Here is a 288358-nt window from a genome sequence, read left to right on the forward strand (position 1 = left end):
ACTATTTACTCATTTCCTCCTCTGCCTCCTCCTCTTGCTCCATCAGGCACCGTGCTGTCTCTCATCTTCCTCTGCCTCTCCGTGCCTTTTTATTTATTTTTTTACTGGTTGTCTCTACAGTGCATCTTTGTATCCTGTTTGTTTCTGACCTTCAATGTAACATAAAGGTCTAGACGTGGCTTTGTACAGATGTAACCAGTGGAGTACTGATGAACAGATTTTGTACAAAACAAGGTGCAGTTTTTGAATCTGTGCACAGCGAATATCAAATATTAGACAGGAGTCTCCATGGACTGTGATATTTGCAGATGACATTGTGATCTGTAGTGAGAGTAGAGAGTAGGCTGAGTCTAGTCTGGAGAGGTGGAGATATGCTCTGAAGAGTAGGAGAATGAAAATCAGTAGGAGCAAGACTGAGTACATATGTGTGAATAAGAGGGAGCCCGGTGAAATAGTGCAGTTACAAACAATAAAAGTGGTGAAAGTAGATGATTTTAAATATTTGGTGTCAACTATCCAAAGTAATGGACAGTGTGGTAGAGAGATGTATGGCTTAGAGACTGTGGCATTAACAAAAAGACAGGGGGCAGAGCTGGAGGTGGCAAAGCTGAAGATGTTGAGATTCTCTTTGGGAGTGACGAGAATGGACAGGATTATGAATGAACATATCAGAGGGACAGCTCAGGTGGGACGGTTTGGATACAAAGTCAGAGAGGTGAGATTGAGATGGTTTGGACATGTGCAGAGGAGGGACCCAGGGTATATAGGGAGAAGGATGCTGATGATGGAGCCACCAGGCAGGAGGGGGAGAGGGAGGCCAAAGAGGAGAATTATTGATGTGCTGAGGGAGGACTTACCAGGTGGTTGGTGTGACATTGAATGATACAGAGGACAGGGTGAGATGGAAACAATTGATCTGCTGTGGTGACCCCTAAGGGGAACAAGACGAAGAAGAAGACGTACAGTCACCTACAGCAGAAGTGGTTTCTTGTCATGCCACTCACAGTAGACTCAGGAGAAACATCAGAAAGTGGCACCTTTAACCACATCCAAGTGTAATGTCAAGGCAAAATTTTACAGAAACTACATGTTTAAAAAATGCTTCCAAGAACAACAACTTGTACGGAAAGCCCTCACAGTATGTGGGTACCCACGATGGTCCCTGGACAAAGTGCAGAAGTCCCAGAAAACAAAGAGACCAGATAGACAGGAGACGGAGACAAGAAGAAGAGTGTCTCTCCCTTATTTAGCAGGAGTAGGGGAAAAACTACAGAGGATCTTCAGACAGCACAAAATCCCAGTTTACTTTAAACCGGTTAACACCTTGAGACAGAAATTAGTTCACCCTAAGGACAGGATCCCTAGTTACAAACAGAGCAATGTAGTGTATTATATCAGATGTCAGGAAAACTGTAATGAACACTACATAGGTGAGACTAAGCAACCTTTAAACAAGAAGCTATACCAGCACTGCAGAGAGGGCGCCAGTGGACCTCAGTCTGCAGTTCATCTCCACCTGAAAGACACTAACCACACGTTTGAGGACAAGGAAGTTAAAATCTTAGCCAGAGAGAAGAACTGGTTTGAGAGAGGTGTCAATGAAGCATTCTTTGTAAAACAGTTGAAACCCAGCCTTAACAGGGGCGGGTCTCAGACATGCTTTGTCCCCTGTTTACAATGGGGTACTCAGGTCAAAGCAAGTTTCAGTCTTTTGTTCATGGTAATGAATCATTCACGTCATCAGGAGAGTCGTCAAGGGAGCCATCAGGGGAGGCTTCCATCCCATCATTAGGAGAGTGCTAATTAGAGCTATTGTTTAGTCACTAGCCTATAGCAGTCGGCCTCTCGGTAGGAGGGGTCTGGTTAGCTTAAAAACTCCAGCTTTTGTTGGCTTCTGGTTTATTCTTCTCTACAAGAGTCAAGACAGAATTCAGACTACCAGAGCAAGAATTTTAGCTTAGGAAGCTTCTGTGATTTGAAGCGAAACGTCCTCACGTCAAGCAACCCAGTCCAGTCGAAGATTCAAGCTTCTCTACTATGGAAACCACCTGGACAACTGAGAGCCTTCACAGAAATGAGGCATTAGTTTCATATTTTCTGTTTGTTTAGACCTGTGCAGACGAGCAAATCTATAATCCAAAGCAGACATCAATGTTTAATTTATTATATGTGTTAGTGTTCATTCTTTTAAAAATCTTGACTTGCATGTATGTAATCATTATGTTGCATTTGTTTGTCTCATCCATTATTTTAGATATCTGTGTTAATAAAATATGATTACAAGCTTTGACCTGTGCATCACATGGGTGAAAGCTAGTAAGTTCCATAAAACACACAAAATATAAAAGTAAATGAAAACATAAGTAAAAAAAATCAGAACCTGGATATAGATTTGGTTGAATATCACGCTAATTGATCATGAACCACAATAGAAAAAACTGAATCCAGCAATACAAACTGAACTTAAATCTGAATGACAGAAAGAGAATGTAAAGCTAAATGAAATGTAAAATAACTGAAGATCAAATTAGCTGCATGCAAAGCTAACTGGACATAAACCTAAACAAGACGGTTGTAAAAGGATGTTTACAACAATAACATTTGTTTTAAATAAGGGTAACAACAACTATAAGGGGCATACATAAAGTGCAACACCCATGCCTGAGATGTATGACCCCAATTTATGCAAATTATTTATTTGTTATTATATATGGTTCTGTGTTCCCTTGACATTTAATCATTTTGGTCCAAATATAAATAAATTGCAAATAGATGACATTTTAAAAGCACTTTTCCATCTGATACAGGCACTCAAACCACACACCTTTTTTTTTTGTGTTTTTTTTTTTTTTTTAACTAGTTCTATTTATTATGTCCACTGTCTGGTGTCCACACGCCTTTATTTAAGTTAATGTATGTATGAATGCATTCTCTGCTGGCTGCACAACAAATTGCCCCATTGGGCATAATAAAGACACCTTGATACCTTGAGCTTTAAGGACCTTGCTAAAGGGCAGTTTATCGAGTTTCCTGTCTGATGAGGAAGTGAACCAATCATTCTCTGTTCACAGATATGCCTATCTATCCAGTCATCACTTCCCCTCAACTACTTTCCGCCTCGCTCACGCACAGCCCTTCTGCCGTGTTTAGTCTGTATTGGCTCCAAACTGCTTGATGTAAACACGTCTGACCTTGAGTGACCTTTCAAGGACATGGAAGGCCAAAGGTTATGTGATCAATAGAAAGGTGATATATGACTTCATATTAGTGTTTAATAGCATCTGAAGGTGTATCTTTAACCAATTCTTCAAAATACACATTCTAAATATCTTCTATATGCACTCAACAAAAATATAAATGCAACACTTTTGGTTTTGCTCCCATTTTGTATGAGATGAACTCAAAGATCTAAAACGTTTTCCACATACACAATATCACCATTTCCCTCAATATTGTTCACAAACCAGTCTAAATCTGTGATAGTGAGCACTTCTCCTTTGCTGAGATAATCCATCCCACCTCACAGGTGTGCCATATCAAGATGCTGATTAGACACCATGATTAGTACACAGGTGTGCCTTAGACTGCCACAATAAAAGGCCACTCTGAAAGGTGCAGTTTTTAAAACACAGCACAATGCCACAGATGTTGCAAGATTTGAGGGGAGCGTGCAGTTGGCATGCTGACAGCAGGAATGTCAACCAGAGCTGTTGCTCGTGTATTGAATGTTCATTTCTCTACCATAAGCCGTCTCCAAGGCGTTTCAGAGAATTTGGCAGTACGTCCAACCAGCCTCACAACCGCAGACCACGTGTAACCACACCAGCCCAGGACCTCCACATCCAGCATGTTCACCTCCAAGATCGTCTGAGACCAGCCACTCGGACAGCTGCTGAAACAATCGGTTTGCATAACCAAAGAATTTCTGCACAAACTGTCAGAAACCGTCTCAGGGAAGCTCATCTGCCAGGCTCGTCGTCCTCATCGGGGGTCTCGACCTGACTCCAGTTCGTCGTCGGAACTTCGCACAGCCATTGAAGAGGAGTGGACCAACATTCCACAGGCCACAATTGACAACCTGATCAAACTCTATGCGAAGGAGATGTGTTGCACTGCATGAGGCAAATGGTGGTCACACCAGATACTGACTGGTATCCCCCCCCCCCAATAAAACAAAACTGTACCTTTCAGAGTGGCCTTTTATTGTGGACAATCTAAGGCACACCTGTGCACTAATCATGGTGTCTAATCAGCATCTTGGTATGGCACACCTGTGAGGTGGGATGGATTATCTCAGCAAAGGAGAAGTGCTCACTATCACAGATTTAGACTGGTTTGTGAACAATATTTGAGGGAAATGGTGATATTGTGTATGTGGAAAAAGTTTTAGATCTTTGAGTTCATCTCATACAAAATGGGAGCAAAACCAAAAGTGTTGCGTTTATATTTTTGTTGAGTATATAAGCATTGGGACCAAATTTGACCTTGGCCTGTGACCTTGACCTTTAACCTTTTTTGTTAAATCAAAATCAAATAACTTTCTTCTTGATCCTCAATCATTCCACAGAGTTATGTTCTTTCTCTCACACACACACACACACACACACACACACACACACACACACACACACACACACACACACACACACACACACACACACACACACACACACACACACACACACACACACACACCCATGCACTACTGCATATGTGTGTGTAATGAATGTAAATCTAACAGAAAACCTACCTTGTAACTGGATGTAAAACTCACTGAATATGAAGCCAACTGAACATAAAATTAAAAATAAATGTAAATGAATGTAAAGTTAACTGAATAAAACGCTATCTGAATATGAAGCTACCTGGGGGAAAAAAATGGAATGTAATTGACTCGAGGACTAAGTGAAACTATAATAGTTGCAACCCTAAAATAAAATGGCATCTATGCATGAAGGCATTCAGCTCATTTGTGGTTGTTAAATCAAACTGACCCAAAGCGATGTCTGTCTGTCTGTTTGAAATGACTTATGTTCCAATTACTTTCCAAGCTGTTGCAGGGCAGTTTTGTACAGCACCTCTAACTAAAACAGAACGGACTGTTGTTTGTCAGCAAATCATTAATTTAAACTAGCAGACATAAGTGGAACACCGCTAACAAGAATATCACTCATTTACAATTACCTAACTTAGCTCAACATTCGGCTCTGCTCTCCTCAGGGAAGGACACTCAGATTCCTTCAGTGAAACTCAGACTTCATGGCGTTTTTTTTTTTGTTTTGTTTTGTTTTATCTATCTCCTCCATGCAGGGTACAGTGAGAGGCTCGGGGCACACTGTGCCGCGTGCCGCGCCACGAGGTGGGATAAGGAGCATACAAACATACAGGCAGCGCTTAGCAGCCGTGATCAGAGTGTCTGCCAGCGTCCTGATAAGCTGACAGGCAGGAGAGGACGCAGAGGGACACAGAGCAGAGGGAGAGGGCCGGCAGTGTCTGTGTGGAAGGCTGTCGAAGCTGGAATACTTTCCACCTTTGAACCGAAATGCCTGTGAATCTCAAGGTAGATTCCAAGGAGGTTTATTATATATACTAGTTATATTTTAAATGGCGACACTGTGACTTAACTTTACTATAAAGAACAACTCTCCCTATTGCATATAGTCATGTATAAACCATTGTAGGGGGCGCACTATTATTATTGTGTTATTTTGCCAAGATTTACAGTAAGCCGCACTTTTGTTTGGGCTGTAACACAGCACAGTCTTCATAAAGCCAGCATTAAAAATACATCCAATAAATCTAAACTAGGCTGGACAAATGAACTATTAAATAATAAATACACACCTTGTAATACAACAACATCCCGTTGACTTTACGTCTACTGAAGTGGGACACAGCAGGAACATAGAACATCATCCTGCGGTTCAACACTGCTTCAGGCCTTGTAAGTGTTGATATTTCGAACATAACCATCATTAAACGTGATTGCTATCGTCACATTTGTGTTTCTTGATTCTTCCATTTGTCCAACCACAGTCAATAAACAGAGCATAGGCATCACTAACAGCTAACAGTACTTCTAGAATTGGACAGTGGTGGGCACAGCTAACCAAAAAGTTAGCTTCGATAACCATTAATCTGACAACTGAAAAGTTATCTTTTATGACGCTAAACCAATAAACTTCCAAAAAAAAATTTCTTTATTAGAGATAACCAATAACTAGTAGTATTGATTTGGATGCGGCCACATCAGATTACATTTTCGGCTTCTGATAAACCAGTTTCACTTTAAGCGCCGCAGGGGCTGCTGGGTAAATTCATGGATCACAAACACACAAGAATGCACGAAAAATGAATGAATAAAAAAATAAAACCACAAACACTGTCATCATCTTTCAAAAGCAGTAAAACGCAGTATTAGAAGTCACAGTTTATCTCGGTATTATATACACCGTCATTTATGAACTAAAAGCTGCTGCTGCTTTTTTCACACGCTTTGAACCCTGTGGCTTAAACAACTGAAATACGTCCATTAATGCATTGATTGACAGAGTAAAAGACACGTAGTAAATATAAATTCTTACCTGTTAGTTTCAGTGGAGTTCATTACATTCTGAAGAAATAATCCACATAAATGTAACACAGCTGCGCGGTGGTAGCTCCTCTCTCCCACCAAGTCTTGGTGATTAAAATAAAGAATTAAAATAAAATAATGTTAAAATTAGTCTTTGTTTCTGTGTGGAGTGGACAGTAACAGTCACTGTACCGTCCCAAGTGAACCTGAACTACACTACCCACAATGCTCCCTGTGTCGACCGACCACGTTTTGTGCTTAATGATGACGTCATCAGCAAGCGACAGCCACAAACACACAACAGACAGACTAAAATGTTTGATTTTAGGGGTTTACAAAAGTTTTTGACTGTTAAACTTTGCTCACTTTACCAGCAAAAATTATCGGAAGATAATTGATCCACTGATGGTTTTAAAAGTTACCTGAAAAGCTAATCTGCTAGCAAAAACATTAGCTTCGATAATTATCGGTTATCGGATTAGCTGAACTGTGCCCACCACTGGAATCGGATGAGATTACGTGGCACATGTTGAAGTAATATATAATTGCCAGGTGCTGCAAAGTAAAACTCCTCATAATGTAAAAGTGACCGGAAGGTCGGCTGTCTAGGAATAAAAACACTCGACGTTGATGATGCAATGCATTTTGGGTTGATTTTGTTGATATAAGGTAGGGAGAATTGCAGTGGAGGTCATACTATGCTCAACATTAATATTGCAATTCAATCACATTATACTATAAACTCCTTTAAGTTGGCGCAGCAGTACATTACGAAAACATGATGATTTCAGTATGGAAACGTTTAATACATTTTTAGAGAAATAAAATGAATGCCATGTGTAGTAACTAACTGAAAATAACATTTTAATGATGCTATTGCTGCACTTTGAGTGGGAATGATATATTCGGGGGAATTTACAATTACCACATATTATAGCAGAAAACATGTACCTAGATTGACCAAAGACAAAAATACAAAGTTTTCCCTTCTGAATTGACAAAAATCACAAGCTTTGCAATCCGCTGCATGACTGCATGTGTGGAAATGAAGTGCCATATAAATAGAATGTAGTGACAACAGACAAAACCATTTAGAGAATTCAGTCTTGCCCCAAAATATTTCCCCATACATGTGTTGGTGAATATTGCAAACAGTAGCAGTGATAGAAAATGATTATTGAGTTAACCACAATGAATCACAATCAAAAGAAGTGAGTACAGTTCATAAATGTTCATTTACAGATGGAGGTGCACATACTATGATTATACAGACAAGGCTTATCTGTCACTAAAAACCAGAAATATACAAGCTGTGTATATCACACAAATACTCACACATGCATGTGTGAGTATGTATGTATGTATGTATGTATGTATACAGTGGGGGAAATAAGTACAAGTATAATAAGTAAGTTTTTCCACCTACAAAGAATGGAGAGGTCTGTTTTTTTTATCGTAGGTACACTTCAACTGCGAGAGACAGAATCTAAAAAAATACTTCAAATACTTATTTTATTGCATAAAATAAGTATTTGATCCCCTAGAAAAACAGACTTTAACAATTGGTACAGAAACATTTGTTTGCCATTACAGAGGTCAGACGTTTCCTGTAGTACTTGACCAAGTTTTCACACACTGCAACGGGGATTTTGGTCCACTCCTCCATACAGATCTTCTCCAGATCTTTCAGGTTTGGGGTTTCAGCTCCCTCCAAAGATTTTCTATTGAGTTCAGGTCTGGAGACTGGCCAGGCCACGCCAGGACCTTGAAATGCTTCTTACGGAGCCCCTCCTTAGTTGCCCTGGCTGTGTATTTGGGGTCATTGTCATGCTGGAAGACCCAGCCATGACCCATCTTCAAGTCTCTAACTGAGGGAAGGAGGTTTTATGCCAAAATCTCGCAATACATGACCCCATCCATCCTCCCTTCAATACGGTGCAATTGCCCTGTCGACTTTGCAGAAGAGCACCCCCAGAGTATGATGTTTCCTCCCCCATGCTTCTCTGTTGGGACAGTTTTCTTGGGGTTGTTCTCATCCTCTAAACATGGTGAGTGGAGTTTGATACCAAAAAGCTCTATTTTGGTCTTATCTGACCACATGACCTTCTCCCATGCCTCCTCTGGATCATCCAGATGGTCATTGGTGAACTTCAAATGGGCCTGGAAATGTGCTGGCTTGAGCAGGGGGACCTTGCTGCTCTGCAGGATTTTAAACCATGACAGCATCATGTGTTACTAATGTAATCTTTGACTGTGGTCTCAGCTTTCTTCAGGTCATTAACCAGGTCCTCCTGTGTAGTTCTGAGCTTTCTCAGAATCATCCTTACCCCACAAAGTGAGATCTTGCATGGAATCCCAGACCGAGGGAGAATGACAGTCATCTTGTGTTTCTTCCACTTACTAATAAATAATCAGAACAGTTGTGCCTTCTCACCAAGCTGCTCGCCTGTTGTCCTGTAGTCCATCCCAGCCTTGTGCAGGTCTACAGTTTTGTCCTTGATGTCCTTAGACGGCTCAGGTTGAAGTGTGATTGATTGAGTGTGTGAACAGGTGTCTTTTATACAGATAACAAGTTCAAACAGGTGCAATTAATACAGGTAAAGAGTGCAGAATAAGAGGGCTTCTTAAAGAAAAATTAACAGGTCTGTGTGAGCCAGAATTATAGGTGATCAAATACTTATTTCATGCAATAAAGTGCAAATTAATTATTTAAAAATCATACAATGTAATTTTCTGGATTTTTTTTAGATTTTGTCTCTCACAGTTGAAGTGTTCCTATGATAAAAATTACAGACCTCTCCATTCTTTGTAGGTGGGAAAACCTGCAAAACTGACAGGGGGTCAAATACTTATTGTGTGTGTGTGTGTGTGTGTGTGTGTGTGTGTGTGTGTGTGTGTGTGTGTGTGTGTGTGTGTGTGTGTGTGTGTGTGTGTATATATATATATATATATATATATATATTCAGTTTGATCATTCATGTGCTCTTGGAATCATTCTTTTAGCTCTTAATTTCCAAGTTATTATGAAAAAATTGACTTTCAGGCTATTAAATGAACCTGATTGAACTTCCACTTCAAATAATGTCCACCTTTTTGGTGTTGGCTTTATTGTAATACACTTGATGAGTTGCCTTGACTCAAGTTTTCAATTCTTTGCCCATTGTTACTTTGGACTAACGGCATTTACTGCCTTCTTGAGATTTATTTCCAGGTGGTGTTATTCCACCTTTAAAATGAATATCTCCAGATGACACAATGAGCACTCACTGATGCAAGTAAACACAAATTTAGGTTTTACAACATGAAGCATGCAGCAGAAGAATGAAGAGTGAATGATTTGATTTCTCTCAAACTGGGCTTTGAGGCAATGGCCGTTCATATCATCAGTGTGTGTGTTCCCAAAGATGGCTCTGAAAAGGAGAAAAGACAGGAGAGAGGAAACTGTAAGAGTACACAGAGGATGGGGAAAAGGAGAGATAAATGAGGAGAGGGGTGATGATGACAGATTTGGCCATGGCATTTGATTTGACTAAAGTTAACACATATTTCAAGAAGAAAGCTCACTGTCTTTTGACTTTCAGAAGTAGAGGAAGAATTAAAGTCAAAGTCAAAAGACTTTGTAATGTACTGATATTCTTATGTGAGAGATATCCGGAACCACAAGGTCATAAAAGAAGAAAGTGTGGAGGGACAAAATAAAGTAATGATGATGGAATAGGAGAATACGACAGGCAAGGAACAAAACTAGAGCAGGCAAAGCTCAGGATAAAGTGATGAGATTAAAGAAGAAGGTCTGAATAACATGTTCAAGGAGAAGGTTCTGAGTGATGTGCAGTTGTTTGAGAAAGTGGATGAATGGTGGCAGAAGAATAGTTAGTTTATTTTGAGAGTGAGCAAAGAAGTGCTGGGAAGGACAACAGGAAGAAGAACAAATAGGAATAAGGACAGCCAGTGGTGGAACAGTGAGGTACAGGAACTAATCATACTATGGCTGTGTCCCAATTCAGTGGCTGTACACTTCTAAGGATGCATTTGTCAGCCAACTATGTCATAAGTGGCACAACTAAACAGGCCCATTTCAAAGGCTGTTTGGAATGCAACTGCTGAATGCAGCCCTTCTTTCTCCAAAAATGAAATATCCAACATGTGTATCCTTCAAGGTCCAAAGAATCCCAAGAGTCATTGTGCATTTTTTTTTTTAATAAAGAGAAAACAGTAAATTAAAAATGGAAAAGGATGCATTTAGGCTCCATGTGTACCTCCATAAATAACTAAATATTACAAACTAGCGCGTTACCTGTGGGGATCCACGGGCTCTAGATTGGAGTGTGCTTATAAAATAGTTAGCTGACATTTTTCAAGGGTGATAATAAATTATGCAAAGTTTCTATAATGAGTTGGAATGGCGTGTGAGTCCAGAATGTTTTTAGAACCTTAGACATTTTTTTAATGTTTATTGAAGTAGTATTAAGGAGGATATTTTAAAAAAGAAGACCTAAAAAAATTCAGCTACAATTTTCCAGAAGGAACACCTGAGATGTAAGCCTAGATTTGATGTTTTGGTGCAAGAAAGTCCTCCTCTATATCTCTTCATAATGAAGCTGTATGACTGGGGATATAAAATGCAAACTGTTCAAAGTGCAATTTCTCCAATCACAGCCAGAGAAGCCTAGAACTTCTTCTGGGTTGTCTGGGTGTCTTGGTGGCTTACCTCACTCTTCTCCTTCTTGCACAGTTGTTCAGTTTTTGAGAACTGTCTACTCCACACAGATTTACCAGAGAATCCCATACTGTTTGTATTTCTTCATAACTAAAGTAAATAAAGTTCAAGACATATTCAGTGACTTGGAAATGTTCATGTATCCATCCCCTGACTTGTCTGAACGAAACTGGTAATAAAACTGATTTACAGTTATTATACCAAAGGGGCCCATTATTTATGCAACCTATCATCTTGGCTTTTATATTTTTAATGCATTTATATCAAGTTGTAGAGATTTACTTTGAGTTTGGGTTTAAGGAAGATAATTTTAGACATTTTTATATTGAGAAGTCTGATTTACTTTTTCTATATGAAATGGCATAAACAAATTAAAATGTGTGAAATACCAACGGGCCGAATACTTTTTTCAAGGCACTGTGTGTTTGGCAGGATAGGCTCCATCCCCCGTGACCCTTGATTGGAGTAAGTGGGTATAGAAAATGAATGAATGTTAAACCAGACAGGAAAATTACCTTTGGCTCACAAAAAAAAAATAAATAAATAAAAAAATAAAAAATAAAAAAGCAATCAAGTAACTAAAAACTAAATATTAAAAAAGACTGGACATATAAACAGATATTGCACATCAAGCACTAAAACAATGAAAATCAATTCATTTAAGAAGCTGTGGTAATTGGAATGAAGGAAATTTAAAATGTTTTTTGTTGCTAAAGGGACACTAGTTCTAAGGTGTATTGGGTGACACTAAAGGTAGTGAGTAAGATGGAGTTGCTGTGAGCATCTCCAGAATATAAAGTGTGTTTTCACAGAACCTCACATGGGAATCCAGAACTGTGCCAAGGTATTTAAAATTCTCTGCAGTATCACTGTGCTGGACATCAAGTGAAACTGGTTCAGTTTCCATATATGGTTTTACTGGCTAGGGCAGCACGGTGGCTTAGTGGTTAGCACTGTTGCCTCACAGCGAGACGGTCATGGGTTCAATTCCCACCTGTGGCCTTTCTGTGCAGAGTTTGTGTGTTCTCCCCATGTTTGCGTGGGTTCTTTCCGGATGTTCCGGCTTCCTCCCACATCCAACAACACGCAGGTTAGGTGGATTGGAATCTTTACAAAAATTGTCCGTCGGTGTGCATGCGGGTGTGAGTGTGTTTGTTTGTCTGTATGTGGCCTTGCGACAGACTGGCGTCCTGTCCAGGGTGTACCCCACCTTGCACTCTGACTGCTGGGATAGGCTCCAGTCCCTGCGACCCCTTAATTGAGTAAGCAGTTGCAGATGAGTGAGTTTTACTGGCTAACGCTGCACTGTGTTTGAATGGCTTCACAATGTGCTGAAGTAGCCCTCAAAGGATTTGTTTTGGCAAACATCAAGGTCCTTGCGGTTAGAGGTCAAAATTTAATTTTTTTTTTCTTTCAATCCGATATCCACCAAACTTAGCACACTTAGCACAGCAAGAAGGTCATGGGATCGCTTCCCACCATGCCCTTTCTGTGTAGAGTTTGCATGTTCTCCCCATGTTTCTGTGTGTTCCCTTCAGGTGCTTCCAGCTTCCTCCCACTTCCAAACACATGCAGGTGAGGTGACCTGGTGACTCAAAATGAACAGTATATGTGGTGTGTGTGCGAGTGTGGATGTGTTTGTCTGTCTGTATGTGGCCCTGCGAGGGACTGCTGTCCCTAAGAGGGTGTACCCTACCTCACACCCGATGACAGCTCAGATAGGCTCCAGCACAACTCCTGTACCCCTACTGACAGTATTGTTGGGGGTATGTGAGAGTACAAAATGACATTTAAAAAAGAATTATGAAAAACGAGCCGTGAAATCAGGTGTTACTTTTATCCGGAAGTGTGTCTCCTCTTGTCACTTTAAAGACAAAGAAAGGATGGTAAAGTTTGTGTATCTAGCAGATATTTTTTTTTACTAAACTCAGCGAGTATCAGTCTGCAAGGCAGAGATGTTGAAAAAGATTTAGCTGTTTTCCTCAGTGTTGACTGAGTTTAACAAAGTAAAAAGCATTGTCAGAAACTCATTTACATTTTCTCAAACAACTGTGGCGTACTTCCAGAAAGGAGCTAATGTGTTATGTGCAGACGCAGGTTGAGGAGCGGACCAACGTCTGGCCGAACCCAGTGCTAAATAACCAGAAACGGTTCCACAAACAAAACGATTTTATTTCCCCTCCAGTGCAATAATTAGTGTACAACATAAATATTTGGTTTGTCTGGCGGAGTGAAGGACGGCGCGCTCTCCAGCACCCAAAAGGATCGAAGCCTCGGCGCTTCTGGACTCAGATTCACCGCCAAACACCCCCCAGGTGGATTCGACAAACTGACTCTGTGAAGGATGGACAAAGGTGAGGTAAGTCAACAGAGCTACAACAAATATCTTTCAGAGGCACACACTATCAGCAACACATTCAGGTCTGAATTTAAGCTTTATGTAAATGAGCAGCTTCTCACAACAGGTGGAGGATCATCAATCTGTACGCCACGGCAGTGAGAAGCAAACTGCACAATTCTCATCAATGTTCAAATATACTGCATAACAGAATGCCAAATTACTATTAACGATCATTCAGACAATAATCACCTCTGATGTGTGCTGACAGCATGTGTCCCTCACCCGTCCTCCTTCACAGGCACGATGTGTCAAACCCTGGCACGGTCCTCAGCGTCTCACAAATGAATGTCACAAGGTCGAGTTCCCGGCAATTCTGCTCAAATCACTCATGGCTTAAATGCAGAACGCCATCTAATTATCTGCTTCAGCTGAAAGTCTTTAAGTTTGCACGTGAGCATCATCCACAGGTGCTGCGAGTCAGTAGGCCTGCACGTGAACATCCTCCACAGGTGCAGCTAATAATGCTGATGAGGGTGAAGGACTCGTCTGCCAGCACCTTCTCCCCAGACAAAAACCAGTTTGCATACCACCTGGAGAGCAAAGAAAAGAAAACAACACAAAAACATCCAGCCAAACCCCCCAACACACAACATAATGGATGCATTGACTAGTTTTGAAAACTGTTCCTTGACAGAGTTTTGGGTGTGAGACAAAAACACCCTGACCTCGGAAAAAAAGGCTCTGGGATGTCTGCTTCCATTTAGTTGTACCTCTGTGAATCTTCATGTGCAGCAATGAACCAGAACAAAACAAAACAAAGACTTTGCCTTAAAAATAGTCTGACAACAGCTACAGCAGCCCTGCCCTAAAGAATGTTAAAAATTGTTGCAGAACAACTGGTCAATGTCTCCCACTGAGAGGAAATGGAAACATGATGGAAATACTTTGAAATGCTGAACTGTTTATCCAGTACATCCAGAAAGTATTCACAGCGCTACCCTTAACATAACAATGTTACAGCCTTATTTCAAACTGGGATGAAATTCATTTTTTTTCCTCAGAATTCTACATAATGACAATGCAAAAAAGGCTTTTTTGTTTGTTTGTTTTTTAGATTTTACAAATTTATTTAAAAAAAAACACTAAGAAATCACTTGTACATAAAGTATTCACAGCCTTTGTCGTGAAGCTCATAATTGAGCTCAGTTGCATCCTGTTTCCACTGGTCATCCTTGAGATGTTTCTACAGCTCAGTTGGAGTCCACCTGGGGTAAATTCAGTTGATTGGACTTTATTTAGAAATACACACACCTGTCTACATATAAGGTCCCACAGCTGACAGAGCATGTTAGAGATCACGTCAAGCAAGTCAAAGGAATTGACTGTAGACCTCCGAGACAGGATTGCCTTGAGGCACAAATCTGGGGAAGGGTACAGAAACATTTCTGCTGCTTTGAAGGTCTCAATGAGGACAGTGGCCTCCATCATCCATAAGTGAAAGAAGTTTGGATCCACCAAGACTCTTCCTAGAGCTGGCTGCCGGTCTAAACTGTGCAATTGGGGGAGAAAAGCCTTAATTAGAGAGGTGACCAAGAACCTAATGATCACTCTGTTAGAGCACCAGCATTACTCTGTGGAAAGAGGAGAACCTTCCAGAATGACAACCATCTCTGTGCAATCCACCAATCAGGCCTGTATGGCAGAGTGGACAGACAGAAGCCACTCCTTAGTAAAAGGCACATGGCAGCCCACCTGGAATTTGCCAAAAGGCAAAGGACTCTCAGACCATGAGAAACAAAATTCTCTGGTCTGATCAAACAAAGATTGAACTCTTTGGTGTGAATGCCAGGCATCATGTTTGGAGGAAACCAGGCACCATCCTTACAGTGAAGCATGATGGTGGTAGCATGCATGTTTTTCATCAACAGGAACTGGGAGACTAGTCAGGATTGAGGGAAAGATGAATGCAGCAATGTAGAGAGACGTCCTGGATGAACCTGCTCCAGAGCACGCTTGACCTCACTCTGGGGCAACGGTTCATCTTTCAGCAGGACAATGACACTTGCTGCCAAAAGTGCATCAAAAAAGCATTGAGCAAAGGCTGTGAATACTGATGTTAATATGATTTCTTTGTTTTTTTTTAAATACATTTGAAAAAAAAAACTTTTTTCATGCCCACCCCTGCCACATTTGGCCATGTAATGTGGAGTTGCATCACGAATGGTATCTGGGATAAAACTTGGGCCAATTCAACATGTAAAAGTGAAGTGCTGTGAATACATTCTGGATGCAGTGTATTTCATTCAAGAAATTCAGCAGCTTTGCCATGAAACAGTTCAATGAAAATAAGAAACTGGCTATACATTGAAATATAGCCCAAAGTAAAGAACAGGACAGCACGATGTGTTCAATGCAGAAAGATGAGTTATGGTCATGTGATTTCTTAGTTTTAGTTTTTTATTTTTAATAAATTTGCAAATATTTCTATTTTTTCATGTTATCATTATGGGGTGTTGTTGGGGTGCTATTTGCTAGCATGTCACTATACCCTATTTGTCAGTGTACAGATGACAAAAGACTATTTAACATCTCTGAATGAGAGCAGGTTTGCTGACGATCAGTTTAAACACTGTGTAGATGTTAGAGTTTATATGACCTTTCTATGTAAATTTCCCCTTAAGAGGAATAAACAAAGAATAAAAAGTATTTTCTAACACTGTTTGACTTTGTTCTGTTTACAGATCAGTGAGCCATAATTGGCGCTGTCAGCTCACGCTCACTTCCAACCTCGCCATTTCAATACATAGACAGTAACAACATTATGCCGTTCAATAGCTCATATTCCTATGTGGACATGATATCGAGATAACCCCCCTCCTCACAGCGCGAATCAATGGGCTGAGATGGCCTTTGGCTTCATTTTTCATCTTTAATATTGACTGCCGTTCTACTTTGGAGTGCAGTGTCAGTCTAATTACGAAGAATTTAATTGATTTTTTTTCAGAAGCTGGGTTAGATTGGATTGGTTTATGCAAAGCAGATCAAGCAGAAGTGCTCCCTCGACTCCTTTCTATGTGTAAAATACAGCTTTAATGAGCAAGAGCACTTTGACACAACCTATAACCTCCCTGGAGCGCTCCCCCCCCCAAAACACACACACACACACACACACACACACACACACACAAAGTAGTTTAAGGTTACAGCAGTGGTTACTCTTGGACCTCTTTAACACAGTCAGACAAGACGCTGTGGTGAACGTATATACTCTTTATAAGTAACAACTTAATGATTATAGGGAATGTCATTAAAAATAATGATCTTCAATAAGCTGCAACCGCTAAGAATTGTTATGTTTAAGGGATCCTGGCTCCAAAGCAACCACTTCTGGATTTTTTTTTTTTTTTTTTTACCAGCACCGTGCAAACGTGGACAAAGCGTGTGTAATTCCCACAGTTATATGTTGAATAAAGCAGGCGTCTCTTCATTTGAAATTTCCACAGTGACCTTTACAGGAAGCTTCTTCTCATGAAATATACATGACTCCGAGCACAATATGTCAGACAGCGAGACAAGGCTAATTAGCTGCAGGTAAATTCTGCAGGTCTCATGCACATAATTTCTCCAATGCGTGCACAGACGCACGCACACACACAGTATTGTCAGAGAGTGTTTTTCTGTATCAGGTGACACTCTCTTAGAGGGTTTAGAGCACTAACTTCCTTTAATGTTGTGAGACAGATTTCATTATTCATTCATTCATTCACTTCCTATGTCCTTTTATTTTAATTAAGGGTCGTGGAGGAGCTGAAGCCAATCCCAGCAGTCGCTGGGCGAGAGGCGGAGTACACCCTGGACAGACTGCCATTCTGTCACGGGGCTGACACATATAGAAAGACAAACTCATTCACACTCTCACTCACACCTACGGTCAAGAGGGAACCCATGCAAACATGGGGAGAATACACAAACTCCACACCGAATGGACCAGGACTGAGGCGCAACAGAAACCATTAAGCCACTGTGCTGCTCATTATTATCACTATTACGTCTGCCAAGGACGTAAAAAAAGAAACCATCAGTGTTTATTTATTTGTCTGTCTGTCTGTCTGTCTGTCTTTTAGCAGGATTACGTCAAAACTACAACACAGATTTTGACAAAATTTTCACCACAGATACATATTAAGCCATGGATGAACCCACTACATTTTGGAGGTGATCCAGATCCGGATCCAGATTCTGTATCAAATTTCACTTTATGTAGGTTTTGAAGGATTACTGTTAGCAGGATTGCGTCAAAACTACTGCACAGATTTTGACAAAATTTTCACCACAGATACATAATAAGCCATGGATGAACCATTAAATTTTGGAGGTGATCTGGTTCCAGATCTGGATTCTGGATCAAGTTTCACTTTATGTAGGTTTTGAAGGATTACTGTTAGCAGGATTGCGTTAAAAAACTACTGCACGGATTTTGACAAAATTTTCACCACAGATACATATTAAGCCATGGATGAACCCATTACATTTTGGAGATGATCCGGATCCGGATCCAGATTCTGTATCAAATTTCACTTTATGTAGGTTTTGAAGGATTACTGTTAGCAGGATTGCGTCAAAATTACTGAATGGATTTTGACAAAATTTTCACCACAGATACATATTAAGCCATGGATGAACCCATTACATTTTGGAGGTGATCTGGATCCAGATCTGGATTCTGGATCAAGTTTCACTTTATATAGGCTTTGAAGGATTACGTCAAAACTACTTCACGGATGCTCACCAAATTTTCACCACTGATACATTTGAGGCCATGGAAGACGCCACTGAATTTTGGAGGTGATCTGGATCTGGGTTGACAGACGTCAGAAATCTCTGATGGCCCTTGTTATTTTTATTGTTGCTGTTGTTGCAATGTCTTGATGACTTTCCTCAAAATTAAATTTGTTCAGACCTCAGCACTGGCTGATGTGTGCACTTTGAGTACTCCTATAGTTCAATGTGTTTTTGAATTTCAGTGCCATTCTAGTAAAATGTAAACATTTTAACAAATGAACGAATCCACACAATAAGCAATAAGACTAAACCTCACTCAATTTATTCTGGAAATGTGTCACACAAGGAATGTGTGACTTTGAACTTTTATGACACAAATCCAAATTAAAAATGAAATGTGGAGTGGGATTTCTTACAAACCTGAAAATAATATCAGATCAAAGCTATCATAGAGAAATAAAAAAAACAGTCACAAAAGGAAACATTTGCACACTTTTGTCATTTTGCTTTTCATGACAACCTGCTGGATATCAGTGAGTTAATCTTTAATGTATGAGACTGGTGTGTTTGGTTACCACAGAGAGGTGGAAACGTGTTGTGTTATAGCAGTCTATCACTTGTCTCCTCACTTAAATCTCTTCTTTGACATTCCTGGAGGCTGGTATTAGACCAAACACCACTCCTCTTTGCACCTTTGCACTGCCTGTGTGCGCGCGTGTGTGTGTGCGCCCCCTCACTGAGCTGTCATCACTTCCTGGCATCGGGTACACAGCACAGCTGCAGGGGAACCACTCTGCAGGGAACCATCGTTTCCATCTGTCTCCAATTCACAGTAGCATCTATTTAGAGCGCTCAGCAGCTTTATATGCCACGAGCCATGACATCGGGGATAAGGTGGGTGTTCCACAGAGGTGGGCCTCAATAGATCATGGCTTCAAGTAGACTGTTAAAAAATGGGGTAACATCTTACTTTATCAAACAGTAAAGTGTGTAATATCTGTTTCTTTTGGGTGTCAAAGTCCAACCCGTCGTTCGCATTGTGACACCTGGGCAATGGGATCAAGTAGAAGATTGCCTGTTATGGTTTAATGCAAGGGGGGCACGTTGTGTGCCCCATGGCTACTGTGATAACCATGAAGGCCCAACTGGAACCCAGAACAGACACAATCAAGAAGTCCTCAATGGCAGATCAGGTGGAGGAGGTGATGGCTTGTCACCCAAGGAAACCTTCTACGCCAAGATGGATATCATTCTATGTGCTGTCCCATACGAGTTCATCCTCGTAAAGGGCCACCAGCTCTGGAACAGAACCATCGAGAGAAATGGAGTGGACAAGTGCAATGTAAAGGACACTGTGCTTGTCACAGAATGTGCAAAACATGATCTCATCAACACCAACACAGTCTTCAGCAAAAGTTCAATGTCTCCTGTCAAGACCCCGCTCAAAGAAGTGGCACCTGCTTGAGTACATCATTGTCCAAAAGCACAACCAGAAAGAACTCCTGTTCTCAAAGTCAATGACTGGTGCAGATGACTGCTGAATGGATCATCAACTGATCTGCTCCAGGATGTAGCTCAACATCCACCCCAAAAGGAGGCATGGACACTGAAAAACATTCAAAAGGTTTAAAATCACGAAGCACGAACACCCAGAAATAAAAGCAGAGTTTCAACAGCTCCTGATGAAAGACCTCCCCACAAGGAGGAGCTCAAGACAGCCATAACAACAGCCTGCGAAGAAACACTCAGACACCAGAAGAAGAAGCACCAGGACTGGTTTGATGAGAATGACCAGATTCTCCAACAACTCATTGGCCAATAGCAAAAAGTTTCCTCCACCTCCAGAAAATCTGACCTCATGAGAGAAAAGTTTTGACTCCCCAAAATAAAGCAACTCTACAAAATGAAACTCACAAACTGAAAAATGAGTGGTGGTTCAACAAGGCTACTGAAATCCAAGCCCTCACTGACAGAAATGACAGCAGAGGCTTTTTCAGTGCCACCCAAGCCCCTCCACCCAAGGACAAGCGCCTCTTCAAAGCAAGGGTGGCCTGAGCCTGTTTGAAGCTCAAAGGTGATATTAGTGTTCGATGGAAAGAACTCTTTGAAGAACTCTTGAATATTACTCAATCACTGAGGTGTAAAAACTGCTCAGCATTTACCAAGACGACGTTGAAGAACTCAGCTCACCCCAACTCTTGAAGAAACTCTCTTGCCCTTAAAAGCATGAAAAACAACAGAGCACCCCCAGTAGACAACATTCCTGTTGAGGTCTTTAAAAGGAAAGGTCCCATTCTCCAATGCCAACTGCACCAACATATCATCAAAATCTGGACTCAAGAAGAAATATCACCAGACCTGAAAAACTCTATGATGGTCACCATCTAGAAGCGGAAAGGAGACAAGTCTGACTGTGGGAACCACCATGGAGTCCTCTTATTGTCTACCAGAGAAATGGTTCTTGCACAAATAGCCAACAGCCACCTGAGACCGCTAGCAGAAACCATCCTTCCTGAAACCCAGAATTGCTTCTGACCATTAAGAGGAACATCAGACATGATCTTCACCATCCGCCAATTGCAAGAAAAGTGTTGAGAGCAACACCAACCATTTGACGGCATGTCATGCCACTTCTGTGGAAGATCATGAGCAAAACGGGCTGTGAGGAGAAATTCATCAGATGCTATGGCTGTTCCACAAAGTTCTGGTAATAGCACAAAAATAGAAGCCTCAGTGTTCAATCAGGAGTAAAGCAGGGTTGCATCACTGCCTCAGCACTCTTCCTCATCTTTGTGGAAACAATCCTCCACTTGATGAAAGACAAGGTGCCACCATTAATTTACAACATGTATAGATGGAAAACTCTTCAACCTGAGTAGACTGACAGCCAAGAAGAAATCACAACAATTTTTCTCCTGGACTTCCAGTGGTACACAGTGGTCCAGCCAGAGCCCAGACCTGAATCCGATTGAACATCTCTGGAAAGATCTGAAAATGGCTGTGCACTGACGCTCCCCATCCAACCTGATGGAGGTTGAGAGGTGCTGCAAAGAGGAATGGACAAAACTGCCCAAAGATAGGTGCACCAAGCTTGTGGAATCATATTTCATATCATGGAGAGGAAATGGCGTCTCACTAATTTAGAAGATCTTCACTTAGCCTGGAAAAAGAGTCTGTTGCTCTATAAAAAAGCCCTCCGTAAAGCTAGGACATCTTACTACTCATCACTAATTGAAGAAATAAGAACAACCCCAGGTTTCTTTTCAGCACTGTAGCCAGGCTGACAAAGAGTCAGAGCTCTATTGGGCCGAGTATTCCTTTAACTTTAACTAGTAATGACTTCATGACTTTCTTTGCTAATAAAATTTTAACTATTAGAGAAAAAATTACTCATAACCATCCCAAAGACATATCATTCTCTTTGGCTGCTTTCAGTGATGCCGGTATTTGGTTAGACTCTTTCTCTCCAATTGTTCTGTCAGAGTTATTTTCATTAGTTACTTCCTCCAAACCATCAACATGTCTATTAGACCCCATTCCTACCAGGCTGCTCAAGGAAGCCCTACCATTAATTAATGCTTCGATCTTAAATATGATCAATCTATCTTTATTAGTTGGCTATGTACCACAGGTTTTTAAGGTGGCAGTAATTAAACCATTACTTAAAAAGCCATCACTTGACCCAGCTATCTTAGCTAATTATAGGCCAATCTTCCTTTTCTCTCAAAAATTCTTGAAAGGGTAGTTGTAAAACAGCTAACTGATCATCTGCAGAGGAATGGGCTATTTGAAGAGTTTCAGTCAGGGTTTAGAATTCATCATAGTACAGAACAGCATTAGTGAAGGTTACAAATGATCTTCTTATGGCCTCAGACAGTGGACTCATCTCTGTGCTTGTTCTGTTAGACCTCAGTGCTGCTTTTGATACTGTTGACCATAAAATTTTATTACAGAGATTAGAGCATGCCGTAGGTATTAAAGGCATTGCGCTGCGGTGGTTTGAATCATATTTATCTAATAGATTACAATTTGTTCATGTAAATGGGGAGTCTTCTTCACAGACTAAGGTTAATTATGGAGTTCCACAAGGTTCTGTGCTAGGACCAATTTTATTCACTTTATACATGCTTCCCTTAGGCAGTATTATTAGACAGCATTGCTTAAATTTTCATTGTTACGCAGATGATACCCAGCTTTATCTATCCATGAAGCCAGAGGACACACACCAATTAGCTAAACTGCAGGATTGTCTTACAGACATAAAGACATGGATGACCTCTAATTTCCTGCTTTTAAACTCAGATAAAACTGAAGTTATTGTACTTGGCCCCACAAATCTTAGAAACATGGTGTCTAACCAGATCCTTACTCTGGATGGCATTACCCTGACCTCTAGTAATACTGTGAGAAATCTTGGAGTAATTTTTGATCAGGATATGTCATTCAATGCGCATATTAAACAAATATGTAGGACTGCTTTTTTGCATTTGCGCAATATCTCTAAAATTAGAAAGGTCTTGTCTCAGAGTGATGCTGAAAAACTAATTCTGATATGGATTGATCTCTGCTCCCCTCCACAGCATGTGTTTTTCCTGGTTCTCTCCCTCAGCCCCAACCAGTCCCAGCAGAAGACTGCCCCTCCCTGAGCCTGGTTCTGCTGGAGGTTTCTTCCTGTTAAAAGGGAGTTTTTCCTTCCCACTGTCGCCAAGTGCTTGCTCACAGGGGGTCGTTTTGACCGTTGGGGTTTTTCCGTAATTACTGTATGGCTTTGCCTTACAATATAAAGTGCCTTGGGGCAACTGTTTGTTGTGATTTGGCGCTATATAAATAAAATTGATTTGATTTGATTTGATATTTAAGAAGACCTGAGGCTGTAATTGCTGCCAAAGGTGCATCAACAAAGTACTGAGCAAAGGTTGTGAATACTTATGTACAAGTGATTTCTTTGTATTTTATTTTTAAGAAATTTGCAAAAAATTAGAATTGTTTTTCATGTTGTCATTATGAGATGTTGTGAGTAGAATTTTGAGGCAAAGAATTAATTTGCTCCATTTTGGAATAAGGCTGTAAGAGAACACAATGTGGAAAAAATGAAGCGCTGTGAATACTTTCTGAATGCACGGTAGGCACAGGCACCAACAGGCCAGTGGACATCTTTTTCTTCATTTTTATTGTAAAATAGGTTTTCTTTTTATCTTGCTGCTGTAACAAGTAAATTTCTCAAGCATGGGATCAATAGTTTTATCTTATCTGATCTTCACTTACAGTATATCAACATTCAATATTTTTACTAATGGCATCCTCTTTTTATGTCTTTCTTTAAGTTCTAAACTTGGGTTTGCTTTTTCTTTTCCCTGCTATTATTATTTTGGGGTTTTTTTTCCAGTGGCTGTTACTACTCTGCATATCACTCTTGTTATGAACTCATAAGATTCTGTTACATCACAGGTGTGACAGCAAAACCTATTCATTAATTTGACAAGTTTGTGTTTCTGGAACTGAGCAAGCATAAGTATATAAAATACAGTTTAAAGTATACTGGAACATCATTTAAAATGTTCAATATGCTGTTATGGTTTAAAAAAAATAATCATTCTGAAGATTTTTAAAGATCTTTATTTTCTTTGCAGTGATCATCATTAAATTAATTTTCTTACATGTAAAATATACTTATCAGATGCAGCCATCATGCAGACATTACCTTTCAATTTATAAAAAGAAAAAAAAATGTTCTCACCATATCAAAAATAGCCTTTTTTAAAAGTAGACAGGATAAACAATCTGAATCCAGCTTCTCAGTTGTTAGTATTTGAGGATTTTGTGTATTCTGTGTCTTTGTAAAATTACCATATTTGGTTTGTGGAACATTTTGAAGACATTGCCTTGATCTATGAGGGAAATAAAGCATATTCTCACATTTCATATAACGTGGAATGAACATGATTCACGGCAAAATAATCAACAGATTAATCGATAATGAAGATGATCGTTAGATATGGCCAACTGTGAGCACACCTGGGTCTGTGTGCATGTATGCTTGTGTGTGTGTGTGTGTGTGTGTGTGTGTGTGTGTGTGTGTGTGTGTGTGTGTGTGTGTGTGTGTGTGTGTGTGTGTGTGTGTGTGTGTGTGTGTGTGTGTGTGTCCCTGTTTATATGTGCACACACGTGTACACACTGCTTTCCTCAACTTGGTGTTTGCGTGCGCAAGCATGAGAACGGGCTTAATTTAGCAGGTGTGCTTTGACAGTTCTTGAATGAGTGCCAAGTCTGCTGTAGGAATGATAAGAAAGAGGAGGCACTCAGTGTGCATCTGTGTGGAGCTCGACTCTGACAGATGGGGACGGTTTAACTTATAGAGTTCTGTTAAGATCTGGAGGTTTTTCTGAAGCTGTCTGTGCCAAACAGGTGGGTCTCCTGAAAATAACAACAACAACAAAAAAACCACCTCTCTGAGAAAAGGTGAACTAGACTCTTCTGGATTATATGTGTGGTAGCAGTATTTCCATTGCGAGGTGGTTACGAGTGCCCACTGATAGTCCAGTTTTAGTGTGTGGATCCGCACTGGCACAGTTATTTCCTTAGAAAGGTGTAGAGGGTTTCTGTCAGTGTTTCCTGATACTGACTGGGATTCTTACAGCTATCTGCCAAAAACTGAGTCAACATCTGCTTGATACCTTACGGTCCTGGTACTGCCACTCATTCTGTATTTGTTTGTTAAACTCTGACGTATTGCATCACATGATAAATCTATTTCTGGGTCCAAACAAAACAATGTCAACAATTGTAGTGGAACCTCAACATATGAGTTTTTTTTAAATACGAGCCGTTGCTCGGTCCATATTTTTGTTTGCAATACGAGTGGAAATCTGAGTGATAGGTCGCGCTTTGGAGAGAAGAAGGGGGAGAAGGTTCTAGCACGGACGTTAAGGCAGCGGATTTTGCTGCACTTGTTGTGAAGGAAGGCTATGTATTGCAACAAGTGTTTAACTGTGAAAAAACTGGATTATTCTGGGAAAAAAAATGCCACGGAGGACGTATATAACAACAGAGTAGAAGAAGCTGTTTCATTGACTGGTCGTGGTTCAGCACTTTTAATGACACTTCTCCATCACATTTCCGCGACATTTTGAAAGGCAGGCAGAAGCAAACCTCCTTGTGTAGGTTTTTATCCAAAAGACCTGCAAGTTTACAATTAAAGTTATGTCTGTATGACTCTTTTAAGGATCTACATTCTACAGTTTAAGTTTAGTTTGTGTTTACATTGTGCGCAAACCTCCATCCATCCCTTCTCCGCCTCCATCTCCGTTAACCGCATTTGTCTGTTTCTAAGGTAAGAACACTTAATAAAACTTTTTTCTTTTACTTTATATATTTTATTATGCACAGGTAAAATATACATGTCTGTTTGTTAATAAAAAAATAATTTAGAGTGATTTGGGGATGTTTTACAAGGCTGGAATGGGGGAAATTTGTTTGAAATATGAGCAGATTGGCTTACGAGCTTGGTCACGGAACAAATTAAACTCGTAAATCAAGGTTCCACTGTACTACTAAAATGTCATTTTTTTTTATGCTTTCCATCATGTTAATAAGAGGACTGCATCCATGAGACCCTGAAAACTTGCTAAAACAAATATTCCAAATAATCCATGTCTGCTACGTTTAACCTGCGTGGAATTTAATAAATGCAAACTGAATTTCAGACATTTGATATGATATGATATTTGACATGATTTACCGTATCAAAGCATTTGATACGGTAAATCATGAAATTTTGCTTTCAAAGTTATACATGTGGATTTAAGGCAACTGTACACACATGGCTTATTAATTATTTATCTGAAAAAAACAGTATGTTTCTCTAAAACTGGACTCGGATATCAATTGTATAAAGTGTGGAGTACCCCAAGGTTCAATTTTGGGACCATTATTGTTCATAATATATATTAATGACTTTGCATCTGTTTGTTCGCTGATGATACTACTCTTTTTATTTCCAGCAAAGATATTGATAGTTTGGTTAGTACTTTAAATGATGATCTTTGTAATTATTCAACCTAGTTCCAAGCCAATAAATTATAGCTAAATATAAAAAGTCTAATTTTATGTTATTTGCTGGCAATAAAAAATGTAATCATGGTGTAATGAAAATTTGCATTGATAATGAAATAATATCAAGGGTCTCATCTATATGTTTTTTGGGTGTGTGGATAGATGAGAAATTGTCTTGGAGAGAACATATTGATCATGTTTGTAAAAAAATAACGAAGTCAATAGGAATTATAAGCAAAATAAGATTTAATACATGACAAATGTCTCTTAACATTATATTATAGTTTAGTTTATCCACATTTAAGTTATTGTAATATTGTATGGGGAAGTACTTTTGCAACCTATATAAACAAACTATTTCTTCTACAAAAAAAATTGTTTGAATAGCTACTCGTTCGAAACCTTGTGCTCCAAGTGCACCTCTGTTTTTTAAATTGCAGCTCTTAAATATTTTCCATATAAATATTTTCTTGACTTGTACGTTTGTTTTCAGAGCTCTATATGATATTAAGTGGCCTTCCTTCATTAAATTTTATTTAGTGCATAACCATCAAATTCATAATTATCTGACCAGGCAGACTGCACATTTGCATTTACCTTTGCATAGAGCGACTTGCTATCAGCATCACATCAGATATCATGGCGTTAAATCTTGGAATGATGATGTACATTTTGTGAATCCATCTATTACCTTATATACGTATAAAAGTAGTCTCAAAGCGAAGATCCTGCAGGAGTATTTACAATGATTTGTTTTAAGCTGGAAAAAATGGTGTAATTCTTTTGTATTCTGTTTGCTTTGTTTGGGAGTGGACTCTTTACAAGCCTTTTGGCTTCCACCACTCCCTTGCACTTTATTTATATTGTATTTTTTTCTCTCTCCCTCTCTCTTTGGTTGTTTTATGTATATACATTATTTTGTGTGTTTTATTTTGTGCTAAATAAACAAATCAATAAACAGTCAAATCAAAACAAAACTTGAATTTCAGACATCTTATATACGAGGTCTGTCAATAAAGTATAGGTCCTTTTATTTTTTTTCAAAAACTATATGGATTTCATTCATATGTTTTTACGTCAGACATGCTTGAACCCTCGTGCGCATGCGTGAGTTTTTCCACGCCTGTCGGTGACGTCATTCGCCTGTGAGCACTCCTTGTGGGAGGAGTCATCCAGCCCCTCGTCGGAATTCCTTTGTCTGAGAAGTTGCTGAGAGACTGGCGCTTTGTTTGATCAAAATTTTTTCTAAACCTGTGAGGCACATCGAAGTGGACACGGTTCGAAAAATTAAGCTGGTTTTACTGTCGCTTTAAGGACTTCCCACAGTGCGAGACGTCGCGCAGCGCTCCCAGGCGCTGTCGCCAGCCTGCTTCAAGCTGAAAACCTCCACATTTCAGGCTCTATTGATCCAGGACGTCGTGAGAGAAGAAGTTTCAGAAGAAGTCGGTTTCAGCATTTTATCCAGATATGCCACTGTTAAAGGAGATTTTTTTAATGAAAGACGTGCGGACGGATTGCAGCGTCGGGACGCAGCCGCTGCGACGCTCCGCCACAGGAAAAACACCTCTGTTGGAAGCCTTAAGAACAAGTTGGAACATGTCCAGCTGTTAAACAATTTCTCATATACTCACTCCACTGAAAGCCATCAAAAGCCGCCTGGATTTTACAAATGGTTATCAACACGGAGGTGTTTTTCCTGTGCCGCCGCACCGCGCCGGCTGCGTCCCAACGCGCGGACTCGTTGAAATCTAGTTATTATAAAGTATGTTTATTTTTATGGTGTGCCACAAAATTGTCAAAAATTTTATTGCTGGTAAAGTATTTATTTTGCAGGGATTCCAAGGCAAATATAGTGAGTTTGCTCCATTTGGTACTTTAACATTTCCCATAATCCTCCTGTGCTTCCCAGAATGCACCACGGCGCCAGCAGAGTTCCAGCATTTCAAAGCCATATAAACAATGGCTAGCAAGGATGTCGATGGCGCATTATTATGATTATGATGATGACACATTCTCCCAAGTTGAGAGGGTTATCTAGATGAGGTGTAGCACCTGTGATGAACTTCTGATGTTGTCTTGTTGTCCATACTTCACGAGGTGTGTTTACATTGTGCCCTAAACCAGAACTCTGCTGAACGTGAGAAGTTGGCCAGACAGTGCAGGATTCACAACTGCGAAACAGCGAATGGGATTTTTCAGATGACATCAAAGAGGAAATAAATGTGCAAGATTCAAAGTCATGCTGCATTCAGTGAAAAGGGAAACTCAGAATTTTCAGACTTACAGCTAAGAGAAATGCATCTAGTAAAGCTATGACAGTCTCCCAACTGACTCATTTTGGGAAACCATGTAATAATGCAATAGTAACGAACATTAGTGACAACTCACACAGCAGACGTGCGAGGGTGGTCTTTGGGCACATGTCCATACAGCAATTTTTGTTGTTGTTGTTGTTTTTTTGTTTTTTTTTTAGCACCAGCATTGGCTTTCAATTGGTCCATATGAGAATGGACTGTGCAGTGGTATGTGGCTACCGAGAGAAAAAGCTTTGCACCCAGTGTCTTTTTCCAGAGCATATTTTAAGTTGAAAATCTGAAAAGCAATCAGTCATATGGGGCAAAACCTGCCAGTAACACAGAAGATGGAGCTTGTTTTGGCCATGTCACACAAAATGTATCACAGCAGAGACAAAACTAAAGGGTCTCACTTATGTGGGAATGGATTGCACAGAAATGTTGAGGGTGAGTGCTTTTATCATCCAACACATTAGCCTGAGTTTGTTTGCTGTTTATTCATGTCACAGGAAAAAAAGCAACCCCCAGCTGTTTTTCCTTTCACTGAAAACACTGGCATGCACCCTGCCTGTGCTTTTCTACTGGGAAAAGCCACTATTTGAACACTGGTCCTTACTCGTCTAGTTGGTACTGAGCTAAATTTTCACATGAAATAAACATGAAACTTTGTCCATAATTCTTACAGTCAGCACCTCTGTACAAAGAATAAAAACAAGAACCTCAATCAACTGATATATCGATAGGAACAAAACCAGAAACTGTTCTTTACAGTTCAAGAACAGAAATGTTTCCTTGAAATAATGGTAATCAGTTAATAAGGTTTTGTTGTTGTTGTTGTTGTTGTTTCAGTACAAACTAAAATATATTCTTATTGCAGCAACTTGGTCGTGAGTTCACTTCCTGTTTTCTGGTGATTTTGCCCTGTTGAGGTCTCAAATCCCACAAAATCTCGCAAAACTTCGGAATGTTCGCGGCTCTGCGAGATGTCAGTAACTTTGAGGAATGCATTGAGATGCTCTGATCACGCTGCAATTTAACCGCTGCACACAGACAACAGCATTAACATCCAACATAAAATTTCTTTGTACGTATATTGTGTCTAAAATGCTTGTGAATATATTTTCTGGGTTTACAGATGTTATTGTGTTTGTTTTATGTAAACATGCGAGGAGCTCAGGTTATTTTCACTGGGAATTGCTGTGAGTCGCGATTGCTTCCTGTTCATGACGTTCTGGGGGAAAGTGAAGTTTGCTCTTTAACATCCTGCTTATTGTCCTTTACAGCATTGTTTTTCCTGTTTGTTCCAGAGTAATATATATAAAATGACTGAAATTTGGTTTGTGTTTATTAAATTCCACGCAGGTTAAAGGTAGCAGACACGGATTATTTGGAATATTTGTTTTAGCAGGTTTTCAGGGTTTCATGCAGCAGTCTCTTATTTACATGATGAAAAGTGTAAAACATTACATCTTGGTAGTATAATGTTCATTTGCAATTGTCGTCATGTGGATTCTCTATGTGATTTAGACTACAGTGACTCTCTGACACACAAGGGATTATGGGATATCTCAATAGGGCAAATGACGCACTCGTCATTGAATGACAGAGAGAAATTTACCAGCAATTTCAATTTCATCCATCCATCCATCCATCCATTTTCTTCCGCTTTATCCGGAGTCGGGTCGCGGGGGCAGCAGCTCAAGCAAAGCCGCCCAGACCTCCCAATCCACACACACCTCCCCCAGCTCCTCCGGGGGAACCCCCAGGCGTTCCCAAGCCAGCCGAGAGATGTAATCCTTCCAGCGTGTCCTGGGTCTTCCGGGGCCTCCTCCCAATGGGACGTACCCGGAACACCTCTCCAGCGAGGCATCCAGGGGGCATCCGGAAAAGATGCCCGAGCCACCTCAACTGACTCCTTTCGACATGGAGGAGCAGCGGCTCGACTCCGAGCTCCTCCCGAGTGACTGAGCTCCTCACCCTATCTCTAAGGGAGTGCCCAGCCACCCTGCGGAGGAAACTCATCTCGGCCACTTGTACCCGCGATCTCGTTCTTTCGGTCATGAGCCAAATCTCATGACCATAGGTGAGGATCGGAACGTAGATCGATCGGTAAATCGAGAGCTTTGCCTACTCAGCTCTCTCTTCACCACGACAGTCCGATACAGCGACCGCATCACTGCAGACGCTGCACCGATCCGACCAATTTGAATTTCAATTTATTTTCATTTATATAGCCCCAAATCATAACAAAGTTGCCTCAAACAAGCAGCAGCAGGCAATAAAAGCAAAATGTGGTCTCTCTGGACTCAGACATCAACCTCATCTGTGTTTGATGCACAGACTAACGTGAAGAGAAATATTGTTGGAAATAGTTAAGCTAAATAGTGTCCCCAGCATAGCCTAGTTTGTTAACTGCAGCAATAGTGATATAGACAACAGAAGTAAATTATAGCCTCTATCAGGAGACATTTTTTATAAAGAAAAAAAGATACACAGTTTTGTCACACAGCCTTACATGGAATGTTATTAACTGGTAAATCATTTTATTCTAATTGCATTTGGAACAATAGTTTACAGCTGAACCAAGAACTGGAAATACTAAAATGCCAACTGTGCTCAGAATGGAGAAGCTGAAGAACAATGTTTTCTTAAAGTGCTTATCACCAAAGTATCTGTGTAGGCTCTCAGTTGTCCAGGTGGTTTCCATAGTAGAGAAGCTTGAATCTTCGACTGGACTGGGTTGCTTGACGTGAGGACATTTCGCTTCAAATCAAAGAAGCTTCCTCAGCTAAAATTCTTGCTCTGGTAGTCTGACTTCCATCTTGACTCTTGTAGAGAAGAATAAAACAGAAGCCAACAAAAGCTGGAGTTTTTAACCTAACCAGACCCCTCCTACCGAGAGGCCGACTGCTACAGGCTAGTGACTAAACAATAGCTCTAATTAGCACCTATTGTGCTCTAGTTAGCACCCTCCTAATGACAGGGCAGCTGTCCCTCCTAATGGTGGGACGGAAGTCTCTCCTGACGGCTCCCTTGACGACTCTCCTGATGACGTGAATGACTCATTACATGAACAAAAGACTGAAACTGCTTTGACCTGAGTACCCCATTGTAAACAGGGGACAAAGTGTGTCTGAGACCCCCTCCCCGGTTAAGGCTGGGTTTCAACTGTTTTACAAAGAATGCTTCCTTGACACCTCTCTCAAACCATTTCTTCTCTCTGGCTAAGATTTTAACTTCCTTGTCCTCAAACGTGTGGTTAGTGTCTTTCAGGTGGAGATGAACTGCAGATTGAGGTCCACTGGCGCCCTCTCTGCGGTGCTGGTATTGCCTTTTGTGTAAAGGTTGCTTAGTCTCACCTATGTAGTGTTCATTACATTTTTCCTGACATCTGATAGAATACACTACATTGCTCTGTTTGTAACTAGGGATCCTAACTAACTTCTGTCTCAAGGTGTTAACCGGTTTAACGTAAACTGGGATTTTGTGCTGTCTGAAGATCCTCTGTAGTTTTTCTCCTACTCCTGCTAAATAAGGGAGAGACACTCCTCTTCTTCTTGTCTCCATCTCCTGTCTATCTGGTCTCTTTGTTTTCTGGGACTTCTGCACTTTGTCCAGGGACCATCGTGGGTACAGTATGTGGTACCCACAGTATGTGGGTGCCCACGATGGTCCCTGGACAAAGTGCAGAAGTCCCCCCTTTGTCTCCTGTTTACAATGGGGTACTCAGGTCAAAGCAGTTTCAGTCTTTTGTTCATGGTAATGCGTCATTCACGTCATCAGGAGAGTCGTCAAGGGAGCCATCAGGAGAGACTTACGTCCCACCATTAGGAGGGACAGCTGCCCTGTCATTAGGAGGGTGCTAACTAGAGCACAATAGGTGCTAATTAGAGCTATTGTTTAGTCACTAGCCTGTAGCAGTCGGCCTCTCGGTAGGAGGGGTCTGGTTAGGTTAAAAACTCCAGCTTTTGTTGGCTTCTGTTTTATTCTTCTCTACAAAAGTCAAGACGGAAGTCAGACTACCAGAGCAAGAATTTTAGCTGAGGAAGCTTCTGCGATTTGAAGCGAAACGTCCTCACGTCAAGCAACCCAGTCCAGTCGAAGATTCAAGCTTCTCTATTATCACCAAAGTAAAATGTAAAATTAGCTGAGTTTTGGTGTCATATGCCCAGAGAAATAAAGTCATAAACATGGGGATATTAGCATGATTTCACCTGCCTCTGATAAATGCCCTGAAACCTGAAGCTGTGAGGAATATGAATTTGGTGACATCATCTCAGGTCCCACCTCTGAAATGAATGGGGGAAAAAGTAATTTTTTACAGTGTGAAAACAGTGTTTTTCATTTACTTTGATGGTGAATACATCAAAATCATTAAAATGAGTGTTTTGCAAGGATGGAGTCACATGTTTAGTGTTGCTTATTAGGTGGACAGATTTTCCAAAGATAATATTTTGAGGAGCAAAGTGAGTAGAATTAGAAGTGAAGCCCAGCTGCACAGCATGAGAATGGCCTTCAAAAAAAAAAAAAATAAAAAAAATAAAACGGATCTAACCACAGAATTTATCCTTTCCTTTTGTGAACTTTAAAAAAGCGTGATGACTCTCTCGAAAGCGCGGAATCTGCCGTGTTTGTGGTTGTGTCGTGGCATCACGCTAAGCTAAACTAAGCTAAGCTAAGACGCTACATGTGGTGTCTTGCTGATGAACCCGCTTCTGTAATCATGAGTCAGTCAGTTGTATGACTGATGGTTGTTAACAGGAGAACCATGACGTGGATCAGCTTCCAGACATTTTGTGTTATTGGCTAAGCTGAGCTAAACCGACTGCTAAGTTAAGCTACCAGGAGATGTTCAAAGAACACAAAAAACACAACGCCGCATGGTAGAGTTCAACATGGCTTTGTGTGTGAACACAACAGGAGTGAAATCAGACACCACTTTCAAGTTATGTGATCATTATTATTCAGTCTTATTGAAACGTATGCAATGGTTTTGTTTGTTTGTTTGTTTGTTTTTCTGAATGCCAAAGAGGTGAAGACAGACAAATGTTAAACTGTAAAATTAAAGCCACATTTAATTTAACCAGACTAGTCTCATTGAGATCGAGACCTCTTTTGCAAGGGAGACCTGGACGATTAATGTTTCCAATTCACCTAACCTACATGTTTTAGGATGCAGGAGGAAACCAGAGCACCTGGAGGAAACCCACAGAAACAGGGGGAGAACATGCAAACTCCACACAGAAAGGCCACATGTGGGAATCGAGCCCATGACCTTCTTGCTGTGAGGTAACAGTACTAACCACTAAGACACTGTGCTGCCCGAATTAAAACCATATTACATTTGGAGACAAAAAACAATCCAGGTTGACTGTGTGTGCTGGTTTAAGTCATGAGGTGGACACAGGTGGAGTGACCTTCAGACAGCACCTGAGGTTACATCACTTTTATGGCTAAAAATAGCTCTGAATCTGTGTTAATTTTTCACACCCTGTATGGCTAATTTTATTTTTAACAGCTATATCAGGACTCACGCAAGTTAAAGAGGTATATAATCTGGTATATAATATTTTAAAAGGTAGTGTTGATTGCATAGTTGAAAAGCTGAGCAGATGTCTCATGGGCAGATGAATTATTTCGTCATATGGTCACTTCTCACCAACAGCAGTCCAATCCACTCACTCATTTACTTTTGGTGAATGTCATAAAAGATGCTTTCCATGAAAGCCAAGCAGTGTGCTAAAATGGCTCTATTTACATGCACCACATTAAAAATTGTACGTTTTTGTCAGGATCATGGCGCTAAGTCAACAATATGATCATCTAGATTTGACTTATTTCTGATATACAGACAGAGTTGCAGATTATTTTGTTGCTATATATACTGCCTGGAGTTTTAAGGAGGCAATGAAGTCTTGTGTCCTCCTGCTCGGTTTGTGTTTGGCGAGGGGCGCCTGTGTGTCGCTGATAGAGGGATCCTTCTGACACGGCTGCTCTGGCCTGCTGCATCAGGGGACCGGTAGCGGCAGGCGCTGGGGGGAGATAAGGCAATGCTAGTTTGCTCTCCCATAACGCACATTTTGCCCCCCTCTGCCCTGCGAGCTCTCTCTCTTCCCCCTGCTGCTCCCTCCGCATCATCCTCACCTCCCATCATGCCTCTGACCTTATCTCAAGGGAGAAGGCACCGCTGGGTCGCAACTGTGATAGCACCTGCCAGAACCAGAGCTGGCCCCCGGTGATTATGGGGGAAATCATTATCACGTTCCACCCCCCCCAAAAAAACAACTAATTTTATTGCCAACATTTCTGGGTTGGGGGGGGGAGCGAAGAAAAAACTGCAACAAATCATTCAGCTTTGTTTCATACTTGATTTGAATCTGATTCATAGCTCCTTCATTCACTCAGTTTATCCAGATCTGGGTCACAGTGGCAGCAGACTAACCAGTCCATCCCACACTTCCCTTTCCTCCACCAAGTCCTCCATCAAGTCCTCCATCACTTCCTGGGGGATCCTAAGGTGTCCCCAAGCCAGCAGGGAGATATATTTGCAGCTAAATATTTAAAATCTTGTGTGTTTGTCCTCAGCTTTCTACCACATGGTGCTGATGGAGACATCTGGTGCACATGCCACACTGCATCCACATGTTGCCTTTGATGGCACAGTGGCTTAGAAGGTAGCACTGTTGACTCACAGCAAGAAGGTTGTGGGATCACTTCCCACTTGGTCCTTTCTGTATGGCATTTGCACGTTCTCCCTGGATTCCAAACACATGCAGGTTAGATGAATTGGTGACTCTAAATTCAGTGCAGGTGTGAATGTGTTTGTTTGTCCATATGTGGCCCTGCTTCAGACTGGCGACCAGTCCAGGGTGCACTCTACCTCACGCCCAATGAGTGCTGGGATAGACTCCAGCCCCTCTGTGACTGCTGATTGGAATAAGCAGGTATAGAAGATGAAAGGATGAATATTCCTTTTTTAAGAGTATATTAGGTCAACCAATAATTTACATCACATTTGACCTAAATTGGAGCAACTTTACATTTTTGACCCCTGTACAAAGTGAAACTGACTTATTTCCACCACTTTTGCTGTTTTTATTTCATAACTCCATAACATTCAGTCACAGAAAGCCCCAACTGTACCTTATTTGGACCCTTTATGATCAGACAAATAACATGGCATACTTTACAATATAACTGGTGTATCTTTAAATGTTAACTGATGTGTAACCCTTCACTGACCCCTACCTGGTTATAGCTGCCACTCTGGGAATACATTCTTGTCTAGGCAATGACAGAAAACCTGCTTGGCCCATGGACAAAGAGCCTCACAGGGTATGATCTCATTGCACAAAGACTGCACGCCCAATGATGCATAAATGAATTGGAAACATCAAATAACATTGAAAAATAATTATTGAATGTAATCACTAACAGATAGAGGGCACCACAGTAAATTTCCAGGTATTAAGCTATTACGTCTGCCAAGGACGTAATAAAATCATCGCGTTTATTTATGTCTGTTTGTTTTTTGTCTGTCTGTCTGTTAGCAGGATTATGTCAAAACCACTGCACGCATTTTGACAAAATTTTCACCACAGATAGATATTAGGCCATGGAAGAACCCATTAAATTTTGGAGGTGATCAGGATCTGGATCTGGATCCGTATTTTGGATCAAGTTCCACTTGATATAGGCTTTGAAGGATTATGTCAAAACTGCTACACAGATTCTCACCAGATTTGCACCACAGATAGATATTAGGGCATGGAAGACTCCATTAAATTTTGGAGATGATCTGGATCCAAATACGGATTCTAGATCAAGATGTCACTTTAAATACGCTTTGAAGGACTGCGTCAAAACTACTTCACAGATTCTCACCAGATTTGCACCACAGATAAATATTAGGGCATGGAAGACCCCACTGAATTTTAGAGGTGATCCGGATCCGAATCTAGATCCGAATTCTGGATCAAGATTTCCCTTTATATAGGCTTTGAAGGATTTCTTCAAAACTACTACAAATATTTTGACGAAACTTTCACCACAGATAGATTTAAGGCCATGGAAGAACCCATTAAATTTTAGAGGTGATCTGGATCTGGATCTGGATCCGGATCATATTCTGGATCAAGTTTGAAGGATTATGTTAAAACTACTTCTCGGATTCAGACCAAAATTTCGTCACAGGTAGATATTAGTGCATGAAAGACCCCATTAAATTTTGGAGGTGATCTGGATCCGAATACGGATTCTAGATCAAGATTTCATTTTATATACGCTTTGAAGGACTGTGTCAAAACTGCTACACAGATTCTCACCAGATTTGCACCACAGATAGATATTAGGGCATGGAAGACCCCACTGAATCTTAGAGGTGATCCGGATCTGGATTCTGGATCAAGATTTCCCTTTATATAGGCTTTGAAGGATTTCTTCAAAACTACTTCACAGATTCTCACCACATTTGCACCACAGATAGATATTAGGGCATGGAAGACCCCACTGAATTTTGGAGGTGATCCAGATCCGGATTGGCAGATGTCAGGAATCTCCGATTGCTCTTTTTTTCAAAAGCGATGCAGGCAGTAGGTGTCGGTACATCCATTCATTCAGGAATTTGCATGTGAGGGCCATCATGAAGACCCGTTGCAACAGCTGCAGCTGTATGTATAGCCATGCATGATACTCAAAGGATGCAATATGTGTTAATCCATGAGCTTCTTTGGTGACTTGTTGGATGATCCTGTGACACATGACCTCACATGTATGTGTATGTATCAAGCAGCTGGCTTGATATCTTGCAATATAGTGCATTTTAATTTATTTTTTGCTGATGAATGTCAAGGGTTTTTTTTTGTGTTTGGTTTTTTTTGGACAACCAAATAAGAGCTTTTGCAAAGAATTGATACGTATTTACTCAACATCCTCAAGCTTATATCATAACTGAATTGTATTATATTGTGTGATACTTTAATTTTACAGCAATCAACATTTAAATTACAAGTCAATTCATGCAACTGTGCCACATGTCGCCGCATTCACAGCACCGCAGAATTACCCTGTATCCTCAACGTCAACCATCCAGGCCAACATGTAATTTATCACCACCTCTTGGAAGTAACAATCTACCGACCAGAGCCAGGTGAAACGTATCTCCAGCCACTAGAGTCTTCAAAACTAAGGCAACTGGATGTATACAGAGAAATGCACCACGTTCCCAAAATGCCACCGCTGCCTCACAGGCTAAGTGATACTCCTCATCAGAGTCTCTCTAACAAACTGTATGTTTGACACAAAGATAATCCAGTGGTACTACCGAAGAGATTGGGCACCAAAGACATCTAGGTGAAGATTAGCATTGCCTAACACTTCTGCTCAATGACCTCAACACTTCATAAACTTTATCCAGGGTCAATGGAAATTAAAAAAACAAATAAATACATGACTCCATGTCTTCAGCAGTGGGGTTCACAGAGAAATCAATTTGTTTTCTTTGCCACTCTACCCACCGCCCCCACCCAAAGGCCGAGAAAGCAACATAAGTTGGTCTCACTTCCTCTCTGTTGACCATCTGTGTGGTGGTTTCAGCTCAGCACATGGTGCATCTGTGTAGTCACATCCCCTCTCACTTCTCTCATCAACACAAACATACAACTGTACGTACGTGTGTGTGTGTGTGTGTGTGTGTGTGTGTGTGTGTGTGTGTGTGTGTGTGTGTGTGTGTGTGTGTGTGTGTGTGTGTGTGTGTGTGTGTGTGTGTGGCCATGAGGCAGCAGAATGAAACACCTTTTCACACAATATACTCACTGTTCCAACGTCAGCTTGTGATACCTTTTTGGTTCTAGACAAAAACCTTTTTTCTCACAGACACACAAAATGTCTGAAAAGCCCCAAGTCAGGTATGCAAATTCTAAGAAACACATGTTTGTTTGTTTTTAAGTCTTTTTGCTTGTGTTGAAGAAAAAGTAGGGACGTTTGTCCAAAATAAAGAGACAAAAGTATCTTTTTTTGAGAATATCCTTTCTGACTTTGACTTTCTTCTACTTCTTTTTCTTCTTGGAAACCTATACTTAGGAGGGATTTGTATAGATCAACTATGTTTTTTTTTTATAGTCAATGCTGTCAGGACAGCAGTCACATCATCCATCCACCCATCTATTTTCTATACACGCTTACTCCAATTTAGAGTCACGGGGGCAGTCGCATCAGAATTTATGATTTGAACAATAAAATACAATCAAAGGTCACAGCGACGATTTTGGATGAAATGCACAAAAAAAAGATTACCTCCGATTACAATGTTTTCATTGCTCTCTGTGTGTCAGCAAGACTCCACAAAACTGTCAGCATGAACCAAGAAAAGCCACCACACACACACCTACTTTTTTTTCTTTGACATTTTTATTCATTTCTCCAGAAATACTAGGTGGATCTTCATGGGAAAACCTTCAGGAATATTTACAGTATAGTGGTATTATCTAGGTATGTCTATGATTTACAGAGCAGGTGGCTCTGTGGGCTAAAAGCTGGACTACCACGGTCTATATATTATGCTGCATGTGTCCTTGGACAAGACACTTCATCTACATTGTCCCAATCCAGCCAGCTGTACATGACTACCGGCCTTGACTGGCGAAGTAACCTGTGATGGACTGATGTTCTGTCCAGGGGGAGTCGTAAACTTTCATCTGCTTCATGCTACAGAGCCTGGGAATATGCATCAGACTGACCAGCCACGGGGCCTCAATAGGACTTTCTTCTTCTTCATAGTTAGAGCAGCAAAGTTTAGATCTAGCAAAGTAAAATACATTTTTGAAGGTAGCGCAATCTTAATTTAATCACTGTTAAAAAGGCCTACAAATGTACGTCATAGAAAAAGAGGACTCGTCGCCTTGGAGGAGGTCTGGGATTTCTGAGTGCCCTTCTCATTTCTAAATTGAACGTTGTTTGCAGTGAGCTAAAGATGTTCAAATGGAATGTGGAGTTATACACAGTTTAAACCTATAGGCACAATAAATCTGGATGCATGTGAATGAATGAATGAATGAATGAATGAATGAATGCATGAATGAATGAATGAATGAATGAATGAATGGAAGGTGGCTTCTTTTAGGCTCCTCCCAGCTTGCTCACAGTTGCCACAGCAGATCTGGTATGGATCGTCATGTTGAAGTTTTATTCCAGATGCTCTTCCTGATGGCACTCTATACACCATCACTGCTCCAGAAATGGATGGAATTATTTGATAAATTGACATTTAAAAGGGGGTTGTCTTTGACCTTGTGTTGCTGTAGATCTTTGCTGTGCATGAATAGCATATTTTTTAAAACAGTCACCAAAAGCCAGTGATTGGTCTCTATTTTGAATTTGCACCACCACAACCTGTCAGTGTTGCCAGTTGTGTGACATTGATCTTCTTCACTTTCCCTAGTGACTATAAAGTCCTATCTAATGAGTAGCAACAAATCTGGTGGCTTTTTTCCACACAAACTGGTCAGTTTTTAACCAGGGGATTGTTTTAATTGTTGATGCTCGGGGGAACACTGGGTGATACAAGGGAGAAGCAGATGTTCTCTGCAGGTGACCATGCACTGAATACGAGGTCTATTGGAAAAGTGTCCTTATTATTTTTTTCAAAAACCATATGGATTTGAATCACGTGTGATTGCGTCAGACAAGCATGAACCTTCGTGCGCATGCGTGAGTTTTTCCATGCCTGTCGGTTGTGTCATTCGCCTGTGAGCAGGCTTTGAGTGAGGAGTGGAAACTGTTCAGAAACTGTTAGAGACTGGCACCTGGAAACCATTCGAAAAATTTATCTGGCTTTCGGTGAAAATTTTACGGGCTTCACAGAGAATAAGGACTGTTACTACAGCTTTAAGGACAGCTTTAAAGACAGCTTTAAGGACGCTCGGCGCGCCGCGCTCCATGCCGCCATCGAGAGCCACAAAGCACCGGATCATTTCTAAATGGATGGCTCTGTGGAGCCGGACCGTCGTGTGCACTTTCTCTGGTTATCACAAGAGTTGGACATCAACCATTTTCCGGCAGATTTCACTTTTAATAAGAGATTTTGTCATGGAAAGCCGAGCAGAGGCTTCGCGCGTCACGACCGATTTGCTGATGGAGCAAGACAAAGGAACACCTCCGTTTTGGTCTCAGAGGACGGCTTTGAGATGGCGTTCAGACAGCTGTCGTGGTTTTTCCATTGAGTGATTATCCGAGAAATTGTGGATCAAATCAAATCAAATCAATTTTATTTATATAGCGCCAAATCACAACAAACAGTTGCCCCAATATACAATATAAAGCGCCTTGGGGCATTGGATGTGCCTGGACATGCCAGAACATGTCCCGTGAGGCTTCATCACGACGTTGCTGTGCGCCATGCGGCACCGCCGTGACGCGCGAAGCCTCCGCTCCTCTTTCCATGACAAAAACTCCTGTAACAGTGGAATGTGCCGTTCATTTCCAAACTGGACGCCTTGTTTTATCCGGGACGTCGTCTGACTAGCACAGGAATTGTGAAAAGACATGGACATCAGCACTTTTTCGGCACATTGAGACAGACGTGCGGAGGAATTCCGCACGTCGCGGCGGTGCCGCATGGTGCAAAGCAACGCCGTGATGAAGCCTCACAGGACATGTTCTGGCATGTCCAGGCACATCCTGTGAGACCAAAACGGAGATGTTCCTTTGTCTCGCTCCATCAGCAAATCGGTCGTGACGCGAGAAGCCTCTGCTCGACTTTCCATGACAAAATCTCTTGTTAAAAGTGAAATCTGCCAGAAAATGGTTGATGTCCAGCTCTTGTGATAACCAGAGAAAGTGCACACGACGGTCCGGCTCCACAGAGCCATCCGTTTAGAAATGATCCCATGGTTTGTGGCTCTCGATGGCGGGACGGAGTGCAGCGTGCCGAGCGTCCTTAAAGCCGTCCTTAAAGCCGTCCTTAAAGCCGTCCTTAAAGCCATCCTTAAAGCTGTAGTAACAGTCCTTATTCTCTGTGAAGCCCGTAAAATTTTCACCGAAAGCCAGATAAATTTTTCGAATGGTTTCCAGCTGCCAGTCGCTAACACTTTCTGAAAAAATTCTGATGGAAAAAAAGCCCAAATCATTCCGCCATTTCCTGACAATGACAATCCGCTGAGGGGGCTGGACCACTCCTCACTCAAAGCCTGCTCACAGGCGAATGACGCAACCAACAGGCGTGGAAAAACTCACGCATACGCACGAGGGTTCAAGCTTGTCTGACGCAATCACACGTGATTCAAATCCATATGGTTTTTGAAAAAAATAATAAGGTCGGATACTTTTCTAATAGACCTTGTACGTTCTAAGGAATAAAGTAACCACTGTTGCAAGCTCTACACTCCTAGGTTTAAATTTACATTTTAATATTTTTCACCTTTACTGTGCAGTTTAAAACATAAGAAAAGTAATGTTACATAATATGAAGTCATTAAAATAGTTACCTCCACCAACGAAGTTAGAGGAGGTTATGTTTTTGCCCCTGTTTGTCTGTTTGTTTGTGAACAACAGTGTTGCAACAGTTACTTTGAAAAGTTACTTTATTAGTTACTTTTTATAGTTACATTTTAGTTACTTCATTAACAGGTGCGGACAGCTTGTTAGGAGGTGCTGAATGTAACTAATAAAGTAACTAGTAATCATGGGGGAACAATTATAAAACCACATTGAAATCATTATTCATTCTTCAAAAAAGAGCTTTAAGAACAATTCACAATGTAGGTTATCGAGATCACAGCAATTCATTGTTTATTAAATCTAAAATATTAAAAGTTCACGATATGATTACATTTAAAACTGTGCAATTAATGTATAAAATGGAAAAATAAGCAACTGCCCCTCAGAATTCAAGAATTTTTTTAAGGAGAGGGAGGGAAAATATAATTTAAGGGGCATGTATCATTTTAAAATTGCTGGCGCTCAGACGACCAGGAAAGGGTTTTGTGTTTCTACTTGTGGCCCTAAAATATGGAATAATCTGTGAAAGGTACTCAAGCGATGTCCAAATGTCAATCAGATTAAACACCAATATAAGGAAATGATGTTCTCTGAATATGTGAAAATTGTCTAAATACTCTGAAAATGCAATATATGGTTGAAGGACTATATTGCTGTTGGTTAAGTATGGACAATGAAGTTATTCATTTTTTATTATTATTATGCTATGTGTGCTGTTATTGGTGTGGATATGATGAGGAATTTGAGTTTATTGATTATTTTAATATGTCTGTGTTTGCTGTTCTGCTCACTTTGTTTTGTTTGGTTTGGTTTTGCTGTGATAAGTAAAAGTTACTGAGGTAAAAGGGGTAGGTGTATATACCTACCTACACCCTTTCGGTTGCATGGGTTGACTGTCTGAGAAATCAGTTTTGTTTTGTTTTATTTTGTTTTGTTTTATTTTATTGCAAAGTGCTGAATAAACTTCAACTTGAAACTTGAATTTTTAAGATTGAGTACTCAGAAAAGTAAAGCCCCCGTCACACATAGCAAGAATGTGGAGGAACCATTCCGACACAGCAAATACTGCCATAATCCTACGCAGTCGGGAAGAAAAGAAGTGTGGTCAACTGTGGTCCGAATGCATCCAGACTGCCTCATGCACACCTGCAGGATGCAGCCCAAACATATTTAAGACAACAGTCAGATAACACAGACTGCTGTTAGACCACACTGACATTGGAGCTCTCACTCACTCACTCACTCGCTCACTCACTCACTCACTCACTCACTCACTCACTCACTCACTCACTCACTCACTCACTCACTCACCCACGCAATCACATCTCCACTTGTCCTCACATTCCCAGCACTAAACTGACCTCTCATCAGTGTGTGTCTCACATGAGGGAGTACGTGCGTAGAACAGATGATCCGAGTGATGAGTGTGTGTCCACTCAGCTGCGCATGTGTTCACAATGGTTGAACGAGCCGCGTGTGTAGAACAGGTGATCAAAGCAGTGTACGAGTGTGTGTGGCCGAAATGTTCGCTCAGCTGCATGTATATGTGTTCATAAATGCTGGACCAGCCACTCGCACGCGAGCACAGGAGCTGTCCACCCACAGAGCGCACAAACAGGCTGACAGGTGACAGCGATCACCTGCTTGTGTACAGTCCGGTAAAAAATCCCTTTAGGTGTTTGATCAGTGTATACTTGCATTGCTAGATTTTATTTGTCCGGCTGGACTCCGTAACTGCTGCCAATTCAGAAGTCCGACGCCACTCTGTGTGATTGGGGGTATAACTATTAGTTACTTTGCTGATTACTAAATCTTAAAAGTAACCAAGTTAGATTACTAGTTACTTTATTAGTTACATTACTTATTAGTGATAAGATGTCAGCAGCTGCTAATCAAGTAACTGCATAAAGCTGCTAATGAAGTAACTATATAAAATAACAAATAAAGTAACTTTTCAAAGTAACTGTGGCAACACTGGTGAACAGTCTGGAGCCCACAATCTTTCATATATAGTTATGAAATTTGTACTGAAGATTCATATCCTGATAGGCAAGAACTGAGTTAATTTTCAAGGTTAAAGGGCAAAGTCAGAAAAAAATCTTGGAAAATTGGAAAAAATCCCTATCTGTAACATTGAACGTTCAAAAATTCATAACTTTGTCCAAAAAGATCAATCATTTCTTTCATATTTGAGAGTGTTGTGTAGGATGGTATCCTTAATCGACTGACAAAGTTTGATCCAGATCTGACCCAGATTTGTTCCCATTTAAATTTAACATTGAAAACTCCATTTAATGTATATTTTACATCATATCGTAATCAAACGTGCGCCAATCACTCTCATATTTGAAAGTGAGGTGTATACTGGCACTCAATATCGCCTGACAAAGTTTGATCCGCATCTGATCCGTATTGTGGATTTAGTGGATATTTGATTCTTTTTAACTTTGAAAAATCCTTTTGAGCTATATTTTGTATTATATTTTAGCTTATAAAAACCCCACTTGTAACAGGACTTTGGCTTGGAATTTTTTTCCAACGTAAAAATTTGTGGAATTGGAAACTAGTGATGGCGGAGGTTTGTGCTCTGCCAGTGCGGTGCTCTGGTTATATTTTTAACAAAGTAACTTGTAATCTGTACCCTATTACATTTCAAAAGTAACCTTCCCAAAATTGACTTTAGTAACATTTGGTTTTAGCAAAGAGAAGGAACACCACCTGTATGGGTTGAAGGATGTTTACAGATATGAGAAGAAGAACGTCATTACAGCGGAGAACAGAAGCAAAGGATCCTGGGAAGAAGGAAAGAAGTGGCTGCTGGCTGCAGACACATATGGTTCCTGACAAAGGAAGCCCTGATGGAGGTCCTGCTGCCTGCTGCTATCACCCCGACCAGCCCCGCTCTTTGGCCTCCTTGGAGGCCAAACCACTTCTACCCCGCCACACACAAACTGCAGCATACAAGCACACACTTCTCTTTTGGACTGCAGTGGCAGGCAGGGCAGGAGGAGGGTTCAGACGGGAGCACAGCCCTCAGCCAGAGCCACGAGACACACTGACCTGCCACTGACATACACGCCCTCAGCTGCCTGACGCACACTGTGCCGGATAAGACAGGGCGACACAAAAAGATCCAACACAAGAGGAAAAAGAAGCGGCGATACCAAGGAAGGTGTGCCACATACAACTCAGAGAGACCACAAAAGAGGCTCATGGCTGACTTCACACCACGTGGCTCACGGGTATTAAAATACCGACTTTTTCTTAACAGGAAGCCTAAAGTACAAGCGGAATCAGGAAAATTCCTACCAGGATCACAGTCTTCAATGAGAAGGTAGAAAGGAGAAAGAGGAAGCTACATCTTGCCGTTAACTTACAATAATCGACCAAAAGGCCAAAAGCATCAGGCGAAAACAAACCCGCACAAAACCTCCAAAGCTCCAGCAGCAAAGTCATTTGGATATTACGGCAACTTTTAGAGTTTACTGCCTTGAACCCGTTGACCTTCCTGCACTGTAGTGCAGTACACTTATCAGAGTGGCAGATAACCTCAACACTCCGAACTCATACCAGAAAGCACCAGCAGCCGGCAGGTCGCGAGATGTGCACCGAGGTCCGTCCTGAGCGGATGAAGAAGCTCAGCCTGACAGTGGGGACTCCCTCCTCTCAGGTGTTTGATCCGCGTGTCCCCACGGTCACACTGATCAGCCACCGAGCCCCGAGGAGTAAACACAGCGCCTGCAGACAACCCCAGCCTGGAGGCTTTGATCCAAAGCCTGCAACCAGCAGCCGCTACACATGTGGTGAAGGTAAGAGCTTGTTTTGCTAAAACCCTTTTGACAGCATGTTGCTGTGATGAGTGACTGAAGGTCCTGCAGTGGACGGGGCCGCTTCATTAATTTAGAGTGATTGACGGATAATCAGTTTGTGGTGGCTTTGCACCATGTGCTGTGAGGGTGAGGTTCTGTCATCTCGCCACAAAGGCTGGTGATTTAAGCTTCCAGTATTTCATCTTAGCGACTTTTCATCTGTAAATTCATTATAAATCAGTTCTAATCAACATCGTGCTGTTTTTATGAGCATTTGTGGGATAACATTTTAAAGTGATTATTTACATCACCTATATTGATAGTTGATTGATTATTGGAAGTTCTTTTTTCTTCTTCTTTTTTTTAATGAAAAATACTTATTTTTGGCCGGGTAGTTTTATAAACATGAGCTTTTTACACTATTCACCTGTTTTGATCATTCTACACTGATTATTGCTGAGTTTTCGACTCCTGAACAGACAACACAAGCATTTAATTTTAAAAATGTCACATTTGTCTATGAGAATTAACCAAAAACTTCACACATAAAAATTTAAATAATGAGACGTATTCTTTCATTAAAATGAGGTTTAAAAATATACTCTCAAAAACTGACTGAAGTGAATGACCCTTCGCACACTTTACTTAAAATACTTTTTTTTTTCAAATCATCCAAGTTCATTTAGTTAGATCAGTGGTGTCCAAAGTATTCCAGAAAGAGTCGAGAGGGTGCAGGTTTTCCTTGCAGCCACTGACTCCAACAGGTGATTCCACTGATGAACTTATCCTATCTGCTCAAAGTGATGATGGTTAATAATCACATTATTCCCTCTGATTGATAGTCAGACTCAGAGAGTCAGTCTCAGATGCACTGGTGTCGCACTCTGATTGGTCCCCCGTCTTTTATTATGAAATAATGCTGAATTTATTTGGAAATGATTGTTGTACAAAAGCTTCAGAGATCAGTCGCTGAGATAGATGATGACTGCAGTGAGGTTTTAAGCAGAAACGAGGTGATAATCAGCGAATCGCTGCTGACGCATCAAAATGATGCATCAAAATGATGCATGCACAGTCAAGGCAGGGGGGCCGATCAGGTGTGTGTGTGTGTGTGTGGGGGGGGGGGGGGGGCTGTTCTGACTGCGAGACCAGCACAGGTGTTTTAGAGTACATGACCATTCCTATCTGCTGAATCAGCATCTTCTGGGATTCCCATTTTTCTAATAAAGGACACAGAAAACCACTGACTTCTATCAGAAGTTGGGGAAAACACTTCTCTGTGTTGTTTGAGCTGCTTCCCTCATACTGCATGCTGAAAGCAATCAAGCTTTCAGCATGCAGTGACTTTGTTTTACTCTACACGCTTATTCTAATTCAGGGTCACTGTGGTGCTGGAGCCTATCCCAGCGGTCACTGGGCGAGAGGCAGGGTGCACCCTGTGCAGGCTGCCAGTCTATTGCAGAGCCACATATAGACAGACAAACACATTCGCACTTTCACTCACAACTACGGTCAATTTAGAATCACCAGTTCACCTAACCGGAATGTTGTTGGAAGTGGGAGGAAGCTGGAGCGCCCGGAAAACTCCCACACAAACATGGGAAGAACATGCAAACTCCACAAAGAAAGGATCAGGTCGGAAGCAAATCTGGGACTTCTCCCTGTGAGGCAACTGTGCTAACCATTAAGCCGGCATGCTGCCTCTAACCCTATGCATGAAAGTGTAGTTTCTAGCCGATATGTTATTGAATGTTGTAGCCATAATATACGGGCAACTAAAAAATGCTGGGAGGGGATATTCCTCTTATTCTTCGTTATTGTAAACCCTAATCAATGGTTCTGAATGCTGAACGGCAAACACTGTCCTGTTTGTCCTTATAGAAAATATATATAATATATAAAAATATATTTTTGGCAGCAATACTGTTACAGTGTGTGGCTGCTGCCACCATGGTTTGAGTCTTCCCCCTACACATTAAACACTACATGCACTGCACATCACCACGGTTGCACACTTGTATATAGTCTGCTGGGGGTTCGAAGTTATAGGGGGTACGGAGACTGCAACACTGCAGTTATGGTCAGTGGTTGTGAAATTTTCCTTCTTCTTCTCAAGCTTTGTTCGAAATTCTACCAGTTCCAAGTCAAGTGAGGTCAAGTGTGGAACCATGCACTGGTGCCATGCTTCAACACATTCACCATGGAAGCCACCTTGGTTCCAAGATGGCAACCACCCAGGCGAAAAACCGGTCCATCCCCACAGTGAGCGTGTTTCCTTTGTCTTCTCCACCCACCAGGCTCCTTAACACTGACTACGTTTACATGCAGCCAATAACCCTTTCATAACCGGAATATTAGCAATAACCCGGTTGCGCACGGCCATGTAAACACCCACAAAAAACCTGAATATGCTCATATTCTGGTTTTTAAAAACCTGAATATGACCCCTGGGTTACTCCTTTTCTAACCCGAATATCAGGTCATATAAACGCGCATCGGAATATCCCCATAGAAAGGAACATTATTTTGTGTTCTGCGCATGTCCTATCCACAAGGAATCTTGGTCTTTTGAGTATGGCAACTACTTGTATGTGGCACGCACAACCCACCGGACACCACAGAAGCAGAGGTAAATAAGCATGGGGAAATCCAGACGCGGCAGCACAGCACCACACTTTTGGAGTGAGGAGGAAACCGAGTACTTCATTAGTATCGTGAAATGTTGTGTGGGCCGCCAGAAGAGGAGGTACTGCTGGCCCACCACCAGAGGGCGCCCTGCCTGAAGTGCGGGCTTCAGGCACGAGAGCGCGCTGCCGCCACGGACACAGCCGGGGGTGACAGCTGTCACTCATTATCTCTTGACAGCTGTCACCCATCTACACTTCATCATCCCACTCCATAAAAACCGGACGTCATCTCCACCTCGTTGCCGAGATATCGTCTACCTTAGGAGGTAACCTTCTCAGCCTGCATATCCAGATAAGTGGTTACTCAGACACTGCACGAGTGTGTGTTAGAGGTGGAGGTGGAATTCCCACCGTTGTTGTTACTGGGTGTTCACACACCCACATCTGATTGTCTCTGCTCCTCGCCAGCAGTACCAGATCCGACACGCGGAGACAGTGGCCACCTGGGGTGTTCGGGATTTGGCGGCTCCAGTATTCTCCAGGTTCGGTGGCGGAGGAAATCGTGTGGTTCCGGTTCTTCTCAGGACAGACGTCCTCTATCCTCAAGCCTGCCCACACGTCACCTTTGCTAATTGACTATTGTACATATTCTGTAACAGTAAAGTGTTCATATTTGACTCTTTCATTGTCCGTTCATTTACGCCCCCTGTTGTGGGTCCGTGTCACTACACTTTCACAACAGTGAAAGACATGAATATAATGTCTTTTACTGACGGTAGAAAGTACCGAGATAACGACATTTACAAGAAGGTGGCCGAAAAGTTACGCAAAGCAGGATTTGCACAAACACCAGACCAAATCAAGCACCAGTGGAAGATGTGCGTCACTGTTTAGATGGGGATATTCCAAATTATACCAATGACCATGTATACAGGAGTAACTCTTCTGCTTAAGCATGTAAACGAGTTATTCCTAATGATTCAGAAACCGGAATATTGACCTTATCCCAAATATTAACGACATGTAAACGTAGCCACTCCTCATTTTAATCTCCATAAGTAACCACTAGTTTGATTTTTTTTTTTTTAAGCCATTCCAGGAGTACCCAAGGATCCTCCAAAGAGACCCAGTACCAAAGACATCCAGACCTCACTTTAGGTCACTAGTTAGCGTCAAAGTCTCACAACTTAATAAGATAGGCAGCACCCTAGAGACCTGGAGTTTCATTCCCCTGCAAAGATATATCAGCATTTTCAAACACCTCTGTCCAGTAACCTCATGACGCTAAATGTTCTTCCCAGGCGTCTCTTGATCTCAAAGGCTGAGGACTCAGAGACTGCCACTGTCACTGCTTAGAAAAATGAATGTCTCCACAAGTTCAACACTTTCACCAGATACATACACTTCTGATGGCTGAGTCCAAGAAGTCATGAAAAGCCTGGATCCTGGCTGTGATGTGCAGCAACTTCTCAGGATGTCTCAGAGAGCAGCTCCATCAACTGTACTGAACACTTCCTATTTGTGACAAGAAAAGTTCATGATGTGACCATCAAATGATTCACAGCGGCCCCATGCCCACCACACGTTACGTGGCTGCCCAACTACCGTCATTTCTGAATGATTTGTCACATAGGTGTTTACTTTATTTGCTAATTCAGTGGGTGAACTATTCCTTTAACAATGTGTCTTGTGACAGAGGAAGAGAAAGAGGATTGAGAATATTGATGGGGTGTGGTGGTGGTGGTGGTGGTTGGGGGTGATCTTCCTCTGGGCTTCCCCATACAGCTGCAGGGAACCAAACTCGATGCTGGGGATTCTACAGCATGTTCGGCTTGGCTGGCTGTGCCCCCACACATGCGGGTCATGAGAGTGCACGACAGTGAAAGACAGAGGAAAAATTCAGGGAGTATTTTATAAATCGTACTTAAAACGCGTCCAGGAATGAAGGCGAATAAGAAAACATATAATTGATTTTTAAAGCAACGGAAACACTAAAGAAGTGCCTTTAGGTAAAACTCCTCACTTAAATCAGCAAAGGGTGTGAGGAGACAGAGATGCATTGAGAATCAGACCTTAAAGGCCTAATTTTATAGCCTCTAAATGTGTAGAAACTGTAAGCCAGAGAGAGGACTAATATCCAATATAGTGAATTACCTACAGCGCCTGCCGTCTCTTAACGGTAATAAGCTTTGTGAACGTTGCGGTGATAAGGCCTCTATGATTAGGCTTAGTCATAAGCATCCCTGCTGTAATTCTGTGATAAAAACCCAGCAGAACTCAGCATTGGTGCTCATACGTCCACACATCCACACGCTGAGGAAATCAAAATGTGTCATTCTGAAATCTAAACACAGCTCTTTGTCTGAAGTAGTTTACCTGACGTTAACACGTGTGTGTGAGTGTGTGTGTCGGGGCTGGGGGGCAGGTATATGGTCACACTGCGTGGAGAAGTAATGGGTGCGTGCACGTGCATGTGTAAAACGCTGTGAGCTGCAGCATAGGCTTCCTGTGAGGGAGCAGATGTCGCAGAGCTCAGACACAGCTGCGACGGGCGATAACCACGGTGGTGAGAATATGTTGGCACGCTGGCACTTCTCCCTGGGTCTTATCAGCCACACACAGCACACATGTACACTTATATAGACACTGTACAATGAGGAACTGCCACCCAGCACTCGCACAACCTCACAGCAGGCCCAGATAGAGGAAGGAAGGCAAAGAGAGAGAGAGAGAGAGAGAGAGAGAGAGCTGAGGAAGAAAAGGAGAAAGGACTAAATCAAGAGGCTTTGAGAGAAAAGGTGCAGTGAATCCCCAAACAAAGCTTCGGCTCACGTCTGTTGTATCACAGACTTCATAATTTTGTGCCAATCTTAATCCTCTGCTGCCGCGAATGCCGTACTGTTACCGTATTCTTTCAAAAAGAGTCGTTTCCCAACTGTACTGTTTATGTAACCAATCTACAGCAGCAGTCATTTGCGTGTTGACCTCCACCAAAGGTCTAACATTCCAAAAGGTCTTAGTCTCTATCTGAATTTATGAATCAAAAAGTGCTCAGTGTTGCAATATTAAGAAAAGTTATAATTTCCAGATTTGCATCAGGAATTTTTAACAAGTTCTTTCTTTTTGAAGTCTTATCCCAGATTAGGATAGGAGCTAGACGACCAACATGAAGAGCTGAGTTTGAGTCTCAGTCACACTACATGTCTACGTCTTTGTACAAAATATTTTATCTGCATATTCCAGTTGTGAAAGGGTACTGGCCGTGGCTGCAGAAGTGACCGCTGATGGACTATGGTCTCGTCCAGTGGAGTCATAGACTCTCCTTCACTTGAGGGTACAGTATCTGGGGATAAGCACTAACTACACTGGGTCTCAGGGCCTGCGTAAGAATTACATTTTGTACTTTTTATTTCATAGCAAACTCTGGAGAAGTCGAACACCTCATCTGATTGTCTGTTTGACACAAAGTTGTTCCAGTGATAACATCTAATGACTCGGACCTTCACTCTTCTGCAAAGGGACTGGCATTACCAAAGTGACCTCATGATACCATGAGCTGTTCCCTGGTGTCTCATAAACGTGAAGGCCTCCTCAGGTTACAGAGAGATCAACATCAGTAACAAGATAACTAAACTTTTTATCAAGTTTGACACTTTCACCACAAACAGGTGGAACTTCTGATGGCTGAGCCCAGAAACTCATGGGCTTGGATCTTAGCCCCGATGCAGGACAATTTTAATCTGCTTTAGATATTTCTGGGAACTTACACTGGTGTCATGTGTCACTATGGAACCACCTTGGGCCCTGGATGGCAAACACCCAGGCAGACATCTGGTCGATCCCCACTTCTCGAAAGCAACCATCCATCTGCAACAGCCAGGTGAAATATCGACATTCCCTTGGTCTTCTCCAGCCGCTGGGGTCCTCAACACTGAGGCACCTGCATACAAGTGATACTCCTCATCTGAGTCTCTGTAAGTAACCATTTGTTTGACGCAAAGTCATTCCAGCGGTACACAAGGATCCCCCAAAGAGACCTAATACCAAAGCCATCCAGTCATACCCTCAGTTCCCTGATTATCAATCAATCAAACTTTATTTGTATAGCACTTTACAACAGTTACCACTGAATCAAAGTGCTTTACACGAATACATAAAATCAACAACAAAAAAGCAGCAACACAGACTCTACATGCTAAAAGCAATTCTGAACAAAAGTGTTTAGCTTAACTTTGAATAGAGACAAGGTACTGATCCAGCACAACTCAAGGGGCAAAGAATTCCAAAGTCTAGACCAAGCCACAACAAAAGAGCGGTCACCCCATTGCCTGCTTTTGGTCCTAGGGACCTCCAGCTGATGCTGACCAGCAGACCGCAAAGATCTGGTGGGTGTGTATGCAGTTAACAGTTCACAAAGCTAAGAAGGTGCAAGTCCATGTATAGCTTTAAAAACAAATATTAAGAGTTTAAAATCAATCCTAAAATGGACTGGAAGCCAGTGGAGAGTGGACAAAACCGGAGTAATATGACTATGTATCAAAGTCTCACAATAATACCGTCAGACATTAAGGACCAGGCCCCTAAAGACATGGACCTTTATTTTACAGGAAAGATATAAGAATTGCCAAACACCTCTGGCCAGGGATGATTAAATAAGCTTTTCCCAGACGTTTCTTGATCTCAAAGGTTGAAGATCCATTGACATGAATTTCACTACTGAGCTTAGTGAATGTCTCTACAAGTTCGACATTTTTATTGCATACAAATAGACTTCTGACGGCAAACTCCAGGAAGTCAGTGAAGGCCTGGATCTTAGTCTTGATCCAAGACAATCGCAAACCCAGACACTCCGATTCCTCACTCAGCTTATTAAGTGCAATCAAGTGAATCCACAGATTCCACAGAGGTCACACATCCTCCATGAAGTCAAGGTCAGTAAACTTTTCTCACCTACAAAGGCACCTAAACCGCTGGTTCCCACAACCCTGCACAACACTCAGTCCATGCACACATCGAACTGTACAAGAGCCGGAACACTTGCCTGATGAATGGCAGTTTGGACTGACAGAGATTCTGCCCCGCTGCCCACAGCACTCACAGTGTGTACAATCTTGGTCGGCTTCACTTCATTTGTTAATTAATATACATCCATTCCTGCATTTAAGATTCATTCATTCATTATCTGAACCGGTTTATTCCAATTAAGGGTCTGAGCCGGCTGTAAACGTGATACTTTAGATGTGTTGTATTGATGTGATCGTAGAAATTTCTTTTCAGTTTTGAGACAAAATAACAATCACACACACACACACAAAGAAGCCTGGGATTTTTTCTATCATAAAACAAAACAAACATGTAAAAGTGCACAATGCCATTAATAGCACTGTAAAAATAAGAGGTTGCAACCGACCGAACTGAATGTTGTTTCACGCCACCTGTTTTAACTGGTCTGATGATTCTTATAATTTCTTTGCTGTATCATTTATTACCTCTGACATAAATATAAGCAAATAAAAGTTACACTTATGGTGGTGATTATTATTGAAGTCATAATGATGAAAGAATGAGGGGGAGAAATGAATAAACAAGCAGGAGAAAAGTGAGAGTCCTGTGTGGGAAGAGAGGTGAGACAGCAATGAGAGGTTTTTTTTTTTTTTGGAGTGGGGGGGGGGAGTGGGGCGAGGGCGATAGAGAGACAGCAGTTATCCTCTCTATTTCCTCAGTACCAGCTTTGTGGTTTCTATGAGGAACAGATGTTCACAACTTGATACAGCGGCTCATCCTGCTCCGCTCACTATCTGCAGCACCAGCACTTGCTCTCTGCACACTCTGGGCTCGGGCTCCAATCTTGATGGCACACACAGAAACAAGGTGCTCAGAGGGCGCAAGTACATTTGGGGTGTATCCAAGCACACACTGCCACTTAGGTGGTGGGAAATATCAGCATGAGTCTGGGGGCTGGATGCAAAGGGGTTGGTTTGTTGTAGGCATATCATAAATTCAACCATCTGTCTTCTGTTCACTGACCAACGAGCAGATGTTTAAGCCTTCGAGATGGACCTCACATGTTAATTACTGAATTTGCGATGACTAAGTGCTTGTACAAGTTAACCTCCTGAGAACCAAGCATGAACAAGAATTAGGTTTTGAAAAAAAAAAAAAAGATGTCCCAGTATGTGGATGCAGAGTCTCAGGTTAAAGGGCACGTTGCACGTTTTTTTTAACATCCCAGTTGGCAACACATTAAAGTATTCATGAGTGTGAGTCTCTCCGTGCACATGCGCTCATAATTAGTGGTTTTTGATAAATGGACTGCACATCTGCATCAGACACTCAAAGCGCTTTACACATCAATGCCTCACATTCACCCTGATGTCAGGCTGCCACCATGCAAGGTGCCCACTACACACCGGGAGCAACTACGGGATTAAGGACCTTGCCCAAGGGCCCGTAGTGATTTTCCGATCAGGCTGGGATTTGAACCAAGGATCTTCCGGTCTCAAGCCCAACGCTTAACCACTAGAACATCACCTCCCCTCTGATGTTTTTTATTGCTCTCCATGAGGGAGTTAACAGGTACATTTCCAGAAAACGTCTCACTCTGTAATTCTCTGCATTTCTTGGTGTGTGATGTACATTTTGGAATGAGTAGAAACATCCTGATAACTGACAGAGTGAAATGAACCTGCTCCGTCTGAAAACGAAGCTTCTGAGCTGCGACACTGCTGTTTGTGTCACAGGATGCTGGTTTACTGCTGCTGCGAGCATCATGGATGTGGACTGTCTCCACCATGCTGTTTTCACAGACCACCTGAACACACAGATGTATGTCTCATATTGGAAAAACTCAGAAGACGCTATTTTCAGGAGATAATGGATTCTCTACCTAACGGGCCACAAGCATGACAGAATTTCAACTGAAGGAAGAGCTGCGATCGGATTTTATATACGCATGCGATCAGAACCTAAAGGTAAGCGGATCTAGACATTATTCTCTGGCTGGACAGAAGTATCTGAAGAGGACTAGTGGAACTTGGAAATTATCTCTGGCTGTCCAGTGAGGAGCAGTGAACCCTATCCTTGGCTGGCGATGGCAATGCGTGCATAGGGGCTTCTTTGATGTTGTGGACTTTTTATTTGGAACAGGGTGAGTGGCATGTTAATTTTTTTTCATCATTTGCTTTGTGTTCCTTTCAGTGGGATTTTCACGGGCATAGCGGCCTCGCGAGTGTCATTGCCAACAAACGCCTCCAATATGCAAGAGTTTTGTTTACTTCTGGTTGATCATTGTCATGAACGATTAAGCCTTTGTTTCATTAACTGGCTTTATTAACATTTAACTGACTTTATTAACATTTATGGACACATACAAACTGCAGAACAACGTGCTTAGCTCTTAGCCTAGCGGTTCTTCTTCTACACACTGCAGCACTTCTGTTAAGCCTTTTTGTACACACAACGCTCCTCTGTACCAGGCTAAAAACCTTCCTTTTAGAGGAATATGAGTGACGTAGGACGTGTGAAGAAAAACTTTATTGATCTCACAGAGGAGAAATTCACAAGTTACGTCAGCTCTTAAAAAACACACAAGATGGGTGCAAGTAGAGGAAAAACAGTGTGTGCAAGGATAAGCAATAATAATACTTGTAACAGTACAAGACATAAGAAAATGAGGTAGAAATAGAATATATATGTGTGTGTGTATATATATATATATATATATATATATATATATATATATATATATATACAAGGTCTGTCAATAACGTATAGGTCCTTTTTATTTTTTTCAAAAACTATATGGATTTCATTCATATGTTTTTACGTCAGACATGCTTGAACCCTCATGCGCATGCGTGAGTTTTTCCACGCCTGTCGGTGACGTCATTCGCCTGTGAGCACTCCTTGTGGGAGGAGTCGTCCAGCCCCTCATCGGAATTCCTTTGTCTGAGAAGTTGCTGAGAGACTGGCGCTTTGTTTGATCAAAATTTTTTCTAAACCTGTGAGACACATCGAAGTGGACACGGTTCGAAAAATTAAGCTGGTTTTCGGTGAAAATTTTAACGGCTGATGAGAGATTTTGAGGTGATACTGTCGCTTTAAGGACTTCCCACGGTGCGAGACGTCGCGCAGCGCTCTCAGGCGCCATCGTCAGCCTGTTTCAAGCTGAAAACCTCCACATTTCAGGCTCTATTGATCCAGGACGTCGTGAGAGAACAGAGAAGTTTCAGAAGAAGTCGGTTTCAGCATTTTATCCGGATATTCCACTGTTAAAGATTTTTTTAATGAAAGACGTGCGGACGGATTGCAGCATCGGCTTGCAGCCGCCGCGACGCTCCGCCACTGGAGAAACACCTCTGTTGGAAGCCTTAAGGACAAGTTGGAACATGTCCAGCTGTTAAACAATTTCTCATATACTCACTCCACTGAAAGCTATCAAAAGCCGCATGGATTTTACAAATGGTTATCAACACGGAGGTGTTTTTCCTGTGCCGCTGCACCGCGCCGGCTGAGTCCTGACGTGCGGACCCGTCCACACGTCTTTCATTAAAAAAATCTCCTTTAACAGTGGAATATCTGGATAAAATGCTGACACCGACTTCTTCTGAAACTTCTCTGTTCTCTCACGACGTCCTGGATCAATAGAACCTGAAATGTGGAGGTTTCCAGCTTGAAACAGGCTGACGACGGCGCCTGGGACCGCTGCGCGACATCTCGCACCGTGGGAAGTCCTTAAAGTGACAGTATCACCTCAAAATCTCTCATCAGCCGTTAAAATTTTCACTGAAAACCAGCTTAATTTTTCGAACCGTGTCCAATTCGATGTGTCTCACAGGTTTAGAAAAAAATTTTGATCAAACAAAACGCCAGTCTCTCAGCAACTTCTCAGACAAAGGAATTCCATCGAGGGGCTGGACGACTCCTCCCAGAAGGAGTGCTCACAGGCGAATGACGTCACCGACAGGCGTGGAAAAACTCACGCATGCGCACGAGGGTTCAAGCATGTCTGACATAAAAACATATGAATGAAATCCATATAGTTTTTGAAAAAAATAAAAAGGACCTATTCTTTATTGACAGCCCTCGTATATATATATATATATACATATGCACACACATACCTATACACCTACACATTAAATCAAATCAAAATCAAATCAAATTTATTTATATAGCGCCAAATCACAACAAACAGTTGCCCCAAGGCGCTTTATATTGTAAGGCAAAGCCATACAATAATTACGGAAAAACTCCAACGGTCAAAACGACCCCCTGTGAGCAAGCACTTGGCGACAGTGGGAAGGAAAAACTCCCTTTTAACAGGAAGAAACCTCCAGCAGAACCATGTTGTGAAAGTGTAGGAACACGGACCCACAACAAAATGAACGGACAATGGATAAGCCAAACAGTAACAATTTAATGTTGTGAAATGCACAACGGGATACAGACAAACACAGTTTTGGTACCACAGACAATTAAATGTAGAGTGACGTGAGGGCAGGCTTGAGGATAGGAGACGTCCATCTAGAACCGAGCCGGATCCCACACAGCCTTCACCGCCAACGGATCTGAAGAACACCGGAGCCGCCAAGTCCTGGAGCCCCAGGTGGCCACCGTCTCCAGCTGTCAGACCGGGTACTGCTGGCAGAGAACAGAAACAGTTTTGATGAGTGTGAGTTCGCACACTCAGTAATTCCACCGTCTGTGTTCTTTTGGGAGGGAGCACCTCCACCTCCAATCACACACTCGTGCATCTCCTGTCTAACCACTTATCTGGTTGGAGTGTGAAGCGAAGCCATCGCTGATCACACCAAACGCCAACTCCCAGATAAGGCAACACCACAGGAAAACGGCTGCAAAAAGAGCTCAGATTATTTGTCAGAGTTGACTACAGCTGAGAAGTTACCTCCAAGATAGCTGATTTCTCGGCGTGGAGGTGGAGTTGCAGTCCAGCCTTTATGGTGGCGGTGGTATGATGTGAATGAGTGACAGCTGGTGCTGATGACGGGTGACAGCTGTCACTCCCGGTTGCTATCAATCAATCAGTTTTTTTTATATAGCGCCAAATCACAACAAACAGTTGCCCCAAGGCGCTTTATATTGTAAGGCAAGGCCATACAATAATTATGTAAAACCCCAACGGTCAAAACGACCCCCTGTGAGCAAGCACTTGGCTACAGTGGGAAGGAAAAACTCCCTTTTAACAGGAAGAAACCTCCAGCAGAACCAGGCTCAGGGAGGGGCAGTCTTCTGCTGGGACTGGTTGGGGCTGAGGGAGAGAACCAGGAAAAAGACATGCTGTGGAGGGGAGCAGAGATCGATCACTAATGATTAAATGCAGAGTGGTGCATACAGAGCAAAAAGAGAAAGAAACAGTGCATCATGGGAACCCCCCAGCAGTCTACGTCTATAGCAGCATAACTAAGGGATGGTTCAGGGTCACCTGATCCAGCCCTAACTATAAGCTTTAGCAAAAAGGAAAGTTTTAAGCCTAATCTTAAAAGTAGAGAGGGTGTCTGTCTCCCTGATCTGAATTGGGAGCTGGTTCCACAGGAGAGGAGCCTGAAAGCTGAAGGCTCTGCCTCCCATTCTACTCTTACAAACCCTAGGAACTACAAGTAAGCCTGCAGTCTGAGAGCGAAGCGCTCTATTGGGGTGATATGGTACTACGAGGTCCCTAAGATAAGATGGGACCTGATTATTCAAAACCTTATAAGTAAGAAGAAGAATTTTAAATTCTATTCTAGAATTAACAGGAAGCCAATGAAGAGAGGCCAATATGGGTGAGATATGCTCTCTCCTTCTAGTCCCCGTCAGTACTCTAGCTGCAGCATTTTGAATTAACTGAAGGCTTTTTAGGGAACTTTTAGGACAACCTGATAATAATGAATTACAATAGTCCAGCCTAGAGGAAATAAATGCATGAATTAGTTTTTCAGCATCACTCTGAGACAAGACCTTTCTGATTTTAGAGATATTGCGTAAATGCAAAAAAGCAGTCCTACATATTTGTTTAATATGCGCTTTGAATGACATATCCTGATCAAAAATGACTCCAAGATTTCTCACAGTATTACTAGAGGTCAGGGTAATGCCATCCAGAGTAAGGATCTGGTTAGACTCCATGTTTCTAAGATTTGTGGGGCCAAGTACAATAACTTCAGTTTTATCTGAGTTTAAAAGCAGGAAATTAGAGGTCATCCATGTCTTTATGTCTGTAAGACAATCCTGCAGTTTAGCTAATTGGTGTGTGTCCTCTGGCTTCATGGATAGATAAAGCTGGGTATCATCTGCGTAACAATGAAAATTTAAGCAATACCGTCTAATAATACTGCCTACGGGAAGCATGTATAAAGTGAATAAAATTGGTCCTAGCACAGAACCTTGTGGAACTCCATAATTAACTTTAGTCTGTGAAGAAGATTCCCCATTTACATGAACAAATTGTAATCTATTAGACAAATATGATTCAAACCACCGCAGCGCAGTGCCTTTAATACCTATGGCATGCTCTAATCTCTGTAATAAAATTTTATGGTCAACAGTATCAAAAGCAGCACTGAGGTCTAACAGAACAAGCACAGAGATGAGTCCACTGTCCGAGGCCATAAGAAGATTCTCCATAGGGTTACATCAATGATCACGGATATTAACACATTTATCAGTCGCAATGCAAGCTTGGTGTAAACGCAAAAAGCAGATCACAACGGAGACCAGCCAAGACTTGTGAGAGTTGACAAAATGTCATGATCTTGTATAGGTCTCAGTCCGGTGTAAACGGGCGTAAAATTGATTTTGTGGCTGCTTGGGTTTCAATAGGGCCTAGATTGTCAGAAAGTGACAGGGTTAAAATTTTCAGACCGCTGCTTCTCTTTTGCAAGGGGGCAAATGTTAGTACAAGTGTAAAGTGAAAATCAAGTTAAATTACGTTAAAATATACATCAATATATCCGACTTGTTGAGAGGATTAAAATAAGGTATAGTTTGTCTAAGTACTGACCAATAGTTACACAGGTTTAGGGCTTTAAAGGTTCAAGGTAATCCTGGGGTAAATGCTCAGATGTTCTCTCCCCTCAACCCCAACCAGTCCCAGCAGAAGACTGCCCCTCCCTGAGCCTGGTTCTGCTGGAGGTTTTTTCCTGTTAAAAGGGAGTTTTTCCTTCCCACTGTCGCCAAGTGCTTGCTCATAGGGGGTCGTTTTGACCGTTGGGGTTTTTCTGTGATTATTGTATGGCTTTTGCCTTGCAATATAAAGCGCCTTGGGGCAACTGTTGTTGTGATATGGCGCTATATAAATAAAATTGATTTGATTTTATTTGATTTGAGATGTTATTGAAAGTGGTGCCAAATGATTCCTGTTGTCACACTGAAGCAAAAAATGCATTTTAACTGATTTGGTAACAGCACCATATGCAACATCCAGGGAACGTCTTGGTGACCACCATAGACCATGTCGACCGTTGATACATTTTGCCATTAAATTATCCAATCAAATGCCATGCACTGTAAAATCATACATTTTTGGAACCTATGAGACAATACGAACAACCTGTCACCAGTTTCAACAAAATCTGAGCATCGGGTCACTTTTACACCAGGATGACATTGAACTATTATGGGACTATACTATACACACATTCTAACCGCAGGACAGTGGGCTATGTGTTGCCTTGCAACAACGATGTAGTCACATCAATATTGAAATGAGACATTAGACACAAACAATACAAGTTTTGTGACTGAGAAAAAAAAAACACTCATTGTTTTAACAATTAAATACTGGCAGCAGTGGTTGCCAAAATAATTCTGTAAAAAAAAAAAAAACAGTAAAAATACATAAGTTTTCCTTTAACAAAACAACCTGTAAGGTTTACAATATACAGCTGTTGTAATTTACAAATAAATAAATAAATAAACCAGTAAAACCAACTAGAATTTTTGCTAAATTAACATGATCGTGTTGTTTTTAAACCAATTCTTTCCTATTCAGTGAGATTTTATAGTGCTGCACCCATTTTGCTGCAGGCCACCAGAGAGGTTTGGCATGTGATGGACATGTGGATGTTTTTTGTTTGTTGTAAGGTAAACAGGAATCTGGCAGGCTTGAATCTCAGATATTTTGCTTGGAGAGAAGCACACTTACTGTATGTGCCACTGTGCTGTTACATAATTGGAACTACACTGAAAATCTAATAAACTGCATATCATATTGCCATATTAACATATTTTTACTGTTTTTTGTACAAGTATGCTAATATGAGGATTTCTGAAAAGAATCATGTCTAGTTAGAATAGAGTAGGCTGTATATCAATCGGATAAAACAGATTCCTCAGTTTATTACATAATTCACACCATGTGACTGAATGGTGGCAAGCAGTTAATGTACCTACTTTCCAATCAGAATATCGTTGGATCTTGACTTTACACTGTTGTCCTTTTATTAACATTTTAAAATTACAACAGTTTTACAGTGTACAGTGTATAGTATTTTCTGTAAAGGTATTTATGTATTTTACTGTATATTTACTGAATTGTTCTAGCAACTACAGCTGCCTTTTCCCCCTCTTTCCCCTGTAAAAGAAACACAATATTTTCATTTTTCCCTAACGCCATCAAATATGGCCATCGGTACTGCAAAGGCTTTGTGTCCGTCCGTCCGTCCATCTGTCCATCTGTCTGTGCTCAGCATAAGTCCAGTCCTATTACTGCCAGGGTCTTCAAATTCACAGGGAACATTCTTGGGACACAGAGCTTGGACAAATTCAAAGATGGCTAACCTTGACCAATTTTAAGAGGTTAAAATGTCACATTCTGTTTCATATTTTTATGCTATGAATCATGCAAATCCTTTTTTTGTTGTTGTTTTTTTAGGGGAGGGGGGTTACAACCAATCAGAATAGAGCGGCACCGTGACATCACTGGCTGGTCTCTTTTTGGCGTTCCAAATCCCCTTTGTTTACGTGTAAATATAACATGTGTCTCATATACCTATTATGTAAAAGCTAGCGAGAAATAAACACTTCTAAAACTGAAAACGCTGTTTTTGTAACCTGATAACACCTCTGGAGTAATTTACAAGACATTTCATGGACGGTAGCATGGTGACGTCACTGGCTGGTCTAGCTAGCTGCTAACTCCATTTCATTTGTTTGTAACTATAACATCTTTTTCATATATTATGTAAAAGCTACTGACAAATAAACACTTGTAAAACTGAAAACACTGTTTTTGTAACCTAATAACACCTCTGGAGCGATTTACAAGACATCTCGCAGACGTTAGCGTGCACACTAACTTCCACTAACTCAAAGATAACTTCCGCTCTTCTCCAAAACCACACGGACGCCCTTCTGCAGACACCATTAAAAGGTAAATAAAATATTGTTTATGATTAACTGATTGATTGACTGACTGAGTTTATTCTGCAACATCAATATAAACATACAGAGGTGAATATATCAATGATACACGGATAACTCAATAAAGCATAAATTGTTGTGTGGGCCGCTGAAGAGGAGGTACTGCTGGCCCACCACCACCAGAGGGCGCCCTGCCTGGAGTGCGGGCTCCAGGCACCAGAGGGCGCTGCCGCCTTATGGGAGTAGCCTGGGTGACAGCTGTCACCCATCACCAGACACAGCTGTTCCACTCAGCACAGAGGTATATCAGGAGGACGGCGTCTCCACCTCAGTGCCGAGATATCGCCTAAGACTGAGGTAATATTCTCTGCATTTATATTCTGAACAACCAGCTAAACTTGTTAAACCTTTTCAGGACTGTTGACTACTGATAGCTTCATTGCTTGGATAAGTACTCACCTTCCTGCTGTACTTTGACAAGAGGTGGAGGCGGCTTCTCCCCTCTCCGTTACTGGGTGCTGTCGCATCCACACCTGTGTGTTGTTGCTCTCTCCCGCCAGCAGTACCGGATCCGACGAGCGGAGGCGGTGGCCACCTGGGAATTCGGGACTTGGCGGTTCCAGTATTTCCAGGGTTCGGTGGCAGAGGAGATCTGGGTGGTTCCGGTTCGACTGAGACGGACGTCTCCTACCTTCGAGCCTGCCCACACGACACCAGCGGATTCGACCCCAAATTGTTAATTGTTGTATTCGTTGTGCTCGTTTCACAACAGTAAAACTTGTTATTCACCTTTCTCCATTGTCCGTTCATTACGCCCCCTGTTGTGGGTCCGTGTACCTACACTTTCACAACAGGATATCTCGGCCAGCGTCATGGACCCCGAGGGGCGTCAACCGGCTGTTGAACGGCCAATGGAAGACCAAGGCGCGTCGGCGGCTTCGGGAGGGGTAATCGGTGAGTTGCAGCGGATCCTCACCGCTTTCACCTCTCGGATCGATTTAATGACCGAGCAGCACGTTCTCCTAAACCGCAGGGTGGAGGCTCTCGCCGCACAAGTGGAGGCGCGCCCTTCGGGCGCCGCTGCGGCTCTCCCTCCCGAGGACCCTGCGCGTGAAAGTGACGTTCCACTGGTCGTTCAACGGTCCCTTCCTCCGTCCCCAGAAGCATACATAAGCCCTCCAGAACCGTACGGAGGCTGTGTGGAGACGTGCGCGGATTTTCTGATGCAGTGTTCGCTCGTCTTCGCACAGCGTCCCGTGATGTACGCGACTGATGCTAGCAAAGTAGCTTATGTAATAAATCTGCTTCGCGGGGAGGCACGCGCTTGGGCTACAGCGCTCTGGGAGCAGAACTCACGGCTCCTTCATACATACGTTGGGTTTGTACGGGAGCTCAGAACGGTGTTCGACCATCCCAACAGAGGAGAGTCCGCTTCAACCGCGCTACTGTCAATGAGACAGGGGCGTCGGAGCGCAGCTGCCTATGCAGTCGCCTTCCGCATCGCGGCGGCGAGATCCGGCTGGAATAGCACTGCCCTCCGCGCCGCCTTTGTAAACGGACTGTCATTGGTCCTAAAAGAGCACCTGGTGGTGAAGGACGAACCGCGGGACTTAGACGGGCTCATCGATCTGGTCATACGACTCGACAACCGGTTAGAAGAACACCGTCGGGAACGAGGCGAAGGGCGTGGCCAGGCACGCGTCGTCCCTCTCCCTTCCGGTTCCGATCGAGCTCCGCCTTCCCCACGCTCCACAGCCCCTGCGCTCCGTGGGGTCACAGCTCCCCCTACTGACGAAGCTAGGGACACAAGTAGGGCAACATTTAGGGCACCAGATGCACAGAGGAGATGGACCCACGGAGCGTGTCTTGTTTGTGGTTCAATAGAGCACCATGTGAGAGACTGCCCCGAGCGGTCAAACGCCAAACGCCCGCCCCTAGAGACTGGGCCAGGGGTGGGCCAAAACATTCACGTGGGACACACCCACATTGCTACATGACTCCCAGTCACGATCCTGTTTGAGGATTCAACCCTGAAGGCCCCAGCACTGGTGGACACGGGCTCTGAGGGGAATCTGCTTGACAGTAGATGGGCCAGGGAGATAGGGCTCCCTCTGGTGGCTCTTACCTCGCCTGTGCAGGTTCGGGCACTAGATGGCTCCCTACTCCCACCAATCACGCATAAGACACCTCCAGTAACTCTGGTGGTGTCAGGTAACCACCGGGAGGTGATCGAGTTCTTTGTGACTCAGGCCACCTCCCGTGTGGTTTTGGGGTTTCCATGGATGCTAAAGCACAATCCCCGGATCGATTGGCCGTCCGGGGTAGTGGTTCAGTGGAGCGAAACCTGCCATCGGGAGTGTCTAGGTTCCTCGGTTCCTCCCGGCTCCCAAGCTAAGGAGGAGGTCCGAGTCCCGCCCAATCTGAAGGCGGTGCCGGCGGAGTACCATGACCTCGCTGACGTGTTCAGCAAGGATCTGGCTCTCACGCTTCCTCCCCACCGCCCGTATGATTGTGCCATTGATTTGGTTCCAGGCAGTGAGTTCCCGTCCAGTAGGCTGTACAACCTCTCACGGCCGGAGCGTGAATCAATGGAGACCTACATCCGGGACTCATTAGCTGCCGGGTTGATCCGGAATTCCACCTCTCCGATGGGTGCTGGTTTCTTTTTTGTGGGTAAAAAGGATGGCGGGCTTCGTCCATGCATTGATTATAGGGGGTTGAACGAAATCACGGTTCGCAATCGATACCCGTTGCCCCTGTTGGATTCAGTGTTCACCCCCTTGCATGGAGCCACTATCTTCACCAAACTTGATCTTAGGAATGCGTATCATTTGGTTCGGATCCGGAAGGGAGACGAATGGAAGACGGCATTTAACACCCCGTTGGGCCATTTTGAGTACCTGGTCATGCCGTTCGGTCTCACTAATGCTCCCGCGACCTTCCAAGCGTTGGTAAATGATGTCCTGCGGGACTTCCTGCACCGGTTCGTCTTCGTGTATCTGGACGATATACTCATCTTTTCCCCGGATCCTGAGACTCATGTCCGGCATGTCCGGCAGGTTCTGCAGCGGTTGTTGGAGAACCGCCTGTTTGTGAAGGGCGAGAAGTGTGAATTCCACCGCACTTCTTTGTCCTTCCTGGGGTTCATCATCTCCTCTAACTCCGTCGCCCCTGATCCGGCCAAGGTTGCGGCGGTGAGAGATTGGCCCCAACCTACAAGCCGTAGGAAGCTGCAACAGTTCCTCGGTTTTGCTCATTTCTACAGGAGGTTCATTAAGGGCTATAGTCAGGTAGTTAGCCCCCTGACAGCCCTGACCTCACCAAAAGTCCCCTTCACCTGGTCGGATCGGTGCGAAGCCGCGTTCAAGGAGTTGAAACGGCGCTTCTCGTCTGCACCAGTTCTGGTGCAGCCCGATCCTAGCCGCCAGTTAGTGGTTGAAGTGGATGCCTCGGACTCAGGGATAGGAGCGGTGCTCTCCCAGAGTGGGAAGACCGATAAGGTCCTTCACCCGTGTGCCTATTTTTCTCGCAGGTTGACCCCCGCTGAACGGAACTATGACGTCGGCAATCGGGAACTCCTTGCTGTGAAAGAGGCCCTTGAAGAGTGGAGACATCTGCTGGAGGGAACAGCCGTGCCATTCACGGTTTTCACTGACCATCGGAACCTGGAGTATATCAGGACCGCCAAGCGGCTGAACCCCAGGCAAGCCCGCTGGTCACTGTTCTTTGGCCGTTTTGACTTCCGGATTACCTACCGTCCCGGGACCAAGAATCAGAGGTCGGATGCATTGTCCCGGGTGCACGAAGATGAAGTCAAAACGGAACCGTCGGATCCCCCGGATCCCATCATCCCGGAGTCCCTCACCTGGGACGTGGAGAAGACCGTCCGGGAGGCCCTGACCCGTGTCCCGGACCCCGGAAACGGACCAAAGAACAGACTATACGTCCCACCAGAGGCTAGGGCTGCAGTCCTGGACTTCTGTCACGGTTCGAAGCTCTCCTGTCACCCAGGGGTGTGTAGGACCGTGACAGTCGTCCGGCAACGCTTCTGGTGGGCATCCCTGGAGGCCGACGTCCGGGACTACGTCCAGGCCTGTACCACCTGCGCCAGGGGCAAGGCCGACCACAGAAGGACCTCAGGGCAGCTACAGCCACTGCCCGTGCCTCATCGCCCCTGGTCCCACATCGGTCTGGACTTCGTCACGGGTCTCCCGCCGTCCCAGGGAAACACCGTCGTCTTCACGATAGTGGACCGTTTCTCCAAGGCGGCCCACTTCGTGGCCCTCCCGAAGCTCCCAACGGCCCAGGAGACAGCGGACCTCCTGGTCCACCACGTCGTCCGTCTGCATGGCATACCATCAGACATCGTCTCCGATCGCGGTCCCCAGTTCACCTCACATGTCTGGAGGAGCTTCTGCCGGGAACTGGGGGCCACGGTCAGCCTCTCGTCTGGGTACCACCCCCAGACCAACGGGCAGGCAGAGCGGGCGAATCAGGAACTGGAGCAGACACTTCGCTGTGTGACAGCCGCGCACCCGACGGCCTGGAGTACCCACCTGGCCTGGATCGAGTACGCCCACAACAGCCAAGTGTCATCAGCCACCGGCCTCTCCCCGTTTGAGGTGTGCTTGGGGTATCAGCCCCCCTTGTTTCCGGTGGTTGAGGGAGAGGTCGGTGTGCCCTCGGTCCAGGCCCACCTACGGAAGTGCCGTCGGGTGTGGCGTGCCGCCCGCTCTGCCTTGTTGCAGGCCCGGACGAGGGCGAAGAAACATGCAGACCGGCGGCGAGCCCCGGCCCCCAAGTATCGTCCTGGGCAGGAGGTCTGGTTGTCCACCAAGGACATTCCTCTACAGGTTGACTCACCGAAACTCCAAGAACGGTACATCGGACCTTATAAGATCCTCAAGGTCATCAACCCCGCCGCAGTGAGGCTCCAGCTTCCGGCCTCACTGCGGATCCATCCAGTTTTTCATGTTTCCCGGATCAAGCCCCTTCACACCTCACCCCTCTGCACCCCGGGTCCGGCGCCGCCTCCTGCCCGGATCATCGACGGAGCACCGGCTTGGACTGTCCGCCGGCTCCTTGATGTCCGTCGGATGGGCCGGGGTTTTCAGTATCTGGTGGACTGGGAGGGGTACGGACCCGAGGAGCGCTCCTGGGTGAAGAAGGGCTTCATCCTGGACCCGGCCCTCCTGGCCGACTTCTACCGTCGCCATCCGGACAAGCCCGGTCGTGCACCAGGAGGCGCCCGTTGAGGGGGGGGGTCCTGTTGTGTGGGCCGCTGAAGAGGAGGTACTGCTGGCCCACCACCACCAGAGGGCGCCCTGCCTGGAGTGCGGGCTCCAGGCACCAGAGGGCGCTGCCGCCTTATGGGAGTAGCCTGGGTGACAGCTGTCACCCATCACCAGACACAGCTGTTCCACTCAGCACAGAGGTATATCAGGAGGACGGCGTCTCCACCTCAGTGCCGAGATATCGCCTAAGACTGAGGTAATATTCTCTGCATTTATATTCTGAACAACCAGCTAAACTTGTTACACCTTTTCAGGACTGTTGACTACTGATAGCTTCATTGCTTGGATAAGTACTCACCTTCCTGCTGTACTTTGACAAGAGGTGGAGGCGGCTTCTCCCCTCTCCGTTACTGGGTGCTGTCGCATCCACACCTGTGTGTTGTTGCTCTCTCCCGCCAGCAGTACCGGATCCGACGAGCGGAGGCAGTGGCCACCTGGGAATTCGGGACTTGGCGGTTCCAGTATTTCCAGGGTTCGGTGGCAGAGGAGATCTGGGTGGTTCCGGTTCGACTGAGACGGACGTCTCCTACCTTCGAGCCTGCCCACACGACACCAGCGGATTCGACCCCAAATTGTTAATTGTTGTATTCGTTGTGCTCGTTTCACAACAGTAAAACTTGTTATTCACCTTTCTCCATTGTCCGTTCATTACGCCCCCTGTTGTGGGTCCGTGTACCTACACTTTCACAACAATAAATACTTAATTCCATTGTGGTCCTTGTGAAAATATCATCTGACAAGATAGAGGGTCTTGATTGAACATGTACAAACTGTACATAAGATAATAGGATCTTAATAATTAATGTAAATAACAATAAATTCATATTTTTTATTTTATTTATTTAACCTTTACTTAACCAGGAAATTTCCATTGAGATTAAAAACTTCTTTTGCAAGAGAGTCTTGGCCAAGAGGCAGCAAAAGTTACACAACAATTAGAATGAAATTCACACAATTAAAATAACATATGATTAAGAAAACAGTTACAATTTAAAGAAGTCATCTCAAGTGCTCTCATTCTGGACTTAAAAATGAAATAAGTTCAGTTCATATCCAGTCTTTTTGCAACATGTCAACGGAGCCAATTAAACAAATGCCCTTTTCCCAATTCTGTGCAGGCAAATGGAACAGAACGTGTATCAGCGACATAACATTTGTATATCATATATATATATATATATATATATATATATCATATATATATATATATATATATATATATATATATATATATATATATATATACTTTGCACTGGGATATCAATCAAATAACTGCAAATTATAAAGACAATGCTCATACAGTTGAGGGTATTTCAGCATTGTGCTATATTTTTACATTTTACAGTGTACATTGGTCCTCTAATGTTGTTTCTGCGTGACCTGAATACTGTAGATAATGTTTCCAGTGGCGGCACCAAGGGGAGCTTGGGGGAGGCTTAAGCTCCCCAATAATGAGCCAAGCTCCCCCTCAGCCCCCCCAGTAATTCTGCCAATAATGTGAATAGCAACTGACATATTTGTGGATCTCAACTGCAGTTTTGTGCTGAGAATGTCTCAATATTGTGTAACTGAGCAAAGTGATGAATGTGTGTGTTCAGTGATCCACCAATGCTGAATCACCCTTCACAAACAGAATTTTAAGTTGTGCAAATAAACATTTATTTGTAAAAACCCACACACAAGTTACAAATCAGAAAGTTGTGTTTGTGGATCACAAAGCACGTGTATAAATCAAAGGATATTTGTAAATCACCCTCTGTGCATTTGCAAGTATTAATGAGACAAATTTAACTCCATACTCCAAAAATTTAGGTTTCCTAAATATTTATTATGGCCACTCTTAAAACTTCACTTATCTTTATAATTTTATTACTGGTAAATTCTAAGTGATGTGTGTGTGCATTGATACCACATTTTAGAGGAGCATGGGTGACTAAAACATATACCTTGGTATTTATAAAGCAATTTACTATATACGAGGGCTGTCAATAAAGTTACGGTCCTTTTTATTTTTTTCAAAAACTATATGGATTTCATTCATATGTTTTTACGTCAGACATGCTTGAACCCTCGTGCGCGTGCGTGAGTTTTTCCACGCCTGTCGGTGACGTCATTCGCCTGTGAGCACTCCTTGTGGGAGGAGTCGTCCAGCCCCTCGTCGGAATTCCTTTGTCTGAGAAGTTGCTGAGAGACTGGCGCGTTGTTTGATCAGAATTTTTTCTAAACCTGTGAGACACATCGAAGTGGACACGGTTCGAAAAATTAAGCTGGTTTTCAGTGAAAATTTTAACGGCTGATGAGAGATTTTGAGGTGATTCTGTCGCTTTAAGGACTTTTCACGGTGCGAGACGTCGCGCTGCGCTCTCAGGTGGCGTCGTCAGCCTGTTTCAAGCTGAAAACATCCACATTTCAGGCTCTATTGATCCAGGACGTCGTGAGAGAACAGAGAAGTTTCAGAAGAAGTCGGTTTCAGCATTTTATCCGGATATTCCACTGTTAAAGGAGATTTTTTTAATGAAAGACGTGCGGACGGGTCCGCGCGTCGGGACGCAGCCGCCGCGACGCTCCGCCACAGGAAAAACACCTCTGTTGAAAGCCTTAAGGACAAGTTGGAACATGTCCTGCCTGTTAAACAATTTCTCATATACTCACTCCACTGAAAGCCATCAAAAGCCGCCTGGATTTTACAAATGGTTATCAACACGGAGGTGTTTTTCCTGTGCCGCCGCACCGCGTCGGCTGCGTCCCGACGCGCGGACCCGTCCGCACGTCTTTCATTAAAAAAATCTCCTTTAACAGTGGAATATCCGGATAAAATGCTGAAACCGACTTCTTCTGAAACTTCTCTGTTCTCTCACGACGTCCTGGATCAATAGAGCCTGAAATGTGGAGGTTTTCAGCTTGAACAGGCTGACGACGGCGGCTGAGAGCGCTGAGCGACGTCTCGCACCGTGGGAAGTCCTTAAAGCGACAGAATCACCTCAAAATCTCTCATCAGCTGTTAAAATTTTCACTGAAAACCAGCTTAATTTTTCGAACCGTGTCCACTTCGATGTGTCTCACAGGTTTAGAAAAAATTCTGATCAAACAACGCGCCAGTCTCTCAGCAACTTCTCAGACAAAGGAATTCCGACGAGGGGCTGGACGACTCCTCCCACAAGGAGTGCTCACAGGCGAATGACGTCACCGACAGGCGTGGAAAAACTCACGCATGCGCACGAGGGTTCAAGCATGTCTGACGTAAAAACATATGAATGAAATCCATATAGTTTTTGAAAAAAATAAAAAGGACCGTAACTTTATTGACAGCCCTCGTATTGTTCATTTCGACGACATGTTGACTTTTACCCCAGCCCCCATTATGCTGCTATAGACGTAGACTGCTGGGGGGTTCCCATGATGAACTGTTTCTTTCTCTTTTTGCTCTGTATGCACCACTCTGCATTTAATCATTAGTGATCGATCTCTGCTCCCCTCCACAGCATGTCTTTTTCCTGGTTCTCTCCCTCAGCCCCAACCAGTCCCAGCAGAAGACTGCCCCTCCCTGAGCCTGGTTCTGCTGGAGGTTTCTTCCTGTTAAAAGGGAGTTTTTCCTTCCCACTGTAGCCAAGTGCTTGCTCACAGGGGGTCGTTTTGACCGTTGGGGTTTTACATAATTATTGTATGGCCTTGCCTTACAATATAAAGCGCCTTGGGGCAACTGTTTGTTGTGATTTGGCGCTATATAAAAAAAATTGATTGATTGATTGATTGATATATAATATCTACGCTGATCTCTACAAAAACATAATTTCTTCTTCATGTTTTCTTGCCTCAAATAAAAAAGGTCTGAAGCATATAAAATATGTAAGACAAGTGAAATACTTCTTGGTCAAGGCAGTGTGTCATACTGTCATACTTGATATACAATTTGACAGCAAAAACAGGCCCAGAAATCAAGTCCTTCCATCCCTGCTCTGTTCCTTCCCAACAGCATAGAATTAATTTTGAGTTCCCGTCATGTTTGAATGATTCAAACAACCAACACACTGCTGCTCAATTGCAAACAAAATATCAGGGGGTCTATGAGTGCAGTTTGTAAAAGCAACTTAGGAGCATACGCGCCTGAGTGGGCAGGTCAATGGTCCGTCACAGTGCAACAGAAAGAACCTCTTTCTCTGGCTCTGCCTGTCTCATCCTCTTCTCTTCATAACATAAAGGAACAGCTTGAGGACACACATGCAAGAAAAAAAAAAAAAAGAACATCCCCTTCAACATTATGGGATAATGTCAAAAATGGCAAATCCAATATTCAGGAGTTTGCATAATATAATTCTCAACGCCATTGACTCGTACTGTTCTCTTCACTCAAATACAACGAACTGCTTTTCTGCTTTTGATCAAGTGAGCTGTCTTCCTTTGTCTTTCATGATTCTTTTCCAAACAGCAGGAACTACTCTGCTGTTTGGGAACTCTATAGGAGGGTCTATCGAATGTGCATGAGAAAAGAGAGGATGGGAGAAGCGAGATGAGCACAGGAACACAATGGGTCCACCGTTCCTTTCAGTCAGCTCAGGGCCTTATCTCCATTCAACACACAAGCCTGTGCCTGCCACAATAGGAAAGGATTTACAATGTGTGAGTGCAGGAAATGCCGCAAACGCCTCTCTCTTTAACCCTGCCCAGATGATAACACATTTGAATACTTTTATTTAAGTTCAAATTCACATGAGTAATATAGAACACAAATAATAAATGATGCATACAGCTAGCAGAAACATTTCCAAAAATGATGACCACCAATGACATACAGAGCAAAACTGACCTCATGCTTTGCTGTGAGATGACTGAGTAATGTGTAAATCCTGAGGCACTGGCCAAACTCAGTGTTGGAATGTGACAAAGTAGAAATACGAGGGCTGTCCATAAAGTATAGGTCCTTTTTATTTTTTTCAAAAACTATATGGATTTCATTCATATGTTTTTACGTCAGACATGCTTGAACCCTCGTGCGCATGCGTGAGTTTTTCCATGCCTGTCAGTGACGTCATTCGCCTGTGAGCACTCCTTGTGGGAGGAGTCGTCCAGCCCCTCGTTGGAATTCCTTTGTCTGAGAAGTTGCTGAGAGACTGGCGCTTTGTTTGATAAAAAATTTTTCTAAACCTGTGAGGCACATCGAAGTGGACACGGTTCGAAAGATTAAGCTGATTTTCAGTGAAAATTTTAACGGCTGATGTGAGATTTTGAGGTGATACTGTCGCTTTAAGGACTTCCCACGGTGCGAGACGTCGTGCAGCGCTCTCAGGCACCGTCGTCAGCCTGTTTCAAGCTGAAAACCTCCACATTTCAGGCTCTATTGATCCAGGACGTCGTGAGTGAACAGAGAAGTTTCAGAAGAAGTCGGTTTCAGTATTTTATCCGGATATTCCACTGTTAAAGGAGATTTTTTTAAGGAAAGACGTGCGGATGGGTCCATGCGTCGGGACGCAGCCGGCGCGGTGCAGCGGCACAGGAAAAACACCTCCGTGTTGATAACCATTTGTAAAATCCAGGCGGCTTTTGATGGCTTTCAGTGGAGTGAGTATATGAGAAATTGTTTAACAGCTGGACATGTTCCAACTTGTCCTTAAGGCTTCCAACAGAGGTGTTTTTCCTGTGGCGGCGAGTCGCGGCGGCTGCGAGCCGACGCTGCAATCCGTCCGCACGTCTTTCATTAAAAAAATCTCCTTTAACAGTGGAATATCCGGATAAAATGCTGAAACCGACTTCTTCTGAAACTTCTCTGTTCTCTCACGATGTCCTGGATCAATAGAGCCTGAAATGTGGAGGTTTTCAGCTTGAAACAGGCTGACGATGGCGCCTGAGAGTGCTGCGCGACGTCTCGCACCGTGGGAAGTCCTTAAAGCGACAGTATCACCTCAAAATCTCTCATCAGCCGTTAAAATTTTCACCGAAAACCAGCTTAATTTTTTGAACCGTGTCCACTTTGATGTGCCTCACAGGTTTAGAAAAAAGTTTGATCAAACAAAGCGCCAGTCTCTCAGCAACTTCTCACACAAAGGAATTCCGACGAGGGGCTGGACGACTCCTCCCACAAGGAGTGCTCACAGGTGAATGACGTCACCGACAGGCATGGAAAAACCCACGCATGCGCACGAGGGTTCAAGCATGTCTGACGTAAAAACATATGAATGAAATCCATATAGTTTTTGAAAAAAATAAAAAGGACCTATACTTTATTGACAGACCTCGTACTTAATTTCTGTACTTAAGTAGAATTTTGACCTATCTGTACTTTACTTCGTTATTTACATTTCTGGAGACTTTCACTTTTACTCTACTATGTTTCCTCAATATAATGTATACTTTTACTCCAATGCATTTCTCTTAAATATCTTGGTTACTCGTTACTACAATATAAAAGTAGAAGAAATTTGACTGGGCAATGCCTGTTGTGACAGTAAGCCGGAGCGCAGCAGATCAGTCCTCTACAGCCGGAGCGCAGCGCCTTCCACCCCTACTGACATAAAACAAGTTTAAAAGACAAAAAATATAAATGGTGACAGGATGAATCTGCACCCCCGCTGAGGAAGAGGAGACTGTGGAGGGTGAAAACCCTCTGCGCTTTGGACTCCAAATGCACACACGCTGATGCACGAGTGCATACACACATACACACAGATTGACTCCCACTACAGTCTAGTGTACGATCGGACTACCAACAAAACTGACCAGCATGGCTGTTTTGTTTCATTTATTTTATTTGAAATGTTCATGGACAAGCACTGTGTATCCATGTTTTGGATTCAAGAGCGAAAAGAGCGCTGCGTTTGGTTGCTTTGCAGTGGTTGGTGGTGGTGATGCTTGCACTGTTTTTTTTGTTTTTTTTTTTGGTTATTGTTTGTTTGTTTTTTACTTTTTCTTAAATTTGGCACAACTGTTCAGCTATAAATGACTGTTCTGTTTCACAAGAGTCTGACTGTTGTGTTTAAGAGAAAAGTCTGTGTGGCTCTTCCAGGAAAAAAAAATGGCAACTTTATTTACAGCTATTTATGAATGAATGACTAAATGAATTTATTTGGCACACAAACCAACAATAACAAAAACTCATCATTTACATCCACCTGTTGCTTATTCATCCCTTCACCAACACCAACTGCTCTACCAAAGGCAGATCCAGCCTTTTATAAGGGCTGAGGCCCCCTCCTGGTTTCTCCAGACACCATACTGGCTTTCTTTTCATGTCATCATTTCACTCTCCACTCGTTTTGCATTTTACTTTTGCTCAATACTTTTACTTAAAGTACATTTTATATGAGAAATTTACTTTTCATACTTAAGTACAGTAAATGTCAGATACTTTAAGACTTTTACTCAAGTAATATTTTTAAAGGAGAGTTTAACATTTACCAAAGTAGGTTTATGGTAACAGTACTTGTACTACACTCAAGTATCACTTTGATGTACTTTATAGAAGACTGGCTGACACTGTTGCATAGACCGTATAAATATTAGGCGTTTTTCTGGGTAGGTTTTACTGACGCCATGTCCAAAAATGATATTTGGTGTATTTCTACTCAACACTGAAATAATGTAATTTTAATATTGTATTTTTGTTACAGTAATGTTTACATTTTAAGGTCATTTGAATAATATTTACAGGAAGATGCTGCACTACATCATTCAACCTGTCTCTGACGGGTTCAAGTTGTGGACAACCTTTTGGACACAAATGTAAAAGTACACAGTCCTTCTGCTGTTGTAAGAAGGGTTTGAATACACCAAGTGAAGACAAGCTGACTGAGCTGACAGGGGAGACGAGAAGTACAAAATCCACGGATATGTGAGAAGTTGAGGCAAACTGAGCTCAGCATCAAAGATAAGGTCAGGTCTAGAAACATGTGTTATGCTGCATGTTGCCATATCCACCACATAAAGGAATTAAATTTAGTCCAGGATGAAAACCATCCAGGCAGACAACCAGTCCATATCCAACACCTGAAAGTAACTATTTTCCTTTTGCAGCCAGGTGAAATGTGGGCATGCCCTTGATCCCCTTAGCAATCCTAGCTACCTTGGTCCTCAACACTGAGACCTGTGTACTAGACCGTACTCAGAGAAATACACCGCATGACCAAGAGGTTATAACTGGCATTCCCTCACAATGCAGGTGATACTTTTTTGTCTGAGATCCTTAAGTAACCATTTGTTTGACAGAAAATCATTCCAACAGTAGAAAAGGATCATCCAAAGACATCTAGTAACAAAAACATCCAGATGTTGCCTTTGATCGCTGGTTAGTCTCACAACTCAACTCAGCTCAACCTTTATTTCTAAAGCATGTTTAAAACAATTAACTAAATGAATTAAAAATAACAGTAAAATTACAACAGGCAATAAAACAGATAAAAGACAAAATAAAATAAAATAGAGTAAAAAGTAGTAAGAAATAATTTAATTTGATTTACAGTAATTTATTTTAATTACATAGCTCCAAATCACAACAAAGCTGCCTCAGGTGCAAAGCATAAGTAAGGTCTAACCTTACCAACCCCTAGAGCAAGCAGACAGGCAACAGTGGTAAAGAAAAACTCCCTCTGAGGAAGAAACCTCAAGCAGACCGGGGTGACTGTCTGCTTGGGCCATGCTACCGCAAGACTACAAATAAGGTAAATTTGTCAGCATTAAACAACAGGAAAAACAGAAGAAATACTAAGGTGAAATAGAGATGCAATCGCTCATTTAGGAAACACCACAGAAAAGATCATCTAATATTAAAGGGGAGACTATTCCAGAGCCTGGGGGCAGCGGCCATTGCAAAGGCTCTGTCACCTCTCATCTTAAATCTGGTTTTAGGCACCTCCAGCAACAGTTGGTCATAAGACCTTAAGTTAGTTGGGGTGTAAGGAAAAAGAAGTGCTGAAAGATACATTGGGGCCAGACCATTAAGGGCTTTAAAAACATTTACAAAAAGTTTAAAATCAACCCGGTAATGGACCAGAAGCCAGTGAAGAGTAGTCAAGACCGGCGTAATGTGGTCGGACCTCATTACGACCACACAGAAAGTCAGGAAGCACCTGCTAAAGATTTGGACCTTCATCCTAAAGAAATCACCTAACACCTCTGTCCATTAAGCTGCTAAGAGTAACTTCAAGAGTAATTGTTTGCTGCTATATTAATGCTTAAAATGCTATTCATAATACCATGAAATAATCTAGGAAAAACGAATGACATTCTCTGATCACGTCAATGCCACTCTCTAATTATAATGTTCAATGAATACTACAGTGTTATCCTTCGAGCAGCACCCTGAAGCTGGTTGCAGACAGGCTAACATTGCTAAAAACCACATCAGCAGGTGGTTTCACTGAAAACCCCTCCCCTCTACTGAAAGTGGTGTTAATCACTGAAATCAGTTGATGGAGTCTGTGGTTGCAGTGAAAACGTGCACTCTCTTGGCCCATTCTGGAAACAGTTTGAGACCAATTGATGCTTTAATGGTACTGTAATGTTCAATAAACATTTTGCAAGTTTTATTGCTTAACCTTTCAAAATTAACACACTCCAGAGCCCTTGTTAGATTCTAACACTTCTGAATGGAATATCTGCAAGCTGGACGGACAAAAAAAGGACACAGTTTCTCTGAAGATACTGGAAACTGACTCAGAAACACAGCTCCTTCACTTCCCCCACCAAGAGCCTGTAGGTCTGAGGACTGAACCCTTCTCGTTAGAAGCCCACTTTTCAAACCTTTACATTTAAAGTAAGTCTTTATTTAATCTATCAGACAGCTGTTCACAAAAACATCAGTTTCAGACACAGCGCCGTATGCATCTTTAATGGCCACTTATGTTTGGATTGCGGATGCTGCGCAGTCATGTCGATAATCCTTGACATCCATCTCAAATTCCACTTGTGCTTGCTATTATCATACATGTTGGCATGTTTCTGGAACTAATATACACTCACTGGCTGCTTCATTAGGTACACCTCTTCATCTGCTCATTAAAGCAAATACCTAATCAGCCTATCACCAGCAGAAACACGGTCAGAAGGATTCACTGAAGTTCAAACCAAGCATCAGAAAATTGGATAATGGAAGATTGGATAAACCTTGTCTGATCTAAAGAGTCTCAAATTCTGCTGTGACAATCAGACTGTAATGTCAGTTTTTGACATAAAATGCATGAAAGCATGGATCTATTGACCGTGCATCAACAATTCAGGCGGGTAGTGGTGTAATGATGTGGAGATGCTATGCTATAATGTCAATATGGACCAAAATCTCACCACCTAAGGCTGTGCTGAAGGCAAAAAAAGAGTTCAGTGCAGTCCAACTAGCTGAGCATACCTAATGAAGTGACCTGTATGTGAGCATGAGTGCTTGAGTTCATGATGTGTTTTTGCACACTCCAAGTAAAACATTTCACAGTGTTGAGGAAGCATTATATGTATGTGAGATCCTGCCTGTTAGAGTTGTGGGATCATCACTGGGGTACAGAGCACTGGGAGGAGGACATCCACTAAACTGCAAGAGTACGATGATTCAAAGTAGCTGATTGGAGCCTTTGTAGAGTTTTGATTGAAGGAGTGTAGGAGTAATGGTGACCTGCGCTGGTGAACCTGATCACCATAGCCCGGTTTCATAAAGCAGTCTAATCTTTCAGTCTACTAAACTTACTCAGTCGACTACAGTTAGTCGTCCAACATTATCCATCTAATCATCGTTTCGCATTGGCGGTAAACTTGTAGACTGGCCGTCTTATGTTCGTCTGCGATTTTCACGGGCATAACAGCCTCGCACGTGCCGTTGTCAATCGATGGCTCCAATGCGCAATCATTTTGTTTACTTCTTGGCTGGTTGTTGTCATAAAGTATCCAGCCTTAGTTTCCTTAACTGGCTTTATTAACATATACGAGGTCTGTTAGAAAAGTATCCAACCTTTTTATTTTTTGCAAAAAAATCATCTTCTTCTACACTTCCATCAAGCCTTTTTGTGCACGCAACGCTACTCAGCATAACAGCAAAGCCTGGTGGATAATGTGCAAACTGTCACAAACACATCATAACAGTTGTCTGCTGCAGAGGAAGCTCTCCTTTTGAAGGAATACAAGTGACGCACGGGTGCTCTTGAGTGTTCCATCAAGTGGTGGTACATGATAGCCACCATTTTTTTAGGTAAGACACTGAAGTTTTGTTGACTAATATAACATTAGTCTCCTCTGTATCAAACTAAAAACTTCAGTCGGCTAACACAAAACTTTTGCAGACTAAGCGCTTTGTGCAACAACATCCAAAAATTAGTCAACTAAGTGAGTTTATTAGACTTAACAAGATTAGACCCTGGGCCAGTTTCATAAAGCAGTCTAATCTTTTAGTCTACTAAACTTACTTAGTCAACTACGGTTAGTTGCCCAACATTATCGGTCTAATCTCTGTTTCACATCGACAGCTAAACTTGTAGATTAGCCGTCTTACATTAGTCAATGATTTTTACAGTCATAGTGGCCTTGTGAGTGCTGCTGCCAACCAACGCCACCAATACATGACAGTTTTGTTTACTTCTGGGTTGGACCGCCTGCTACAAATATGGCAGAGTCCGCTTTAGCAGATGAGAAGCGCTTCAGGCCTTGGCATCCGTAAACATCTCCAATGGATTATTCCGGTCCCGGAACACCCGCTCCTACCATAAGTCTCTGCTTTCTTCCTTCTCCATCTAGCGGTACATGATAGCCACCTTTTTTGAGGTAAGATACTTACGTTTTGTCAACTAAAATAAGATTAGCCTCTTCTGTACCAGGCTAAAAACTTTAGTCGGGTTTACACAAAACTTTAGCCGATTAAGCACTTTGTGCAACAACTAATATCAAAAGATGATTCGACTAAGTGAGTTTAGTCCACTAAACAAAATTAGACCACTTTATGAAACCAGGCCCACGTCGACTATGGTGTGAGTTTGCAGGGTTGACTTGTCACCACACTCACTATGGATGCTCTGTTGGCACACAGAATAACTTTGCCCCTGAAAGAATTAGGGAATGTGAATACATTTGGGATGAACTTATGTTACATCCTGTCTGAATGTGGCTCTTCAGAATTGAGGCATGTGAGGTCTATATTGGAATGTTTGATATTCATAACTTGCTTGTGGGGTATGGGAGCATCTTGGGAAGGGGAGAAGTGGGGTTAAGATGCATCATGGTTGAGGTGACAACTAGGGAATGTCCTATTTCAATGGTTGGTCTAGCGTCAATACAATTATTGACTTACTAATGCAGTCCATTTTACTGACACGCTGTGTTTTTCATCTATCTGTCATTGTGAGCACTGGCCTGTATGTGGTTGCTTCACTACATTTCTGTCAATAACTGCTCTAAAAATTTTGCCAGTTCAGAACTGGAAAGCTATACTATGCTATTTATGCTATGCTAACAACAGCTGGGGCAGCACGGTGGCTTAGTGGTTAGCACTGTTGCCTCACAGCAAGAAGGTCCTGGGATCGCTTCCCACCTGCGCCTTTTTGTGTGGAGTTTGCATGTTCTACCTGTGTTCATGTGTGCTTCCTCCAGGTGCTTCCTCCTGCTTCCAAAGAAATGCAGATTTGATGAATTGGAATCTTTAAAGTGACTGTAGGTATGAATTACTGTGCACACATGATTGTCTGTCTGTATGTGGCTCTGCAATAAACTGGTGTCCTGTGCAGGGTGTACTCCACCTCTCTGACTGCTGGGATAGACTCCATCTCCTCCGTGACCCTTAACTTGAATAATCGGACAGAGGAAATTAATCAATAACAACAGCTCTTGGCTTCTTCTACCATACTTTCTACTACTGTACATGGTGCTGTCCATAGTGGTGAAGCAGAGGCAAACAGGCAGCACCAATGTGCTGCAGCACAGAACCAAAAACCTGAAGAAGGGCCCTGGTTTTTCATGAAATATGTATTTGAAGGTAACCAATGCCACTTTAGGTCAAATTTATCATGGTACATGAATGTCTACATTAAACAAAGAATTGTATTGTGTTGCACCGAATCAAATGGCATTGAATCGAATTGTTCCATAATAAAAGTTGTCATTCTTGAATCGTACCACAGCCCATCTATCTATCTATCTATCTATCTATCTATCTATCTATCTATCTATCTATCTATCTATCTATCTATCTATCTATCTATCTATCTATCTATCTATCTATCTATCTATCTATCTATCTATCTATCTATCTATCTATCTATCTATCTATCTATCTGTGTTGCTTTATTTTATTAGAGAGTGATGCACACCCCTGGAACCATGCTTGAATGTTTAAAGCTTAGTGTCATGTTTGTTGCTGCGTGGGGTAGCGTTTGTCTGTTTGTGTCATGCAAAAGTTGAGAAGTAAGCTAGAGTAATTCCATGCAGCAGGAAGGAATTGTAGTCTCGGTATAACTGCAAAAACACTTAATTCACAAACAGACACTGTCACTTCCACAGCAGCACAATCACTAAGCATATCTCAGAAAACGTCTATAAGATCGCACCAGTCTAACAGTGCACATCAGCATGGCGGTGATGGATAGAGACAGAGAGAGAATTTGTGACAGGAAGAGGAGACAAAGTTGTTTGCTTCACCCATGCCATCAAAGGGACTTGGCAGTTGCTGTATTAAGCCACAGACAGATCACTGAGGTGAGCGCGCACTTTGTGCGTTTCATTGTGCACTTTATCAGGCCGGCCACATGGGGTGTCAACGTGAACCCAGTGACCGCCCAACAAAAGGCCAAATTAAGAGAAGCGAGAGGCTGTCGTACAGCAAGGCTGACAAGTTGACTGACGCTGCTCCCGAGGAGAATAGCATCCTGTCAGTCTTGGAGCTGTCACCTTGACAGGAATCCTTTCTTTGGATGCAACCCCCATCGCCAACCTTTCTGTCACTCAAGGCCACACAAACGTGCACAGACCTGTAGCCTTTTCAGTATTCTCACCGCACAGGATATAAGTGCTGAATGTGCGCAGAGCCATAATTCTGGAAGAGAGAAATATAAAGAGTTCCACAAACATGCCATCCATCTCCTTGACAACTGCAGATCCACTGTTGCACAGTCTGACAGACCAGATCCCGCTGATGTGGACCACTAAGTGTGGGTTTGAGCTGTTTAGGGCAGAACATTACAAAGACAGATATAGGCACTCTACCTGATGTTATTCCTCGACAAAGGCCGGGGTTTTCCCTGCACACACGTGCACATTATTTCATCAGCACTGGTGCACTTTCTCCCTTCTGTAATGACAGTCGTGTTGGTGCCTGGTGAAGCTGGTGAGACTGGAGTCGGGGAAGAGCAGCTGTCGATGTGTACTTTACAAGCTGGTTCTGTTTGTTCTGTAGACACAGGAGGGTCACGAGAGCGTCAGCTTTGTCTTCTGTCCCCCTCTATGGCTATGTGTGTTCATGTGGGAGGAGCACAGAGACCAACAAACCAGTGTGGACAGGTGGAAGATTCTCACTACAGGAACCAGATGTACAGTCGTTCCCACTCCCTCGCTCTATGTATATACTGTGTATCTCTCTTTCTGTATACTTCATATCTATCTGGGCACATACACTGCCCTCCAAAAGGACTTAGTGGTGCAGCGTAGCTAAAATTTCCATTAAAAAGGTGCATTTTGTGATAAAAGCATGGAATTTGGCACACATATTCTAAATTAACTAATGTTTATTTTCAGATATTGAGACATCCTGGAGCTGACCTCTGAGCTACAGGGGTCAATAAAGAATTACACAGAGGTCAAAATGCAAAAATGCTTCAATCATGTTGAAAACTATGCTACATTATTTGACTGAACATGACAATTTCAACAAGGTATAGTTTGGACTATCTATGACTGAATGTTCTGGAGTTATGGGCTAAAAACAGCAAGACTGGTGACAAAGGTCAGTTTCAGTTTATACAGGGGTGAAAAGTTAAAGTTCCTCCAATTTTGGTAAAAAAAAATTAAAATGATGCAAATTATTGATTGAGTTAATAGTATTTTAAAAAGGAATAGTTTGCACCATCTGCCATGCTTAGTTATCATGTTGCGGGGTAACATATGTCATAAGCCAATGTACAGCTCCGGGATGTCTACATATCTGAAAATAAACATTAGTTCATTTAGAATATGTGTAATCTGATGCTTTTATCACAGAATGCACAATTGTTTTACGATGCCGCCCCACTAATTGGAACACTTGGTATTTCACACATTTTAATTTGTTTATGCCATTTTCAAATAAAAATACAAAACCACAAAAATTTTTAATTTCTTAAATTATCTTCTTTAAACTCAAACTGAATGCAAATCTGTTCAACATGATATAAATTGATTGAAAATATAAAGCCAAGATGATGGGTTGTATAAGTAATGGAATGCTTTGGCATAATACCAGTAAATGATCAGGCAATGGATAGATTAACATTTCCAAGTCATTGAATATGTCTTGGACTTTATTTTCATCAATTCTGAAGAAATACAAACAGTATGTCACTCTATGGTACATATGCATGCAGTAGATAGTTGTAAGATTTTATTCAAACAAAGACCTGAAAGTTTAGCTATAATTTGCCAGAAGGTACATCTGAGATGCAAGCCTAGATTTGGTGTTTTGGTAAAAGAAAATTGGACTCTATACCACTTCATCATGAAGCTGTATAACTGGACATACAAAATGCAAAATATGCACTAAGTACAATTTCTCCAATCACAGCCACAGAAGTCTATAACTTCTTCTGGGGTGTCTGGGTCTCTTGGTGACTTTTCTCACTCTTCTCCTTCTTGCACAGTCACTCAGTTTTTCAGCACTATCTAGTCCATACAGATTTACCATAGAGTGCCGTACTGTTTGTATTTCTTCAGAATTGTTGGAAATAAAGTTCAAAACATATTCAGTGACATGGAAATGTTCATGTATCCATCCCCTGACTTGTCTGAAGAAACGTGGCAATAAAACCAATTATTTATAGAAATTATACCAAAGCCTTCCATTGCTTATGCAACCCATCATCTTGGCTTTTATTTTTTCAATCAATTTATATGAAGTTGTAGAAATTTGCTTTCAATTTAAGTTTAAGGAAGATAATTTTAGAAAAAATTATTTTGTTATATTTGAAATGGCTTAAACAAATTAAAATGTGTGAAATAACGAAGTGTTCCAGTATCTTTGGAGGGCACTGTAACTGTCTATTTAGTCTGGTTGTTAGGCAGTGCTTTACAGTTTTATATATATATATATATATATATATATATATATATATATATATATATATATATATATATATATATATATATATATATATATATATATATATATATATATATATATATATATATATATATATATATATATATACATATACATACGAGGTCTGTTAGAAAAGTATCCGATCATATTATTTTTTTTAAAAACCATATGGATTTGAATCACGTGTGATTGCGTCAGACAAGCTTGAACCCTCCAGGTGGACACCGTTCGAAAAATTAATATGGCTTTCAGGGACCATTTTATGGGGATTAAACAGATTACGGAGTGTTACTGCCACTTTAAGGACGGCCCACAACTGCTGAGAGCGCGGAGCGCTCCCAACCCCATCGACAGGCTGACACCCAGCTGGAACAACCAGATCATTTCCAACGTGAAAGCTTGATTTGATTGATTGATTGATTGATCTGGGATCTCGTCTGACTTTCACAAAAAGGCATAAGATCAATCAATCAATCAATTTTTTTATATAGCGCCAAATCACAACAAACAGTTGCCCCAAGGCGCTTTATATTGTAAGGCAAGGCCATACAATAATTATGTAAAACCCCAACGGTCAAAACGACCCCCTGTGAGCAAGCACTTGGCTACAGTGGGAAGGAAAAACTCCCTTTTAACAGGAAGAAACCTCCAGCAGAACCAGGCTCAGGGAGGGGCAGTCTTCTGCTGGGACTGGTTGGGGCTGAGGGAGAGAACCAGGAAAAATCGATCACTAATGATTAAATGCAGAGTGGTGCATACAGAGCAAAAAGAGAAAGAAACAATGCATCATGGAAACCCCCCAGCAGTCTACGTCTATAGCAGCATAACTAAGGGATGGTTCAGGGTCACCTGATCCAGCCCTAACTATAAGCTTTAGCAAAAAGGAAAGTTTTAAGCCTAATCTTAAAAGTAGAGAGGGTGTCTGTCTCCCTGATCCGAATTGGGAGCTGGTTCCACAGGAGAGGAGCCTGAAAGCTGAAGGCTCTGCCTCCCACTCTACTCCCACAAACCCCAGGAACTACAAGTAAGCCTGCAGTCTGAGAGCGAAGCGCTCTATTGGGGTGATATGGTACTACGAGGTCCCTAAGATAAGATGGGACCTGATTATTCAAAACCTTATAAATAAGAAGAAGAATTTTAAATTCTATTCTAGAATTAACAGGAAGCCAATGAAGAGAGGCCAATATGGGTGAGATATGCTCTCTCCTTCTAGTCCCCGTCAGTACTCTAGCTGCAGCATTTTGAATTAACTGAAGGCTTTTCAGGGAAGTTTTAGGACAACCTGATAATAATGAATTACAATAGTCCAGCCTAGAGGAAATAAATGCATGAATTAGTTTTTCAGCATCACTCTGAGACAAGACCTTTCTGATTTTAGAGATATTGCGTAAATGCAAAAAAGCAGTCCTACATATTTGTTTAATATGCGCTTTGAATGACATATCCTGATCAAAAATGACTCCAAGATTTCTCACAGTATTACTAGAGGTCAGGGTAATGCCATCCAGAGTAAGGATCTGGTTAGACACCATGTTTCTAAGATTTGTGGGGCCAAGTACAATAACTTCAGTTTTATCTGAGTTTAAAAGCAGGAAATTAGAGGTCATCCATGTCTTTATGTCTGTAAGACAATCCTGCAGTTTAGCTAATTGGTGTGTGTCCTCTGGCTTCATGGATAGATAAAGCTGGGTATCATCTGCGTAACAATGAAAATTTAAGCAATACCGTCTAATAATACTGCCTAAGGGAAGCATGTATAAAGTGAATAAAATTGGTCCTAGCACAGAACCTTGTGGAACTCCATAATTAACTTTAGTCTGTGAAGAAGATTCCCCATTTACATGAACAAATTGTAATCTATTAGACAAATATGATTCAAACCACCGCAGCGCAGTGCCTTTAATACCTATGGCATGCTCTAATCTCTGTAATAAAATTTTATGGTCAACAGTATCAAAAGCAGCACTGAGGTCTAACAGAACAAGCACAGAGATGAGTCCACTGTCCGAGGCCATAAGAAGATCATTTGTAACCTTCACTAATGCTGTTTCTGTACTATGATGAATTCTAAAACCTGACTGAAACTCTTCAAATAGACCATTCCTCTGCAGATGATCAGTTAGCTGTTTTACAACTACCCTTTCAAGAATTTTTGAGAGAAAAGGAAGGTTGGAGATTGGCCTATAATTAGCTAAGATAGCTGGGTCAAGTGATGGCTTTTTAAGTAATGGTTTAATTACTGCCACCTTAAAAGCCTGTGGTACATAGCCAACTAACAAAGATAGATTGATCATATTTAAGATCGAAGCATTAAATAATGGTAGGGCTTCCTTGAGCAGCCTGGTAGGAATGGGGTCTAATAAACATGTTGATGGTTTGGATGAAGTAACTAATGAAAATAACTCAGACAGAACAATCGGAGAGAAAGAGTCTAACCAAATACAGGCATCACTGAAAGCAGCCAAAGATAACGATACGTCTTTGGGATGGTTATGAGTAATTTTTTCTCTAATAGTTAACATTTTGTTAGCAAAGAAAGTCATGAAGTCATTACTAGTTAAAGTTAATGGAATACTCAGCTCAATAGAGCTCTGACTCTTTGTCAGCCTGGCTACAGTGCTGAAAAGAAACCTGGGGTTGTTCTTATTTTCTTCAATTAGTGATGAGTAGAAAGATGTCCTAGCTTTACGGAGGGCTTTTTTATAGAGCAACAGACTCTTTTTCCAGGCTAAGTGAAGATCTTCTAAATTAGTGAGACGCCATTTCCTCTCCAACTTACGGGTTATCTGCTTTAAGCTACGAGTTTGTGAGTTATACCACGGAGTCAGGCACTTCTGATTTAAAGCTCTCTTTTTCAGAGGAGCTACAGCATCCAAAGTTGTCTTCAATGAGGATGTAAAACTATTGACGAGATACTCTATCTCACTTACAGAGTTTAGGTAGCTACTCTGCACTGTGTTGGTATATGGCATTAGAGAACATAAAGAAGGAATCATATCCTTAAACCTAGTTACAGCGCTTTCTGAAAGACTTCTAGTGTAATGAAACTTATTCCCCACTGCTGGGTAGTCCATCAGAGCAAATGTAAATGTTATTAAGAAATGATCAGACAGAAGGGAGTTTTCAGGGAATACTGTTAAGTCTTCTATTTCCATACCATAAGTCAGAACAAGATCTAAGATATGATTAAAGTGGTGGGTGGACTCATTTACTTTTTGAGCAAAGCCAATAGAGTCTAATAATAGATTAAATGCAGTGTTGAGGCTGTCATTCTCAGCATCTGTGTGGATGTTAAAATCGCCCACTATAATTATCTTATCTGAGCTAAGCACTAAGTCAGACAAAAGGTCTGAAAATTCACAGAGAAACTCACAGTAACGACCAGGTGGACGATAGATAATAACAAATAAAACTGGTTTTTGGGACTTCCAATTTGGATGGACAAGACTAAGAGTCAAGCTTTCAAATGAATTAAAGCTCTGTCTGGGTTTTTGATTAATTAATAAGCTGGAATGGAAGATTGCTGCTAATCCTCCGCCCCAGCCCGTGCTACGAGCATTCTGACAGTTAGTGTGACTCGGGGGTGTTGACTCATTCAAACTAACATATTCATCCTGCTGTAACCAGGTTTCTGTAAGGCAGAATAAATCAATATGTTGATCAATTATTATATCATTTACCAACAGGGACTTAGAAGAGAGAGACCTAATGTTTAATAGACCACATTTAACTGTTTTAGTCTGTGGTGCAGTTGAAGGTGCTATATTATTTTTTCTTTTTGAATTTTTATGCTTAAATAGATTTTTGCTGGTTATTGGTAGTCTGGGAGCAGGCACCATCTCTACGGGGATGGGGTAATGAGGGGATGGCAGGGGGAGAGAAGCTGCAGAGAGATGTGTAAGACTACAACTCTGCTTCCTGGTCCCAACCCTGGATAGTCACGGTTTGGAGGATTTAAGAAAATTGGCCAGATTTCTAGAAATGAGAGCTGCTCCATCCAAAGTGGGATGGATGCCGTCTCTCCTAACAAGACCAGGTTTTCCCCAGAAGCTTTGCTGATGTGGACATCAGCACTTTTTCCGGCACATTCCACCGTTACAGGAGTTTTTTTCATAGAAAGAAAAGCGGAGGGACGCGCCACGGAGCCGTTCATTACGCGGGACAAAACCACCTCGGTGTTGGTCTCTCAGGACAGCTTTCAGGTGGATTTCAGACAGATTCCGGTTGCTTTCCAGTCGTGTGAATATCCGATTGTGATTGTGCATGAGCTGGACATGCCAGAACATGTCCCGTGAGGCTTCATCACGGCGTTGCACACCAGCGCCATGCCCGCTCCACACAGCAGAAAGCCGGTCACCACCAAGCCAAATATATACACATCTTTGACGTCCTCCACAGAAAGCGTGTAAAGGCACATGACCTGCCATCTCCTCCACTAGTCCATCACGTAACCCATCACATGCTTCCCGGCAGGACAGGTCGGGTCCTCCGCCCCCGAATGTCTTGTGGAAAAAATAGTGTCAATTGCGTTCAGAGACCACTTTAACAGATCCATTTTTGTCATTTTCCAGAAGAGCAAAGCTGCAGCCTCACAGACAACATGCCACAGAAGCAGGAAAGATAAGGAGGGAGGGAGAAGAGAAAAATGCGTCCGTCTCGGCCGAGTGCAAGCTGGCAAAAAAAATAAAAATAATTATATATATATATATATATATATATATATATATATATATACTAGCTGAATTACCCATCCCACTAGCTCTCTATTACCTCGGGTAATAGAGAAGTATTTTAGCCATGTCATTGTATATTTCATGTCACTTTAGTTAAGGTATAGTAAGTTGCATTGCATGTTGCCATGATTAAGTTTCATAGAGCAATTTGTGACATTCATGAGACTCAAGTGAATGATGATAAAAAGGTGATAGCATGTCATATCACTGCAACGCTCTTACATGACGTACACAACAGGTACATTTTAATTGAAAAAACGTGCACCTTAACTCAAACGCAGGACGCGCTGGCCCATTCGGATTGCAATTAAAGTGCACCCTAGCAGACGCTACTACGTAGGAAGTAAAGTGTGATGCTTGCAACCTGACCTGAGTGTTATGTGTCGGACGCAGGACGGAGAACCGACCAGCGTTTGAAGGACCCAGTATGAAATAAGCAGAGCATGGTACAAAGGATAACTGAATTTAATAACATAACAGTGATGTGATAAATACAAACAAATGAGTGCGCGGTCTGGTGAGGTGGTAATACGGTGCGCTCCAGGCAGCACAAACGGTCCGGAGCCAGAAATAGTTCGGACCCAAGGACCCCGCCAACACCCCCCAGGTGGCCGCGACAAACCGAGTCTGTGAAAGAAGAAACCATCATGTGAGTCCACACTCCACACACAGAGAGACCACTCAAAGGTGTACATAAACAGCAAACACTTCCTGGCTTAATCACTAATCAGCTTCCCACCCTGCAGGCATGGAACACCCAGTTCACATTCTCAACTGCAGTGGAAGCTGATTAAACGACTAACATAACAGCTCAATATAATAAGGTGTGAGGGACACCACATTTACTGACTGTACTAATGTTAGTCACAAAACCTAACATACCTCAGGAAGTGTGCTGACGAGCGTGAGACCTCACCCCCTCCTCTTTCACAGACCATGGCATCAAACCTGGACGGTCTCTGCATCCATGATGATGAGATGGCTCTCAAGACGACGATCTCACCCGTCTGGTCACAAGGTCGAGTCTCTGGCAAATACACACTGTGTACTCCAAACTTAAATGCCACCATGCTCCAATCCATATAGATGCACCACAGCTGTGAGTCCTGACGAGCTGCACATGATCAGCCTCAGGTGATCAGGGTGAGGTCCTGATAACTCAGCCACACAGTCACTCAGTCCTAAACGCGTGCCACCTGGAAGGAAAAACAAAAGACAGAAACAGAAGACAGCCAGGCACCCCCAGCCATACAACAGCACCCCACCCTCACGGGAAGCCTCCCGGCGACCACACAAACCTGGCCCAGGAGAAACACCCCCCTCCAGGGACCATGGCTGGAAACCGTATCTGCATTCATCTTCCAACAGAATCTTCATCTAACAGAACGGTTGACGTCTTCTCCTCTGACTGCATCTTTGCCTTTGTTTCTGTCAGTCAATTTGCACAGGTGTGGCCAGGAGTTCTTGAACCTGTGCGGTCAGCCTTTGTTCAACCATGTTTAAAGTCTGATTAGTCATAAAACAAAAAAGACAAACACAAACAACCAAAACCCCCCCCCCCCCCCCCCCCCCCCAGAGGACCATCACATCAAACCCCGGGAAGAGGAGAAAAGAAAAACAACCCAAACTTAAGCTTGCAAGTAAAACGCTAACACCCCCCCCCCCCCCCCCCCGACGACATGTTGGGACCAACACCCCCCAGAAGACATCCCGCCAGCTCCAGGAGTAATAACTACAGCCGAGGTCCCTCTGGGATCCAAAGTCACCCACGGGGACTCCCAGCGCCTCCCAGAGGACCATTCCATCAAACCCCAGGAGACGCGCCCCCCATGACCAACGGACCCAGCCCCGGCCGTCTATGGCTAGATGGACCCACAGCCCTTTCCCCCCCAGAGGACACCACAGTCACACCCTGAGGGCGGAAACTGGGGGAAAAACAAAAGGAAAAAAAAAACATACAAACAAAACAACCCCAACCCCACCCCCCTCGGCGCAGTGGAAACTGGAAGCACGTCCAGCGTCACCAACCATGACTATACCCCAGAAGTCAACCGGGAGGAGTGGAACAGCGGTAATGGCAGACGGCACAAAACGGTGCCACCCCTCCGACTTCCAAACCAGCCACCAGCTGCGGGTATATTCCACTGCCCCAAACCTCAGCCACGCCGGTGGCAGACGGCTCAAAGGCGCGCTGAAGCCGGAGGTGGAACAGGGAATCAACAAAAAAAAAACAACAACACCCCGAACCCCCCCCCTCCCAGGTGCAGAGGTTACCTGGGAAACGCCCAGCATAACCAAACTGCACCACTCCAGCAACGCCGACAACCTACGGCTCACACGGCTGGAGCCAGAGGAGAAGAGAGGGAATAAAAAGAAAATACCCCAAACCCCCCCCCCCCCCCCCCCCCCCCCCGGGTGCAGAGGTTACCTGGGAAACGCCCAGCACAACCAAACTGCACCACTCCAGCAACGCCGACATGTACGGCTCACACGGCTGGAGCCAGAGGAGAAGAGAGGGAATAAAAAGAAAAAACAACCCAATTACCCCCCCCCCCCATCACCCCCCAGAGGACCGTCCCATCAACTCTGGGAGGTGAAACCAAAAGAAATAAAAAGAAAGACTAACAGACTAACATAGAGTTAACTGTGTCCTTTTAACTGCTCCAGACAGCCTGCAAGGGCATGACCCCAGAACACTAATAGTGTAAAAAAAATCTCACCCAAAAACCAACTCAAAAAACACCCACAAAAAATGAACCAACACAAAACTAATCAGTGACTTATACCGTTAAGCTCAAACAAATGGAACACACCTGTTCCACCTTAAGAGCATTAACGGTAATGTGTCTCAGTCACCAACAGAGGGAGCCAAAGTGCTGAAAATAAAAACCCCTTTGGTAACAGAGAAAAACAACTCATGCTGCTTTTCCTGTGCACAGCTGTGTGTAAGAAAACCAAAATGTGCTTCAACTAAATTACGCCGGAGCTGACACAACAGACACAGTAGCTATCTTTACCCGGGGAAACGGGGCTACAACTGTAACAACAGGAAGCACAGCGACCCGTGTCACAGAGCTCCGCCGTGCGCGTTCACCCATTACAGACCCACTCATGCAGCTCCCGTTTAACCTCTTATCCGGTCGGAGTGTGACGCAAAGCCGTCGCTATTCACACTCCACCACGACCCACGGATAAGGCAACAACACAGGAAAATGGCTGCAAGAGAGCTCAAATCACTATTCAATAATGGGTTCTCAGACACGCACCATCCGGGCGGAGAGCACGTCTGCTGCCGCCTTACCAGCGCGGTACCGCCTCTGCTACCGCTGGGTCCGTGATGTATGGCCAGAGACTACTGTTATGTGTCGGTCGCAGGACGGAGAACCGACCAGCGTTTGAAGGACCCAGTATGAAATAAGCAGAGCACGGTACAAAGGATAACTGAATTTAATAACATAACAGTGATGTGATAAATACAAACAAATGAGTGCGCGGTCTGGTGAGGTGGTAATACGGGGCGCTCCAGGCAGCACAAACGGTCCGGAGCCAGAAATAGTTCGGACCCAAGGACCCCGCCGACACCCCCCAGGTGGCCGCGACAAACCGAGTCTGTGAAAGAAGAAACCATCATGTGAGTCCACACTCCACACACAGAGAGACCACTCAAAGGTGTACATAAACAGCAAACACTTCCTGGCTTAATCACTAATCAGCTTCCCACCCTGCAGGCATAGAACACCCAGTTCACATTCTCAATGCAGTGGAAGCTGATTAAACGACTAACATAACAGCTCAATATAATAAGGTGTGAGGGACACCACATTTACTGACTGTACTAATGTTAGTCACAAAACCTAACGTACCTCAGGAAGTGTGCTGACGAGCGTGAGACCTCACCCCCTCCTCTTTCACAGACCATGGCATCAAACCTGGACGGTCTCTGCATCCATGATGATGAGATGGCTCTCAAGACGACGATCTCACCCGTCTGGTCACAAGGTCGAGTCTCTGGCAAATACACACTGTGTACTCCAGACTTAAATGCCACCATGCTCCAATCCATATAGATGCACCACAGCTGTGAGTCCTGACGAGCTGCACATGATCAGCCTCAGGTGATCAGGGTGAGGTCCTGATAACTCAGCCACACAGCCACTCAGTCCTAAACGCGTGCCACCTGGAAGGAAAAACAAAAGACAGAAACAGAAGACAGCCAGGCACCCCCAGCCATACAACACTGTGTACCACATGAACTGTGAAAATAAGGGAACCAGTCAGTGGGTGATAATTTAATACATAAGGTTGTCCATGTGTGTGTGTGTGTGTGGGCCCACAGCTACCCTAAATGTTAGATTTAATAACCGCTAATCAACTGAAAATGAACTGTGACAGCATTATTTATTCAGAGATATTTTAAAACATTAGAAAAAACGTTTCGTTACCATTCATTTTTATCACTGAAGATCAAAAGTCTGGTTGTGGGACAAGCACAAAACGGCTATATTTGCATATAATGATGCTGAAAAAAAGGTGAAAAAGTCATCATAGACTACTAGAACAAATTTCTCAACACACTTTCATTGTAAAGATAACTACAAAACTGTGAAATTTCCCCTTTTTTCCGTTTTTCATACAGTATGATCAAAGAACATAATAAGTGCCTGTAGTCTAAGAATCACCCACAAATAGAGTCGGATATTCAGGGTTTGCTCTGCAGCGAGTCTGCAGTCAATCGTTTCTGCAGCGCGACTCCACTTTGAAGCCGCGAACCATTGAAGCAATGCTTCGATCCAGTAGCTCGTTGGTTCTTTGATTCACTGCTCTTCAGAAGCAGAACAATTGTACACATATCACAATTGTGATATGTGTACAATTGTGATGTATTTGTTTTAGTATATTTAGTCATGGACATGATGAATATTGTTACCTGCTGGACTGTTTCTAATTTTGATTGGTATCAATGGAAAATGTCTTCTGTGAACTGTCTGTATCTCAATATATTATTATTAGGAATATATGCAGTCACATTTTTATTGATTTTATCAATTGAAAAAAAAAAACATATATAGATTCAGGTATAATTGAAAGATTTTGGCAATAAATTTGATCCTGTTTACAGTCAGTTTTTGTTATAGTGTTGTTTTTTTAGGACATCATATTTATACAAATAAGTGTTCACTATGGTCCATGAAGTATAATAAATATATTAAAAGAAGTGTGACAGTGTATGTTGCACACGAATAAAAGAATGAGGATTATTGAATAACAAGACACGTACGATTTTTATTTTATCATTGGGCAAAAATGCATCTGTCAGATTTTCACTCTGGATCCAGCCCTGTAATGGTTAACCTTTTTGATTATAATTTCACTTTGGCTTGTTTTTTGGCTCTAAAATGCTAAAAAACCAGACCTAAAGAGATATAATTTTAATATGTTGAAGTGAAAATGTAGAGGTTCCCAAAAAAAGGTTTACTATGACAATCAATCAATCAATCAATCAACATTTATTTATAAAGCACTTTACAGCACCGACTGGTGTCCAAAGTGCTTAACATTAAAAACACAAATTTACAAAATAAAACACATATAAAATAAAATTTTAAAACAACACATAAAAAAAGAACATAAAAATAACAGACAAGACCCTCTGATGATGATACGCATAAATGATTAAATCCACAATTGAAATTAAACAGTAGTTTACATTCAGCACACAATCTACTCATAGTATAGAAAGTATTAAACAACTAACACATATTACATAATAAAAATACACATGGAAAATAATTTCACTCATCTAATTAATGCATTTACCATACTCTGGCTTGACCTCCTGTTCCTCCATCTACTCAAGGTGATGCTTATTGTCTTTGCTCTATGTGTTGAGCTATGTAAGTTCCAACAGGAACAAATATATATGATTTTAGGGTTTATCAACATTTTTTATAGTTAAACTCCATTTTTTTATGTTAGCTGACTTGAAATTAACAGAAGTAAATTTTGTGGAAGCTACTTGGTGTGCTAATGGCCTTCAAAGTTAGTTGAATGGTTAATGTGAAAACAAAAAGTTAGCTTAAGTAAATAGCTGTTGAACTGTGGCCACCACAGTAAAAAGCAATCAATTACTCCAGGGGCCAGATATGACCCCCCCCCCCCCCCCCCCATAAAGCAAAACCTATTTTTTCTGAAGCCCTAGCATGTCCACAATACCAAATGAGAAGGTAGCAGTCTGTAAACTCATTTGCACTAGTAGTTTTGGTATCATTACCTCCGCCAAGGAGGTTATGTTTTCGGTAGCGTCCGTTGGTTGGTTGGTTGGTTGGTTGGTTGGTTGGTTGGTTGGTTGGTTGGTTGGTTGGTTGGTTGGTTGGTTGGTTAGCAGGATTACTCAAAAAATCCTCAACGGATTTCAATGACATTTTTACTAGGCTATCTTGGCTTAACTTAGAAGTCATTACATTTTGGTAATGATCCAGAATACGATCCGGATCCAGTCATTTTTTTAAGGATTTTTTATCACTGCAGGATAGGGCCAATTTCAACATTTTTGCATCCAACTTCATGAAGACGTTTCACAAAGGCTGAAAAAAAATTAAGTTACACAACAATAATTTAGCATTTGTTTCTCCTCATTAAATAAACTTATTAGAAAATAAAAAATCTTGTGTAGTTCATGCAGTTTCTCTTTATCAATACATTTGCTGAAGATCTAAGGATTTACCCACTGAATCTGAAACATGACGATAGATGCGTGAAATGACGTGGAATAAGTCTCTTTGCCAAAGGGTATTCCATGTGACGTCAGTGAGCCTATGGCCTTGGCGGAGGTTTGCGTTCTCCAAGTGCTTCTAGTTTTTAATACTACCGTCAAATTCACATTTTCGCTCCATGGTCATGTACAAACCATTTGTTATTTTGGTGCACATCATAATCCACTCAAATGCCACTCAATCCATACATATGACTTATCAAATTGTTCATGGACATCTCTAGATTATAAATACAATGTGATATTAGCAATAACAATAACCTTTAGCATCATTTTATAGATTGAAATGGTGTACCGTTGTGAAACTGAAATCCAACTTGTAATATCATATGTATATCTGCTATTGCTCATCATAAAGCATGTTGGCTTCTAAAATTATTTGAAAAGCTCTGCAGGTCACAATGACACAAAATTATGGCATAGTCTATAACAAAAAGGAAAATAATTCTTACTTCTATTAGGCAAATTTAACCGAAAGAGGATGTAGAAAATACTGTGAAATTCGTGTTTTCGCACCACGCTCATGTACAAACCTTTCGCTGTTACATACATATCATTATTCTCTCAGTTTTTACTCATATGACATGTCACATTGCTCAGTAACATCTCTAGAGTATCAATACATCTTGATATTAGCAATAACAATTACTAATTGTTTCATTTTGATCAATTAAAAGGGTGTACAGTAGTGAAAACTGAACTTGTAAAACCATATGACATATATATCTGCATTACTCACGATGAATATGTTGCCTTATATGATTATGTCAAAAGCTCTGTAGGTCACAATAAACCATAATTCAACTATGGTAAATGATGTTCTTGTATACTAAACCTAATTAAGTTGCACTAATTATATTTAAGACAACTGACATACTTTTTCCAATAAACAATTCTTTACATGTTGTTCCAGGTATTGTAGCTGATCGGTCACGGCAATATTCCAGTTATAGCATCACCAGGTACTAAGGTACCACCATCCAAACGGAAGCGGGATAGATCTCAGGAGAAGCTATCATCTTATAACTCACCAATTTTAAAATATCACATAACAAGGATGAATTCATTTGTTAACGATGAGCTTTGATGACCAGATCAATCACAAAAAGCTGGTTTGTTTTACCGAAGTAATATCTCGTAGATGCACTCTGCTCTACCCCTCACCTTATTGGCAGCTAACAAGTGAAATAAATTCATTTAGTAGAAGCAGGTTGGATGGAGAGCGTTGGTGCACAGCCATTTTCAGATCTCTCCAGAGATGTTCAATCAGATTCAGGTCTGGGCTCTGGCTGGGCCACTCAAGGACATTCACAGAGTTGTCCTGAAACCACTCCTGTCTGAGTTCCCAGACTGAGTTCAAGAGCTCTCTGGAGCAGGTTTTCATCCAGGATGTCTCTGTACATTGCTGCATTCATCTTTCCATTAATCCTGACTAGTCTCCCAGTTCCTACCACTGAAAAACATCCCCACATGCCACCTCCATGCTTCACTGTAGTGATGATGCCTGGTTTCCTCCAAACATGATGCCTGGCATTCACACCAAAGAGTTCAATCTTTGTCTCATCAGACCAGAGAATTTTGTTTCTCATGTTCTGAGAGTCCTTCAGGTGCCTTTTGGCAAACTCCAGGTGGGCTGCCATGTGTCTTTTACTAAAGAATGGCTTCCATCTGGCCACTCTACCATACAGGCCTGATTGGTGGATTGCTGCAGCAATGGTTGTCCTTCTGGAAGGTTCTCCTCTATCCACAGAGGAATACTGGAACTCTGGCAGAGTGATGATTGGGTTATTGGTCACCTCCCTGACAAAGGCCCTTCTCCCCGATCACAGTTTAGATGGGCAGCCAGCTCTAGGAAGACTCTTGGTAGATCTGAACTTTTTCCATTTATGAAGGATGGAGGCCACTGTGCTCATTGGGGCCTTCAAAGGAGTAGAAATGTTTCTGTACGCTTCCCCAGATTTGTGCCTTGAGATAATCCTATCTCGGGAGTCTACAGACAATTCTTTTGACTTCATGCTTGGTTTGTGCTCTGACAAGCACTGTCAACTGTGGGACCTTATATGTAGACAGGTGTGTGCCTATCCAAATGATGTCCAGTCAACTTAATTTACACCAGGTGGATTCCAATTAAGCTGTAGAAACATTTCAATGATGATCAGTGGAAAAAGGATGCACGTGATCTCAATTTTGAACTTCATGGCAAAGGCTGTGAATACCTGTGTATATGTGATTTCTTTTTTTTAATAAATTTGCAAAAATCTAAACAAAAAAATTCACATTGTCATTATGGGGTACTGTGTGTAGAATTCCGAGGGAAAAATGAATTTCATCCATTTTGGAATAAGGCTGTAACATAACAAAATGTATAAAATGTAAAGCGCTGTTAATACTGGTGTCGCAGACCGAACGGTCTGCCCCTAAAAATCGGTCCACCTTTTGCATCTGCCCATGCGTCGTTTCAGACCACAGCAGCACGCCTGAGACGGAGTCTCTTCACCCAAAGCAATCAAATGGATTAATGGGATTATTAAGCATCAAATGATAAAGGTAAAACCTCTTAAATCTTTCTAAACTTAGTTTTAAGCAGAAACGAGGCAAAATTCCGTGACGATTTAAAATGTCAGACACACATTGAACGCATCAGCTAACAGTTCACTTAGCCATGGCATTCTGATCACTTCCGCTGCCTTTTATGATGAAATAATGCTGAATTTATGTGGAAATGATTGTTTTACAAAAGCTTCAAATATCTGTTGCTGAGATAAATGATGACTGGTGTGCAGTTTGTTAATCTGTGAACCGCGTCATTGGGGGACCGATTTTTAGGGGGATCGTTCAGTCTGCGACACTGAATTCACTGTATATAGAACATGTGGCTGAGGATGATGCCAGAACGTTTCATCTGTGTTGTAAATTAGTGATGGCTAACTTGATACCCTGCTTTGACACCTTTTGAATCCTTCAAAACACTCATGTCTTGAACATAGACTCAGTCGCAGATACCGCCATCTTTGCTGTGCCTGATGCATTCTGGGAAGGTAAGGGGGCAAACAACAGCAGCCTCTATTGACTCTTCACTACGTTCATGGTGGAATAACTGAAAGATTTCTTAAAGTGATCCAAAATAGTCGCCTTTTAAAGACGTTTATCTCCTTTGTCAAAGACTTTACTTCTCCTCCTTTCAGTCTGCATTGGTTGAGGTGATCACTGTGCCAGAAATTACTCAAGTTTTTATGTCCGTCTTTAAAAACATTGCATCTGATCATCTGGATTAATTTACACATTAGCGTCCTGTGCTAACTCCATCAGCAAAGACTGCATTCATAACTGCATGTCAGATCATTTTTATTGTTGTCATGTATTTTAGTATGAACAGTGAGAAGGAGGGTAGCAGTTTATAAGCGTTTACATCTTCCTATTACTTTCTGATGACAGAAATATCAAGTTTTTAATGTCTAAAAATGTTCTAAAAAACATCACGGATCGCAGTGATGCGATACTGTTCTGAATGCAGTCTTTATGTCGTCATATCGCCATGATAGATTAGCCTTAAATAAAAATGATCCAGTGTTCAGTTTTGAACATGTAATGCAATTGGATTATGCCATCACTGGTCAAAATTTTGTTTTCCTTCACATTTTTGCTTTTTTGGAGATTTCACAAAAATGGAGAATCTTTAGCCTGCACGAACAACCAATAGACAGTGTATATGTAGAGTAACAACCACTGATTATCCCTTCTTTGTTCTTAATCTTGGGCTACTTTATCAACATGAGACTGCAGCATGGCAGCCTCCATACAAGGGCCTGCTGCCATGTACATTTTATAGACTCATTCTAAGCTCATCAATCCATTGTTGCTTTTAACTATACATTATATAACCGCTGAGTGGCGCCTCATCATGTGATTGGTGGCTTGTATGTCACATGACATGGATTTAAATTTGGTAAGATTGTAATTCACGTCGGCAGTAATGACACCCGGTTACGCCAATCGGAGGTCACTAAAATTAACATTGAATCGGTGTGTCTAAAATTAACAATGTCGGACTCTGTAGTTTTCTCTGGGCCCCTCCCCAATCGGACAGGGAGTGACATGTTTAGCCGCATGTTCTCCTTGAATTGCTGGCTGTCTGAGTGGTGTCCAAAAAATGAGGTGGGCTTCATAGATAATTGGCAAAGCTTCTGGGGAAAACCTGGTCTTGTTAGGAGAGACGGCATCCATCCCACTTTGGATGGAGCAGCTCTCATTTCTAGAAATCTGGCCAATTTTCTTAAATCCTCCAAACTGTGACTATCCAGGGTTGGGACCAGGAAGCAGAGTTGTAGTCTTACACACCTCTCTGCAGCTTCTCTCCCCCTGCCATCCCCTCATTACCCCATCCCCGTAGAGACGGTGCCTGCTCCCAGACCACCAATAACCGGCAAAAATCTATTTAAGCATAAAAAATTCAAAAAGAAAAAATAATATAGCACCTTCAACTGCACCACAGACTAAAACAGTTAAATGTGGTCTATTAAACATTAGGTCTCTCTCTTCTAAGTCCCTGTTAGTAAATGATATAATAATTGATCAACATATTGATTTATTCTGCCTAACAGAAACCTGGTTACAGCAGGATGAATATGTTAGTTTAAATCAGTCAACACCCCCGAGTCACACTACCTGCCAGAATGCTCGTAGCACGGGCCGAGGAGGAGGATTAGCAGCAATCTTCCATTCCAGCTTATTAATTAACCAAAAACCCAGACAGAGCTTTAATTCATTTGAAAGCCTCTACTGGTGGTTGGCTCTCACTGCGGTATTGTATCACTTCCTGTTCCGGAGCACAGCGGTGTTTTTCTGTATCTGTTAGCTGTTTAATCTGCGCAGTTAGATTGATCTAGTTATCTAGATTACGATTTGTTTCCCAGTGTAATCTTTACGTGCCTTAACTAAAGCACTCCTTCTGCTGAATCACCTCTAAATTATTTACACATTATTCACTTTGCGTGTTTTTAGGAATCCGCTAGCTTAGCGTAGCTACTAGCTCTTAGCCAATTTAGCATGGCGGCTTCTCCTGTCTCTCCCGCACTTTTCTGCTCTGGGTGTGAAATGTTTAGTTATTCCTTGGCCTCCTTTAGCAGTAACGGTACTTGTAATAAGTGTAGCTTATTCGTAGCTTTGGAGGCCAGGCTGGGCGAATTGGAGACTTGGCTCCGCACCGTGGAAAATTCTACAGCTAGCCAGGCCCCTGTAGTCGGTGCGGACCAAGGTAGCTTAGCCGCCGTTAGTTACCCCCTGGCAGATCCCGAGCAGCCGGGAAAGCAGGCCGACTGGGTGACTGTGAGGAGGAAGCGTAGCCCTAAACAGAAGCCCCGTGTACACCGCCAACCCGTTCACATCTCTAACACATCTTTTCCCCACTCGACGACACACCCGCCAAGGATCAAACTCTGGTTATTGGCGACTCTGTTTTGAGAAATGTGAAGTTAGCGACACCAGCAACCATAGTCAGTTGTCTTCCGGGGGCCAGAGCAGGCGACATTGAAGGAAATTTGAAACTGCTGGCTAAGGCTAAGCGTAAATTTGGTAAGATTGTAATTCACGTCGGCAGTAATGACACCCGGTTACGCCAATCGGAGGTCACTAAAATTAACATTAAATCGGTGTGTAACTTTGCAAAAACAATGTCGGACTCTGTAGTTTTCTCTGGGCCCCTCCCCAATCAGACCGGGAGTGACATGTTTAGCCGCATGTTCTCCTTGAATTGCTGGCTGTCTGAGTGGTGTCCAAAAAATGAGGTGGGCTTCATAGATAATTGGCAAAGCTTCTGGGGAAAACCTGGTCTTGTTAGGAGAGACGGCATCCATCCCACTTTGGATGGAGCAGCTCTCATTTCTAGAAATCTGGCCAATTTTCTTAAATCCTCCAAACTGTGACTATCCAGGGTTGGGACCAGGAAGCAGAGTTGTAGTCTTACACACCTCTCTGCAGCTTCTCTCCCCCTGCCATCCCCTCATTACCCCATCCCCGTAGAGATGGTGCCTGCTCCCAGACTACCAATAACCAGCAAAAATCTATTTACGCATAAAAATTCAAAAAGAAAAAATAATATAGCACCTTCAACTGCACCACAGACTAAAACAGTTAAATGTGGTCTATTAAACATTAGGTCTCTCTCTTCTAAGTCCCTGTTAGTAAATGATATAATAATTGATCAACATATTGATTTATTCTGCCTTACAGAAACCTGGTTACAGCAGGATGAATATGTTAGTTTAAATGAGTCAACACCCCCGAGTCACACTAACTGTCAGAATGCTCGTAGCACGGGCCGAGGTGGAGGATTAGCAGCAATCTTCCATTCCAGCTTATTAATTAATCAAAAACCCAGACAGAGCTTTAATTCATTTGAAAGCTTGACTCTTAGTCTTGTCCATCCAAATTGGAAGTCCCAAAAACCAGTTTTATTTGTTATTATCTATCGTCCGCCTGGTCGTTACTGTGAGTTTCTCTGTGAATTTTCAGACCTTTTCTCTGACTTAGTGCTTAGCTCAGATAAGATAATTATAGTGGGCGATTTTAACATCCACACAGATGCTGAGAATGACAGCCTCAACACTGCATTTAATCTATTATTAGACTCTATTGGCTTTGCTCAAAAAGTAAATGAGTCCACCCACCACTTTAATCATATCTTAGATCTTGTTCTGACTTATGGTATGGAAATAGAAGACTTAACAGTATTCCCTGAAAACTCCCTTCTGTCTGATCATTTCTTAATAACATTTACATTTACTCTGATGGACTACCCAGCAGTGGGGAATAAGTTTCATTACACTAGAAGTCTTTCAGAAAGCGCTGTAACTAGGTTTAAGGATATGATTCCTTCTTTATGTTCTCTAATGCCATATACCAACACAGTGCAGAGTAGCTACCTAAACTCTGTAAGTGAGATAGAGTATCTCGTCAATAGTTTTACATCCTCATTGAAGACAACTTTGGATGCTGTAGCTCCTCTGAAAAAGAGAGCTTTAAATCAGAAGTGCCTGACTCCATGGTATAACTCACAAACTCGTGGCTTAAAGCAGATAACCCGTAAGTTGGAGAGGAAATGGCGTCTCACTAATTTAGAAGATCTTCACTTAGCCTGGAAAAAGAGTCTGTTGCTCTATAAAAAAAGCCCTCCGTAAAGCTAGGACATCTTTCTACTCATCACTAATTGAAGAAAATAAGAACAACCCCAGGTTTCTTTTCAGCACTGTAGCCAGGCTGACAAAGAGTCAGAGCTCTATTGAGCTGAGTATTCCATTAACCTTAACTAGTAATGACTTCATGACTTTCTTTGCTAACAAAATTTTAACTATTAGAGAAAAAATTACTCATAACCATCCCAAAGACGTATCGTTATCTTTGGCTGCTTTCAGTGATGCCGGTATTTGGTTAGACTCTTTCTCTCCGATTGTTCTGTCTGAGTTATTTTCATTAGTTACTTCATCCAAACCATCAACATGTTTATTAGACCCCATTCCTACCAGGCTGCTCAAGGAAGCCCTACCATTATTTAATGCTTCGATCTTAAATATGATCAATCTATCTTTGTTAGTTGGCTATGTACCACAGGCTTTTAAGGTGGCAGTAATTAAACCATTACTTAAAAAGCCATCACTTGACCCAGCTATCTTAGCTAATTATAGGCCAATCTCCAACCTTCCTTTTCTCTCAAAAATTCTTGAAAGGGTAGTTGTAAAACAGCTAACTGATCATCTGCAGAGGAATGGTCTATTTGAAGAGTTTCAGTCAGGTTTTAGAATTCATCATAGTACAGAAACAGCATTAGTGAAGGTTACAAATGATCTTCTTATGGCCTCGGACAGTGGACTCATCTCTGTGCTTGTTCTGTTAGACCTCAGTGCTGCTTTTGATACTGTTGACCATAAAATTTTATTACAGAGATTAGAGCATGCCATAGGTATTAAAGGCACTGCGCTGCGGTGGTTTGAATCATATTTGTCTAATAGATTACAATTTGTTCATGTAAATGGGGAATCTTCTTCACAGACTAAAGTTAATTATGGTGTTCCACAAGGTTCTGTGCTAGGACCAATTTTATTCACTTTATACATGCTTCCCTTAGGCAGTATTATTAGACGGTATTGCTTAAATTTTCATTGTTACGCAGATGATACCCAGCTTTATCTATCCATGAAGCCAGAGGACACACACCAATTAGCTAAACTGCAGGATTGTCTTACAGACATAAAGACATGGATGACCTCTAATTTCCTGCTTTTAAACTCAGATAAAACTGAAGTTATTGTACTTGGCCCCACAAATCTTAGAAACATGGTGTCTAACCAGATCCTTACTCTGGATGGCATTACCCTGACCTTTAGTAATACTGTGAGAAATCTTGGAGTCATTTTGATCAGGATATGACATTCAAAGCGCATATTAAACAAATATGTAGGACTGCTTTTTTGCATTTATGCAATATCTCTAAAATCAGAAAGGTCTTGTCTCAGAGTGATGCTGAAAAACTAATTCATGCATTTATTTCCTCTAGGCTGGACTATTGTAATTCATTATTATCAGGTTGTCCTAAAAGTTCCCTAAAAAGCCTTCAGTTAATTCAAAATGCTGCAGCTAGAGTACTGACGGGGACTAGAAGGAGAGAGCATATCTCACCCATATTGGCCTCTCTTCATTGGCTTCCTGTTAATTCTAGAATAGAATTTAAAATTCTTCTTCTTACTTATAAGGTTTTGAATAATCAGGTCCCATCTTATCTTAGGGACCTCGTAGTACCATATCACCCCAATAGAGCGCTTCGCTCTCAGACTGCAGGCTTACTTGTAGTTCCTAGGGTTTGTAAGAGTAGAATGGGAGGCAGAGCCTTCAGCTTTCAGGCTCCTCTCCTGTGGAACCAGCTCCCAATTCAGATCAGGGAGACAGACACCCTCTCTACTTTTAAGATTAGGCTTAAAACTTTCCTTTTTGCTAAAGCTTATAGTTAGGGCTGGATCAGGTGACCCTGAACCATCCCTTAGTTATGCTGTTATAGACGTAGACTGCTGGGGGGTTCCCATGATGCATTGTTTCTTTCTCTTTTTGCTCTGTATACACCACTCTGCATTTAATCATTAGTGATCGATCTCTGCTCCCCTCCACAGCATGTCTTTTTCCTGGTTCTCTCCCTCAGCCCCAACCAGTCCCAGCAGAAGACTGCCCCTCCCTGAGCCTGGTTCTGCTGGAGGTTTCTTCCTGTTAAAAGGGAGATTTCCTTCCCACTGTAGCCAAGTGCTTGCTCACAGGGGGTCGTTTTGACCGTTGGGGTTTTACATAATTATTGTATGGCCTTGCCTTACAATATAAAGCACCTTGGGGCAACTGTTTGTTGTGATTTGGCGCTATATAAAAAAAATTGATTGATTGATTGATTGATTGAAAGCTTGACTCTTAGTCTTGTCCATCCAAATTGGAAGTCCCAAAAACCAGTTTTATTTGTTATTATCTATCGTCCTCCTGGTCGTTACTGTGAGTTTCTCTGTGAATTTTCAGACCTTTTGTCTGACTTAGTGTTGTGAAAGTGTAGGAACACGGACCCACAACAGGGGGCGCAAATGAATGGACAATGGAGAAAGTCAAATAACAAAGCTTTACTGTTGTGAATACGCACAACAAACACAACAGATTACAATTGTGGTTATAACCAATTCCAATGGTGTCGTGTGGGCAGGCTCGACGATAGGAGACGTCTGTCCGAGTCGAACCGGAACCACCCGATTTCCTCTGCCACCGAACCCCGGGAATACTGGAGCCGCCAAGTCCCGAACTCCCAGGTGGCCACTGCCTCCGCTCGTCGGATCCGGTACTGCTGGCGAGGAACAGAAACAGTCAAATGTGGGTGCGGCTGCACCCAGCAACACGTAGGGTGGAAACACCACCTCCACCTCTAATCAACAACAACACTGTAGTGCAGGAATGCAAGTACTTATCCCAAAATACAGTCTCCTGCTGTTCTTCTCTCTTTCTGTGCAAAGGCAAAAGTATTCAATAGTCAGAAGACAATTCGTTGGGCTGGATACGTTACCTCCTTGGTAGAGCGATATCTCGGCAATGAGGTGGAGATGCCGTCCAGCTGATATACCCCTCTGCTGATGGATGTCAGCTGTCTCGGTTGATAGGTGACAGCTGTCACCTTGGCTGCTCCTGTGAGGCGGCAGCGCCCTCTGGTGCCTGGAGCCCGCACTCCAGGCAGGGCGCCCTCTGGTGGTGGTGGGCCAGCAGTACCTCCTCTTCAGTGGCCCACACAACACTTAGTGCTTAGCTCAGATAAGATAATTATAGTGGGCGATTTTAACATCCACACAGATGCTGAGAATGACAGCCTCAACACTGCATTTAATCTATTGTTAGACTCAATTGGCTTTGCTCAAAATGTAAATGAGTCCACCCACCACTTTAATCATATCTTAGATCTTGTTCTGACTTATGGTATGGAAATTGAAGACTTAACAGTATTCCCTGAAAACTCCCTTCTGTCTGATCATTTCTTAATAACATTTACATTTACTCTGATGGACTACCCAGCAGTGGGGAATAAGTTTCATTACACTAGAAGTCTTTCAGAAAGCGCTGTAACTAGGTTTAAGGATATGATTCCTTCTTTATGTTCTCTAATGCCATATACCAACACAGTGCAGAGTAGCTACCTAAACTCTGTAAGTGAGATAGAGTATCTCGTCAATAGTTTTACATCCTCATTGAAGACAACTTTGGATGCTGTAGCTCCTCTGAAAAAGAGAGCTTTAAATCAGAAGTGCCTGACTCCATGGTATAACTCACAAACTCGCAGCTTAAAGCAGATAACCCGTAAGTTGGAGAGGAAATGGCGTCTCACTAATTTAGAAGATCTTCACTTAGCCTGGAAAAAGAGTCTGTTGCTCTATAAAAAAGCCCTCCGTAAAGCTAGGACATCTTACTACTCATCACTAATTGAAGGAAATAAGAACAACCCCAGGTTTCTTTTCAGCACTGTAGCCAGGCTGACAAAGAGTCAGAGCTCTATTGAGCCGAGTATTCCTTTAACTTTAACATGTAATGACTTCATGACTTTCTTTGCTAATAAAATTTTAACTATTAGAGAAAAAATTACTCATAACCATCCCAAAGACGTATTGTTATCTTTGGCTGCTTTCAGTCATGCCAGTATTTGGTTAGACTCTTTCTCTCAGATTGTTCTGTCTGAGTTATTTTCATTAGTTAATTCATCCAAACCATCAACATGTCTATTAGACCCCATTCCTACCAGGCTGCTCAAGGAAGCCCTACCATTATTTAATGCTTCGATCTTAAATATGATCAATCTATCTTTATTAGTTGGCTATGTACCACAGGCTTTTAAGGTGGCAGTAATTAAACCATTACTTAAAAAGCCATCACTTGACCCAGCTATCTTAGCTAATTATAGGCCAATCTCCAACCTTCCTTTTCTCTCAAAAAATTCTTGAAAGGGTAGTTGTAAAACAGCTAACTGATCATCTGCAGAGGAATGGTCTATTTGAAGAGTTTCAGTCAGGGTTTAGAATTCATCATAGTACAGAAACAGCATTAGTGAAGGTTCCAAATGATCTTCTTATGGCCTGAGACAGTGGACTCATCTCTGTGCTTGTTCTGTTAGACCTCAGTGCTGCTTTTGATACTGTTGACCATAAAATTTTATTACAGAGATTAGAGCATGCCATAGGTATTAAAGGCACTGCGCTGCGGTGGTTTGAATCATATTTATCTAATAGATTACAATTTGTTCATGTAAATGGGAAATCAATCTTCTTCACAGACTAAGGTTAATTATGGAGTTCCACAAGGTTCTGTGCTAGGACCAATTTTATTCACTTTATACATGCTTCCCTTAGGCAGTATTATTAGACGGCATTGCTTAAATTTTCATTGTTACGCAGATGATACCCAGCTTTATCTATCCATGAAGCCAGAGGACACACACCAATTAGCTAAACTGCAGGATTGTCTTACAGACATAAAGACATGGATGACCTCTAATTTCCTGCTTTTAAACTCAGATAAAACTGACGTTATTGTACTTGGCCCCACAAATCTTAGAAACATGGTGTCTAACCAGATCCTTACTCTGGATGGCATTACCCTGACCTCTAGTAATACTGTGAGAAATCTTGGAGTCATTTTTGATCAGGATATGTCATTCAAAGCGCATATTAAACAAATATGTAGGACTGCTTTTTTGTATTTACGCAATATCTCTAAAATTAGAAAGGTCTTGTCTCAGAGTGATGCTGAAAAACTAATTCATGCATTTATTTCCTCTAGGCTGGACTATTGTAATTCATTATTATCAGGTTGTCCTAAACGTTCCCTGAAAATCCTTCAGTTAATTCAAAATGCTGCAGCTAGAGTACTAACGGGGACTAGAAGGAGAGAGCATATCTCACCCATATTGGCCTCTCTTCATTGGCTTCCTGTTAATTCTAGAATAGAATTTAAAATTCTTCTTCTTACTTATAAGGTTTTGAATAATCAGGTCCCATCTTATCTTAGGGACCTCATAGTACCATATCACCCCAATAGAGCGCTTCGCTCTCAGACTGCAGGCTTACTTGTAGTTCCTAGGGTTTGTAAGAGTAGAATGGGAGGCAGAGCCTTCAGCTTTCAGGCTCCTCTCTTGTGGAACCAGCTCCCAATTCGGATCAGGGAGACAGACACCCTCTCTACTTTTAAGATTAGGCTTAAAACTTTCCTTTTTGCTAAAGCTTATAGTTAGGGCTGGATCAGGTGACCCTGAACCATCCCTTAGTTATGCTGCTATAGACTTAGACTGCTGGGGGGTTCCCATGATGCACTGAGTGTTTCTTTCTCTTTTTGCTCTGTATGCACCACTCTGCATTTAATCATTAGTGATCGATCTCTGCTCCCCTCCACAGCATGTCTTTTTCCTGGTTCTCTCCCTCAGCCCCAACCAGTCCCAGCAGAAGACTGCCCCTCCCTGAGCCTGGTTCTGCTGGAGGTTTCTTCCTGTTAAAAGGGAGTTTTTCCTTCCCACTGTCGCCAAGTGCTTGCTCACAGGGGGTCGTTTTGACCACTGGGGTTTTTACGTAATTATTGTATGGCCTTGCCTTACAATATAAAGCACCTTGGGGCAACTGTTTGTTGTGATTTGGCGCTATATAAATAAAATTGATTGATTGATTGATTGATTGATTATTCGTACCATTTGCCATTGTGTTTCATTGACTGTGCAATTGTTCTTTTATAGTGTGCAATATTGGTGCTATATGAAATATGCTATTACACACTCCGACCACCACGCACACTCACACTACCAGAGGCGTAATTTAGCTAAACATAACGGATTTTGTTTTGCTGGCGTATGACAATTTGAAGGAGCTAACTGATGCTGCTAATTCTTCTAACACACAAAAAAAAACAAATCCACTATGCTGTAAGGTGTCTGGAGGCATGAAGAGCTGTTAGGATGAAAAGCTGGAAAAAGTTCTGACGTGATTTTTTTCGCTGAACTGAGGAACTACACAGTCTTTTTTTTTTTCTTTGGAAGTGCACGAAGTCAGTGCACAGCATCATGGACTACATCATTGCAATTTTGGACTCCTATTTAAAGTTTGTGTTGGACTGTTAAGCAGCAGTGGAAGACCAAAATGTAAGTCCTTTTTCTGTTGTTTAGAAATGAGTAAAATATCAAAAGGCAAAGACCTATTTTAGCCGTTATATAAAACAAATAATGAATGTTTTTTCATTCTTTCACTCACTCACTCATCTTCAGCTGCTTATTCCAATTAAGGGTCGCAGGGGGCTGGAGCCTATCCCAGCAGTCATGGGGCGTGAGATGAGGTACACCCTGAACAGGGCGCCAGTCTGTCGCAGTTCATTCTTTCAATGGTACGAATATTTCATGAGGTGAAATATTTGTACCATTGAACTCATAAACATTCATTATTTGTATACTAATGAACAGACAGTGGTGAATGCTATGTTCCATTTCTGCAAATAAACACCCCTAAATCCTACACACTGTAGCTTTAAATCGAAACGAGCTGCTGCTCCCACAGGAGGTGTTGTGTGTCTCACAGCAGGCAGGCAGGCAGGCAGGCATCCACCAAGCCTGAAAAGACCTGTTTCAGGCCTAAAGTTTCCTTATACCAGAGGATGTTTTCCACATACAAACAGATTAAGCTTTTTTCTTTTCTTTTGCTGTTATTGTTCTTATCAGTGCTGTGCTGCAAATGGAACATTGATTTCCCTGAGGGTCCTTCTATCTATCTATCTATCTATCTATCTATCTATCTATCTATCTATCTATCTATCTATCTATCTATCTATCTATCTATCTATCTATCTATCTATCTATCTATCTATCTATCTATCTATCTATCTATCTATCTATCTATCTATCTATCTATCTATCTATCTATCTATCTATCTATCTATCTATCTATCTATCTATCTATCTATCTATCTATCTATCTATCTATCTATCTATCTATCTATCTATCTATCTATCTATCTATCTATCTATCTATCTATCTATCTATCTATCTATCTATCTATCTATCTATCTATCTATCTATCTATCTATCTATCTATCTATCTATCTATCTATCTATCTATCTATCTATCTATCTATCTATCTATCTATCTATCTATCTATCTATCTATCTATCTATCTATCTATCTATCTATCTATCTATCTATCTATCTATCTATCTATCTATCTATCTATCTATCTATCTATCTATCTATCTATCTATCTATCTATCTATCTATCTATCTATCTATCTATCTATCTATCGTGAGGAAAATAAGTATTTGAACACCCTGCAATTTTGCAATTTTTCAAGTTCTCTCACTTAGAAATCATGGAGGGGTCTGAAATGTTCATCTGAGGTGCATGTCCAATGTAATTTTTTTTTCTTTAAGAAGCCCTCTTATTCTGCACACTTTACCTGTATTAATTGCACCTGTTTGAACTTGTTACCTGTATAAAAGACACCTGTTCACACACTCAATCAATCACACTCCAACCTGTCCACCATAGCCAAGACCAAAGAGCTGTCTAAGGACACCAGGGACAAAACTGTAGGCCTGCACAAAGATGGGATGGACTACAGGACAACAGGCAAGCAGCTTGGTAGAAGACAACAACTGTTATGTTTATTTATTAGAAAGTGGAAGAAACACAAGATGACTGTCATTCTCCCTCGGTCTGGGATTCCATGCAAGATCTTACTTTGTGGGGTAAGGATGATTCTGAGAAAGCTCACAACTAGACAGGAGGACCTGGTCAATGACCTGAAGAGAGCTGGGACCACAGTCACAAAGATTACATTAGTAACACATGATGCTGTCATGGTTTAAAATCCTGCAGGGCAGCAAGGTCCCCCTGCTCAAGCCAGCACATGTCCAGGCCCGTTTTAGGTTCACCAGTGACCATCTGGATGATCCAGAGGAGGCATGGGAGAAGGTCATGTGGTCAGATGAGACCAGAATAGAGCTTTTTGGAATCAACTCCACTTACCATGTTTAGAGGATGAGAACAACCCCAAGAAAACCATCCCAACTGTGAAGCATGGGGGTGGAAACATCATACTCTGGGGGTGCTCTTCTGCAAAGGGACAGGACGACTGTACCGTATTGAAGGGAGGATGGATGGGGTCATGTATTGCGAGATTTTGGCAAACAACCTCCTTCCCTCAGTAAGAGCATTGAAGATGGGTCATGGCTGGGTCTTCCAGCATGACAATGACCCCAAACACACAGCCAGGGCAACTAAGGAGGGGCTCTGTAAGAAGCATTTCAAGGTCCTGGAGTGGCCTGGCCAGTCTCCAGACCTGAACTCAATAGAAAATCTTTGGAAGGAGCTGAAACTCGAAACCTGAAAGATTTGGAGAAGATCTGTATGGAGGAGTGGACCAAAATCCCTGCTGCAGTGTGTGAAAACCTGGTGAAAAACTACAGGAAGTGTTTGACCTCTGTAATTGCAAACAAAGGCTACTGTACCAAACATTAACATTGATTTTCACAGGTGTTCAAATACTTATTTGCAGCAGTAACATACAACTAAATGATTAAAAAAATCACACATTGTGATTTCCTGAATTTTTTTTTTTTAGATTAGATGTCTCTCACAGTGGACATGCACCTAAGATGAAAATTTCAGACCCCTCCATGATTTCTAAGTGGGAGAACTTGCAATTTTCCTCACTGTATCTATCTGTCTGTCTGTCTGTCTGTCTGTCTGTCTGGGCCTGTGAGAATCTGAGGATGCCTAATAATAGTCTTTTTAAAACTACGTTTAACTGTTATGTATATAAATGAGAAATAATAAAAAAAAAAAACCAGATAAATAGAATAGAATGTGGCTGAACAATTTGCATTTAGAGTGTGACTCTTCGTCATATTTAACAATGAACAATCATTTTTGATTGATTTGTTACTGTTGTAGTTTGTCTTTTGACTGCCCCCTGATTGGTCAAGATCACCATGGCAGATCCAGTATAGAGCCATTTACGGATCTTCCAGCCGTTGTATGCTGGATGCCAGACGCAACCCCACAACTTACTTTGACATTTCATTTTTAAGAGAGAGAGAGAGAGAAAGGAGGAGCAAAAAAAAAAAAAAAAAAAGCATCTGAAAACGTTCTAAAAAACAGATTCATATCTTCGCTATAAATCATAGGCATTTCCCAAACACCTAGATGTCCTCCAGTTTTCTCATTTTGAACTGTGACTGCTGTCTTGTCCAGAGATCCCTTATAAAAATTATCTTGTAATCTCAATAAGACTCACCTGGTTAAAAACAGGTTAAATAAATAATACATAAATAATCTGATCATCTGATTGCAAGAGATCCATTGTCAAGCTGTCAGAGCTCATCCTGCCCACCGATATGAGGAAACAGCGGCCCCTAGGGGCAGACAGCGGAACTCTTAAAGCTGTGTTTCAGAAATCACCATTTCTTTTTATTCATTTATTTATTTAATCAGTTTACTCCATAAAATTATATTATTTTCAGGATTGCATGCTAATACTTTGTTTTTGTGGAAGTTAAATGTATATATACTATATTAACAGCTTTTATTAACTAAAGGCGCTCAGGCAGACCTGTGTGTGTGTGTGTGTGTGTGTGTGTGTGTGTGTGTGTGTGTGTGTGTGTGTGTGTGTGTGTGTGTGTGTGTGTGTGTGTGTGTGTGTGTGTGTGTGTGTGTGTGTTTAATAGTTTTTATTTTGCTCTCAAATTATACATTTGTTGTTACTCATATTTCGATAGGATTCCTATAGTATAGGACAGAGAGAGAGAGAGAGAGAGAGAGAGAGAGAGAGAGAGAGAGAGAGAGAGAGAGAGAGAGAGAGAGAGAGGCTCCAGATGGTGTTTAAACGCAGACAGAAGGCTCCAGCGAGGACAGAGAAAGGAGGAGGAGGAGGAGAGAGGGAGAGCCGGCTGCTCCTCACGTCATCTGAAAGAAAATAAGACTGAAAACCACAAAGAGTCAACAGGAGAAAAACAAATTACATCTTAATTCGTTTGCGTTTGGGGAGAGAAGAGTTTTTAGGAGCGCCGTCGGTGTGTGTGCGGAGGATCGACAGCAGCAGGACCACAAACGTGCTTTTAAATAAAGGAGGAAGGTTTTAAAGTTACCACGGGAGGAATACGATCCGCCTCGATCCGCATCTCCGTTTGCGTGTTTTTGTTTGTTTTTGTTTTGTTTTTTTTCTCCTGGCGGGGATCCGTGCGGACTCGAAGAGCAGCCGTCAAATCAAGACACAAATGTCTTCTTTTTATCCGTTTGCTTTCTGGAATGTTCGAGTATAAGAGCGGATTTTACGTGACTGGGACAAGTTGTGATTTTTATTATTATTATTATTATTATTTTTTGTTCCTCGTACAGTGGTGTTTGCTTTTTGAAAGCAAAAGCGCAAAACCAAAGACTTCCTTAAGGATCCTAAACCTCTGACTCGCTCTTATTTTATTTTATTTTTTTTTATTTTTTTTTACTCCTACATTTAAGAAGAAAAAGTAATACCTCATTATTTATTAAACTCGGAAAGTCAACATTTTTTATTTTTGAGCTCCCAAAGGAAAGTTTTCCTCTGCATATGACTTCTGCCCCTCCGTCCTCTTTTTCAACACAATATTTCAGACACAAAGAAAAGGAATAACACCTGAGTACCGTTCAGCCCTCCACAAACAATGCGGATCGAAATCCTGCTTTAGAAACTATTTGCTGTGGATTATCAGCGCTGCACAATTACCTCAGCTTGACCCCGACCTTCACAAAGTAAGTGGAACCTGAACGCATCCACGCAAATTGTGCGCTTCTTTGGAAGTGCAGGTAGATTTTTTTGAACCTAGAAGTGGAACTCCGAGGCTGCTGACAGCTTCAACTCTGTCCAAGATATTAAATCTGTGCAGCTGCCACTGTTAACGTCTTCAAGGTTGTTTTTGTTTGTTTGTTTTTTGCAACAAATTAAACTCTATCACTTTGCATAATGAAACCATGCGGTTGTTCCATCGTTAGGTCTCTGCTGATGTCTTGTTATAGTTAACAGTATTAACTGTAGTGATTTTATGTATAAAAAATACCTCATTTGTAAAGATGTAAAGAGAATAATATCTATATTAATACAAGAGCAAGAACAGTAAATGGACTGCATTTATATGGCGCTTTTCCATCTGGAAACTGCAAGCTCAAAGCGCTTTACAAACACACACCGATGTCAGGATGGACACAGTAATGGATATTGTTGTTGTTGCTGTGTATTATATTAATATATCCTGTTAGTTATTTTTATTTTGCTGACTGGAGTCAGGGTGCAGAGAGAGAGACTTGGGTGATGATGAATTGTTTTCTCCATCAGTCTTTGCTGCACATCAAAGTGCTGTTGAAGACAAATGACACAAAATCTTCGGTGTGCATGAACTTATAGTGTTCACCTGCACAGGATGGGGGTGATAATGTTTAAAGGATAAATACACACACTTAACCTGACCTGAAGTGAAAACATATATAACAATAATAATGTTAATGGTGAACAGACAGCACATCTGTAGCTGCATTTTTTTCTGTACAAATATTAAAGGAATGCTGTGGACAATGTCATGAACAAGCAAAGCAAAAGTGGAAGTCGGTTTTTAAAAACACAAACAAACAAACAAACTGAATGGTGAAGGAGGGATGGTTGTGTCTGCGGGGACACTCCCTGTGGAGCAGTGAGTCCACAGTTGGACCCTTCGTGATCAGCCTCAGCTGCGCACTCTTCCGCTGCTGAGTGCAACAGTAAAACACTCTGGCCATTTTCTCTGCAGGACATGGCCCTGTATAATTGGCCCTGGTAAATATCATCTGAATAATTTAACAGCTGATAATAGTCTCAAACAATGGATGGGAGGTTGCGGAGGTGAAACCGCACTGCAGACACCCAGCCTCACCGCACATTATACCTCCACCGCTGCCACCGCCAAACGAGCATCTCTGCCTCTCCTCCTCCTCCAGCGCGGTCTGCCCCGTCACTCAGCAGATCTCCCCACTTCATCTTTAGGCGGCAGGTCCCATCATGACCCCTGAGCCCGCCCAGTGTTCATTCAGATCAACCACAGGTGCAGCAGGAAGGTCATAGTGTGCAAAATCAGGTTTTAACTGACCTTTGGTGGTAAGATATAGTTGAGTTTTCATGCTTATCATCATCAGCGTCCCACAATTCTGTGTGTGCAGAAACTACACCTCCATAAGTCAAATTTTAATAAGAAGGATCATAATAATTTCTTACAATGAAATGCATTTAACCCATCCAATTACAATTAGACACAATCTAAGCACTAGGAGCAGTGGGCAGCCGCAATCCGGCACCCAGGAACCAACTACAGATGTTGAGACGCTGCCTCAGTCAGGGGCAGATTAAGGAGCAGACTCGAAATTTAGACCTGAAACATCTTGTTCTAGACTTCATAAATGCCCGTATGTGAACCAGTCTCTGCTTTGCCACTCCCACAGTGGGATGCAGATACAGTGATTGCCCTTCCCCAAAAACAGAGGGGGGGTGTGGTGACCAGCCTCTCCTTTCTGTTTAAAGCAACAGGCACAAAAAACATGTTGTCCATTAGAGACAGTAATTGTGTTTTAAAGATGCATCACTTCAGTGTCTATGGGGAATCCTTTACATGTGTTTGTAAAATGCCAGGTAACCTTATTGACTAACTGAAAAAGTGCACAAAACGGTCACTTGAAGCAATAAAATATCTTTTAGGAAGGAGCAAGCTGTCCATCTAGAGTGTACCAGCAAAAAAATTTCACTTGTCTTTGCGTCACCTGGGGATGTTCTTTTTATCCGCTGCTGTTTGTTCTTGCTGTCTGTTAACATGACGCAATATTTTTATTCTTTTGCACATGCCAATGTTAACAGGACGCTTTATCCGTGAGGTAATCCATTCCACAGTGAAAACAAACTTCTTTTTTTTTTTTTTTTTTTTTTTTTTTTTTTGCAAACATCACTCTTATGTTGACTGTGTGCTGCAAGGTTTGGATAAAGCTTGTTGGTGTGTTTGTGTGCGCGCATGCACGTGTGGTAATTATTGTGATCCAAATGCGGGCAGTGCAGGTGAAACTGGCTGTCTCCTAATTAATGAGAGGAGCAGATGGCCTTGTGTGGGCGGTTAGCTGCAACAACACAGTCAGCCGGTCAGGTGGTCAACACAATGCAGACACCTGGGCCATCACAAACATGACAAACCAAGCAGGTGTACGCAAGCCACAGACATCAGGCTTGTGTGAAACTGCATGTGTGAGTCGGGCCTTCCTCTGAAAATGAAAGCAAATACAGTCAGGTCTATAACTAATTCAGCAGTGGCACAAATTTTGTAATTTTGTATCTGTACACCATCACAGTGGAGGTGAAATGAAACAATCAAGATGTGCGCGTAATGTAGTCTTTCATCTTCAGTTCAAGGGTTGAGAAGGATACAAGTGAGGGAAGCCACTCAAATGACACTCAATGAATTACAGGCATCTGTGACAGTGACTGAAGAAACTGCATTGTGCAACTTTTGTCTATTGCTGCATCATGGTGTAGTTGGTTTGAAAAAAAAATCAGCTCCATTTTGCTAAAGGGCACATGGGAGCCTCAAACCTGGATTTGATTTTCCTCAAACCTGGATTTGATTTGTGTTATATTCCTTCTCTGCTCAACTCCACCATGAAGCTGCAACAGACAAAAGTTGCAAGCTGCACAGTTTCTCCATTCACGGCCACAGTAATCTATAACTCATCTATATTAAAAGCAAAGTGGCCTCTGTGTATGTGTACGCGAGCATGCATGCATCCATGTGTATACCTTCGATCACGGACAAACTGGGGAGAGCTGACATTTGCTGTTTGGTATGCTTATGTAGTTTAGGTCAAGGATGAATGTCACAAAAACAAATTGATAGGACTTATATTTTTGGATAAATTTGGGATATCAGGTAAAAAAAAACAGTGAACAATGGACACTGATATCACCATTAGTCAGTCCCTGGTAACCAGACAAGCTCTCAACAAAGGAAGTATCTCAACCCTGTCAGTTGTCAACTAAATGTGCCCCAATAATAAATACAAGTATTCACAAAACTTTTTCATTTTAATTTCCTGCACTTTCAGTTAAAATCATTATAGAAACTATGCATAATTTATTACCACCCTTGAAAAATGTCAAGTACCTCTTGGAGTGGACAATATAGAGCCCATGGATCCCCATGGGCAACGTGCTAGTTCAGAGTTATAATGGGTATTTTGGTGGCTTCCCTCAATAGACCCCTTCTTGCAGAGTGACTCAGTCCATACAGATTTACCATCCAGAAATGGCATCCAATTCTGGCTTCTTAAAAAAAAAAAAAAATAAAAAAAATATATATATACATATATAGATAGATAGATAGATAGATAGATAGATAGATAGATAGATAGATAGATAGATAGATAGATAGATAGATAGATAGATATGTATGTATGTATGTTCCAGCGTTCACCTCATGAAATATTCGTACCATTGAACTCATAAAAATTCATTATTTGTATTATACTCGTATATATATGTTCCAGCTTTCACCTCATGAAATATTCGTGTATATATATATATATATGTGTGTGTGTGTGTGTGTGTGTGTGTTGGTTAAACCACTTGAATTAAAGCTGAAAGGGTACACTACAAGAACATCTTCTTTTCATATTATTGTGGTGGTTTACAGGCACAGAATTTATTGTGTTGCTTTCCAGTACATATTGACCTGACTGCACAAAGTGATATGTCTTCATATCAGTGAGTGCTTTTGGGTGTTGTTAGGTTACTTGTGAGGACACAAAGTTTTTTTTTCTAGCCCATTTGTGTCACACAGTTTTAAATTAACCCCTGCACTTTTATAAGTCAACTCAATTCCACCCTAATACTGCTCTATTCCCACGCAAGCAAGTTTTCAAATTTGTGTTTTCGGCCTTAAAAGTGTCCTTTCTGTGTTGTCTCTGCCCATGTACCACAAATGTTTTTTGTCCAACAGCTCTTTGGTTAATGTTGCAGCAACAAATTGCCAGGATGACAGCTCCAGCAGCCAAAGAAGCCATAATCGCTGGTAATAGGTGCGCTATTGTCACTGCACTGCATTTTATGAGTGTGTGTATTCACGGGGGCAGAAGATAGTGTAGTAAGACCAGTTTGTAATGGAGAGACAGTGAAGTGGTGGATGTTTATGGGTTGTGACTTATGTTGTTATTGTGTTCAGGGTGATGGTTAAGTCATAGGGAATATAGGACGATAAGGGCATCTTCTGCTTTGTGTAATGTGAGAGGTTTCTCAGCAAAATGTGAAGTTTGTGTGTTATTTCATGATGGGTGTGATTGATTTCACCCACGTGAGCGTGGCTTGGCAAGCATGGACTCTGGAGGAACATGATTGGAAAGTGGATACTTTCAGTTTTAACACGTAGTAGGATGCATCCATGGCACTGTGGGAAATGGAAATGATTTTGTCTGCTGACAACTGTACGCGGATGTCTGACCTGTGATATTGCACCGTGAGCTGCTGCACCCCAGCAGGCAGCGGGTGTGTGTGATGGGAGTGCATAGCTGAACAAATTACACTGGATTTGGTTACTGTACACACCCTCAAGTCTGGATTAATAGAAATGAAAAGGCATACAAATACAAACACCAGACTAATGTTTTCATATGGTGCACAACCTGCACGACCAAGCAGGTTGTGCACCATCTGTTTCTGTTCTTGATTTTGTGGGTCAGGTTGTTTGCAAGATACAAAATCATTTTCATTCCGCATCACACCACCATAAGTTGAAAGGTATCTATGTAACTATGATCCTTTACATTCTTTTAACTGTGTTGCATGTATGCAATATGTTCTTTTATGTTTCTTATGTGAAAATAAATACATTGAATTTTTGGCCTGTTACTGAAATACCATGAGGGGTCATGTAATCATAGTTAAGCTGGTCTCCCAATGCAATCTGTGGCACAACAGTCTAAAGTTGTGTGTCATAGTATAAATCAGGTTAGCCCTCTGGAGTCACATGACTGAAGCAGCCCTCCCATCAAAACCCCACACACACTGAGTTTTCATTGGAATGTGTGTTGAAAGTTCAGACTTCAAACTATACACCAGTTTTTAAATTTTGATAGGCCCAGTAAAACTTGAATCATGATTAATAATTTTCACCAGCCTTTTTCCTGAATATTATGGTAATGCATGTGCTTTATGCAGCACGCGTGAATGGGAGTTCTCTTCCTCTTTTCTCCTCTCTGGCATTTACAAGGGGAAAAAACATGACTTTCCCTTTATCATTTGGTGGAAAATGCATGACCTAAATCAATCAAAAATGTTCACGACCCAAGTAGTTGGTTGTTGAGGCGCATCATTTAGCACATAGGCAAATGTCATCCTCTTTTTTATTGCGGGGGGGCAAGACTTCCCCTTTATCATTGGTGGAAAAATGCATGTCATAAACCAATCAAAATCACTAACCCTACGTGGGTTGATCACCATCCCCACATGGCCTTGTTGGTGAGGGGAAAAAAGCCATCAAAGACAGACTAAGGTGCAAATGCTGCCTCCAGGTGGACAACAGGAGGAATGACAAAGTGTCAGGCCTGTTACATGTCCAACACAAGACAGAGAGGTCTTGTGTTGGACAGGAATTGTTTTTCTGAGTGGCACAAATAATTTGTGTGGCATCTCTTTGTTTTGTAAATTGTTGTACAAAAAATACCTGAAGCATTTCCTGCATTTTAATGTAAACAGTTGTATATAATTTCAATGTTGTTGTTTCTGTATTTTTTTTTTGAATCCACAATTTATATTTTCATTCTAAGTTATAAAAATGCTTTGTTAAACATGTTTGGTTTTCACAGTTAAAACAAAACAAAGTTTTTCCTATTCGTATTTTATGTTTTTGTGTGAATTTAGGGTCATTGTGTTTCGACAGTATGTCAGAATGAAATAAAACAGGTGAGGTTGTGCTGAAAAAATTGACACCAAACAAGGCAAAGTAAAATTATGGTTAAATTTATAGGTTAATTATGAAAAATTATGTAAAATTATAGGTAAATTATGAAGGTAAAACCAAAAGTAGTCAAAAACGGCCAATTATACCCCAGACCCCAGAGGGTAGTGCAGATTACAAGCAATACTTTTGGACATGCTCACAACTGTATTTTGTTCAGTTTATGCACTAATGGCTGTGGTTTTAACAAGACATTTATGTTTCTAGAGGTGATTTAAAGTCCTTACCCTTGTGAAGTGCCTTGGCGTGACTTATTGAGATTTGACACTATATAAATAAACTGAATTGAATTGAGGGCAGCACAGTGGGTTAGTGGTTGCACTGTTGCCTCACAGCGAGAAGGTCATGGGATTGATTCCTACCTGTGGCCTTTCTGTGTGGAGTTTGCATGTTCTCCCCTGGTTTGTGTGGGTTCCCTCCAGGTGCTCCGGCCTTCTCCCACATCCAAAGACATACAGGTTAGGTTCTTTGGAAACTTTATATTGTCCATGTGTGTGGGTGTGAATGTGTTTGTTTGTCTATATGTGGCCCTGCGACAGACTGGCGTCCTATCCAGGGTGTACCCCCCCTCATGCCCTATGACTGCTGGAATAGGCTCCAGCACCCGTGACTCTTAATTGGAGTAAGCGGTTGAAGATGAGTGAGTGAATTGAATTAAGGTCAGTGAATGGCAAGTCTTTGAATGTGTCACACTGCACACACATTGACTGAATGCTGTGTATCACTGCCTAGACATTTTCACCATGGTCACAATAGCTCAGTCATCTTTGTGGTTACTGGGTTCCATCAAAGCTGATTTCATTGCAGTCAAAGGTCAAAACAGGTGGTTTCAGTGAATTTCAGGAAACAAACTTCAATTGGATCAAATGGAAATTTTGGGTCTGTGTGTAATTTTGCAGCAAAAGTTTCATTCATAGCCTCAGTGATTACTGATATACACTGATGGGAATAATGCTGTTAAATTAAACAGCGTGTTTTTTTTTTTTCAGTAAGAGGTAATCTAACTTAGGGGTGGTGGCAAAGTGGTTAATGCGCTTGGTTTCAGTGCAGAAGGTTCCGGGTTCAAATCCCACCCCTGCCACATTTCTCCATGTAATGTGGAGTTGCGACTGGAAGGGCATCCGGCGTAAAACCTGTCCCAATTCAACATGGTGATCCACCTTGGACTTGCTGTGGCGATCCCGAGTGCAAACAAGGGAGCAGCCAAAGGGACTTACTTTTATCGTTGCAACGCCATTATCATTACTGACAATAAAATGCGGCTAATTACTATAAGATAAGATAAGATAAGATAACACTTTAGTCACCTCACAGTGGAGAAATTCACATTTTACGTCAGCTCTTAAAAAACACACAAGATGGGTGCAAGGAGAGGAAAATGTGCATCAAACAGTGTGTGCAAGGATAAGCAATAATAATAATACTTGTAACAATACAATAAAATAAGAAAATGAGGTAGAAATGGAATATGTATGTATATGTATATATTTAATTAACTTATATAATTAACTATATATTTATATATATATATATATATTTATATATATATATATATATATATATATATATATATATATATATATATATATAATTAACCTTTTAAGTATATTAATTAAGTATAATTAACCCTTAAGCGACAGAGTGGGGTCATTTATGACCCTGGGCATATATTTTTGTGCACTATTTTTGTCATTTTAATCAGAAAAGTTTCCTACATTAATTTGTCAATCTACTTGTCCTACATTTGTTCATAGAATTTTGCAAGGATCGGCCGATCCGTGTGGCAGGGTCACTTATGACCCCTTGGGAAGATCTATGAGATTTTCAACATTATAGCTTCAGATGATATTGTAATTTGCCAACTTTAATCATTATATTTTACTGTTTTGCAAGGAAGCCTGGCCAACAGACCTACAATAGCAAGATTTACAGCTGCACAACCATTGCGACCGATTCTTGATGCCCAGAGTGAGGATGAAAATAGCTCATGATTGTCACAAAAGATGACTGACGGGTTCTTTGAGATTTGTGTTAAAGTACTGGCATATTTGCTCGTCACCAGCGCTTCTATATTTTATGCTGTAATTATCCTGCCATATTAGTCGCTAAAATAGCTTGGTCGCTTGAGGTTTAAGTTCATTGAAGCCGTTTTCATCTCTCAGCCACAGCTGAGCTGCAAAGTTTTGTTTTTTTTTGGTGGGGTGGGATAACCGCATCAGTGATGGTGATTGGCTAAGGAAGAGTAAAATTTCATGGTTAGCCAACCAGAGGCAGAGGTGGGCGGGGGTTTATGCACAAATCGCTCACATCAATGACCAAGACACACACACACACACACACACATCATTTGCGTTTTTCAACTGGAACTACAGATGATATTTTCCCCTCACTTATAAAAAAGAGATGCAATAAATGTCAAAAGTTCTAAAATATCTCTTATGTTTGATTGTCCTACTATTATAAACATAGTAATGATAATATGAGATGAGATGAGATATACTTTATTGATCTCACAGTGGAGAAATTATGTTTACACTCGTTACCTCAGACAGCAATTAGTCCACAATTATTACTTGTTTATCGTAATAATGGCACACATCAGAATTAAAGACAGCACATACATAAAAAAAAAAATTGTCCTAGTTAACTACACCAAGACCTGGAGAAACTGTATTTTGTTCTGACTGTAAGGGTCAAGTGACAATAAAAGTGAGTCTGAGTCTGATACACATTTGACATTGTTTATGTGCACTAAGGTGGAAGAAGTCCGTTATCCGAATTGAGGCAAGTGGGTGAAGGCCATGCAGCAACCCTGAGTTGCGCCACCATCAGCTTGGGGATAGGAACGGGGACCAGCTGCAGCTAAAACCGCACCGCCCCCGCAGAAGAGAAGGGATGACGTGAGCAGAAGCCGGAGTGGGGGGGTGTGATGGGGGTAGGAGGAGGTGGGGAGAGGGAGTGGAGCATGCTTCAGTCCTGTGAAACAGTTTATGGTCTTTGTGAGGTGAGATAAGAAAACAGCCAAATGTTCACCAAGGCCAAGACATTCCTCTGGAGGAAAACAGCAAGGCAGTTTGTCCTTCAGGCTTGATAAGCCCGCCGTGTTGTGGTTTGAGCAGTGAAAAACACTTTACAGCTTCACTTGAACAACCAAATCCCAATTATGAATTAAGAATATTCCCAATTATGAATTAAGAATATTCCCCCGCCTCCAAAATCTTCATCTTCATCTGCAAGGCACGCATCTGCTCCAACATGTCATCCAATTTGCGTCTGAGTTCAAGAGTTATTGCAGTCTGACAATGCACTGCCTTGCCAACCTCGTTAATCATGACGGACAAGCGAGGGGCCGTGGTTCTTGATGCTGCCGTCTTGCCAATTTTCCGGTAGATCAGGGCAGTACATAAGCCAGAAAGTACCAGCCCTGCTACCATAAGACCAAAAATGAAGAAATCCTCGACGTCCTCAACAGAGAAAGGCAAAAAGCATGCCACACGCCACGACTCCCAAGAGTCAAGAACATAGCCCGGGATAGGATACGTTCCATCTGGGCAGGTAGGATCCCCCGGTCCTGACCTTCTTGTAGAAAAGTTGGTGTCAATAGCATTCAGAGACCAGCTGATCAATTCCATGGTTAATCCAATAGTAGTCCAATAGATCCGGTATCCAATATAATTTGAGGAACGCACAGTCTGGTGAAGTAGGGACATGAAGGTTAAAGCAGAGAGTAGAGATAAGGGAGAGTGGAGGAGATGCGACTGCCCTCGTCGGAGTCCCAAGCTGTTATCTAGTTATCTGTTATGTGAATGTGTGATTATATCTAGAATATAATCAGACATTCACATAACTAGTACTCATGGTGCTTGTGCGTGCTAAAAATAAATGAAGTGCAACAGAAAACACAAGGGAAGCGCTTCATAAGAGGAAAGCAATGGCACATCGTTTAGCACACATGAGCACCATGAGTATCAGTTATGTGCACCCCTGAATATAATATTCAGTTTGATGGGTGTCTTGCCTCACATTGTCCCACAGCAACATTAAAATAGTGTAGATTAGTGTACAATGATTTCTGTTGATTTATTCTGTTAAGTGTTCATTTAATTCACTAAACATATTTAATATTCAGTTTTATTATAAATAATTTAACATGCAGTTGAATTTAAATTATTAAGGGAGGGGGGTGGGGGGATCCAAATTCATTCACGTATTGGAACATTTTATAAGAAGTAACGCAATCATTACTTTACCTCATAACTAATTGCCTTTGCTGTAACTCAGTTTTTGGGAGAAGTAACTAGTAATTATAATTATTTTTTTAAGTAATGTGTCACCATTGCTGATATATGAGTAGTGCATAATTTTAGTTTTTGGTTTTGGTTTTGGCCATTGCCGTGGTAACACTCTATTTCCCACAAACCTTTGCATGAGAACCAACAGAAACATCAATCCATTCATTTTCTAAATCCGCTTATTCTAGTTAAGGGTATTGGAGGTTCTGGTGTCTACCCCAGCAGTCACTGAGCAACAGGCGGGGTACGACCTGGAGAGGCAGTCATTCTGTCACATACGCAGACAAAATCACTCGCACTCTCCAACAGAAATATGTATCTTGCAAATAGTTTGCCACCAAAATTGTGACTGAAAGTCCTGAGAGACGGCATGCTGTCAACACAATTATGCAATTTTGTGTGTTGTGGGGTGAGGTGGCTACAAACGTCAAAGTCTAGCAGCCAGTCATTAATTTTGACCTAAACGGTACCATGTAAGGTGACGAAACAACACTTAGAATGCAGCCTCAGTGTACTATGGCCTACACAACAATGTAGTACAGCCATCCCAGGGTGGTAGCTGAAGCCAGCTAGTGGTCAATGAAGAATTACAGAGAGGTCAAAATGTAAAAATGCTTCAATCATGTTGAAAACTATACTACATTATTTGTCTGCTCATAACAGTTTCAAAAGTTTTGGACTATCTATGACTGAATGTTCTGGAGTTATGGGGTAAAAACAGCAAGAATGTTGCCAAAGATCAGTTTCAGTTTGTACAGGGGTCAAAATGTAAAGTTGCTTCAGTTTCAGTAAAAATGATGCAAGTTATTGGTTGAAATAAAAGGATTAATAAATGGAATAGTTTTGACTGTGTTGAATGTTTGGTCTCCAAAGTAAAGGTCAAATAAGGCCGACGTCCATTGGATTCTATGACGTATGTAACATCATAACTAAGCATGATAGATGGTGCAAACTATGCCTTTTTACAACCCTATTAACTCAAACAATATTTTCCATAATTTTGTACGGAAATTGGAGCAACTTTAACTTTTGACCCCTGTACAAACTGAAACTGACCTTTGTCACAATTTTTGCTGTTTTTACCCCATAACTCCAGAACATTCAGTCGTAGATAATCCAAACTATACGTTTTTGGAACCGTTATGATCAGACAAATAATGCGGACCCGGCGCCACGAGGGGGCGTTTGGGGGCGACGCCCCCTCACGTCACCAACCTCGCCCCCTCGGATGTGAGAGTTATCAAAAATAAAAATAAAAAGAAAGAAAAAGAAATACTGGAAAATATAGTGCCTCGCAGTTTCGTGGATTTTTTTAGTCCAATTTTGCATGCTTTTTTTTTTTTACAGCGCATTGTGCTCTGCGTCCTCATCAAGCAGGCCGGTGTTCTGTCGAGATGACGGGACACCTGTTGCAGCACTGCGAAGGGAGAGCACGCGCATTGTGTTCTGCGTGTCTGTTTATAAGAATCTTCTCGCCCAGAAGAAAAAACAGCGCCAACAGCTACCCATAACTGTGTTCTTCACTCGGAAAAAGACACCTGCAGCGAGGTGTGAGTGGAAAAAGGCGTGACAGTGGTGCGGCACCAGGACGAAGACGCGCGATCAGAGGAACAGTGAAATACTGGTCAGTCACTATTAATAATTTCTTATGTGTCCAACCTCATAGGTTGATCGTTAAAATTAAATTCGTTAGTTCTAAAAGCCATCATAATTATTTATAGGAAAACGTTCTTTTTTTATTTCTCAAACAAACGTTTGGGCCTGAAAACAGGTTGCTCTTATTTTTCTACTAAGGTTTGAACTTTGAGAGTGTTTACACACGAGAGAAAAGTGACAAAATGTTAATGCCTGTTTGAGAAAAGTGTATAAAATGTGTAGTGAGGGGTTTTACAGCCTTAAAACATCTATATTAATTATAAATAATAACTCTGTCTACTTTGCGGATTTCACCTATTGCGGGTTATTTTTAGAACGTAACTCCCGCAATAAACGAGGGACCACTGTATATCTATATGAAAGGTTTATCTTTGACCCGTTGTGTGACTGTCATGCCCAATTGTGCTGTGTTTGCGCTTGTGATGGAGGTTCTGTATGTGGGGTTAATCTACTGTCTCGTGTCGTTTCTCAGATCAGTTGTTGGTTTGGTTTTGTGGTATGCAGGAGATCACTTGACAGAGGGTCTATACATTCAAATAATAATTAAAAAAATACTGTCATCACTCTTTACTCTTACTCAGTCAGTCTCTTACAACGGTGTAGCCTAAATACATGAGCTTTCTAGGAGTGCACCCAATTAATTAGGCACGCTTAGAGGCAGGTACCTCCGGTGCACACTTTTTTTGGGGGGGGGACCCCCGCCCCCTGTGATAAACTCATTGCCCCCTTAATATTTTTTTCTGGCGCTGGGCCTGAAATAATGTGGTATCATTTGTAAAGTGACTGGAGCATTTTTACATTTTGACCACTGTGTAATTCTTCATTGACCCCTAGCTGGCTACAGCTGCCACCCTGGGATGGTTATCATATATTTTTGTGTAGCCCATGGTACACTGAGGCTGGATTCTAAGTGTCCTTTCGTCACCTTAAGTGGTACCAAAAACATGCTTGGCCCATGGAATATCATACACTATGAAAAAAAATGAATAAAAATAATAATAATAATAATTTAAAAAAAATTTCAAGCTATGCTAACAGCTATCAGTGCATTTCTAGCGTGGAAAATAAGGTTTTGAACAATACCAGTGCTGATATCTTTTATGACTTAACTGATGTAAGTCTTGCAAAACATGCTTTCAGAGGACACGTAGTGGTTTAATATGATTAATATGTATGTGTCTGTATAAATCTGGGAGTTAGTGAGTGTCACAAGTGGTGATGAAGTGAGTGGATTTCTATGGTTTTGCTGCTGTTTGTCCTTAAACGCAGTGGGAAAGGGCACTGGTGCGCACACTTTGACTCTGTGCCGGTCTGTTCTCAGCTTTTTCACGTGTTTAACATTACTGTGACAAGCCGGCTCAGCCTCTCTGGGGAGAATGAGAATGTCAGAGAATTCAACAGCTTTCCAACATGTGACGGACGGAGAAACGCGCTCTGTGTGCGGCTGGCCAGCTCATGCCACAGCGTGGGAGCAGATGACAGGGTGGAGGCCAAATTAAAGCCAACTGTATGTGTATGTGTGTGTGCGTGTGTGTGTGTTTGTGTGTGTGAGAGAAAGAGCAAAACCTCACTTTCTGCATCTCCCTCATTCTTTTTCCCCACGTATGCACACATTTATTCACATCCATCCGTTGGAATGAGCTGGCGCCGTTGCGGCTCAGCTGAAATGACTGTGACATTCACAAAATGCATCATGTGAGCAATTCTGCAAAAATTATTTGTTTAATTTATTCTTCATTTTCCTGAAATGACTTCAACACACATATACATGCATTGACAAATTGTGCTGCAATTACGCACGTTAAAAGAGAGGCGCATCTCTAGTGTGTTCAAGCATGTAATCAGAAATGCAACCGCAACAAACGTCTCACCGTCTTTGAATTTTACCGTGTATAGCCGAGCGCTGCGACGCGCTCAAAGCGGAAGTCCTCCCTTCCTTCACTTGCACCTCCTTCTCCCCATTTACCTTTTGCTTCCTGACTTTCCCCTTAAGGGCTGACCTTCTTTTGACCTAGGTCGCTCCCGTGTCCCTTTCTCCGTGCTGCGCCTCACCACCTCTCGCCCCCTCTGCTTCATGGAACCTCCTGCTAGGAAGTGTGTTCTAATCGTGGCTGCGCGGAGGAAACAGCTGGGCTAATCTACAGTAGCACTGAGCTCCATTTCAATCGAGCCAAACGCAGAAGCCAACAGAACAAATGGGAAGTGCGTATCGCCGCTGCTACCTGACATAACGAATCCCTCCCTTTCCTTCTGCCCCCTCAGTGAGGTCGTTATCACAGACAGCAAGCAAAGAAGCACAAAGGAACACAGACTGAAAGTTATTAAGGCCTATGCTCCAAAGAGGTCCTCTCTGGAGCATCTAGGAGGTGGGCGGGGGCAGGCAGAGATTGGGAAGGAAAGCGCGTTTTGCTCTCCTTTTACAATATATTTGTGAAATTAAAAAAAGAGAGAGAAGCTGTTATCTCCTGGAAACAGATCCTGTGCCACACAGATGGTTCCGTCTGTCTTCAAATGGGAAACTGAGCCAAAGAGTGTGTTAGCAGTTAGTTGTACAGACCGTAATCTCAGCTGCAGCCTTCCTTCCTCTACCTTGCTTTCTCTCCACCACACGCACACCAACCCCAACCCCTCAGATAAAGACATTACCAATGTGAAGTACTAATTTCACCAAGAAATTGACATTTTGGATCCCCAGAGGTGACACGTGCTGGGAGATGGCGTTGATATGTTAAAAAGCCAGTGATCTCTTTGAGGAGGGTGTTATCAGCAGCCGGCCTTGAGGGGTGGGGGGGTACTGCGTTTGATGGTTTTAACTGGAAGTTCTTCAATTCCTCAAGTAAAACTGGAGTTACGTCACAAATTTTGTGCCGAATCCCAATTCAGATCTGTGCTGGATCCACTGTGGCAACCTTGAACAAAAGGGAGCAGCCAAAAGTAGTAGCACCTCCCCAGATACTTTTCTGCAGGTGCTGTGGGGGAGCTCTTATTTTTATGAAATGAGGGCTTGTGTGTTATGACGGCTCTCTGCTACACCTCTGCCACGTTCACGGGCGTGTGCACGCTGGTTCGTCCGTCCCCACTGCTGTTCCTCAGGTGGTTCTTTAGGCGACACAAACTTCACTTCTTTCCAATTCCACTCATGGATATTTGGGCAACAAAAACTGATCTATTTCAGCAATTTGAAACTGACTACACTCATTACAATGACATCATCATGACATTGGGACATTATGTGAAAAGACCTGCGGGTCTTTGGATGTGGGAGGAAGCCGGAGCACCCGGAGAGAACCCATGCAAACATGGGGAGAACATGCAAATTCCACACAGAAAGGCCGAGGTCGGAATCAAACCCATGACCTCCTCGCTGAGAGGCAACTGTGCTAACCACTAAGCCACTGTGCTGCTTGTGTAAAACAATCAATGTTTATTTTCTGAGTGAAATATTTATCTAATGTTGTTGGTGTTCTTAACAGTGTTATTTAAAACAAGTTATTTTTTCTTCTTGTTGGTGGCGAGACAAAGCGTCGGCGTCCTCCAGCTCAGGCTGAGAAACGCACCCAGAGCAGACAGACACTGAGGGACTTCTTTAAAAACCCTTAATTTATTCACAAGTAATTTCCATGATAAAGAATGAACACATTTCCAGATGTCATCTTCCACAACAAGTGCGTCTTGTGGATAAAAGTTTTTAGCTGTGATGATGAATCCATGCAACAGGTGAGATTAAAAGACTTTATTTAGTCTGTGTGCCGCTTTCTAAAGTTCTACCTTTTGCTGCCACATTGATTAGCTTCACGTTATCGTCTCCATTTTTTGTGAATGTGTTACAGCGCCATATACAGGCTACAGCATTTTCAAACGGTTCAAGGTGGATCTGTAAGAACAGAGATATTTCATGAATGGAACACTTTTTTGAAAGTGACAAAGAGAAAGCTCGTATAGGAAAAGTTAAGTTTCAGTGTGGACAAGGCCTTAAAAACATGGAATGAAATTAAATGAAAATAATAAATGAGCCATTATTTTCATGGGGGTGTTATGGCTAGTCCAGGGGGAGCTATAGAAGCAATTCGACAGAGAGAGAAGATCCCATGAGTAATATACCTCGGGAGGTTCCACGGGCATTCAAGTAAATATTTATGAAACACATTTTATTTTAACTAACGTGGACGGGAATCAAGACCTGGTTCCACTTGAGAATTGGTTTTGGATTCTTCCATCCTTTGGAATCACCATCATCAATTCCTCTCAACAATTTGAATGATTTTCTGACAGTTCCACATTGCACGCACATGTGTCACAAATTAAAGATGCAACATCATGTCAAACTCTGCATCCAATTGATAAGGAAATCGAAAAGGAATCATGTCAACAGGCAGACTCAGTATCGATAACTGACGCTATGAGTTTATTTCTAAACCAGTCATACAAAATGTTTTGACAGCATAGACAATGCATCTCCATTCCAATGCTAATTCTCCACGTTCAGTTTATTGGCTTGTTCAGTTTATATTTTCTGTTCTGATCTTTTCTCTCTTTTTTGCCATAAAAGACTAATCAAACTCTTGTGTATAATATAAAATAACCATCTCCTGTATCTGACATAGAGTGAAACAAATTTTTTCTTAAAAGGTCACACATGCAATTAAATAGATGACATTGTGCAAAAGATCACAATGTGTAAAATCAATTTTTAACCCTCTGGGGTCCAAGGGCATTTTTTGGACAGTTCACTTGCCTGGCATAAATGTTTTATTATTGCTGTTAACAGCTCTTCCTGCATCCCACAATCAAGTTGTATGTCTCTTTTTTTCAGGACAACCTGTGCTTTCAGAATATGTTTGCTTTTGTTGTGTTTTATAAGTGTAATAAAGGTTTACAAACAAAAATAAGTAAGAAAAAAGTAAAGCGGAAAATAATTTTACGCACGCATTTATTTAAAACACACAGCAAACTATAATAAACAACTGTTTTGACACTTTATAAAGGTAATTTGAGGTCTTGTGTGAAAGACTGTACAACACAAAGGTTCAAACAATAAACACAAATGCACATTTTGAACAATATATACAAAATGGTGTATGCATTTTGTTGTCCATTGATATGGTAAACAGTGCTTTACGTCAAGAAAGAAACAGTTATCCAGTAAAATTCACATGCAAACTAGTGGAGCAATCCTAATAGTTACACATTCTTTGTTTGAGCATGTGAGATTGATTCACTGATTGCTGTGTGTAATGGCGCAGGGCGCACTGCATGTACTCATTGAAGCACCCAGGGGGCTATTCAAATGGGCCAACTAGTAACATATCACTCCTGAAAACGATCTTTGGCTTTTCACATGAGGTAAATCTGCCCTACGATTGATTTTGGAAAACCATGTGACGGTAAACCAATTCTGATTGGACACTCACATTGCGCACGTCATCACACAGCTTCTATGAGGAGTACAAAGATGGCCGATGACTGGCTCGAAAGTCCGCGGAGTTAACTTTTCAGCAAAAAAAAAGAGTAAGTTTCTATCTCATGTCATTAAAAAGTAATTTATAATTTAGTAAAGCTTGGTCTTAGCTGTCGTATACGACGGCGTTGGCCCCAGAGGGTTAAATCTACTGTTTGTGGTTAAAAACAGTTGGGGTTTCATATTAAACATTCACAAAGTACTACAACTCTGTGACAGTGGGTGTAGAAACCACATTGCTAGAAAGAAAATGTAGGCCTGAAAACAGCACGTTTTGCTTTTCACAAGTGACAGAAATCCAGGTCTAAACTGATCTGAACCAGTCTGATAACTATGTGAAACAGGTCACTTCTATTATTATTATTGGTATTATTGGTGACAAATGTGTGGAAGTTGAAGATAATTCAGATATTGTTGAAGAAAATGAGGACAACTGTCAAAGTCATAGCTCTACTAGTGCATCTGTTTGGTGAGAGCACAGGTGAACATTAGCCAAGATTTCTGAAATAAAGAAAGAAAGAACAGGATTTGTGATGTGAATGTAGTCATATTTTCTGTACAATCATCTTCTAATGATATACGTCGAGTTCTTCTTATAGCGTTTGGCTATTTAATCTGCCATGACTAAATCTATTCTCTCAAACACTGATAATGCTCTAAATAATTAGAGATCTGTGATCAGGCTGCCCTGCTCTCCCATACCAGTTGCTTGCCTGTATTATTTATCTGTGGTAATACAGTTTTGTCATGAAATACCTCAATTAAAAACTAGTCAGCCTCTGTACATGAAATTGACACATATGATGTATTTTTTAAAAAGTCCAACTAACTTCCCTTGAAGGCACTGCACCCATATTAATTTCATTCATCCACATCTTCATATGGTGCGTTGCCTTTGTGTGAAGTTTCACTGAAGTCCGTAAACTACCTTAAGAGGAGTTACGTTTGTAAAGTCAATGTCATACAGTATGATACAGTAATTAAAACATAAAAGTCCAATTATCTCTCATTTAACTATAATTATTTTCATTCTTTCATATGTTCATGTGATGTGCGGCCATTGCAAAGTAAGTAAAAATATCTAAGTATTTTACTTACATCTTCACGTAGTGTGTGACCACGTTTAAGTTTTATTGATATACACCAAATTGTTTAGGAGTGGCTCTGACAGTACTCGTAGACTCGTGGTTAGACTCGTTTTGTTTGCAGGGAGGATAATTAAGTCAATACTACAGTTTTTGCCAATTGCTTACACACATTTTGCAAAATTTGTGTCCAAACTCTACACACAAGCAAGACAAGACACTCTTGTTATAAAACACCTCACAGCTCTGTCAAAATGAAACCTTACAGTCAAAACCTAACAATCCCTTCTATAAATGTCATTCTAGCAACAAAATAATACACACATGCACCATTTTGAAACACTTTCAAATTAACAGCAACACACTGATGTGTTTTACACAAAACACTGAAGCCAATATATTTGTATTTACTTTTTCTCAAACAAGAGCTGAAAGCTACAGCTGTTGGCAACTAAACTGATATTTCCCTGATTTTATTTTTTATTTTTTAATAGAAATAGATATTTCTATTATCAATCAATCAATCAATTTTATTTATATAGCGCCAAATCACAACAAACAGTTGCCCCAAGGCGCTTTATATTGTAAGGCAAGGCCATACAATAATTACGTAAAAACCCCAACGGTCAAAACGACCCCCTGTGAGCAAGCACTTGGCGACAGTGGGAAGGAAAAACTCCCTTTTAACAGGAAGAAACCTCCAGCAGAACCAGGCTCAGGGAGGGGCAGTCTTCTGCTGGGACTGGTGGGGGCTGAGGGAGAGAACCAGGAAAAAGACATGCTGTGGAGGGGAGCAGAGATCAATCGCTAATGATTAAATGCAGAGTGGTGCATACAGAGCAAAAAGAGAAAGAAACACTCAGTGCATCATGGGAACCCCCCAGCAGTCTAAGTCTATAGCAGCATAACTAAGGGATGGTTCAGGGTCACCTGATCCAGCCGTAACTATAAGCTTTAGCAAAAAGGAAAGTTTTAAGCCTAATCTTAAAAGTAGAGAGGGTGTCTGTCTCCCTGATCCGAATTGGGAGCTGGTTCCACAGGAGAGGAGCCTGAAAGCTGAAGGCTGTGCCTCCCATTCTACTCTTACAAACCCTAGGAACTACAAGTAAACCTGCAGTCTGAGAGCAAAGCGCTCTATTGGGGTGATATGGTACTGTGAGGTCCCTAAGATAAGATGGGACCTGATTATTCAAAACCTTATAAGTAAGAAGAAGAATTTTAAATTCTATTCTAGAATTAACAGGAAGCCAATGAAGAGAGGCCAATATGGGTGAGATATGCTCTCTCCTTCTAGTCCCCGTTAGTACTCTAGCTGCAGCATTTTGAATTAACTGAAGGCTTTTCAGGGAACTTTTAGGACAACCTCATAATAATGAATTACAATAGTCCAGCCTAGAAGAAATAAATGCATGAATTAGTTTTTCAGCATCACTCTGAGACAAGACCTTTCTAATTTTAGAGATATTGCGTAAATGCAAAAAAGCAGTCCTACATATTTGTTTAATATGCGCATTGAATGACATATCCTGATCAAAAATGACTCCAAGATTTCTCACAGTATTACTAGAGGTCAGGGTAATGCCATCCAGAGTAAGGATCTGGTTAGACACCATGTTTCTAAGATTTGTGGGGCCAAGTACAATAACTTCAGTTTTATCTGAGTTTAAAAGCAGGAAATTAGAGGTCATCCATGTCTTTATGTCTGTAAGACAATCCTGCAGTTTAGCTAATTGGTGTGTGTCCTCTGGCTTCATGGATAGATAAAGCTGGGTATCATCTGCGTAACAATGAAAATTTAAGCAATGCCGTCTAATAATACTGCCTAAGGGAAGCATGTATAAAGTGAATAAAATTGGTCATAGCACAGAACCTTGTGGAACTCCATAATTAACCTTAGTCTGTGAAGAAGACTCCTCATTTACATGACAAATTGTAATCTATTAGATAAATATGATTCAAACCACCGCAGCGCAGTGCCTTTAATACCTATGGCATGCTCTAATCTCTGTAATAAAATTTTATGGTCAACAGTATCAAAAGCAGCACTGAGGTCTAACAGAACAAGCACAGAGATGAGTCCACTGTCCGAGGCCATAAGAAGATCATTTGTAACCTTCACTAATGCTGTTTCTGTACTATGATGAATTCTAAAACCTGACTGAAACTCTTCAAATAGACCATTCCTCTGCAGATGATCAGTTAGCTGTTTTACAACTACCCTTTCAAGAATTTTTGAGAGAAAAGGAAGGTTGGAGATTGGCCTATAATTAGCTAAGATAGCTGGGTCAAGTGATGGCTTTTTAAGTAATAGTTTAATTACTGCCACCTTAAAAGCCTGTGGTACATAGCCAACTAATAAAGATAGATTGATCATATTTAAGATCGAAGCATTAAATAATGGTAGGGCTTCCTTGAGCAGCCTGGTAGGAATGGGGTCTAATAAACATGTTGATTGTTTGGATGAAGTAACTAATGAAAATAACTCAGACAGAACAATCGGAGAGGAAGAGTCTAACCAAATACCGGCATCACTGAAAGATAATGATACGTCTTTGGGATGGTTATGAGTAATTTTTTCTCTAATAGTTAAAATTTTATTAGCAAAGAAAGTCATGAAGTCATTACTAGTTCAAATTAAAGGAATACCCGGCTCAATAGAGCTCTGACTCTTTGTCAGCCTGGCTACAGTGCTGAAAAGAAACCTGGGGTTGTTCTTGTTTTCTTCAATTAGTGATGAGTAGTAAGATGTCCTAGCTTTACGGAGGGCTTTTTTTATAGAGCAACAGACTCTTTTTCCAGGCTAAGTGAAGATCTTCTAAATTAATGAGACGCCATTTCCTCTCCAACTTACGGGTTATCTGCTTTAAGCTGCGAGTTTGTGAGTTATACCACGGAGTCAGGCACTTCTGATTTAAAGCTATCTTTTCAGAGGAGCTACAGCATCCAAAGTTGTCTTCAATGAGGATGTAAAACTATTGACGAGATACTCTATCTCACTTACAGAGTTTAGGTAGCTACTCTGCACTGTGTTGGTATATGGCATTAGAGAACATAAAGAAGGAATCATATCCTTAAACCTAGTTACAGCGCTTTCTGAAAGACTTCTAGTGTAATGAAACTTATTCTCCACTGCTGGGTAGTCCATCAGAGTAAATGTAAATGTTATTAAGAAATGATCAGACAGAAGGGAGTTTTCAGGGAATACTGTTAAGTCTTCAATTTCCATACCATAAATCAGAACAAGATCTAAGATATGATTAAAGTGGTGGGTGGACTCATTTACATTTTGAGCAAAGCCAATTGAGTCTAATAATAGATTAAATGCAGTGTTGAGGCTGTCATTCTCAGCATCTGTGTGGATGTTAAAATCGCCCACTATAATTATCTTATCTGAGCTAAGCACTAAGTCAGACAAAAGGTCTGAAAATTCACAGAGAAACTCACAGTAACGACCAGGTGGACGATAGATAATAACAAATAAAACTGGTTTTTGGGACTTCTGATTTGGATGGACAAGACTAAGAGTCAAGCTTTCAAATGAATTAAAGCTCTGTCTGGGTTTTTGATTAATTAATAAGCTGGAATGGAAGATTGCTGCTAATCCTCTGCCTCGAAGATTACACTGTGAAACAAATCGTTATCTAGTTAACTAGATCAATCTAACTGCGCAGATTAAACAGCTAACAGATACAGCAAAACACCGCTGTGCTCCGGAACAGGAAGTGATACAATACCGCAGTGAGAGCCAACCACCAGTAGAGGCAAGCAAGAGACGTTTGACGTTTAAGGAGGACACTAGGTGGTAGATGGAGCACAGAGAGAACACAAACAGAGAAACGCACAGAGCGGGTATTAGAGTATTAGAAATACCTAAAGAAAGACAGAGTACTGTACAGTTCAAATTCAAAACACAAATCAAAACAATGAAAACACGTTTATAGTACTGTAGTTTACATACATGGTACAGTAATATCAGAATGATATTGCACTTGACAGTATTATTCACTGTGTGGTGGCTGAGGTGTGAGTTGACCCTTTGTCCACACTCTAAAAAATGAACCGCTGTCTTAATGAGAAAAAGTGATGCAACAATTTGCAACGATTTTCATAAGTTATTTTACTGAATCTTCACTATGTAAAGTTATTTCAACTTATGTAACTAGAGAAGTCTTGTGGCGTTATGAAATAACTGAAGTAAAATAACAAAAGAAAAAATATATGCAAATTGTTACATAAATTTTTCTCATTGAGACAGCATCTTTTTTAGAGTGCAGCTTCCCTCAGTGTGAGGCTGTAGTTGATCACATGGTTCACCAAATTTGCTTGAAATTCATCTGAAACATTTCTCCTTCTTGCTCTTCTTTGTCTTTGTCCTGTCCACGTGTATCTCTTTGTCTATCTTGTCCTCTTCGCAGATTTGACAGAATGTCTTACCTGAGCTCTATTTGTAGTCCCAAATGTCAGACTGGTTGGTGGTGAGTTTTCTGTGTGAGTGTTTTCAGAGGTGTGCATACATATTTCCAATTGGCGGATGTGTTTTGCATTTTTATTAAAAGTGTTTTCCCATTGATAACAAGGTATTTTATCTTTGAGTTCAGCATCTACTGCTGAAATCTGTGTGTAATGTTCTGCAACAACTATGTTGAAGAATTGCAAGCAAAATGCAAAGCAGAAAATGTGTTTAAGGTATTGTCACATTGTGTTTTAGCTATTTGTTTGCCTCTACTGGTGGTTGGCTCTCACTGCGGTATTGTATCACTTCCTGTTCCGGAGCACAGCGGTGTTTTTCTGTATCTGTTAGCTGTTTAATCTGCGCAGTTAGATTGATCTAGTTATCTAGATTACGATTTGTTTCCCAGTGTAATCTTTACGTGCCTTAACTAAAGCACTCCTTCTGCTGAATCACCTCTAAATTATTTACACATTATTCACTTTGCGTGTTTTTAGGAATCCGCTAGCTTAGCGTAGCTACTAGCTCTTAGCCGATTTAGCATGGTGGCTTCTCCTGTCTCTCCCGCACTTTTCTGCTCTGGGTGTGAAATGTTTAGTTATTCCTCGGCCTCCTTTAGCAGTAACGGTACTTGTAATAAGTGTAGCTTATTCGTAGCTTTGGAGGCCAGGCTGGGCGAATTGGAGACTCGGCTCCGCACCGTGGAAAATTCTACAGCTAGCCAGGCCCCTGTAGTCGGTGCGGACCAAGGTAGCTTAGCCGCCATTAGTTACCCCCTCCAAACCGTGACTATCCAGGGTTGGGACCAGGAAGCAGAGTTGTAGTCTTACACACCTCTCTGCAGCTTCTCTCCCGCTGCCATCCCCTCATTACCCCATCCCCGTAGAGACGGTGCCTGCTCCCAGACTACCAATAACCAGCAAAAATCTATTTAAGCATAAAAATTCAAAAAGAAAAAATAATATAGCACCTTCAACTGCACCACAGACTAAAACAGTTAAATGTGGTCTATTAAACATTAGGTCTCTCTCTTCTAAGTCCCTGTTGGTAAATGATATAATAATTGATCAACATATTGATTTATTCTGCCTAACAGAAACCTGGTTACAGCAGGATGAATATGTTAGTTTAAATGAGTCAACACCCCCGAGTCACACTAACTGTCAGAATGCTCGTAGCACGGGCCGGGGCAGAGGATTAGCAGCAATCTTCCATTCCAGCTTATTAATTAATCAAAAACCCAGACAGAGCTTTAATTCATTTGAAAGCTTGACTCTTAGTCTTGTCCATCCGATTTGGAAGTCCCAAAAACCAGTTTTATTTGTTATTATCTATCGTCCACCTGGTCGTTACTGTGAGTTTCTCTGTGAATTTTCAGACCTTTTGTCTGACTTAGTGCTTAGCTCAGATAAGATAATTATAGTGGGCGATTTTAACATCCACACAGATGCTGAGAATGACAGCCTCAACACTGCATTTAATCTATTATTAGACTCTATTGGCTTTGCTCAAAAAGTAAATGAGTCCACCCACCACTTTAATCATATCTTAGATCTTGTTCTGACTTATGGTATGGAAATAGAAGACTTAACAGTATTCCCTGAAAACTCCCTTCTGTCTGATCATTTCTTAATAACATTTACATTTACTCTGATGGACTACCCAGCAGTGGGGAATAAGTTTCATTACACTAGAAGTCTTTCAGAAAGCGCCGTAACTAGGTTTAAGGATATGATTCCTTCTTTATGTTCTCTAATACCATATACCAACACAGTGCAGAGTAGCTACCTAAACTCTGTAAGTGAGATAGAGTATCTCGTCAATAGTTTTACATCCTCATTGAAGACAACTTTGGATGCTGTAGCTCCTCTAAAAAAGAGAGCTTTAAATCAGAAGTGCCTGACTCCGTGGTATAACTCACAAACTCGTAGCTTAAAGCAGATAACCCGTAAGTTGGAGAGGAAATGGCGTCTCACTAATTTAGAAGATCTTCACTTAGCCTGGAAAAAGAGTCTGTTGCTCTATAAAAAAGCCCTCCGTAAAGCTAGGACATCTTTCTACTCATCACTAATTGAAGAAAATAAGAACAACCCCAGGTTTCTTTTCAGCACTGACAGCCTCAGACAGTGGACTCATCTCTGTGCTTGTTCTGTTAGACCTCAGTGCTGCTTTTGATACTGTTGACCATAAAATTTTATTACAGAGATTAGAGCATGCCATAGGTATTAAAGGCACTGCGCTGCGGTGGTTTGAATCATATTTGTCTAATAGATTACAATTTGTTCATGTAAATGGGGAATGTTCTTCACAGACTAAAGTTAATTATGGCGTTCCACAAGGTTCTGTGCTAGGACCAATTTTATTCACTTTATACATGCTTCCCTTAGGCAGTATTATTAGACGGTATTGCTTAAATTTTCATTGTTACGCAGATGATACCCAGCTTTATCTATCCATGAAGCCAGAGGACACACACCAATTAGCTAAACTGCAGGATTGTCTTACAGACATAAAGACATGGATGACCTCTAATTTCCTGCTTTTAAACTCAGATAAAACTGAAGTTATTGTACTTGGCCCCACAAATCTTAGAAACATGGTGTCTAACCAGATCCTTACTCTGGATGGCATTACCCTGACCTCTAGTAAGACTGTGAGAAATCTTGGAGTCATTTTTGATCAGGATATGTCATTCAAAGCGCATATTAAACAAATATGTAGGACTGCTTTTTTGCATTTACGCAATATCTCTAAAATCAGAAAGGTCTTGTCTCAGAGTGATGCTGAAAAACTAATTCATGCATTTATTTCCTCTAGTCTGGACTATTCTAATTCATTGTTATCAGGTTGTCCTAAAAGTTCCCTAAAAAGCCTTCAGTTAATTCAAAATGCTGCAGCTAGAGTACTGACAGGGACTAGAAGGAGAGAGCATATCTCACCCATATTGGCCTCTCTTCATTGGCTTCCTGTTAATTCTAGAATAGAATTTAAAATTCTTCTTCTTACTTATAAGGTTTTGAATAATCAGGTCCCATCTTATCTTAGGGACCTCGTAGTACCATATCACCCCAATAGAGCGCTTCGCTCTCAGACTGCAGGCTTACTTGTAGTTCCTAGGGTTTGTAAGAGTAGAATGGGAGGCAGAGCCTTCAGCTTTCAGGCTCCTCTCCTGGGGAACCAGCTCCCAATTCAGATCAGGGAGACAGACACCCTCTCTACTTTTAAGATTAGGCTTAAAACTTTCCTTTTTGCTAAAGCTTATAGTTAGGGCTGGATCAGGTGACCCTGAACCATCCCTTAGTTATGCTGCTATAGACGTAGACTGCTGAGGGGTTCCCATGATGCACTGTTTCTTTCTCTTTTTGCTCTGTATGCACCACTCTGCATTTAATCATTAGTGATCAATCTCTGCTCCCCTCCACAGCATGTCTTTTTCCTGGTTCTCTCCCTCAGCCCCAACCAGTCCCAGCAGAAGACTGCCCCTCCCTGAGCCTGGTTCTGCTGGAGGTTTCTTCCTGTTAAAAGGGAGTTTTTCCTTCCCACTGTAGCCAAGTGCTTGCTCACAGGGGGTCGTTTTGACCGTTGGGGTTTTACATAATTATTGTATGGCCTTGCCTTACAATATAAAGCGCCTTGGGGCAACTGTTTGTTGTGATTTGGCGCTATATAAAAAAATTGATTGATTGATTGATTGATTGTTACAAGAGGTTTAGGATTTGAAGTTTTAGTCTAAGCACTCACTTTTTGGGTGTAAACAGTTGGCAAAAACTGTAAGGTAAAATTTGATAGTTAAACATGGACCAGAAGAACTGACATCACTGAACATTACAGAAAAGCAAAAACTGCACTTTGGTGTTTAATTTAAATAACGAGAATCATTCCTAAGGTGTATTTTAAGGAGTATTAAAATATATAAACTGCACGTTTTGAGCAGGAGTGACGCCTGGAAGCTAAATTAATCTTACTTGCATCATACATTCCTTTGGAGCATTGGAGGGATTGCATGCAGGTTTTGTTGACCTTCTGAAGAGTACATAATGTTCCTTTTGCTCTGAATTCTTAAAATGAAACTCAATCTTAAAATAAGCTATGATAATTGAGGGAAACAATGTCATGGTCAGTTGTTTTAACAAAATTTAAAGACAAACACTTACATAGCCCAGAAAGGAGCAGAGGAAGTTTCTGCCAAAAATCTGCCCAGTTTGCAGATGAACAATTACTTCACTGGCAACACATCCAGTGACCACAAACGTGGCAACAGGTCATCTTTTTTTTCCCAATTAGTGCTTTTAATCATTGTGTCATTGAAATTCCCATGCACTTTATTCCAGGTGCTGGCTCTTTGTGTGTGTGTGTGTGGTGTCGTCCTGTAGTCGCTCGTGTCCCAGAGGAGTAGCTGGTATTTATTTTGGCAGCTTCCAGCGTGAGCTGGCTGTGGGCTAAATGGAGAAACTGTCAAAGCTTCTCCCTAACCTGTCACATGAATATACACAGCCCCCCTCGTGCCACATTCTCTGTCCCTGTGGAGTGTGTGTGTGTGTGTGTAAAACGTATGGGCAGAATATGGAACACCCTGACTGTGCCTGGCTAATGTCACGAGCTATTGTTTCTGTGCCTGCAGGCCAAATGAAGAGGCATGAAAGCGCGGTCGCTTCTGGGGCCCAGACTGTTTTGTCAGCGCTGACAGCTCCATAGTGACAGAGCAGACATTTAACACAGAATGAAATGTAATACATGACATCAAGAGCGGGAACGACTAATCTGCTGTTTGTTTTCCTATCTCACCTGTTATGTGGCGGCTCAGTGTCAGCTTCTTTTTTTTTTTTTTTTTGTAGCACAGAAAATGTAAGTAAAGCAGACGTGGCGGGATAAACAGGCAGCCCAGATGCGCTACGACTCCGAGTGGGCTGCCGAGGAGGAAGGGCGGACACACGGTGTGTGTCGCTGCAGTCAAATTCAAAGCGTTTTGTGCTCCGTAAATCCAGGGACAGCAGCGGCGGTGACGTAAGAACAAACAGAGCTGCACTCTGCTGCAGCTGGCTGGAAAGAGGGATATACGGGAGAGGAAAAAGAGAGGGGGAAAACACACAGAGAGGACGAGCAGGGGCAGCAGCTGTCAGGCCGCCATCGCACACCTGTCACACAGGAAGTGAGCCCCGGCCACTGTTTCCTGGATACACCTCCTCCTCAAACACGGCTCCTGGAAGAAATGGAGGCAGGACATCTGCTGGATGTGAGGGTGACACAGACTGCGACAGCCAAACAGCTATAAAGTTATCTGCTAATGATGAATAAATGCCAAATAAAAGTCAGGATAGAAAGTAGTTTCTCATGCCAGTGTGTTGCTTTTTTTGTTGCCTCATACCCGAGAGATATTTGTTATCGCGGAGATCTGTGACGGGTCGTGCTGGAGACTAACTCTCCCACAAACACAGTTGCGCTGAACTTCCAGTGGGACATTCCCACGCTCACTCCTTGCCCCCCCCAACCCCGTGACCAATATGAACTAATCCAGATGTAGTGAGTCGCTCGCAGATGTACACAGAACTCGCTCTACATGGTTGTACTTTCACGCCGTCTCGCTCATCACTCAGCTCTCACAGTCTCTTGGCCTCCACGGTCGACTTAATCTGGATCACCAGGAACAGCTGATCAGGCCGATGGAACCGCCGTCTGCTGTTTCGTTTCCTCCTGCCAGCGCTCCTGAGCAGCCGTGATGTGGCTGTTGTTGGTAACAAACCTCGTCTTTGTTTGGCAGACTTGTCACGCTGGGTCCTTGGGAGGCCTCCTTGTCGTATTCCCAGGCTGCCCTTCACCCTGCCTCCATGCAGTTAACACAGTAATTAAATGCCTTATAAGCTAATTGGAGCTGGGTGAGGCTGCAGGTGTTGGGATGGCAGAGTTTATTTCCATGAGGGTACATCTTCTGACAGAAAGGTCAGTTTTACAGCATGGCATCTTTTCTTTGCTCAGTTTGCTGCTGTCTCTTAGCAAGATGGCCGTGTGCTTGAATCCCACCTAAGGTACAGTTTTTACTTCTACTCCGTAATGATCGATGTAGACAGACTGTCGCGTATCTGCTCATTGTTACAGTTGGACGCTGGGGGTAGTCCTACAAACAGAAGCAGAATATGCCCAGATGACAGCACTGCAGAGCATCTTACAGTATTTGTCCCAGCAAGGTGATATCTGTTCAAAGAAAACTTATTACCTTATACTGTCTGTGGAAACCCATCTGCATTTCTTGGCGTTTCACGTAAACATCAAATTTCTCAATGTACTCTGTTATTTTGTCATGGTTCAAGTCCATCATGCAGCAAAGATAACACATGCTTAAGAATTAGCACCAGCGCACAACAGCACATCAAACAGTCTGTATCATGTGATTATCCATAACTAAGGCATTTCTGTGCCGACGTTGCATTCTTTTCAACATGTGTGCATGCTCTGCTTCCTTCTGCTTAGGAAAGACATGCAGAAGATGCTAATTATTGACTCTAAAAGAACAGTAGATGGGAATATGAACCAAATGGTGGTCTGGCTGTACATATGGTCCAGTCGGCAGGTGCACCCTGTCCCCCCTCTCTTCTAATGTACTTTGGTAGCAGCCTTAGCTCCCTCCTGATTATCAAACAAGATGCGTGGGCATATACTATAGATGGACAGACAGATGTGACTGCAGTGTGAATGTGAGAATACATGCTTTTCTTACATTGTAGAGCTGTTATGGACTGTTAAATGTTCAGGGTATACTTCATCTATTATCCAATATGAACAGGTATCAGCTCAAGCCTCAGATGGAGAAGTGGTAGACGATGGATGGATGGATGGATGGATGGATGGATGGATGGATGGATGGATGGATGGATGGATGGATGGATCCATTTTTACTTTTTTACCACTGTTGTCGTGCGTTACCTGTGCTGCTCCACAGCCTGTCCAGTGGATTTTGATTTTTATTTTATTTTTTTGGGCGCTGTTGTCGTGCGTTACCTGTGCTGCCCCACAGCCTGTCCAGTGGATTTTTATTTTGTTTTAGCACTGTTGTCGTGCGTTACCTGTGCTGCCCCACAGCCTGTCCAGTGGATTTTTATTTAGCGCTGTTGTCGTGCGTTACCTGTGCTGCTCCACAGCCTGTCTAGTGGATTTTTATTTTGTTTTAGCACTGTTGTCGTGCGTTGCCTGTGCTGCTCCACAGCCTGTCCAGTGGATTTTTATTTTATTTTATTTTATTTTTTAGCACTGTTGTTGTGCGTTACCTGTGCTGCTCCACAGCCTGTCTAGTGGATTTTTATTTTGTTTTAGCACTGTTGTCGTGCGTTACCTGTGCTGCTCCACAGCCTGTCTAGTGGATTTTTATTTTGTTTTAGCACTGTTGTCGTGCGTTACCTGTGCTGCTCCACAGCCTGTCTAGTGGATTTTTATTTTGTTTTAGCACTGTTGTCGTGCGTTACCTGTGCTGCTCCACAGCCTGTCTAGTGGATTTTTATTTTGTTTTAGCACTGTTGTCGTGCGTTACCTGTGCTGCTCCACAGCCTGTCCAGTGGATTTTTATTTTTATTTTATTTTATTTTTTAGCACTGTTGTTGTGCGTTACCTGTGCTGCTCCACAGCCTGTCTAGTGGATTTTTATTTTATTTTAGCACTGTTGTCGTGCGTTACCTGTGCTGCTCCACAGCCTGTCTAGTGGATTTTTATTTTGTTTTAGCACTGTTGTCGTGCGTTGCCTGTGCTGCTCCACAGCCTGTCCAGTGGATTTTTATTTTTATTTTATTTTATTTTTTAGCACTGTTGTTGTGCGTTACCTGTGCTGCTCCACAGCCTGTCTAGTGGATTTTTATTTATTTTAGCACTGTTGTCGTGCGTTACCTGTGCTGCTCCACAGCCTGTCTAGTGGATTTTTATTTTGTTTTAGCACTGTTGTCGTGCGTTGCCTGTGCTGCTCCACAGCCTGTCCAGTGGATTTTTATTTTTATTTTATTTTATTTTTTAGCACTGTTGTTGTGCGTTACCTGTGCTGCTCCACAGCCTGTCTAGTGGATTTTTATTTTATTTTAGCACTGTTGTCGTGCGTTACCTGTGCTGCTCCACAGCCTGTCTAGTGGATTTTTATTTTATTTTAGCACTGTTGTCGTGCGTTACCTGTGCTGCTCCACAGCCTGTCTAGTGTCGGATTCCCTGTTTGGGAATCCGCTAGCTTAGCGTAGCTACTAGCTCTTAGCCGTTTTAGCATGGCGGCTTCTCCTGTCTCTCCCGTACTTTTCTGCTCTGGGTGTGAAATGTTTAGTTATTCCTCGGCCTCTTTTAGCAGTAACGGTACATGTAATAAGTGCAGCTTATTCGTAGCTTTGGAGGCCAGGCTGGGCGAATTGGAGGCTCGGCTCCGCACCGTGGAAAATTCTACAGCTAGCCAGGCCCCTGTAGTCGGTGCGGACCAAGGTAGCTTAGCCGCCGTTAGTTCCCCCCTGGCAGACCCCGTGCAGTCGGGAAGGCAGGCTGACTGGGTGACTGTGAGGAGGAAGCGTAGCCCTAAACAGAAGCCCCGTGTACACCGTCAACCCATTCACATCTCTAACCGTTTTTCCCCACTCGACGATACACTCGCCGAGGATCAAACTCTGGTTATTGGCGACTCTGTTTTGAGAAATGTGAAGTTAGCGACACCAGCAACCATTGTCAATTGTCTTCCGGGGGCCAGAGCAGGCGACATCGAAGGACATTTGAAATTGCTGGCTAAGGCTAAGCGTAAATTTGGTAAGATTGTAATTCACGTCGGCAGTAATGACACTCGGTTACGCCAATCGGAGGTCACTAAAATTAACATTGAATCGGTGTGTAACTTTGCAAAAACAATGTCGGACTCTGTTGTTTTCTCTGGGCCCCTCCCCAATCAGACCGGGAGTGACATGTTTAGCCGCATGTTCTCCTTGAATTGCTGGCTGTCTGAGTGGTGTCCAAAAAATGAGGTGGGCTTCATTGATAATTGGCAAAGCTTCTGGGGAAAACCTGGTCTTGTTAGGAGAGACGGCATCCATCCCACTTTAGAGGGAGCAGCTCTCATTTCTAGAAATCTGGCCAATTTTTTGGGATCCTCCAAACTGTGACTGTCTAGCGTTGGGACCAGGAGGCAGAGCTGTGGTCTTATACACCTCTCTGCAGCTTCTCTCCCCCTGCCATCCCCCTATTACCCCATCCCCGTAGAGACAGTGCCTGCTCCCAGACCACCAATAACTAGCAAAAATCTATTTAAGCATAAAAATTCAAAAAGAAAAAATAATATAGCACCTTCAATTGCACCACAGACTAAAACAGTTAAATGTGGTCTATTAAACATTAGGTCTCTTTCTTCTAAGTCCCTGTTGGTAAATGATATAATAATTGATCAACGTATTGATTTATTCTGCCTAACAGAAACTTGGTTACAGCAGGATGAATATGTTAGTTTAAATGAGTCAACACCCCCGAGTCACACTAACTGTCAGAATGCTCGTAGCACGGGCCGGGGCGGAGGATTAGCAGCAATCTTCCATTCCAGCTTATTAATTAATCAAAAACCTAGACAGAGCTTTAATTCATTTGAAAGCTTGTCTCTTAGTCTTGTCCATCCAAATTGGAAGTCCCAAAAACCAGTTTTATTTGTTATTATTTATCGTCCACCTGGTCATTACTGTGAGTTTCTCTGTGAATTTTCAGACCTTTTGTCTGACTTAGTGCTTAGCTCAGATAAGATAATTATAGTGGGCGATTTTAACATCCACACAGATGCTGAGAATGACAGCCTCAACACTGCATTTAATCTATTATTAGACTCTATCGGCTTTGCTCAAAAAGTAAATGAGTCCACCCACCACTTTAATCATATTTTAGATCTTGTTCTGACTTATGGTATGGAAATAGAAGACTTAACAGTATTCCCTGAAAACTCCCTTTTGTCTGATCATTTTTTAATAACATTTACATTTACTCTGATGGACTACCCTGCAGTGGGGAATAAGTTTCATTACACTAGAAGTCTTTCAGAAAGCGCCGTAACTAGGTTTAAGGATATGATTCCTTCTTTATGTTCTCTAATGTCATATACCAACACAGAGCAGAGTAGCTACCTAAACTCTGTAAGGGAGTTAGAGTATCTTGTCAATAGTTTTACATCCTCATTGAAGACAACCTTGGATGCTGTAGCTCCTCTGAAAAAGAGAGCTTTAAATCAGAAGTGTCTGACTCCGTGGTATAACTCACAAACTCGTAGCTTAAAGCAGATAACCCGTAAGTTGGAGAGGAAATGGCGTCTCACTAATTTAGAAGATCTTCACTTAGCCTGGAAAAAGAGTTTGTTGCTCTATAAGAAAGCCCTTCGTGAAGCTAGGACATCTTTCTACTCATCACTAATTGAAGAAAATAAGAACAACCCCAGGTTTCTTTTCAGCACTGTAGCCAGGCTGACAAAGAGTCAGAGCTCTATTGAGCTGAGTATTCCATTAACTTTAACTAGTAATGACTTCATGACTTTCTTTGCTAACAAAATTTTGACTATTAGAGAAAAAATTACTCATAACCATCCCAAAGATGTATCGTTATCTTTGGCTGCTTTCAGTGATGCCGGTATTTGGTTAGACTCTTTCTCTCCGATTGTTCTGTCTGAGTTATTTTCATTAGTTACTTCATCCAAACCATCAACATGCTTATTAGACCCCATTCCTGCCAGGCTGCTCAAGGAAGTCCTACCATTATTTAATGCTTCAATCTTAAATATGATCAATCTATCTTTGTTAGTTGGTTATGTACCACAGGCCTTTAAGGTGGCAGTAATTAAACCATTACTTAAAAAGCCATCACTTGACCCAGCTATCTTAGCTAATTATAGGCCAATCTCCAACCTTCCTTTTCTCTCAAAGATTCTTGAGAGGGTAGTTGTAAAACAGCTAACTGATCACCTGCAGAGGAATGGTCTATTTGAAGAGTTTCAGTCAGGTTTTAGAATTCATCATAGTACAGAAACAGCATTAGTGAAGGTTACAAATGATCTTCTTATGGCTTCGGACAGTGGACTTATCTCTGTGCTTGTTCTGTTGGACCTCAGTGCTGCTTTTGATACTGTTGACCATAAAATTTTATTACAGAGATTAGAGCATGTCATAGGTATTAAAGGCATTGCGCTGCGGTGGTTTGAATCATATTTGTCTAATAGATTACAGTTTGTTCATGTAAATGGGGAATCTTCTTCACAGACTAAAGTTAATTATGGAGTTCCACAAGGTTCTGTGCTAGGACCAATTTTATTCACTTTATACATGCTTCCCTTGGGCAGTATTATTAGACGGTATTGCTTAAATTTTCATTGTTACGCAGATGATACCCAGCTTTATCTATCCATGAAGCCAGAGGATACGCACCAATTAGCTAAACTGCAGGATTGTCTTACAGACATAAAGACATGGATGACCTCTAATTTCCTGCTTTTAAACTCAGATAAAACTGAAGTTATTGTACTTGGCCCCACAAATCTTAGAAGCATGGTGTCTAACCAGATCGTTACTCTGGATGGCATTTCCCTGATCTCTAGTAATACTGTGAGAAATCTTGGAGTTATTTTTGATCAGGATATGTCATTCAAAGCGCATATTAAACAAATATGTAGGACTGCCTTTTTGCATTTACGCAATATCTCTAAAATCAGAAAGGTCTTGTCTCAGAGTGATGCTGAAAAACTAATTCATGCATTTGTTTCCTCTAGGCTGGACTATTGTAATTCATTATTATCAGGTTGTCCTAAAAGTTCCCTAAAAAGCCTTCAGTTGGTTCAGAATGCTGCAGCTAGAGTACTGACGGGGACTAGCAGGAGAGAGCATATCTCACCCGTGTTGGCCTCCCTTCATTGGCTTCCTGTTAATGCTAGAATAGAATTTAAAATTCTTCTTCTTACTTATAAGGTTTTGAATAATCAGGTCCCATCTTATCTTAGGGACCTCATAGTACCATATTACCCCATTAGAGCGCTTCGCTCTCAGACTGCGGGCTTACTTGTAGTTCCTAGGGTTTGTAAGAGTAGAATGGGAGGCAGAGCCTTCAGCTTTCAGGCTCCTCTCCTGTGGAACCAGCTCCCAATTCAGATCAGGGAGACAGATACCCTCTGTACTTTTAAGATTAGGCTTAAAACTTTCCTTTTCGCTAAGGCTTATAGTTAGGGCTGGATCGGGTGACCCTGGACCATCCCTTGGTTATGTTGCTTTAGACGTAGACTGTGTTTCATAATTATTGTATGGCCTTGCCTTGCAATGTGGAGCGCCTTGGGGCAACTGTTTGTTGTGATTTGGCGCTATACAAGAAAAAAGTTGATTGATTGAGTTGATGGATGGATGGATGGATGGATGGATGGATGGATGGATGGATGGATGGATGACTGTGTAAAATCATAGTGGGGAACAACAACATCTGGAAGATCACATGGGACAGCATTGTTCCTAAGGCAGAAGCTTGTAGGATTCCCATCAGGTCAGGTTTCGGAGCATGCACTGGTGCTGCGAGTTGCTACATCCACTACACCACAGAACTGCCCTGGGTCCAGGATGGCAATCTCCCAGGCAGACAACTTGTCCATTCCTACCTTGTCTAAAGTAACCATCTATGTGAGGTAGCCAAGTGAGATGTGGGTGTCCTCCAGCTGCTGGGGACCTCAGCACTGAGGCAACTGCATGATTCCAAAAGACTGTAATGATAAATATTTCTATGGATGGCTGGACAGATAGATTGTTGTGAAAGTGTAGTGACACGGACCCACAACAGGGGGTGCAAATGAACGGTCAATAGATGAGCCAAAAGGTAACAATTTAATGTTGTGAAACGTGCACAACGAATATACAGACAATCTCAGAATATAATCACAGTCAAATTATAAAGGTGACGTGTGGGCAGGCTCGAGGATAGAAGACGTCTGTCCTGAGAAGAGCCGGAACCACACGATTTCCGCCACCACAGAACCTGGTGAATACTGGAGCCGCCAAGTCCCGAATTCCCAGGTGATCACCGTCCCCGACTGTCGGATCTGGTACTGCTGGCGAAGAACAAAGACAGTCAAGTGTGGGTGTGTGTACACCCAGTAACAACAGCGGTGGGAATGCCACCTCCACCTCTCACTCAATATGTTGCAGAGTACCGCAGTGATTCCTCAGGGGAAAAGAGTGCCGTCCTGCACTCACTCAGCCTCCACAGAAAAAGGAACCGGTACTCCTGCAAACACTCACAATATACAGATATATTGCAAAAGACACAAACGGCTGAGGATATTACCTCCAATGAAGTATGATATCTCGGCGATGAGGTGGAGATGACGTCTGGTCTTTATGGAGTGCGATGATGAAGAATGTGTGACAGCTGTCAGGAATTAATGAGTGACAGCTGTCACTCCTGGCTGTGTCCGTGGCGGCAGCGCCCTCTCGTGCCTGAAGCCCGCACTTCAGGCAGGGCGCCCTTTGGTGGTGGGCCAGCAGTACATCCTCTTCTGGCGGCCCACACAACATAGATGGAGGGATGCACAGATGAATGGATGACAAAATGACTACATAAAATATCAGTGGTGTACAACAAGAAGTAGATGGAGGGAAAGACGAGAAAGGTAGTAAATCAGGGAGGTTACCTTTAATTAGCTGTGGCTCCCCCCATAGACACTGTGCCATGATAATTCACTGATGTTAAGATGAATTTTTGTGTCTGATTGAGCCTTTTATCTAAGCTCAATTGAAAGAAGAAAGACAAAAAAAACAAAAAACTTTGATCTGATGCTGGAACGCAACAGCCTGAGGCAGAGCCCCCAGCTGGTAAAACTGTGTCCATGGCTGACAGGACGAGGAAAAGCAGATGTTGATGATGACAGGGAATGAAGGACACTTATCACACAGAGCAGATACGACACACAGAGCCGTCCCTCTTCTCTTCCCTCTGGTCTTCTGTGTCCCTTTGCTGTTACCTTATATGAATGAACTGTCTGTGGCTTATGTGTGTTGCTTCCAGATATTCCTGCCCTGTATATATGTTGCACCCCCCCACCCCGCCCCAATCTCTTCGTGGCAGCTGCGCTGGTGATGGCTGTGTGCTCATGGTGCAAGCTTGCTGTGGGGTCCCAGGTGGCCCACATGACAGTTATTGATGTTCAGGTGTTCAACTCCACTCACACAGAGAGCTTAGAGCCACACACAAACACACTCAGATATGTGCAGATGCACAATGCGCAGGCATGCACTATTTTGTCACACTCACACATGCAAAAACTAATGTACCTGCGCGGTTGTGCGTATAGCGTTGTGCATCCCACTTTCACTGCCGAGGAAATGTAAATGACTCGGCAGCGAGATTTAGTGCACGCGACGTAGCTGCTGGGCTGTTCGAGCAACTATAATTAGTCTGATCATAAAACAGCACATTTGTCGTGATAATGTGCAGTGGAGTTTGCGTTTGATTCACGTTGTCCGGTGTTAGAGACCGTTTTGTGGATGCCGGTGCTTCGTGCTGTCCTAACACACTCCAGATGTGTTCGACTAGCCAGGCAGTTGTTCTTGGCACCATCCGCCTCAGCTGCATGTCATAAATACTTTCCTTTATTTAGGAATGGGTCTGCGTTAGCAGTTAGGAAGAAAAAAAAACACGGAACGAGGCGAGGATGGATGTATCTTAAGCAAAAGAGGGAGCAAAGTATGAGAAACAGATGAAAGGAGCAGGATAAATGATTAGTAATGTAGAAAGCACAGGAGAGGGAGGGAAGATTTGTAGAGGGACAGAGAAGATGGAGTGGAGGCAGGGCTGAGGGAGCGAGGCAGAAACCGCTCCAGTCTAGCATCTGGATTTCATTAGCAGCCTTTGGGAAAAATCTGAAAAGGAAGTTTTTTGTTTTTTTATTTTTTTCCTCTGCAAGCATGTCGGCAACAGTGATGTGCTGCACATAACCACTTCAGTGCCGATGAGAGGAGCCAGGCCCTCCCAAAGGAGAACAGATGGTTGCTGGAACTTCAATACAATTACATCAATAACAGCTTTCACAGATACAGTATAAGCACGGTGTGACAGCATCCCCACAGCACACACAGACACACAAATACACCTCTGCTGCCCTTAGCGCCTCTGGTCGTGGATGAATCGTCTTAAACCTGTCTTTGTGCACCGTGTTTTTTGTCCTCCCCACCGCTGAAGGGAAAAAAAGCTGATAAACCGTCAGCTGGTTCTGTGATCTGATCAAAGACACAGTCAGTGCTTATTAAGAGGACCCTTCCACCCCCGCCCCATTTGTTTTTGTTTTTTGTTTGTTTGTTTTTTTGCGCAGCCGGCGCCACATGCATAGTATCACAGATATTCAGGAGAGCGTAGTGGTGGGGGTGGAGTGGGGTGGGGGGGGTATATATGTTTGTGTCTGCATGGTAAGCATACGCATTCTATTAAGTTGTGAGCATGCATAAATGTGTGCACGTCAGTGAGCACTTTAAAGCCTCTGAATTGGGAAATCAGCTTAACGTGAAGTTTTTTTTCCTTTCTGTGTTTGTGCTTCATACAAAAAATATCTCAGAAGCAAAGCAGTACGGGACCTGGTTAGTACTCGGATGGGAGACCTCTTTGGAACACCAGTGGCTGTGTGTGTTTCTCCAGGTTACACTGGAGTTGTATCAGGAAGGGCATCCGGTGTAAAACTTATGCCAAATATCAACATGGAGGAGCCAAATGGACAACAACAACAAAAGTACAAAAATGTAAAAGTGTAAAGGTGCCTTGACACTGGCATGCATTTTGGCTCAGCATTCACGCGCAACTCGTCATTACAATGCCACCCGCTGTATTAAGGTGCAGAGATACGAGCATGACTTTGATTCACACACTTGCACGACCTGTGTTGTGCTGGAGAGTAAACACGTCTTTACCTGGTGCAGACTGAACGTGAGAGGGGTGCTGGTGCATGCTATTGCACACAGAGAATTTTAAAATGTTCAAAAATGTTATGTTAAAATGTTCTTGCTACGTGGCGCAATCTAATCGCCAACACAATGTGCAGCTCGTCAAGTGGAGTAAAGAAGTGAACAGAGCGAGTGGTGACATCAGCAGATCACATCAGAGCGCAGCTCCTCTGAAGGATTATAACAAGAAGTTAAATCTGTTAGAAACATATTTAACAGCTGCACACAAGAAAGACAGAACACACAACTGTTTTATCAACTGTTTTAACGCCACCAGCTGAAGCCTCCTCTGTGATTCAGGAAGCGATTAGAGCTGTTTTCACTGGCCAGTTTGCAGAGAAAATGATTAATCCACCACGAAATAATTATTTTATATACACAACGTCCAGCGCAGAGCGCATGGCAGGCGGTACACAAAGAATGGCATCCAGCTGGGATCACAGAGGGTGGGATTGTCACAATGATAGGCATGCAAGTGCGTGAATCAAAGAGATGCTCAGTCATTGCACCTTTACCACCTGGATGCCGCATTGTGTGCTGCTGGATGCTGAGTGTATGAAATTATTATTTCGTAGCAAATGAATCAATTTCTCTGAGTTTGGCTGATGAAAACACCTGTAATTACTTCTGAAATCACAGAGGACCGTTTCAGCAGCAGCTTTTCTCTCTCTCTCTCTCGTGTGCTTCATGAGCTGGAGAACGCATTTGGAATACTCTAAAAGTTCATTATTTGTATTATTTATATTGTAATAGCTTGTTGAACAGTTGCGTGTTCATTCCTTCTTATGAGTATCTGTAAAATTATGTTTGATATATCTAACATCTTTTCATAATCGTTCAGATGAGCTGCACTGTGATGTGGTGGACTTACACAATGACTCACACTCAATGTTTTTTAATTGTTTGCACAATGTTCACTTGAAGTTCACATAATTAATGCATGGCAGAGATTTTGAACATTTAAAAATTTTCTTTGCACACTTGCACTTAGCCGAGGTTTACTCTCCTGCACGACCGATTGCATGCAAGTGTGTGGATCAAATTTGTGTAAGTATCAAGGCACCTTAAGAGGTGCATGTGTTAGTTAGACCTGCGGTGTGTCAGGAGTCATTGTCTTCACAATGGAGTTGTTGGCAGTGTGCAGGATCGCGCCCTAGGTCCACGGCAAAGTGCCACAATCCTCATCTTTTGATATGGAGTCCTGGTGGTTGGGGGGGGTGCAAGGGCTCAGGCTGTGTTTGTGTGGACTCCTCAATGGCCTGATAGAGAACAGATGTGGGAAGGCAGGCGGCTGGGTGGCCAGCCAAAGCAGCTGGGAGAAATTAAAAACAACAGCATTCCTGGAGACTGGGGGAATTACATTGGGAAGAGGGAGGGGAGGGAAGGAGCGAGAAAGAGGGATGGTTTTAAGGCTATGTGGTTACTGGAGTATGAGAGTATGAAAGACTGAAGAGGCACGGGGGGATTTATGGGGACTTTTTTTGCATTGGTTAGCTGAAGCTAATAAGTTGCAGATGTATTTCCAGTGGAAGCAAGAAAGCCCTCACAAATGTGTGCATGTTGCTAGCACATGGGCCAAGGCGAGAGGGAATCACAACCAGGATCTGAATGTTCTTTCAGTTGCTTATCATTACAAGATGATGGTGTTTACTTTAACAAGCTTTAATAGAAGAATAAATCCTTAAAATGTTCATATCGTACACATTGTCAGTTTTAAATATAATATAACGCAATGCTAAAATACCCTCAGTCGTATGAGCATTGTCTTCTTTATAATTTGCAGTTGTTTAATTGGTATCCCAGTGCAAAGTGTTTATATATATGTGTATGTGTATAGGGCAGCATGGTGGCTTAGTGGATAGCACTGTTGCCTCACAGCGAGAAGGTCATGGGTTCAATTCCCATGGCCTTTCTGTATGGAGTTTGCATGTTCTCCCCGTGTGTGAGTGGGTTTCCTCCGGGTGTTCCGGTTTCCTCCCACATCCAAAGACATACGGGTTAGGTGGATTGGAGTCTTTAAAATTGTCTGTTGGTGAGTGTGTGGGTGTTCTGGGTTTGTTTGTCTGTTTGTGGCCCTGCGACAGACTGGCGTCCTGTCTTGGGTGTACCCTGCCTTGCACTCTATGACTGCTGGGATAGTCTCCAGCCCCCTGCAACCCTTAATTGGATTAAGCGGTAGAAGATGGATGGATGGATGGATGTGTGTGTCATATATATATGTGTGTGTGTGTGTGTGTGTGTGTGTGTGTGTATATTTATTTATTTATTGTTATTTACATTGATTATTAAGATCCTATTGTCTTACTTACAATTTGTACATGTTCAGTAAAGCTCCTCTATCAATCAATCATTTCATCATAAACAATATTTACATTTATGAGATTTGACTAAAGCAGAAGTTAGCTTTGAATTAGCGGACGTTAGTGTGCTTGGTGATGTCCACAAAATGTCTTGTAAATCACTCCAGAGGTGTTATCAGGTTACAAAAACAGTGTTTTCAGTATTAGAAGTGTTTATTTCTTGCTAGCTTTTCCATAATCTCGACAAATAAGTTATATTTACACACAAAAGAAATGGTTTGCTGCTAACCTGTGATGTCACCACACTAACATCCGAGAAATGTCTTGTAAATCACTTCAGAGGTGTTATTAGGGTCCAAAAACAGCGTTTTCAGTTTTAGAAGTGTTTCTCACTAGCTTTTACAGAATATTGTCAGGGTTTCAGTTTGTTTGATTATCTGTTTTCATTTCTTTTCTCTGATCTTTTTGTTATTTTTCTTAAGTTCATTGGTTTTTGTTTGTTTATTCTCTTGCTGGGTTTTTTTCTGCATGGGTCTGTCTGTCTCTACTTCTCTTGTCTGTCTCTTCGTTCTTGGTGATGGGTGTTTTCCTCTCTCTGCTTTCCATGCACACCTGTTCCTGATTTGCTGATTAGCTCATCGCCAGTTTGTTGTGCCTTGTGCCTTCAGTCCAGCTCTGTACCTGTGTTCCATAGCCCTACTTGCCTCCTTGTGTGTTCCTGACCTCCAGCTGTTGCATTGACCACTGTTATGTGCAGACGCGAGTTGAGGAGCGGACCAGCGTCTGACTGAACCCAGCACTAAAATAACCAGAAAGCAGTTCCAAAAACAAAACAAATTTATTTCCCCTCTGTGCAATAATTGTGTACAACATAAATGTGCGGTTTGTCTGGCGAGGTGAAGGACGGCGCGTTCTCCAAATGGATCGAAGCCCGACGCTTCTGGACCCAGACTCACCGCCGAACACCCCCCAGGTGGATACGACAAACTGACTCTGTGAAGGATGGAAAAGGTGAGGTAAGTCAACAGCTACAACAAATATCCTTCAAAGGCACACACTATCAGCAACACATTCGGGTCTGAATTTAAGCTTTATGTAAATGAGCAGCTTCTCACAACAGGTGGAGGATCATCATTCCGTATGCCACGGCAGTGAGAAGCAAACTGCGCAATTCTCATCAATGTTCAAATATACTGCGTAACAAAATACCAAATTACTGTTAACACTTATTCAGACAATAATCACCTCTGATGTGTGCTGACAGCATGTGTCCCTCACCCGTCCTCCTTCACAGGCACGATGTGTCAAACCCAGGCGCGGTCCTCAGCGTCTCACAAACGAACGTCACAAGGTCGAGTTCCCGGCAATTCTGCTCGAATCACTCATGGCTTAAATGCAGAACGCCATCTCATTATCTGCTTCAGCTGAAAGTCTTTAAGTTTGCACGTGAGCATCATCCACAGGTGCTGCAAGTCATTAGGCCTGCACATGAACATCCTCCACAAGTGCAGCCAATAATGCTGATGAGGGTGAAGGACTCTTCTGCCAGCACCTTCTCCACAGACAAAAACCCAGTTTGCATACCACCTGGAGAGCAAAGAAAAGAAAACAACACCAAAATGTCCAGCCAAACCCCCCAACACACAACAGTACCCCCCCATCAACGGGAAGCCTCCCGGCGACCAAACAGACCAGGCCCGAGAACAGCACCTCCCTCCGGGGTCCACGACAGGAAGCAGACGGCGTAACGCTCCCAAAGTCCACCGCAGACAGCAGGACAGGGCACCGCGGCTGGAAGGCCGGCTGGCATCAACAAAAACCCCAAAAGAGTCTCATATACAACCCAACATACAAGAAAAAACACAAAACCCACGCAAACCCTCCCCAGGGGACCGTCCCATCCAACCCCGGGAAGAAAAGAAAAACACCCAAATCCAAAAACCCAACATAGCCCCAACAACACAATACCAACATAAATTCACAAAGAAAAATAACAAACAACCCCCCCAGAACGACTTGCAGAGCCCAACACCCCCCAGAAGACCTTTACCGCCAGTTCCAGGAGTAACAGCCAAAGCCGGAATCCCACAGAGGTCCACAGGTATACATGGAGCAACAGTGCCCCCCAGAGGACCGTACCATCAACCCCAGGAGGCACCTTCCCCACAACCCAGGAACCCCAGACCCGGCCACACTTGGCTAGTCGGCCCCACAAGCCAATTCCCCCCCAGAGGACGGTCCCATCAACCCTGGAGGTGGAACCTGGAAGGAAACATAAAAACACAAAAATCCAACCCCCGGCGGACTTCATCAAACCACCCCGGGGGCAAATAAAACAACCGACAAACCCTGTTACCCCCCCCCCCAGCACCCCGAAAGACCCCAGATCACTCCCAGAGCCTAACGTCAGCTCAATTTTGGCGAATATCACAAAACTACCAAGCTGGGGAAGGAAACAGGAAAAACTAACCCAGTCCCATCCCCTAAGCGCAGCGGGAAACTGGAAATACGTCCGGTGCCCCAAACCAACCATACCACCAGCCCATCGGGAGGGGTGGAACTAACGAAATGGCGAACGGCACAGATCGGCCCACCACTCCGACTGAGGTACGTTCCCGCTGCACCATACCCCGGTAACACCAATGACAAACGGTCAAAGGCCCACCGGGGCTGGAGTGGAACCGAGCATCAACCAAACCCAAAAAAACGCCCCTGACAACCCCCCCCCCTAGGTGCAGAGGTTTTCTGAGAAATGCTCAGCGTAACCAGCCTGCACCACCCCACAACCCAAAAGACAAACGGTCTTAGAGCATGTGAGGTTGGGGTTAGGGAAGCAGGGAAATAAAAAACAACAAAACAAAACGACCCAATCCTCAAACAAAAATTACCTAAATTCAAATAATGATTACCTGAGTCCAGCCGAGCTCCGAACTGCCAGTCGTTCACTCCACCAGAACCGCCTCTAAATCCCTAAACAATTTATAACCCCTTACATAAAAACAAAAACAGCCCAAATAACTAAACAACCAAAGGTCTGCCCCTTTTTTTTTTTGTGTCCATTATTATGCCTGTCTAAGAACACCTGGAGATACGTCATTGTTCTCTTTCTTGACGCTTATGTGACCGCGGCAATATGGCGGCTTCAGCTCGTCCAAGCTGCATGGGCTCATCCGCAAGAGGAGCCAGAGGTCCCGTCGGAGGAGTCTCAGTGGGGCGAAGAAGAGGCAGCCCTGATCTGTGTCGGGGAAAGCCCCGAGACGAAAAGACCCGCTCTGATGTCCGCCCTCTGTCGCGTCCACGCTCCTTTATCCGATCATCTAGACGAATAGCCAAAGATATTAGCTCATCTAAATCTTTTGGTTCGTCACGGACTGCTAGCTCGTCTTTTAATGAATCGTTCAAACCATCCACAAACACTCCTCTCAAAGCTGCGGCATTCCAACCGGACTGAGCAGAAAAAATTCGGAAATCCACGGAATAATCCGCCGCACTCCGCCTCCCCTTGGGTGACGGAGTTATCTGCACCAGTATCGATAGTGCCGCAGCTGGAGCAGCAGGAAGCGGAACAGCTTGTGCTGCAAGCTCCGTAACACGGGCATCTGTTTGTTTAATTTGGTTTGCGAGATGCTGTAATTGCTCCCATATCTTCTCCAAATGTTCTTGAACTTTTTCAGCAAAAGGAACCGCTTCTGCCACTGGGTCCATTTTGGAATGGCCGGGAACTACTGTTATGTGCAGATGCGAGTTGAGCAGCGGATCAGCATCTGACTGAACCCAGCGCTAAAATAACCAGAAAGCGGTTCCAAAAACAAAACAAATTTATTTCCCCTCTGTGCAATAATTGTGTACAACATAAATGTGCGGTTTGTCTGGCGAGGTGAAGGACGGCGCGTTCTCCAGCGCCCAAATGGATTGAAGCCCGACGCTTCTGGACCCAGACTCACCGCCGAACACCCCCCAGGTGGATACGACAAACTGACTTTGTGAAGGATGGAAAAGGTGAGGTAAGTCAACAGCTACAACAAATATCCTTCAAAGGCACACACTATCAGCAACACATTCAGGTCTGAATTTAAGCTTTATGTAAATGAGCAGCTTCTCACAACAGGTGGAGGATCATCATTCCGTATCCCACGGCAGTGAGATGCAAACTGCACAATTCTCATCAATGTTCAAATATACTGCGTAACAAAATACCAAATTACTATTAACGATCATTCAGACAATAATCACCTCTGATGTGTGCTGACAGCATGTGTCCCTCACCCGTCCTCCTTCACAGGCACGATGTGTCAAACCCAGGCGCGGTCCTCAGCGTCTCACAAACGAACGTCACAAGGTCGAGTTCCCGGCAATTCTGCTCGAATCACTCATGGCTTAAATGCAGAACACCATCTCATTATCTGCTTCAGCTGAAAGTCTTTAAGTTTGCACGTGAGCATCATCCACAGGTGCTGCAAGTCATTAGGCCTGCACATGAACATCCTCCACAAGTGCAGCCAATAATGCTGATGAGGGTGAGGGACTCTTCTGCCAGCACCTTCTCCACAGACAAAAACCCAGTTTGCATACCACCTGGAGAGCAAAGAAAAGAAAACAACACCAAAATGTCAATCAATCAATCTATCAATCAATTTTTTTTTATATAGCGCCAAATCACAACAAACAGTTGCCCCAAGGCTCTTTATATTGTAAGGCAAGGCCATACAATAATTATGTAAAACCCCAACGGTCAAAACGACCCCCTGTGAGCAAGCACTTGGCTACAGTGGGAAGGAAAAACTCCCTTTTAACAGGAAGAAACCTCCAGCAGAACCAGGCTCAGGGAGGGGCAGTCTTCTGCTGGGACTGGTTGGGGCTGAGGGAGAGAACCAGGAAAAAGACATGCTGTGGAGGGGAGCAGAGATCGATCACTAATGATTAAATGCAGAGTGGTGCATACAGAGCAAAAAGAGAAAGAAACAGTGCATCATGGGAACCCCCCAGCAGTCTACGTCTATAGCAGCATAACTAAGGGATGGTTCAGGGTCACCTGATCCAGCCATAACTATAAGCTTTAGCAAAAAGGAAAGTTTTAAGCCTAATCTTAAAAGTAGAGTGGGTGTCTGTCTCCCTGATCTGAATTGGGAGCTGGTTCCATAGGAGAGGAGCCTGAAAGCTGAAGGCTCTGCCTCCCATTCTACTCTTACAAACCCTAGGAACTACAAGTAAGCCTGCAGTCTGAGAGCGAAGCGCTCTATTGGGGTGATATGGTACTACGAGGTCCCTAAGATAAGATGGGACCTGATTATTCAAAACCTTATAAGTAAGAAGAAGAATTTTAAATTCTATTCTAGAATTAACAGGAAGCCAATGAAGAGAGGCCAATATGGGTGAGATATGCTCTCTCCTTCTAGTCCCCGTTAGTACTCTAGCTGCAGCATTTTGAATTAACTGAAGGCTTTTTAGGGAACTTTTAGGACAACCTGATAATAATGAATGTCCAGCCAAACCCCCCAACACACAACAGACCACGCCTTTTTGCCTGATGATTTTTGTACTGCTGCTGTTCCTTGACTGCCTACTCATGTACAGACCTCTGCAATCCTCACCAGTAAAGCGTTTTAATAACCAGAGCTGGTTGTTTGAGCCGTGCATTTGTTTCCAGCAATTCCTGACCATCCAGCCTGATAAATATATGAGAAACATGTCACACATAAACACATAAATGTTTTACATAATTACAGGATGAAACATAACATGACTTTTTATCCTCTTAAAATACCTCTTAAACTTGGTCAAGGTTAGCCATCTTTGAACTTGTCCAAGGTCTTTGCCCCAAGAATGTTCCCTGTGAATTTGAAGACTCAGCAGGATTGGGACTGGACTTATGCTGAGCACAGACAGATGGACATACGGACAGGCAGGCAGGCAGATGCAAAGTCATCGCAATGCCTGTTGGCCACATTTGATGGCTTCGGGTAAAAATTCTATTTAAAGTTGCAGCAGAAACATCACATAGATTCACAGACGATGCATCCTAATGCATGCACAAAAATGCAGAATGTTGGAAAAGAAGAAGTAATTTTTGTGCCTATTGTTTTAAATGAAAAGGAGTTGCTGTTTGGCATACAAGCAGGAGCAGCATAATGGCTGAATAGTGTTAAAACTCCCTGGTTCTTACTGTAATGCTGTCCCTTACAAAGAACAAAATCGATATATTCCTTAGTTTGAATTTATTGAAAGTCACGCTGAAAACCAGGCCCGGGTCCCCAGAGACACAACCCACACAAAGTCTCCATCTTCTGAAGGACCCCGAACATGGCCAACAAATGGCTTTTATACAAGACAATGTAGGCAGTACAGTGAGTGGGTGGGTGGTTCTCACAAACCTAATCTTACTGGCTCCCCATAGACACAGGGGAACCCTTCCTATATCTGGTGCTTGGGCATGAGTAATGAAAGTGAACCTTAACTCTTCTGTTGAAACTTTGAACCAGATAGAAACAAGTTCCAGGCACTTCTAAACAGATAACAAAAGCAAATACTTGATAACGAACATAAAATAATAAAATAAGGAATTAACACAGATATTATCAAACAATAGTTTTGATGTTCTCCTACAGGGTGTGTATGAGAGTTCCACAGACCAGCACAGAACAAGCCAAAGTTTAGCTATGGGGACTAAATTTTTACCCGGCCCAAAGTGGTGCACACAACTGTCATTTTGAGTGGTCATGTTTATGCCCAGCACCCATGTTGTCTAAATCATGATACAACTTGCAATCTTGTGGGTGTGTCAGTTTAAAATTGCGGTGTGGTCAGGCGCAAAGCTGGTGCATCGATATGGCCTATCACCAGAAAGTGTGTTTCCCTTAGATAATCAAAAACATGATCTAAAAGTCCAATGCTATCCAGCTATAGACTGCAACACTCAGACACACCTTGCATAATCGGGTTGACAATGCATGCATGCCTGGACAACCTCTCACTTGCAGTAGTGTATTACGGGATATTACAGGGTGCCCCCCCCCCCCAAAAAAAAGAACCCATAAAAATTGTAATAAAACCTACAAAGACTATTGTCCCAATCATCTTCCCCAACATGCCTTAATCAACCAAGGAAAAGAGATTTTGCCTGGAGGCCTATTTGGCCAACAAATCATACCATTTGGAACATAATTTGGAAAGAACACGACATTTATGCAAAGCGACCAAGATAACTGAAACTTTGGGGAATAATCAAACACAGACTGAAGTTTAAGTCCAAATTTCTTGAAATTTGCTGGACCTTTGATGGATTTATTACAATTTTTATGGGTCTCTCTCTCTCTCACACACACACACACACACACACACACACATGCACACACACAAAATGACTCAACCAGCACCCTCGGTCACACCACACACAGGCGACACTATGTGATACAAAATGCACAATGAATGTGAATTAAAACCAGCCAGTAAATAAAATTAGACTAAATTCTGGTGATACAAAACTTTATCTTGCTGTACGGGTTACCTCTACTGTGTGCTTTGTGCTCTGACAGTCTGGTGCTAATCCAGTAAGGGGCCATAAATTCTTACAATGAGGCAGCGCAGTCTCATTTGAACCCCTGCGTCATATCACGAGATTTGGCCACTTCTGGGGACAACCTGCCAGTGTGCAACACAAACACAGCATCACTTCACACAGAAAAATAGTGTACTGTTTAGTTTTCGGCTGTATTCTCCGAAGCAGTCGTGAAAAGTGCAATTTTTTCGGTTCCCAGTGTAGAAAGGAAGCTGAGGCAATTGGGAGAGGTTGTGTTGGTAAGTTTTAGACACCGTAGACTCAGACGAGACTACGGTGCTCAAGGGCGTCCACTATTTTTTCAATACCACAGCAATATGTGACTGACACACTGCAGGTTAAATGAAAGGACAGGTGGCACTGTGTTGGGTTGATAGTCCGATCAGCCTATAACACGCCCATGCCTAATAAACACAATAAATCTAATTCCTTTGCACCCAGCCCCTTGGCTTTCATCATTATTTAAACGTTATTTAAACACCGCCATTTAAACTATGGTGACCAAACATTTTCCCAGGACATGTCCTGCCCAGGCCGTCCTGGGTTGTTTTTAGAAAGTGATGACAATGTCCTGGTTTTCATTGTTTTTTATTGGGCCATTAAACTGACCGGCATTCGAGTATCATTGAAGTATCTCATTGCCGGGGCGAGTGTCCTGGTTTTCAGTAATCAAAATATGGTCACGCTAATTTAAATACAAATATGGAAAAATGCAAAATGATTTTTCACCATCTGTATAGCTTGGTTTTTGTTGTTGTTTGTTTGTTTGTTTTGAATCTTCTGTTAAGATACGACCCCTAGACTGTTGTGTATGTAAGTGTGTCTGTTTGTAGGATGGCTGCTTCTTCATACATTGACATGCATTTGTGGGAGTTGGAGGATGTTTGATTTGAAAGTCCAACTATAATTACCAAGAAAGGTTAAAAAAAAAACAGGTCTTGCACAATATGATGGCAATAATTACATCTGTGCAACAGTGTTCTTTGAAGACACAATCGTATTCCCACAGACAGACGAATTTCTACATGCATTGACAAAAAAAACTGCAGGACTTTGAGGATGTTTAAGGTTACTAAAAAAATTATTTTGCACATTATGGCCACTTTTGTAAATACTATACAAAGAGATTCCAAAGTAGCTCTTGAAAGCGTGGCAACCTGCTACACTGTGCATGTGCAATTGTGCGGTTGTACAGTACAAGGCATGGATGTGTGAGTCTCATATACTTGAATAGTGAAGAGTTTTTCCATCTTGTTTCATCATACTACACAGGAAGAATGTCAGACAAAGAACATTTTAGAACTCAAGACTGCAGAGTGTTTCTTTGGTGAGCAATCTTTTAGACCTGATTGCACCAAAAGTGCAGATTTACAGCAGTTCACCAACTCAGAACGACACAAGCAGATGCAGGTGGTGATAAATACACGTCACATTGTTTTATATTCAGAATAATACTCAATGGCAGAGTGTGTATGTAGCTGTTTCTATTCTTGGCTGTATCGATCACAAAGCGGCTTCTTTCAGAGAACAAGGTAAAATCCCGTAGGGGGAAATGGAGGAGCAAGCAGATCACATGAGGTACTGTAGGCTTGGATTTAGCCACACGGTTTTAGTTTACTGGTCTCCCTCTGTTTTTCTCCTTGCTTTTCTGTGAGTGCTTTGTCTTTCAGTGTAGCACACAATGGGAGCACAGATGGCCACAGATGGGACTGCAGACCGAGCAGACTTCCCAATGTATTAAAGTAAAATCCAGAACATGCTGTGTATGTGTGCGTCCTGTCCCTGTAGCTGGTCCGATTAAACAGCTGTCTATAATCCCATGTTGGGGGCAGACAGTCAACCTACCCTCCTCTCCTCTCCAAGCAGTGATAAAAAAATACTTATGTTGTCATAAAGTCTTAATGGCATGAAAGGCATGAAATCTTTGTAACTACGGATCACAGGAAACTCAAGCTCGTGTTCATTCTTTATGGCTGCAGAACTGGTTTTGATGGTGGTACAAACTGACTGAAGTACCGTCTGGAGATTTCCTCGAGCAGCCGATCACATTGCACTGTCATTCTTTATAGTGCAGCAGATCAGAGAATATTTAGAGCGGAATCTTTCAAATGGTGATACAAGCATCAAATTCAGCACAAATACTCCTTAGACATCACTCTTTTGAACAAAAAAAAAATGAGTGGCCACTTGAATTTTCAATCAGCAGTCAGGTAGGGGTCAATTGAAGAATTTCACGGGGTCATAATTTAAAAATTCTCTAATCAAATTGAAAATTACACCACATAATTTGTCTGATCAAAAAGATTCCAAAAAAGGTATAGTTTGGACTATCTGTGACTGAATGTATGGAGTTATGGGATGAAAACAGCAAGAATAATGACAAAGGTCAATTTCAGTTTGTACAGGGGTCAAAAGTTAAAGTTGCTCCAATTTTGGTAAAAAAATTATACAAATTATTAGTTGAGTTAACAGGGTTATAAAAAGGAATAGTTTGTATCATGTATCATGCTAAGTTATCACATTACGAGTAACATACTATGTTACATGTCATAGAATCCAATGGACGTTGACTTTGTTTGACCTTTACTTTGGAGACCAAGCATTCAACACTGTCAAAACTATTCCATTTATTAATCCTATTATCGCAACCAATAATGTGCATTACTTTTTACCAAAATTGGAGCAACGACTCCTGTACAAAATGAAATTGACCTTTATCACCATTCTTGCTGTTTTTAACCCATAACTACATAACATTCAGTCACAGATAGTTCAACCTATATCTTTTTGGAATCTTTATCGTCAGACAAATAATGTGGGGTAGTTTTCAATTTGATTGGAGCATTTTTTTAATTTTGACCCCTGTGTAATTCTTCAATTGACCCCCAGTAGCCAATTTTTTTTCAAAAGAGTAATATCTAAGGAGTATTTGTGCCAAATTTGGTGCTTGTATCATTATTTGAAGGATTGTTTCAGTTATCTGCTGCACTATTACAATGTGTATGATTGTTAGGTGCAGTTTAATAACTGCTCCGTGCCGTGTCAACTGCAGTTGCACAGTAAATTTGATCAAAGAGAATATTTATTGAAGCATACGGTTGCCTCTCTACAGGAAGCTGCCCACCAAATCAGCAGCATGGAGAGCTTGTTTGTGTGTTTCAGGTCCTTTAAAAGGGAATGGCTGTATCTATTTATACCAGCTGGGCCGATCTTGTGTGTTTATGTTCAGAGCGTCTGGCACGGGGCAAACAGTGGAGCGCCCGCCACTTGTGTTCTCGTGGCTCACTGTGTCAGCGGCCGTCGTATAGCACACTCCAAAGTGACACTCTTTAAATACAGACACCAGCTGTTAAAGTCTACTACGTGAGATGTCACAAGGACTTAGGCCCAGTGAGCCGGGACATTTGTGGAGGACAACATTGGACTCGTAATCATCCCCGTCAGTAAAAACTTGATGAGAGTAGTTGATTATTTGAAAGTGAATGTGGCATTTGTTTTGTGGCTCCTATGAGGGAATTTCATCATGTTGAAATCATGAGGTCGCTATTTCATTTCTTAAAATACATCCATTCCTGCACTTCAGGCCTGCACCATATTCAAAAAGAGTTTGGACCAGGGATATTTAGGGCTAGTAATGAAGTAAAAAAAAAAAAATTGATGATGTTATTTCAAACAGATGCTGTTGACAGCTGATTGTAATCATGATCCCAAAAATGGTGCATTTTTGTGAAGAAGAGATGATTAGAGGATCTCCTGTTTAACAAATGTTTTGAAATGTTTAAGAACAATGTTCCTCAAAGAAAAACTGGAAGGGATTTGCATATTTCTTCCTCTACACTGCATAATATCAATGACTGCAAGGAAGCTGAAAGAATTTCAGTGCATAAAGGGCAAGGTTGCAAGCCTAAGCTCAACACCCATGATCTCTGATTTCTCAGACATGTCAAGAACCGTCATTTCTCAATAGCTGACATAACCACATGGGCAAGGGATTACTTTGAGAAACCTTTGTCAAGAACTACAATGTAGAGGTACATTCATAAAGGGAACTTCCCACTAGTCCTAGGGTCCACTAGTCCTAGGGACCCACTAGTGCTGGCTAGGGTTAGGTTTAGGATTAGAGGTTTGGGTTACGGTGAACTTTAAAATCAGTTTGAGTTGTAATATACACCATTAAATAATATAAACAGGTTAGGACCACTAGTGGACCCTCCTCTTCACAAATGGAACTTAAAACAGAGTGTGCCCTGTGAGAGCCCATTCGATCCCTCTCGTTGCAGGTGTGGTTCCCCCCCGCAGGCAAGGCACCTCTCATCTGATCACAGAGTGACACCTTGATCTGTGCGCTGAATGGACAGGGGGCGTGGCTAAATGTCAACAGCAGCACCTGTTAACATCGGTGGTCCTAGACGTACTGTGTTCTGCAGACGGACGTGTGTGTGTGTGCTTGCTGTCCTCACATGGAAATACATAAAAACATATAGCACTTTTGTGATGGGCTGGAGAGCACGCACAGCGCACACATTGACATGTTGTCCCATCTGAAACGGACTGTCAGTTCATGTGGACACACAACAGGTGATCTGAATGTCACATCTGTCTGACAGGACACGCCCGCCGCAGGACTATATGACAAGCCAACAGTGCGACAAATACGGCAGTTTTAGTCATGTATCAGCAGAAATACACCATAACAAATGCCGTTTGGTCAGTTATCACGGCGCTTCTTTCTCTTTTTAAAAAATACGTTTATCTCTTTGTTGATTTTAGTCATTTCACACTCCTGTTATAAGACAGTGATTGTAGCACAGTGGTAAAGTTTCCATTTGGGAATCAGAGCTTTTGTAAATTGCAGGTTCGAATCCCGTGGGTGGCATTTTTTTTTTTTCTTTTTCACAGCAGCTGCGCGATGTGGTTACACGTGCTCCAGCTGCTGGCACCGTTCATGCCTGCCTGTCAGCTCGATGTTTTTGTGGTTCGCTCATACGAGCTGTTCCATCATGATTCGCCCTGATTTGTACTGATTCACACTATGTGTGAAGGGGCCCTTAACCTTGCCCAGAGTCATTATCAGTTTCTGTGTGCTGTGATAGCACTTTCAAAATAACCCACGAATGCAAGCAGTAACCAGAACGGGACATAAGGTGAAAACACAGGTGATGTATTTTCCACAGGCACACGTGAATACAGTCCAAGCAAACGGTGAGAGTTCATAACAAAACACAAAACCAACAACGCGGGCAGAGGGTAGCAACAAGCAAACAGGATTAAACAACTGGTGGAAAAGACTGGCAAACAAACGGAGGAGTCATAGAAATAATCAAATGCTGATCAAACAGAAACAGAATGTGTGAAGAACTTTGAAAGGAAAAATGCAACAACAACCCCATAGTGCTGCACACCTTTAAAACGTGTTTGCAGGAACAATGGGACAAGCAACACCCGGCATACTTCATTGTGTTGTATGCTCAATGCCAAAAGGTCTTTTAAGTGTTGTGAGAAGGAATGTAACATTACAAAGTGGTAAATGCTTTAGTGCCCTAATGTGTTTGGGATCTGTTGCAGGCCTTAAATTCTGGAATGGGTGTATATTAAGAAATTAAATTAAATTGAGCAGGAAAAACATGAATTGTCTTGGGTTTATACAGTCTGCAATGAAACAAAAGGGGGTGTGTGAATCACTGCGTTATTTTACGTTTTTTTGTTTGTTTTTGAATTTGCATTTTCCATACTGTCCCAGCTTTTTCTGATTTTGTCTGCCTTGGGAAAGCAGAAGATATGGTATTATTTTGTCAGTACACACAGTTTATACTGTACTGCAGTGTATTTTGAGGTCTGTATTGCTATTGCTTTATTGTCACACACACTATGATGTAAAGCATATGGATAAATGGACTGCATTTATATAGCACTTTTCGATCTGCATCAGAAGCTCAGAGTGCTTTACAATTATGCCTCACATTCACACAGACACACACACACCGATGTCAGGGTGCTGCCAAGCAAGGCGCTCAGTACACACCGGTAGGGTGGCCAGATGTCCTCTTTTTTTGCCACAAATTGAGATGGTTTCCGGTGTCGTTATTGACAGTCCAGTTCAGTTTTGAAATGTGTGTTTGAAACATGCATTTTTAAAACACGCATGTCAAAACTGAAGCCGGACTGTCAATAACAACGCCGGAAACCATCTCAATTTGTGGCAAAAAGGAGGACATCTGGCCACCCTACATACTGGGAGCAACTTTGGGATTAAGGACCTTGCCCAAAGGGCCTTAGTTGTTGTGTGGGCCGCCAGAAGAGGAGGTACTACTGGCCCACCACCAGAGGGCGCCCTGCCTGAAGTGCGGGCTTCAGGCACGAGAGGGCGCTGCCGCCACGGACACAACCAGGAGTGACAGCTGTCACACATCAACTCATGACAGCTGTCACCCATCATTTCATCACTCCATAAAAGCCGGATGTCATCTCCACCTCGCTGCCGAGATATCATCTACCTGTGAAGGTAATATTCTCTGCTGTATCTGAACTTAACACTGACTTTATAGTCTGAACTTCTTTGCAGCCGTTTTCCTGTGGGTGTTGCCTTATCCGTGGGATTGGCGTTTTGGTGTGATCAGCGACGGCTTCGCTTCACACCCCAACCAGATAAGTGGTTAACAGGAGCTGCACGAGTGTGTGATTAGAGGTGGAGGTGACTTTCCACCTTCTGACTGTTTTTGTTACTGGGTGTGCACACACCCACATCTCACTGTTTGTGCTCCTCACCAGCAGTACCAGATCCGACAGTTGGGGACGGTGATCACCTGGGAATTCGGGACTTGGCGGCTCCAGTATTCACCAGGTTTGGTGGCGGCGGAAATCGTGTGGTTCCGGCTCTTCTCAGGACAGACGTCTTCTATCCTCGAGCCTGCCCACATGTCACCTTTGTGTATTGACTGCTATCAGATTCTGAGATTGTCTGTATATTCGTTGTGCACATTCACAACATTAAATTGTTACCTTTTGGCTCATCTATTGACCGTTCATTTGCGCCCCCTGTTGTGGGTCCGTGTCACTACACTTTCCCCAACAGGATATCTCGGCCAACGTCATGGATCCCGAGGGGCGTCAACCATCTGTTGGACAGCCAATGGAAGAGCAGGGTGCGCAGGCGTCAGCTGGAGGCGTGATTGGTGAGTTGCAGCACATCCTCACCGCCTTTACCGCTCGGCTGGACCTGATAACCGAGCAAAACGTCATCCTTAATCGCAGGATGGAGGCTCTCACCGCACAGGTGGAAGCGCGCGCTCAGGGTGCTGCTGCAGCTCCTCCTCCTGCCGACCCGGTGCTGAATACAGACATTCCACTGGTCATTCAACAACCCCCCCCACCATCCCCTGAAGCATACATAAGCCCCCCAGAGCCGTACGGAGGTTGTGTGGAGATGTGCGTGGACTTTCTTATGCAGTGATCGCTCGTCTTTGCACAGCGTCCCATGATGTACGCATCTGACGCCAGCAAGGTGGCTTACGTGATTAATTTGCTTCGAGGCGAGGCACGCGCTTGGGCTACAGCGCTTTGGGAACAGAGTTCACGGCTCCTCGCCTCTTATACTGGGTTTGTGAGGGAGCTCAGAACTGTTTTTGATCACCCTAACAGAGGCGAAACCGCGTCTACCGTGCTGCTGTCAATGACACAGGGGCGCCGCAGCGCAGCCGAATATGCAGTCGACTTCCGCATCACGGCTGCGAGATCCGGCTGGAATATGACTGCGCTCCGCGCTGCCTTCATAAACGGACTGTCGTCGGTCCTGAAGGAGCACCTGGTGGCTAAGGAGGAACCGCGGGATTTGGCTGAGCTTATCGATTTGGATTTGGATTGGACAATCGGTTAGAAGAACGCCGACGGGAGCGAGGCGAAGGGCGTGGTCAGGCACAAGCCGTCCCTCTTCCTCCCGGGTCCGAATGAGAGCCGTCTTCCCCACGCTCCACAGCCACAGCTCTCCGTGTGGCTACAGCTCCCCCTGCTGACGGTGCTAGGGACACGAGCAGGGCCACATTCAGACAGAGGAGGCTGGTCCGCGGGGAGTGTTTTGTTTGCGGCTCGAGTGAGCATCAGCAGAGAGACTGCCTCAAACGGTCAAAACACAAACGCCCGCCCTTAGAGACTGGGCTGAGGGGGGGGTCAAAACATTCACGTGGGTTATACACATCTGTCAACACGACTCCCAGTTAAAATCCTGAGCGGGGATTTAACCTGGACACGGGGTCAGAAGGGAATCTGCTGGATAGCAGATGGGCAAGGGAGGTAGGGCTCCCTCTGGTGGCGCTTTCTTCGCCAGTGAAGGTGCGAGCACTAGATGGCACTCTTCTCCCTTTTATCACACACAAGACACTACCTGTAACCCTGGTAGTGTCTGGGAATCACCGGGAGGAGATTGAGTTTTTTGTAACTCCTTCTACCTCCCGTGTGATTTTGGGCTTCCCATGGATGATTAAACACAATCTCCGGATTGATTGGCTGTCTGGGGTTGTGACTCAGTGGAGGGAAACCTGCCACCGGAAGTGTTTAGGATCCTCGGTTCCTCCCGGTGTAAATGCTAATGAGGAGGTTAAAGTGCCTCCAAATCTGACGGCGGTGCCGATTGAGTACCACGACCTTGCTGACGTCTTCAGCAAGGATCTGGCGCTCACCCTTCCCCCGCACCGTCCGTACGATTGTCCCATTGATTTGGTCCCGGGCGCTGAGTACCCGTCCAGCAGGCTGTACAACCTCTCACTTCCTGAGCGCGAGTCGATGGAGACCTACATCCGGGACTCATTAGCTGCCGGGCTGATCCGGAATTCCACCTCCCCGATGGGTGCAGGTTTCTTTTTTGTGGGCAAGAAAGATGGCGGACTCCATCCATGCATTGATTACAGGGGGCTGAACAACATAACGGTTCATAATCGATACCCTTTACCCCTGTTGGATTCAGTGTTCACACCCCTGCATGGAGCCCAAATTTTCACCAAACTGGACCTTAGGAATGCGTATCACCTGGTTCGGATCCGGAAGGGAGACGAATGGAAGACGGCATTTAACACCCCATTAGGTCATTTTGAGTACCTGGTCATGCCGTTCGGCCTCACTAACGCCCCCGCGACGTTCCAAGCTTTGGTTAATGACGTCTTGCGGGACTTCCTGCACCGATTCGTCTTTGTATATCTGGATGACATACTCATCTTTTCCCCGGACCCTGAGACTCATGTCCAGCATGTACGTCAGGTCCTGCAGCGGTTGTTGGAGAACCGGCTGTTTGTGAAGGGTGAGAAGTGTGAGTTTCACAGCACCTCTTTGTCCTTCCTGGGGTTCATCATCTCCTCCAACTCCGTCGCCCCTGATCCGGCCAAGGTTGCGGCGGTGAGAGATTGGCCCCAACCAACAAGCCGTAGGAAGCTGCAACAGTTCCTCGGCTTCACAAATTTCTACAGGAGGTTCATTAAGGGTTACAGTCAGGTAGATAGCCCCCTGACAGCCCTGACCTCTCCAAAAGTCCCCTTCACCTGGTTGGATCGGTGCGAAGCCGCGTTCAAGGAGTTGAAACGCTGGTTCTCGTCTGCACCAGTTCTGGTGCAGCCCGACCCTAGCCGCCAGTTCGTGGTTGAAGTGGACGCCTCTGACTCAGGGATAGGAGCCATGCTATCCCAGAGCGGAGAGACCGATAAGGTTCTTCACCCGTGTGCCTACTTTTCTCTCAGGTTGACCCCAGCTGAACGGAACTATGACGTCGGCAATCGAGAACTCCTTGCGGTGAAAGAGGCTCTTGAGGAGTGGAGACACCTGTTGGAGGGAGCGTCTGTGCCGTTCACGGTTTTCACTGACCATCGGAACCTTGAGTATATCAGGACCGCCAAGCGGCTGAACCCCAGGCAAGCCCGCTGGTCACTGTTCTTCGGGCGTTTTGACTTCCGAATCATCTACCACCCGGGACCAAGAACCAGAGATCGGATGCCTTGTCCCAGGTGCATGAAGATGAGGTCAAGACTGAGCTGTCGGATCCACCGGAGCCCATCATTCCGGAGTCCACTATCATGGCCACCCTCACCTGGGACGTGGAAAAGACCGTCCGGGAGGCCCTGGCATGGAGCCCGGACCCCGGAACTGGACCAAAGAACCGTTTATACGTCCCACCAGAGGCCAGAGCTGCAGTCTTGGACTTCTGTCATGGGTCCAAGCTCTCCTGTCATCCAGGGGTGCGTAGGACCGTGGCAGTTGTCCGGCAGCGCTTCTGGTGGGCGTCCATGGAGGCCGATGTCCGGGAATATGTCCAGGCCTGCACCACCTGTGCCAGGGGCAAGGCAGACCACTCCAAGACACAAGGACTTCTGCAACCGTTTCCGGTGCCTCGTCGCCCCTGGTCTCACATTGGCCTGGACTTTGTCATGGGCTTCCCGCCGTCCCAGGGCATGACGACCATCTTCACGATAGTGGACCGTTTCTCCAAGGCTTGCCCACTTCGTGGCCCTCCCGAAGCTCCCTACAGTCCAGGAGACAGCAGACCTCCTGGTCCACCACGTCGTACGTCTGCATGGGATACCAACTGACATTGTCTCGGACCATGGTCCTCAGTTCTCCTCACAGGTTTGGAGGAGTTTCTGCAGAGAACTGGGGGCCAACGTGAGCCTCTCGTCCGGGTATCGCCCTCAGACGAATGGACAGGCAGAGCGGGCCAACCAAGAACTTGAACAGGCCCTCCGCTGTGTTACATCCGCGCACCCGTCGGCCTGGAGTCACCATCTGGCCTGGATTGAGTACGCCCATAACAGCCAGGTGTCCTCTGCCACCGGCCTCTCCCCATTTGAGGTGTGTCTGGGGTACCAGCCCCCATTGTTCCCCGTGGTGGAGGGAGAGGTCGGTGCACCCTCGGTCCAGGCCCACCTGCGAAGATGCCATCGGGTGTGGCGCACCGCCCGTTCTGCCTTGTTGAAGGCCCGGACGAGGGCTAAGGCCCATGCAGACCGCCGGCGTTCCCCGGCCCCTGCTTACCAGCCCGGGCAGGAGGTGTGGCTTTCAACGAAGGACATCCCCCTCCAAGTGGACTCACCCAAACTCAAGGACAGGTATATTGGTCCATTCAAGATCCTCAAAGTCCTCAGTCCGGGAAACATGAAAAACTGGGTGGACCCGCAGTGAAGCTGGGAGCTGGAGCTTCACTGCGGGTCCACCCAGTTTTTCATGTTTCCCGGATCAAGCCACACCTCGCCCCTCTGTGCTCCCGGACCGGTGCTGACTCCTGCCCGGATCATCGATGGGGAGCCTGCGTGGACGGTTTGCAGGCTCCTGGACGTCCGTCGGAAGGGCCGGGGGTTTCAGTATCTGGTGGACTGGGAGGGGTATCTGAAGAACGCTCCTGGGTGAAGAGGAGCTTCATCCTGGACCCGGACCCCCTGGCCGACTTCTACCGACGTCACCCGGACAAGCCTGGTGGCGCCCGTTGAGGGGGGGGTCCTGTTGTGTGGGCCGCCAGAAGAGGAGGTACTGCTGGCCCACCACCAGAGGGCGCCCTGCCTGAAGTGCAGGCTTCAGGCACGAGAGGGCGCTACCGCCACGGACACAACCCGGAGTGCCAGCTGTCACACATCAACTCATGACAGCTGTCACCCATCATTTCATCACTCCATAAAAGCCGGATGTCATCTCCACCTCGCTGCCAAGATATCATCTACCTGTGAAGGTAATATTCTCCGCTGTATCTGCACTTAACACTGACTTTATAGTTTGAACTTCTTTGCAGCCGTTTTCCTGTGGGTGTTGCCTTATCTGTGGGATTGGCGTTTTGGTGTGATCAGCGACGGCTTCGCTTCACACCCCAACCAGATAAGTGGTTAACAGGAGCTGCACGAGTGTGTGATTAGAGGTGGAGGTCACTTTCCACCTTCTGACTGTTTTTGTTACTGGGTGTGCACACACCCACATCTCACTGTTTGTGCTCCTCGCCAGCAGTACCAGATCCGACAGTCGGGGACGGTGATCACCTGGGAATTCGGGACTTGGCGGCTCCAGTATTCACCAGGTTCGGTGGCGGCGGAAATCGTGTGGTTCCGGCTCTTCTTAGGACAGACGTCTTCTATCCTCGAGCCTGCCCACACGTCACCTTTGTGTATTGACTGCTATCAGATTCTGAGATTGTCTGTATATTCGTTGTGCACATTCACAACATTAAATTGTTATCTTTTGGCTCATCTATTGACCGTTCATTTGCGCCCCCTGTTGATAGTCCGTGTCACTACACTTTCCCCAACATTTGTGATTTTCCAGTCAGGCTGGGGTTTGAACCGAGGATCCTCTGGTCGGAAGCCCAACATTTAACCTCTAGACCATCACCTCCCCATGATTGATATTTATCGTAATGCGCTGCACTCTGCCAGTCGCACACACTGAAAAGTCATCACTCCACTTAGCTCAGGTTTACACTGTTCACAAAGATCTGGTTCCAGACACACACACACACACACACACACACACACACACACACACACACACACACACACACACACACACACACACACAGAATGACAGTTAACACTCTATATAATATACTGCAGTATAGCAAAAAAACTGTGGATGCCCTTTTGTCTGAGAAGGCATCTTTGCAGAGGACACATTCACATACAGAGAAGAATTTTGCTTCCTTCACATGTGCCTCGCTGTAGCATCCGTTTCCTTCATGCAACAGAGCCTGGCCTTGCCTTGTTTGGTCCTGGCGGGGTGCCTGCCAGAGGACAGCCGAGCCTGTGGTAGCTCTGCTGAAAGTCGGTCCACGGTGATGGACAGCAGCAGATCCAGCTGCACTTGTCACGAGCTGTCAAGCCGGCTGTCTGAAGTAAGGGACGAGAGGGGACGGGTGAGAGCAGCACGCGCATGTGTGTGAGTATGTGTGTGTGTGTGTGAGGGTTGGATGCAGCAGCGTAGGGGCATTAATTGGGATGTTGGCATGTTTCTCCATGAAGGAGAGAGAGAGAGAGAGAGAGGGGGCGAGCAAAGGGTGGGTGGAGGGTGTTCTCAGTGAGCAGCAGCTGAGCGAGTGAGCAGGTGTTACTGCGCGTCTCGCAGGCCTGTGAATCTCCAACGACAGAGACACAATACAAGTTTGGATTCATTTTCACCCTCCGTATTGATTTGTTTTGGTTATTTATTTATTTTATTTTTTACAGAGCTTTTGGTTTAAGGAAACAATCAATGCCTCCCAGGTGAAAATGTCAGCTCTCTCCCTTAGCTGTTGAAAGTTTTGTTGTTTTCTTGATGGCGCAATATCATCCTGACTGTCTGTTTTCTCTCTCTCGTCTTACGTCAGGTAGCAGAGTGCAGAAGGTTGGAACAATGCCAGATTCACCTGCGGATGTGAAAACCCAGCCCAGGTCCACCCCACCCACTATGCCTCCTCCACCCCCGGCTGTCAGCCAAGCAGCCAGTCGTAACGCTTCATTCACTCCTACCACCAGTAAATCAAGTGAGGAATATTTCATTTTGGTTTATATAATTTGATGGAAGTAGACTCATTGATATTGTGTTATCATATTAATGAGTTCAGTGGTACGAATATTTCATGAGGTGAAAGCTGGAATGTACCATTCAACGAGGCCTCGTTGAATGGTACATTCCAGCTTTCACCTCATGAAATATTCGTACCATTGAAAGAATGAAAAAACAATCATTATTTGTTTTATATAACGGCGAAAATAGATATACACCCATAAACTCATGGCGAAAATAAATATACATCCATAAACTCACGAAATGCATGCCACACTCTCCAGCAGAAGACAGTTTTATACAAATAATGAATGTTTGAGTTCAATGGTACGAATATTTCATGAGGTGAGTTTCATCTTTCACTTCATGAAATATTCGTTCCATTGAAAGAATGGAAAACATTCATTATTTGTTTTATATAATGGCAAAAAAGAATTTTTATAATAATGTAATTATTAAATATAATTTTATTTTAATAGATATTTTGATATTTTATTAATTTATAAACAAAAGAAAAGGAACTTACATTTTGGTGTTCATCACTACCACTTAACAGTTCAACACAAACTGTAAATAGGTGTCCAGAATTGTTCCCAGTCAACTCGCAAAAAAACAATTCTATGTAATTTGTGACGCCGTCCACTGACTTTGAGTACAGACTGCCGTCTGCTTTCCTCACTCCAGTGAAAAGTTACATCAGAAATTTGTCCGGCTTTTCATCCTAACTTCATCCTCTTCATCCTAACAGCTCTTCATGCCTCCAGACAGCTTATGATTAGTGGATTTGTTTCGTTGTGTTAGAAGAATTAGCACTGTCAGTTACCTCTTTTAAATCGTTGTCCGTCAACAAAACAAACTCCACCCCAATGCAATGGTACAAAACATATGGAACCAAATTTGCACAGTAAATGGAACCAGTTTGCATGTTAAATGCAATGCAACACAAATGGGAGGAATAATCCATGTCACATGGCATACAAACCTCCAATCAGATCCACTCAGCCGTTTCATATATATATATATATATATATATATATATATATATATATATATATATATATATATATATATATATATATATATATATATATATATATATATATATATACAACCCCTGGCAAAAATTATGGAATCACCGGCCTTGGAGGATGTTCATTCAGTTGTTTAATTTTGTAGAAAAAAAGCAGATCACAGACATGACACAAAACTAAAGTCATTTCAAATGTCAACTTTCTGGCTTTAAGAAACACTATAAGAAATCAAGAAAAAAAGATTGTGGCAGTCAGTAACAGTTACTTTTTTAGACCAAGCAGAGGAAAAAAATATGGACTCACTCAATTCTGAGGAATAAATTATGGAATCACCCTGTAAATTTTCATCCCCAAAACGAACACCTGCATCAAATCACATCTGCTTGTTAGTCTGCATCTAAAAAGGAGTGATCACACCTTGGAGAGCTGTTGCGCCAAGTGGACTGACATGAATCATGGCTCCAACACGAGAGATGTCAGTTGAAACAAAGGAGAGGATTATCAAACTCTTAAAAGAGGGTAAATCATCACGCAATGTTGCAAAAGATGTTGGTTGTTCACAGTCAGCTGTGTCTAAACTCTGGACCAAATACAAACAACATGGGAAGATTGTTAAAGGCAAACATACTGGTAGACCAAGGAAGACATCAAAGCGTCAAGACAGAAAACTTAAAGCAATATGTCTCAAAAATCGAAAATGCACAACAAAACAAATGAGGAAGGAATGGGAGGAAACTGGAGTCAACGTCTGTGACCGAACTGTAAGAAACCGCCTAAAAGAAATGGGATTTACATACAGAAAAGCTAAACGAAAGCCATCATTAACACCTAAACAGAAAAAAACAAGGTTACAATGGGCTAAAGAAAAGCAATCGTGGACTGTAGATGACTGGATGAAAGTCATATTCAGTGATGAATCTCGAATCTGCATTGGGCAAGGTGATGATGCTGGAACTTTTGTTTGGTGCCGTTTCAATGAGATTTATAAAGATGACTGCCTGAAGACAACATGTAAATTTCCACAGTCATTGATGATATGGGGCTGCATGTCATGTAAAGGCACTGGGGAGATGGCTGTCATTACATCATCAATAAATGCACAAGTTTACGTTGATATTTTGGACACTTTTCTGATGTTTAAGGATGATGAAATCATTTTTCAAGAAGATAATGCATCTTGCCATAGAGCAAAAACTGTGAAAACATTCCTTGCAAAAAGACACATAGGGTCAATTTCATGACATAGGGTTAATGTCAACGAGCAGATGTGATTTGAAGCAGGTGTTAGTTTTGGGGATGGAAATTTACAGGGTGATTCCATAATTTATTCCTCAGAATTGAGTGAGTCCATATTTTTTTCCTCTGCTTGGTCTAAAAAAGTAACCGTTACTGACTGCCACAATCTTTTTTCTTGATTTCTTATAGTGTTTCTTAAAGCCAGAAAGTTGCCATTTGAAATGACTTTAGTTTTGTGTCATGTCTGTGATCTGCTTTTTTTCTACAAAATTAAACAACAGAATGAACATCCTCCAAGGCCGGTGATTCCATAATTTTTGCCAGGGGTTGTATATATGGTTCCCAGGTGAATGCCGGTTGATGGCGGGTGACAATGACAAATGGCTGTGTTCAAGATTCCAATGGGAAAACTGTGACGTGGACACGATACTTGAAGTTGCCAATAGTCGTGTGTTACCTGGCTAGTAACTGTGGATGGACAAATGAAAGAATGAAGCAACACAAACGTGACTATGGCTATCAGATGTTTACTGACCGCCATGTGGAACTTGTAGAACTTAAAAGTATCGATGGGGACTATAACTTTGTTTACATAAGAACCCGTTCCACAGCAACAGCAGACAGAACGATATTCTACATGGCTGCTGTGTGGTATCACACTAGAAGTAAAATCAGCTGGAGGCTGTTGTGTTTCAGAGTATGTATTTGTTACTACTGTGTTTTTGCTTTCTGAATACACCGCAGGTTATAAGGGAGCTGGAGCCGGAAACGCATTTCTCAGCCAACGTCGGGAAATTCAAGCAAAAATAAATAATGCACTCACTGTGATGGTACATTAGTACCTATATGGTGGGAAGAATTTCAGCCACACTGGCTCCTAATTTCTATCATGCATGTGATCGTGATCATTCCCTACAACAATGTCAGGAATGTCCAGCAGGGGGCAGACAGGTCCATGGTATATTGCCTCAGCAAAACAAGGTTGCTTTTTGGATTGATCTTTTACATCAGATATGACCAACATCTAAATCGGTTCATCCTCATTATATGCCATTTTAATTCGGGGACTTACAATATGAGACCATTTATTGTTTTTGAGTTATTGTGTTAACAAACTGGAATGCATCATTGTTCCAGTCTCTTTGGTCCAATAGCGAAATTATGTGGTTCGGTATAAAAATAAAATCCTGACCATATAATAATATATTTTAATAATATATTTTATATTTACGGTATCTCCTCAAAGAATGTAATATTTCACACACATCTGTTTATTAATTTAGTGACAGGATTATTCACAAACGAATCACTTTATTTTGACAAAGCTTTGTGAGGTTTTTTTTTTTTTTTGTAGTCCTGGAATGAAACTTAAATTGTTTTTTTATTTTTAATGCAAGTATGCGAAAGGTTTGTACCTACGCCAGAAAACATTCCATTAAAAATTGCGGCAGATCAACAAAATCTTTCCCAATGAAACTGTGACTGATGATGCAACAAACAAAAACTGCAGAAGACATAGTCTCTCCAGTCACACCCACAGATGCCTGTAACTCCTTCAGAGCTGTAATTTGTGTCTTTGTGGTTTCCTTCATGATTCTCCTGCTTACACAGCCGCTGGGTATTTGAGATGACTACTAAAGAGTTTGAGTTGCTGCCTTAGGTTACTTACTGGTTAGTACCCAAGTTTCATCAACACACACACTAAAACTAGAAGCACCAGGACACTGAAGATTTGGACCATCTGTCTTCTTAAAGAGATATTAGCATTGCCAAACACCTATGTCTAGCAAAACCTTGACCCCATAAATTCTTCTCAGATGTCGCTCAACCTCATGGGCCAAGCTCCCAGATGCGTGAATGTTACTGCTGAGATAAGTGAACCTTCAACAAGTTAAACACTTTCAACACAGTGCAAGAAGTCACGAAAACCCTAGATTTTAATCTAGATGCAGGGCAGTAGCAAATCCAGTTGTTCCCTTACTCTAGATCTCAAGTGCTGCATGTATCATTCAGGGCATCCTTTGATTCCAAAAAGACCACAGCATCACCATCGTTTCCATTTCTGTGGGGACCAATACAGTCCTCGTAACCAGGTCTGTCAGTGCCTGCAGTCGCATTGAAATCACCCATCACCAAATGAGTGATGCTTCTGGAACAGATGTCATTCACGGAGTGAACCTACAATTAAAACGTCTCTCTCAGTGAGATATCACTCACCACATCCAGAGGATTCGGAATGTCAGAGTATTATAATATGTTCACTGGCATCAGAGAAAGCCTTTCTGGCACAGCAAACTCTCACTCCCTTGGTACACCGACCACTGCAGAGACCAGACCAAAAGCATGTCTATGTACCAAGATCTGAGTCTGTGCACATCAGAGAGCACTGACAATACCACACGAGGCTGTGTAAGCTCACTCGACAGCAGTGGAAAATGGCCATCCTTGCTGAGAGAAAGACTATCCAGGTGCTCACTCACATGATCCACCTCGAGTTTAGATATGGGCACCCCACACACTACAGAAAATTTGGAACATTGAGTTCAACTGGTTTTGAACAAACATACTTGAGGTGTGTTGTACACACACCTTCACATATTCCAGGCTTAATAAATCAAACACATTCTAAGTCACTGTGCTGGCGCATGAGACGTATTGTCTTTCGATGACAATTTATGGTTACAAACCTTCTCTTTAAGGCTGTAAGTACAATCACTAATGTATGTCCAGCAACATAGAGACGTTAAGAGATACATCAAAAATAGTTTTTTCATCAACAAAGTGGAAGCAAATCAAGTGACACTTGTGGAATTCCTCAACAATGGCTTGACAGTTAAGAAAAGAAAGAAAGAAATCATGCGGGAGTATGCTGGAGCCGTAGTAAATTCAGGTTCAAATGAGTGCAGACCCCATTTGCTTTGGGTCATCACAGAGCTACATTGGGAATTGGCATAAGCATTATGCCGGATGCCCTTTCTAACGCAACTCAAGTTCACTTTGGAGAAACATGTTCTTAGCTCCTCGGGTTCCTAAACGGTCTTTCAGCCAAGCAGTAATCAGGACCTACTCTGCTTCACTTCTGAGACCTGAAGGGGTCAGGTGTACTCACAGCAGCATGGCTCCACACAGAACATAAAACATGCAATATGCAAAATTTATGAAGAAGAAACAGTTGAGCCACAAAAGGGAATATAAGTGCAGCAGAAGACAGGTAGAGTGACTCAACAATGTTTACTTATGGAGTGGCACATTGGTGGCATAATTACAGATTGCTCAGTGTTGCTTTTTACGTTATATAACTGGTTTACCAAATACATGCATATTAGGTTCTTACTCCTCATTAGTGTCGAATTGTATCAGAAAGTGCAGCTGCTGTAAAACTAATTTGATATGAAACCTGGTGAGACGTAGACAGGTCATCCGCTGTAGTGATCCCGTGTGTGTGTGTGTGTGTGTGTGTGTGTCTTTTGGTGTTCAGAATGTCCTTGAGGCCTGGAACAAGTGTCTTTGAGAGCATGTGTGAGTGCGGCTGTGGTATTGTGAGCATGTATGTCTCTATGTTGTTTACCAGCTGGTAGGGTGACGGTGATACAGGGGGCATCAGCCAGGGCGGCGTTGTGGTGCGCAGGCTACTTTCTTCCCTATATAGCAATGAGAAGCTGTGTTGTTTCACCTGTTGTGGCGGCCAGTCACCAGTGTGGCTCTCTCTTGCACCGCTCTCTCTTCCTCCCTCTCTAAAACCAGAGCACAAGTGTTGCATTTTGGAATCACATGGCCTTGTCCATATGTGTTCAAGCCCATGACCCACAGATTGGACTATTGAAGAACTAAACAGTATTTTGAGTTTTGTGTATCTATAGATAGATAGATAGATAGACAGAGAGATAAATAGATAAATAAATGTAAACCATATGCTGCAACTGTGCAATCAGAGAGCATCTTTGCACCCTGAGAGCCATAATCCTATCCCCATCAGATCTTTGTAGAATCACAAGGTGAGAATGCTAAATAAGATATATATGTATTTTGTGAAGGTTCTTCTTTTGTTGCATATTTCCTCCCTCAGTTGTGCAAATAGAATTTCCATTTTTTTTCCATGTTGCCAGAGCTGTTAAAGGTCTAGGCCAGAGGTCTTCAACTCATTCCATCAAGGGCCAAGAGGGTGCAAGTTTTACTCCTCCAGGTGATTTAAATTTAAATTTTTCAGTTTATTTTCATTTATATAGTGCCAAATCACAACCAAACTGCCTCAAGGAGCTTCACACAAGTCAGGCCTAACCTCACTGACCCCTAGAGCAAGCACACAGGCGACAATGGTAAGGAGTGGTAAGGTAAACTCCCTCTGATGATTTGAGGAAGAAACCTCAAGCAGACCAGATTCAAAGAGGTGACCCTCTGCTTGGGTCATGCTACCGACACATTTGACAATACAAATATACAGGAAATTTTGGTAGTTCATGCTGGTGTCCAGGACAGGAGGCTAGCTGGAGAAGGGAGGGGAGAGGGGAAGGGTTGGGTCTACAGATCCCGTCTTCTTCATGATCATTACAGAAGAAGACACCCACTCCCACTTCTGGAGCAGATGGAATCAGTTATTCAGTGAAATCACCTGGTGGAGTGGATGGTTGCAAAGAAAACCTGCACCCTCTTGGCACTTTCTGGAATGAGTTGAAAAACTCTGGTCTAGGCCCTTGGGACATTTTGGACTTTGAAGGGGGTCAAATTCGGGCTAAATATATTTTGCATACAAGTAATACAGCTCCTGTGTAGTGTATCTCTACTGTAAAACCTGCTTAAGACGGGCATATCCCCAGTATAAACCAGCATAACCCAACCTGTACATGAGAATGGAGAAAAAAACTCCACACATTGTGGTCAGATTCCTCTTCAAATCACAAAACTGACATTTTGAAAACAGTGCTCAACCAGTTCCATCATAGTCATATATGCACTCTATACTCCTGGCATAAAAAAAATGCCATGATGATGCAACACTATGTTATGGCATTATGTAATTTATAAGGGGCCCAACATTTATCACCATGACCAATGAGCATGAAATCAGTAACATGTAAGATGTAGCAACTGGAGTAGTGTCATGTTTGATGAGATCAGAATTCCATTCAAGGGATCCTAGGTCTTTATCCAGAACCTTTGAGTATGATGATGCTGTACCTCTGGGTATGGTGCTGCGAAATGAAGGGTGGAAATTTATCTCCAGAGCCCCCACCCCCATTCTGGCTCTAGCATTTAGCCTTTTTAAAATACAAATGGGGACCATTTCAAGCAACTTCAGCCTTGTGTCTTAACAAGCTAATGTCACTGGAGAGCCCAGGATCTGTTCCTCTGGAGTAACCAATCCAGTCAGTGGTTGCGCATAGCGCAACTGGCCATGTCGTAAGATAAATGGAAAACATATCCTGCCATGTTAAAGAAACTACAAGAAACAAGAAAAAATTCCATGGCAGACATGGATCACCACTAAGGGCCCCTTTACACATAGTGTGAATACATACACCTCAGGGCCACTCACGGCAGTAGAGCGCGTATGAGCACACCATGAAACATTGTGCCAGCGGGCAGGCATGCACGATGCCGGTGTGATGGTTCGTGCACGTGACTGTGTCTTTCGCGCAGGAACACAGTGCGAGTTGCTGCAGCTGCTTGCACTGTGTTCCATGGGATGAGCTACACCACATCACGCTGATGGAGAAAAATAAAATAAAAATCAGCTGTATAATTAGTGAATATCAGTGGGATGATATAAATGGAATGATATAAATAATACATAAAAGGGGATGCAATACAGAAGCCCAAGGTTAAATATCTCTGGTTAAATTAAAAAAAAAGCCACTCACAGGATTTGAACCCACATGCTCTGATTACCAGATGGAAATTTTACCACTGCACTAAAATCACTGTCTTGTAACAGGAGCGTGAAATGGCTAAAATCAACAAGAAGATAAACGTATTTTCTAAAAAAAAAGAAAAAAAGCGCTGTGATAACTGACCAAACGGCGTTTGGTATGGCGTATTTCTGCTGATACGTGACTGAAAGTGGTGTGTTTGTCATACTGTTGACTTGTCCTGGTACTGCGGTACGCCACTCACTGCCCTCACGGCCTGACATGCATGTCCTGTCAGACGTGACATTCGGATCACCTGCTGCGTGTCCAGACGGACTGACGGTCTGTTTTTATGTATTTCCACACAAGCACACACGTGTGTCCATCAAAACACAGGACGTATGGTGCAGCTGTGATGTCCAGAACCGCAGATGTCTCAACAGCCAACCACATCCCCTGTTCTGTCAGCGCACAGATGTCACTCTGTGATCAGATGAGAGATGCCTTGCCTATGGGGGGGGTGTTACATGAACCATACGTACATGTGTTGGGAGAGGTGGAGCGGGGGGGAGCGGGGGGGAGCATGTAAAACACATGCATACATGTGTAGTGGGAGGAGCCGACACTCTGGCACATGTGCACCTGGCAACTTCATAGTCGTGGGGCACTTAGACAAATTTCACATCCAGCTCGACAGTGATTGTCTGCTGACTGTTGCTGTGTTGACACGATCGGATCACCGTGCAGCGGTGTGCGAAGCTCGCTCTATGGTAGACAGAGGCACAAACCGGAAATGGCACTAAAAAAAGCTCCCCCAGTGGGGAAAAAGCCACAAACCGTTGTTGTAAAAAGCCACAAACCTCGTGAGTCACTTTTGTGCTGATTAAAGTCACTAACTGGGACTCCTGTCTTGTTGCAAGAAAGAAACGAGAACCGTCCTCCGTTCTGTTCACACAGCTCCAAACGCTGCGCGGCCATCTGCCGAGTCAAGTTAGAACGATAGAGTCCAGTCGGAATTAATAACTTCAAAGCGAAATACCGTTTTGTTTATTTTTATTTATGTCCAGAGATCAAGGATACAGTGACCAATTTCATATTTATTTACTTTAAGACTCAATGAAATACAAAATACAAAACCTGTAAAGCCTACATTTAGTACAAAATTCACAAGGTATCGATAAGGGAATCGATAAGGAATCGGATGACACCTGCCGCAAGAGGGTTGATGGGCTCACACAGCGCACACTCTGTCTTTCAGCCGCTGGTGTGCACAAATAGTTGTAGCAACAGGTGTACGAGGCAGCTACAATTTGACACGTTTTGCGCACGATTCCTGCTTCATGCACACTTTATGTGCAAATCGACCAAATTTGCACGATGTGTGAAGGGGCCCTAAAATTTGCTCAGTTCTTCCCTAACCCAGGGGTTATATCTTGTCAAAATTTTATCGTAATCACTTAAACTTTTGACTTTTAGTGTCCACAAGCAGCGGCCTAGCACATAAGCTGTCCGTGTTGGGCCCCTGTCTGTGCCCTCTTCCGTCGATTGACAGCAGTAATGATTAGGCACTGTTAAAAATCATTGTGTTTGCATTACACATCCAGTTCAAGTACTTGTGTGGACTTTTATAATGTGATACAGGTGCAGTTCCATCCCAAAACCGCTGTTCATTCTTAAAAGAAAATTCTCTCCAGGTGTATCGTGTCAGACAAAGAGAAATAGGTGGAGGAAAAGGTCAGTTCTTTTTTTGACATACATACACCATATCACAGACTGCACCCTTCATGCAGTGTGTCTGGTGGCTCCAACACGACAATAAGACAACAAGAGAAGGTCAAACTCTGTACTCCCGAATATTTACGTGCTTGTTTGTATCTGAATTAAGAACAATATTTGAGTGATTGTATATGTGCATGAATGTTATGACTATTCTGAACCTTAAGCCACAAATCTCAGCTGGTGGACATGTGCAGGGCCTCATTTAGCTGCACACCTGCTATTGGAATAAAAGTAACACAGGCCACAGGTCTATTTTTGGCACCTCTAACAAGTTCCTCTTATAGTTGCGTCCCAGTGAGTGAGTGAGTGAGTGAGTGAGTGAGTAGTGAGGAGGAGAGGGTGAGGAGCATGGTGGGGTAGGCTGATATAGGGAGATGGAGTGGTCGGTGGGGGGGGGAGTCAAGTTGTGCCACTTGTGAGACAGCTGAGGTGACTGCAGACACATGCTCGGCCAAACTGGTACGATGCAGTGAAGTCATCTTCTGCATGCTATAGTGTAAATGCGGTGACCACATGTCCGCGTTTGTACTCCCAAATGTGTCCAATCCTCCCCCTTTCCATCATGATTAACATTGTCCCTTCCATCTGTCTACCTGCAGTGTTGAATGGCAGCAGCCACTCTCCCACATCACTCAACGGCGCTCCATCCACTCCTAACGGCTTCAGTAACGGGCCCGCCATGTCCTCGACAGCCTCGCTGTCCAACCAGCAGCTTCCACCAGCCTGCGGAGCGCGACAGCTCTGCAAGCTGAAACGCTTCCTGACCACACTGCAGCAGTTTGGCAATGATATATCGCCTGAGATTGGAGAACGAGTGCGGAGCCTTGTGCTGGGGCTGGTGGTGAGTCCTGGAGACAATTCATTTACATTTTTTTTTTTCTAATGAGAAGTGACACCAACATAAGAGATCTCAGTTCTTACATTATATTATCTGATCTTCATGCATGTTTCCATCTTTGCGTAAAAAGTTAGAAAAGCACAAATATTTAACTATTACATATTTTAAATTTGGATTTTTTTCATATATGTTATTTAAAAAAAATGAATCTTCATGTCCAAGCTCACTGTCATTGTCGTTTGCTGCCTTCTGTTGGCAGAACTCCACTCTCACCATCGAAGAATTTCACTCTAAACTTCATGAGGCCACCAACTTCCCTCTGAGGCCTTTTGTCATTCCCTTCCTGAAGGTAAATAACTTTGCACAATTTTTTTTTTAATTTTTTGTTTGTTTGTTTTACTTGACAGGTTTTGTGTCTATGTGCACACATGCCTTTTTATTGTTTTTGTACATAGTGTATAAGCATATGTGTACAAGAGTGCCAGTATTTGCATATTGTATGCACAGTTGAAGTCAGCGTTGATGGGCAGTATCAAAGCATTTAGCGGCGGCTTGCTGGGGCGCTTATGAATCCATTTCTGAAACAACGCAGGTCACTGCCAGACTGATGGAAGTGTGTATAACCTGATGATAGTCAAAAGAATTGAAAGATAAAATGGGCGTGATAATTCTCCCGGGAGGATGCAAAAATACAAAAAATAATCTTCACTTCTTTTTACCCGAGGCCATATTGCGAAGGCTTTTTGTCCGTCTGTCTGTGCTCAGCATAAGTCCAGTTCTATTACTGCCACTCTTGAAATTCACAGGGAACATTCTTGGGACACAGACCTTGGACAAGTTCAAAGATGGCTAACCTTGATTTATTCTAAGAGGTATTTTAAGAGGTTAAAAAGTCACATTCTCTTTCAATCTGTTTTGTTTTGGAGTGACGCGGGTGACAGCCAATCAGAGTAGAGCTGCACCGTGACGTCAGTCGCTGGTCTCTTCAAAACCGCTGTTTTTTTGTGTTTATATACATTTCTCCAGTGTTGCCACAGTTACTTTGAAAAAGTAATCCAATTACTGATTACTCCTTGAAAAAGTAACTTAGTTACTTTACTGATTACTCAGTTGTAAAAGTAACTAAGTTAGATTACTAGTTACTTTTTTAGTTACTTTCCCCAGCTGCCGACAACAACCCTCTGCCACCTCAACATGACGATATCTGTTTTGCCAAAACTCACTTTATAGTCACCCTTTCTTGACTTCAATGAAAATAAATACTTGGTTTATAAAAAGTAAAATAAAAACCTCTTTCTTGACCTCATATTTAACTGTTGACAGCACTGTAACAGTAAAACTTGCAATTTATAACCTACATTGCTTATAAATGTAACTATTAAATTCTTTCTAACATTTTCTAACATTTAAATTCTAAATATTTTACTTGTCGAAATTATTATTATTATAAGTAGTATCAGTAGTTGTAGTAAAAAAAAAAGGCTTCAAAACTGGACCGTTAATCTAGGGGTGTTGTGAGGGGGGCACATCCTTGCCCCACACCCCCATTCCATCTAGATTCGCCCCTGCTTTGGCGTTTGAGCACAAAGAATGGATAACATTTATTTATGCAGAAAACATGACCAGATTTACAGGTAAGAAAGTTTTATTGCGTTTTCACATCATGTGGACCTCAGAGAGTTTAGGTGCATTTGAGTGTAAAATAGTGTTAGTTGTTGATGCGTCGCGGAGGATCAGCTGTTTTTAACGAGCAGATATGGAGCGGCTCAGCTCAGAATTCTAAATAAAGGAGAAAAAAAGCATAAAAATGTCTTTGTAAAGCTCAGTGCAAGTGTGCTGTTGTCACTGCGCTTTAAGAGGTGAGGACGAGTCGTAGCTGCTGCAGAAAACCGCGGATGAAAAGCTCACAGCTCGCTTAAAGTGGGCAATTCAGTCGAACCCCGACCTCCTGTCCACGGACCAAGCTTAATGCTGCTATCGACCCACAATGCAAAAATAATAGTAACACACAGTGACTTGGAGAAATAACTTTAATCTGATTACTGATTTGGAAAGATTAACGTTAGATTACTTGTTACTGAAAAAAGTGGTCAGATTAGAGTTACCGGCATCACTGCATTTCTCATATGTTATGTAAAAGCTAGTAAGAAATAAACGCTTCTAAAACCGAAAACGCTGTTTTTGGAACCTAATAATACCTCTGAATTTATTTACAAGACATTTCGCAGAGGTTACCATGATGATGTCACTTCCTGGTGTAGCTACTTGCTAACAGCTTCATTTCTGGGATATTATGTAAAAGCTAGTGAGAAATAAACACTTCAAAAACTGAAATTGCTGTTTTTGTAACTGGATAACAACACCTCTGGAGTCATTTACAAGACATTTTTGAACGTTGGCTGCATGCTAAATTTCGCTAACTCAAAGCTAACTCCTATGGAGTTAAATTTGTCTCATTAATAACTGCAAATGCACAGAGGATGATCTATTCATATTCCTTGATTTGCACAACATGAACAAATGATGACTTGATTTGAACATGTACAAATTGTATGTAAGAGGATAGGATCTTAATAATTAATTAAACAACTGCAAATGATAAAGAACGCAATGCTTATACAGCCGAGGGTATTTTAGCATTGCATTATATTTCTGTTTGCGTGTGTTTGAGAATGAGTTTGTCGCGGAGAAAACGACAGAAAAAAAAAACAAATTGTGATAAGTGTGTGGAACAAGAGTTGGAAATTTTTCTTGGTTTAGGTTGTACCCCAATGTGCACTAACTTGTAGCTTTCCATGGTTCACATTTGCCTCCCCAGTGGATCTTCTACTTGTTTTTCTTCAATTTTTATGGGTAGATACTATAATGGCATATAGTGACATAGTCCACAATTTGTCTGCCCATGTATTATAGCTTGAAATCTTATTTATCCTTCAATTTTTTCCAGTGTTTGTCCAATCTATTTTGGAATAAATTTAAGCTTTTTACCTCCACTACCTGATCAAGCAGGTTGTTCCATGTTTGTACAGTTCTGTTAGTAAACGGGTATTTCCTAATGTCCAGATGTTCAGTTTGCTGTTTCTGTAATTCTTATTCTTATTCCTTTTCTGGGTAATTTTTAAAAGTTTATTTTTAAAAGTTTTGGAAGTGCGGTCTTTCTGTACAAATCACAGTGACAGAAATTATGAACTGTGGAATCCCAGGTATGCAAGCAGACTCTTACAGAATGAACCAAATCAGCGTTTTGTTTGAAATAAATACCAAGCCTTAGAGATGTTTGGAGAGAAACATTTCATGGATGGAATCCTGATACAAAATTCAATGGGCAAACCCTCTTTAGTTATACCAAATAGCAAGGCACGTCTACAGAGTAATGGGACTGTATTCACAAAAATATTAATCCTATAATATATTGAAATAATAGGCAATTGTCTCACACACGTCTGGTCTCTTCTTCCAACCTTCAGTGTAACCTCTGAATGAATGAATCCACAGGAGCCCCATCATAATGGCCCTTTGATGGTGCCCACATCAAGAACTCGGATCCAGCCTTGAGTTTGTAATCCTGATAAGGCCAATCTGTGGCCCACTTGTACCATTGCTTATGTACCTCTGGTTTCTATAGTATGAAGCACATGAGACTGTATGACTCCATCTGGATGGGATGTTACCTCTGGCAGAATACGTCCCAGACAAAGATGGTACCCATTTACAGCTGGGCAGACTGGGACTATGCAGATGAACGGTCTTGTTCAAGGACACAAACGGATACCTTATGTGGACACACCTGGAATCGAACCCTGGTCTATATAATTTGATAGTTCATCTCCTATGCTGCAGAGCATCCTGCTCTGCCCTTGAGCTTTGCATATATGAAATCACAAAGAGCCAAGCCTGGCAAATTTGAGGATTTGTCCAGAGTTGACGTTCCCCTCTGCCAGAAACTGTTGGATGCTCAGAACACTAAGCACAGGGGCGTTGTCATGGTGAATCACAGAGGACACATTCTCCCATACACTCCTCTTCTACTAGTGTGATATCAAGAGGCACTGCAGTAGGATGCCCTTGTGCACATATTCACTGTTTGACCCCTTGGTAGGACATTGATGTGGAGGATGCCATTGAGAAGAAAAAAAAAAACACAGAGCATCACTTTAATCTTTTACTTTGACATCTTTGCTTTATTTGGCTTTGATGGTAGCAGAATTTCCCTGACAAGTCATTGGTCTCTGGATTGTATATGAATATCAACAATTCATTGTCAGTGTTGACACTCCTAAGGAGATCTGAATCGTCCCGTTCCACTCTACTTTGAATCTGTGACTACGCACTAATGATCATAAGTTTATAAGAAACTAAATTCATTCAGAATCAAACATCATGAACATGATCAAGGTCACAGTTAGGATCAAAGGCGAGTGTTCCGGTTAAATATTCAACAACCAGGATCCAAGGTCAATAATCAGAGTCCAAGATGAGGATCTAAACACAGCCAGGATCAAAGGTCAAGAACATGATCAAAGGTGAGTGGATCAAATATGAGTTATCAGCAACAAAAACCAGGATCAAAGATGATTGGTTAGGATCACAGGTCAACTTTTAGAAACAAAGGTGAGCAGTCAGGATCAATGTCACAATCAGGATCAAAATTGAGAGTTCAGGATCCCCTGGTTGTGTATCCACAGGTGCACGTTGGTCTACAATGTCAGTCAAGTCTTTAAATCTTTGACTAATAGTGTGCATGAGATAATGATTTGCATTTGGTGGACAAAATTATGTTTTTGAGCAGATATGGTCCTCCAGAGTGGACTCAGGATTGGACTTTGGTTTGAGGTTTAAATTAAATTCCAATGGACTGTGGAGCCTTGGAGCTGGTTTGCTTTCCTTTGTTTTGTACTTTTTACTGTTTTAACTGTGTTCAGTGTGAATGTTGTGATATTCAAGGTTAGTTTCCGTGACATTTCCAGTCCTTTTACAAACATTACTGTCAAACATAATGTGATAAAACACATGCATCTGTGCACAAACGTGGTAGGTATGTAGCTGTCTTAGCATGAAACCAGTGATCCTCCACATCTGGAAGACTGCAGCAATGGCTGTTTTTTTTTATCAAACAGACAGGTTTAAGAGATCTCTGACTGTGCTGTAACACTTGTGCACACACAGTCATACACATACACCTGGAGTGGGACAGACAAATGGTGGAGGAATGTGTCAGGAGACCTGTCTTATCTTCTCCTCTCTTCATCTAGCACTTTCATTTTTCCCTACCTGATCTGGCATTATTTCACCACATCGTTCTGTATGGTGCATTTACACTTAGGCAAGACGTGTTACGAATGTCATATTTGCATCATTCTTGGCACATTCCTGACATTGTTAACGTGACTTAACATAACTGAATAGGTTTCTTAATAGTGCGTGTTGGTGAGTGATATTCGTGATTTTCCTGGACCATGTTTATGGCTGTCAAAAAATCTTCCACGAATGTCACACACCACCTTCATTTCACCTTATGTCATGGAGCTCGCAATGTGTTGATCTGTTTTGATTAATGGTGAGCTTTAATAGAGCGTGACAGCATTCTTCTCTGATGTGTGCACAATTAAACCCTGCTGCACTACATTCAGTTTCATTGCTGCAGTATGTTGAAGAAGGACAGTGACGCCAAGTTGGCTAAAAGTTTTGTTCCAATACTCCTCAGCACCCTCCTGCAGGTGTTCCACCTGCTGCATGTGCCTGATGTTTGGGAAAACGACCAAGACGAGAGCTACATGAAACCACACATCTGGCTCTCTCAGTCTCCTCCTCTTCTGTGCACCACTCCATGGCACAGAGCCCAACAAAGCATGCAGTCACAAAGTTTTTCTGCTGTGGATTTTGAGGAGCAAACTGGAGCAATCTGAATTGTTCAGCAGCTGATGGATGAATATGGGTGTGTGTGTGGAGACAATTTGCCTCCCTCACAACATGACAGAACTTAACGATGCGCTGTTAGGCGCAATAGCGCGCAACAATGCGGAAAATTATTCTTGATCGTGCGTAATGGTTCCTGATAATTCTCTAGCAACACGTGCCATTAATCGTAACGCGTGGTAACAGGTTGCAGCAGTTCTGAGGACACCTGATGCCTCTGCCTCAAATCATCACATTCGTGATCAGCGGCCAAGAATGTGTACTTCGTGGAATTCGTGACTTGCAGTTGTTACGTGTAAACACAGCATAAAGTTTCAAGTATCACAGATCCAGCACTCCTAGATTTCTGTAACTGTTCAAGAAATACATGTTATAGCTCCAAAATATTTCAAAGTATGTGGAATGTTTGTGTTCTCCGTCTTCAGGCAAACCTGCCCCTGTTGCAGAGAGAGTTGCTGCACTGTGCCAGGTTGGCCAAGCAGACTCCAGCCCAATATCTGGCTCAACACGAGCAGCTTCTCCTGGATGCCAACGCCAGCTCGCCGCTCGACTCCTCTGAGATCATGCTTGAGATGAATGAGCACGGAAAGAGAAGGACCCCCGACAGGTAGGGTCCCTCCGTCTAACACAAGCTGACTGCAGAAGCACACACACGGTGGCAGACTTTCACACAGACAGCGCTGTAAATGAATTATTTCTGGGCATTTCAGAATGCCAAGAAGCAAGAGGAGGCTATAAATCCTGTGTGCGGGAGGCGGAAGTCTGGACAGCCTCGATGCCAGGCCAGCTCTGCCAGCTGTCTGTGAGGAAGGGATGAGATAAATCCAGAGTAGAAAAAGAGGGAGTGAAGCAGAGTATCAACAAAGGCAGAGAGAAAACGAAGGGATGTCCTCGGTGTAACCCGCAGACAGACAAAAAGACCAACAGAGCGCTCTGGTCTGCTATTGTCTCTCACACTGTGCCGCATTAGTCACTCAACTCAGAGGAAGACACGAGAGAACAATCAACTGGCATTTCCCGTTCTTCCTTTTTCTAACATCTTCCCTTCCTGGCATTCTTTCCTCATCACCACTGTCTCCGACTGCCTGAGCTGCAGGCTTCCAGCAGCTGTCCTTATGTGAGATGTGTCCAGATGGTGATGACGATGTGCTGACCATAAGGCTAAGCACATCCTGGGGGGGTGAAGGAGAGGTGGGTAAACTGGATGGGACTGAGGTTGGACCTGAATACACACCCCTGTGCTGTAATCCTCAAACCTCCGCCTTCTGACCTCTGGCTTACACGCAGCAGCCAGAGCTCGATGAAGGGGATGGGGGGGCTCGGGCAGGACTTACACCGCACCATCTGGTCCTCTGACTCGTCTAACGCCGGGGCCAAGAATGTGTACGAGAACAGCCAACATGGACAAAATAAACTGGCCACACACACACACACAAACACACACACAAAATCTAACATGTGGCAGTTTACCTTCCTTTGATCCACAGGATGATAAAGAGTGATTTCCAGCAGAATGCCTGCTATTGACATCCAGCTAAACAGATTAATATCAACACTCCCATTTAAACTGTCCAGATGGCTTAAAACACAACCGCACACATGCACATGCACACTCACTTACACAAATCCGAACCAGCATCAGCAAACATCTGCCAAACATGCAGCACTCAGTCCATATTGCTCCTTAAGCCTGAGAAGGAGGTGGGGGGGGGTAATACTTGCAGTGTAAGAGTGTGGGGCTGAGGGACATTCAGATTAAGAGCTTGAGATACAGACTGTACAATCAGGCTTTGGTTTATTTGATGTGTTTGCTCTGCAGCTATGCAAGCGCTTTGGAGGTACATTGTTTGACTGCAACTGGACAACATGCAGCTCTTAGTGGGGATATGTGAATGTATGTTTCTGTGCACACACACACACACACACGTGCATGAAAGTGGATGGGTGTCTGTATTTGTTTGCAACATGTGGTTGTCCACCCTGCCCAATACTGACTCCTCAAACAGGTTTTGCCTACGATAGCATGTACTCTAATCTTTCAAAATGCATACATACATACGTGTGTGTGTAGAACACAGGGTGTTAATATATATATATATACATATATATATATATATATATATATACATATACATATATATATATATATATATATATATATATATATATATATATATAAAACATACATACATATATTTGTTTTTTCAGATGAGATAGTTATGTAGAGATGTACCATGGGAGCAGCTGGGGCAGTGAGGGGATTTTGGGCTCCAAACCCTCCTGATGATCCACACATCGTCTGTCAAATTCACACCTTTTTGAAAACTTACTCTCATCACACTAGAGGCCGAATGCCTTCCGAATGAAAGTTTAGTGTTGGTGAAAGTGTAGGAGCACGGACCCACAACAGGGGGCGTAAATGAACGGACAATGGATAAAGCCAAATACAACACTTTACTGTTGTGAAAATGCACAACAACAACAACAGATTACAATAGTGAGTCAAATACAAGATGTCGTGGGCAGGCTCGAAGATAGGAGACATCAGTCCGAAGTCGAACCGGAACCACACGATTTCCTCCGCCACCGAACCCCGGGAATACTGGAGCCGCCAAGTCCCGAACTCCCAGGTGGCCACTGCCTCCGCGTGTCGGATCTGGTACTGCTGGCGAGGAGCAAACACAGTTAGAAGTGGGTGCGTGTGCACCCAGCAATACGTACGGTGGAAAACCACCTCCTCCTCTCGTCGAATAAAGAGTTCACAAAAAACGCTCAAGCAACAAAGGGTTATTATCTCACAACCAGCTGAGGTACGTTACCTTCAAGGTAGAACGATATCTCGGCAAAGAGGTGGAGATGTCGTCTGGCTGATATACCAATGCTGATCCTGTTGAGTGGTGACAGCTGTCAAGGACGATGAGCGTCAGCTGTCACCCTGGCTGCTCCTGTTAGGTGGCAGCGCCCTCTGGTGCCTGGAGCCCGCACTCCAGGCAGGGCGCCCTCTGGTGGTGGTGGGCCAGCAGTACCTCCTCTTCAACGGCCCACACAACAGTTTAGACCACATTCCGGAAGTGTCGAGGTGCATTCGTGAACATCAGACAGCCTTCTGAGAGCAGTCTAAACAGAAAGTTTTGCACATGTGCAAAACATTCGAGGCGGAAAAATTGAACGGCAGTCGGAGTACAGTCTGACCACATAATGACTGCAATCTAAATATTCCTACGGCGTGCAAATGGCATTCAAAGCATTCTGATCGCATTCGAAGGGCGGTTTGAAATGATCCGCAACTTTTGATTCTGGTTCAATGTCTGGATTGTGCCTGAATGCACCACGAGTGCACGTCAAGTGCTGCTGGATTACATTTCCTCCACCTGCAGTTGGCATTCACTTGTACAGCAATGCAAGTGCATTCGTCATATTCTCACTGCATTCTGACAGCTGTCTGGGTAATCCAAATGTGTTCCACCAATGTTTGTGCCACTTTCGGGGGCTTCATATGCACATGTGCATGAATCATTCAGGGCGGGTCACAGCGCAGTCTGAGTAGCCGGACCGCTATCTGCCACAATTCATATTCCCTCCCAGATGTGGCACGAATTATGGCTTTTTTGACATTCCGCATGAGTTGGCTTGATTCTTACTAAGTGTTGCTAAAACAAACTTCTTAAAAACATTCTAAAACAATCAACGCACAGGTGGTTCACACAATGAGTCAGTAGTTCACAAATGCTTGAAAGACTCAACCAACTTGTATCAAAAGCAACAGTCTTTCAAAATGCTTGAAACAGTAAATGAAACAGTTACTGAAGATTTTTCTTGAAATGCTGAAAATAAAATGAAACATTTGTTTCAGAAAATGATTCACAGTTTCAAAAAGTTCAAAGCACCCAATAAATGAAAGTAAATTATATTAGAAAATTAGAAAATGATTGACTGTTTTGAATTATTACTTCGAAATGAAACAGTAAGGTACAACCCCAATTCCAATGAAGTTGGGACGTTGTGTAAAATGTAAATAAAAAACAGAATATAATGAGTTACAAATCCTCTTCAACGAATATTCAATTGAAAACACCACAAAGACAAGATATTTAATGTTCAAACTGATAAACTGTTTTGTTTTTGTGTAAATATTTGATCATTTTGAAATGGATGCCTGCAACACATTTCAAAAAAGCTGGGACAGTGGTATGTTTACGACCTTGTTGCATCACCTTTCCTTCTAACAACACTCAGTAAGCATTTGGGAACAGAGGACACTAATTGTGAGTGCCGTGATTGGGTATAAAAGGAACATCCCCGAAAGTCTCAGCCGTTCACAAGCAAAGATGGGGTGAGGATCACCATTTTGTGAACAACTGCATGAAAAAAATAGTCCAACAGTTTAAGAACAATGTTTCCCAATGTTCAGTTGCAAGGAATTTAGGGATTCCATCATCTACAGTCCATAATATAATCAGAAGATTCAGAGAATCTGGAGAACTTTCTACACTTAAGCGGCAAGGCTGAAAACCAACATTGAATGCCCGTGACCTTCAATCCCTCATTCGGCACTGCATTAAAAACCGACATCACTGTGTAAAGGATCTTACCGCGTGGGCTCAGGAACACTTCAGAAAACCATTGTCAGTTAACACAGTTCGTCGCTACATCTACAAGTGCAAGTTAAACCTGTACCATGCAAAGTGAAAGCCATACATCGACAACATCCAGAAATGCCGCCACCTTCTCTGGTCCCGAGCTCATTTGAAATGGACAGACGCAAAGTGGAAAAGTGTGCTGTGGTCTGATGAGTCCACATTTCAAATTGTTTTTTGGAAATCATGGATGAAGAGTGAAAGAGTGGGGGTACTAGACTGGCCTGTCTGCAGTCCAGACCTGTCGCCCACTGAAAATGTGTGGCGCATTACGAAGCACAAAATACGACAATGGAGACCCGGACTGTTGAACAACTTAAGTTGTACATTAGCAAGAATGGGAAAGAATTCCACCTACAAAGCTTCAACAATTGGTGTCCTCAGTTCCCAAACGCTTATTGAGTGTTGTTAGAAGGAAAGGTGATGTAACACAGTGATAAACATACCACTGTCCCAGCTTTTTTGAAACGTGTTGCAGGCATCCATTTCAAAATGAACAGCACAAAAACAATAAAGTTTATCCGTTTGAACATTAAATATCTTGTCTTTGTGGTGTATTTAATTGAATATAAGTTGAAGAGGATTTGCAAATCATTGTATTCTGTTTTTATTTACATTTTACACAACATCCCAACTTCATTGGATTTGGGGTTGTAAATCTGTCTGGGGCAAGCAGTTCTCAAATCCTTAGTGACCATGTACACGGAACAAAACTATACACACCACACTTTTGATTTTGTCCCAACTTCATTGGAATTGGGGTTGTAAACCATTACTTTCTTCTATGTTTTGAAACACGCAAACCACAAAATGAAACATTTGTTTCAGAAAATGATTCCGTTTCAGAAAGCCTGAAACTGAACATTTTTTCAGAACACAATTAACTATTTCAAAAATCTTGCGACCATAAATAAATTGCTTCAGAAAATGATTCAGTTCTGTGCACTCTGCCCATTGGCGCCCACCATCATGTCAGTATCAGGTAGCAACTTAACAAAGCAACCGCTGGGGGAAGATGATGGCCACTACATGTCCAAACCTGGGACAAAACTGTAAAGGGATGGGAAAGTAAGACCGAAATTACAGTATTGATCGAAATGCATGGGTGAGGATGATACAAAAATTTTCACAGAGTCTGCATTCTGAAACCTCTACAATACTTGAGTTTTGGAACATTGCTCCATGTTAAATGGGGCCTCATGATATCACCAAATGTTTGGAAGAAAAATGCTCCTGTGGATTTTCCCCCTCTGATGTTGAAACATAACAGAACATGTGAAGGAACACATATGTCACACACACTTGTTGCTTCACTGTATTTTTTAAATTAATGAAGTACAGTGTGTCGGACTGCCATGATCAAAACAGCTATTACAGCAAAATATATACAACACTATTCAATTGATATGTCAGTAAAATCATCATGATTAAAGTGTTCAATATACAGCCCAAGGCTACAAGGAACCACAAACTGTAGCACTAAAATGCTTTAGTCCTTCTGTTTCTCTCACACTCAAATTTGTAAAAACTGAATACATCTTAAAATTCCTGCAAATACATCAGTTGGTAATAACAACTCGCTCTGCAATGAGACTTATCCACCACATTATGAAGCACAGCCATGAAATCAATTCAAACTTCACCAATAAACTAGCTTGGAAATATTTGGTTTTCACATTCTTTTAAAAAAAAAACTGCCCAGTGTTGACAAAAATAGCATCAATTGAATCTATCTTCCCAGTGTAAATTTTTCTCACTCAACATCCCAAAAACCAGCCAAACTTTGCAGGAATCTGACCAATCTGGCAACATTGACTGTGGCTACCTTGGGACTAGAATATTTTGTAGGCGCAGGGTGGCACTCACTAAACGTGCCCATGCCAGTTATTAACACTTGAAGAATTTTCTAAGCATTCAGCTATATGCTTTTCGCCATCACCACTAACATCTGGCCCTCCTCCTCTACAGGACCAAAGACAGCTCGGACAGAGAAGGCTTACATCCAGAACACCTTGCTAAGAGGCCCTGTACCATCAGCCCTAGCCAGCGCTTCAGCCCCAGCACAGGGTTACCTGCTCACCCACCCAACGGCCTCTCGACACACCCGCCTAATGGCCTGCCACACCCACCCAATCCCCAAGTGGGCCCCCAGCACTACCGCTTAGAGGACATGGCACTGGCGCACCAATACAGAGACGTTTACAGGCACAATGAACATCGCGACACCCGAGACAGACACCGGCAGGCAGGTAGGACAGCTGCTCTACAGTCACATGGTCAAATTAAAGCGCTGTCTACAGTCACACTGCCCATGATTATAGTGAGACACATGGGTCAACGTAGAGAACAAAGACCATTTGTCACTCAAGTGTGTTAATCCTTGTGGCAAATTGTCTAAAGCCTACACCCATAAATGTCTATATGCTGTGATTGTGCCCATCCTTATATGTCTTCCTTCTGCTTGTCCAAAGAAAAGCAATCAATTCTTGACTGAACTATGCCACTGATTGAACGTGAGTAGTCATATTATTTTTTAAATAAAATACTGAAAAGGAATGAGCTTTTATAAAAATGTGTTCCGGATGAGATATGATACAGGATTTCTAGATTGATTTATTCCCAGATATTCGGCAATGCTATAGCATTAGCATTAGTAGAGAAGCTTGAATCTTCGACTGGACTGGGTTGCTTGACGCGAGGACGTTTTGCTTCAAATCGCAGAAGCTTCCTCAGCTAAAATTCTTGCTCTGGTGGTCTGACTTCTGTGTTGACTCTTGTAGAGAAGAATAATCAAGACGTCACAAAAGCTGGAGTTTTAAACTTAACCAGACCCCTCCTACCGAGAGGCAGACTTCTATAGGCTAGTGACTAAACAATAGCTCTAATTAGCACCTATTGTGCTCTAGTTAGCACCCTCCTAATGACAGGGCAGCTGTCCCTCTCCTGATGGCTCCCTTGACAACTCTGCTGATGACGTGAATGACTCATTACCATGAACAAAAGACTGAAACTGCTTTGATCTGAGTATCCCATTGTAAACAGGGGATAAAGCATGTCTCAGACCCCCTGCCTGGTTAAGGCTGGGTTTCAAACATTTCACAAAGATTGCCTCCTTGACCCCTCTCTCAAACCATTTCTTCTCTCTGGCTAATATTTTAACTTCCTTGTCCTCAAACGTGTGGTTGGTGTCTTTAAGGTGGAGATGAACTGCAGACTGAGGTCCACTGGCGCCCTCTCTGCGGTGCTGGTATAGCCTTTTGTGTAAAGGTTGCTTAGTCTCACCTATGTAGTGTTCGTTACAGTTTTCCTGACATCTGATAGAATACACTACATTGCTCTGTTTGTAACTAGGGATCCTGTCCTTAGGGTGAACTAATTTCTGTCTCAAGGTGTTAACCGGTTTAAAGTAAACTGGGATTTTGTGCTGTCTGAAGATCCTCTGTAGTTTTTCCCCTACTCCTGCTAAATAAGGGAGAGACACTCCTCTTCTTCTTGTCTCCGTCTCCTGTCTATCTGGTCTCTTTGTTCTCTGGGACTTCTGCACTTTGTCCAGGGACCATCGTGGATACCCACATACTGTGAGGGCTTTCCGGACAAGTTGTTGTTCTTTAGCCCTTCCCTCTGCAGTTGTTTTCTGTAAACCAACTCACACTGACCAATATCTGCTCTTTGGCTCAAACCACCCCCTTGAACACAAGCTTGGGGTAATCAGGACGCTTCAACACAGAGCCCTACAGGTGCCCACAACTGCAGACACAACTTGGTTAACACAGGGAAAGCAGTAACCATTTCCGGTGCAGCGAGGAGAAGTTGATATAAAGTGGACAATATGCGCCTCTTGCTCCGCACACCTGTACTGTCCATGAACTCAAAAAATAAGTCCTGAATCTTGAACAAAAATTCTGCCTGGCTCTGGAGTGATGATCCCTCCATTTCAGATGAGGACTCCTCTTCCAAGTCAGTCCAGTCAGAGTCATCATCTTGTGGCGTACGAGTGAATTGCAGATAGGCCTCAGGATGTTTGACCCAATCAGGCAGCCTCTCTGCAGCAAACAAATTGTCCAAGTCCTCTAGATCAGGAAAGTAGCGATAAAGCCAGGTGTTTGCTTCAACAACTTCCCAGGCTTGATCCAGGTAATCAAATTTCTCACCTGGGGAGTGGACGTGGCGAAAACAGATAAAAAACAAATCTATGTCTGCGAATGCCTCTTTAAGAGCTGACATGTTCAGTTCAGGGTCTGAGTTCGTGGCCTCCTGGTACTGGCCCGATTGTTCTGTCAAGGCTGGTGATGGTTTGATGCAGGAAGCAGCAGGAGACCAATGCAAACTCACAGACATGGTTGATTGTGTCAACCAAGAAACGAGCAGGGTTCGTACCAGTGGTGTCAAGGAGTATAGCAGGCAGAGCAAAGGCAGAGTCAAAAAACAGGCAGAGTTCAGGGCTACGGCGAGGCGGAGGATGTAGTACACAAGCAAGGTCAAAATACTAAAGCGCAAACTGGACAAGACGAGAGGCGAGAAAGTGATCTAAGTCAACAATCGGGCAGTGAGCTGTGGAACTGTGAGGGTTTTAAAGAGGAGCAAACTAATCAGGTTGATGTGAAGCAGGTGTGTGGAAAGTTCAGGAAAGAGGTGTGGTGAAGTGAACAAAGAAGAGAGAAGAAAGGCAAGAGAGTGCGAGAGAGCAAAACAAAGCAGTGCAAAACGAGACGATAGTGACAGAAAAACTAACTGCGAGAAACATGACGCGTGCAAAAAATGAATGTGAGCAAACCAAAAGGGGAAAAACTAAGAACTACCGTAACAAGAGGAAAACCAGGAAACTACTGCTTAAAACTAAAACTGGAATGGAACTGGTCCAATAAAAATGGCAGGACAAACTATGGAATGAACAAAAAACAAAACAGGTGACAACCGAATAATACAACAAACAACAAATGGAATGTAAACTGATAAGCAACATCAAGATAAATAATAACAAAAACCTGTGACCGAGCATATACAATAAATGTGATAAACAGAACAAAACTAAAGAAACCTAAAGGACCATGACAAAACAAATGCAAAAATGAACTATAGACTAAATAAATGCAAAACAAAATGATAAGATAAAGAATGGAACCAGTGACTACCTGGAAAGCAAAGCATTAAACAGAACCACACTGAGATTTACAAGAGAAAGAATAAACAAATAACAAAACTATAAAACCATAAAGGACATAGTGCCAAAATCAGGACCTAAACCCTGAGCCAGGGCCAAGCATGACAGAAAGACATTCATGCCAATAATATCTGAAAGGAAATGCTTTTGACAAAAACTACAGATTTTGTTTATTTTTACTTATATTCAGAGATCAAGGAGCCACCATGTAGAGTTTATTTAGGTCCAGAGTTTAAGGATCCAGTAACCAATTTCATATTTATTTACTTTAAGACTCAATAAAATGCTGTTGACATAGAAAACCTTTATAGCCTACTTTTAGTACACAGAAAATTCACAAGCGGTATCGATAAGGGAATTGATAAGGAATTGGATCTATAAGCGGAATTGATAATGGTACTGATATCGATAAAATCTTATCAATACCCATCCCTAACCATGTTCCATGCTCCCGCAGAATCTCACGCATATTGAAATGTATGTTGTCGATGCGTGGAGTGTGCGTTTGACCGTTTCCGTCATTGATCTTCGGCAATGTTCGTTAGCATCTTTAAATGCGCGGGAAGCTGCAGGAAACGAAGATGAACAAGACACAAATCTAACAGAATGCTTTGAAATTCGAATTGAACTACATATGTTTAAACTACAACCACCCAAATCCAGACAACAACCAGGAAGGAGTTTTGCTAAAGGAATTGGCCAGAAGAGGAAGCTTAATGGTGATGAGTTAAGGGAGAAAGACAGGCTATATGAAAGAAACAAGAGGAAGAGAGGTTTTGTCCTGACCTGGCCACAGAAATGGCCATGGCTTGGTCATGACCAAGAGAAGAATGAGGTTTTCTGCCAAATCTGCAGGGCCTATCCATCGTATGGTGAAGTATATGCTTGGTCCTGGTAGACCCTGGCTGTTTTGAAGCTAGTTTAAAAGTCTAACCAGCTTGCCTTTGTGGAAACCCCACAGTGACAGCATTAACAAAGGAGACAAGCATAATTTTTTTTTTTCAATTTTTAGATCTATAACTCCAATCCAGACAAGACATACTTTTTAGTTTTGATATGGACCTACATCTGTATTTTACATTGTGTGAGTTAGCCAACTCTGAGGGTTGCTTAAAAAAATGCCCTCTAAATTTTATGGGAGTCACTTTATTTTTTTTACACTTGGCAATGCCTTCTGATAAATTCTATTTTTTTTTAACTTCATGGTCCACAGACTATGTTTTTTTCTGGATTGGTTTATTTTATATAGGCAGGTTTTTTTGCAGGATTTCAAGGTGGAATATCATGAACTCTTGCGGGCAAAACCATGGGCCAGTGCTCCTACACTGTGGACCACTAACTTCTAAATTCTACTGGCCCTGTGGGCCAGTGGGGCAAATTGGTTTATGTCAAGCCCTGGATGTGTGTTATTGTGACAAAATCCAGCAGTGGCATTCAGTTTCAATGGAAATGTTGCCGTTTCCTAATTGTTTTTGTCAAGATTCTGAAAATATTACTCAGTGGTTGTGCAGATCTATCATGAAAACCCAACTAGTGCCAAGAAATATGAATTCACAAGAACAATTTGACCTATAAGTTGCCCTTGAAGGTTGTCATTGTGCAGAAGGACACAGCAAACAGTCAACTTTTCTTCTGCCTCTGGGCTGAACAGGACCAAATTGCTACAGTGGATTTATTCATGGTGGAGATAGAAAAACTGTATCATGTGTATGTACATATGGAGCGGCTCTGACAGGGATCTTTTCTGTCTGTGTTGCAGCAGTTCACGGAGCTCGCCATGAGGAGGTGATTGACCATCGTCTTACAGATCGAGAGTGGGCAGAGGAATGGAAGCACCTTGATAATGTAGGTATCAGAATGACAGCCCTGATTATTATTGACCTCTCAAATGCACAACCTGTACACTGGCCCAAGCATTTCACTGCCCTGACTAAAAAGATAAAACTGTACTATAATAGCAGTGTGCATGCCTGCCTTCATGGATGTTGTGCCAGATCTCATGAAAAGCTGATGATAATGTTTTAATTTTGGTGGCAAATTGTTTGCAAAATAGAGGTTTCTACATGTCCGAAGCGAACTGAAACAAAACACAACAACCCCCAAAAAACAAAGGCTCCTGAGTAAGTTTTGGGATTAAATTACTTACAGAGCCTTAGCTTCTATTTGAGAAAATAAAATTCAAATTAAATTTATTAATTTAAATAGCACCATCTCACAACAAGGTCACCTCAAGGTACTTCACCCAACACAATTCGGAAAACAGAACAAAATGAATTAAAAGATTAAAAACATAATAAAAGAGCAAAACCATAAAAGAGTAAAAAGAATAAAAAACACATAATAACATAATATACTAACAATAAAACAGGGAAAACCAACTTAAACCATTCTTTTAAATGACCAGAAATTCCTCTTTGGACCTTGGACGCTCAGATCGGGGAGGCCGTGCATCCCGATCACCCCCCTCCAGGTCTCACTGTCGCCGCCCACGTGGGCGTTGAAATCCCCCAGGAGAACAATGGAGTCCCCAGTCGGAGCGCTATCTAGTACCACTCCCAGGGACTCCAGGAAGGTCGGGTACTCTGCACTGCTGCTCGGCCCGTAGGCCGAGACAATGGTGAGAGACCTGTCCCCGACCCAAAGGCGTAGGGACGCGACCCTCTCGTTCACCGGAGTGAACTCCAACACTTGGCAACTGAGCTGGGGAGCAATAAGCAATGCGACCCCAGCTCTCTGCCTCTCCCCGTGGGCGACGCCAGAAAAATGAAGCGTCCAGCCCCTCTCCAGGAGTTGGGTACCAGAGCCCAAGCTGTGCGTGGAGGTGAGCCCGACTATCTCTAGTCGGTATCTCTCAACCTCCCGCACAACTTCAGGCTCCTTCCCCCCCAGCGAGGTGACATTCCACATCCCAGGAGCCAGGGGCTGTGAGCATGGACCGGGCCACCCGCCCTCGACCTCCACCCAATCCTCTCTGCACCCGACCCCCATGGCCCCCTCTGCAGGTGGTGAACCCACAGGAGGGTGGGCCCACGTCACTCATGGGCTAAGGCCCGACCACCAGGCGCTCGCGCGCGAGCCCCAACCCCAGGCCTGGCTCCAGGGTGGGACCCGGGCTCCGCCATACCGGGCGACATCATGGTCCTTGATCTTTTACTGGTCATGGAGGTTCTGAACTGCCCTTAGTCTGACCCGTCAACTAGGACCTGTTTGCCTTGGGAGACCCTACAGGGAGCACAAAACCCCGACAACATAGCTCCTAGGATCATCCGGGTACGCAAACTCCCCCACCACAATAAGGTGGCAGCTAAAGGGGGAGCCCTCTAGCCGATCTAGCAGATCTAGCCGATCTGAACCCGAACAGTGTTCAGTTGTTGGACTTCTGTGCTAGTCACAGTTTGTCCATCACGAACACCATGTTCGAGCACAAGGGTGTCCATAAGTGCACGTGGCACCAGGACACCCTGAGCCGGAGGTTGATGATCGACTTTGTAGTCGTATTATCTGACCTTCGGCCACGTGTCTCGGACACTCGAGTGAAGAGAGAGGCAGAGCTGTTGACTGATCACCACCTGGTGGTGAGTTGGATCCGCTGGGAGGGTAGGAAGCCGGTCAGACCTGGCAGGCCCAAACGTATCGTGAGGGTATGCTGGGAATGACTGGCGGAACCCTCTGTCAGTGAGGTCTTCAACTCCCACCTCCGGGAGAGCTTCTCCCAGATCCCGGGGGAGATTGGAGACATGGAGTCCGAGTGGACCATGTTCTCCACCTCCATTGTTGATGCGGCTGCTCGTAGCTGTGGTCGCAAGGTCTCTGGTGCCTGTCACGATGGCAATCCCCGAACCCGGTGGTGGACACTGGAAGTAAGGGATGCCGTCAAGCTGAAGAAGGAGTCCTACGTATCTTTGTTGGTAGGTGGGGCCCCAGAGGCAGCTGACAGGTACCAGCAGGCCAAGCGTGCCGCAGCCCGTGCGGTCGCAGAGGCAAAAACTCGGGTCTGGGAGGAGTTCGGGGAGGCTATGGAGGAGGACTGTCGGTTGGCCTCGAAGACATTCTGGCAAACCGTCCGAAGCAGCTCTCCACCCGCACTGTTTCCGGTGCGGGTGGGGAGCTGTTGACCCTGACTGGGGATGTTGTCAGGCGATGGAAGGAGTACTTCGAGGATCTCCTCAATCCCATCGTCACCTCTTCCGAAGAGGAAGCAGAGACTGGGGACTCAGAGGCGGACTCATCGATTACACAGGCCGAAGTCACCGAGGTGGTTAGAAAGCTCCTCGGTGGCAAGGCTCCTGGGGTGGATGAAATCCGTCCTGAGTACCTTAAGTCTCTGGATGTTGTGGGGCTGTCTTGGCTGACATGCCTCTGCAACATCGCGTGGCGATCGGGGACAGTGCCTCTGGATGGGCAGACCGGGGTGGTGGTCCCTCTGTTTAAGAAGGGGGACCGGAGGGTGTGTTCCAACTATAGGGGGATCACACTCCTCATCCTCCCCGGTAAGGTCTATTCCAGAGTACTGGAGAGGAGAATTCGACCGATGGTTGAACCTCGGATTCGGGAGGAGCAGTGTGGTTTTCGTCCTAGTCGCGGCACACTGGACCAGCTCTACACGCTCAATCGGGTGCTCGAGGGTTCATGGGAGTTTGCCCAACCAGTCCACATGTGTTTTGTGGATCTGGAGAAGGCCTTCGACCGTGTCCCTCGGGGCATCCTGTGGGGAGTGCTCCGGGAGTATGGGGTCCGGGGTCCTTTGCTAAGGGCCATCCGGTCCCTGTATGACCACAGCAGGAGCTTGGTTCGCATTGCCGGTAGTAAGTCAAACCTGTTTCCAGTGCACGTTGGCCTCCACCAGGGCTACCCTTTGTCACCGGTTCTGTTCATTATTTTTATGGACAGAATTTCTAGGCGCAGCCAGGGTGTAGAGGGGGTCTGGTTTGGGAACCACAGAATCTCGTCTCTGCTGTTTGCGGACGATGTGGTTCTGTTGGCTTCGTCAAATCAGGACCTTCAGCGTGCACTGGGGCGGTTTGCAGCCGAGTGTGAAGCGTCCGGGATGAAAATCAGCACCTCCAAATCCGAGGCCATGGTTCTCAACCGGAAAAAGGTGCTTTGCCCTCTTCAGGTCGGTAGAGTGTCCTTGCCTCAAGTGGAGGAGTTTAAGTATCTCGGGATCTTGTTCACGAGTGAGGCACGGATGGAGCGTGAGATTGATAGACGGATCGGTGCAGCATCTGCAGTGATGCGGTCGCTGTATCAGACCGTCGTGGTGAAGAGAGAGCTGAGTAGGGGGGCAAAGCTGTCGATTTTCCGATCGATCCACATTCCGATCCTCACCTATGGTCATGAGATTTGGTTCATGACCGAAAGAACGAGATCGCGAGTACAAGCGGCTGAGATGAGTTTCCTCCGCAGGGTGGCTGGGCGCTCCCTTAGAAATAGGGAGAGGAGCTCGGTCACTTGGGAGGAGCTTGGAGTCGAGCCGCTGCTCCTCCATGTCTAAAGGAGTCAGTTGAGGTGGCTCGGGCATCTTTTCCGGATGCCCCCTGGACGCCTCGCTGGAGAGGTGTTCCGGGCACGTCCCATTGGGAGGAGGCCCCGGGGAAGACCCAGGACACGCTGGAGGGACTACGTCTCTCGGCTGGCTTGGGAACGCCTTGGGGTTCCACCAGAGGAGCTGGGGGAGGTGTGTGTGGATCGGGAGGTCTGGGCGGCTTTGCTTGAGCTGCTGCCCCCGCGACCCGACTCCAGATAAAGCGGAAGAAAATGGATGGATGGATGGATGGACCTTGGACGCTGACACAATGAGCCTTCACCGTGTTTGAGTGACAAGTCAACAAAATTATTCTGTTATACTGAGAAATATAACAGAATGTGATGAATCATGTATTGTTTTTGTGTTGTGTAGAATAATGCTTTGAATGCCCACAGTGATGTGATGCAGAACAAAAATGGTTTTCATTTGCCCTCTATCTCCACATATTCCAACTAAGGGTCAAGGTAGCCTCCCCAAGCGGTCAATTGGTGAGAGGCGGGGTACACTGTGGACAGGCTGCTAGGCTGTTGCACATATAGATAGACAAACACATGCACACTCACACCTACGTACGGTCAATTTAAAGTGTCCGGTTCAAGTAACAAGCATGTCATTGGAAGTGGAAGGAAGCTGGAGCACCCGGAGGGAACCCACGCAAACATGGAAAGGACCAGGCAGGAAGTGATTACAGGACCTTCTTGCTGTGAGGCAGCAGTGCTAATCACTAAGCCACCGTACCACCTGGGAAATGCTTTTGTATGCTGTAAATACTAATTACCTCCACCAACAAAGTTGGAGTAGGTAATGTTTTCACTCCTGTTTGTTTGTTCATTTTTGTCTGTTTGTTTGTGAACAGCCTGGAGTCCACAATTTTTCATATATCATGACATTTTTATATTTGTATTTTTGTATGACATTTTTACTGAAGATTCATATCTTTATACGAACTGATTCAATTTTCAAGGTCATAGGTTAAAGGTCAAACCCAGGAAAATCTTGGAAAATTGGAAAAATCCCTGTCTTTAACACTCAACGAATTTTCAAAAATTCATAACTGTCAAAAAACTTGCGTTGGTGGAGGTTTGTGCTCTACGAGCGCAGTGTTCTAGTTTAACATTGGGGTCCACCAAACATCACATTTTCATGTCTAGTATGACACGATACTGGAACCTTGAGTATCTGTCAATACAAACCAATCAAATACCTTGTCCTACCATCTTAAAATAACTAATCTGTTAATAAATACATTCATCTGGATGTACTTTGGTAACCTCCCAAAACATCAACTCAAGCTGTGAAACAAATATTCCAAAGAAAAATATGCCATAACCCACAGCATGACTCACATGTGCAACAGAAGACTTTTGATTTTTTTTTTTTAACGATCTCTAATACATATATGTAGGATCGATACTGATCCTACATATCCTATAGACGCACCTCTATTTGACACCAAAATCAAGACTATACCACCAATCTAAAATTCTGCTTGGGGGCAGCTTTTGATATAGTCAGCTGTGATCCACAGCATGATTTGATACTTAGATATATTATCCAGGGGGAAAAACAAATAGCCAAAATGAAAGAAACATATTATTAATGAATGGGACAAGAACAGTGGAGACAGAGAAGAACCTCAGTACCAAATGAGTTAGTGGTTGTTGGTCCCCTAACCTTAGGAGGTCTGTTTCATGTGGTGAAATAACCAATGAAGAAAAAAAAAAACACACAGTCATGCATGTGCACACAGAAACATGCACACGTGGAGCTCCAGATGGAGCTCAGGACCCAGCAGAGAGCAGCTCCAGCTGGGGAGAGCAGCTGAGACAAGAGCTGCAGTCATGCAGAGAACCGGCCAGGCCTGGACCCCTGCCAAATTAGAAACACTTCACTGAAGGAAATAGAGCCAACTCAGACGGGAAAGAGGGAGGAGGGAGACGGAGAGAGGAGAGGAAGAAGGAGAAACAAGGAGAGACAGAAGGAGAAAGACGAAGAGGAATCATGATATTAATGGTAACCATGCTGGACCTAATTAGCAGAGGTAGACATGGGGTATTGTGTGTGTGTGTGTGTGTGTGTGTGTGTGTGTGTGTGTGGTGTGTGGTGTGTGTGTGTGTGTGTGTGTGTGTGTGTGTGTGTGTGTGTGTGTGTGTGTGTGTGTGTGTGTGGTAGGGGTGACACGGTTTACAGTGGGAAAGAGAAAGAGACAGAAAAGAGAGGAAATCTGTTGACTTGGCAGCAAACGGAGCAGAAGGCTGGAATGAATCGACTGAACTTTTTTCATCAGCAGCCCAGCTGTTAGATTATCATTGTTACAAAGCTCTTCGACATTCAGACATGTCGCCACCAGTGCTCTTTAGAGTTACAACTTTGAGTGTAAAAACACCTCCGACATATATATATATATATATATGAGGTCTATTAGATAATAAACCGACCCTTTTATTTATTTTTTTTAACTATATGGATTTGAATGACGTGCGATTACACCAATCATGCTTGAACCCTCGTGAGCATGCGTGAGTTTTTTCACGCGTGTCGGTGACGTCATTTCCCTGTGGGCAGGCCTTGAGTGAGATGTGGTCCCGCCCTCTCGGCTGAATTCCTTTGTTTCACACGCTGCTCGAGACGGCGCGTGTTGCTTTATCAACATTTTTTCTGGACCTGTGAGGAATATCCAAGTGGACACTATTCGAGAAATTAAACTGGTTTTTGGTGAAAACTTTAACGGCTGATGAGAGATTATGGGGTGTTTCTGTCGGTGTAAGGACTTCCCACAGAGCAGGACGTCGTGGAGCGCTTCCAGGCGCCGTCGTCGACCTGTTTCGACCTGAAAACATCCTAATTTAAGGCTTAATTCACCCAGGACGTCGTGAGAGAACAGAGAAGATTCAGAAGAGGCCGGCATGAGGACTTTATGCGGACATTCCACTGTTTAAGGACATTTTTTAATGAAAGACGTGCGCGCAAATTCGCTGAGTCGTTTCCGTGACGACTGGACAAATCTGTGTGCGCCACGACAGGAAAAACACCTCCGTGTTGAAAACATTTGTAAAATTCATGCGGCTTTTGATGGCTTTCAACAAGTGAGTAACTGAGAAATTGTTTAACAGCTTGGGCATGTTCCAACTTGCCCGTTAAGGTTTCCAACGGAGGTGTTTTTCCTGTCGTGACCCCCCGCGGTCGGGTCCGGCCCGACATGCGACTCTGCCCGCACGTTCTTTCATTACAAAATGTCCGTTAACAATGGAATGTCCGAATAAACTCCTCATGCCGACTTCTTCTGAAAGTTCTCTGTTCTCTGACGACTTACTGGGTCAACAGAGCCTGAAATGTGGAAGTTTTCAACTTGAAACGGCGAGACGCTGCCGTCAGGCACCTTGAGCCGTCCTTACGGCGACACTAACAGACCAAAATCTCTCATCAGCTGTTTAAATTTTTACCGAAAACCAGCTGAATTTATCGAATGGTGTCCACTCAGTTGTGCCTTACAGTTTTTAAAAAATTTTGATCAAACAAAGCAGCAGTCTCTGAGCCATTCCTAAACAATGAAAAAATCGACGAGAGGGTGGGCGACTCCTCACTCAAAGACTGCCCACAGACGAATGACGTAACCGACAGGCGTGAAAAAACTCTCGCATGCCCACGAGTGTTCAAGCATGTCTGATGTAATCACACGTGATTCAAATCCATATGGTTTTTGAAAAAAATAATAAGGTCGGATACTTTTCTAATAGACCTCGTATATATATATATATATATACAACATATAATATACAACATAAAAATATACATTTAAAACACTCGGTTTGACCCTTAAACGCTACAAACGTAATCACTTATGTTTCTTTTTTACTTGCAGGGACCCTGAAGTTTATGTTGATGCCAAGCAAGACTCAGGAAAATGCCAAGATTAACCATACTACAGCGAACAAAAATTATTGAGTTTTGGCACCAGACCAAGAGTGTCAAACAGGTGCAGAAACTTTATGCTAGACTGTTAGTCAAAATACTGAAAATTGTGCACATCACACAAACACACTTCAGAAACAAGGTTTCAAAACCTAAACGAGAGTAGGCTACTCACTAGGTGTTCACAGGAAACAGTTATTTATAGTTATTTTCATTGTTACATGGTTTTATCTTTTCTGTTGTGTTTTGTTTCATTAGGTTCTTTTTGTCTCTTTCTCTAAAATTGTATTGTATCATTATTAGTTTATTATTATTGACTATTATTGTCAATTATGTAGACTATTATTGTTTTTGCTATTATTATTAATATATTAATAAAATAAATTAAAAAAATTACAATTTGACTCTTTTACGACAACGAACGCTGAGCCATTAATTATACAGAAAACAAATCAACACAAACGTGCTGATGTGAACAGCTTAATGCTAACTTTAACATTGAAAACGCCATAGACATGCTAATGCATTAGCATCTGTCCCGTTTTTAAGTTATAAAATACATCTATCAACCGTTTCAGAAGACCATAACAGGTTGGTTTAACATAAAAATATTAAATATTACTCACAGACATATGCTCTTCAGGGTTTTAGCGGGGGGAAACAATGACTCCACGAATCGTAGATTGAAGTACTGCTTCGATCTGTGAATCACTGCTTCGATTGGTTCAAGGTTCAAAGCAAAGCCGTGCTGCAGAAAAGTTGATTACAGACCCGCTGCAGGTCTGTAATCAATGTAGAGAAATTATCATTTTCCTGACAAACACCCCCCAAGTGCGCAACTGCAAAAAAGCCTACTGGACACGCCTCATGACAAATCGGCCTGACTTCATTGCAGTCACTCGTAATCAGTGGTGTCTCTGGGTGAAAACACAACTTTTTTTCGCATACATGTCAACCCCTTTGAGGGTCCACCTGTATAACCAAGTGAGAAAATCCATAAAATCAACACAAAATCCTTATAACCTCCAAATCGCACCAAAATCAGTTTTATTACAGTACACACAACCGCATAGCAGTATCACACAACTGGGTTTTTGTCCACATATTATGAGTTGCCACAATGACATTAAAGTCAGGATCATTAGTATTTCCTCCACAGTTGAATTTCAAACAATAGAGATCTAGTATTCATGCATCAAGCTGAATTTTATAGAACTGAATGTGTCAAATTTTGTTATTTTTTTACAGAAACAAGAACTGTGTGTCACTAATGGAAATACATTAATAAAATCATGAAAAATAAATAGAATATAACGACGAAAATAAAACATACCTCAGAACTTCATCAAGTGTATCAAAAATTGCGTCGCCAGTTCCGATGCTGCAGACTGGCATGTCGATGAGCCTCGACTTCACCCCTGTGTTTATTAGGGATGGGTATTGATAAGATTTTATCCATAGATACATTATCGATTCTGCTTATTGTTCCGATTCCTTATCAGTTCCCTTATCTATACCTCTTGTGATTTTTTTGTGTACTAAAAATAGGCTTTACAGGTTTTCTATGTCTGCAGGTCAAAGAGCTTTTTCTTATTGTGCACCCGCTCTGTGGAACGGTCTTCCTGCGACCGTGAGGCAGTTGGAGTCTGTGGACATTTTTAATTAAGTCAAGCCTTAAAGCCCATTTTTATTCTCTTTTTTATGACTAGTTTTTATTTTTTTATCTGTTTTAATCTTTTACTTCTGTTTTTAATTATGTATTTGATTTTTTTTATTTTTATTTGTTTATTTTAATTATTTTATGTTGAACTGTTCTATGTGAGGTGCCTTGAGATGGCTTTTGTTGTGATTTGGCACTTTATAAGCCCATTAAATTGAAATTGAATTGAACAACATTTTACTGAGTCTTAAAGTAAATAAACATGAAATTGGACACTGGATCCATAAACTTTGGACATAATAAACTCTACATGGTGGATCCTTGATCTCTGGACATAAATAGGAATAAACAAAATCTGTAGTTTTTGTCAAAAGCATTTCCTTTCAGACATTTTGGCATGAATGTCTTTCCATATATCTGAGCTGAGCTCTTACTGTGGTGGCTGTGCTGTATGCCAGCATCAGTTTAATTTATAAAGAAATACAGCATGTCTCATTTTGGGAAGAAAAAAAAGTTTTAGTCGATTGTAGTTTATTTTCTGTATTACAGCGTTTGGAAAGAGGTGTCATTTTATTTAAAGCGGCAATTTGAAGTTATTAATTGCAATTGGACTCTGTCTCAGCAGAGAGCCACGCAGCTGCGCAACTCCAAACGCACGGAACGGAGGACGATTCTCATTTCTTGACTGCAACAAGATGAGTCCCAGTTAGTTACTTTAATCATGCTGTGGGGATGTTTTTCAGCAGCAGGAACTGGGAGAACTGGGAGACTAGTCAGGATTATGAAAAAGATGAATGCAGCAATGTACAGAGACATTCTGGATGAAAACCTGCTCCAGAGCACTTTTGACCTCAGACTGGGGCAACGGTTCATATTTCAGCTAGAAAGTGACCCTAAGAACACAGCCAAGATATCAAAGGAGTGGCTTCAGGACAACTCTGTGAATGTCCTTGAGTGGCCCAGCCAGACCTGAATCAGATTGAACATCTCTGGAGAGATCTGAAAATGTCTGTGCACTGACGCTCCCCATCCAACCTGATGGACTTTGAGAGGTGCTGCAAAGAGGAATGGGCAAACCTGCCCAAGAATACACTCTAAAAAAAGAACTGCAGTCTCAATGAGAAAAATGGATGGAACAATTAGCATGGATTTTTTAAAGTTATTTCAACTTAGTTATTTCAACTGTCAACTGAGCTAATGCCACAAGACTTCTCTCGTTAAGTTGAAATTACTTTTTAAAAAATCTCTGCATATTGTTACATCACTTTTTCTCATTGAGACACCGGTTCATTTTTTAGAGTATAGGTGCACCAAGCTTGTGGCATCATATCTGAAGAAGACCTGAGGCTGTAATTGTTCCCAAAGGTACATTAACAAAGTATTGAGCAAAAGGTGTGAATACTTATGTTCATGTGATTTCTTCATTTTTATTCTTTAAAAACTTTGCCCCCTTGAATGGAACATTCCATCTTTCACCTCATGAAATATTTGTTCCATTGAAAGAATGTAAAAACATTCATTATTTGTTTTATATAATGGCTAAAATAGATCTTTGTCATTTGATATTATATTAATTTATAAACAACAGAAAATGTGTCACTGGTGCTTTGACATCATCAGTCCAACATGAAGTTTAAATAGAGTCCAAAATTGTTCTCAGTCAACTTGGAAAAACTGTTAGATAGTTCAAAAATGATTCTGACGATGTAGTCTGTGATACTTCCAAAAAAAAAAAAAAAACTTTGTGTACTTCCTCAGTCCAGTGAAAAAATTTTTGCTTTTTTTGTGTGTGTGTGTGTGTTACAAAAATTAGCACAGTCAATTAGCTTGTTCAGATCGTCATCCGTTAGCAAAACAAACTCCGTCATGTTTAGTTAAATGCCGCCACCACTACTGTGTTCGTGGGCGAGGTTTGCAGTGTGCAATGGTACAAAACATATGGAACCAAATTTGCACGGTAAATGGAACCATATTTGCACAAATGCAACACAAATGTGACGAATAATCCGTGTCACGTGACATACCATGCACCAATCAAATGGCAAGGATCCACTCAGCCGTTAAATAATAGATAATATGACGCGGGATATTCCTACCTCATATTATCAGGAAGATCAGTGGTACACTACGCTGTATGATTATCTGACATCAGAGTGTAACTTGACCACATTGTTGTCCTGCACAACATATATTTTTTTGACATTTCAGAGCTTTGTATAACATCAGTATTTACCATTGGCTAACACTTTTATGTTTGCTCTCCGTGGTTTAAAAACCTTTATGTTCGCTTGGGTTCAGTAAAACGTTTCCTAACATGTCGAGTGATCTGATCTTGCTTTCGAGCATGGTAAGGTTACCTGTTAGAAGGTTAGAGTCTCACATTAAGGGACCACTGTCTATCAGTCACCTGTTACTGATCAGGCTGCCAAGATGTTTGTAACTCGTGTCTGAATTTGTCCCATTTCAGCTGCTGAACTGCATCATGGACATGGTGGAGAAGACACGCCGCTCTCTGACTGTGCTGCGCCGCTGCCAGGAGGCTGACCGCGAAGAGATGAATCACTGGATTCGGCGCTACAGCGACGTGGAGGAGATGAAAAAAGGTGGGAGCAACGGACAGCACTGCCTTCCTCCTCCTCCTCTTCCTCCTCCTCCTACTCCTCACCACAACTCCTCCTCCAACACAGCTATCAGCAGCGAATCACAGCCCATAGGAACTCCCTCCTCTGCTGAAAGGCAGACAGGCAGACAGACAGGTAGACAAACACACACGGGGTACTTTGTCAAAGCAAAACACTCATATCAAGGTAGGGTTCATTTCAAGATGATGTAAGATGTCAATTTAGAAACAAAAGTGAGATAGATGAAGATGATTTTCTGCAGATTTACTACCACTCCACTCATACTGAGTGGTAGTAAAAAAATCTTATTGCAACATTCTGGATGTTAACTGACTGATTGCATCCTTATGCTCCCAGCATGCTCATTCATCACCAACATTTCTGTTCACATCTGACATCCGTAACTCTGTTCTTTCCCAGAAATGGATAAAAAAAGGACTTGCTAACTGGGCAAGATATCAGACTGAGAATTTTGACCTAAAGGGGAGACTGTTCATAGCTGAGTGTTTTTCACTGTGTGTCACTAAGACTCAATGTGCATCTGCATGTGTGTTTCAGAGATCCATCGAGATTTCTTACACAGGCCTCCGTCAGGATACCTGCCAGAAGAAATCTGGAGGAAAGCTGGTAAGAGCCGAGTAACCCATCTCCTTTTCTCTCTCGTCTTCATGAACAACTTGACACTCACTAATAACATTTGCTGTCACACGAAGACCTTCACCCATCATCAGTCTGATGACAGCACAGACAGAACTGAGGCCATAGGTCAATAAGGCCAGAGAATTGGAGGCAGTTTGTGTCATTAGGGCTAAATACCCTCCATCTGTCACCACTCTATGAAAGGCTACTGCAGTTAAAGCTGCAGTGAAAATGCAGTCACCTGGCCCACGGCAGGCCGCAGCAGCACAGCACAGGTTGGAGTCACGGCTTAACTGGTCTCCATTGGCCCAAGAAACACACTCTTAAACTTTTTTTAATTGTGATTTTCTACTGCCATGCACATTCCATGTACCTTCCGTTCACTGGATTTTCCATTCCAGAAACAAAAATCAGAAAATGAATTTCTGAAGCAGTCCCAGCACCAGACACAGATTTGCGGAGGGGCCTTGCATTGCTCTAAGGGGGGCACATTTTTTCCAACCCAGTCTCACGGTCGTGATTCAGGAGCACGAAATATACATTAATCTATTGGTTTGTCATATTGTCACGAAAAGTGCAAAATTTTCACCACGTGGCAGCGAGCGGTGCAAAGCTCGCTCATGGTACAGGGCATCCTTAACAGGAAGTGCCAAATTTGAAATCCACAGTAAAACAGGAAATGTTCAAATGTCAAACACTTCCTGGATTGACAGACGAGATCCCATGGAATCTCACGGGAACTTAGTGGCAAACTCACACTCAAACAGGAAGTGCCCAATTTTCAGTCACTGTGAAACAGGAAATGTCAAATGTTGAACACTTCCTGGCATGGGTGGAGCTAGAACAGAGGCTGGGGTTTCACTGGACTCCCCTGAAATCTGATTGGACACAGATGATTGACATGTCACGGCACCGCACATCTGGTTGAAAGAGCTGCATTTTGAAATTAGTGAGTCACATTGACTGCTAGGTTCCTCCTGTCCAGTAGTTGGTGCTGTGTACCACATAAAGTTTTAATCCACCTTAGAAGAAGAAAAAAAATATTTGCCTCAGATTTGAACTGAACATGTAGTTTAAACTATGGACTTCTAATGACACCAAACTTATATTGGTGAGTAAAGACCATATTTCATTCCAGAAGTGAGGTCCAGGTTGTTAAAAGCAGTATTTCTCCTTTAATTCGGGTTGCCTTATATATACATGTTTAAGCTAACAGACAGTAGCTGGTTCATGCTCTGTTGGATTATTAGTGCAACAGATAACTGAAACAATCCTTCAAATGGCGATACAAGCATCAAATTCAGCACAAATACAGCTGGAGCAAAATTAATGGAGCAACTTTAACTTTTGACCCCTGTACAAACTGAAACTGACCTTTGCCACCATTCTCGCTGTTTTTACCTCATAACTCCATAACATTCAGTCACAGATTGCCCAAACTATACCTTTTTCGAATCTTTATGATCAGGCAAATAATGTGGTGTGGTTTTCTATATGATTGGAGCGTCTGTTAATTTTGACCCCTGTGTAATTCTTCAATTGACCCCTACCTGGCCGCCTATTGAAGTTTCAAGTGGCCAATCAGTTTTTTCAAAAGAGTTCATGTCTATGGATTATTTGTGCCAAATTTGATGCTTGTATCACCATTTGCAGGATTTCACTCTAAATATTCTCTTATCTGCTGCACTGTATATGAGATGTAAGATGCTGCTCCTCAGTGTTTCTCAGTTGCCCTCAAAAGTATTGGAACACTTGGTATTTCACACATTTTGTTTATTCCATTTCAAATACATTTTTTTTCTAAAGTTTTTTCCTTAACTCAAACTGAAAGCAAATCTCTACAACTTGATATGCAGTAAGTTAATTAAAAATATAAAATCCAGCTTCCTGATGAAGTGGTGTAGAGGAGGATTTTCTTAAAAAGAAGACCTGAAAGTTCAGGTACAATTTGCCAGAAAGTACATTTTAGATGAAAGCCTAGATTTGATGTTTTGGTGAAAGAAACTTTTGTATTTCTTCATAATTGATGTAAATAAAGTCCAAGACATATTCAGTGACTTGGAAATGTTCACGTTTCCATCCCCTGACTTGTCTAAAGAAAACTGGCAATAAAACTTATTGTTATTTACAGGTTTTATCAAGTTTTAGAGATTTGCTTTCAGTTTGACTTTGACGAAGATAATTTTAGAAATTTTTATTCTTTATTTAATTAATTAATTAATTTATTTATTTTGTATTTCTTGTATTTAAAATGGCATAAACAAATTAAAATGTGTGCAATTCCAAGTGTTCCAATACTTTTGGAGGGCACAGTATCCTAACCTTATGATGAGTGCAAAATGAGTGTGGTATTAGTACTGTTTTGTTTAAGAATATTTAATTTTCACTGTTGCTGCACTTTGCGTCAAATCGTAGTCATATTGTATATCATATTGATGTGAAAATTCAGTAAGGTATATCTTCTATTATACATTCCATATCTAAGGTGGAACTCTACTAGTGTTTACTAAGGTACACTGAAATATCTTTAAAGAAAAAAATATATATAAAAAAAAGAGAAAGAGAGAGTAGAGCCACTTAGGTGCCTGGTCTTGAGAACCAGGGATGGTAGGTTGAAAAGCTTTTGTATCCCATGGGAACTCTCCCTACCCACCTAAGGGGCTCAAGAACATGGACAGCATGTATATAAGTGACATTTACATGACAATTTATATGACAATATTGAGATATGATAATTTTGCCATATTGTACAGCCCTACTGTCAACTAGCTGAAAACTTTGAATATTAATTTACATCTACATTAAAAAAAATGCTTAAAGTGGCAGGGGGTAAGAGGGCTGTAATTGGGGGTGTGTCAGCTGAAAAGCAAAAAAGAAAAATGCTTAAAAAGGTGGGGGGTATGAGGGGCAGAGCCCCTCCAGCAGATGAAAGACAAAATAAAGAAAATGCTTAAAAATGGGGGGGGGGGTCTGGGGGAGCCCCCCCGCAAGAAGGTGAAAGATTTTTGCCATGCTAATGCTCCCCTGAAGCATTTACTCAAAATAAAGTCTGAAGGACCTAAATGACATGGTGAAATGCTGACGAATTTATAAATACATTAAGACAGTAAACTGACTTTAAAAATTACGTAATTAGTTCTTCTAAAAATTGTTGAGGTCAAAGGTTCTAAAATCATTCTGGACACACCATTCCAACTCATTATAGAAACTTTGCATAATTAATTACCACCCTTGAAAAATGTCAGCTACCTATTTTAGAAACACTGCTCATTCTTGAGCCCGTGGATCCCCATGGGCAACTATATCTATATCTATATATATATATATATATATATATATATATATATATATATATAGATATATATATATACATACAGTTTGCATTCTGTTCTATAGATATGGAAATTTTGTATTTGACTGGTTAGTCAAAAGAGTGCAAGAAAGAAAAACAACACAAAATTCAATCAGAACTAATAAACAGCTGGTTTTTCATTTTCATTCCTGATTTTTGTTTCAGAAACTGAAATCCAAATAAGGTACATGGACAATGCACAGTATACAAACGCTTTACTGACACAATTCAAATCCAGACATTGGGAACCCTCTACTGTGTTATCATCAGGGGTAAAGGCACCCCCACATGTTTAGTGAATCCTTACGGCTGACTTTGTAGCAAAAGGGGGAGCAGGTAAGAGTGTTGCAGTGTTTGGGCCTTCCTGTGTACTTGCATGTTAGATAGAGCCCATCCCAGGAGTCATCTGGCTCAACCTTTGTTCCATTCCAGTCCCAGCACTATTATGTTGCAGTCATACTCCAATACCCTGTGCAGGAAAGATGCTGCTGCTGTCTGCAAAAATACTGTGCTGCATTTTCACCAGCAGAAAAAGCTCTTTTAATTGCAGTTGTTTTTCATACAGGTACTACAAGCATCCCGCTCTCGCCAGCACTAAAGCACCTCCAAAACAAGCAGGGTGAGTAACATATCTCACTCCCAATATCTCTGTGTACGTGAGTGTGTGCCATCTCTAGCTCACGGACTGCCTCGGCAAACAGGTAATCTGGCTGATGCAGCTACAGCGCCTCGTGCTTTTAATTAGAACCAGCCACGTACTCGCTGCTCCGGTTCAAGTTGAGAGAGCGCAGCGCTTTTTGAAAAATAAGATCTGAAGTGTGAAAAAGCAGACAGAAATAACACGTCTCAGGGACTTGCCAAATCCCTGCGGAATTAAAACCTTAATATTGCTGCCCCCGTGTTTTTCATTAAGTGCTAATTGCCCCAGCATCTGCTGTGCAGTCTCCTTGATAAGATTTAATTAAATTTGCAAACTAATCTTACTGGTGCATGCATTAGGCCAGATAATTGAGAATCTCGGGATAATGCAGATAGTGTTTGGAAGGGAAAGACAGGGGGGTGTAAGAAAAGAAAAAGGAGAAATGAAATGATGGATAAAGGCAACGGTGGGATGAAGGAAAGCATAAAAAGTTACGTGTGAGCGTTGAGAGGATTGACAGAATACTAACTTCTTTGGCAAACTGTAGGAATCAAACTCAAGACACACAATCGTGCACACAGACATCCGTGTGCATGCCACCATGCACCCACAAGCAACAGAGTACGTAGCGGTATCAGGGTCACCCTGCTACCTATCTTGTGTGCACACGATAGTTTGAAGCAGCTGGAGTGGAGTGTCAAGGAAATATGACAGTTGATGCTGAGCTCCATCTCGAAAACAGAATGTGCATGTTTTTATGTCTATCTTTTATATATTAATGTGTTTGTATTTAAAAGGAGAAGATGCAGCAGGCAAGTGGAAAATATTAAACATATTGCCATTTTAATAGTGCACTGGAAAACCTGAAATATCAATTCAACTCAAACTGATTGAGGAAAGTAATTGACTTAAATCATTAAAGTTCAGTTAACTCACACAATTCAGGCATTAAAATGATTAACTATTGATTGCATGATAATGACTTGGAAATTTTTGATTAATTGACAATATTCATCAAGTAAAATTATGTAATAACAAATTAATGACATGCTCTCACTTGTATGTGGAGGTGATGTATTCAGTGGTCTAAAGTTATAGCTAGATGTGTTACTTCATGCTACCCCCCCACACACACACACACAATTTTTAAAAATAGTTTAAAACTAGAAAGAATTTTAGTGTTTTCTTGAAGAGAGTTGCCCATATAGAAGTAGTGGTGGATCGATCCGATTCAGTCCATAGCGGTTCATGTGGTAGATCAGGATCTACCACATGAACCATGATGGGTCATTTTTAAGGTCCTATAACACTGAGTTTGCCTGAGTCACTTCTGTTTTATTTGGCCAAAATAAATTCTTTCTACATTTGGCCACAGCCAAGCCACTTGAGCACCCCTGAGCCTGTCAGATCTCAGAGGCTGAAGTAAAGGAGGTCCCGATTAAGTAGTTAGCTGGAAGACTGGTTAATAAAAACACCAGGTGCTGTGAGCGTGTTTCTCCACATAGAAAAGGAGTTGCCAGGAAGGGCATCCAATGTAATACACGTGCCAAATGTCCATATGGATTCATGCCAGATCAGCTGTGGTGACGGCAACCAACAGAAAGCAAAAAGGAACTTTGTTGGTATTATTGAAGTCTTGTTAGCAATAGTGCATATGTGTTTATTGTTTTCTTTCTTTTTTTTTTTTTTACTAATTTAGACCAAACATGGTGGAGTGACTGACAGTCAGACAAGGTCAAAGTGATTTGATATTAAAAAGTTTACGTGCCAAAGTAACATTTTTGGCCTAGTGGTAATATATGTAGGGTATATTTGGAATGGCCATTTTGATTAAATGGTTTAAGATACATCTGTGGTTACTATTAAGCACTAGTACAAAGGCATATTATCATTGTTCTACTGGTCGCATGACCTTTGATCTTTGGTGCCCTTGAAAGGTGAAACTCATGTCTTGACTGTGAAGCCCACCTGGATAAAACATAGTTAAAGGGTTGTGTGTTTGCCTTGATCAAATTTCAAGGCCACACAGAACCACATGTTAAGAGTATTACTGGGTCACAAATAATTCATTTGCAAGAATTTGTGTCAGACATACGAGGCAGGAGTGTTGGGCTCTCTGAGGGTCCCTTCTACTTTGGCCCGTTTTCCCCTTTAAGATGAATATCTTCATCTGAATTTCCATGAAATATAATTTTCCTGGTTTTCTGGTTTACTGAGAAAGACTCAGAGGATATAAACTACAAAAGAAAATGTGTTCATTCATGAAAAAAACCTACAATGTGTCACAGCGGTGGCTCAGGTGGTAGAGCAGGTTAACGTAGATTAGATGTCAGTGGATTGATTCCTGATTGCTCCTGTATGTCACTGTGTCCTTAAGCAAGACACAAAGCTCAGAATTGCTCCCATGTCCTCCAAAAAATGAGAGAGGGTTAGTTTAACAAAGAGCATCTGGTTGTGGACTTCAGCCAAAACCACTAAGGAAATATTTATTAATTTAAATATTTTGAATGAATTTAAAGAATGTTGTGATTGTGATACATTGAATAGGATAGAAATAATGAGTGGTTTCCATTTGAACAATGGTAAGACTGTCTGCACGAGTTCAAAAACAGAACTTGTGCAGAAATTCTTACCATTGATTGATTATTAGGCATTTCTTCTTCGAATAGGAAGCCAGTTGCACAAACCGCTGTGTACAATGAGTGCCAGTGTGGAAGAACAAATTTGCTTCCTCACTCTAGTGAAAAATCTTGATCGAACCTTGTCCAATTTTTTAATCTGACATCACTTCTATGACCCCTAAAGATGTCCCCCTGAACACTGCATAAGCTTCTATTCACCTTATGGCACACTGAATTTAGCTTATGTGTATTATGGATGCATTTTTATGAAAAGGTAGTGTTATCGTCCAATACAGCAAAACATATGGGACAAAAATTTATGTTAAATACACCCAAAATGCACAGTACATGACATAAGTCACACAGTGGACTGTTTCTCTGTAGAATGGAACCAGTACTCAATGTCCTGTGACATGCAATCTGCACAGTAAAATCACCAGTGTCAAAATAACACTGACAGTGTTAAATTATCACTGTGTACATATGGTCAGACTCTAGTCAGAGTGGGACCATATGTACACTGTCAGTGTTAATTTAACACTGGTGATTTTACTGTGTACCAATCAAATGACAGGGATCTATTTGGGTGACATAAAAAACTGCTTAATTTACTCAAATTAACCAGGTTTATTTTACTTAATTCAAATAAGTTGCAATGTTTTAATTATTTGTACTAAATAAACTTACAGCAGTGGGTTTAAGGTCATCATCTTCCTCAAATAACTTGAGTTGAACTAACCAACATTTAGTTTTACATTTTACAGTGCAGTGGAAATGGTATGCTAAAGAAATTCATATCTTGTGATTGTGATACATCAAATTAACCATTACGTGATTAATAAATAGTTTATATTTGGCAACCCTGTTCTCAGGCGTATATATTTCCCTGCGAGAAAACGTGTACTGTGCTGAGAGTGTTCACTGCGGGGCTAATAATGAAAGATGGCTAAATGTAATCACTCCTGCCTCTTACTGTGAAGGGACTGCAGGATGCTTCTATTTTAGACGGCCATCTGGAAAGGAGTCTACACACCTGCCTGTGCTGGAAACAACAGGGCCGTCATCCTCAGCAAGAAGCTCTGTAGATGAAATTCATTCCAAATTATTCCGTGCATAACTTCACTCTATGAAAATTGTTCTCATAACAAGCTGAAAACAGTACAACCAAACTATCCCCAAACATTGGGCGAACAACAAAGTTGGTGACAATTTTTTTTTGAAGACATCTGGTGTTGTCAACACTGGAAATTATTGTGGCCAGACATGTTTAAATTAATTATTGAAGTTGGCTGTTTCCCTTCTCTGGCAGAAAGTTTTAAATCTTGGATGATGTACATCTGTTCACAGCGATAAAACAAGATGGCAGTTTAAAGACCCTCAATAAAGGATGAAAGAACGGGAAGGATGGAACAGTGGTCGGAAGAACTAATGCTCCCCTTTCTCCCACTCTTGCTCTCTTCTTAGAGGAGGCAGTGAACGAGGTGAAGAGGCAGGCCATGTCAGAGCTGCAGAAGGCGGTGTCGGACGCTGAAAGGAAGGCTCATGAGATGATCTCTGCCGAGCGATCTAAAATGGAGAGGGCCCTGGCCGAGGCCAAGAGGCAAGCTTCTGAGGACGCGCTAACAGTCATCAATCAGCAGGAGGACTCCAGTGAAGTGAGCATCACAGACCCCTAACATGCCCGGCACTGCCATGGGTTCTTCTGCTAGGGAGGGGTGTTATTTCAAGAAATTTGGAAATCTATAAATGTTTGCATGGAATATGGAAATACACACGGAATAAACCATAGCAGGATAAATTTTGGGTCATTTGGTTCCAAAAACCCATATGGATGGAGCCAGTGAAGATATCGGGTTCAAAAATTGGCAAAACTATAGACGAAAATGTCATATCTTGAGAACCGCTCCACCTAGAGACTTGAAATTTGTCTCCAAATGTTGCTTGACCCCAAGTTTATATTCAACTTCTATAGTAAGAATAAGCCTATCTGGTGCTTTTTAAGAGTAATTGACAAAAAAACCTAATTTCAGTACATATGATCAATTGTAACAAACAAAATCTATGTAGTTTTTATTTCAGGAACATCAGTTGAGTATAATCATCACATGTAAAGAATGACATGGCCACAATGAACTAATTACAAGCAACAGAGTGGTTTTCTACATCAACAGCACATATACGACACACGCGTTACTTGAAATTTTCAAACGCTCCGTCCATATGGGTTTTTGGAACCAAATGACCCAAAAATTATACTGTTATGGTTTATTCCATATATATTTCCATATAACATGCAAAAATTTATAGATTTCAAACATTTTTGAAATAACACCCCTCCCTACTTCTGCTGTCATTCTTTTAACACATTGACATTCACTCTTACCATTATTTCATGGCTTTTTAACTCCATGCTGTCTTGTACCAAACTGAAGCAGACCGAGTGGCTCAGCAGTAAAAGATTTGGACTGCCCCTCAAAAGACGACTTCAGTTCCCACTGTGTGTCCTTAGACAAGTCAACCCAGTCCACCCAGCTGTAAATGGGTACCGGTGTCACCAACCGAACGGTCCCCCCTAAAAATCGGTCCGCGCTGCCTTCACTGTGCATGTGTCATTTCTGTGCCTCATTAGCCACACTTCACCGATTATCACCTTGTTTCTGCTTCAAACTACACTCCAGTCATCGTCTGTCTCAGTGACAGATATCTGAAGCTTTTGTACAACAATCATTTCCACATGAATTCAGCATTATTTCATCATAAAAGATAGAGGAAGCGATCAGAGCGCCACAGCCAGACAAGCTGCTGGTGCTGCATTCACTGTGCCTCCGTTTTTTCAAAGCTTCAGTAGCGTCTCACCGATTATTGCTTCATTTCTGCTTAAAACGGCCTTGTTTCTACTTAAAACTGACTTTAGAATGATTTAAGAGGTTTTACTTTGTCATCTGATGGTTAATAATCACATTATTCCCTTCGATTGCTTTGGGTGTAGAGAGTCCGTCTCAGATGAGCTGCTGTTGTTCCAAATGACACATGCACAGTGGAGGCAGGGCGGACAAATTTTTAGGGGGGACCATTAACCGTATCCAGGGATCAGCACCACTCTGATGGGCTTCAGATCTGATATAAAAATGATTAGTACTACCTCTTCTTCTTCATTTACTGTATTTTGTACTGACCAATTCTGGAGACTATGTTGACTCCATGGAGACTCTGTTTCTTGGTGCCTGACAGCCCTTTTACACTGCTACTTGGTACTTCAAACTTAAATTTGTAATATTTACCCAGGTTCCAGTTTCAGTTAAAATGTAATTTTCTGGTCGTCATTCAACATGTGGTATGATACTGTCTTACCACTGCAGTTTTTCCTTGGTGTGACCAGATGTTTGACAATTTGAAGCCCCAAGGTTTCCAACCAGACCAACATTTTATTATGCCCACCAAGGACATAATAAAATCATTGTCATTTATCCACTGAATTTTGGAGGTGATCCACATCTGGATTCTGGATCAAGATTTTGCTTTATATAGGTTTTGAAGGATTACATCAAAATTACTTAATGGATTCTCACCAAATTTGCACCACAGAGAGATATTAGGGCATGGAAGACTCCACTGAATTTTGGAGGTGATCCGGATCCTGATGGGTAGACATCAGAAAGCTCCGTTTGCTCTTGTTCCTGTTGTTGTTGTTGGGTTTTTTTGTTTGTTTGTTTTGTTTTGTTATTTGCTCAGTGAAAATATAAAAGGAAACGCAATGGTGCTCACCATCATGTTAATATCCATATGGCTTGGTATAAAGAGAGGAGTCAGCAGTGCCATAGCCTTACTACTATGGTTGTGTTATTTTTAGTAAGTACACCATGTTGTACTAGGACCAGAAAATTAAACTGTAACTACAACTGGAACCATGATCAATGGAAAACCATGAGTTCCCCTTATGGATACCACAAACTGTGGTACTCTAACAATGTAAAATGATCATTTGTCAGCCACCAGAGAACAGAAACTATCATCACCTTGTCTGAAGGAGGAGTTATTACTATTTTTCTGTCATTTTCTGTGTCCCAATTTGTCCTCCATTTCCATAACCTTTCTTTCATTGCCCTACTTCTGTTCTTTGGAGCCAAAAACTGTTGGCTCATATGTAAACCTAATGTTTCTCTTACACTTGTAAAAAAAAAAAAAAAAAAAAAAAATGATGCAGTATTTGTTGACACATGATTACAATGTCATCACAATATTGGCACAGGTGGTAATGACTAACTGCAAGAGACTGCACATACTTGCCCTAACAAAGGCTTTATCATACCTGTGCAGGTTTGTCTACCTTTTTTGTTCATCTGTCTTTACTGCTAAGATGCACCAGTAGTGTGTGGCAACTGGTGACAGCCTTTGCAGTTAATGAATTCTGCGATGTAGATGATTACCTATAACCACCGAGTTATACTTGTGGTTTATATACACTCACCAACCACTTTATTAGATACACCTATTCAATTAGTTGTTAACACAAATAGGTAATCAGCCAATGACATGGCAGCAACTCAATGAATTCAGGCATCTAGATGTGGTGAAAATGACTTGCTGAAGTTCAAACCAAACATCAAAATGGTGAAGAAAGGGGATTTAAGTGACTTTGAACGTGGGATGATTGTTGGTGTCAGACAGGCTGGTCTGAGTATTTCAGAAACTGTTGATCTACTGAGATTTTCATGCAAAACAGTCAGCGGCAGTTGTGTGGATGAAAATGCCTTGGTGATGCCAGAGGTCAGGGGAGAATGAGCAGACTGGCTGAATGGGTTACTGCGTGATGCTATCATGTCAGTATGGACCTACATCTCTGAGGAATTCATTTCAACTTCAGTTTATTTTGTTTGCATAGTGCTCAATCACAACAACAGATTTTGTGTCGGATTATGGCAGTATTTGCTGTGTTGGGCTGGTTCCTGCACATTCTTGCTATGTGTGACAGGGCTTTAGTGAGACCTGTCTCAATGGAAGTGTGTTCTAAATGTGGACTGTAATGGCTCAAAAAAAGTTATTTTCAGTAAGATAGTCCATGAGCTGCCGTGAAACCAATTTTTCAAAAACTTTAGAGCAAAATGATGGATTTGATATTGGTCTATAGTTTTTCGGTAGACTAGGGTCAGGGTTAGATTTCTTAAGTAATGGTTTAATCACTGCAAATTTAAAACATTTAGGAACAGATCCTGAGGTTGGTGACAGATTAATAATTTCCAGTACAGTAGGTCCAGGTGTAGGCCACAGGTCCTTAAACAGTTTTGTTGGTATTGTGTCAGAAAGACATGCTGTGCATTTAGCGGAAGTTACAAGTTTCATCAGTGCCCCCAGTAAAATAGTATTAAATTCAGTAAATCTTGGTGATTTATCAGAGATGGAACCCACATCAGTAACAGGGTGCAGTGGTGGGACTAAAGCATGCTGGGATATATTTGACCAAATGAAATCTTGAGCTGTACATGGAGACCAACTTACATGTGGTTGTCCTTGAATAAGTGTTGCCACCATGTTGAACAGGAACTTTGAATTATGCTTGTTTTTGTTCATCAAATCAGAGTAATAGGCCCACTTTTTGGCCAATAGTGCATGCTTGGAAATTGTGTTGGTATGTTTCCATGACCTTGTTGAATCTGTGCCACAAAGAATTAAGACAGTTCTTGGGAAAAAAAAAAGGGGGCGGGGGGTGTAAACCTGGTATTAGCAAGGTGTACCTAATAAAGTGGCCGGTGAGTATACCTTAAGTAATACTTGAATCTCCTTTGAATTGCAAAGATAGTATTTCTTGTTACTTTGAACTGTAGCTCGATCTTGATTCCTCTCTTGTAGGTTGCTTTGGATAAAAGCACCAGCTAAATGAATTTAAAGTAAAATACCCACAGGCTGTTTGTTGCATGTGTGAAAGGGCTATAACAGCAAAAGGCATGCAGTTCCCTGTTGTTGTGTTCAGAGGCACTGCTACATTCCGTATGGTAAACACATGCTGTGAAGATGAAAGACGCCCACCACAGGTTATTAGTTACTCATGTCAAGACGTGCTGTGCAGTTTCCACTGGAGGTAGTGAAAAAGAAAACTCCAACCAGAACCAGAGGTAGTGCCAAGTCCCACTAGGTTCTGGTTAAGAATTCCAGCATCTGTTTCTGGTGGCAGCAGAAAAGCTCCCAAAGATTGTCTGATTCCTTTTTTTTTTCTTTTCGGATTCTTCCAATATGACAGAACCAGGCATTTTGGAATTCTGCATATCATTGTAGAGTCACTGAACACGCAAAATTTATATACGAGGTCTGTCCGTAAAGTATAGGTCCTTTTTATTTTTTTCAAAAACTATATGGATTTCATTCATATGTTTTTACGTCAGACATGCTTGAACCCTCGTGCGCATGCATGGGTTTTTCCACGCCTGTCGGTGACGTCATTCGCCTGTGAGCACTCCTTGTGGGAGGAGTCGTCCAGCCCCTCGTCGGAATTCCTTTGTCTGAGAAGTTGCTGAGAGACTGGCGCTTTGTTTGATCAAAATTTTTTCTAAACCTGTGAGACACATCGAAGTGGACATGGTTCGAAAAATTAAGCTGGTTTTCAGTGAAAATTTTAACAGCTGATGAGAGATTTTGAGGTGATTCTGTCGCTTTAAGGACTTTTCACGGTGCGAGACGTCGTGCAGCGCTCTCAGGCAGCGTCATCAGCCTGTTTCAAGCTTAAAACCTCCACATTTCAGGCTCTGTTGATCCAGGACGTCGTGAGAGAACAGAGAAGTTTCAGAAGAAGTCGGTTTCAGCATTTTATCCGGATATTCCACTGTTAAAGGAGATTTTTTTAATGAAAGACGTGCGGGCGGATTGCAGCGTCGGCTCGCAGCCGCCGCGACGCTCCGCCACAGGAAAAACAACTCTGCTGGAAGCCTTAAGGACAAGTTGGAACATCTCCAGCTGATAAACAAGTTCTCATATACTCACTCCACTGAAAGCCATCAAAAGCCAACTGGATTTTAACAAATGGTTATCAACATGGAGGTGTTTTTCCTGTGCCGCCACGCCGCGTCGGCTGCGTCCCGACGCGCGGACCCGTCCGCACGTCTTTCATTAAAAAAATCTCCTTTAACAGTGGAATATCCGGATAAAATGCTGAAACCGACTTCTTCTGAAACGTCTCTGTTGTCTCACGACGTCCTGGATCAATAGAGCCTGAAATGTGGAGGTTTTCAGCTTGAAACAGGCTGACGACGCCGCCTGAGAGCGCTGCACGACGTCTCGCACCGTGAAAAGTCCTTAAAGCGACAGAATCACCTCAAAATCTCTCATCAGCTGTTAAAATTTTCACTGAAAACCAGCTTAATTTTTCGAACCATGTCCACTTCGATGTGTCTCACAGGTTTAGAAAAAATTTTGATCAAACAAAGCGCCAGTCTCTCAGCAACTTCTCAGACAAAGGAATTCCGACGAGGGGCTGGACGACTCCTCCCACAAGGAGTGCTCACAGGCGAATGACGTCACCGACAGGCGTGGAAAAACTCACGCATGCGCACGAGGGTTCAAGCATGTCTGATGTAAAAACATATGAATGAAATCCATATAGTTTTTGAAAAAAATAAAAAGGACCTATACTTTATGGACAGCCCTCGTAAATACCATTTTAAAATAAGGGTATTTTATTGTTGTCCCCACAATAAATAGCTGACTGACTAAAGCCATTCAACACACAACTGAATGTGTAACTCAACAAACCAGTGGTACTGGAGCAGGAATCGGTGATAGAGAAATACAACAAGAGCAATCTGTGATTTCTGATGTCCACCAGTCCGGCTCCGGATCACCTCCAACATTCAGTGGAGTCTTCCATGCCCTAATATCTATCTGTGGTGAAAATTTGGTGAGAATCTGTGAAGTAGTTTTGACGTATTCCTTCAAAGCCTATATAAAGTGAAATCTTTATCCAGGATCCAGATCCGGATCACCTCCAAAATATAATGGAGTCTTCCATGTCTGAGTATCTATCTGTGGTAAAAATTTTGTCAAAATCCGTGCAGTAGTTTTGACGTAATCCTGCTAACAGACAGACAAATAAATAAATAAACGCAGATGATTTTATTAACGTCCTTGTTGGACGTGATCAGTCATGTTTTAGATTTTGACTCACACTCTGTAGCTAATTTAGAGGCATTAACAGCTGAGACAAAAAAGAGACTTATTTCTGTCAACCTACTCTCTCCCCACTGTCTAACCAGAGCTGCTGGAACTGCGGGAGGAAGGCCAGCGAGACGTGCAGCGGCTGCAACACGGCTCGTTACTGCGGCTCCTTCTGCCAACACAAAGACTGGGAGAAGCACCACCATGTCTGCGGTCAAAGCCTGCAGGGGCTGCCAGGGGGCAGCAGCGTCCCTCTGGGCACTCCCTCCTCATCCACCTCATCCGCATCCTCCAGTGCGCCCCCCACCCACTCAGAGAGCACTCCTCCTGGACCCCTTTTGCTGGCGGGGCAGAGCAGTATTGCGGGAGGAGCTGGCGGTGGTAGTGGAAGCGTCTCAGCCAGCCCCAAGGAGACCAGTTCCAGCAGTGTCTCTCGCTCCACAACCCCAGCTACGCCCGCCCTCCTGGATGCCACTTCGCGCTGACATCTGGCTTGTGACTCTTTCTGCATAGTGTAACAGTGCCCACACTCCATGTAAAACCAAACTGAGGAAATCTTCACTGCACACTGATTTCTTTCTGTTTCACTCCCTGATTCCCGGTTACCCTGAGCTGTTCTTATTGAACCTTCTCGCTACCTGAAGACAGACTGGTATGAACTCATCACTATCCCCCAGATAATACTTTCTGTCGCTGAGACTTATGTTTTTTTTTTGTTTGTTTGTTTGTTTTTTTTGCTGTCGGCCAGAGCCACAAATCTAAAGATTCCAGCCTAGGGTTCAGTGTGGTGTAACACCTGGAAATGTGCAACGTCTCTTATTCCTGAGGTCAGTGAGAGAAACATATCAGATGTGTCTGCTAAGAACTTGAGCTTTGATTTGAAGATGCGATTAATAAGCGCCCTCATTAATATCAGCCCGGTTAATGTCGTCCATGCAAAACCGTTGCAAAATAAAACATCAGCAGGGGATAACCGGACTGTTTAGCACTTGGATTGGATTTCCCTTTAACACAGCACCAATGAGAGGACAGTATACAGCCCTAACATGTGCACTACCGGCCCAGAGCACCCTACAAGGCGGCACTTTTTCAAACGCGCCCAAATGGACCATTGGAGACGTAAACGCATTTCTTCTGATGGAGGAAAGAGGATGGGGTGAAATGATTTATTCCTCTGAAAAAAAAAAAACAGCTTAGTATTTATTAAATGTTTCTTTTTGGCTTTAAGGGAAGATAAAGAAAAGTCCAAATATTCTAAATAAAGAATAATAGCGATGGTGATGCTGATTATAATAATGATATAAAAAAAATTTTTAAACTGCTAACTACCTTGCTAGCAAGCCAAGAAAATCTACACCGGACTCACCTCTGTGCACCATTATGAACCCAAATGAATTCAAAGATGAAAAAAAAATAACATGATCCAAACCTTTGTATTGCACTGCCAAAGTGAGTAAGTAAGCGATAAGGAGAAGCACTCATAACCAAACACAAAGCAACATCACCTCCTCAGCAGATAAGCCAGCCCTGAGAGGTCCAGTCTGCAGAGAAGCTGCACAACGGAGATAGTCAGACAGCGACCTGCAGCTCGCTGTCCAGACGACGCTACGCCACTCCCTCAGTGACGGCCCAGACTCGTGAATAACACAAATGGACAATGCTGTGAACTTGCCTCGAAGAAAGACTTAGTGAAATGGATGGAAACCCTGACACAGTGTGATTTCTTTTTCTGTTTTTTTTTTTTTTGTGAATGGTAAAGTAGAGGACAGAGAGAGAAAAAAACAGGAGAAAGAAAAGCTACAGAGCCTCAAAGGAGACGAAGATACAAACATGGCAACGGAGCTGCCAAAAACCTCAAAAAACTTCTTTTTAAAGCTCCGCGACGAGGAGATGTTTCAACGAATTTGCTGTTACATTCAATCCCTCCTTTTCCAAAGCATGATAAACGAAGAGCCTTGTAAAAGAGCGGTGTAGACGTTGTTCTCTCTTTCTACCTCCCCTCACCCCACGCCTCCCTTCTAGCTTTTCCCCAACAGCTCCATCCGAGTTCGTCCTCGACCCCGCCTGCTTTGGACAGAAGAGCCTCGTGTGGGCAGGGATTGAACCTGCTTGTAGATATTGTTCCTATTTTCATTTTTCAATACTGTCTCTTGTCACTGATGTCCACACATGCTGCCCTTGTGTATAATCCACAAAGACAGACTGTTTTGGTTTCGCTATCTTTCATTTCGCTCCTTTTGGTTTGGGCTGAGTGGTGAAGTCAGAGCAAGGAGACTCGTTTATTAGAGGAAGTCCCCACATTGTACTTATTGTTTGATTTGTTGTATCTATATTAATGAGATAAAAAGAAAACCCTCTTGTAGAATATTTTGTATTGCTCGCATTGTAAAACAGTGAGAGGACAGAGGTGCAATATGAAGAGAATTCAGCTACTGAATGGAACCTCAGCAACTGCCCGTAGGGTGTCATATAATATAGATACATATAAATATATTTAAAGTAACATCAGTAACTTAATGTGAATGTACATAGTATTTAAAGAGGTCCAAAAATGTGTTTGCCAAATAACAAAAACCTTTAAATTTTAGTGTCCAGATTATGATTTTTTTCAAACAATACGTGTTCTCAAATTTATCAATTGCATTGTTTCTCCTCGCACACTCTTAATTTTCACTGAAATCAAACTGTCATGTGACCCTGAGTGGAGGAGAGTGTTGGCCACAGAAGTGGCTCCACGAAGCACCACAGCGCATTGATAAAAACGGATTTAAAGACGGAAGGACACTCAAATACCTCCAGACCATTTCCTAAGAATCTAGAGGGCATTCTGAAAATGCATACCTCTGTCATCATCCACCAATCCTCCGTGTAAGTCATTAACTGAGCCAAAGTGCAAGAAACGGCAATGTTTCGGCAAAATACAATGATAATCAAAAATTATTCCAGTCTGCACATTTGGTTCAAAATTAAATCACCTCTTCTTTGACTCAAATCCTACCTCCCTGCCAAATTTTACAGATTTTTTAAAATCCTGCTGATAAACAAACAAGCAAACAGACAAACAAAACTGCTGCCAATAAAACTCATGAATAATCAAACCACCGAAACACAGCATTTGACAACAAATGTTTTTTTCTTTTTAAATTTCTATTAACTTCTCTTAATTTATTTGCAGCAGCATAGTTTAATCTTGCCATAATTCATCAGATCAGTATCCATCCCACCAGGGGGGCGGCCCTCACCAGTGTGTGGTGTAGCCTGCTAGCGATAAATTTCAAATTTCTCTGGTAAACACAAGTATTGTCTCAGCATCAAATGGAAGCTCAAACAAATATGGATGTGTTAAACCGTCATCAATACATCTGATTAACTTGTTGCACCCAAATGCAGGATGACAAGTCATTGCCTACATTGACGAATAAATAATACACCAGTGTTAAGCTACAGTCAAACTGACCCAAACTTTGATATTCTGCTTTATTTGTACTCCCCGCCCCCCGAAAACACACACAAACACACACACGTTTTCATGACATATCAGGACGTATGACAGAAATGTGAAAAATGGGAACATGCCTTTCCCAAGGTCCTAAAGGCCTGGGAATCAAGCTCATTCTGGCCCATGCTTACAGGAATATGTCCATCTGTTGAGTTTTTGGCTGGGGCTATATTTTGGTCAAACCTGATTTTTATGCTACATATGAGGACACTATGTAAGTACAATAATATCACACTGAAAGTGTGTGAAAAGTGTGTTAAGTTCCAAAACTGGCCACTAGACAGTGAAATTGAAGATGAGCAAAAATGATAAACACACACTTTTTTTCAAAAATTGTGATATTTTTGGACATCGGAGATTTTTGGTCTGGGAGCATGTTGGGGGGGGGGCGTCTAGAATGCTTTAGAGTGCTCAGAAAAATGAGGACGTGGAAAATGCCCTCATTTTTCTCAGTGTCCTGATATTGAAGGTGTGTTATCATAATAAATTAAATTAAATTAAATTAAATTAAAATGACCAGAATTGTCATGAAAACAAGTACACACACACCCTTTTCTAATTTGAACATTGTTGACTAATCGTCTTTGGAAGAGGTTTTTTTTCCAAGGCAATAGTTCATTGCCCTGAAAAATATCACCCGTTTTAGTTTGAAGCTGTCATCTTTTCACATGTGCTACAGTGATACAATACCCACGAGTGGAAAACACGTGATCTCTATAGTGTCCTCATACACAGCTGGACCAAACTTTTGATTTTGACAGTGAGTGACAGTCCATATGAAAATTGCGCAAGTGCTACTTGATTACATTCAGCTACGTAGAGATTTACAGTAGTGTATAAACATTTTCTCTTTGCCTGTTTGAAGCAGCATGTTTATTATAAATGGGATAAGCTACAAAGAACCCCTGCACATATGTGTAGCGTTTACGTGTGTTAGAATTACCTTTTGCATTGTGCTTCCTTTGCCTTTTTTTTTTTGTTTCTTTTTTACGTTTGCTCCTTTTCTTCCCTGCCGTCTTGTTTCCCCACTAATGACCACTCTTCACAATCCCTCTCAAACTAGCTACCTCCTGTGACCATACAGCTAACCACCAGGAGAGGTTGACCTGGACTCTGAAAAGCTAGGCTGAAGCAGACATGGAAATGCACTTTCAGGGTTGCTTACAGTGCATCCGAAAAGTATTCACGGCGCTTCACTTTTCCGCATTTTGTTATGTTACAGCCTTTTTCCAAAATGGAGTAAATTCATTTTTTTCCCCACAAAATGTTACCAACAACACCCCATAATGACAACATGAAAAGAATTTTTCTTCCCCCAAATTTATTAAAAATAAAAAACTAAGAAACCACATGTACGTAAGTATTCACAGCCTTTGCTCAATACCTTGTTGATGCACCTTTGGCATCAATTACAGCCTCAAGTCTTCTTGACTATGATGCCACAAGCTTGGCGCACCTATCTTTGGGCAGGTTTGCCCATTCCTCTTTGTAGCACCTCTCAAGCTCAATCAGGTTGAATGGGGAGCGTCAGTGCACAGACATTTTCAGATCTCTCTGGAGATGTTCAGTCGGATTCAGGTCTGGGCTCTGCCTGGGCCACTCAAGCACATTCACAGAGTTGTCCTGAAGCCACTCCTGTGATATCTTGGCTGTGTGCTTAGGGTCACTGTGCTGCTAAAAGATGAACTGCCATTCCAGTCTGAGGTCAAGAGAGCTGTGGAGCAGGTTTTCATCCAGGATGTCTCTGTACATTGCTGCATTCATCTTTCCCTCAATCCTGACTAGTCTCCTAGTTTCTGCTGCTGAAAAACATCCCCACAGCATGATGCTGCCACCACCATGCTTCACTGTAGGGATGGTGCCTGATTTCCTCCAAACATGATGCCTGGCATTCAGGCCAAAGAGTTCAATCTTTGTCTCATCAGATCAGAGAATTTTGTTTCTCATGGACTGAGAGTCCTTCGGGTGCCTTTTGGCAAACTCCAGGTGAGTTGCCATGTGCCTTTTACTAAGGAGTGGCTTCCATCTGGCCACTCTACCATACAGGCCTGATTGGTGGATTACTGCAGAGATGGTTGTCCTTCTGGAAGGTTCTCCTCTCTCCATAGAGGAAAGCTGGAGCTCTGACAGAGTGACCATTGGGTTTTTGGTCACCTCCCTGACTAAGGCTCTTCCCCCTCGATCACTCAGTTTAGATGGGCAGTCAGCTCTAGGAAAGGTCCTGGTGGATCTGAACGTCTTGCCTTTACGGATGATGGAGGCCACTGTGCTCATTGGGACCTTCAAAACATCGTAAATGTTTCTCAAAATCAGAATAGCCATCATTTGCCAAGTATCCTCAAAGAATACAAGGAATTTGACTACGGCTTGAACTGTACTGCCTTTGTACAAGCATGTATTAATATACATTAAACAGTAAATAATTCACAATAAATATCATGACAGAAAAATGTGCAGTACAAAAGGTATGTATAGGAGCAATAGACAAACAGATTGAAGTTGTACATTTTGTATATGAATTCCATCCATCCATCCATTTTCTTCCGCTTTATCCGGAGTCGGGTCGCGGGGGCAGCAGCTCAAGCAAAGCCGCCCAGACCTCCCGATCCACACACACCTCCCCCAGCTCCTCCGGGGGAACCCCAAGACGTTCCCAAGCCAGCCGAGAGACGTAGTCCCTCCTGCGTGTCCTGGGTCTTCCCCGGGGCCTCCTCCCAATGGGATGTGCCCGGAACACCTCTCCAGCGAGGCGTCCAGGGGGCATCCGGAAAAGATGCCCGAGCCACCTCAACTGGCTCCTTTCGACGTGGAGGAGCAGCACCTCGACTCCGAGCTCCTCCCGAGTGAGTTTTTTTTTTTTTTTTTGGCAGATTAAGTTGTTCATCAGTGGTACTTGTGGAAAGAAACTGTTCCTGTGTCTCGTTGTTGTGACGTACAGAGCTCTGCAACGTTGGCCAGAGGGGAGGAGTTTAAACAGTGTGTGTCCAGGGTGTGAGGGGTCTGCAGAGATGTTACCAGCTTACTTCCTTGTTCTATACCCTTCCTCAGATTTGTTCCTCGAGACAATCCTGTCTCTGAGGTCCACAGACAATTCTTTTGACTTCATGCTTGGTTTGTGCTCTGTCAACTGTGGGACCTTATATGTAGACAGGTTTGCGTCTTTCCAAATCATGTCCAGTCAACTGAATTTACCCCAGGTGGAGTCCAATTGAGCTGTAGAAACATCTCAAGGATGATCAGTGGAAACAGGATGCACCTGAGCTCAATTTTAAGCTTCATGGCAAAAGCTGTGAATACTTAGTTTTTTGTTTTGTTTTTTTTTTTGTTTGTTTTGGGTTTTTTTTTTATTAAATTTGCAAAAATCTAAAAAAAAAAAGAAAAAAAAAAAGCTTTTTCACATTGTCATTATGGGGTATTGTGTGTAGAATCTTGAGGGAAACAATGAATTTCATCTATTTTGCAATAAGGCTGTAACATAACAAATTGTGGGAAAAGTGAAGTGCTGTGAATACTTTCCGGATACACTGTAAATCTGCCAGAAAATTTCAAGTCATTAAAAAAATTCACTCCAACACTTGTCACATTTTTGCACCGTTAAAAAAAAACAATACTGGATAATTATAGTTCATGTGTATCACCAAACTGAACTGAAACATGTATGGTAGTTGTCATTAACACAGACCAAAGTGACATGGTAGCTATTGATCGAGCAGAAACAATACGGTCAGAGCGCCACAACACCATTTAACCAAAGTGTCTCAAAGTACACACTGTCAAAGGATATGTGTGAAGAGGACATGTTTCAAATGTGTAGAGTTCATTTTCAAGCAGTCAAAGTGCGTATTGTCTGCATACTGAATTCAGTCTAAAACAAAATAGAAGTGTCTCCTTCACAAAGACTACTGACTGTGTTCTTACAATTGTCAAGCATTGCAGAGATAAAAACAAAAGTGTGTGCGTATGTGTGTGTGTGTGTGTGTGTGTGAGAGAGAGAGAGATAGAATGGTGGTGTGTGGTTTGTAAATTATCACTTATTTGTGTTTCTGAACAAAAGTACTTGAAACCTTCAGAGCTTTAATGAAACATCCCAGGCGACAAGTATCATTCAGACTATGTAGCAACAGCTTTATGCAGTAAAATTCCATGTTTTCGTACAATTACGGCATCAACACGGCATTGTTAAGGCAAATCCATTCAAACCCAATAGATCTGCATGCACTTCCATGTCTGAAAGTAAGCCACCAGATGAACAAACCAAACCCAGTAGATCATTTATAAAAGACCAAAATCAAACCAAAAGCTACATTATCTGTGTAAAGATTTCACGTTTTCTTTTGAGGGATTTTCTTCGGGGTTGGTTGAGTGGCAGTCCCAACACGAGCTGAGCTGCAGTGCAGAGAGCACACTGTGCAGGTCTTTCTCCCTCTTGATTAGACAGGATGCAGTAGATCCGGTTAAAAGTCTTTCGTTGTGTAAGATACAGTAGGTTGTGAAACAAATGAGATTTATGCCGAGGTGTCGTATAGTTTCTCTGCACTCTGACAAATTAGTAGAAGGCAAACGCATATGGGCTCTGCTCTTGTGAATACCATCCAAGGGGCTCCAAAGGCATTACACCAGCCACTTTCCTATTTAACTATGTACATGATATGGGCAAAACGCATGTTCCTAAATGACAGATATTAACAGGTTGGCACTTGTCTCTCCTGTAATTCCACCAATTATGTTTTGGGGCTAGTCAAATGTGACGGTGACACGGCCTCCCTGTAGAACAGGCACTGATGAAAGCTACAGTGTAAAGGCTGAAGTGGCTAACAGTGGATACAGCACTTGTTTTCCCAAATGCCATGACTCCGGATGGTCCTGTTTTTACCTTTACCTAAATTTAAAAAAAAAAGGTTTATGGTTTTATATGTGTAGGGAAGCATTCTGAACTGTATTGTGCAATACATTATTACAGAAAAGACATGATTCTGTAGGAGAGGTTGGCATATGAAGAGCTTGTCCTTTTTGTTTACTTGCTCTCTACAAAAGGTCCTGTTGCCGTTTTTAGATTAAGTAAACTGTGCCAGAATTAAAATCTGATTTGTATTTATTTCTTGCATGCTTTTTCCTCCCTGTTGCTAATACTGCTCTTTAACTGTTCGCTCTGTTGGATGTGTGAAGCTGTAAAACATTCTAATTCAGGTTATTGTCTGTGTTGAACAATGTAACTGTGTAATAAAACATGAAATGAAGTATTCATTACTCTTGTTTCTTTTCTTAGATCATCCTGTTTTTCCTGACTTTATGACATGAACTTCGTACTCAGTTTTATTTAGCTGAATTTATTCATGCAGCATCAAATCACAACACAAGTTATTTCAACGTGCCATATGCAAGCAAGGTCTAAACCCAACGTGGTCTCATGGCAAGTTGTGATTCAGCAGCACGAAATATACATTAATCTATTGGTTTGTGATATTGTGACGAAAAGCGCCTCATTTTTGTCATGGCAGCACAAATTCATTCTAATATATTCCATGATGGCCGCACAAAATTAAAAGCGAAGGGGGGGGCGTTATGGTTAGGGTGGAGGGAAGGAGTAGGATTATGGTTAAGGTTAGGGTTGGGGGTAGGAGTAGGGTTAGGAATTGTGAGTTAAAAAAAACCCATGAAATTTGACTTATTTCATGACGGGGGCACGAAAATAAAATGTGAGACTGGGCTGTCTAAACCTTACCTACTCCATGAGCAAGCACACTATTGACAGTAGTAATGAAACTCCCTCAGGTGTTTTTGATGATAGGAAGAATCCTGTAGCAGACTGGAATCAACGAGGTGATCATCTGCTTTGGCCATACGAAAAAAAAATAGAGAGTGCTTTGACAGCACATTCCTCCATCAACTAGAGGTGGGCGGATCGATCCTAATATCGATACCAACGCTGGTATTGATATTGAACAATCCTTGTATAAAAAGATCAATACTCAAGCTTTTTTCTCTCCCGTACGCACTGACTGCTGCGCACGCAGATTCATCAAAGTCTACTCTCTGTAAGAGCAGCGCTGCGTTGTGTCACACAACACGGAGCAGCGCACCCTTGTATTGTGGTTTGTCAGCCCTCTACCTCAGGAGATTTTGTTTTAAGTTGTGTTGAGTGATATTTTTTAAACAAAAATGTTGATTGTGACAATAAAGTATTTTGTTGTTACATACAATGTTTGGCGAAATTCTATCCTAGGTCTTTTGGATCCTTTGGATCTATGAAGCTTAAATATGAAAAAATATCAGTATCGATATCGGCAATACTGGGCCTGTATTTACTTGGTATCGGATCAATACCAAAATTCCCGGTATCGCCCACCTCTACCATCAACACTTCACTGGGGACTGGTACTGAAACCTGGTATTAAATGGTAAATGGACTGCATTCATATAGCCCTTTTCCATCTGCATAAGACACTCAAAGCGCTTTACAATGGCTCACATTCACCCCGATGTCAGGGTGCTGCCATACAAGGCGCTCACTACACACCGGGAGCAACTAGGGGATTCAGGACCTTGCCCATGGGCCCTTAGTGATTTTCCAGTTAGGCTGGGATTTGAAACATAGATAATCTGGTCTCAAGCCCAATGCTTAACCACTTGACCATCACCTCCCCAAGCAGACCCTACATTCTTTTTGGGGGGTGGGAGCTCCAAAGAAAACAGGTTGGGAACAATTGTCATATTCAATGAAGTTTGAACACAAACAACACAAATCCACCGACCAAACCTCGCTGATGCAACAGTTTAATGTCATATTATTATTCCTAATTGGATAATACAATCTTCATTTCACTGAACAACATTTGGATTAAAAATGGGTCTGGTTTTCCACCTCACTGATGAAAGTGAATCATGGTCACCAGCACAAAAAAGCTGCAAAATATTTTCTTATCATATATGAAGTATGATTGATTGATTGATTGATAAATCCCTTTACTGCATTAAATTTGGGGGGGTCAGACAGATGTTATGTGGCTTTACATGGGGAGGTGGGGTGAAGTAATTATGAGAAATCCTCATTTTGTTACTTTGGAATGCACCATATACAGAATTTATACACTCACACTCATCTTCAACCGCTTACACCAATGAAGGGTCACAGGGTGCCAGAGCCTATCCCAGCAGTCATAAAGCGTGAGGCGGGGTGCACCCTGGACAGGACGCCAGTCTGTCACAGGGTCATACAGAATTTAATTTAATTAAGTTTATTTAATTTATATAGTGCCAAATCACAACAAATCTGCCTCAAGGCGCTTCACACAAGTAAGGTCTAACCTTACCCACAGCTAGAGCAAGCACACAGAATGCATGTATCCATGTAGTTTGCAAAAACAGGATGAAATGACTTAATCCGGCTTGTCTCCTAACAGGGTGGCTTACAAAGTGCAGATTTGGCCACTGGCTGGCTTATAAAGTGCAGATCTGGCAACCTGCCTGAAAACAAAAGAAAGGATCTCGGCCCTTGGCCAGCCATGATCAAGCTGTTCAACTTTGAACAAAAACCACAACAAACACTGCTTTGGCTTCAAATTTTTACCCCGATGGAGCATAATCTAACAAGTTTCAAGCTGTACTCACTATGATCCCTCTCACCCAGGACACAAACTTTTTGTTACCCTCCCTTCTGGCAGACAGCTGAGCTCCATCAGGACTAAATCCTCAAGGCACAAAAACAGCTTCTTTCCGTCCACAGCTAGACTTATAAATAATGCCAGAGACCCTGATTTACCCTGCTTCCCCACCCCCACTCCCACAAAGTACAGAATGATCATCCCTGTACTGTTCATCTTCACGCCTGCACAGCCCCATTCCACCATTCCACTATTTCTATTTGACAGTAAACGTAGCTTTGCCCGTTTGTCTATTTGACTCCTTTACTTCTTACAGAAGTATTTTTTCCTTTTCTTTTGTTGTTGTTTATGCACCATTGACACCAGATCAAATTCCTTAAATCATAAATCATGCTCTCTGAACTTTTACACCCTGCGTTTTTGTCGTACAGTTTGAGCTGGAGCCGAGTACGATTGAAAATATCGTACAGTGTCTGCCCAGCCTTACAGAGGCCCAGATGTCCCATCCATGCATGTTCTAGACCCCCCCGGTCCAATCACCTTTAATGATGAGAGAGAGAGAAACAACACAGCAAAACACGAACAACAACGTGACAAAATGGAGAAAAAATGGAAAGGCAGTGCAGAAAAACTGAGGGAAAAGAAAAAAGGTTCTCGTGACTGATGCTGCTAAGAGCAGAAAAGTTTCAGAGATGTTTGTTGCAGGGGCCGGCCTGGCAGGGGCGCCTGCGGGTCCCTCTCAGCAGAAGCAGGTGGTGTCGGAGTCATACAGTGAAAGTAACAGTGAGACTCCCGCTGCCATGGAGGTGGTGCAGGAGCAGAAGGAGATTGGTGGTGGTGGTGATGATGGCAGGTGTGTGCCAGCATGGTGTGGATAAGCACTAAAGTAAGTCCCTTCGGCTGCTCTCTAGTTTTTCCACTCTGGGTTGCCACAGCAGATCCAATGAGGATAAACACTCATATACATGTTTAGCCTTTTATTTAAATGAAAACGCCTCCCCCCCACCCCTTTTTCTGGTTGCACCTATGGGTCCAAGTGATGAACATACTGTGTAGCCATCATTTATTTTATTCAAGGCTCCAGAATATAAACAGATTAGCATGTTGCCTGTGGGGATCCACAGGCTCTAGATTGTGTGTGTGTTTCTAAAATAAGTAGCTGACATTTTTCAAGGGTGGTAATAAATTATGCAAAGTTCCTATAATGATTTTGAACTGCGGGTGAGTCCAGAATGTCAACAATTTTTAGAAGAACAACTCAGCCCTTTTATTTCCTGTTAATTACACAATTTTTGTTTGTTAATTTACTGTCTTAATGAATTTATAAATTGTTTAAGTTCTTGTTATCATATACATGCTATTATTATTATCATTATTATTATTACTGGTGGTATCATTATTATTATTTTATTCTATTTTATTATTAATTCTATTTTGTCATGTTAAATGGACCGCCATTACAAATACAATTACATTATGTACTTACTTTGAACTTATTAAATAAAATCACACACCCATGCTTTTAATATAAAGATGATATGCCGCCCCCTGCTAGAATGGCGTGTGTCCAGAATGTAATTAGCAACGTCTATTGTTGGGTGTTTTTAGCTAATATCTGCAGTTTCTCCAAAAATATTAGTCCTATCAACATTCCATTTTTGCGGCGTTGATCCTTGACCAAAAATACATAAGCATACCAAACGACAAATGTCAGTTCTCCCCAGTTTCTCTGTGATCAAAGCCATACACACAAACGCACACATACACGCACACAGAGGCCACTTGGCTATTATAATATAGATATTGTACAGTATAGTAGTGTTGTTAAGAGCTTGTGTGTTTATATGCACTTAAACAGAGGGTGAGTTGGCACAGTATCTGCACGCGGATTGTAGTGGTGGGCCAGTCTGAACTAGAGTTGAGCGGATCGATCCTAATATCGATAATATCGATACCAAAGCTGGTATTGATATTAAACAATCCTCATGTAAAAAGATCAATACTCAAGCTTTTTTTGTCTCCCACACACACTGACTGCTGCGCACGTAGATTCATCAAAGTCTACTCTCTGTCTGTAAGAGCAGCGCTGCGCTGTGTCACACAACACAGAGCAGCGCACCCTCCCCCCTCTGGTCTTTTGTTGTTGCGCCGTCACGTGGCTCAGCGGTGCCAGCCAACAGCCATGCAGGTAGTCTCAGCCTGGCCCACCCACTCAGCGCTTCTCGAGTCAGCCCTTTACCTCAGGAGATTTTGTAAGTTGTGTTGAGTGATAATTTTTAAACAAAAATGTTGATTGTGATAATAAAGTATTTTGTTGTCACGTACAATGTTTGGTGAAATTCTGTCCTAGGTCTTTTGGATCCTTTGGATCTATGAAGCTTAAATATGAAAACGTATCAGTATTGATATCGATATCGGCGATACTGGGCCTGTATTTACTTGGTGTCGGTTCAATACCAAAATTCATGGCTCTCCTTAAATAATGGTATACAAGTGCTGTGCCATCATGCAGATTTTCAAATTTAGGGTGTTCGCGCTCTGCTTTCCCGGGTATTTTTTTCACATCAATACAAGTTTCTGAGTTTTCCTGGACCATGAGCGCAGCCAGTCAGTGAAATCCTCAGCGGAGTAGCTCCGTGTGCACGTGAAGGCAGCCTGTGAAAAACTGGCTGTGGAGTGCAGCTTTTCCACAGAAGCTGCACTGATAAATCCACTGTGCACCCTTTTGATGAAAACTCTAGCATAAACCGAATAGACATGGTACATTATTACCCGGTTCAGGAACAGTATTTATTTATTGATTTTTTTTTTTTTGTCCTAACCGGTTCAGGAGCATTAGTTTTTGGGTGGAACCCAAAACCAGAAATGTTGAAATGCTATTTTCTGTTTGGAACGAGCCAGTTGGGAAAAAAATTCTGGTTCAAAGCCCTGATTTAAAGTTTCCAATTCACCTAACCTGCATGTCTTTGGATGTGGGAGGAAGCCGGAGCACCCAGGAGGACATGCAAACTCCACACAGAAAGGCCCCAAGTGGGAAGTGATCCCATGACCTTCTTGCTGTGAGACAACAGGGCAGACCACTAAGTCACCGTGCTGCCAACATTATGTGTAAACAGAGGTTAATAGATACGTTCCAGTTTGTCTTGCAATGAAATGTCAGTTTAATTCGGTGTAATGGTTGGAGGGTGCGGACTGGCCTGCCCCTGCTGCTAATAAAAATATGAGAGGAAACACTGTCATTCAAAATGGAATCCCATCACCACCATCCATCATTCCTTCTGTGCATCTGACCACTGGCACTGTGATTATACATGCCCTCCTCCACCACCTTCACGTACTTTTCTATCACAAAAGGGCAATTCTACTCTTGGTACCTTGTCATTAACATTTCCTAAATCTACAAACATACAGTGCAACTCCTTCTGGCCTTCTCTACTTCTCCATCAACACTCTCTTAGTAAACATTGCATCTGTAGTGCTTTCTCAGTATAAAAACATGTTGCTGTTCTTTTCTCAACCTACTTTAGGCTATTCTTTCCCATAACTTCACGCTCTGGCTGATCAAGGTTATGCCTCTGTCATTACTGCAGTTCTGCACATCAACCTTATTCTTAAGAACCAGTAAAATTCCTCTACATTCTCTCATTTTCTCACTTACCAAGATTTTATTATTAAAAACTCCATTGCCATCTCTCCTAAACATTTTCATGCCTCTACTGGTATGTCATCTTGACCAACTGCCTTTCCACTCTTCATCCTCTTCATAGCTGTCCTCACTTAATCCTTCTACTTCCCAATTCACTCTCTCCACATTGTCTAACGTTCACTCCATCTGATTTTCATCTTTCAACAGCTCAAAGTATGACCTCCAATTTCTCAAAACACTATCCTCACTTGTCAGTGCATCACCACCTGCATCCTTCAACACACTAATCTGCAGCACACCCTTTCCAACACAGTCCATCTGTTTGGACAATCAGCAGAAGTTATTTTTTTCTCTCCTTGTTACACTTCCTACGTATATAGATCATTATATACCTTTTCCTTAGCTTTTGCCACACCTGTTTTTACTTTACATCACATCTCCTTGCACTCCTGTCTACTTTCTTCTTCTCTGCAACTATCACATTTTTGTCAACATCCTCCTTATACTTTCCTGCTCTTCATTTTCGTCTCCTTCAAAGACCTTGGACAAACCATCATTTGACACAGTCTGTCTGCTCTCTACCACTTCCACCACCTTGCAATCTCCAATTTATTTCAGGTTGCATCTCCTGCATAGAACATAGTCCAGCTGTGTGCACCTTTCCCCACTCTTGTACACCATCCTTTGCTCCTCTTTCTTCTGTAACCACAGCCATTTATATCCTTTCTCCAATAACCATCACCATACCTCCATATTCCTATCCTTGATACCATATCTACCCATCACCACCTCACCACTCCCATGTTTCCCTCAGCAAAATGAGCTTTGAAACCTGTTCCAGTCATCACTCTTTCCACTTCATCTAACTCAATCCAGAAATTTTCTTTCTCCTCCATCTCACACCCCAATTGGGGAACATATGCAGTGATGTCATTCGTCATCACCTCATAGGAGTGCAACAACAACAACAACAACAACAAAACATAACCAGAAAAACCACAATATTTGACGTCCAACCAACTATGGGATGTGTACCATTATAAAATCATGGTCTGAAAGGTTTACTAGGAATTACCATGTTCAGATGTTTGATTTTTAATGTGATTATGCAAAATGCACAACTAATGGAAGGTGGGTTAAATGTACACCTTCAAGCCAACTGTGGAACATTTGACCTTATTCTGTTCTATATCTGTATGAAGAAACCTGACAGAAATGTACCACAAGTTCAATTGCATCTTGAACTTGAAACCATGATTCAACTGAACCTAGGGTAGCGTACCGTTGCAGCTCTATCAGTAATTCGTTTCCATGCTTATCACCCTGCCAGACACTTGCTTTACCTTCAGCATGCTTTTAAAGCACTCCTCCATCGCTCATCTCATTCACACCATGACAACACACTTTGAAATCACCTCCCATGCTCCTGGCCTTACTTTCCTTCTGCATAGTCTCTTGTACACACAGTATGTTTATCTTTCTTCTCTCTTCTTTCTTCAACCAGTCATTCTCACTGTTTACCAGTCGTTCTTACTGCGTTCTGTACAATAACACTACCTCTAGCCTCAGTGACATGAAATTTGGGGTTTCACAGGTGTCTGTCTTAGGCCCCCTGCTTTTCTCCCTTTATATAGCACCCCTTGTGCACATATTGCGGCGCTTTGGGATTACCTTTCATTGCTATGCTGATGATACTCAGTTATACATGCCAATAACTGCTGGTCATCTCCTCCACATAAAATCCTTAAAAGATTGCCTTGCATCAGTGAGAAGCTGGATGTCTAGAAACTTCCTACTTTTAAACTCTGATAAGACTGAAATTATGATTCTTGGTCCAGTGAGACATCGGCATCAATTTGACCAGTTAACGCTTAGCCTAGTCTTACATCACACGGACAAAGTGAGGAACCTTGGGGTAATTTTAGATCCTACGTTGTCCTTTGACCTCCACATTAGAAATATTATGACGACTGCTTTCTTCCACTTGCAAATTATAGCGAAGATTCATCCCATCCTGCCTATGGCTGATGCTGAGACCCTGATCCATGTGTTTATCTCTTCTAGATTGAACTACTGCAAAGTTTTATTTTTTGGTTTACCGCAGTCTAGCATTAGGGGTCTCCAATTGGTTCAGAATGCTGCTGCCAGACTTTTGACACGAAGCAGAAAGTTCGACCACATTACACCCATTTTGGCATTCCTTCACTGGCTTCCTGTCCCAGTGAGATCAGATTTTAAGGTTCTGCTACTAGTCTATAAAATTGTTCACAGACTGGCACCTCCCTACCTAGCTGACCTAATTAAACCTTGTGTCCCTAGGGTGAATAAGAAGTCTGCGGGTCACAGAGCTTTCTCTTATCGTGCCCCTGTTCTGTGGAATGATCTCCCTGCATCAATAAAACAGTCAGATACTATGGAGGCTTTCAAGTCCAGACTTAAGACACACTTATTTTCTCTTTCGTATGGCTAGCATACTGGCATAGTATAGTTCTATGCTTTTCACTCTTTTAATTCATTTTATTAGGAAACGGAGCATGCCACGGCCTCAACTTTACCTAAATTCTGGGTCTTTTAGTGAAGCTCAGGGCTAGTGGCCGGCGATCACCTTAGTATTTCCTGTTTTTATTGTTGTTTAATGCTAACAAATTATACTGTATTTCTTGCCTTTCTGATGCCTGATTCTGTTTTTCTCTCTGTTTAAGGTGCAGCTCCATCCAGAGATAGGTGTAGTAATTGTGCTGGAGACCCTCCTGTCCTGTGCACAACAGCTTTTCCTGTGTATTCATTTTGTAAATTGTTTCTGTAATTTATGTCTGTAGAATGGCCCAAGCAGAGGGTCACCCCTTAGAGTCTGGTCTGCTTGAGGTTTCTTCCTCAAAGGGGGTTTTTCCTTACCACTGTTGCTCTGGGGGTTAGTAAGGTTAGACCTTACTTGTGTGAAGCACCTTGAGGCAACTCTGTTGTGATTTGGCACTAAATAAATGAAAATAAATTGAAAAAATTGAAATCCATCATATCAGCATGTCTCTCCCTTTACCTGTCATACTGCCAACATTCAAAGTTCTGACTCTCACTTCCACACTAATGTTCATCCTCTCCTGTTCTCTGGAAATGTTTTTCTTCTTATTCTTCACCCAATAGTAGTTTCTGTCACCACCCTGCCAACAGTAGTACCAGTGGTGGTGTTAACCCATGCCTTGACTAATGTAGTTGGAAATTCAATTTGGATCTTAATGTTTGGTTGACTAAATTTACACTGGATGCCCTCCAAAACTTGTCTAAAGAAAACTGGCTATAAAAATTTCGATTTGTATTCAGAATACTCCTTGCCGTTACTTATGACCTTTGAAAACAGAGGACCCCAGTATCAAAATTTGCTGTAATTAATATGAATTAAAGCTGAAAGTCTACACATCAATAATATCTTGATTCCTTCATTTCAGCATCACCACAGTGGAGCTGCACGCCAGAACAGAATCAAAATAACAAAAATTGGGTCACTGTCCAACTACTTATGGACCTGACTGTATCATCCAGATGGCCCAAGTTTAATGGCTACTATCCTGCAAATGTGCATGGAGCCTTTCCTGGACCAGAGGGATTACTGCACTGGATAGATCATTTCTTTTACAAAGTTAAGCTCCTGTGAAATAACTGAACAGGGGTCTTATGGATCTAATTTGGGCACTTGAATGAGCGTCGGTATGAAAACAATGTAGGAATTCAAATAGGTGTGTGATGAACTTGTGGTTATTTCACATATGAATCTCATTGACATGAGCAGAGTCTACACCGCAAAAAAAGGGGGTGTCTAAAAACAAGATAAAAACATTCAATCTGAGCGAAATTATCTTGCATGGACAGATAATTTTACTTGAGAAGATGTCTTGAATTAAGATTGGAAAAATCTAGAAATAAGCATGTTGAACACTTAAAATAAGAAATTAACCCTTAAAACAAGATCAATTATTTAACACTTCTAAATATAAAGTTTTTTTTTTTTTTTTTATCTTGGTAAGCCAAGATTAAAAAAACAAACAAACAACTGCCTCCTTTTCTGCCCTAGTGGAGGAGGTGGGAACCACCCAGCCTGAAAAGTTGAACTAATTAAACTCAGAGGATTTAGTGGTTGGCTGGAACAAATATGTGGAAGGACTTTTACTCACCGAAACCAGGGTTACCCATTGCTGTTCATGGGTTGGGCAATTCTCGATCTTACTCATGTATAGCACCTTTAGGTGACCTATTATATGATTTGGCGCCAGACTGGAAAGTTTAAGTGTGTGGTTTTAATTTAATTTAAATTTTTTTTATTTAAATTAATTTATTTCATTTATATAGCGCCAAATCACAGCAAAGCTGCCTCAAGGTGCTTCACACAAGTAAGGTTCAACCATACCAATCCCTAGAGCAAGCACACAGGTGACAGTGGTAAGGAAAAACTCCCTCTGATAAGTTTGAGGAAGAAACCTCAAGCAGTCCAGACTCAAAGAGGTGACCCTCTGCTTTGGTCATAATAATAATAATAATAATAAACATTTTTAACAATACAAAGGAACATTGAATTTTTAAGAATTATTAAGTCCATGCAGACGTCCAGGACAGCACCAGTTGGTTGGGGTGGGGGATTGGGTCTTCAGATCCAGTCTTCGAGCATAGTCCATTTTGCAACTGCCATAGTCGACCTTCATTTACACTCATGGGTGTAGCAGTTTATGGGTGGGTGTACTTTTGATTTACTTTACGACTGATTAATTGACTTTACAACTGAGTGGACAGACTGCAGTAAGTAGCATGAGGGTAATATTTTATCCTTGGAAGCAAGTGTTGACAATTTTTACATGTGTGCAGATTAACGGACACAGGCTGTAAAGAACAATAAATAAACAAGTGAGATGTGACAGGCTGGAACAGACAATTTGAGATACGCATTTTTCAGTTACCTACAAAAACATACGTTTTGCGCAGATGCGGATTTTGTGGTGCGCGGGGAAGAACTTCTGTGCACACAACAAACATTCCAGTCTGGATTTGGTACTGTATAAATAAAATGAATTGAAATTTTAAAAATAGTGGCTAAAGAGCTGAGCTTATCAATCAACAGGCAAGGTGATTTTTAATCTTTTTTGTAGCCATGCTTGTGTTATTTTCTGCTCTATCCAGTAAAATCTGTGGTTATAATTTTCTGTGTCAGTGGGTTGCCTTGGAAAATTTATGAAGAAAATGTCCTTTACCTTTACCTATCCCTGTCTGCATAGCAAGAGTCACTGATACAGCAGCTGAACTTGCATAACATTCTATCCATGATGCTGTGTAGGTAATATGTTATATGCTGTCAGGTGTTAAGCTGTTTTGTGGGGAAAAGTTTGGAGAAACAACATACCGACAAGAACCCAGAGTTTGAAAAAGAAAACAAGAAAAGTAGATACATACATATTTAAATTAAAAATAGGATTGTCTTACCTTGATCCACCAGAGCTGGTCTCCTCCAGCGACTCTGGAACAGTGAGTCCACGTTGACCCAAGGACCCAAGTAGCTTTTAAATTCATTTATGGTTTTATTTGTTACAGCCACTTCTGGTAAGTTGTTCCATTCATTGATAGCTCTCTGGGTGAAGACATATTTCCTTTTCTTGAGTTTTACACTTTGTTTCTGGATCATTTTGGAATATCTTTGGAAATTTGTAGTTGTCTGTCTCATTTCAAAAAATTCCTTTGCTGTCCATTCAAATGAATCTGTCAACACTTGTCAAATCTGCACACAACCTCTTCATTTCCAGGTAGTGCAGCAGCTAAGAAAATATTTAGAGCAAAATCCTGCAAATGGTGATACAAGCAACAAAGTTGGCACAAATAATCCTTAGACATTACTCTTTTGAAGGAAAAAAAAACAACTAGCCACTTGAATTTTCTATAGGTGGCCAGGTGGGGGCAACTGAAGAATTACACAGGGGTCAAAATTAAAAATGCGCCAATCAAATTGAAAACTACACTACATTATTTGTCTGAGCATAACAATTCCAAAAAGGTATAGTTTGGACTATCTATGACGGAATGTTCAAGAGTTATGGGGTTAAAACAGCAAAAATTGTGACAAAGGTCAGTTTCAGTTTGTACAGGGGTCAAAAGTTAAAGTTGCTCCAATTTTGGTAAAAAAAAAATGGTGCAAATTATTAGTTGAGTTAACAGGGTTTTAAAAAGGAATAGTTTGGACCATGTATCATGCTTAGTTATCATGTTACAGGTTAACATATGCTACATGTCATAGAATCCAATGGATGTTGACCTTGTTTGACCTTTACTTTGGAGACCAAGCATTCAACACTGTTAAAATTATTCCATTTATTAATCCTATTAGCTCAACCAATAATTCGTTATCTGCTGCACTAAGGTTTATCAGCCTTGTTTTCTTCAGTCTTTCCTCTTAAGAGATGTTTCCATAACCTTGAATCATCTTCAATACCCTCCTTTGTACATTTTTGAAATTGTCCACATCTTTCGGAATAGAATAGGTGCTATGCTTCCACACAATATTCCAGATGTGGTCTAACCAGGGATTTGCAAAGGTGTACTGCATTGTGTTTTATTACTGATGGAATGTTTGATTGTCCCGAGAATTCATTTGGCTGATTTCACTGCCCGTCTTACTTGTTTGCTTACATTTGATGAGTTCAAGACCATTATTCTCCAATTTTCCCTTTACTGCAGTTGTAATTTTGTCGCGGCCTATGTAGTACTCGTGCTTCTCATTTAAAGTTCTGGTTCCAAAGTGTATGCTTTTGCATATAACAACATTAAACATCATCTAGCAGTCTATGAACCATCTAGCAAATGTACTGACGTCTTCCTGTAATTTATCTGCATCCTCCTGGCTGACCACCTTACTTATTATTTTGATGTCATATGTGAATTTCAGTACAGTACAACAAAGGCATTTGTTAATATTGTTGACGTATAATGTGAAAAAAAAACCTGGTCCCTGTGGGACCCTGATAACCAATCAGGTGACTTTAATTAATCTATCGCCTCCTAGTCCATGTGGCTGTATTTTACTGAGCAGCTGTTGATGAGGAATTTTGTCAAATGCTTTGTCAAAGTCAAGGTAAATTTTGTCAAATGGTGGACCACTGTCTACATGCTTAGGTACTTTTATCAAATACAACAGGATGGTTTGAAACAGTCTGTCTATGTCCATGTTGAGAATGTTGAGAGTTCATGGTATTCTTGATTGTTAACTAGGACATCTTGGATGAGTGATTCCATGACTTTGCTTATTACATCCACCAAGTAGGTAATAAAATAATCAGTGTTTAGTTATTTGTCTGTCTGTTAGCAGTATTACATCAAAACTACCACACAGATTTTGACAAAAAACTTTTACCACAGATAGCTACAACCCCTGGCAAAAATTATGGAATCACCGGCCTCGGAGGATGTTCATTCAGTTGTTTAATTTTGTAGAAAAAAAGCAGATCACAGACATGACACAAAACTAAAGTCATTTCAAATGGCAACTTTCTGGCTTTAAGAAACACTATAAGAAATCAAGAAAAAAAGATTGTGGCAGTCAGTAACGGTTACTTTTTTAGACCAAGCAGAGGAAAAAAATATGGACTCACTCAATTCTGAGGAATAAATTATGGAATCACCCTGTAAATTTTCATCCTCAAAACTAACACCTGCATCAAATCACATCTGCTTGTTAGTCTGCATCTATAAAGGAGTGATCACACCTTGGAGAGCTGTTGCACCAAGTGGGCTGACATGAATCATGGCTCCAACACGAGAGATGTCAGTTGAAACAAAGGAGAGGATTATCAAACTCTTAAAAGAGAGTAAATCATCACGCAATGTTGCAAAAGATGTTGGTTGTTCACAGTCAGCTGTGTCTAAACTCTGGACCAAATACAAACAACATGGGAAGGTTGTTAAAGGCAAACATACTGGTAGACCAAGGAAGACATCAAAGCGTCAAGACAGAAAACTTAAAGCAATATGTCTCAAAAATCGAAAATGCACAACAAAACAAATGAGGAACGAATGGGAGGAAACTGGAGTCAACGTCTGTGACCGAACTGTAAGAAACCGCCTAAAGGAAATGGGATTTACATACAGAAAAGCTAAATGAAAGCCATCATTAACACCTAAACAGAAAAAAACAAGGTTACAATGGGCTAAGGAAAAGCAATCGTGGACTGTGGATGACTGGATGAAAGTCATATTCAGTGATGAATCTCGAATCTGCATTGGGCAAGGTGATGATGCTGGAACTTTTGTTTGGTGCCTTTCCAATGAGATTTATAAAGATGACTGCCTGAAGACAACATGTAAATTTCCACAGTCATTGATGATATGGGGCTGCATGTCAGGTAAAGGCACTGGGGAGATGGCTGTCATTACATCATCAATAAATGCACAAGTTTACGTTGATATTTTGGACACTTTTCTGATGTTTAAGGATGATGAAATCATTTTTCAAGAAGATAATGCATCTTGCCATAGAGCAAAAACTGTGAAAACATTCCTTGCAAAAAGACACATAGGGTCAATTTCATGACATAGGGTTAATGTCAACGAGCAGATCTGATTTGATGCAGGTGTTAGTTTTGGGGATGGAAATTTACAGGGTGATTCCATAATTTATTCCTCAGAATTGAGTGAGTCCATATTTTTTTCCTCTGCTTGGTCTAAAAAAGTAACCGTTAATGACTGCCACAATCTTTTTTCTTGATTTTTTATAGTGTTTCTTAAAGCCAGAAAGTTGCCATTTGAAATGACTTTAGTTGATTCCATAATTTTTGCCAGGGGTTGTATTAGGCCATGGAAGACTCCATTAAGTTTTGGAGGTCAGAAATCTCTGATTGCTGTTGTTTGTGAAGTAAGACTTAGTGGTTTGTATTTTTCACATTTGAGTCTTGGACTGACTTGGAGTCTTGGACTGTAGTTCTACACTTTTTACTGGCATAGTATGTTACTTTGCTTTTTACTCTTTTAATTCATTTTATTAGTAAATGGAGTGGGCTGCGGCCTCAACTTTACCTAAATTCTGGGTCTTTTAGTGAAGCTTAGGGCTAGTTGCTGGCAATCACCTTCGTATTTCTTGTTTTTCTTGTTGTTTAATGTTCGCAAATTATACTGTATTTCTTGAATTTCTGATGCCTGATTCTGTTTTTCTCTCTGTTTAAGGTGCAGCTCCATCCAAAGATGGGTGTGGTATTTGTGCTGGAGACCCTCCTGTCCTGTGCACCAACCGCTTTTCTTGTATATTTGTTTTGTGAATTGTTCTGTAATTTATGTCTGTAGCATGGCCCAAGCAGAGGGTCACCCCATTGAGTCTGGTCTGCTTGAGGTTTCTTCCTCAGAGGGAGCTTTTCCTTACCACTGCTGCTCTGGAGGTTAGTAAGGTTACACTTTACTTGTGTGAAGCGCCTTGAGGCAACTCTGTTGTGATTTGGCACTATATAAATGAAAATAAATTGAAATTGAATTGACTGGGCAGCACAGTGGCTTAGTTGTTAGCACTGATGCTTCACAGCAAGAAGGTCATTGGATCACCAACCACCTGGGCCTTTCTGTGTGGAGTTTGCATGTTCTCATGGGTTCCCTTCAGGTTCCTTTCACTAAAGACATGCAAGTTAGGTGAACTGAACACTTTAAATTGGTCATAGGTGTGCATGCAAGTGTGAATGCGGGGTCCTGTCCCGTGTGTACCCCGCCTCACACCTTATGACTGCTGGGCTAAGCTCCAACCTTCCCGTGACCCTTGATTGTAGAAAGTGGGTATATAATGAGTGAGCCTTGGACCTTTCTTGTGCATTATCACACTTCTTTCTTAGGTATCGCCAATAAATCCCCATAAAATCAGTGATATCACTGGAATTTTTAGGGGGAAAAAAGTGGAAGGACCTCCTCTTTTTTTTTACCTGCAAGATTTGATTTTTTTACATGTGGTGAAAATATATGCTCTCTTTAAGGCAGCAAACAAATATAATCTGGTGATTATTTGTTTGTTCAACGAATTTTTTTTTTCTTCCCCCAGAACTTTTCAGTATATTATCGAATAACATTCCCATTTGTTGAGGACTAAAAACATTTTAAAATTTATTTTAAATCCGCTGAATGGAACGAAGTAGATACGTCATCAGTCACGTGGTGTTGTCGGGGCACACGGCGCTTTTCCAGGCTGGAAAGAATTTCCAGTTGGGCTGAAAGGTTTGTAGTTTGGGTCTTGTAGCGTTGTTGTGAGCTTATCTCACACGCTGTTCAGGTGTTAAACGTTTCGGTCGTCACACCGCATTTGTTTTTTTGTTTCTGTGGTGAATTGGGGGTCGTTGTCGTGGTGGTGTCGGCTGCAGTGGGCTTTGTGGCTGCCATGTTGGAGCAGTGAGCATGGCGGACGGGCTGGAGTGTTACGGCTACTTGGAGGGCCAGTTCACCGGGCAACGTTCCACTGACGACCCGGTGAGTGTGACCCTCTTTGTTTTTTGTTTAGTTTGGGCTTATTCGTCGGCAGGCCGAGGCGTTTGAGGTTTGACACACGTCGGACCGAGTGGCAAACGCTACCAAGCTGTGCGGTTTAGCCCTTTAGCCTTTAAATGAGACGGTGCTAAAAGAACAAGGCTGCGACAGTAGTGAGATAAATCGTCCCCGTTTCGAATGATTAACAAAAACAGCAACAAAACATCGGATTGTTTTATACATGTTGAATATTTCCGTGAGGTGGATGCACGCCACCCCCAGTTTTTTTAAATTTATTTATCACTGTATAAAAATGGGGACCAACATGTTGAAAATGGCCTACAGTTGAGGCCTAGTCTTTGTATGAACAGCTGCTGCACATCTGCAATCTATGATTGCGCTTGTTTTTTTTTTTTCTTTTAACTAAGATAGAATCCGCTTTCAAGAAATGATACATTTTACCTCTGCAAACAAAAATCTACACATGCAACTCTCCTAAACCTTTTTGACGTGATTCAGTGAAACGTTACACAATGGTGCTATAACATGAAGATGTGCACGACAGAAAACGATTCCAGTCTGAGAACTTAAAGGGGAGATGAATGGAATTTTGTGTTTGATGTGTCATAGGACATTGACCTCTTTTGTACAAGTGTGATGGAGGCCAGCAGGAGCCGCTATGCAATAAGCCACTTCAACATTACAAGTACGCATGCGCGGCGGTCGGTGGGTATCAGGACAAACAAAGCCATGTCCACAGCTGTCACTTACGGAAGCGTATTGCATTCACTGCATAAAAAAACATTTGACCGCTGATCTCGTAATTCCGAGAAAAGATCTCATAATTACGAGATCGGGATCTCGTTATTATGAGATCAGGCTATTTTTATCTTATTTATTTATTGTGTGTGTGTGTGTGTGTAATCGCTTCTGTATAATGTGCTTCCGTACTTCCAGTCACTTGGTAAAGACAAGCGTGAGAATTCCCGAGTCATAATCGAAAATCGGCCAGTTTGTAACCTCCGACACTGCTCTGTGATCGCACACCATGGCGCACTCAAAGCGTGGCTTTCCCCCTAAACTGTGCCTGTATGAATGAAACTCCTCCAGCGAGGTGGGGCACGGGGTCCACAGACTGGCATGCACCTGGCTGGGAGTAAGCCCAGCTGTGTCCCTCATCAGTCGGTGGGGCTGTGTGAGTGAAAGCTGAAAGACACCCTGTGCTCCTCCCTGGACATTCATCCGGGAGCACTTCAGGGGAAAGTCCACACTTTGTGTTTAATTGCAGTTTGTTATATTCGGCTGAGCTCAGCCCACGTCTTTACTGAGGGACTGGAAGTACTGAAGTATATACATAAAACAATTTAGACACCTGATCTTTTATCATAATTACAAGATCAGCGGTCACTGTTTTTTTTTTTTTTTTTTTTTTTTTTTTTTAATCTAGTGAATGCAATACACTTCTGTAACAACACAGTCCAATGTGCTGGGAAACATTTATTATGCTTACCTTTGAGAAATACCATTTACTGCACTCTGAGTGATATTACGTTGAATACGCGTCCGCCGTCAAGCACGTACATTTGTTTGTCCACATGCCTTCCCATCAGCCCCCACGCACCCGAGATGCTGAAGTGGCTTATAGTATACAAATAATGAATGTTTACGAGTACAATGGTAAGAATATTTCATGATATGAAAGATGGAACATTCTGTCTTTCACTGAATGAAATATTCTTTCCATTGCACAAATGAAATAAACATTCATTATTTGTTTTATATGAAGCCTAAAATAGATGGTTGTCATTTGATATTTGTTTATATGAATTTATAAACAAGAGAAAAGGGACTTACATTTTGGTGTGACAGTCCAAACAGTCCAGCATGAACTTTAAATAACACTCCAATCCAAAATTGTTCTCGGCCAACTTGAAAAAACAGCCAGGTAGTTCAGAAACAATCCTGATGATGTTGTCCGTACCTGATGCCGTGCACTGACTTCTTCCTGTACAGACTGCAGTCTGCTTTCCTCAGTCCACCAAAAAAATCATGACAGAAATTTATTGAGCTCTTCATCCAACAGTGTTTCTATTTCAGCTACAGACGTCCCAGCAAATACTGCAAATATCGCTAGATGGCTTACGGTGTAGTGGTTTGGTTTTGTGTGTGTGTTAGAAGAATTAGCACCGTCAATAAGCTTGTTCAAATCGTCATCTCTCACCAAAACAAACCCCGCCATGTTTGTTTTATGCGTGCCATGGTACAAAACATATGGAACCAAATTTGCACTTAAAATGGAACCAAAATTGCATGTTAAATGGAACACGATGGTAAATGGGATGAATGATCCAGGGTGATTCTATGGTAATGGAATTATGACGACGGGAAAATCTGGCCATATTTTAGCTCCCCATTAAAAATGTGCTCCGATTGTAATTCCGTTACTATAGAATCACCCTCCATGTCACATGACATACAAACCACCAATCAAATGACAAGGATCTATTTAGGTGTTATATAATAGCCAGTAAACCTCACTCCCCAAGAGCTAAAAGGATTCTCTGGCCACATGGCCAGAGCCCTGCATTTTAGCCTTCTGGTTAAAGACTTTGCCTCCCATGCCGGACATCATGAGTTCACATCCTGAGGGCAGAGAGTGGGAAGAGTCAAAATCACAACCCAACATAGAACAAGCCGTTACACAAGTCCTCCTAAGCAGTTTGGATTTCAATGAATTTCATACAGGGGTAACACTGCATGAAGGAAAATGATTCTGTTCTTGCATCTTCAAGGGGTGATTGGATTTTTTGTTTTTTTTTTGGAGCATATATTTGTCACATGTACAGAGCAGCAGTGGCTGGTGGGATTGATTTTTAAGAGGGTGCACCTTCACTTCTTCATGAAGTGGTGATGTGCTGCAGGGCTACATTACTTTTTAGGCTGTGGATATCATTATGGTTACTAGGGATGGATATCGAGAACCGGTTCCTTTCGGGTATCGTTAAGAAATGATTCGATCCACCGACATCAATAAGCTTTGTGCTTAACGATTCTGTTATCGGTCCATCAGAGTGGCCGTTGTTTTGGCGGGTGTTTGTAAGGAAAATTTTAATTTTGCTACATTGATTACAGACCCTGCAGCGGGTCCGTAATCAACTTTTCTGCAGCGCGGCTTTGCTTTGAACCCTGAACCAATCGAAGCAGTGGTTCGCAGATTGAAACAATGCTTTGATCTATTGCTTCGTTTATTCTTTCTTTCTTTCGCTTAATTTTCCCCTGCTAAAACCCTAAAGCGCATACGTCTGTGAGTATTATTTACCTTTTTTTATGTTAAACTGACCTGTTATGGTGTTCTGAAACAGTTGTTAGATGTATTTTATAACTTAAAAACGGGAGGGATGCTAACGCGTTATCATGTCTATGGCATTTTCAATGTTAAATGTTAGCATTAAGCAGTTGCAGCTGTCATCACGTTTGGGTGCATTTGTTTTCAAATTGTAATATTTCTTAAATTTATTTTTGTTTATATATGAATAATCTAATGATTATTATATACAATTTTAGAGAAAGAGAAAAAGAACCTGAATAGAAACACAACAGAAAATATAAAAGCAACTAACAATGAACATACAAAAATAAATACATACAGAAATAAATAAGTGTTTCCTGTGAACACCTAGTGACTCTTAACACCTTCACTTCATCCCTGTCTTATTTAAGTTTAATGACTGTTTCGGTCAAACTATATTTTCAATTTGTTAATTTCTTCAGTGATTTCCTCCAGAACTATCTTCCAAGCTGGAAAACTGCTGCATCCTTGTAAGAGCAGAATACTACTGGAATGAATTTGAAGAAGGAAAGTTTTTTTTTTTTTTTTTTTTTTTTTTTTTTTTATCTCACCTAAATGGATGCTGCACTCACTCCAGTTTATTGTCTGGAATAGTCCCAGATTGCATTTCAGAGCTTCTAGAATTGAAACATTTTCATGCGGGTGGTGTTGGGGGGTAATTTTGGGTTTCAGCTTTTTTTGTTTTTCACCACTTTCTTCCCTGAATATGTCAGTCGTGAGTCACTAATTGGGACTCCTGTCTTGTTGTGAGAAAGAAACGAGAACTGTCCTCGGTTCGGTTCACACAGCTCCAAACGCTGCGCGGCTCTCTGCCGAGTCATGTTAGAACGATAGAGTCCAGTCAGAATTAATAACTTCAAAGCGAAATACTGTTTTGTTTATTTTTATTTATGTCCAGAGATCAAGGATACAGAGACCAATTTCATATTTATTTACTTTAAGACTCAATGAAATACATAGAAAACCTGTAAAGCCTACTTTTAGTACAAAATTCACGAGGTGTCGATAAGGGAATCGATAAGGAATCGGATCGATAAGCAGAATCGATAATGGCATCGATATCGATAAAATCTTATTAATACCCATCCCTAATTGTGACCGTAAATGTGTTGTTGGGTTATTATTATGGTGGTGATGTGACACCCTAACTCCAATAGCTGAAATAACCCAGATCTGCCAGAGATACATGAACCAAAATAATAACTAAAACAAGAAATGTTGGTTGATATGAAGGGAGTGAGGAAAAAAGTCTTGTTCTCCCTGTCAGAGAATTGAACCCCGGTCTCCCACATGACAAGTGGGGATACTTGCCACTAGTGAAGTTATGCTCGAAGCGGACGGCTCGATGCAGTATTGATCTTTTCAAAGCAGAAGTGTTACTAAGATGTTTTGATGCCTCACTTCACCCTGCAAAAAAGCATGTGACTCTCCAAATTAATCAGAATTGAATTTATTGCCAAGTAAGTTCTCACATACCAGGAATTTGATCTGGAGTTGTTGGTGCATAAACAACAATAAAAAAGAAAAGGAAAAAAGTAAGAGAGTCAAATAGGCAAAACTATGTTCACTGTAAAATAAATAAATATAGCATTGTGGAATGGGACTGTGCAAAAACATATGATTGGTGTACAGTACCTTTCAGGGCAGGAATGACCAATCTGTACTTTGTGGAAGTGGGGAGGGGGGCAGAGTAAATGGGGGCATTATTTATTAGTTCAGCTACAGATGGAAGGAAGCTGTTTGTTTTTTGTTTTTGTTTTGTTTTTTGAGGGGTTTTGGTCCTGATGGACCTCAGCTGTCTGCCAGAGGGAAGGGTGACAAAAAGTTTGTGTCCTGGATGAGAGGGATGGGCCACAATCTTCCTTGCTCGCCTCAGGGCCCTGGAGGTGTACAGGTCCTGTAGGGATGGCAGACTGCAGTCGATCACCTTTTCTGCTATGTGGATGATACGCTGCAGTCTGCTCCTGTCCTTAGCAGTAGCAACAATGTACCAGACGGTGATGGAAGAGGAGATGCTGGCATTGTAGAAGTTCACCATCATTTTTGGCAGGTTGAGCTTCCTCAGCTGCCTTAGAAAGTAACTTCATTACATCACTCATTGGCGACGTGTCACACCGATTTGAATTCAAGGCGAGTGTTGTCAAACTCTCGTAGTGTTTAGAAATGGACACAATCCCTCTATACTTTGTGGGTTTTTTAAGAGGAAAGTTTTGGCATGCGTTATTACTATAGTTTCGATTGAAAACCAGAGAGAGAGCGAGACTTAAGTCAGATTAGCATTAGATTAGATGAACCATCCCACATTTATGCACTCACATTGGCACATTCAGACACTTAACCAGTAGATGGTCAGTAGATGTTGCTATATGTAATTGTATGAAATGTTTTGAAACACTGAACCATTTCAACACAGTTGCTTCATATTGATTCGGTGGTTCAGAAGGCTTCGGTTTCTCCATTGCTACTTACCACTATGCTAACAAGGAATTAGCATTGAACGCAGTCACAGGTCATCATTTATGGTGGCTACCGTAAGCGTTGCCCCAACTGTAGCCAAATTTGAAGTTAACTGTTACGGCTGCTGTAACCATTTTGTACTCTTTCTAGGTGTACCAAATAAATTGGCGACTGAGTGCATATTTGTAGCCAAATACAGTAAACTTGGTAACACTCTTTCATACCCACAGACTCTCACCTGTCATCTGTTAACAATATCAGTCGGTGAATGATCATGGTGTAGAATCACTATAAACTGTTGAGGCGGCCCTTCACAGTGTGTTATTATTATTCTGTTAGGCTATATAGGAGCATGTCTAATGTAGTTGAAATATAGAAAAGCTTTAAAACTCACCATTTTGCCGCAACTGTTGACGTTTGCTGAAGTTGTCTGGTTGTGTGCTGCTAGCCACAGACTTCTTGTTTTGAATTCAGCCTGCGAGCCTAGCTTAGATACAAAATTTCAAATACTCGAGAGTTATTCAACTGCAGTCTTTGCTTTGAATTATGTGTTATCCCACCTTATCGAATGTTATCAATCAATAACTAGGTATCGTAGCTTAGTAAGGCCCCGGTGGGTTACTTATTTTGAATTTAGCCAGTGAAATATTTCGAGTCAAAGCTTTGAAGTACACCTTAAGATTACAAAGAGCGCTTAGCACGGATCTTTGCTTTGAATGTTGTGTAATGATTGCAAAAGTACCCAGACGAAATGAGACAAAAGCAGCTGGAAGTAAAACTTGGAGCGCAAAGGGTGTGGCAGGTCGTCTGTATAACAATAATTTTTTTCCCCCGGGTATTACGGCCAGAGTCGTGGTGAAACACCTCCACTGGGCATGAGTGATTTGTTTGCTCAATAAAATTAGATTTAAACAGCAACAACAAAAAAAATTAAATGATACCAATTTGTCCACAATGTACAGAGCTGCATCCCTGACGGATAGTTTGATGCTCACATTAAAACAAACTGATGACTGAAAAGTTTACACTTCTTGAAGTACTGCCTGTCAATGTATATTTAGCCATAAATGCAATCCTTTTTACCATATTAGTTTTGATAAATAAAACTATGTATAAAAAATGTGGCTGAACTCCTTTGATGGAGTTAATTGTAAAAGCTGTGTGCAGTGTTTTTGCAATGACTACAAAGTCGGCTCTAATCAGAATCCATACTGGTGAGTAGGCCTGTCAAGATAGCAAATTTTGCTGGGCAATATATTGCCGAAGAAAGTATCATGATAATCGATTATATTGCGATATTATTGCAGATATTATTTTAAGACAATTTAATCCCACTGATATGATATAGCATAATAATGCAAGTACAGTAAATCTTGTATATAATGCATTCAGATGGACAGGATAATTTTGTCTATCTAAATCTGCTGTATAAAACTGTCCCCCCCCCCCCAAGTCCACTGCGGAGTGGTACCTTAAAATCCAAAAGCCTGATTTGTTTCTGTAACTCCATAGCCATGCAACGACCCTTTTAAAGTTCTCTGTCGTGTTAGTGGGAACAGTAGCTTTTTCTGGATCAGTTTGTCCCTCAGTGAGCACCACGTCTTTATGCAGTCATCAACCTCCAAATTAACATTACGGTATGTGCAATTTGCCGCCATGAATTGCAGGTCATTTGAGCACCTTTGTAGCTTTTCAACTCAGTGTTGTAAAGTTGGTCGTATTTGCGGATTTTTCTGCCAAATGTATTTTATCAACGTGCGGAAAAACTTTTAAAACATGATGAGAGAGGAAGGAGTGAAAGCAGAAAAGTGACCAATCACAGCCTTTGCGGCCTCCGTTGTTTTGTGCATGCACATGAGGCTTCAGAGGGGGTTCACAGGGACACGTAGGGCTCTGATCTAAAGTGGCTTGGTTTGTTGCACCCTGGGATATGTGTGAAACGTAACACCATATTACAGTGCAGGCAGCAAACAGCATTTTGTTAATAATCGCCTGCTTCATTTAGGGGCCGGGTCTGGCACGGTTTGAAAAAAATAAATGCCTGGGCTTTTAATCAAGAAAATATGGTACCCACTCTCCTCAAAACAGAGTGTCAGTGCTGAACTTCATTTCGTACCTCTGTTATTGGGCACACAGAGACTGCTTTGTCTGGTACATGCAAGGGGTTTTTAATGGAAATACATTGCAATCAGACAGGACGTTGTGTCTGGTGTGAGCAAAAATTCTCTATACAAAATCTGGTATATATGGTGTTTATTACATGGGAAACCATACAAAAGCATTGGGACTTCTGTTTTTGTCTTGTGAGCACAAGTATCTGGTTCAGGCAATGACAGTTTAGGTGACTTTTACTGTACATCTTTTCACACACAGGCTTTTCAACTGTTGAATGCCTGCATCTCTTTAATAATAATATAATAATAATAATTTATTAATTTATGCTGCAGCTATCGAATATTTTTGGAATCGAGTATTCCATCAATTATTTTATCGATTAATCGGATAAAAAAGTACATTTGTATTTTTAAACAATATCAGTAGTGGCAGGCCTCTCCCTAAGCAGTGGCACAATGTCGCTGTGCCATCATGCAGATTTTTAAGTTTAGGATGTTCCCTCTCTCTCTGTTTTCCCAGATAAGTATTTATTTTTTCACATTAAGTTTTGGAGTTTTGCCAAACCATAAGCCCAGGTGCTCTGTGAAATCTTCAGTCTGCAGACAAGACATTCTTTTTTTTTTTCTTTTTTTTTTTTATTATTGCACATTTCATTTGCACTTTTTATTACTGTGATTTATTCAGTGTTCAGTGTATATTTCTACATGCCATACAGAGTAGCTCATACCGAAGTCAAATACCTTGTTTTCTGTGGATACTTGGTGAATAACAAAGCCTTTGAAAAAACAGCTGTGGAGTGCAACATTTTCACAACAGCTGCACTGATAAATTAACTACAGCCTGTTGATAAAACTCTTATCAAATCTGAAACTTTTTTTTTTTTTTTTTTTTTGAATAGTTAAACATGATTAATTTAAAGTGTGCTTCCTTTCGCTTCATCTGCGGAGGTGGAGAGCAGCCAGTGGTGCAAACCACTTTATAAAAAAATATATATATAAACACACTGCTTCACTTTAAATGCATAATAAGTCCGTTTCAGACGATCAGCACAGACCCTTTCTCTTAAAAGGCTTTATTTTACTCAGCATGTGGCTTTGTAAACTTGTAGCATCACCTGCTACATTGATTAGCGCTTACATTAGTTATGGGCATGCTTCTTCTCGTTTTTTTGTGGGAGCGTTACAGTGCCACCTACAGGCCTGGCATATGTGCTACAGCTTTAAACGAAGCTTCGAGGCAAATTCTTTGCCTGTAGCAAAACATTTTCTACAGGCAAAGAATTTGCCTGTAGCAAATTCTTCTACAGGTAATTTGCCTGTAGAAGAATTTGCCTGTAGCAAATGTAAGCTTCGAAGCAAAGAATTTTAAATTCTTTGCCTCGAAGCTTACATTTTTTGTAATCGAATTATTCAAATTACTCAGTCATTTCAGCCCTAATTTATATAGCACCAAATCACGACTAATCGCCTCAAGGTGCTTCACATAGATCATTTAAAATCAATCAATCAATCAATCAACTTTTTTCTTATATAGCGCCAAATCACAACAAACAGTTGCCCCAAGGCGCTCCATATTGCAAGGCAAGGCCATACAATAACCATGAAAAACCCCAACGGTCAAAACGACCCCCTATGAGCAAGCACTTGGCCACAGTGGGAAGGAGAAACTCTCTTTTAACAGGAAGAAACCTCCAGCAGAACCAGGCTCAGGGAGGGGCAGTCTTCTGCTGAGACTGGTTGGGGCTGAGGGAAAGAACCAGGAAAAAGACATGCCGAGAAGGGGGGCAGAGATCGATCACTAATGATTAAATGCAGAGTGATGCATACGGAGCAAAAAAAGAAAGAAACAGTGCATCATGGGAACCCCCCACAGTCTACGTCTAAAGCAACATAACCAAGGGATGGTCCAGGGTCACCCGATCCAGCCCTAACTATAAGCCTTAGCGAAAAGGAAAGTTTTAAGCCTAATCTTAAAAGTAGAGAGGGTATCTGTCTCCCTGATCTGAATTGGGAGCTGGTTCCACAGGAGAGGAGCCTGAAAGCTGAAGGCTCTGCCTCCCATTCTACTCTTACAAACCCTAGGAACCACAAGTAAGCCCGCAGTCTGAGAGCGAAGCGCTCTAATGGGGTAATATGGTACTACGAGGTCCCTAAGATAAGATGGGACCTGATTATTCAAAACCTTATAAGTAAGAAGAAGAATTTTAAATTCTATTCTAGAATTAACAGGAAGCCAATGAAGAGAGGCCAACACGGGTGAGATATGCTCTCTCCTGCTAGTCCCCGTCAGTACTCTAGCTGCAGCATTCTGAACCAACTGAAGGCTTTTTAGGGAACTTTTAGGACAACCTGATTATAATGAATTACAATAGTCCAGCCTAGAGGAAATAAATGCATGAATTAGTTTTTCAGCATCACTCTGAGAGAAGACCTTTCTGATTTTAGAAATATTGCGTAAATGCAAAAAGGCAGTCCTACATATTTGTTTAATATGTGCTTTGAATGACATATCCTGATCAAAAATAACTCCAAGATTTCTCACAGTATTACTAGAGATCAGGGAAATGCCATCCAGAGTAACGATCTGGTTAGACACCATGCTTCTAAGATTTGTGGGGCCAAGTACAATAACTTCAGTTTTATCTGAGTTTAAAAGCAGGAAATTAGAGGTCATCCATGTCTTTATGTCTGTAAGACAATCCTGCAGTTTAGCTAATTGGTGTGTATCCTCTGGCTTCATGGATAGATAAAGCTGGGTATCATCTGCGTAACAATGAAAATTTAAGCAATACCGTCTAATAATACTGCCCAAGGGAAGCATGTATAAAGTGAATAAAATTGGTCCTAGCACAGAACCTTGTGGAACTCCATAATTAACTTTAGTCTGTGAAGAAGATTCCCCATTTACATGAACAAACTGTAATCTATTAGACAAATATGATTCAAACCACCGCAGCGCAATGCCTTTAATACCTATGACATGCTCTAATCTCTGTAATAAAATTTTATGGTCAACAGTATCAAAAGCAGCACTGAGGTCCAACAGAACAAGCACAGAGATAAGTCCACTGTCCGAAGCCATAAGAAGATCATTTGTAACCTTCACTAATGCTGTTTCTGTACTATGATGAATTCTAAAACCTGACTGAAACTCTTCAAATAGACCATTCCTCTGCAGGTGATCAGTTAGCTGTTTTACAACTACCCAGAACAATCGGAGAGAAAGAGTCTAACCAAATACCGGCATCACTGAAAGCAGCCAAAGATAACGATACATCTTTGGGATGGTTATGAGTAATTTTTTCTCTAATAGTCAAAGTTTTGTTAGCAAAGAAAGTCATGAAGTCATCACTAGTTAAAGTTAATGGAATACTCAGCTCAATAGAGCTCTGACTCTTTGTCAGCCTGGCTACAGTGCTGAAAAGAAACCTGGGGTTGTTCTTATTTTCTTCAATTAGTGATGAGTAGAAAGATGTCCTAGCTTCACGGAGGGCTTTCTTATAGAGCAACAAACTCTTTTTCCAGGCTAAGTGAAGATCTTCTAAATTAGTGAGACGCCATTTCCTCTCCAACTTACGGGTTCTCTGCTTTAAGCTACGAGTTTGTGAGTTATACCACGGAGTCAGACACTTCTGATTTAAAGCTCTCTTTTTCAGAGGAGCTACAGCATCCAAAGTTGTCTTCAATGAGGATGTAAAACTATTGACGAGATACTCTAGCTCCCTTACAGAGTTTAGGTAGCTACTCTGCTCTGTGTTGGTATATGACATTAGAGAACATAAAGAAGGAATCATATCCTTAAACCTAGTTACAGCGCTTTCTGAAAGACTTCTAGTGTAATGAAACTTATTCCCCACTGCAGGGTAGTCCATCAGGGTAAATGTAAATGTTATTAAAAAATGATCAGACAAAAGGGAGTTTTCAGGGAATACTGTTAAGTCTTCTATTTCCATACCATAAGTCAGAACAAGATCTAAAATATGATTAAAGTGGTGGGTGGACTCATTTACTTTTTGAGCAAAGCCGATAGAGTCTAATAATAGATTAAATGCAGTGTTGAGGCTGTCATTCTCAGCATCTGTGTGGATGTTAAAATCGCCCACTATAATTATCTTATCTGAGCTAAGCACTAAGTCAGACAAAAGGTCTGAAAATTCACAGAGAAACTCACAGTAACGACCAGGTGGACGATAGATAATAACAAATAAAACTGGTTTTTGGGACTTCCAATTTGGATGGACAAGACTAAGAGACAAGCTTTCAAATGAATTAAAGCTCTGTCTAGGTTTTTGATTAATTAATAAGCTGGAATGGAAGATTGCTGCTAATCCTCCGCCCCGGCCCGTGCTACGAGCATTCTGACAGTTAGTGTGACTCGGGGGTGTTGACTCATTTAAACTAACATATTCATCCTGCTGTAACCAAGTTTCTGTTAGGCAGAATAAATCAATACGTTGATCAATTATTATATCATTTACCAACAGGGACTTAGAAGAAAGAGACCTAATGTTTAATAGACCACATTTAACTGTTTTAGTCTGTGGTGCAATTGAAGGTGCTATATTATTTTTTCTTTTTGAATTTTTATGCTTAAATAGATTTTTGCTAGTTATTGGTGGTCTGGGAGCAGGCACCGTCTCTACGGGGATGGGGTAATAAGGGGATGGCAGGGGGAGAGAAGCTGCAGAGAGGTGTATAAGACCACAGCTCTGCCTCCTGGTCCCAACGCTAGACAGTCACAGTTTGGAGGATCCCAAAAATTGGCCAGATTTCTAGAAATGAGAGCTGCTCCCTCTAAAGTGGGATGGATGCCGTCTCTCCTAACAAGACCAGGTTTTCCCCAGAAGCTTTGCCAATTATCAATGAAGCCCACCTCATTTTTTGGACACCACTCAGACAGCCAGCAATTCAAGGAGAACATGCGGCTAAACATGTCACTCCCGGTCTGATTGGGGAGGGGCCCAGAGAAAACAACAGAGTCCGACATTGTTTTTACAAAGTTACACACCGATTTAATGTTAATTTTAGTGACCTCCGATTGGCGTAACCGAGTGTCATTACTGCCGACGTGAATTACAATCTTACCAAATTTACGCTTAGCCTTAGCCAGCAATTTCAAATGTCCTTCGATGTCGCCTGCTCTGGCCCCCGGAAAACAATTGACAATGGTTGCTGGTGTCGCTAACTTCACATTTCTCAAAACAGAGTCGCCAATAACCAGAGTTTGATCCTCGGCGGGTGTGTCGTCGAGTGGGGAAAAACGGTTAGAGATGTGAACGGCTTGACGGTGTACACGGGGCTTCTGTTTAGGGCTACGCTTCCTCCTCACAGTCACCCAGTCAGCCTGCTTTCCCGACTGCACGGGATCTGCCAGGGGGGAGCTAACGGCGGCTAAGCTACCTTGGTCCGCACCGACTACAGGGGCCTGGCTAGCTGTAGAATTTTCCACGGTGCGGAGCCGAGCCTCCACTTCGCCCAGCCTGGCCTCCAAAGCTACGAATAAGCTGCACTTACTACAAGTACCGTTACTGCTAAAGGAGGCCGAGGAATAACTAAACATTTCACACCCAGAGCAGAAAAGTGCGGGAGAGACAGGAGAAGCCGCCATGCTAAATCGGCTAAGAGCTAGTAGCTACGCTAAGCTAGCGGATTCCCAAAAACACACAAAGTAAATAATGTGCAAATAATCCAAAGGTGATTCAGCAGAAGGAGTGCCCCAATCAAGGCACCAAACAGGCCATGAAGCAGCACAGGCAACGCACGACAACGGTGCTAAAATAAAATAAATAAATAAATAAATAAAAACGAAAGCGTTAGCAAAGCAGAATAAAATGAAATAAGATTAAAAGACAATAAAAAATGTAACCATAAAAAGGTGAAAGAAGTAAAATAAATAAAAGGAATTAAAAAAAACACACAATCATATAAAATACTAATGATAAAACAGGGAGAACAAATGTGTCTTCAGCCTGGCTTTAAAAGTCTCCACAGAGTCCGACTGTCGTATCTGCGCAGGCAGATCATTCCACAGAGCTGGGACGTGGTGATAGAAAGCTCTGTAACCTGCTGACTTTTTCTTCAGGCTATGGCTCTTCTTAAGAGCCATAGTCTGTAATGCTAAATGGTTTATAGAAGGGGGGTGAGTTGTTTCAGTAGGCCACTGACATTTTTTGGGGGGGAAGATGTGTTGTCCAAACAGACTGAAATCACGTTTTTTATCCAAAGATCCCTTCAGGCGCAAAATTACACGGTAGGGGTTAAAGGCCAAGCGTGCCGCAGCCCGTGCGGTCGCAGAGGCAGAAACTTGGGTCTGGGAGGAGTTCGGGGAGGCTATGGAGGAGGACTATCGGTCGGCCTCGAAGAGATTCTGGCAAACCGTCCGACGCCTCAGGAGGCGGAAGCAGCTCTCCACCGGCACTGTTTACGGTGCGGGTGGGGAGCTGTTGACCCTGACTGGGGATATTGTTGGGCGGTGGAAGGAGTACTTCGAGGATCTCTTCAATCCCATCGTCGCGTCTTCCGAAGAGGAAGCAGAGACTGGGGACCCAGAGGCGGACTCATCCATTACCCAGGCAGAAGTCACCGAGGTGGTTAGAAAGCTCCTCAGTGGCAACGCTCCTGGGGTGGATGAAATCCGTTCTGAGTACCTTAAGTCTCTGGATGTTGTGGGACTGTCTTGGATGTCACGGATGGAGCGTGAGATCGATAGACGGATCGGTGCAGCATCTGCAGTGATGCGGTCGCTGTATCGGACCGTCGTGGTGAAGAGAGCTGAGTAGGGGGGCAAAGCTCTCGATTTACCGATCGATCTACGTTCCGATCCTCACCTATGGTCATGAGATTTGGCTCATGACCGAAAGAACGAGATCATGGGTACAAGCGGCCGAGATGAGATTCCTCCGCAGGGTGGCTGGGCGCTCCCTTAGAGATAGGGTGAGGAGCTCAGTCACTCAGGACGAGCTCAGAGTCGAGCCGCTGCTCTTCCACGTCGAAAGGAGTCAGTTGAGGTGGCTCCGGCATCTTTTCCGGATGCCCCCTGGAAGCCTCGCTGGAGAGGTGTTCCGGGCACATCCCATTGGGAGGAGGCCCCGGGGAAGACCCAGGACTCGCTGGAAGGATTACATCTCTCGGCTGGCTTGGGAACGCCTTGGGGTTCCCCCAGAGGAGCTGGGGGAGGTGTGTGTAGATCGGGAGGTCTGGGCGGCTTTGCTTGAGCTGCTGCCCCCGCGACCCAACTCCGGATAAAGCGGAAGAAAATGGATGGATGGATGGGTTAAAGGGGTCAAAACAATGACACAGTCAAAATGTGGATTTTGACCTTTGAATATCTTTGTGCGCCCTCAGTCAGCGTCATTGATCTTATGATATATGAATGTATGGATGGAGTTCTCCCATTTAGCATTATATTTTTCAAGGCTAACTGAGGGCACCGCCTATAGGTGATGCTTCAAGTCACAGCTTTTGGCATTTTGGTCTACATTTGGGACCCTCCCAGGGCCTGCGCCCTGAATAAACCTTGCTCATTTATGCGTATTTGGATACACAGGGACAAGTTCTTTCCAAATTTGCGTGAATGTTGGTGGCTTAGTTAGGGCACTTTTGCATAGGTGGCGCTCTTTATGTTAAGAACACGATATTTGGCGATTTTTCATTTGGCCATATCTCGGTGCGCCCCCTATGGATTTCACTGAAACTTGTTTTATTGTGTTCCTCTGTATCTCTGCTATTCAGGATAAAGATATCAGGAAGGCTTTTTGCCTCATTAAGCCACGCCTTCCTGTCAAATTATTGTATTTTGCGATCAACATATGTCTGTCTCGGTCTCTTTGAAACTCAGTGTATTCAGGAAAAAAACCAGAAACATTGCATACGTAAGACTGAATGATTACCTACTGTGAAAGTGGTGTCGCTGTTTTCACTACTGCTGTGATTGCACACAGAGCCATGCAGAATTATTGTTCCACTGTGTGATGTTGTTCACAAGTAAACTGTTTGGTAAACACCGTTCTTCCACCAGACTTGCTGGCTCCTGGTAGCTTAACTTAGCTATCGGTTTAGCTCGGCTTAACCAATAACACAAACAGCTAGCTGCTCCATGTCACAGTTCATCTGTGAACAGTGGTCGCTCGTCCTCGAGTTCTGTCCGACTCCGTGATTGCAGATGTGGCCTCCTCAGCGACACTCGGTGGTTTCCCACATGTAGCAACTTCACTCAGCATGATGCAGCGTGGTGGCACAAACCACAAATGTCAGTTTTTCGCGCTTTCGGGAGTGGAAACACTTTGTTAGAGTTCTGCTGGCCACAGAAATGGAAACAATAGAATCTGTGGGTTTTTTTGAAGCTCATTCTCACCCTGTGCGCGACTTCACTTCTGCAGTCTGTGAGAGGGGCACTGTTTATTTAAAAAAAAAAAAAAAAAAGTTCTCACTTTCCTCCTCAAAATGTTATCTTTGGGAAATCTGTCCACCGAGTAAACATCATGAATGCTGTTGTTGAATTCTCGAAAAACACACCAGTTCACCATTTTGACATATTCACCGTCAAAAAAACAAACAAAAAAAATTTAAAATGGCAAAAAAAATCAGTTTTTCCCATTCATTTCAATAGAGGATCTTGAGAGGCTTGGCTTTACATGATGTCATCAAAGTCCACATTCCTCGACAGGTTCATTCAACAATTATTTTATTAGTCACGGCGCTCCATTTATTCATGCCAGCATTCACCACAGACATCATCAGACTATTCTGCTTGCGATGAAGATAAATCTCATTCGTGATCCACCAAGAGAGGTAGAAAAAAGAGAAAAAAGCATAATAACGGGGCTTTGTCGTGTAGCTTTAGCTTCTCCTGCTACAATGATTAGCTCTTCCACAATAAGAGAAAATGATGTGTAAGCATTACAGCGCCACATACTGGCCTGGCTATGTACTTTGTATACTAAGTATTTTGTTCATTTTGAGCATTTTGTATGGACGCAGATAAATCTTGAAACTGGTGTGTTTACAGAACACTATTTGAAAAAGGACAGAGAAATAGACTATATTGGGACAGTGCCATAACAGTTATGTGTGTCTTCTCTGTTTTCTGTGGGAGTGTTTCAACGCCAAGTAGAGATCTGGCATTGAAACACTCAACGCCAGATCTCTACTCCATACTCAACTCAGTATGGAGATATTTCTTGAAACGGTGCCCTGTTTAAGGAACACTTTTTGAATCAGCCAATCACATGGCACCAACTCAAGGCATTTAGATATTTAGACGTGGTGAAGACAACTTGTTGAAGTTCACAGCAAGCGTTACAATGGGGAAGAAAGGGGATTTAAAGGGGATAGAGAATCAAAATCATCTTTTTCATGTTTTTGGTGTTAGTTCAGGCTCCCCGCTGTGGAGAATACACACGAAGTGCCAGCAAGTTTCAGAACCTCTGTTTCAAGTATTTCTCCTTTTTTGAATTGCCCCTAGAAAACAGGCCAATACATTTTTGAGAGAAAACTTGCGTCACTTTTTCACCAATAACCCCCCCACACACACACCCACCCTCTTTCACACATGCCCCTTCGAAATTAATTATTCATAAGGTTGTGCCCACCCATTCGTAACACTCGAAGAGAAGCAATGGCGAGCTACAGGTGTGCTTTCCCAGGCTGTTTTAGCGGACTACGAGCTTCCCACGGAAAGCAATGTACGCGATCACTGGCTTTTATTCATTTTTAACTGCATCCCCAGTACATACAACCGCCGACTATTTCTTTGCTCTGCGCATTTCACGGAGGACTGTTTCACAAACCTTGCATGAGTTCGAGCTGGCTTCAGTCGGCATTTAATACTCAGTAGAGGGTCAGTTCCGACTCTGTGACAAAATCAACCCCAGCAATCAGTACAGCCTGTGAGTATCACATTTTCTTTTGTTTTGAATTTGTGTTGCGCCATATTCCTGTTGTAAGAATTGCACGTTAGCTCTGGTTTGTTCCTCTAAAGGGAATGAGCTAACCCCTTAGCAGCTAGGGATGTGTATCGAGAACCGGTTCCTTTTAGGTATCGTTAAGAAATGACTCGATCCACCGACATCAATAAGCTTTGTGCTTAACGATTGTTATCGGTCCTTCAGAGTGACCGTTGTTTGGGGGGGCGTTTGTCAGGAAAATGATCATTTCTGTATTGATTACAGACCCTGCAGCGGGTCCATAAACAACTTTTCTGCAGCTTTGCTTTGAACTTTGAACCAATCGAAGCAGTGCTTTGCAGATTGAACCAATGCTTCGATTATTCTTTCTTTCTTTTGCTTAATTTTCTCCTGCTAAAACCCTAAAGAGCATACGTCTGTGAGTATTATTTAACCTTTTCTATGTTAAACCGATCTGTTATGTTCTTCTGAAACAGTTGATAGATGTATTTTATAACTTAAAAACGGGAGCGATGCTAACGTGTTAGCATGTCTATGGCATTTTCAATGTTAAGTTAGCATTGCAGCTGTCATCACGTTCGGGTGCATTTGTTTTCAAATTGTAATATTTTTTTTAAATTTATTTTTGTTTATATATTAATAATCATGATTTATATACAATTTTAGAGAAAGAGGCAAAAAATAACCTGAATAGAAACACAACAGAAAATATAAAAGCAATGAAAATAAATAAATAATGCTTTCTTTTCAGTGAGAGCAAGGGCAGCCAATCAAACAACGGCAACCGATCAGCGCCACCTACTTGCATTTCATAATGAGGTTGCCAAATAAGCTCCGAAACGACGCCATTAAAGGCAGACAAGGCATTCTAAACCCAACATAGTAACATAGCTGTTTCAGAGAGCCTTTTAGGAAGGTTCTGAGCCATTACAGACCCAACCAATTTTTTTTTTTTTTGGGCTACATATCACATCACAGAACAAGGATTAATGCCCCATTCAACCTCTCTCTATCACCTTTAAGTGACTTTGATCATGGTATGGTTGTTGGTGCTAGATGGGCTGGTCTGAGTATTTCAGAAACTAATCTACTGGGATTTTCACATAACACCATTTCTAGGATTTACAGAGACTGGTCCAAAAAAAAGAGAAGATATCCAGTGGGCGGCAGTTGTGTGGATGATAATGCCTTGTTGAGGTCAGAGGAGAATGAGCAGACTGGTTGAATGGGCGACTGCATGATGCTATCATATCAATATGGACCAACATCTCTGACGAATGTTTCCAACAACTTATTGAATCTATGCCATGAAGAATTAAGGCAGCTCTGAAGGCAAAAGGGGGTCCAGCCCGTTACCGTAACACCTCCAGGTACATCCTCTGGGTCCAAAATTGACTTAAAATTACACATGCAGCATTAAATAAGATGAGAGTTTCACTTTGTGTCAGTATTATAACAGAGATGTCTCAGATGATCCGTTAGGACGTTTCACCGCATAACAAGCCATATTACGTGTTTGCAATAAAATACTCAAAACTGACATAACAACAACACAACAGAAAGTGGCCGCTGCCGGCAGACTCTGAGTTACGGTTGGACGCTACAAGAGGAGGAGGAGGAGTCGCCGCTGAACTCGGCAGCTGTCACTCAAAGGAACAACACCCATAACTACACAGAAATTTATGGCTTAAAACATCTTAAACTAAGAAATGAGAAAAAAATTCAGCCCCTGTACAGTTTGTCATGAAGGTTGGAACTATCTACAGAGACTAAAACTGTTTTTGTACCAGGCTGTAAACATGTTTAGTTCTGCTCTAAAGTTGGACATTTTAACAGAGTCCTATGAGAAACAGCTCTGTTTTGGAGCCAGCTTCAAGCAGCCTGTCAAGGAACTACAAAAACATGACTTCTGCTTTAGGGCCAAAATTCAGGCTTGAATGTTGACGCTTGGTAGTAACTAATTGTGGGTAAAAACAGTAATTAAATTTCAAGGCTGCATGTGTTTATAGTAAAGCTTTTCAGCGTTATCCAGCTCCAGTTTGCAGTGGCTTCATCTGATGGTTTCTGTCTGTCTCAGGAGGTGGCAGCTATCAAAGCCAGGGTTGTGGAGATGGAAGAAGAAGCAGAAAGGGTGCGAGAGGAGGAAAGCTGTGATGCTGCCGAGATGCAGCTCCTGTCCAACAGCCCTCAGCCTGGTAAGGCCACCTGCAGGTCTTCTCTAGCCTGTGGTTATTAGGTGAAGTTGTTGTGCAGCTAAATGGTGATAGTGTATTACAGAGAGCTTGTTTGAACCAGGTGTGTAGTATCACAGCCTCCAGGCCAGTGAGGTAACCACATCCTTCACCATCTGGCTAACACCTGGGACACTACCCTTGCATGTGCATCCACGCTGCCCAGTGAGATGAAGCAGTGAGCCTCAAAGAACCAGAAGGGTCCTCTCTGCTGCCTGTGGCTATTTTTTTTTTTTTTCTGCCTCTGTGGTTCTAATTTTCATATTCATCCTCAGTGCCAAACAAATGGAAATGCAACTGCCACAAACCACAAAAGTTGGCACAGTTGACAAAGTTCTTTAAAACAACCTAAATGGGAATTCTTGTCAAAATCTACTCACTCTATTGTATTGAGAAAACCTCAACACTTAATTTCATGTCCTTTATGAAAATGTACACACAAACAAAAGTTTCCAAAATGTTGGCACAGTTTACAATATTAAGGACGATCTGGGACATCCCTGAGACTGTTGCACATCTTGGGGTGGTAATGTTTTGCAACTCCTGTGCCTCGAGTGGGTAATTAAATGATCTTGAACTGGACTCGAGATCAAATTTATATAGATTTTTGGTGATTGGCCTTGTACAGTTTTACTCTATACCTCCACACACACCTTAAAGGTCCGCCTTTTAAAGATATTTGACATTTTTTTGCACATATTAATAACTAGAAGCATTCAGAGAGTGCAAACCTCTGCCAAGGCCATAGGGTCACTTACCCTAAAGAGATTCCCTCCTTGGCACAGTGATCTATTCAACAATTCAGTGTTACAACCAAAACTATGATACATACACTTTTCTTTCCTGTATATTTGTCATCCTTGACCATGAAAACATACCGCTAGAACTTTGAATCACTTTTATGTCTTTATTAGTTCAAAAGTTATTGTATAAAAACGATTTTTCAGTAATGGCGGTTTTCTTCTGGATCTAGCTCCATAACATTTGAAGCTACATCAAATTTGATGACACCTTACTGAATCAGTACCGATTCAGCTACAATTTGGTGTTAGTTGTGCATCTCTAGCATCATTTATCACCTCACACTGACACATTTTCTATTTTCTCTATATTTTTGCATATTCTGGATCACCAGATCCAGAATCTGGATCCGATCATCACCAAACTTTGTTGTTTGATAGAACATTTGACTATGTTACACCCTTATTTTTTTTCAAGCCTTTCTGCCTTGTTTTTGTGGAGTTAGAAACTAGAATGTCAAAATTCCCCCTATCCCGCAATGGTGAAGAATCCTTTAAAAACATTCCTGGATCCGGATCGTGATCCAGATCACCACTAAAATGTAATCGCTTGTTCCTCTTGTCACTTCCAACCACTCCACAAAATTTCATCAAAATCCGTTCAAAACCTTTTGAGTTATCCTGCTGACAGACAGACAGACAGAAAACATAACCTCCTTGGCGGAGGTAACAATGGATTTTGAACAGCTGAGACATTGTTCAATGAATATTCCTGTGAGTCATGGGTGGGGTGGTATAAGGGTGACTAACGGTAGAGAGTTTGATTATACCGACCAACCGCTATAGCGTTGATGCATCGATTCTCTTCAAAAGTGAGAAGCATGATTTTGCCATTTTTCTTGGTTTCCTATAAATAATTATGATGGCTTTTAGAACTAACGAATAGAATTTTAACGATCAACCTGCGAGGTTGGACACATAAATTATTAATAGTGACTGACCAGTATTTCACAGTTCCTCTGATCGCGCCTCTTCGTCCTGGCGCCGCTCTGCTGTCGCACCTTTTTCCACTGAAGGCCTCGCTGCAGGTGTCTTTTTCCGAGTGAAGAACACAGTTTTGGGTAGATGTTGGCGCTCTTTTTTTCTTCTGGGCGAGAAGATTCTTGTAAACAGACACGCAGAACACAATGCGCGTACTCTCCCTTCGCGGTGCCGCGACCGGCCTGCTTGATGAGGACGCAGAACACTGCGCTGTTTATAAAAAAAAAAAAAAAAAAAAAGCATGCAAAATTGGACTAAAAAATCAGCGAAACTGCGAGGCCGCGGAAGGTGAACCGCGTTATAGCGAGGGCTATAACGCGGTTCACGCGGTTCTGACTTTAAGGGCATGAAGTTCGGGGTTCCGCAGGGATCCGTTCTGGGTCCCCTGCTTTTTTCCCTGTATATGGCACCCCTTGGGAACATTTTGCGGCGTTTCGGGGTTGCTTTTCATTGTTATGCTGATGATACTCAGTTGTATATGCCGATAGCTGCTGGAAATCTTGTCCACATAAAATCTTTACAGGACTGTCTTGCAGCAGTGAGAAGTTGGATGTCTAGCAACTTTCTACTTTTGAACTCTGATAAGACTGAAATGATGGTTCTTGGCCCAGCAAGACATTGGCACCAATTTGATCAGCTGGCGCTTAGCCTAGGTTCATGTGTTATACATCATACTGACAAAGTGAGGAACCTTGGGGTAATCTTTGATTCTACGTTGTCCTTTGACCTCCACATTAGCGACGGAGCTTTCTTTCATCTGAGAAATATAGCAAAGATTCGCCCCATCCTGTCTATGGCTGATGCTGAGACTCTGATTCATGCATTTGTCTCTTCTAGATTGGATTATTGTAATGCTTTATTTTCTGGTCTGCCGCAGTCTAGCATTCGAGGACTTCAGTTAGTGCAGAATGTTGCTGCCAGAATTTTGACACAAAGTAGAAGGTTTGACCACATTACTCCCATTCTGGCATCCCTTCATTGGCTAGCAATTTCTGCCAGATTGGATTTTAAAGTTTTATTGTTCGTTTATAAAATTGTTCATGGACTGGCGCCTTCCTACTTGGCGGACTTGGTTAAACCCTACGTACCTGCGAGGCCTTTGCGTGCACAGGGCTTCTGTGTGTTCCGAGGATGAACAAAAAGTCTGTGGGGTATAGAGCCTTTTCCTACCGTGGTCCGGCTCTTTGGAATGATCTACCTGCTGTTATTCGGCAGTCTGACACGGTGGAGATTTTTAAATCAAGACTGAAGACCCACTTTTTTAGACTCTTGTCATTAATTTTTTAATCTGTTTGTGTTTGCTTTGTAATTTCTTTTTATTCTACTGTGTTTTATCTTTTAACTGTGCTTTTCTTGCTTTTAATTTTGAATTTAGATTAATTTGTGTTGTTGTGAATTATGTGAAGCACCTTGGTGCGACTTTGTCGTGATTTGGCGCTATATAAATTTATAAATTTTATATATATATATATATATATATATATATATATATATATATATATATATATATATATATATATATATAATATACACTTTAAAGTAAAAATAAAGAAAACTTGGCGCAACTTGGATTGCAGCATTCTACTTGTTTGCAGGGCAGAACTGTCAAGCATACACATTTTTTTCCCCCAACTTGTAAAATGTAACCATTTTGAGGTTTTTTTTGTTGTTTGTTTTTTAAAGGTTGGTGGACTGGATCCCTACGTGATTTTTATATATATATATATATATATATATATATATATATATATATATATATATATATATATATATATATATATATATATATATATATATATCCCTGTTTCTGTGCAATTCAGCAGATGTATTTCAGCAGGAGGTTGAACATGCAAACCTTGCAGTTGCTGTTTTGTTTTTTTTTGTTTTTTTTTAAGTTACTATGTTTGTGAAGCATTGTGTGTTGCCCAGAAAAAGTGAAACACTTAGTGCAAGTCTGAACAGCAGCCGGCTTCGACTGTGGGTACCCGGCTGTTGGGTCAATAGTTACTCACCACGTCGAGCAAACCGTGTGTTTTTTAATAATAGACAAACACACTGCTTCGCTTTAAATGCACAGTACGTCTATTTCACGATCAGTGTGGACCCTCTTTCTCTTAAAAGGCTTTATTTTACTGTCGCACTGGAAAGCGGTAGCTTTAAGGGCTAAATTATTAGCTGTTACATGGCCTGAGCGCATGCTCTAGTCTTCTTCTGTTGTTTTTCTGCGACATTACAGCGCCACACACAGGCCTGGCATATGTACTACAATGTTTAAACCAAGCTTCGAGGCGCAGAATTTGCCTTGATCATTTTTGTAATTGAATTATTCAAGTAATCGTTTCAGCCCTAATTCATACCCTAATCTAGGACATCAGAGTCTTGATCCCCTTGAGAGCACCCAGAACCGAATTGTGGTGTCGGCCACGAACACATAACCAACCACACACAGAGACCCAGATCACAGCTATATATCCGATCACTACTGTGGCTGGTGTGTTGGTCCAAGATAAAAGTACAGAACCCTACCATATGACATGGACCACTCGGGCGTGTCGGAAGCCATACGGCTGAGTGCAAGCGACAACGGAAATGGGTCCAGGACGCAGGGCCCCAGGAGAAGCCAGGCGAAAAGGGCAGCGGAAGGGCACATGGGCCAGGAAGGGCAGCCACCAGAGCCACTGGGGCAGCACGACTGACCAACAGGGGAGCGCCCGATGGTGCTGGCTGCCATTAAATGCCGTAAAAGAAGATGATGCATGTTGATGACGCAATTTACTCGTAACCCATGGAAGTTAGAGCCACAAGCTTCAACACATCATTCTCATCTTGATTAAACATGGCTGAAAGCAAAACAGAGGAGGCTGTGAAAGACTGGTGCAACATCCATTATTTGGACTTCATTTGTTGATGAGTGTGATGATCAGCAGAAAACTATACTCTGTCGAGTGTGTGGGGCAACAGTTTCGGCTAAGAAACATAATGCAACAAATCTGAAACGTCACTGAATACCAACATTGCCAGACAATGCAGCTGAGATCCAGTCTGACGAACACAGGACAGAAGAAACAGGAACTGATCCAGACCTCCACCCAACAGTCATTTTCAAAAGGTACTCCTTACAGTAGAGCCCACAATGGATTGAAATGACCAGGGCCATAGTTGTTTACTTGTGTGAGGACATGGTCCCTTTTCAAACAGTAGAGAGACGCGGCTTTAAAGGCACGATCAGGGCTTTTGTTACATGATACAAGGTGCCAAGTCGCAAATACTTTACAGAAACGGTGATGCCAAAATTGTATGCAGAGCTCTGCGAAAAAGGTTAAAAAAGAGCTGTGTGACTTGAAATGCTTTGTCGCTGCAACAGACCTGTGGTCCAGCTGTACCAATGAGCCTTTGATCAGCCTGACCATTCACTATATAACGAGCGAATGAAATCTTGGCAGCCGGGGTTTATAGACGTCATACCTCCCCGCTGAACATAAGGCTGAGGAGATAGCACAAGGACTCAGGGAAGCGCTTGAGTCATGGGGTTTGAACGCCAAGTGTGCGTCATTAATGATAATGGAACAAACGTGGTCTCTGAATGATTGGACCAGGCTGCAATGCTTTGGACACAGACTGCACCTTGCCATCGGTAGATTAAAACATTTTGTGCATAATATTATAATATTTCAACATTACACTGTAATATTAAACAAATAATGAATGTTTGAGTTCAATGGTACGAATATTTCATGAGGTGAAAGCTGGAACAAACCATTCAACTCGGCGAGATTGAAAGAATGTAAAAACATTCATTATTTGTTTTATATAACGGCTAAAATAGATCCTTGTCATTTTATTAATTTATAAACAACAGAAAAGGGACTTACATTTTGGTGTTCCACTGTGATGTGTAGTCCAGTGATGCTGTGCACTGACTTCGGACTTCCATTTAAAAAAAAAAAAAAAAAAGACTGTGTAGTTTTTTAGTCCAGCCAAAAAATCACATCAGCGTTTCATGTTAGCAGCTTTTCATTCATCTAGATGGCTTACAGCGGAGTGGATTTTGTGTGTGTGTGTGTGTGTGTGTGTGTGTGTGTGTGTGTGTGTGTGTATATCTTACAAGAATTAGCAGTGTCAGTTAGCTCAAATTATGTCTCAGGAGAGTCGTGTCCCGGCCCCACTTGCGCGCACACACGCGCAACCTAGTCAGCGCTTGTGCGTGTGTGAACAACAAAAAATAAAACTGTGTACGTCCTCAGTGCAGCGAAGAAAAAAAAAAATCACGTCAGAAATAAGTCCAGCTTTTGTTCTGTTCCTGCTAACAACCTCCAGGCAGCACAGTGGATTGGTTTTTGTGTGTGGGCGCACACGTATACGTGCACGCATGCACATGAGTGCAATGGTAGCAAACGTATGGAACCAAATTTGCACTCTAAATGGAACCGAGCCGCACTCTGAATGCAATGCAACACAGATGGGATGAATTAATCCATGTCATGTGACATACAAAGCACCAATCAAATGACAAGAATCCACTCAGCCGTTATATAATTGCCTATATTACTCCATAGTAATGTTGCATTAGCGTTTAGAGATGTAGAATTCGCCTCTGTACAGTTGTAGAGCCAATGCTATTTTAATGTTGCATTTGTGTTAAGTGATGCTCATTCAGTCATAATCAAGCATTTCAGTATTTGTTGTTGGTGTGTGTACGCAGAGACAGAGAGAGAGCAAGATATGATTATGAAATGAACTCTCTTACAAATTTGTCAACAGAAAAAAGTGGGGAAAGACCCCCGAATTGACCATGCTGTTGCCTTAAGCCACCTTGACACTTGCACAGATTTGATCCCCGCACTGACATGTAATCTCTGCCAGTGAGTAAACTCATTGTAAACTCTGCAAGGCTGCATAAATTTTTGTGCTTCTTGCGTAAACAGTTATGATCATTGTGCAGCCTATTTGCAAACACTGCGTGTCAATACGTGTCATTGCGTTGTCGCGGCTCGTCTTTAGTCTTCTCAGGATGTCGTCTTTTAGATAACACAAACTAATTGCAAGTGATATGCTAGAAAATGACACAACACTTTAGAATAATTCAGCCTTAAGCAAGATAAAATGCACAGAGTTTTTAAGTTTATTTAAGCCTTCGACACAAAGCTTAGACAAACTGAGTCCTCTAGAGAGACTGAATATGACAACCGCGCTCGTCTATTTATTGGAGACCCGCGGGCATCGCTCCTCCTTCGACTTTTTTATTTATTTCATTCCCAAGACATGGTTTTCTATTGGAAGCGTCCTCTAGTGAACCCTAAGCAGGTGTTAGGCCATTATTTCAATGTGACAAACGCTCCCATTAAAACATGAAGGATTTACAACTGATTTTTTTAAAAGACCTTCAGCCACAGGTGCAGCTGGCCTGAGGCCCCCTCCGCACGTGGCCTCAGCCACACGTGCAGCTGGCCTGAGGCCCCTGCACGCGGCCTGCGGGAAAGCACCTAAAAGGCCTTGGAAAGCCCCTGACAGACTAAATGACTAATAGAGCCCTTTTTTGGGGTTGAACACCTGCTAGTTCAACCAGAGGACATACAGTTCGGATCAGGACACTTGATAGTTCATCACAGTTCAAATATGGACCTAAAAATTCTTCTACAGTCCCTCCTCTGGGACTCGAAAGAGTCCCATTACATCAACTATACTCTTGGGTTGTTTACTGACAAGACATCCTCATTTGTGCATTGCAATAAAAAAGAAAAACACATCACTCGACTTACTGATAACTCTGGTGCGGATATGAATATCAGTGATACTTCACACGGTAAATATATTGCAGTGCAGGTGAACCTACATACTAAGGCACAAGGTGAGCAATTAGCCGGATTATAGCAACGCAAGGTGACATTCAAACAATTGAGTTTTGGTGTAATTCAAGGCACGTAAAATGGCCACATAAAACAAGTTACAGCAACTTCTTAATCATGGCAAAGTAAAGGCTTTACATTGACATCAGTGCAACCAATCATCTTCTGGCATCTATTGACTCACTCAACCAGAGGCTCCAACCCATTATACTTGGTTCTACATATTATTTTGTTAAAGCGTCCCACATTTATTATTTAAATGCATCAAATAACCCCTATGTTACCACTATTTAGTCAACCAATCAAGAAACTATTCTAAGGTTAGCGCAGCTATGTCTAGTTAAATGATAAACACAATAAATGGTTTCCCTTCATGTCCGTCCTTAAGTCATTTGCCTTAGTCAATCGTATAATGGTTTTCATTATAGGCCATTTCTCAACATTCTCCACTTTGTTTTTCTTCTTTTTCAGCTTGTTTTCTAATGCCCGTTTTGGCCAGACACCAAATTTAGGCAATGCATGTCTCTTGAGGCATGCTATAATTTAAGAAAAAAGGGGTCCCTATGGTGCATCTTTACTACTAAATCTACAAACACGCCGTGTAAGGGTCCCCTTTTTATAACTTTGCAATGTGATATCTATGTGTATGCATTTAGCTTTATCTGTGTTACGCAGATGATGGTAAGGACAGACATTTACCCAACCTTCGTTACTAACATATATCCTTCTTTGTTTTTATTTACACTCAGATTTCTGAAACCAGTCTGCAATTCAAACTCAAGTACCAAGATCATAGTCCGTGTTCAGTGCCATTACGTCAGTCCGCGCTCCTCAGCATTTACTCAGCGTCTGAAGTTTTGGGAGAAGTTGGGGAATATGGGGAGGTTGGCCTTTCAGGGGTAGTGGGGGAAGGATTAGGAATTCTGGCTTTCAGTCGTGCAGTTCTCTGATGGATCTTGCCAGGTTGTACAGGGCCCCCAGAGAATTCTTGCCCACATTCAGGGTGGTGGTGGCCAGCCCTAGCTGTTCCCTCTCCATATGCTCCATCATACTGGCTAGCATGTCCATACTAGACTGAAGACCACACAGTTGAGTATGGAGGCCCTCCTGAGCACAAGAGATGTTGGCATTGTCACGGTGTATCCTTAACAGGTATGCAGCTGTCTGACTCAGTTGTGGCATGATTTCCTCAAATAGCCCATGGGGAATGTGATTTGTGAGGGGCAGGAGCTGCTCCAAGGTTTTTGGAACAGACTCTTGTGGAAGACGAAGCTCTCGAACCAAGATTGCCATGTCCAGTGGGGTGACCATGACCAGATTAAGGTTGTGCAGTCCAGGGGACAGGAAGTACAAGGGGGAAGGCATTTCGTGTGTGGGGGGAGTATTGTTGATGTCGCACGGGCAAGTGGTTGGGACACTCTGGGCATTTAGCAGCCTGTACAAAGCTCCCCTCTGTCCTGGTGGGTGAGTTCGGCTAAGGTCCACCCCTGCTGATCCTCCTCCAGAGGTACTGGGCTGATCAGAATATCTCTCCTGCCTTGGGGGTGGAAAGCTGGGGACAGGTCCTAGCAGTGAATTGGGTCTAGGATGCACTCGGGCGGTTGCTGCATATGGCCGACCTTGGCTGCCTCCCCTGGAGGGTATCATTGCCAATGGCACATGTGACTGTCTCCATGGCATCTGCGGAAGGGGTGTGTTCCTGAGTCCAAAGGGTCCTTCAGGTGATGGTGGAGTCCTCGGGCCGACTCTTGCTGTAGGCAGATTCTGTGAAGCCGTCATCGCCAGGTGCTGGAACGATGAAGATCCTTCTGTTGCCAACTGGTTTAGCTGCTGGATGGAAGGCGGCTGTGGCGACCAATCATGTCTCGACCATCCCTCCTGTATATCCTCTTCTCCAAACAGTTCTGAGAGTCCAATCAGACTTGATAGAGGCAGATCAGGCATAGGTCCCTGATCAGGGGAGTCTGGTCTCTCAGCCATACTCCTGTGTCCTAGTAATATACATATACGTTCATTATTACAGCTCCATGTCATTCTTTCAGATATTGTCTATCCTATCCCTCATTTTTGTGGGTGCATGTGTGTGAATGTAAATGTGCGTGCATGTCGTCTTCCTCGTCTACAATATCACCCAGCACGGTCCATCCCAGTCCTCCCTATCTGGGGTGTACGCCACAATATTAGGGAGCTGGGGGCTGTCGGGGAGGATAATTGGTATTTCATCCATTTCCATATATTCTGGTTCTCTGTCTGTTTCGTTTGTGCTTTCTTCTAGGGCTCGGATGGCTAACAGTGGGAGCTGTCCTACTGTGGATGAAAGCAATTTATTGACCAGAAATTTTATCAAGGGAATACCACAACATATTACCAGCAAGACCGCCACCCCTGTTAGTGCCAAGATTACACCTATCTGGTATAACCAGTCTTTCCATGATATCCACCCTCTCCTTAGAGTCCCAAACAGTGAAAATAGTGGGCCAATATTCATTCCATTCCCTACAATGTATCCAGAATCGTCAGTTTAATTTCTCCCTCCTATGGAGTTACTTAACAGTTCCTGTTGCATCTCTTCAAGTGTGATTAAGAGCTCTGTCAAATTTCCGTCTTCCCCTGTACGCATGGGAATAGCTGTGCAACATTCGGTGGCTTTGATCATAATACAAACTCCTTGTTCATCAGCCATCATCATCTCGATAGCTAATCTATTTTGCATTGTCATTAGCGAGGTGGCGTGCAGTTGTTCGGTTAAGGCTCCTACTGCTGCCAATGTCCAGTTCAGGTATCTTTGCTGATTATACCACAAGTAATTAATCCACTGCACCTCCTGGAACCTAGAACGGATTTTTGGAGTAACCCCAAACAGAGCCAATGCCCATCCCCATTTATCCGCGTCTTCATCTGCTTTAACTCTGCTACTGTCTATGGCTTCTAATTGTCGGGGTATCCCTTCTGGTATCCCGTTTCTTACTGTGATGTTGTAGTCTGTTTTAAACGTCATTATTCCTCTTTTCTTACGAAGTTTCTGTGGCAT

General features: G+C 42.2%; 2 protein-coding genes and 2 long non-coding RNA genes across 14 annotated transcripts in view; 3 read left to right on the plus strand and 1 right to left on the minus strand.

Annotated features, from left to right (window-relative positions):
• The first annotated feature begins 45356 nt into the window (after window positions 1-45356).
• Window positions 45357-232976, plus strand: cbfa2t3 (CBFA2/RUNX1 partner transcriptional co-repressor 3). 9 transcript variants are annotated; one of them, XM_034192218.1, is made up of 12 exons: window positions 45358-46066; window positions 176704-176859; window positions 187374-187615; window positions 187872-187961; window positions 193954-194135; window positions 200134-200414; window positions 205086-205171; window positions 216893-217028; window positions 217605-217673; window positions 221603-221656; window positions 225763-225953; window positions 232530-232976. In XM_034192218.1, the coding sequence occupies exons 1-12, from the start codon at window positions 45859-45861 to the stop codon at window positions 232923-232925; spliced, it is 2091 nt and encodes a 696-aa protein (XP_034048109.1). In that variant the 5' UTR covers window positions 45358-45858; the 3' UTR covers window positions 232926-232976. The 9 variants fall into 9 exon arrangements, with proteins under 9 accessions (XP_034048117.1, XP_034048109.1, XP_034048078.1 ...); XM_034192187.1 differs by having other exon boundaries at window positions 45359-46066; window positions 205089-205171; window positions 216893-217181; XM_034192178.1 differs by having other exon boundaries at window positions 45360-46066; window positions 216893-217181.
• Window positions 191931-192500, plus strand: LOC117529455. The gene is made up of 2 exons (XR_004566018.1): window positions 191931-192242; window positions 192402-192500. It is a non-coding gene; the product is annotated as an uncharacterized LOC117529455 (long non-coding RNA).
• Window positions 232977-251532: 18556 nt separating the features above from the next.
• On the minus strand, window positions 251533-263843 carry LOC117529491. Its single transcript, XR_004566027.1, has 3 exons — window positions 263740-263843; window positions 254312-254317; window positions 251533-251545 (listed from the first exon to the last, which is right to left on the minus strand). It is a non-coding gene; the product is annotated as an uncharacterized LOC117529491 (long non-coding RNA).
• pabpn1l (PABPN1 like, cytoplasmic) overlaps window positions 257325-288358 on the plus strand; it is a 62615-nt gene continuing 31581 nt past the window's right edge. For 2 of the 3 annotated variants that reach the window (XM_034192260.1, XM_034192276.1), the window contains exons 1-2: window positions 257405-257647; window positions 277547-277664. In XM_034192260.1, coding sequence (XP_034048151.1) covers window positions 257576-257647; window positions 277547-277664 — 190 coding nt within the window. In that variant the 5' untranslated portion in view covers window positions 257405-257575. The other variant, XM_034192269.1, reaches the window with a different exon arrangement.

This window comes from Thalassophryne amazonica, chromosome 2 (assembly GCF_902500255.1).
Source record: "Thalassophryne amazonica chromosome 2, fThaAma1.1, whole genome shotgun sequence".
NCBI lineage: Eukaryota > Metazoa > Chordata > Actinopteri > Batrachoidiformes > Batrachoididae > Thalassophryne > Thalassophryne amazonica.

What these genes read in the sequence shown, in the direction of transcription:
- cbfa2t3 (XM_034192178.1), top strand. Translation starts at nt 45,859, where the DNA reads ATGTGCACCGAGGTCCGTCCTGAGCGGATGAAGAAGCTCAGCCTGACA. An exon ending in GCCTTGTGCTGGGGCTGGTG is followed by an intron (nt 187,616 to 187,871) that starts GTGAGTCCTGGA and finishes TTCTGTTGGCAG; the next exon opens with AACTCCACTCTCACCATCGA. An exon ending in AGACAGACACCGGCAGGCAG is followed by an intron (nt 200,415 to 205,085) that starts GTAGGACAGCTG and finishes TCTGTGTTGCAG; the next exon opens with CAGTTCACGGAGCTCGCCAT.